Source organism: Urocampus carinirostris, chromosome 6 (assembly GCF_059441175.1).
Source record: "Urocampus carinirostris isolate Australia breed hairy pipefish chromosome 6, RoL_Ucar_1.0, whole genome shotgun sequence".
Taxonomy (NCBI): domain Eukaryota; kingdom Metazoa; phylum Chordata; class Actinopteri; order Syngnathiformes; family Syngnathidae; genus Urocampus; species Urocampus carinirostris.
In genome coordinates this window covers 43749901-44038258 of record NC_142354.1, presented here as the reverse complement: position 1 = coordinate 44038258, position 288358 = coordinate 43749901, and the positions used below count along the sequence as shown (strand labels likewise).

At 40.2% G+C, this 288358-nt stretch overlaps 1 protein-coding gene and 1 pseudogene across 1 annotated transcript; both read left to right on the top strand.

The window, feature by feature from the left end:
- The first annotated feature begins 105415 nt into the window (after positions 1-105415).
- cdh22 (cadherin 22) lies at positions 105416-268890 on the top strand. The gene is made up of 12 exons (XM_088339075.1): positions 105416-106126; positions 125032-125326; positions 155522-155641; positions 163930-164097; positions 175320-175501; positions 177837-178093; positions 194090-194226; positions 208000-208121; positions 231711-231828; positions 243981-244130; positions 245676-245777; positions 266076-268890. Exons 1-12 carry the CDS (start codon positions 105920-105922, stop codon positions 266615-266617), a joined length of 2400 nt encoding a protein of 799 aa, XP_088195201.1. The 5' UTR covers positions 105416-105919; the 3' UTR covers positions 266618-268890.
- Positions 195202-195340, top strand: LOC148364870 (U2 spliceosomal RNA; annotated as a pseudogene).
- Positions 268891-288358: the final 19468 nt, after the last annotated feature.

The window sequence follows — 288358 nt, the reverse complement described above, 5'->3', positions numbered from 1 at the left end:
GCTAGCGTGGCTCAATTGTTATCTTTTTTTTTTCAATTGTTACACACACTTTTTACTACGAAATATTACGCTAACATGAACGTGTAAACATTTAAAAAAAGGATAAAGAAAAGAATTATGCATAGGATTTCTTACCTTTGTGGTGGTCAGCAGAAGGCGCAGGCAAGATCATACACTCGCACACCTCCTTGATATTTTGCTATTATTTCTTTCTTAAATGCAATTGTTGTACGCACTACTTTTCTTTTTTTCACCTGTAGCAACTTTGCTGCTTGCACTGACTTTCTTCGGAGGCAAAATTAGGGGCTAAAACACCCGTACGCCGCTCAGCATGGCACCCTAGCGTACGCACTCACGCATTACCAGCGTTCGAACTCCGATTTTTTGACCGAACAGCGAAGCAAGAATTTCTCTAAATTTTTGGTCGGACACCGATATGTTCGAACTGAGAGGCGTTCGAAAACCAAGGTTCCACTGTAGTTCCTTTTCACTAGCGTGTGCATTTTTCTGTGTGTGAGATTGTTTACCCCCTATTCTGCAGATTACTGCACATCCAAAAAGAGCTTAGTCATCGGTTCGAGTATCCGCGAGTCCTAATAGGTCTCGTCCTGTGTCCCGTCTGCGGATATGAGGGTTAATATCAAACCTGGGGAGATTCAATCATAGAGATTATGTTGTTTGATTCTGTTTACGCCATCTGCTGAGGGCTATAATTGAATGTGCTCTATACTATAATTTGATATATCTGTGTAAATATTTTGTGTGTGTGTGTATTGTGTTGCCCAATCAGCTCAAAACAAAACAGAGTAGTCTTGCAGGGATTAGTCCTACCAACTGAACTCGTTATGGGAATAACCTCTGTATTTTATGAAGGTGAAAGAAAGCTTCTCATCCCTATGAGAGGGTAATAGACAGTGTTCCCTCTAAGCTGCGCGCGTGCGCAATTGCGCCCGGTGCCCGATGATTGCTGGGATAAGCTCCAGCACCTCCGCGACCCTACTGAGGATAAGCGGTGCAGATAATGGATGGATGGATGGAACACACAGGGAAAGGCCCCCAGAATCTGCAACACCACTAAAAGAGCTATTTAAAAAAATAAAAAAAAATAAAAAAAAAATAAATACATACAAAATAAAACTACTTACATTGGTAAAAGTCACAGAGAAACTCAAGTCCTGCGCCACAGCCCCAAAAACATCATTAACTCAAGTAACACGGCGCTAACAGGGCTGGCTAAAAAAACACACACTGGTAAAACTCACCAGGAAACAATAACACAAGTAACAACAACAAATGTCACAGTACCAGAAAGCTAAGAGGGCAAAAGATAGGTCTCCCAGTAAATGTCAGGAGAACTGTCATCTTTCTCTTGTGCACTAATTGTGTTGGATTGGATCACATTTTCCATGATGAGGGGTCAGTCTATACTAATTTAATTGGCCGTACATGAAACTTCTTCTTCTATGGTGTTTATTGGCAGTTGTGACTTGCATCTTCTTCGACACCATCTGTCTTGTTCTTCATCTCTGGTGGCCGTGAGAAAAAATGCATACGTAAGCCACATCTCTGCGTAAGCCATATGGTTGATATTTGTTGGACAACAATTTCTGTTTATAATCTGGAAAATATGGTACTGGTGAATACACTGGATTATTGTGTAACATGAAATATAGCACTTCCTTAGTGATGCAGAAAACACTTGTGTTTTGGCAGTTCAAAGTTTTAGATCTGATCAAAGATCCATTCTATGTGGTTTCCCTCCTTTGACCTCTAGAGTCCGTCTCGATTTTTACTCAAATACAGTGGAACCTCGGTTTTCAAACGACTCACAGTTCGAACAAATCGGAGTCCGAACAAAAAATTCGAGTTCGAACGCCGGTACGACAGCTATGGCTAACTGTAGTGCAGTGGTACCGTCTAGGGGTGGATGTTTCACATCACATTTTTTTACTCCGTTTGATTTTCTCAGATGCAATTGCACCTCCACTACACTAGGGGGCGTTCAAGATTAAACAAATGTGTAGCAAGTGGGCCGAGTTACAGAATTTCGTCGAACTCCACCACCCCGATGAAGCTGCACCCACCAGAGTCTTCAATGACTTTAACGACACTGTCATGAACCACTTCCGAAAAGTGCTAAAAAGAAGGCAGAAACGAGTGTCATTGGATAGATATTTTAAGAGAAAAGAACATCCTGTAGCCGAGTCATCCGTAGCAAAGAGATTTGAAACAGAAGAGCTCCCCGAAGTTTTTATGGAAGGGGACTCTCCTTCCAAACAATCATTTTCCTTCCTCCTCCATCCTTCTCACCGTCCATCTGCGCCTTCTGCTGACCACCACAAAGGTAAAAAAATCCTATTCATAATTATTTTCTTTATCCTTTTTTAAATTGTACACGTTCCTGTTAGCGTAATCTTTCGTACGGATTATTTTAGCCTGGGTTACATTCATGTTATTTGTGTCTTCTAGGTAAACAAAGGTAAACATTCAGGGTGTTGGAACGGATTAAAACGATTTACATTATTTGTAATGGGAAATATGATTTCGGTGTTCGTACAAATCGCTTTTCGAACAGGGTTTTGGAACTGCTTTTGGTCGAGAACCGAGGTTCCACTGTATGTCTTAATGTCAATATTGGCTTTTGTCCCTGAGTGAAAGGCACTGCTGAAATACTACATAGGAATATTGTTTGCTTAGATTTGGTGTACGGTATTTTACGCGCCCTCCTCTGGGTGAAAGTCATTAGAAAAACCTTAGTAAGGCTCGTTTGATGTTGTGCAAATACATGCATTTCTAAGATTAGCCTTAGCATTTCTAAGATTAACAACAAAAATGCTTCCTTTTTCATTTTTCTTGGCGTTTGTGATGGCGTTTGGACATTATTTGAAGAAAGCCTCTTCATACTTACACAAATGTATTGTGACACTAACAATTACAAAGAAAATAAATCCGGGGGCTAGCATGAAGTCACTTTTCAGAACCCCCTCATTCCTCTTACCTGATATGTTTCGCCCAAACACCTTAAGTTAAGTAAAATAAAAAAGATAGACACAATGTAACATAAATAATAATGGTAGATTGAAATCAGTTTGGCTATGTTAACACTAACTTTCACCTCAGTTTTGTTGAAATGATGCACCTCACTTTGAACACTTTGCACCACTTACTAAATACAATTAACAATCGGATAACCTAGTCAAGTCAAGTCATTTTTATTTGTATAGTCCTTAATCACAAAGAGTCTCAAAGGGCTGCACAGGTAATTACACAGACTATTTTTTCAGACTATTATTACACCATCCCCTGATCTGGAACCAACATGAGGGCAAGGAAAAACTCAAAAACCTCAACATGAGGAAAATGAAGAAATCTTGTGAAGGGACCGCACATAAGGTAATCCCCCTTTCAGGATTACCGGCTCCTCCGTGTCACATGCGGAAGTGTCCTTGGGTAAGACACTGAACCCCTAATGCCCCCAATAAGCAGGTTGGCGTCTTGCATGGCTGCACGGCCGCTAATGGTATGTGAGTGTGTGTGTGAATGGGTAAATGTGAAGCACATTATAAAGCGCTTTGGGAAGTCTTCATTGACTTGAAAAGCGCTTTAAAAATGGAGATCATTTCATTTCATATGCTATAGAGTAGACGTGTGTTTTAAGCTTAGATTTAGATTTAGATTTAAACCTACATTGTTTTTTTCTCTACCAAACTGATAACACTGGCAAAATACATCATGTTGTAAGATGTGATTTTCAATCTTATGGCCTGATTCATTCAAACATGCTAAAGGTTTCTAATGCAATCATTTGATGTGATTTATATGATTAATAAACTGATTTTGTTTCAGGCTTTGGTACTTCTCCCAAAACCAAACAAGTTCAATACTGTAGAATCACTAAATCTACCAAATGGCATCCATGCTTGGCACAGGCAGATTGCAGGCACAAGCATGTCGCTGGTAGACGGCCAGAATCAGGAATTACTTATTTTAAATCCTCCAGCACTGATCAAAAGCAACCTTTGCGACATAAAATGCGCACATGGAGGCATACAAGATGAAAAGTCATACAGCCAACACAGAAGCTGACCTTTGTTTTGGTACTCACTGTGCAGATGGCAGTTGGAATATTGTGTGCAGGGTTGGGTAAGGTTACTTTAACTTGATTACTTTCAATTACTTTTGGATTACTCCAATACCAAATATGCTAATAAAAGACAAAATAAACTAAATATGAATACAATTACCGTAAATTCCGGACTATAAGCCACTACTTTTTTCCCAAATGTTCAGCCCTGCGGCTTATTCAGTGAAGCGGCGCTGAAGTATAAAAGGTAAGATTAAGACCAGTAGAATATATGCGCCAAGAAAGACTGCAATCTCTAAATTTATGCATACATTGTCTGTAAAGTTAAGGTACGTTCCGATAATGAGGAAGACGCCCTTGATGGCGATAATTATGAGGAGAAAGTTGAAGACGATCTACCGAGAATTTCACAATTACTGGATGCTTTTTTTGACAGATACGCTTGATACACTGCGAGCGTGATCCTAACTAGCGTGTTGGTACCTTTCAAAGGCACAGTTTGGGATGGAAGTTATACTATTATTATTAAAGTTTTGAAAACTCTCGGTGTACCGTCTTTCTTCATAAATATGTGTAACCATGTATAATATGTATTTGCAACTGTATATTTTTGTAATGTTTTTATTTTAGAGATTTATTCTGTTATGTGTTCTACGGACAAATCAAAAAGAAGGGGCGGAGCAAACGCGGGCTGATGGGAATTGGGATAAAGCCTAATTACTGGTAGATCTCTCTGTTGTTGCAGCGGACAATGGTGGATATATATTTTTCCCACCCTTAACTTTGGAAATATACATTTTGTTTCCTTGGATTACTTTCAACAGGACCCGGACTTTACAAGTCTGCATCATACGTTAATTACGGGTATCATTTTCCATAATCAGGTGCGCTCTATAGTCCGGAGTTTAAGGTACTAAATTTTGTGCAGGCTTGGGGAGTAACAGAATACATGGAACGGCAAAAATGATGTTGGCAAGCTGTTTGGATTTATTTTAATTTTGTTTCTGTCGCATTTGATGTTCGTTTTGCCGGAGATCAAAGAGATCAAAGCCGGGAGAGAAAGCTTACCACGTGTTGTGAGTCATCATTGTATTCATATTTAGTTTATTTTGTCTTTTATTAGCATATTCGGTATTGGAGTCATCCAAAAGTAATTGAAAGTAATCCAGTTAAAGTAACCCTACCCAATCCTGCTCACTGTATAGTTACCATCAGGGTTGGGTAGGGTTATTTTAACCAGATTACTTTCAATTACTTTTGGATTACTCCAATACCAAATATGCTTATAAAAGACAAAAGTAACTAAATATGAATACAATTACTCAATTTTGTGCTGGCTTGGAGAGTCACGGAATACATGGAACGGCAAAAATGATGTTGGCAAGCTGTTTGGATTTATTTTCATTCTGTTTCCGTCGCATTTTATGTTGGTTTTGCCGGAGATCAAAGAGATCAAAGCCAGGAGAGAAAGCTTACCACGTGTTGTGAGTCATCATTTTATTCAGATTTATTCCAAAAGTAATTGAAAGTAATGAAATTAAAGTAACTACCCAACCCTGATTGTGTGGTAGCTTCTTTTTGGATCACTCCCATTTATCCAATGGCCCATTTTAAGGTCGGTGGTTCGCGCCCCGGCCGAGTCATTCCTAAGACTTAAAAAGTGGTCGGCGGCGCCCTCTGTTGGCTGCGGCTGCATCGGCTCGCTACAACGGGTCAGGTGCAATCGACATTTCGTTCTGTGTACATTGTTACACAGAATGACAATACAAGGAAAATATTATTATTATTATTATTAAGAACCATCTCTTGTCATGATTTTATTTGAAAAAAATAAATTCTACCTTCCTGGTCCTATAAATGCGGTCAACATCATCTATCTCTTCGTCCCATACAGTCAAGGTCATTCAATGAATCTTAAAACGGTTGTATGACGATTGAGTAGATCTTTAATGGCTATTTTGTATGCTCCCATTAAAATGTCAGCATTCTTTGGATGACCCTGATGAAAGGAGAAGATTTGGATTAGGTTGTAAAAAAATGACCCTGTTTGGAGGCTTTTGAGAGGCTTTCACAAATCTCAACTACTCACAGTTCAATCTATTTTTTTTAATGCACGGGCTTAAACAAAACTGTGTCAATATTTATTCCGTTCATATGAGAGCATGAGTGTGGAATTAAAGGAATCCCCTAAATACACATTGAATGTAGAGAAGTTGCTGTTTGTATGATTGCAATACAGCCAGTGAAACATTTTTTTTCTATTGATTAAACAATAAGTCGGTAATATAATGGTTTGTAAGCCAAGTGTGGCTCTTTTGATGATTACATCTGGCTTAAAGATAAAACCCAGTTTTCAAGCCATTGCGATGCCACATTTTCACAACCGACAGCAAGAGCGCTTTAGCGCCTTTGTAACCTAAAGGCGAGAAGGGAGATGCATTCCCTTTACTTTGTCCCCATTATTTCCCTGTCTCTTAACCAATGAAATGCATTAGAACGGTGTTTTTTCAAACCCTTTTTGAGTGAAGACACTCTTTTTTGTCAAAATTATTAATTAGTTATTAATGATTAACCATTAATTATTCATCTGTGCACACCTTAAAACGTTTGAAGATATATATCTCATTAGCCGTACCGCTTATTCTCATTAGGGTCGCGGGGGGGCTGGAGCCCATCCCAGCCATCTCCGAGCAGTGGGCAGGGGACACCCTGAACTGGTTGCCAGCCAATCGCAGGGCACAAAGGGACAGAAAACTCATTCGCTCATTCACACCTAGGGACAATTTGGACCGGCCAATTCACCTGAAATGCATGTTTTTGGAACGTGGGAGGGAACCGGAGAACATGCAAACTCCGCACAGGAAGTCTGGAGCTGGATTTGAACCCACGACAGGTTCCCATGACATGAACTGTGCCGCACAAGCGCTAACCACTGCGCCGTGTGGGTTTCGTCCAGGCACTCCGGTTTCCTCCCACATTTCAAAAACATGCATTTCAGGTGAATTGGCCGGTCCAAATTGTCCCTAGGTGTGACTGAGCGAGTGAGTTGTCTGTCCCTGTGTGCCCTGCGATTGGCTGGCAACCAGTTCAGGGTGTCCCCTGCCCACTGCCCGGAGATGGCTGGGATGGGCTCCAGCACCCCCGCGACCCTACTGAGGATAAGCGGTGCAGGTAATGGATGGATGGATATATATATGTATATATATATATATATATATATATATATATATATATATGTATATGTATATATATATATATATATTTATATATATATATATATATATATATATATATATATATATATATATATATATATATATATATATATATATATATATATATACATTGTATTTTGACCTCTTTTCCTGCAGTGCACCATTTATGTACGAATTAAGTAATTTTAGTGGTAAAACCAGATACTGCTATTTTTGTTCTTTTAGATAAATTATTTTAATTTAAATGTATTAAAGTATTTTTTTATTCAATCCTAGTTTTAGCTATAGTCCCATGCACCCTATGGTCCAGTGTGTCTTATTTACAGGGTTGGGTAGGGTTACTTTAACTGGATTACTTTCAATTACTTATGGATTACTCCAATACCAAATATGCTAATAAAATACAAAATAAACTAAATATGAATAAAATGACTAATACAATTACTCAATTTTGTGCAGGCTTGGGGAGTAACGGAATACATGGAACGGCAAAAATGATGTTGGCAAGCTGTTTGGATTTATTTCCATTTTTTTCTGTCGCATTTGATGTTCGTTTTGCTGGAGATCAAAGAGATCAAAGCCAGGAGAGAAAGCTTACCACGTGTTGTGAGTCATCATTTTATTCTTATTTAGTTTCTTTTGTCTTTTATTAGCATATTTGGTATTGGAGTCATCCAAAAGTCATTGAAAGTAATCCAGTTAAAGTAACCCTACCCAACCCTGCTCATATATGAAACATACATTACAAAAGGCTATATTTTGGGGGGTGCCCCCGATAATCTGTTGCGCCTTATAATGCAGAAAATACGGTAATTGATTCAAGGCAAACTGATTCTTTTCTTGTCTGATGTTTGCATATGATGACATACAGCATTGTGCACCGGCGCATCCAAAACATTGCCTTATTAAAACACTGACTCACAGATAAAACTGTGCAGGTACACTTAATGAAGTGATGATAATGATCTAACGTTAGAAAAACGACTTACTATCAACCGGGGGCGGTGCAGTAATGCTGATGTGGCAATTAGTGCTAGCCTAACTAAGTAGCCTTTACTAAGGAACCATTTGTCACACATCTGTTTATGAGCTTCCTAAGAGTTTGTCTCCATTCACTTCATGCTCATGCATTCAGGCGCCTCCACGTGTGCCGTAATCCATTAGTCTTGGCATAGACCTCAGCGCTGGTATCTTGCAGGCGGATTTGGAAGCATCCTGCCTCATTTATCAATTCACAGAAAGTTACTGGATTTTGTTGAGCATAGAGATTCTCATACTTAAGAAAACGTTGTGCTCCATGTACTACCATCATGACCAATGCCATTTTTTTGGATTATTTTTAGATATACATAGGGACAGGAGCATAAAAAATGGCTGATGCCTTTTTTTTTTTGTATAAGCTGTTAGTCTTAAATCCAATACCTCTGGAATACTGTACTGTATATGGAGACTATATTACTTGATGAATAGAATAAAATAGCATAGAATATATCTTTATTATCATTGTTACAACGTGGGTTGAATATATTGTGAGAACGAAATTGGACGTGGCACTCCAGGCCCACATTTTACAGTGAGGATAAAGAAAACAAAGAAATAAAGGAACAAAGAAGATGTTTGTACTGTCCTTGTTGCATAGGCTTTGTTTTCCTCCGGAGGTGGGTGAATGAGGGGGTGAGGGCCAGACAGAGATGGCCGGATCCAACTAGAAGTTTGATCTTACTGTACACACGGTCCAGTGTTTTTTCCGCTGGGTTCTTCAGTCCACGTATTGAATGAATTTGGGAAGTACAGTCCTTAAGCATGCCTGATTAAAGTCGCCGGCGACGACAAAAGCTCCGTCGGGGTGTGCAAGCTGCTGTTTATTGATAGTAGCGGGCAGGAGATTTAGCGCTATGCTAACGTTAACATCGGGTGGAACGTTAGCATCCGGTGGAACGTAAACAGCAACCACAATGAACACAGTTAGCTCTCTCGGTAGATAGAAGGGTCTACACGATACTGCTAGAAACTCTATACTCTATTTATTCATCAAGTATTAAAACTAAATACAACACAGTAAAATGCTGCAAACAATGTTTCTATGCTCTGGTGTGCTCAAAAAATCCTAAACCAAAAAGCTCTCTTTATCCTTTACCGAAAATATCGTGCTGATATATGGGAAAATATCTATTCCGTAACCTTAAATACTCCTTTCAAAATACAGAAGAGCAATCTGAGTATTTTTCAAAATTAGTTTAGAGCACAGACAAATCTTGGTTTCTGGCACCTGCCACATTGGAGATAACCTTTAAGTCCTTTTCATATGTAGTATAGTGGTAAAGTGTTCAAGCCCATTCCAGGTTTAAATTCCGTTGCATACAATGTATGCGATTTGGGTCAGTAATGGAGTACTATACCGCAAAACATTGTGCAGTGACGCACACCTATAGATACTGTATGTGTTTAGAGAACTCATCCACTGGTCAAATTTGGTGTTCTAGATGCTCCAATTTCACCGAAGTTGCATGAGGTCTGTTACATTGTGTTTTCATAAGAATGAAACTGGCATTATTTTCTTTGACACTGAAAACATCTCCTGCGTCAAAAATAACTGTTCCTTTGTGGAGAAATATTTCTTACATCAATAGATGACATTGTATTATTCTGAGCAGAAATATTTGCTTTTTCGATAATTTTCTCCATTTACATAAGTAGCATAACATGTGACTCATACCCAGTTTTCTGGTTTGCCCGCGTCCCTGAGTCCTAGACGCATCATTTTTGCTGGGGACGCATAGTGTCAAATCAACGTGCGTCCCCGGGACGTAACGTTTTTGACACCAAATTGTCATTATTACCAGATTACTTTTTTTTTTAACAAAGATTTACCGCACTCCAAACTTTTCGTCAGGCAGATCCGCCATTGTTGTTTTGGTCTCGCGCCGATCTCGGCCAACGAGTTCTCGTTGCTTCGAGATGACGTCATTGTTGTGGCGGTTGTTGAGTGAAAGAGAAGTATGCCTCCGTAAAAAACAGTTGGAATTAGGTGCAAATCAACAAGAAATCGGTAATGTCTTCAGTGTCGGTAATAAGTCGAAACCTAACACAGAAAGTGGTAACAACGGCAACAATTCCGGCACAAAAAAACGGTGGAGACATTTTTCAGAAGACCGCGAAGGCAAGGAAAACACGTGTGTTGAAGCAAACGATTTGACGAAAGAAAACAAACAAAAAAATACTCCTAGCAACGACTTTTCTGCCAAAATGGACTCAATTATATTCCTGGTGACGCTATGAGGAAGATGATAATGGATTGGACCTTGAGAAGGCATAACCACAAAGAATATATGAACTGAAAAATTTGAAGTGATAACTGCTTTGTATTACCAATTAACTGTGATGATTAAAACTGAAAGAATATATAAATATTTCAGCAATATTATTTTGTATATTGTACAATATTTTTGTGAACTGAAAAATCTGAAGTGATAACTGGTTGGTATTACCAATTAACTTCGATGATTAAAACTGAATGAAAATATAGATTAATATAATTATCTCAGCAATAATATTTTGTATAATGTACAATATTGTTGTGAACTGAAAAATCTTGAAGTGATAACTGATTTGTATTACAAATCAACTGTGATGATTAAAACTGAATGAATATATAGATTTACCGTATTTTCCGCACTATAAGGTGCACCTAAAAGTCTTATTTTTTTTAAAAAGCTGACAATGCGCCTTATAATACAGTGCGCCTTATATATGGCTCAATGGTGTGTCACAAAGTCTTGCAACTAACTTGCAGCCGCTGACTAGATTTCCCCCCGAACGTGAAGTAGTCCGCGGTGTATGATGGGATTTATATACCGGCGTTTCATTGGCTAACCAATGTGTCAATCATCATTTGAATCGATCACTATTGGCTAAAGTTATTCGGAGGTAAAGGGGGCGGATCCTTTTTATCATTTACAGGCTGGCATAGGCTAAAGGGGCAAAACAAACCCTGCAATTGGCCGAAAAAGATGTGTCAATCATCAGTTGAATCGATCACTATTGGCTAAAGTTATTTGGAGGTAAAGGGGGCGGATCCTTTTTATCATTTAGGGGCTTGCATAGGCTAAAGGGACAAAACAAAGCCTGCAATTGGCCGAAAAAGATGAATGTGAATAGCAAGTTTGGTTGGCTACGGCATAGAGAAAGCATGTTTTACTATTCTGTATTTGTCAATATTTTATTCTCCTGGATTTACTACAAGAGGACCATGGTTGCACATTATTATTGAACACGACGACTTCGGTGAGCTACTCCGGCTATATATTTTCCCAGTATCTTGTTTCAGAGTGATATCGATGTTTCTGTGATGGGTCATTTTTTAAATTAAACTCAATTCCAAGTGTTTATTGTCATATGCACAGTAAAGTTGCGAGCAAAAAAGAAAATAGAAACTAAGGAATGGTTGGCATTTCTTGAATCCCAAGACTTTAACCTTCCGAATGATATTTGGAACGATGTATTTGAGTGACATCGTACGGACACCGCATCCGCACGTGTCTACGACACGTATTTGCTTCTTTGCAAGCTTTGGGAATGTTAAGGGGGTAATCAGTTTGACTGAATCATCTGACTGTTTTGTCAACGTTCCCGTTGTCGCGCCTTATAATCCGGTGCGCCTTATGTATGGAAGATATAGGACCAAAAACTATTTTTTGGGGGTGCGCCCTATAACCCGTTGCGCCCTATAGTGCGGAAAATACGGTATATTGTATATCTGTCGCCGATTTACTAAATTTTGGGGAGCCATAGATCTCTGTTGGGACCCATAGATTTTTGAGGATGCGGGTCTCTGGGACCCATCACTTTTCACAGGTAAAATGAACACTGCATACCCCAATGTAATCCATGCACTTCTGGTTCAGAAAATAAGGTATTGTAGATGCATGATAGACACCCAAAAAATCAATACAAACACAATTTCAAAATTGGAAAAAACAGTACTTGTTCAGGACTGTGCACGGCAATTGTAAAATCCACTGTGGCTGAGATTCACAGGGGCACATTTTACACCAGCTTACCAGCAAGAAAGTGAAAGGAGGGATGAGCGCTGCCTAGAGACCGACAAATTCCACACAAGGGAATCCGTCCGTAGCGAGGCTGACCGAGGATGCAATGATTCAAAATTGACTCGTAAAAAAAAAGAATACTATTGGAAAAAAAAAGCTTTCCTTCCCTTTTTTTCCTGGCCTCCTAGTCAGCGCTTTTCTATTGCTTTCTTGGTGCGATTTCAATCACACATGCCGGAAAGTTCAGTCATCGGCCAGAGAAATTGTGATTAGTTTTGCTCCTGGATTTAATCTTTGAAGAACGTATGGCTTTTTTTTGGTCCTTGTCCATCTGAATCAAGTATGTGTATCATCTGGAGCTATAAATCTCTTTGTGGCGTCAAGTCCAGGATGTAGAGGATGATGATGTTTATGTTTCAATGACGTTTGGTTGAAGTTCATGCTTATTTTCAATGCAATGCACTGTATGCCATGATTGGAATTTATGTGATTAATTAGCCATTTTAAAATGTGACTTTTTTCTGTGAAATTAAGAGGAGTGACAAGTTGGCCGTTTTGGATGTAAATCTCTCAGAATTCAGTCTAATGAAAATAACTTGTTTTTATATTCCTAAATACAAAAACAATCGTTCTCACACACACACACACACACACACACACACACACACACACACACACACACACACACACACACACACACACACACACACACACACACAGACACATAAAACAACATTTCAATAATCAGTCTAATTATATCTCTTGTACATTTATCAATCTTTTATACTTTTATTGTGAAGTCGTGCTCATGTGTGTACTGTTTTCACTGACGCATAATAAACCACGCCCACCGTTTGGGCTCCCTCTTTCCTTTTTTCAACCAACGTCAGAGCCTCGTGAGTACCTTGCAGCTGCTATCACGATGTCGTTTTTAACAATATATGTATTTTATCTGTGTAAATACAGCCACCAAAGAGTCTTAATAATGACTATCTTTGACAGGAGGCACTCAGTAATTATTGTCAATTCAAGAGAAAGTTTGTGCCGAGTGCTATTAAATAAAAACCTATGCACATTTATTTGTATTTATTTTAGACACTTATTCTGATATGTTTTGCACGGGTAAATGAAAAAGGAGGGGCGGAACAAACGTGGGGTCACGGGTTTAGTGGGGACCGCTAAAGGTGAGGGACAGACAAAAAAAAGGTGAAGAGGGGGATAAAAAGTTGTTTAAAAAAAGCGAGTTGCGTGAGTAAATGTGTTCATCTGTTATATTTTTCCCACCCTTACCTTTGGAAATATACACTTTTTTCCTTGGATTACTTTCAACGGGACCTGTACTCTGCAGGTCTGCATCAGACCATAAGTACCGGTATCATTTTCCGTTTATTTTGCTTTTGAAAAAAAAAAAGGCTTTTGGGTGCGCCTAATAGTGCGGAAAATACGGTACTTATTATTGGGGAAACTAATTATGTTTATAGCAAACACCATAATACATGTTCCCAGGAACCCAATTGAAATCATATTCAAGAGCAATATCTAGATTTTAAAGAGTGTCAGCTTGAAAGTGTATATCGCAAAGACACTGGCAGATGGGAGAGCGTGATACTGCTCAAGTGTGTCGCAGTGAGATTGAAGTGAGCGGTTCCCTAAACACTTTAGCGCGTGAGACATAGCAGGTGCTTGGCAGAGAGCAGCTCCGTGTCCAACCCAGCAACTGTTATCTTTATCGATCTGATGGTCGAAAAGTAGCAACATGTGCTCTTGTTTTTTCTGCTTCCATAGAGACCACTTTTAGACCCGCAGTGGTCAAACAGGCGGCTCCACATTTCCCAATAGCGGCCTTGCAGCCATGTAATGCGCTAACCTGCTTATTGGGGGTGCTAGGGGTTCAGTGTCTTACCCAAGGACACTTCGACATGTAACACGGACGAGCCGGGATTCGAACTGGTGTGAACTGGGATCCCTTGATCCCAAGACGAGCGCTCTACCTCCTGAGCTACTGCCGCCCCAACAAACAAGCTGTACTGCCTTCCTTGGACAAATGATAACTTGAGGGGGCTGTAGTAAATGTAAAAAGCACAATGTAAAGCGCTTTGGGAAGTCACTGACTTGAAAAGCGCTATATAAATGCAGATCATTTCATTTCATTTCATTTCATAAATTCAAAATCCCAAAGGCGAGAACAACCAGGAAAAGTATGTATGTGTCTGTGTGTGGAGTCAAACTTTGGAATCATTTACAAGATGAGATCAAACAATGTCCAACTATCCATGTGTTCACATTTAAATACAAAAAAGCATTACTGGCGAAATACAGGGATGAAGAAAATGGGATAAAAAAATGAAATGATCTGCATTTATATAGCGCTTTTCAAGTCAATGACTTCCCAAAGCGCTTTACAATGTTCTCCACATTTCCCAATAGCGGCCTTGCAGCCATGTAAGGCGCTAACCTGCATTATTGGGGGTATTAGGGGTTCAGTGTCTTACCCAAGGACACTTCGACATGTAAAACGGACGAGTTGGGATTTGAACTGGGATCCCTTGATCCCAAGACGAGCGCTCTACCTCCTGACCTACTGCCGCCCCGGATATGAGGCAGATTGGAAATACTGCGTTTAAAATTATGGTTAACTTGTTGTTATTGTTGCTATTATCTATGTATTCGGTTTTGGAGTAATCCAAAAGTAATTGACAGTAATCAAGTTAAAGTAACCCTACCCGACCTTGTGCATACTGCCCCGTGTCATGCCGAAATAAAACAAATTCAGTTTCGCCCTGGAGGATTTTTAAAGTGTTAAATCGGGTGATACTACTTTATTTTTTGTCAAACCGTATGCTTTTTTTTACAGCTAAAATGTTAAAGATTGATCGGTTTTTAAAACGGTCAAGAGGACTAATAATCGCCACTCGATTCCTGAGATTAAAAATGGCACAAACAACCTGGTCTCTGAGCTTTAATACACCCAGTTGCTGCATTTCATCGCATATTTCTAAAGCACTCTCGGCACAAATCATTTCGAAATGAGAATTCATGAATCTCATCTCATCTCATCTCATTAGCCGTACCGCTTATCCTCATTAGGGTCGCGGGGGGGCTGGATCCCATCCCAGCCATCTCCGGGCAGTGGGCAGGGGACACCCTGAACTGGTTGCCAGCCAATCGCAGGGCACACAGAGACAGACAACTCATGAATGATACAGCAAAATCAAAGTCAAGGGTACTACGTGACTAGCGAAGGGAAGCAAATATTTGTTGTGTATCATTTAGCACCTCTAAGTAGTAAAAAAAGAAACAAAAAAGAAAAAAGGGTTTTATCAAATAAATACAAAAAAAAAAACTTTATTTTTTTAAAAGTTGGTCAATTTGGCAAAGCCTTGTGTCACACCTCAAATTACTGAAAGGAGATACTTAATTGATGTTGTTTTTAGGCAGTGGTTGGCCGTCAGGGCCTACAAGGCTTATTTTGCTGGCCAAAAGAATATCAGAATTATGTGATGATATCATATTTTGTCCATGAATTTGTATTGAATAATTCCAAATTGTGTGTCAGGTTTCTTTCATTTCTTTCCCCCCAGGTGCGCTTATTCCAGATGTGTGTTTTTATATTCAGGGTTGGGTAGGGTTACTTTAACTTGATTACTTTCAATGACTTTTGGATGACTCCAATACCAAATATGCTAATAAAAGACAAAATAAACTAAATATGAATAAAATTACCGTATTTTCCGCACTAATAGGCGCACCTAAAAGTCTTAATTTTTTTTCAAAAGCTGACCATGCGCCTTATAATACAGTGCGCCTTATATATGGCTCAATATTAAATTCGCAAGGTCTCGCAACTTACGCAACAGCCGCCGACTCAATTTTCCCCCGAACGTGGAGTAGTCAGCGGTTTATGCTGGGATTTATATACCGGCGTTTCATTGGCTAACCAATGTGCCAATCATCATTTGAATCGATCGCTATTGGCTAAAGTTATTCGGAGCCTCGGATTGGCTAGAGGGCCAAAACAAACCCTGCAATTGGCCCGAAAAAGATGTGTCAATCATCCGTTAAATCGATCGCTATTGGCTGAAGTTATTCGGAGCCTTGGATACGCTAGAGGGCCAAAACAAACCCTGCAATTGGCCAAAAAAGATGACTGAATAGCAAGCTTGCTAAATAACGCCATAAAGAAACATGTTTCATTAGTCTGTATTTGTAAATATTTGACTCTCCTGGATTTACTACACTCACGGTTGTAAGAAGACCATGATTGCGTATCATTATTGAACGTGAGAACTTAGGTGAGTTATGCGGCTTTATATTTTCCCGGTATCATGTTTTAGAACGATCTTGATGTTGCTGTGATGAGTTGAGTGAATTAAACTCAATTCCAAGTGTTTATTGTCATATGCACAGTAAAGTTACGAGCGAAAAAGAAAATAGAAACTAAGGAATGGTTGGCATTTCTTGAATTCCAAGATTTTAACCTTCCGAATGATATTTGAAATGACGCATTTAAGTGACATCGTACGGACACCGCATCCGCACGTGTCTACGACACGTATTTGCTTCTTTGCAAGCTTTGGGAATGTTAAGGGGGTAAGAAGTTGGACTGAATCATCTGACTGTTTTGTCCACGTTCCCATTGTAGCGCCTTATAATCCGGTGCGCCTTATCTATGGAAGATATAGGACCAAAAACTTTTTTTTGGGGGTGCGCCCTATAACCCGGTGCGCCCTATAGTGCGGAAAATACGGTACTAAATTGTGTGCAGGCTTTGGGAGTAACAGAATACATGGAACGGCAAAAATGATGTTAGCAAGCTGTTTGGATTTATTTTCATTTTGTTTCTGTCGCATTTTATGTTCGTTTTGCCGTAGATCAAAGAGATCAAAGCCAGAAGAGAAAGCTTACCACGTGTTGTGAGTCATCAATTTATTCATATTGAGTTTCTTTTGTCTTTTATTAGCATATTTGGTATTGGAGTAATCCAAAAGTCATTGAAAGTAATCAAGTTAAAGTAATCCTACCTAACCCTGAGTATGCATTGGGGAAGAAGGACACAACATTCAAGGAGAAACACTTGCTCCCCCTCATTAAAATTCTGTGGTTGTTCTATCATGCCGTGGGGCTGTGTGGCAAGTGCAGGTAGGCAATCATGTTCAAGTCTAAAGTTGAATGGATTACAGTCAGTATTAGAGTATACTTAAGACAAATGTTCAAGAATCGGTGACAAAGTTGAAGTCCCCGTGCTGAATACTTCAACATGACAATGGCCCTCAAAAACAACTGAAATTATCTTAAGAGAGCCACGCATAGACAATCTGTAATGGCCAGCTCAGTACCTTGTCCTGAATACTTTTGGAACTTACTAGTTTGATTTAAAACCGGTTGTCCATGCTCAGAAAACATCAAACCTGACTGATTGGAATATGTTTCGTAAAACACAATGGTTAATAATACCTTTACCAAGTATCAGGGCGGCAGTAGCTCAGGAGGTAGAGGGCTAGAGCGATCGAGGGATCCCAGTTCGAATCCCGGCTCGTCCGTGTTACGTGTCAAAGTGTCCTTGGGTAAGACACTGAACCCCTAATACCCCCAATAAGCAGGTTAGCGTCTTACATGGCTGCAATACAATGCCGCTATTGGGAAATGTGGAGCACATTGTAAAGCGCTTTGGGAAGTCATTGACTTGAAAAGCACTATAGAAATGCAGATCATTTCATTTCATTTCATGACCCTCATTAGAATATATATGGAGTATTCAAGGCCATTATCTCTTGTTATTGTTATTGTACAGTGACTTGTTTACCTGACTGCCCATTTTGCACATCTGGTTAGCTGCTCCTCTTGCGCTCTTTGCACTACCGTATAATACTACACATAGCTATGGTTATTTAGTATATTATCAGTACTTCAATACTCCAACTCAATACAACATTTTATTCAAGGAAACTGTGCGGGTCAGATGTATTGACATTTCGTTCTGTATACACGTGTACACGAATGACAATAAAGTAGATCTGAATCTGAAAAGGTGGATCTAAAGACTAAATAATGATGTAATTTTTCTCTTTGCTCAAATGTATGCACCCATTATCATTGTGCACTGTCTGTAAATCCTATATACCTCATTTCACTTCTCAAATAACACTAGGTCTGTCTGCTACACGATATACTTCACTGAAATCGCTGATCGGAACGAAAAATGATTTATAAACGAAATAATCACGGTTATTAGGCATTTTCAATCGACTGTATTTCTTTGTTTTGGTCAGAACCGTTGAGAAATGGCTTTTTCCTCAGCCCGCTTATTGGCTGGAGATATTAAGAAGGCAGGTTTTCTAAATAAAGGTGTACAACAGATGAGCAGTTATTCCAAATGTTTTACTACAAAATATTCTGGTCATAAATGAACTAACAGAAAATGGCTGTAGCAATTATCTTGTGCAATTGCTGACATTAAACAAAAAGGGCATGAATGGTTCACTAATCTACTGATGATCTTTGGGGAAGTTTTACTCAAGCCGCTCAACTCTTAATCTGAAAATCAAAATTATTTTGTTAAACCAGACGCAAGCTGTATTAAGCGTGATCCCCTCATGAGTGTGTTCGTTTAAACATCTTCTCATGAACTGAAATATATGTTTCCTGTCTTTCTTCGTGTTTTCCTCTCTGAGAAGTGATGTGATGTCATAAAATAAAACACAACTGAAGTTACCGTAAATTCCGGACTATAAGCCACTACTTTTTTCCCTAACTTTCAACCCTGCGGCTTATTCAGTGATGCGGCCAATTTATGTCATTTTTCTAACGGACGCTCGAGTGTTGCTACCATTAACTGCCCTGTCAAAGCTATATTATTATTATTAAAGCTTTGAAAACTCTCTCGGTGTACCGACTTTCTTTGTAAATATGTGTAATCCATGTATAATATGTATTTGCAACTGTATGTATTTATTTGTATTTATTTTAGACACTTATTCTGATATGGTTTGCACGGGTGAACAAAAAATGAGGGGCGGAACAAACGCGGGGTGCCGAGTTTAAGTGGGGACCGCTAAAGGTGAGTGACAGACAAGGAAAGAAAGATGGGGTAAAAAGTTGGTTAAGGAAAAAGGAGTTGCGTGAGTAAATGTGTTCATCTGATATATTTTTCCCACCCTTACCTTTGGACATAGACACTTTTTTCCTTGGATTACTTTCAACGGGACCCGTACTCTGCAGGTCTGCATCAAACTTTAAGTACCGGTTTCATTTTCCATTCTTTTTGCCGGCTGTGATTTTTGGACTGTGGACTTTGATGAAGGACATTTAGTTTCAATCGCGGGACTTGAAGTCGGGTTTGGGTTAATTTTGTGTTTGTGTTTCATGTTTAAATGTGGGCTCATGCGGCTTATATACAGGTGCGGCTTGTATATGTACAGAATCTGCTTTCCTCTTAAAATGTGGTGGGTGCGGCTTATAATCAGGTGCGTTCTATAGTCCGTAATTTACGGTACTATTGTAATAATCTTTCATACTTGCCAACTCGGCTTTAGCTTTTTGGTCCTTGAAAACGCATTGCGCTTTTTTCAAATTCAAGCAAAAATAAAAAAATCTTGACTTGAGACTGGTGTTTCAGTTTCATTTTAGTGCGCCCACATTTAAACATGTAACACAAACACAAAGTTAACCCAAACCTGACTTCAAGTCCCGCAATTGAAACTAAATGTCCTTCATTTAAGTCCACAGTCCAAAAATCACAGCCGGCAAAATAATATCAGATGAACACATTTACTCACGCAACTCCTTTTTTTTTAAACCAACTTTTTATCCCCTCTTCTTTCCTTGTCTGTCCCTCACCTTTAGCGGTCCCCACTTAAACTCGGCACCCCGCGTTTGTTCCGCCCCTCCTTTTTCGTTCACCCGCAAAACATTTCAGAATAAGCCTCTAAAATAAATACAAATAAATACATTACAAAAATATACAGTTGCAAATACATAGTATACATGGGTTACACATATTTACAAAGAAAGACGGCACACCGAGAGAGTTTTCAAAGCTTTAATAATAAAAATATAGCTTTGACAGGGCAGTTAATGGAAGCAACACTCGAGCGCCGCTAGGAGAAACTCCAGTCTGTTTCAGAGGACAATCTGTCATTTCTAATACTAGTTATTCATCACAACAAGATTAATGTCTTGAACCTGAGAATCGTGAGTCACATTTGCTAACCACAAACTCTCCAAGCTGCAACACAAACAACTTAATTCGCCTTTACAACAAAGAACCATTTTGCCATTATTAACACGGTGCATCGGTGAAAATGAACAGCCGAGCTCGTGTTACTCTCGAATAGGCGCCTCCCCTGTGGCTCAATCCTATTCACTCCTTTTCTAAAGCTTTTCCCAAAATCCTCTGAGCATACAGTTCTTTTGACTTCCATTTCTATCTTAGCCTAGCTGAGAGAGAATGAGTGAGAGAAAAAGAAAAAAAAGATATAACAAACTACAGTCAATATAACGTAATGCAGACTGCCAGGCTTTGCCGACTCCTCAGATGCTCTCAAAGCAAGGAAGCGAAGAGACTTTCAATGAACAGGCCATTTATTGATCCGTGGACAAAACAGTTGTTAATTATGTGCGGGTGGATATTTAATTGAGCAAGCTAAACAAGATCCCCTGCTTTGTAACACGTGGTCAGGAATGAACAGTGTTTGATTGAGTCATGTGCTGCGATTGATGAAGGATTTCAAGCCAGCGACTGCTAAACCCGAGCCGTGGCAGCCTTTTTACCGCGCCCTCATCTTTTTTTTTTTTTTTTGATGCCTTTGTTTTTGTTACTGTCACAGCCGCCCCCGTTCGTCCCTGGTTTAATGAAAAAATACCCTTCGTTCCATATTTGTATCTCAGTCTAGGATGTGGACTGGTGGATTGTCGCCTCAGTCAAGAACTCCTGTTTCAACACATCTGTGCCAAATTCATGTTGCACACTAACTCACTTAGGGGCGGCAGTAGCTCAGGAGGTAGAACGCTCGTCTTGGGATCAAGGGATCCCAGTTCGAATCCCGGCTTGTCCGTGTTACATGTCGAAGTGTCCTTGGGTAAGACACTGAACCCCTAATACCCCCAATAAGCAGGTTAGCGTCTTATATGGCTGCAATACAAGGCCACTATTGGGAAATGTGAAGCACACTGTAAAGCGCTTTGGGAAGTCATTGACTTGAAAAGCGCTATAGAAATGCAGATCATTTCATTTCATTTCACTTGCTAAATATGAATAAAATGATGACTCACAACACGTGGTAAGCTTTCTCTCCTGGCTTTGATCTCTTTGATCAAAACGAACATAAAATGCGACAGAAACAAAATGCAAATCAATCCAAACAGCTTGCCAACATCATTTTTGCCGTTCCATGTATTCCGTTACTCCCCAAGCCTGCACAAAATTTAGTCATTTTATTGATATTTAGTTTCTTTTGTCTTTTATTAGCATATTTGGTATTGGAGTAATCCAAAAGTATTTGAAAGTAATTCAGTTAAAGTAACCCTACCCAACCCTGCTCACATGTATATTGACCTTTCATCTTATTGCAATTGAACATTCACTGTAGTAGTTCAGGTATGATGAGCAAGAGAGCTTCCACAGGTCTGAGTAATGACAAAAAGTCTGTGAGCGTGGCTTGGAACATGGTAGAGCAGGGATGTCAAAGTCAATTGCACAAGGGGCCAAAATTCAAAACACACTTAAGGTCGCGGGCCAACCAGGATAAACATTTATTGAACACACTTAAACTAAATGTTTTTGGAACACAAATAGGAATAAAAACAGACAAGAATATTAAATTTAAACCTTAAATCACTTATACAGTATTTATTGTTTTGCTGTAAATACAAATATCTTGTTAAATTATACAACTTAGAACTTAACTTAAACAACTTAACATTAAAATAACATTCAATTTCCTTTGCTCTTATGTCAATGTATATATTAAAAAATTAAATATCCCAAAAGATTTTGCTCTCCTTAACATATCTCCTGTCAAAAGTAGAAATATGAAAATGCTACACAAATTTTGTAAAAACGTCACAACAATCTGCAAACAGGGAGCCTGATGTGTTAACCTTTGGCGCTGACGGAGTAGGGCGAGAGATGGGAGGGAGTGCTTGCACTTTTTTGCATAGCTCCACCCATCCCTCCCACTCACCCAATTAAATAACTAAGTTTTCTTCCGGTGTTTTGGCGTATTTACAATTTGTTCCGTGGATTCATCAAAAAGTATCTGATCACTGAACACAGATTATATAGTGATCTTTTATATAAAGGATTCTTTAGCATTGTACAGCCAAAACTAGTTTTTTTGTGTGACACTTGACAGTAAATCGTAGTGAAAACGTGCCCTATATTCTGAAAAGTACTGCTCTGTAATTCAGCTTAGGTTTGGCTTTGCGTGTAACTGAACAGGATTGATGGTTCAAGTTTTGAACGAGATTTTGCGTGCAATCAACATTTTCTCTGAGCCAAAGGTACTCATAGAAAGAGCCATATCTGGCTCGCGAGCCATAGGTTCCCGACCCCTGGTATATAGTATAGTATACATCATATATGAAGGAATAGGTACAGTGACTAAAACGTCAGAATATGATGTCCAGGGAGGAGACGGCATTGTTCATATTTACGGGCCATTAATAACAATAATGTAAAATGGTCTTGCGGGCCGGCTATGATTACACGGCGGGCCGGACGTGGCTCGCGGGCCGGTAGTTTGACACATGTGTCGTAGAGCATCATTATATCAGTATATTCTATTCTATTCTATTCTATCATAAATCCTTTATGTGGCAACCGATCATTATCAATCCTTTTGAAAACCCGAGATCAACTCTAGTTACATTCTGCTGGTTTTCTGGTAATACTTGTTCGTTTTTCAAATTTTAATGAATCGGCTGATGTAATAGTGGCTCCCTGGTACTTTTCATAAAACATGTTTGGTTTCTGTATGTCAGAACAGGAAAGCAAATTCAGTATTCCATGACAGCCATATGATGGTGGCAAAGTATCATGTAAAATAAAGTGGATCGGGCCCTGATAGTTAAGGTGCAGGGTTGGGTAGCGTTACTTTAACTGGATTACTTTCAATTACTTTTGGATTACTCAAATACCAAATATGCTAATAAAAGACAAAATAAACAAAATATGAATACAATTATGAAATGCAATGATCTGCATTTATATAGCGCTTTTCAAGTCAATGACTTCCCAAAGCGCTTTACAGTGTGCTTCACATTTCCCAATAGCGGCCTTGCAGCCATGTAAGGCGCTAACCTGCTTAGTGGGGGTATTAGGGGTTCAGTGTCTTACCCAAGGATACTTCGGCATGTAACACGGACAAGCCGGGATTCGAACTGGGATCCCTTAATCCTAAAACGATCGCTCTACCTCCTAAGCTACTGCCGCCCCGATTATGACTCACACCACGTGGTAAGCTTCCTCTCCTGGCTTTGATCTCTTTGATCTCCGGCATTGGCAACCAATGCTCAACTGCTGTCCGAAAAGAGATAAATGCTAAGTGGCATATTTGCGAGGCTGCTTCAATGTCAGTGGGTGAGTCTTGAGCAAGAGAATGATGAAATGCTTCGAAAAACTGTCAGACCCAAACTGTCAATGCTGAGGGTCTTCAATCTGTCGGAATGATGGCTGCATTCGAAAACAAGAAGGGGGCAGTGAGGTTTGTGACACCCAGTACATTTTCTTCAAATTTTTCGTGAAATCGCAGACGCTTAGCAAATACAAGTTACAGGGTTGGGCAGGGTTACTTTAACTTGATTACTTTCAATTACTTTCGGATGACTCCAGTACCAAATATGCTAATAAAAAAAGTCAAGTCAAGACATCTTTATTTGTATAGCCCTAAATCACGAAGAGTCTCAAAAGGCTTCACAGATTATTACACTATATTACACAGACTATTTTTCAGCCGACGAGAAGAGTAGGTTATTCATATGCTATGGAGTAGAAGTGAGTTTTAAGCTTAGATTTAAACATTTCCACTGAGGTTGCAGATCGGATCTCAGGGGGAAGAGCATTCCACAGCACCGGTGCCCGGATGGAGAACGCTCTCGAACCAGCAGAACACTTCTTTGCTCTTGGGATCACCAGAAGACCGGCGCTCTCAGAACGTAGGCTTCGGACCGGGACATAGGGGGAAATCAGATCTGAAATATAAGAGGGAGCAAGTCCATGTATGATTTTGTATAATACGAAGAGAACCTTGAAATCACATCTAAGTCTAACTGGGAGCCAATGCAGGTTATCCAAAATCGGTGTTATGTGATCGTACTTTTTTTTCCTAGTTAAAAGCCTCGCTGCGGCATTTTGTACCAGCTGAAGAGACTTGATTCTAGACTTCGGGAGACCAGAGAGTAGTGCATTACAGTCATCGAGACGGGAGGTAACAAATGCAGGAATTATAATTCCAGCATCAGACTGAGACAGCATAGGACGGATTTTAGCAATGTTACGAAGATGGAAGAAAGCGGTTCTAGTAATTTTCTTTACGTGCATTTCAAAGGATAGGTCAGGGTCAAATATGACACGTGGTAAGCTTTCTCTCCTGGCTTTGATCTCTTCAATCTCCGGCAAAACTAACATAAAATGCGACAAAATGAAAATAAATCCTAACAGCTTGCCAACATCATTTATGCCGTTCCATGTTTTCCAAGCCTGCACAAAATGTAGTCATTTTATTCATATTTAGTTTCTTTTGTCTTTTATTAGCATATTTGGTATTGGAGTAATCCAAAAGTCATTGAAAGTAATCCAGTTAAAGTAACCCTACCCAACCCTGCATATGTCCATCTAGTGTAGTTTTCCTATTATAGCTTGTGTACCTTCAAATTAAATAGAACATGTGCTGTATCTAGCTGTGCAGGTGGCTTTGTCTCTTGCTCTAAACCACAGTACTGCTGTGATGGAGTTGCGCTTGACGCTAACCATGTTGGCAATAAGCCGGCTGCTATGGTGTGTGCACGAGATTTATGACCAATCAATGTCCGCTGCACAATTTGTAGTCCACACAGTGGTCGACTTGTTTTCCTGGAGCAGGTGTGCAAGTTAACACAGCACTTCTTTGTCTCGCGTGAAACGTCTCCATTTCTCTGAATCGCTTCTCTCCTAGAACATAATTTGGTATTTTTGGAAGGCATAGTCTATATCACGCACGGTAACTTGATTTTCAGCAGCCGGCTTTGTGTTATAAGAGTGTCAGTGCTGCTTCTCTAAAACCTGCACGAAAGTGGATGCATTGACTGAACTCCATAATTGAATTGTGTAGAGCAGTGTTCTGGTTTTCCCGCATCCCTGCGTCCTAGACGCATCATTTTTGCTGGGGACGCATAGTCTCAAATCAACGTGCGTCCCCAGGACGCAACTTTTTTGACACAACATTGTCATCATCATCATTGATTTTTTTTAAACAAAGATTTACCGCACTCCAAACTTTTCGTCAGGCAGATCCGGCAGATGTTGTTTTGGTCTCGCTGTCACGAAGCCGGACCAGGGAGGCAGGAAGGGTGAACTCAATTGCGTAACGATCAGTTACTTTTATTTAGAAAATAAAAGTCGTCCAACACGCAGGGACAAAAACAAAACAAAAACAGGCTTACAGGCAATCAGAAACTAGGAAATACTCACAAAACAGACTTAAAGGCACCAACTTAAACAAACGGGCATGACAGGTCTTCCTCGAGTCAAACAAAACAGAACAGAGCAAAACAGAACAATACAGAGCAATGCAATGCACCAGCAACCGGCAGTCCCCAAACCAGCCCTTAAGAATCCCAAATGTAATTAGGACAATCTGTGTCAGCCGGTGTCAAGGGGTGGGACCAGCTGGTTGTCATGGCGACCATGCAGGACATGACACTCGCGGTTCGAGTTTTTGTCTGCACGCCGATCTCCAGTCGTGTAGTGAAAAGTCCGTCTCTTTTTAGAGAACCGGCTTTTTCGGCTCAACTCATTCAAGAGAGCCGGCTCTCCAACGGCTCACTTGCTTTGATGCATTATATTATGAATGATGATGTTGTATAAAGACGTTAAGAAAAAAAGGAAGTATAAAAGAAGAAAATGAAAAAAAGACAGGTTTGTGGTTATCCCTTTAATCGGTATATTACCAACAATAATTTGATGCAGAAAATGAATTAATAATTTGATGATTAAAACTGAATGAATATATAGATCTTTATTATATATTTGTCACCGATTTACAATTTCAACCCTGATAACACTAAATTTTGGGGAGCCAAGATCTCTGTTGGGACCCATAGATTTTTGAGCATGCGAGTCCCCGGGACCCATCACTTTTCACAGCTCAAATGAACACTGGTAGAGCGATTATTATTATCAGTATAGATATTACCATTATTATTATCATTATTGTTATAATTATTACCATTAGTATTATCATTTTTTTTGTCAAAAGAATGAAACAACAATTTAGGTAGCTAACTCTCTTTACTTCTCTTTCGTTGTTCCTCTCAGATGATCCTTTTGAAAATACCATACCATTGAAAGTACTGTATTATTAACAGGATGATACCTGCCTTATTTCAAGATATTGGTAGTCAAAACAGTTGGTTGCTGTTTAAAGATCAGGGACTATACATTAGAAACATAAGAAAAAAAAAAAAAAAAACAGGGTTTGTGCAACATTGCAGCAGTGATCGCAATGTCGGCTTTGTCGTTCCAAATATTCCAGTGCTTCTTAGAGAGCTATTACTGTAATAGTAACCCAGCAGGGTGCCATTATACAGCTAACAGCTGCCTTTGTTGGTTTTTCTCCAGTTACCAGCTTTGTTTGTATGCTTCTACATGTGTGTGGGCACATTTGATGTGCATTTAGTGAATGTGCATGGATGTGCTGATTTCAATTCTCCAGGCCTGACATCAAGTATGATGTCCTAATAAGCAATGTTCCCTGTAATTTTCCTTACGGGTCTGAGCGTTCACACAAAGTCGGTGAGCAGCGCTTGAAACAACAGTGAGCCACCATAAATCCAAGTGTGGCAAGATAATTAATGATCAAACATGTCCAAAACTTGACATCACGTTACATTTTGCTGAGTTTCCGGCAATGCAAAATTATTTTTCTCTTTTGAATGAATTGACTCATGTACGGCGGCCTACAAACGTCGTTTGCTCTTGAATTTCTTTCACAAGATATCCATTTCTTTTTATTTCCTGATGTATTTTGTCGCATAATACTAACATTTTTGGGGGCTTATTGAGTCGTTTGTAAGATACAGAACTGTACTTAATCACATTTTTTAGTGGAAGTACAATGTTGGCAACACGATTCACTTGACATAATTGGAAATTATTTGAATGCAATACAAACTTTTTGCTCTTTTTCCCTGTTTTTTTCTCCTTTTTTTTTAATAACTTTTTAAGAAAAATCTCATTGTGTTTATTTTTTCCGTGCTGTTACTTTTTTCTTTTTGTTCTCTATTTACTTTTTTCCTACATTTCTTTTCTTTTTTTTCTGGCTTTTTTCTAAATGTTTCCTTCTTTTTTCCTCTTCCTTATGTTTCTTTTTTTCTCAGTTTTTCCCTACTTTTTCATTTTGGTATTTTTTTTTCTTTTTTGTTCTATTACCCACTTCCTTTAAGTCATTTTGTGCATAATTTTACATAACATTTGGTCATGTTGGGATTAAAGAAGCAAAAACAACCTGAAGAGCCATTTAGGAACCGAACGAGCCTGTTCCTTTTCAGTAAGCCGAGCCGAAGAAGCCGGTTCTCGGCATACTCTACAAACTTTACTCAACTTCATTCGACTTCAACATACCGCATTTAGGACACAACGTCAGGGGAACCCGTGTATTTTTACCATCATGCACTGTAACTTTGACTTATGTCACTTCTTAATAAGTCATTTTGAGCCCTCATTTTTGTGCGCGAGCTAGATTTTCTTGTGCGCTGAAAATGTGCGAGCAGTGCGCAATTGCGCACGCGCGCAGCTTAGAGGGAACACTGCTCATAAGTGTTGTGATGACAACATTTACAGACAACATTGATGGAGAGCCTTCCTAAGATGAATGTCCAACATTTTTATAAGAGGAACTTCATGTTATAATTTGTCATTGTTAGCATGGCTGTGATGATAGTGCTGATAACTATTAATATCCCAAACGATTTGGAGATATTTTACCCAAACAACTTTAAAAGTTGAGTATGGGCTAGCCCAAAAAACTGCTTTTATCACAAGGACAATAGTGATGATGAGATAGGATTTTACATGTGAAGTGTGAAGATGGCATGTGGTTTAACACATTGAGGTAGCACTTCAATAAGGTTCTTAATTCTCAAATCGCTTATCATATTTTCAAATGTGTCTGTTTCAAGTCAAGTCAAGTCAAGTCATTTTTATTTGTATAGCCCTTAATCACAAATAGTCTCAAAGGACTGCACAGGTTATTACACAGAATATTTTTTTCAGACTATTATTACACCATCCCCTGATCTGGAAACAACATGAGGGCAAGGGAAAACTCAAAAACCTCAACATGAGGAAAATTAAAAAACCTTAAGAAGGGACCGTACATGTGCCATCCCCCTTCCAGGATTACAAGACAGCAAAGGATGTTGCAATCACAAATAATACACAGATATTGTCCACAAAAGTATAGGTTATTCATATGCTATAGAGTATAAGTGAGTCTTAAGCTTAGATTAAAACATTTCCACTGAGGTTGCAGATCTCAGGAGGAAGAGCATACCACAGCACCGGTGCCCGGATGGAGAACGCTCTCGAACCTGCGGGTCTCTTCTTGGCTCTTGGGATCACCAGTAGACCGGCGCTCTCAGAACCAAGGCTTCGGACCGGAACATAGGGAGAAATCAGATCTGAAAGATATGAGGGAGCAAGTCCATGTATGATTTTGTATAATACTAAGAGAACCTTGAAATCACATCTTAGGCTAACAGGGAGCCAATGCAGGTTAGCCAAAATCGGCGTGATGTGATCAACCTTTTTTGTCCTAGTTAAGAGGAAAGTAAATGTGAATGTGAAAATTATTCGCAAATATGAAAAATATTAGCGACAGAGGTCAAATATGAACCATTACTCCACTCTGCAGTCTGTCACTGCGCAGTGCTAAATGGACTTCCTGCTTTAGTGGCTCCGCCCCTCTTATCACTTATCAGGTGAGTAGCGTCCAAAACAGAGGCAGGAGAAAAAAAAAAAATGGCACTGTGTTTTGTTTAATAATCGGCTTAATCTGCCTTATACTATGCCGGTACCGATATCCGTCAAATTCCAAAATACCAGTGCCGCTATTCGGTCCTCCCGACAATCGTTCGACCTGTAATTATGAGTTCCCCTTTAACATTGGCACATATTTGATGCAAATAAAAATAAGCAGGGTTGGGTAGGGTTACTTTAACTGGATTACTTTTAATGACTTTTGGATTACTCCAATACCAAATATGCTAACAAAAGACAAAATAAACTAAATATGAATAAAATGATGACTCACGGCACGTGGTAAGCTTTCTCTCCTGGCTTTGATCTCATTGATCTCCGGCAAAACTAACATCAAATGCGACAGAAACAAAATGAAAATAAATCCAAACAGCTTGCCAACATTATTTTTGCCGTTCCATGCATTCCGTTACTCCCCAAGCCTGCACAAAATTGAGTCATTTTATTCATATTTAGTTTCTTTTGTCTTTTATTAGCCTATTTGGTATTTGTGTAATCCAAAAGTAATTGCCGTTCCATGTGTTCCGTTACTCCCCAAGCTGTCACACAATTTACCGTAAGTTCCAGACTATAGAGCGTACTTAATTATAAGCCGCACCCATCATATTTTAAGAGGAAAACCGATTCTGTACATACACAAGCCGCACCTGTATATAAGCCGCATGCGCCCACATTTAAACATGTAACACAAACACAAAATGAACCCAAACCCGACTTCAAGTCCCGCGATTGAAACTAAATGTCCTTCATTAAAGTCCCCAGTCCAAAACTCACAGCCGGCAAAATGAATGGAAAATGATACCGGTACTTAAGATTTGATGCAGACCTTCAGAGTCCAGGTCCCGTTGAAAGCAATCCAAGGAAAAAAGTGTATATTTCCAAAGGTAAGGGTGGGAAAAATATATCAGATGAACACATTTACTCACGCAACTCCTTTTTTTTAACCAACTTTTTACCCCCTCTTCTTTCCTTGTCTGTCCCGGCACTCCGCGTTTGTTCCGCCCCTCATTTTTTGTTCACCCGTGCAAAACATATCAGAATAAGTGTCTAAAATAAATACAAATAAATACATTAGAAAAATATACAGTTGCAAATACATATTATACATGGGTTACACATATTTACAAAAAAAGACGGTACACCGAGGGAGTTTTCAAAGCTTTAATAATGATAATATAGCTTTGACAGGGCAGTTAATGGTAGCAACACTCGAGCGCCCCTGGCGGCCGTCAGAAAAATTACATAAATTGGCCGCATCACTAAATAAGCCGCAGGGTTGAAAGATAGGGAAAAAAGTAGCGGCTTATAGTCCGGAATTTACGGTAGTAATTCTATAGTTTCCCTAACAAGAAGAAAGGGAGGACGAATGCCGGTACCATCTATTTTAGATAAGGGTGTTGCTGGTGGGAAACTTTTTCCAATTTAGAACATCTTATTCTTAAATCGTAATGTACTAAGAAAATAAATGTTCCCATGTTTTGCATTTGACTGACAGCTGAGGGAAGTGTGGTTTCCACCCATGAATGAATATGCAAACAGTATTCTTTCTTGCATGACCATTGAAGCTGTTTTGAATTTGCGTACATTTCCTAAGCAGTATTGTATGACTGACTGGTTGTCATTGCTGTTTGATTAACTTGATCAGGTATTTAGTTTATGAATGCATAAAATAATAAATCCCAACCCAGTGAACACATCTCCACACAAATGTGTTTAGTTTATGCTGAGTGCATTTCAAGTCACGATAAATAGATGATGATTGCTTTGCTGATGTCGTTATTATAATACTAAATGTAATATTTTTGTGAACACAAATGATGAAGAGGTCTGGCGGCAGTAGCTCAGGAGGTAGAGCGCTCGTCTTGGGATCAAGGGATCCCAGTTCGAATCCCGGCTCGTCCGTGTTACATGTCGAAGTGTCCTTGGGTAAGACACTGAACCCCTAATACCCCCAATAAGGCCGCTATTGGGAAGTGTGGAGGCATTGACTTGAAAAGCGCTATATAAAATGCAGATCATTTCATTTCTTATGACATTTGCATGATACCCCTTAAGGGCAGTGTTCATTTTAGCTCTGAAAAGTGGTGGGTACCGGGGACTGGCATGCTCAAAAATCTATGGGTACCAACAGAGATCTATGGGTCCCCAAAATTTTGTGTTATCGAAGTTGAAATTGTAAATCAGCGACAAATATATAATACAAATCTATATATTCATTCCGTTTTAATCATCACACTTAACTGGTAATACAAATCAGTTATCACTTCAAGATTTTTCAGTTCAAAACAATTTTGTACATTGTACAAAATAGTATTGCTGAAATAATTATATGAATCTATATTTTCATTCAGTTTTAATCATCACCGTTTATTCGTAATAAAAAGCAGTTATCACTGATTTTTCAGTTCACAAAAAATATTTTTTATTATACAAAATAATATTGCTGAAATATTAGTCTATAAATTCATGCAGTTTTAATCACTTCAAATTTTCCAGTTCATATATTCTTCGTGGTTTGCCGTCCCGCCACATTTGTAATGCCTTCTCATGGTCCAATTGCAGCAACGGAATTTCCATAGCCACAGTATTTTCCGCACTATAAGGCGCACCGGGTTATAGGGCGCACCCCCAAAAAATAGTTTTTGGTCCTATATTTTCCATACATAAGGCGCACCGGATTATAAGGCGCTACAATGGGAACGTCGACAAAACAGTCAGATAGTTCAGTCCAACTTATTACCCCCTTAACATTCCGAAAGATTGCAAAGAAACAAATACGTGTCTCGGACATGTACGGAAACAGTGTCTGTACGATGTCATCAAACAAACATTTCTTAGTGTCCATTTTATTTTTTGCTGGCAACTGTGTGGACAGCAAAGTAAGAATTTTAATGTTCAGGGAAACAGGGTTCTTTACTGTGCATATGACAATAAACACTTTGAATTGAATTAGGTTAAAAATAGACTCATCACAGAAACATCAAGATTGTTATAAAACAAGATACCGGGAAAATATAAAGCCGCATAGCTCACCTAAGTTCTCTCACAGCCTTCACGTTCATTAATGATACGTAACCATGGTCTTCTTACAACCGTGAGTGTAGGAAATCCAGGAGAGTAAAATATTTACAAATACAGAATAGTAAAACATGTTTTCTGTATGCCGTAGTGTAACCCAACGTGTGATTCACATTCATCTTTTTCGGCCAATTGCAGGCTTTGTTGCCCCTTTAGCCTATGATAAAAAGGATCCGCCCCCTTTACCTCCGAATAACTTTTGCCAATAGTGACTGATTTAAATGATGATTGACACATTGGTTAGGAAATGAAACGCCGGTATATAAATCCCAGCATACACCGCGGACGACTTTGCCTTCGGGGGAAAATCTAGTCGGCGGTTGCTTGCCTTTGTTGCGAGACTTTGCGACTTAATATTGATCCATATATAAGGCGCACTGTATTATAAGGCGCATGGTCAGCTTTTTCCAAAAAAAGAAAGGCTTTTAGGTGCGCCTTATAGTGCGGAAAATACGGTAATTTGTGGTCTTCATTGTCGTTGTGCCGATCCAATGTGCTTTGCTGAAAGTTTGTATTGCGAAATGATTTATGCCAACCAGTTTTTTTTGTCACGCTGGGTTCACGCATCACAGAACATGTAGCCTCCATTATCATCTCTCTAGCGTAACCAGGAATATAACTGAGTCCATTTTGGCAGAAAAGTCCTTGTCTTGCTAGGAGTATTCTTTTGTTTATCTTTCGTCGAATCGTTCGCTTCAAAACACGTGTTTTCCTTGCCATCGCGGTCTTCTGAAGAATTTCTCCGCCGTTTCTACCGACACTGAATAAATTACCAATTTTTTGTCAATTTGCACCTAATACCAACTGTTTTTTTACGGAGGCATACTTCTCTTTTACTCGACAACCACCAAAACAATGACGTCATCTCGAAACAACGCGATTGGCGCGAGACCAAAACAACAATGGCGGATCTGCCTGAGGAAAAGTTTCGAGTGCGGTAAATCTTTGTTAAAAAAAAAAAAAAAAGTAATCGGGTAATAATGACAATTTGGTGTCAAAAAAGTTGCGTCTCAGGGACGCACGTTGATTTGAGACTATGCGTCCCCAGCAAAAATGATTTGTCTAGGACGCAGGGACGCAGGCAAACGAGAACACTCCAAGGGTCTAACTGATTTTGGTCCAATGAGCTTTTGCAACTAATACGGAGGTCTTTTTATATGTTCAACTTATTCTCATTTGATTTTCTCATTCTACTAACAGCAGCCATTAAGCCATTACAAATCCCATTTGAATTAAACACAATAACCATTCCTGAATGATAAAATCTTGCTTTAGTGTTTATTCCAACAAGAAAACAAAAGCCCCCTTGGAACCTGAGAAGTTTTCAATTTCTAGGAGGAACTGACAACTTTCTACCATGATACCGACACTAGGGGTAGGCGGATCAAACAATATATTGATAGTATCGATACTAAGCAAGTGCCGTAATTTCCGGACTATAGAGCGCACCTGATTATAAGCTGCACCCACCACATTTTAAGAGGAAAACCGATTTGGAATTACACAAGCCGCACCTGTATATAAGCCGCATGCGCCCACATTAGAACATGTAACACAAACACAAAATTAACCCAAACCCGACTTTAAGTCCAGCCGTTTAAACTAAATGTCCTTCATTAAAGTCCACAGTCCAAAAATCACAGCCGGCAAAATGAACGGAAAATGATACCGGTACTTAAGGTTTGATGCAGACCTGCAGAGTCCGGGTCCAGTTGAAAGTAATCCAAAGAAAAAAGTGTATATTTCCAAAGGTAAGGGTGGGAAAATTTTTTAATCACTATTGTCCACCCCCTCCACAAACAGGTCCGTCTGTTCCTCACCTTTATCCCACTTCCCGTCACCCTGCGTCTGTTCCGCCCCTTCTTTTTAATTCGCCCGTGCAAAACATATCAGAATAAGTATCTAAAATAAATACAAATAAACACATTAGAAAAATATACAGTTGCAAATACATATTATACATGGTTACACATACTTACAAAGAAAGACAGTACACCGAGAGAGTTTTTAAAGCTTTAATAATAATAATATAAGTTTCATCTCAAACGGTGCCTGTGACAGGGCAGTTAATGGTAACAACACGCTAGCAACACGCTCGTAACACAGTAAACGGGTCTGGTAAAAAAAACATACCGCACTTGTAAAAATCACGGTAAACCGTACTCATCTTCCTCATGTGCCTTTCTTTTTGCATTTTGCATGATGAGGGTATGTTTCCGCTAATTTAATCAATGCACAAGCCAAGAAGTTGCAGTCCTCCTCGGCGCATATATTCCATATATTGTACTCGAGCGCCGCTGGCGGCCGTTAGAAAAATTACATAAATTGGCCGCATCACTGAATAAGCCTCAGGGTTGAACGTTTGGGAAAAAAATTAGCGGCTTATAGTCCGTAATTTACGGTAATCAGATAGGATCAATGTTATTGTCCTGGGTTTGATGCCTCGCTCCTCCACCAATTTCCTCAACGTGCTTCTTCTCTATATAGATAACGCAGCTCTTCTCTTCCTTCCCCAACACCCACCTGTTCATGCTGTCGTGACTGACAGGCAGACTTTTAGCAAGTCACCTTAACCTGCCCCCTGCTGTATTCTGCTCCGCCGAAGAGAGGGCTAAATCAATGTGCCCACCCTCACCAGAAGCTACAAATGAGGCAAACGGAAAGCTTTTATCCAGTCATGTTTTCAATATTTATTCTTGAGACTTTGCACCTACTATTAGGATGTCTGCCATGTGTTTCTTGCAAATGGGATCAGATGAGGCTTAATGCTTTGTTTTGGCAACAGGACATGGCAAACTTGGAGGACATTTAATTGCTCGCGTCCTCCATACTAATGCTCTCGTTAAGTCTTCAGCAAGACTGATTGCCAAATTCACATTTGTGACACAGAAGGTGAGAGGAAAAAAAAAATGTTTGCGATGAGGTGATGACAGCCCCCAATTAACCCTTTTACTTTTGCACATTTACACCGGAACATTTCAAAGACAAAGAAGGGCATGTAGTCTGTGGTAACCTGTGTAAATATTGTGAACATGGTAGTCATTTTTATATATATTCAGTGTTCTGGTCTGTCCGCGACCCTGCGTCCATTTTTGCTGGGGACGCATAGTGTCAAGTCAACGTGCGTCCCCGGGATGCAACTTTTTTGACACAAAATTTTCAATTTTACCCGATTACTTTCATTTTTTAACACAGATTTACCGCACTCCAAACTTTTCGTCAGGCAGATCCGCCATTGTTGTTTTGGTCTCGCGGTTCGAGTTTTCGTCTGCACGCCGATCTCCAGTTGTGTGGTGAAAAGTCCGTCTCTTTTTAGAGAACCGGCTTTTTCGGCTCAACTCATTCAAGAGAGCCGGCTCTCAACTTGCTTTGATGCATTATATTACGAATGATGATGTTGTATAAAGAAGTTAAGAAAAAAGGAAGTATAAAAGGAGAAAATGTGGTTATATCTTTAATCGGTATATTACCAACAATAATTTGATGCAGAAAATGAATTCATAATTTGATGATTAAAACTAAATGAATGTATAGATTTTTATTATATATTTGTCACCGATTTACAACCTAGATAACACTAAATTTTGGGGACCCATAGATTTTTGAGCATCACTTTTCTGTGGTAAAATGAACACTGCATTGGATATCAGTAATTAAAAATATTTAGTTGCCCTACACAAACAATTCCTGTGCATCCAATGACAACAACGCTATTGAAATTGTTAATACCGTATTTTCCGCACTATAAGGCGCACCTAAAAGCCTTTATTATTTTCAAAAGCTGACCATGCGCCTTATAATACAGGGCGCCTTATATATGGATCAATATTAAGTCGCAAAGTCTCGCAACTAAGGCAAGCAGCCGCCGACTAGATTTTTCCCCGATGGCGAAGTCGTCCTTTTTATCATTTACAGGCTCGCATAGGCTAAAGGAGCGAAACAAAGCCTGCAATCGGCCGAAAAAGTTGGGTTGCACTACGGCATGGATAATTTTTTTTTTACTATTCTGTATTTGTAAATATTTTACTCTCCTGGATTTACTACACTCACGGTTGTAAGACCATGGTTACGTATCCTTATTGAACGTGATGGCTGCAAGAGAACTTAGGTGAGCTATGCGTCTTTATATTTTCCCGGTAACTTGTTTTAGAACGATCTTGATGTTTCTTTGATGAGTCTATTTATAAACTAAATTCAATTCAAAGTGTTCATTGTCATATGTACAGTAAATAACCCCGTTTCCCTGCACAATCAAATTCTTACTTTGCTGTCCACCGGTTGCCAGCATAAAATAAAAAGGGAACTAAGAAATGTTTGTTTGGTGACATCGTACGGACACGTATTTGCTTCTTTGCAAGCTTTCGGAACGTTAAGGGGGTAATAAGTTTGACTGAACTATCGGACTGTTTTGTCGACGTTCCCATTGTAGCGCCTTATAATCCGGTGCGCCTTATGTATGGAACACATAGGACCAAAAACTATTTTTTGGGGGTGCGCCCTATAACCCGATGTGCCTTATAGTGCGGAAAATACAGTAATACAATTTCCAGGACCCTTTCAATCTGAGTGTCGGCTACGAAAATATACAGAAGAAAAAGGATGCCTTATTTTCTTTTGGAGTAGTTCCCATGGCAGCTGCCAAGTGAAGTCCCTGACCCCTCATCTGGACTCTCACACAGCCCCGATTAGCCCTTAAAGCTCGGTCTTTATCTCCAAGTCCCCTTCTATCACTTTCCCCGTCTTCCAACGCCGTCTGTTTCCCAGCTATTTCGTATTTCTCCGTCTCTGACGTCCACGCGCCCTCTTCCACTTCATCTCCCCTTATCTTGTCTCAGTTCTTCTTTCTCTCCTTCGGCAACGGCGCGTGATTGACAGCAGAAACTCGACTGCAGCCCGGCTAATGGAGAACAAGAACGTAATACCTCACAAATTCACAGTCGAGCGGAGACTCACAAATACGGTAATGACCTGGGAATAACCATCTTACTGAATAGTTTAGGGAAACAGAAGTGGAAAGGGGGACGAAACAAAGGAAGTCTTAAAGACAGAGAGGAGATGAGACAGGCAGACGCGGCCGACAATTTCCAGGGGCGATGGACCTAATGTGCTGTCTCCAAATTGGTGGAAGCGGCTCGAGTCTCGGCGGCTTTTCAGACGATAAAGAAACAGTGATCAACTAAAAAAGTCATTTCTGCATCCTGATGCATTGTCTTTTTATGAGCTCGCTTGATTGCCTACAATTTCTTTTGTCTTCTAATGGGACACGGCCCGACAGTGTGCATATTAATTATTTCAAAAGCGATGTTTTTTGCTTCAATGTTGATGACGTGGGGGCGCAATTCCATTCATCTCGCAGTCCCGCTCTGTACTGTTTACATTACTCATCTAAAACAATGAAGGCGAGTTCGCCCACAATGAGAGAAGTGTCTGGCGAGCAAAGATAACTGAAGAGCATTCATAATGCTCAATGATTCCTTTAAGTTTGCAAGGGAGGTGTGGGTTGACCATCGGGAGCTCTAATCTTAAATCATTTTGCCTGTCTGGACTTACTGAGGTGATCTCAGTTGGTTATACTCAGGGTTGGGTAGGGTTACTTTAACTTGATTACTTTCAATTACTTTTGGATTACTCCAATACCAAATATGCTAATAAAAGACAGAATAAACTAAATACAGTGGAACCTCGGTTCTCGACCATAATCCGTCTTATTTCTTTGTACGAAAACCGATTTGTACGATCACCGAAGCCGTTTTTTTCCCATTAAAAGTAATGTAAAATTGTTTTAATCCGTTCCAACACCCATGATGTTTATCTTGAATATTAAACGTAAAGCTAACCCAGGCTAATCGTACCTTCGCGTTAGCGTAATCTTCTGTACGAAAGATTACGCTAACATGAACGTGTAAAAATAAAAAAAAAACAGGTCGTTTACACGTCATTTAGCACCCGGGTCTCCACAACAAGTGGTGAGCGGGTAAAGGATAAAGAAAATAATTATGAATATGATTTCTTACCGGTCCGCAGAAGCCATGCTGTATTCCTGAAAGAAGGGATCCTCGCACACCTTCTTCATATTTTGCTATTATTTCTTTCTTAAATGCAATAGTTGTACGCACTACTCCTCTTTTTTCACCTGTAGCAACTTTGCTGCTTGCACCGACCTTCTTCCGAGGCATAATTAGTGGTTAAAACATTCCCTTCACCGCTTTTGAAAAATGAAAACAGAAAAGGAATGCACGTTGCCTTTGTGTTCTTCACGAGGGGTGGGGGCAATCTACACTCGTACGCCGCTCAGCGTCCCCCCACCCTAGCGTACCGGCGTTCGAACTCCGATTTTTGGAACGAAAAGCAAAGCAAGAATTTCTCGAAATTTTTGGTCGAAGAACCGATTTGTTCGAACTGAGAGGCGTTCGAAAACCGAGGTTCCACTGTATGAATCAAATGACTAATTTTTGTGCAAGCTTGGGAAGTAACGGAACACATGGAATGGCAAATATGATGTTGGCAAGCTGTGTGGATTTAATTTCATTTTCTTTCTGTGGCATTTTATGTTAGTTTTGCCGGAGATCAAAGAGATCAAAGCCAGGAGAGAAAGCTTACCACATGTTGTGAGTCATCATTGTATTCATATTTAGTTTATTTTGTCTTTTATTAGCATATTTGGTATTGGAGTAATCCAAAAGCAGTTGAAAGTAATCAAGTTAAAGTAACCCTACCCAACCCTGGTTATACTTCATTACCCCAGATACTTCTTTGGCACTGTCCTTCTGGATTGCAGTTAGCATCAATCAGCGCTAGGTGAATTATCCAATGACGCGGATAAGGGAAGGCTTCTCGGCCCATAATTAAGAACAATCCTAGTACTCCAGAAGGTGACATGGACTTTCATAGTAATTGCTCTGTACTTGACATGAGAGTTTGGCTCAGTTCAAGAGTCATCTCTTATTTCAAATCTCATTAGCCCTTACTCTGAGGGGCAGAGTGATTTGGATGATGAAACTAGGACATTTCTCTACATTTAACTTTATATTAATGTGTATGTAACCGCGGTGTACTTGTCCCACCAAAGATCCACATTCACGTTGGACTGGATGATGAGGTTTTTATTACAGTTCCTGAAAATTATGAGTCACAACATGTGGTAAGCTTCTCTAGTGGCTTTGATCTTTGATCTCGTTGACAGCTCGCTGTTGGACTGTCCAAAACATATCAAAGAGCTTTCTTTTAAAGTTACATAAAATATATTTTAGAATATCAACCATCACAATACATGTTTACATCCATTTTAACAAGATACTTTTAACAGGAGAACGTATAGTTTACAATGAATTCAACATATTTTTCTTTAGTCTGAATTTTAACCAACAACATCCTTTTTATATATATGAGACAATAGAAATAATAACAATAATGAGTATAAAAACAGGTACAATTTACCTGCAAATGAATGAGTCAAACACGTGATTAGCTTCTCTGCTGGCTTTGATCTCTTCCATCTCTATAAGGGGAATTAGCATTTTAGCACAACATGCAACATCCGGCAAAACTAACATAAAAGGCGACAGAAACAAAACGAAAATAAATCCAAACATCTTGCCAACATCAATCACATTACTGTGCATGTTGAGAGATTTGTCAGCTGTGGTTTTAATGTTTAAAATTAACTTTTTGCGGAGCACCAAAATATCGTGTCTTACGTGACAGCTCGCTGTTAGACTGCCAACAAACCCGCCTTCCGGTCACATGTCAAAAGCCAAAACCAAACTTTACCCCATACCAGCAGGTGGCACTGTTGGACTCATCATTCCAGGACACTTACCAAAAACTATACAACATATTTCAGCAGGAATTTCAAGAAAAGAAACGTTATTATTACACCTGTTAAATGTACATATTAGAAACATATTCAGAGCACCATTTAGATTCAGATTCAGATATACTTTATTGTCATTCCTTTAGAAACATCTCATTGTGTTTATTTTTTCTTAGCTGTTACTTTTGTCTTTTTGTTTTCTATTTACTTTCCTTACTTTGTTTCTTTTCGTTTTTTCTGGCTTTTTCTGAATTGTTCCTCCTTTTGTCTCTTCCTTTTGTTTATTTATTCTCAGCTTTTTACTACTTTTTCATTTTGGTATTTTTTTCTTTTTTGTTCTCTTACCCCCCCTTCCTTTAAGTCATTTTCTGCACAATTTTACATAATATTTGGTCGCGTAGGGATTAAAGAAGCGAAAACAACCTGAAGAGCCGTTTGGGACCCAAAAGAGCCGGTTCTCTTTAGTGAGCCGAGCCGAAAAAGCCGGTTCTCGAAAAACTCTACCGACTTTACTCCACTTCGTTCGATTTCGAGATTGAGTTCAAAATACCGCATTTAGAAAACAGCATCAGGGGAACCCTTGTATTTTTACCTTCATGCACTGTAACTTTGACTTAATTCGCTTCTTCATTAGCAATTTCGAGCCCTGATTTTTGTGTGCTGGCTAGATTTTCTTGTGCGCCGATAATGTACGGGCAGTGCGGGATCGCGCACGCGCGCAGCTTAGAGGGAACATTGCTCCTAGGTCATTTGAAACGTCTACATTCCGTCCAACTGTTGTCATTGTTTGATAAGCATTGTATGGACTTTTTTGAGGTATTTCGTGGTGAAAAGGTGTTACAAAGAAGATACAAGTTGATGGCCCCATGCAGTAGTTTAAAGTGGTCCTTGATGGTGGTATTTTATCTCTTACGAATGCCTTTGTCACAATATTGTTTTTGTGTCACAGACCAGAACGGACACAGGACTTAATTGCATGCGTTTCTCAGATTTTATTGAAAGAGAGTGGGAGTAAAGCTTGCTTGATTGCTTAATCCGAAGACTGGCGGAGAGCGGGGGCGACACTTCCGTGTCGGAAGAAGACAGGCAGGAATGGCACGTCGTTTGACCAGGACCAGGTGTAGTCGGGTTGGGAAACGGGTCGAAAAACGGGAATCGGGCAGGAAACAGTTTTTAACAGGGACAGAGTCGGACGGGAACGCTCACTGAGTGAAACACAACAGCTCGCAACGATCTGGCAAAGTTTGAACGAAGTCGGGGGCTTAAGAAGGGTGTGGCCACTAGCTTGTCCGGGCTGTTCGCGCCAAACAAGCTTCCAGAGGTGTTCCAAATAGGGCAAGTATGACATTTTGAGGTCATTCATTTCCTGTAAACTTTTGAAAAATGATCTGCATTTATATAGCGCTTTTCAAGTCAATGACTTCCCAAAGCGCTTTACAATGTGCTCCACATTTCCCAATATCGGCCTTGCAGCCATGTAAGGCGCTAACCTGCTTATTGGGGGTATTAGGGGTTCAGTGTCTTACCCAAGGACACTTCGACATGTAACACGGACGAGCCGGGATTCGAACTGGGATCCCTTGATCCCAAGACGAGCTCTCTACCTCCTGAGCTACTGCCGCCCCGTTCTCACACACAAAAAAAGTAAAATTTGAACGTCTTTAGAAATGTACCAGAAAGAGTAGGATCAATTTGTATATATGTGTATATACAGCTATCACCCAAAAAATCAATACATAAAATAATAATAATTTCATAGAAAAAATATTGCACAACTTTTATGAATACGTAATTTATTATTAATACCTTAGAAGTAATATGGCTTACCCTGTTTTGATTTAAGGGTTTGCGTATGATAGTGAAAAAAAAAGAAAAAAAAAGATTGTTTTTTCCAAAATGAGAGTCTAGACCAGTGGTGTCAAACGGGCGGCCCGCGGGCCGGATCAGGCCCGTTAAGGGCTTGAATCTGGCCCGCGAGACAACCCTGAGGGAAGCGCAAGAGAAAAACGAGCTGCAGGTTGAAATATGTACATTTGATGTTGCCAAAGCCATGCCTCTCACAAACTCTGTACTTGTATTTCTCTCTCTCTCTCTCTCTCTCTCTCTCTCTCTCTCTCTCTCTCTCTCTCTCTCTCTCTCTCTCTCTCTCTCTCTCTCTGTCTCTCTCTTTCCCTCTCTCTCTCTCTCTCTCTCTCACACACACACACTCTCTTCCTCCCTTTTTCTCTCATTCCCTATCTCTGTCTTTCACTCTCTCTCTCTCTTTTTCCCATTCTTTGTTCCTCTTTGTCTCTTTCGCTGTGCCGTTTTTATCTTCTTTTGCTCTTTCTTTCCTTTTTCTCTCCCCTTCTCTTTTCTCTCCTTCTCTCTTTCTGTCTATGTTCTTTGGATTTCTTTCTCTGTCTCTTTCTTGCCCCCTCTCTCACTATTTGTCTTTTTATCTCATTTGTTTCTCACGCTCTCTCTCTCCCTCTCTTCTCTCTTTCTCCCTTTCTCTCTTACTTTTTCACCCTCTCTCTTTTTCTCTCCCCTCATTCTCTCATTTCTTTCTCTCTCTTTTTCTTTCTCTCTACGGTACTAGTCCGGCCCCCGAGAGAATGTTTGTTCTATCGTGTGGCCCCTGAGTTAAAATGAGAGTGACACCCCTGGTCTAGACAGAGATAATTTAGAAGCTCTATACTGGCATAAACACAAGGCATTTCAATTGTTTTTTTTTAAGATTTATATTAGGTATTTTACTATTACAGCAGCAAACTACGGTAAATTGCGTTTGTGATAAAAATCTTAACTGATACACTCTCTCATTTAGTCTCTGGAGCCTCTATCTTTATTGACCTGTCTTGTTTTCTCATGAATTAAAATGCAAAGTATTACAAAATAACTACACTAGTGCTTAGACGATTAAAACAGATTCTTCATCCTGTGTGATATAATAAAGTGGATGTTTTGAAATCCCAAGTATGGAATTAGGTCTGTATTATTATTTTTTTTTAAATTATTGACTGGAAACACTTTTTGTAATTTTATTTTCAAACGGTGCTCAATTTGCCTCATTGCTAACCCATTAAATCGGACTTCCTAATTCGAGTTTCTCCGCTTATTCCTAAAAAAAAAATTAACAATGTTTTTCTTCCTGAAAGATAGATAGATAGATAGATAGATAGATAGATAGATAGATAGATAGATAGATAGATAGATAGATAGATAGATAGATAGATAGATAGATAGATAGATAGATAGATAGATAGATAGATAGATAGATAGATAGATAGATAGATAGATAGATAGATAGATAGATAGATAGATAGATAGATAGATAGATAGATAGATAGACAGAGAGAGAGAGAGGGGGATGGATGGATGGATGGATGGATAGATAGAGAGAGAGAGAGAGAGAGAGAGAGAGAGAGAGAGAGATGTCTAGATAGATGTCTACATGGATAGATAGATGTCTAGATGTCTTGATAGATAGATAGATAGATAGATAGATAGATAGATACTTTATTCATCCCCGGAGGGAAATTGTGTGTCAATTGCCATTCAATCCAGCATGGGCAATAATGTTATTTTATTTTGGCGCACCACTTTCACTCTTGCTAGTATGATCTTGTCCCTTTTGTGTTTGGGTGATATTTTGGAGAGCTCCTGAGCAAGGGCAAGGTTTGAAGTGGACGGTAAAATAAAAGGAGAAAACCTGTGAACGGTTGAGTAGTTTTCCCTACAGTATGTAAGCTCAAGCAGAATACCGTACATTCCTGACTACAGGGCAAATTTCCCTGTAATTTTCCTTACGGGTCCGAGCGTTCACACAGAGTCGGTGAGCAACGCTTGAAACAACAGTGAGCAACCATAATCCCAAGTGTGGCAAATTAATTAATCATCAAACATGTCCAAAACTTGACATCAAGTTACATTTTGCAGAGTTTCAGGGGATTGCAAAATGATTTTTTCTCTTTTGAATGAATTGACTCATGTACTATTGCAAAGGTTGTACGCCCTACAAACGTCGTTTGTTCTTACAATAATTTCCCAAGATATCCATTTCTTTTTATTTCCTGATATATTTTGTCGCATAATATTAACATTTTGGGGGGCTTATTGAGTCGGTTGTAAGATACAGAACTGTACTTAATCACATTTTTAGTGGAAGTAAAATGTTGGCAACAAGATTCACTTGATATAATTGGAAATGCAACACAAACTTTTTCTTATTTTTTTCGTGTTTTTTCTACTTTTTTCAAAAATTCCTTTAAAAAAAATCTCATTGTGCTTATTTTTTCCGGGCTGTTTCTTTTTTTCTTTGTTCTCTATTTGCTTTTTTCCTACATTTTTTTCTTTTCTTTTTTTCAGTTTTTTTTCTGAAAATTTCCTTCTTTTTTTCCCTTCCTTTTGTTTCATTTTTTCTCAGCTTTTCACTACTTCACTACTTCACTATTTTTTTTGTTTTTTGTTTTATTCACTATTTTTTTCTTTTTTTTGTTCTATTCCCCCTTCCTTTAAGTCATTTTGTGCATACTTTTACATAATATTTGGTTGTGTTGGGATTAAAGAAGCAAAAACAACCCGAAGAGCCGTTTAGGACCCGAAAGAGCCGGTTCCTTTTAGTGAGCCGAGCCGAAGAAGCCGGCTCTCGACAAACTGTACTAACTTTACTCGACTTATTTCTACTTCGACTCGACTTCAAAATACCGCATTTAGGACACAACGTCAGGGGAACCCGTGTATTTTTACCTTCATGCACTGTAACTTTGACTTAAATCGCTTCTTAATTAGTAATTTCGAGCCCTCATTTTTGTGCGCTGGCTAGATTTTCTTAGAAGGAACACTGCTACAGAGCCCACCCTATTAAAAGCCACATGTTTAAATTTAAGAATGAAACACATGGCTTTGTACAAGTTGCACTGGATTTAAAACTGGTGGCTTAAACAGCTATGAAAAATAAACAAATTCAAGTCAGTTTCTTACATTTTAAGCCCGGCGCACACCTGCCGCCAACTGTTTGGGGCATTTGCAGCTTAGGCTTTGAGCCGTTTTACAAAAACAAGTGCATATGTGCTCATCTCATCTCATCAGCTGCACCGCTTATCCTCAGTAGGGTCGCGGGGATGCTGGAGCCCATCCCAGCAATCATCGGGCAGTGGGCAGGGAACACCCTGGACTGGTTGCCAGCCAATCGCAGGGCACACGGGGACAGAGAACTCACTCGCTCAGTCACACCTAGGGACAATTTGGACCGGCCAATTCACCTGGAATGCCTTACTGTGCGGAGTTTGTATGTTCTCCCCGTGCTTGCGTGGGTTTCCTCCGGGCACTCCGGTTTCCTCCCACATTCCAAAAACATGCATATAATAATAATAATAATAATAATAATAATTTCCTTGTATTGTCATTCTGTGTAACAATGTACACAGAACGAAATGTCGATTGCACCTGACCCGTTGTAGCGAGCCGATGCAGCCGCAGCCAACAGAGGGCGCCGCCGACCACTTTTTAAGTCTTAGGAATGACTCGGCCGGGGCGCGAACCACCGACCTCCCAGTCTCAAAGCGGGCGCCTTACCATCTATATGTGCTACTCCGCAAAAATATTAGCCCTGCATTTTATAGTCAACAGAGCCAGGGAAACAATAATGTGGACATTTGTGCCAGATTGAAACCAAGACGAGTATTTTTACACTGTTGTCATTGGTGGCTTTTAAGGTGATGGACCAAATTGCATTCGCTTGTCATTGTTCCTCAAGGATTAAAGGAAACTGCAGCCACCTGACAATGATGCTGATGTTACGGAAAGAGAAGTGAAAGCTTTTTAATAGATCACTTCCATTATTGTTCTATTCCGATGTATACATTGAGGACTTGATTTGTGGGTAAAATATTGTAATATCGTGAGTATGCTGTTAACATTGAATAACATATTTCAAGGATTCCGAGTTCCAGTTTACCATTTGAGTGATGGAGTGTTTGGCTAACAGGAATTTTGGGGTTTAATAGCCCCGTCCAATCGGATGCAGGTTATAACGGCACCAGCCAATAAAGGCGAGGCAAAGTTTGGAAGACGTGTGTGCATGACTTTGATAGTTTGGTGGAAACTCTCGGTCAAACACCTGAGCCCGCGACTGGCCACCCAAGCGGCTTGTTACATTGATTCATTAACTAATTCGGACTCTGAGGAAAGTCAGAAGAGTGCAGAGAAATGCTGATCACCAGTAGGTGCTCCGTGGATTGTTATCGCGTCCGTAAATTGACTCAGGCGTCGTTGGAACATTAAGCTAACAGCGAGGCTAACAACTATTGTGCCACCACTGCTGAACATGGCTAGTCACCAAGGCCAGATCCATTACCCATGAAATGGACGACTGCTACATGTGTGACTCTTGTATTTTGATCATCACCGTGACCTTGGAAGTCGCAGTTACTAGTTGCTAGCATGTAGCTAGCCATCTGCTCTTTAAATCGCTTTCTGACAGTGAAAGGAGTAGCCCTCTAATTTCGTTGTTCTTTTGTATCATGACAATAAAATAAAGTACTGTCAAACCTCCCGTGTCACTCCTTGCTTATTCCATGAAATATATTTACAAAACATATTTCTGGTCTAGAGGGTCGTGGATGTTTCCAGACATCGCCGTGGAGTTTTGTATTTAGAATACATGCAATGTAGCAAAAGAACAGCTCTCGGTTTTCCTCAGTGCCACCCTGAATAAAATAGAATATAATAGAATAGAATATACCTTTATTGTCATTGTTACAACATGGGTTGAATATATTGTGACAACGAAATTGGGCGTGGCACTCTGCTCCACATTTTACAGTGAGGATAAAGAAAACAAAGAGATAAAGGAACAAAGAAGATGTTTGTACTGTCCTTGTTGCATAGGCTTTGTTTTCCTCTGGAGGTGGGTGTATGAGGGGGTGAGGGACAGACAGAGATGGCCGGATCCAACTAGATGTTTGATCTTACTGTACACACGGTCCAGTGTTTTTCCCCTGGTTGCTCAGTCCACGTGTTGAATGGATTTGGGAAGCACAGTCCTTAAACATGCCTGATTAAAGTCGCCGGCGACGATAAAAGCTTCGTCGGGGTGTGCAAGCTGCTGTTTATTGATAGCAGAGGGCAGGAGATTTAGCGCTATGCTAACGATAGTATCTGGTTGAACGTTAGCATCCGGTGGAACGCAAACAGCAAGCATAATGACCACAGTTAGCTCTCTCGGTAGATAGAAGGGTCTACGCGATACTGCTAGAAACTCTATATCGAGTGAGCAGTGTGTGTCGATGATCCGGCTGTTATCGTAGCGCATAGTCCCCCACCCCTGTTTTTACCGTAGTCTCCATCTAGTTCGTGCCGGTGAAGCGTGCGTCCTGCTAGTTGGACTGCGGCGTCGGGGAAGCCAAGACTCCGTGATGACAAAAATACTACAATTCCGGACGAAGCTGTTGGTGGCGATCCGCAGCTCAAATTTACTCATTTTGTGGACGATGGATCTGGCGTTGGTTAGGAACAAGCTTGGAAGCGCTGGTCTATGTGGTCGCCTAGCCTAGGCCCGACCGGCAGCCTTTTACCTTTGCTCCGTCGTTGTCGGCAGGCAGATCACCCAGGGGGATCCGCTGGTCTCTGTATATCCCTCAGGATGTTGTGGATGTTATTGTAGTTGCAAAAGGAGTCGAAGGAAAAATATGAGGAATACAAGAAAACTGAAAAACAAAAGACGAACTGGCGCCCGTGAAGCCGCTGCACTCGCGCGCGTCACCATCTTGGAAATAATTAAATGAAATCAAATAAAATAAGTTGCATCAAATTATAGCTGCAGTTTTTTAAATGTCGCAAAAAAAGTAACAGCTTGTTGTCCGGAATTTACGGTATATAACGTCAAGCACATAGATACTGTACAATATAAGGTATGATACATTTTTACTGCCACATTCAAGTTGAATGCATTCATGCTGCGATTCTTATGGCTTTCCGATGGACTTCTGATGGACTTCGTAATCGTCTGCTCACTTAACGGTGGTAATGGTTTAAAAACGCTTGGAACACACCATCCCAACAGTGTGTTGATAGCTTGTGAAGGAACCTCAGTGGGGGGTAAAAGTGTTGCGTGCAAAGGTATGATTTACTTCCCAGTGGGATGGTGATCATCTTTCTATTGGCTAACGTCTGTTTTCTTTCACGCCGAAGCAAGTTGGTGAAAATATTGTCAACATGAATTATTTTAATACACATACATTTAGGGTTGGGCAGCACGGCGGCGCAGTGGTTAGCGCTTGTGCGGCACAGTTCATGTCATGGGAACCTGTCGTGGGTTCAAATCCAGCTCCAGACTTTCTGTGCGGAGTTTGTATGTTCTCCCCGTGCTTGCGTGGGTTTCCTCCGGGCACTCCGGTTTCCTCCCACATTCCAAAGACATGCATTTCAGGTAAATTGGCCTGTCCAAATTGTCCCTAGGTGTGAATGAGCGAGCGAGTTGTCTGTCCCCGTGTGCCCTGCGATTGGCTGGCAACCAGTTCAGGGTGTCCCCCTGCCCACTGCCCGAAGATGGCTGGGATGGGCTCCAGCCCCCCCGCGACCCTAATGAGGATAAGCGGTACGGCTAATGAGATGAGATGAGACATTTAGGGTTTGTACATATGTACGTAATTGCATGGTCTCGGACGTACGGAGCAACCTGCATTAAAGTGCTGTGGAATACTCTGCCCTCCGAGAATGAATCTGCAATCTCAGTGGAAGTGTTTAAAGCTTGGCTCAAGACCAATGTTCCCTGTAATTTTCCTTACGGGTCTGAGCGTTCACACAAAGTCGGTGAGCAGCGCTTGAAACAACACTGAGCAACTATAATCCCAAGTGTGGCAAGATAATTCATTATCAAACATGTCCAAATCTTGACATCACGTTACATTTTGCTGAGTTTCCGGCAATGCAAAATGATTTTTCTCTTTTGAATGAATTGACATGTACTATTGCAAAGGTCGTACGCCCTACAAACGTCGTTTGTTCTTACAATTATTTCACAAGATATCCATTTCTTTTTATTTCCTGATATATTTTGTCGCATAATATTAACATTTTTGGGGGCTTATTGAGTCGATTGCACGATACACAACTGTATTTAATCACAATTTTTAGTGGAAGTACAATGTTGGCAACAAGATTCACTTGATATCATTGGAAATTATTTGAATGCAACACAAACTTTTTCTTCTTTTTTCCGTGTTTTTTTTTTCTATCAATCATCGGGCAGTGGGCAGGGGACACCCTGAACTGGTTGCCAGCCAATCGGAGGGCACACAGGGACAGACAACTCGCTCGCTCATTCACACCTAGGGACAATTTGGACCGGCCAATCCACCTGAAATGCATTTCTTTGGAATGTGGGAGGAAACCGGAGTGCAAAAACCCACGCAAGCACGGGGAGAACATACAAACTCCGCACAGGAAGTCCGGTAGCTGGATTTGAACCCACACAGGAGGTTCCCAAGACCTTGGTGCCCATTTATACATGTTTATTTTTTAAATTATTATTATTATGATGATTATTATACTTCTTCTTCTTCTTCTTACTATTAGTATTACTATTATTATTATTATTATATATATATATATATATATACCACAGCAATATCCCCCTAGTGGGAGGTGGCTAGAGTCATTTCTGACTCTTTTTGGGAGATTGATTCAGAGGAGGGGATTCCCAGCCCCTCGCTCAACCCAACTGAGGTGTTGGGAGTCATTAGGTGACCAAACCCCCCAATTCCAACCCCTAATGCTGAACGCCGAGCAGGGAGGCAACGGGTACCAATGTTTAAGTCTTAGGTATGACTCGGCCGAGGCTTGAACCAGCGACCACCCAGTCTCGGGGCGGGCGCCCTACCCCCAAAGCCACCGAGCTGGTCACTATTACTATTATTACTATGATTATTATTTATTCTTTATTTAGAAATTAAAATGAGGATGCAATTGTATTATGTTTGATTTAGTAGGGTCTAAACTGAAACGGCTAAGTTGAAGAGGTAACAATCTAAAGAGTTCATCGTTGCCATTTCACATCATGAATGAACCTCCTTATTATTTGGGTGAACGGATCAATGAGCGGAGCAAATGATGAAATGAGACACGACTTGCCCCAAAAAATCATCAATGATAACGGTTTGAGTACAAACTGCCAACCAAACATACGGTATCTCTAGTGCAGGGGTGTCAAACTCATTTTAACTCAGGGGCCACACGATAGAACAAATATTCTCTCGGGGGCCGGACTACTCGATTTAGGAGAAAGAAAAGAGAGAGAAAGAAATAAGATAAAGAGAGGTAGAAAAAAAGACAGAGTGTTGGACAAGGAAAGAGAGAAAGGGATAGAGAGAGAGAGAGAAAGAGAGGGAGAACGTGAGAAACAAAAAAGAGAGAGAGAGAAAGAAATAAATCCAGAGAGAAATAGAAAGAGAGAAAGAGAAGGAGAGAAACAAGGAGAGAAAGACAGAAGGGTAGAAAGAGAGAAGGGGGAAAGCAAGAGAGAGAGAGATAAAGAGAGAGAGAGGGAAAAAAGGAAGTGCGAGCTAAAGAAGGTTAAAAGACACACAGAGAGAAAGAGACAAAGAGGAGCAAAAAAGAGAAAAAGCAACAGAGAGAGTGAAAGAGAGAGATAGAGTGAGAGAATAGGGAGGAAGAGAGAGTGATAAAGAGAGAAAGCAAAAAAGCGATAGAGAGAGGGGTGAGAAAGAAAGAAAGAGAGAGGGAAAGAGTGAGAAAAGGAAAAAAGAAAGAGAGAGCAAAAGAACGTAAAAAGACACACAGAGAGAAAGAGACAAAGAGGAAGAAAGAAAGAGAAAAAGCAACAGAGAGAGTGAAAGAGAGAGATAGAGTGAGAGAAGAAGGGAGGAAGAAAGAGACAGAGAGAGAGAGAGAGAGAGATAGAAATACATGTACAGCGTCTTTGTGACAGGCACCTGGCATTGGCAACATCAAATGGACATATTTCAACCTGCAGTTCGTTTTTCTCTTGCGCTCCCCTCAGCATTGTCTTGTGGGCCGGATTCAACTCCTTAGTGGGCCTGATCCGGCCCGCAGGCCGCCTGTTTGACACCCCTGCTCTAGTGGAAGCATCTGTCAGTATCAAGACTATAAAAAAAAAAAAAGTTATGTTGAAGAATCTCCATAGTTCCTTGGCCCAAAATAGCATTATCCTTCTGAAATTTTTAGCTTTTCAAATGATCAAAGATCCGTTTTGAAAACACGTAAGAAATATGTCTTTTTGTGACTCCATTTCTGGAACATTTCACAAGTCTTTTTTCTCCCTTCCCCTTTAACTCTGGTCTTAGCGGTACATTTTTGTTTTATCATCAAGGTAATGTTTCACCTACCATAGTTCACACTCAGTTCATGCGCGCACCAATATTGACATTTTCATTAAAATACCGTATTTTCCGCACTATAAGGCGCACCTAAAAGTCTTAATTTTTTTCAAAAGCTGACCATGCGCCTTATAATACAGTGCGCCTTATATATGGCTCAATATTAAATCGCAAGGTTTCGCAACTTACGCAACAGCCGCCGACTCGATTTTCCCCCGAACGCGGAGTAGTCCGCGGTGTATGCTAGGATTTATTTACCGGCGTTTCATTGGCTAACCAATGTGTCAATCATTATTTGAATCGATCGCTATTGGCTAAAGTTATTCGGAGCCTCGGATAGGCTAGAGGGCCGAAACAAACCCTGCAATTGGCCGAAAAAGATGTGTCAATCATCCGTTAAATCGATCGCTATTGGCTGAAGTTATTCGGAGCCTCGGATAGGCTAGAGGCCCAAAACAAACCCTGCATTTGGCCGACACAGATGACTAAATAGCAAGTTTGCTATAGTACGCCATAAAGAAACATGTTTCATTAGTCTGCATTTGTAAATCTTTTACTCTCCTGGATTTACTACACTCACGGTTGTAAGAAGACCATGGTTGCGTATCATTATTGAACGTGAGAGCTATGCGGCTTTCTATTTTCCCGGTATCTTGTTTTAGAACGATCTTGATGTTGCTGTGATGAGTTGAGTGAATTAAACTCAATTCCAAGTGTTTATTGTCATATGCACAGTAAAGTTGCGAGCGAAAAAGAAAATAGAAACTAAGGAATGGTTGGCATTTCTTGAATCCCAAGACTTTAACCTTTCGAATGATATTTGGAACGATGCATTTGAGTGACATCGTACGGACACCGCATCCGCACGTGTCTACGACACGTATTTGCTTCTTTGCAAGCTTTGGGAATGTTAAGGGGGTAATAACTTTGACTGAACTATCTGACTGCTCTGTCGACGTTCCCATTGTAGCGCCTTATAACCCGGTGCGCCTTTTCTATGGAAGATATAGGACCAAAAACTATTTTTTGGGGGTGCGCCCTATCACCCGGTGCGCCCTATAGTGCGGAAAATACGGTACCCAAAATCTGCACGACCACGCCGCGCAACCTCAGACCTTGGCTACCTGAAGCATCATTAATGGTTCTGAAACGAAAAGACGCTTTTTCCGGACCCTAATTTTCGCAATGTGAGTTTCATTTGATGGACTGCCTGTGAGAGATATACAAGATATAAACTCTCTGTTGGCAGAATTATTCAGATAAAAAACACTTTTTGAGCTTTTAAATCTACATCGTGGATATCCGAGCCGAGCCTGACCGGCCATGCTCGCTGGCCGCCCAGGCTAAACTGAAAACGTCCGGTCAGTAGGCGCGGTTTATTGATTTCACACATAAACAGGAAATTAAGTCACACATAAGCGCAACTTCACATTAAAATCAAATAAAATTGAGAAACGTATTTACAAATAATGGAATTAGACTGATCTTTGAAACGTGACTATGTGTATGTGTGTGATGACTGTTTTTATATTAGGAATATAAAAACAGGTTATTTTCATAGCATGGAAGTCTGAGAAATACACAACCAAAAACAGCCAACTTTACACTGCCAAGTGGGTACAATCAGTTGATTTGCACTTGTTAGGTTAACTCCAACACTTGTAATAAAAACCTGCACTCAAAGAAGACACAGAGACGTGAATATTACTTACTTGCAAGGAGAGATGACCAAAGGCTGCCTATTACAGTCTACTGATCACTCTGAAAAACCTATTTCGTCCTTGCCTTTTTATTGTATTAGGAACGCCCTAATTTACATGTTTCTTCTGCTAAAGGGAGGGGGAGTGACAAAAAAACAGTTTGAGATCTGTTTTCACAACAACATCTTATCGTATCAAAACCTGTTTAAACTTACAACAACATGTTATCGTATCAACAATATTACTACTATTTCACTAGGCGAGAAATGGAACACTAAGCAAGAATAGAACACAGTATGCAACAGTAGAATAACTTATTTACAGTTTAAATCCATCAGCACTGCATGTTCATTTTAGTATGCGCAAAGTTTAAATGACTGCCTTCCTAGATCATTTCACTGCTCTACTTGTCCTCAGTCAGGACGCGGAGTAGAGTCCATCTCATCAAACTACCGGCAGTGGTCAGGGGACACCCTGAACAGGTTGCCAGCTAGTCACAGTGCACGCAGAGACAAACAACGAACTCACTTATTCGCACCTAGGGACAATTTGGACTAGCCAATTAACCTGACAAGCATGTTCTTGGAGTGCGTGAGCAAACCTGACTGCCCGGAAGAAACCTGCACAGGCACGGGGAGAACATGCAAACTCTGCACATGGAAGTAGCCAGATTTGAAGCCATGGCATTAAACTGCCATTGACCACTAACTACTCAGCTGCCGCCCGAGATCAAAGTCAGTAAAACAAAATGAATATGGTTCAACACACATCCCCTACCCCACTCACTCCAGCACTCCATTATCATAAGCCCACAAAGAGTTGAAACAATGGACGCCATCAAACACAAACGAGTAACACTGGACAACAAAATGCCCTTTGATCAACAAACCCCGGACATTGAAAAGAGGAGTCAATAAATGCTGTCCGTCATCCATAAACTAAACAAAGGACTATACAATATATTGTACCAAGGCCGTTGCTAGCCATTTGGGTGCCCTATGCAGAAATGCTTGTTTGTATTTGTTTTTGTTTTTATTTTTATTTTGTTTTTACAATTGTTTTGACCACAGCAGGAAATAGGTAAGAGAACCCAATAGCGTAACGTAATCACAATTTATTTGGGAGAGGAGGAGGGCACGCAGACTCGATGCGGGGGATCGGTAGATAGAAATACAAACAAAAGAATGTTAAAAATCAAACAAATCAGGCCAAAAACAAAACAGGATTAAACACAAGCAGATTTACAGAACTAGATGTTTAACCCAGAGTTTAACAGGAGTCTTGCAGAAGTCTCACAGAAGTATCACAGACGCTCAGACAACGGCTCAAAGGAGCGCGTTTAAGTACTGCCAAGGAGCAATCAGTCAATGCGTCTCAGCCGGTGTCCAAGGGCGGGGCCAATTGGGCGCCGTGGCAACCGCGACATAATCCGGCGCCACCTGGCTGGTACCAACTGGGCGTCATGGCAACGGTAAAGTTTTACTTTGCGATAAATACTTTATTAAACCACAATCAAACTCAATTTTGTTCCCGGTGCTTTTTGTGTTTTGTTTTTTGATACTTGTACTTGTTTTGGTTTAAAGGTGGTCGTTTGAGACGCACATCTAAGAGGCCAGTGCACCGGAGCGGTCACATCCAATAGGCCAGTAAGCCATATGAGCTGAGAAACCAAGGAGAGTGCACTCTTTAAAACAACGTGTGTGATACCCAGAAATAGAAAAAATGATATTTTCGATTGGTTAAAAGCCCACGGACAAAATTGATATGGTGTGTCTCGGCTTAATGTCCGTTTGCAAGTACTCATAATTGAATAGGACGATACATATACTGCTTCCACGGGTTGGTGTACACATTTTCTTTTATTTGTTTTATTATGCGGCTTTTTCGAATTAGTTTTAGGGGGTCAGCTTCCATGCTCATATATACAGTAATGTGCTTCTTTTTAGTGTCAGGTGTCACTCAAATACTCCTTTAAATGGATTACCGTAAATTCCAGACTATAGAGCGCACCTGATTATAAGCCGCACCCACCACATTTTAAGAGGAAAACCGCTTTTGTACTTACACAAGCCGCACCTGTATATAAGCCGCATGCGCCCACATTAAAACATGTAACACAATCACAAAAGTAACCCAAACCCGACATTAAGTCCCGCGATTGTAACTCAATATAAAGCATTTAGACCAAAAACCACAGCCGGCAAAATGGACGGAAAATGATACCGGTACTTAAGGTTTGATGCAGACCTGCAGAGTCCGGGTCCCGTTGAAAGTAATCCAAGAAAAAAAAGTCTATATTTCCAAAGGTAAGGGTGGGAAACAAATATATCCACTATTGTCGGCCGCGTCCACAAACACGCCTCACCTTTACTCCACTTCCCGTCAGCCCGCGTTTGCCCCGCCCCTTTTTTCTCATTTGCTCGTGCAAAACATATCAGAATAAGTTTCTAAAATAAATACATTACAAAAATATACAGTTGCAAATACATATTATACACGGTTACACATATTTACAAAAAAAGACGGTACACTGAGAGAGTTTTCAAAGCTTTAATAATAATAATATAACTTTCCTCCCAAACCGTGACTGTGACAGGTAGCAAAACGCTACTAGCAACACGCTCGCAAAACAGCAAGCGGGGCTGTTAAAAAAAATATACCGTACTTGTAAAAATCACGGTAAACTGTCCTCATCTTCCTCCTTATAACTGACTTCATTAAAGTTATCTTCCTCAGTATCGGAAAGAAACTTTGTCATGTAGACGTCGTCCCACGCTCCCTTATTCTAAAACACGCTAGCAACACGCTCGCAAAGTAAAGTTTACGTGCAATCGCTCTGTTTCCTTCTTTATCGGATTGCTCGGTTGCTTTTAGCTTGAGAACTGCTTCATGTGCCTTTCTATTTGCAAATTGCATGTAGGGTAACTTTACGCTAATTTAATTAGTGCACAAGCCAAGAAGTTGCAGTCTTCCTCGGTGCATATATTCCAGCGGTCTAAATCTTGCCTTTTGTACTTGAGCGCCGCTGGCGGCCGTTAGAAAAATGACATAAATTGGCCGCATCACTGAATAAGCCGCAGGGTTGAACGTTTGGGAAAAAAGTAGCGGCTTATAGTCCGGAATTTACGGTAACTAGCAACTTTAAACAGTTACTCTTTTTGGAAATGTTCCCAACACCGGTCTTCCTCGGAGACAGATCTGAACCATTTTGAATGTGCAAAACTAACGCTCAGTAAATATGTGTTGCTTATTTTGCAGCACCATTCATTTGGTAATCTCAAGCAAAATAATATAATAACAAAAAAAGCTCATACAAACAGGCTATAGAAATATGCAGTTTATTTACTACAGAAGAGCCGCATCCTTTCAGTTCTTACGCCTTCTAATGGATCTCATCCTTTGTTGGGATTGTATTAAGAGTTCTATAGGTGTGCGTGATCAGGAAGAAGAACATTCTCAGCCACTTATCGATTTTGGCAAAAAAAAGGATAAAGTACATTAGGTGAAATGAGGGAAATATAAAGATGCTAACTAAAAAGCAATATGTCTCTGAAAGGGCCACCTTGCGCTTTTACTACCATTTACATCACTATAGCATGAACTCACCTTGCCATAAGATAACCTACACATTATTTCTAGTAAATCTAGGTTGGTAGTTTTGTGGCTCATTTTCATTGGAAACAAAGTCGTACGTAGCTTTTTTTTTTTAGCTTAGCATCGCCTTACATACCGAAGTTCTTTGTAACTGGCGATCATGAATTAACACAGTAGGTATTCGTTCCAAAGCAGGGAAATGTGGAGAATGTGTAAATACAGTGGAACCTCGGTTCTCGACCATGATCAGTTCCAGAACCCTGTTCGAAAACCGATTTGGTCGATCACCGAAAATCGTTTTTCCCATTAAAAGTAATGTAAAATCGTTTTAATCCGTTCCAACACCCTGGATGTTTACAATGAACGTAAACATGAAGCTAACCCAGGCTAATCGTACGTAAAACAAAGTCGTACGTAGCTTTTTTTTTTTAGCTTAGCATCGCCTAACATACCGAAGTTCTTTGTAACTAGCGATCATGAATTAACACAGTAGGTATTTGTTCCAAAGCAGGGAAATGTGGAGAATGGTAAATACAGTGGAACCTCGGTTCTCGACCATAATCAGTTCCAGAACCCTGTTCGAAAATCGTTTTTCCCATTAAAAGTAATGTAAAATTGTTTTAATCCGTTCCAACACCCTGAATGTTTACAATGAACGTAAACATGAAGCTAACCCAGGTTAATCGTACGTTCGCGTTAGCGCAATCTTCCGTACGAAAGATTACGCTAACACGAACGTGTAAAAATTTAAAAAGGATTATGAATAGGATTTCTTACCTTTGTGGTGGACGGTGGGGAGAGAAAAATCCTGAAACGTTTTTCAACCTCTTCCAAAACATGCGGCAGTTGCTTGCTTATAGCGCTAACTTCCTTAGCCGCATCACTCGAATTCACAGCCTCCTTATTCTTTACTATCGTACTGATAGTAGATTTAGCGATGCTGTATTCACTAGCAAGATCGGAAATTCGTACACCTATTTCATATTTAGCTATTATGTTTTTCTTAAATGCAATAGTTGTACGCACTACTTTTCTTTTTGCAACTTTGCTGCTTGCACTGACTTTCTTCGGAGGCATAATAAGGGGCTAAAACACCCGTACGCCGCTCAGCATCGCACCCTTGCGTACCGGCGTTCGAACTCCGATTTTTTGACCGAACAGCGAAGCAATAATTTCTCTAAATTTTTGGTCGAACACCGATTTGTCCGAACTGAGAGGCGTTGGAAAACCGAGGTTCCGCTGTAAGTGATTACAGACCTTTTTGAAGCTGAGAGCGACATTCCAGTAACTGATTAGCAAGAAGGGCTGTTTATTTTATATGCATTTATGAAATAACAACTGTTCATGTTAAAGTTATTCCCAAATTGTAATTGTTAGTAGTAAGGTTAAAATAGACTGTTACCCACGAAACTATCTGCCTTGTATATGAGCACTGAGTGAAGGCACTCAGCCGAGAAAAAAGAAAAAAATAATTACTGTATTTTCCGCACTATAAGGCGCACCTAAAAGCCTTTATTTTTTTCAAAAGCTGACCATGCGCCTTATAATACAGTGCGCCTTATTTATGGATCCATTTTAAAATTGCAAAGTTTTCCAACTAACTTGCAGCCGCCGACTAGATTTTCCCCAGAACGCCAAGTAGTACGCGGTGTATGCTGGGATTTATTTACCGGCGTTTCATTGGCTAACCAATGTGTCAATCATCATTTGAATCGATCACTATTGGCTAAAGTTATTCGGAGGTCAAGGGGCGGATCATTTTTATCATTTACAGGCTGGCATTGGCTTGAACGGCAAAACAACGCCTGCAATTGGCCGAAAAAGATGTGTCAATCATCAGTCGAATCGATCACTATTGGCTAAAGTTATTCGGAGGTCAAGGGGCGGATCCTTTTTATCATTTACAGGCTGGCATTGGCTTAAACGGCGAAACAAAGCCTGCAATTGGCCGAAAAAGATGAATGTGTATAGCACGTGGCTGACGGCATAGAGAAAGCATTTTTTTCTATTTTGTATTTGTAAATATTGTATTCTCCTGGATTTACTACCCTCACGGATATAAGAGGACATTGGCTGCACATTATTATGATCACAACGACTTCGGTGAGCTACTCCGGGGTTTATATTGTCCCTGTATCTTGTTTCAGACTGAACTCGATGTTTCTGTGATAAGCGGTGCAGATAATGGATAGAATGGAGTGTCTATTTTTAAATTAAACTCAATTCCAAGTGTTTATTGTCATATGCACAGTAAAGTTGTGAGCGAAAAAGAATAAATACTAAAGAATGGTTGGCATTCCTTAATCCCAAGACTTTAAGCTTCCGAATGATGGAACGATGCATTTGAGTGACATCGTACGGACAACCGCATCCGCACGTTATCTCGACACGTATTTGCTTCTTTGCAAGCTTTGGGAATGTTAAGGGGGTAATAAGTTGGACTGAACTATCTGACTGTTCTGTCCACGTTCCCATTGTAGCGCCTTATAATCCGGTGCGCCTTATGTATGTCAAAAATAGGACCAAAAACTATTTTTTCGGGGTGCGCCCTATAACCCAGTGCGCCTTAAAGTGCGGAAACTACGGTATATAGCACTTTTCAACTCAAGACTTCCCAAAGCACTTTACAGTGTGCTTCACATTTCCTAATAGCGGCCGTTCAGCCATATAAGGCGCTAACCTGCTTATTGGGGGCATTAGGGCTTCAGTGTCTTACCCAAGGACACTTCGACATGTAACACGGGATTCGAACTGCGATCTCTTGATCCCAAAACGAGCGCTCTACTACCTGAGCCACTGATCATTCATCACGAAAGAAGTTTGAGAACCACTGGCGTAATTCACTCAAAGAAAACTCAAATCTAGCACACTCTTTACAAATCAGTCTCATGTTACAGTTCTTTAGGGGTTGTTCTTCAATCACTTTATACATCACTGGTTCAAACTTTGGACACAACTTTGAGACTTTTTTTATTTTCTTCTTCTATGATCAAACAAACATTAAAAGTAACAAAATCACTCCTTCAAGTGTTAATAGCTGTGTGATTACTTTATTCCACATGTGTCAAACAGGCGGCCCGCGGGCCAGATCAGGCCCACTAAGGGATTTAAATCGGCCTGCGAGACAACACTCAAAGAAGCACAGGAGAAAAACAAGCTGCAGGTTGAAATATGTCAACTTGATGTTGCCAAAGTCAGGTTCCTCTCACAAAGACACTGTACTTGTATTTATTTCTCTCTCTCTCTCTCTCTCTTTTTCTCTCTCTCTCTCTCTCTCTCTCTCTCTCTCTCTCTCTCTCTCTCTCTCTCTCTCTCTCTCTCTCTCTCTCTCTCTCTCTCTTTCTCTCTCTCTCTCTCTCTCTCTCTCTCTTTCTTTTCTGCCCTTTTCTCCCACTCTTTTTGTCTCTCTTTTTCTCTTCCTTTGTTGCTCTTTGTCTCTTTTCTCTCTTTTAACTTATTTTGCTCTATCTACCTTTTTTCCTTTTCTCTTTCTCTCTCCCTACCCTCCGTGCTTTCCTTTCTCTTTTCTCTCCTTCTGTCTTTCTATTTCTCTTTGGATTTCTTTCTTCCGCTCCCTTCCTTTCCCCCTCTCTCACGACTTCTCTTTTTATCTCTTTTGTTTCTCACGCTTTCTCCCTCTCTCTCTTTCTTTGTCCCGCCTTCTCTCTTCTTTTGCTTCCCTCTTTCCCCTATTTCTTTATCTCTCTTTTATTTTCTTTAATCTACTAGCCCGGCCCCCGACAGAATGTTTGTTCTATCGTGTGGCCCCCGAGTTAAAATGAGTTTGACACCCCTGCTCTATACCATGACAGTTTCAGTTCCCTTGCAACATTAATGAGGAAAATCAATTTAGATGGTGGATAATTACTTACGCAGCACGGCGGCGCAGTGGTTAGCGCGTGTGCGGCACAGTTCATGTCATGTCTTGGGAACCTCCTGCGTGGGTTCAAATCCAGCTCCAGCTCCTGTGCGGAGTTTGTATGTTCTCCCCGTGCTTGCGTGGGTTTCCTCCGGGCACTCCGGTCTCCTCCCACGTTCCAAAGACATGCATTTCAGGTGAATTGGCCGGTCCAAATTGTCCCTAGGTGTGAATGAGCGAGCGAGTTGTCTGTCCCCGTGTGCCCTGCGATTGGCCGGCAACCGGTTCAGGGTGTCCCCTGCCCACTGCCCGATGATTGCTGGGATGGGCTCCAGCACCCCCGCGACCCTACTGAGGATAAGCGGTGTAGCTAATGAGATGAGAGATGAGATAATTACTTACTTTCCTATACAGTGGGACCTCGCTAATTTGCGGTTCCACGTTCGCGGGTTCAGAGTTTCGCAGGTCCAAAAAATAATAATAATAAAATAAAATAATTTAAAAATAAATCATATACCGTATTTTCCGCACTATAAGGCGTACCTAAAAGCTTTTATTTTTTTCAAAAGCTGACCATGCGCTTTATAATACAGTGCGCTTTATTTATGGATCCATTTTAAAATTGCAAAGATTTCCAACTAACTTGCATCCGCCGACTAGATTTTCCCCCGAACGCCAAGTAGTCCGCGGTGTATGCTGGAATTTATTTACCGGCGTTTCATTGGCTAAACCATGTGTCAATCATCATTTGAATCGATCACTATTGGCTAAAGTTATTCGGAGGTCAAGGGGAGGATCCTTTTTATCATTTACAGGCTGGCATTGGCTTGAACGGCAACACAAAGCCTGCAATTGGCCGAAAAAGATGAATGTTTATGGCACGTGGCTGACGGCATAGAGAAAGCATTTTTTTCTATTCTGTATTTGAAAATATTTTATTCTCCTGGATTTACTAAACTCACGGATGTAAGAGGACCACGGCTGCACATTATTATGAACACAACGACTTTGGTATATATATATATATATATTTTCAGACTGAACTCGATGTTTCTGTGATAAGCGGTGCAGATAATGGATGGAATGGATTGTCTATTTTTAAATTAAACTCAATTCCAAGTGTTTATTGTCATATATACAGTAAAGTTGCGAGCGAAAAAGAAAATAGAAACTAAGGAATGGTTGGCATTTCTTGAATCCCAAGACTTTAACCTTCCGAATGATGGAACGATGCATTTGAGTGATATCGTACGGACACCGCATCCGCACGTGTTCTCGACACGTATTTGCGTCTTTGCAAGCTTTGGGAATGTTAAGGGGGTAATAAGTTTGACTGAACTATCTGACTGTTTTGTCGACATTCCCATTGTAGCGCCTTATAATCCGGTGCGTCTTATTTATGTCAAAAATAGGACCAAAAACTATTTTTTCGGGGTGCGCCTTACAGTGCGGAAAATACGGTATATATTTTTTAAGCATTTTTGAAGGGGCGTCTCTACTTTGTGGTTCCACGTTCGCATGGTTCAGAGCTTTGCAGGTCTAAATAATAATAATAATAATAATAATAAAATAAAATAATTAAAACAAAAAACAAAACATTTTTGAAGGGCCGTCGCTACTTCTTGGTTCCACGTTCGCATGGTTCAGAGCTTCGCAGGTCTAAAAATAATAATAATAATAATAACAAAATAAAATAATAATAGGGGCAGCACGGCGGCGCAGTGGTTAGCGCTTGTGCGGCACAGTTCATGTCATGGGAACCTGTCGTGGGTTCAAATCCAGCTCCAGACTTCCTGTGCGGAGTTTGTATGTTCTCCCCGTGCTTGCGTGGGTTTCCTCCGGGCACTCCGGTTTCCTCCCACATTTCAAAAACATGCATTTCAGGTGAATTGGCCGGTCCAAATTGTCCCTAGGTGTGAATGAGCGAATGCATTGTCTGTCCCTGTGTGCTCTGCGATTGGCTGGCAACCAGTTCAGGGTGTCCCCTGCCCACTGCCCGGAGATGGCTGGCATGGGCTCCAGTCCCCCCGCGGCCCTAATGAGGATAAGCGGTACGGCTGATGAGATGAGATGAGATGAAAATAATAATACAAAAAATAAATAAATCAGCATTTTTGAAGGGGTGTCGCTACCTTGCGGATTTTCACTTTTTGCGGGTGGTTAACTGCGATAACCGAGGGATTACTGTACACCTATATGAAATATCAAAGCTGTAGCACGTGACATCCTCTTAGTGTCCGAAGGGTGCGCCAAAAAAATCGGTGGTTTCTTCTAAACAACCTTCGTTTTTCAGTGCTGACGAAGCACGTCATTACAATTGACCTTTTTAGTGTCAGCGTAGAGAGCAGGAACATACTTTGCTTCTACCTTGGCAATAAAGAAGCCCTTTACTCTTAAGGGCAGTGACAATTGAGGAAAGAATTACTTTCAAACAATTCCCCCGTGCCCCCCCACCCAATGCTGACATTTGCAAAGGACTCCCATAGCTGCCGTGTGCAGAGTGTTGACATTTGACATGAAGCTTCCTCTAATTCCAGAGTAGCGACATGATAATTACCACACTTACACATCCTGTCCCAAGGCTGGTAGGTTTGACCTTTCGGCAAATAAAATGTTGGCTCCCCTTCACGCCGGAGCGTGGTTGTCATTATCTATTGTGCGCTTGCAACACGGCGGCACTTGTAGCATCCTTCAAGTTGTGGAAATTTTGGTCGGTCAACAAAATATCAAAGACACATACTGTCACGAAAACAGAACAGACCAGTGGACCCCAGAGGATTCGTTTTAGTCTTTTTGTTAAGGAAGCATTCAGGGTTTGCTGGAAACGTGATGGCCGTCAGACGTCAGCAGCGGATCGAGTGGTCAATCGGAGTGCGGAAATCAGGCAGGTCGTGTTTAGCGGGGCTGGAGAAGAGATCAAAAACGTGGGACGGAAACAGGTCGGATCGGAGGCAGACAGAATCGGGTAAGCAGGGTTCTAAACGAACAGGATATCGGGAGAAACGCACAGAGTTACAAGAATGTACGCTCTGACACTTCTATCTGGGCGCAGGGCGCTTAAGAGAGGAGTGCCAGCCAATCAGAAGGCGCCCAAACCCATGACTGCTCCAGGTGATCTGAGTTAGTAATCATGACACATACATTTGTTGTTGGCATCTTTTTGCAGAATTTACAAAGCATGCGTTATCACTTTTACAATCTTGGGACTGAACAGAAACATGGAGTCAATCAATAATCAATAATTTTTTAAATATTGCATAAATTGAAAATGTGTGCTCTACCATAAAGCTTATTAAGAGGGTTGGGTAGGGTTAATTTTACTCAAATACTTTCGATTACTTTTTGATTACTCCAATACCAAGTATGCTAATAAAAGACAAGATAAACTAAATATGAATAAAATGATGACTCACAACACGTGGTAAGCTTTCTCTCCTGGCTTTGATCTCTTTGATCTCCGGCAAAACTAACATCAAATTTGACAGAAACAAAATGAAAATCAATCCAAACAGCTTGCCCACGTCATTTTTGCCGTTCCATATATTCCATTACTCGCCAAGCCTGCACAAAATGTAGTCATTTTATTCATATGTATTTTCTTTTGTCTTTTATTAGCATATTTGGTATTGGAGTAATCCAAAAGTAATTGAAATTTATCCATTTAAAGTAACCCTACCCAATCCTGCTTATTAAGTATCATCAGACAAAACAAGAGATGGAAGTTTATAAGATAAAACGTCTTTTTTGCCAAAGTAAATATATTCAACATGCTCCAAATTGATTTCCAAACAAGGTGCAAATGCCTCATGCTTTACTGTTCTATTAAATTCCCCCAATATTTAGATACTAATCATTTTAGTATGCGGGAGAGGGAACATATCACGCCGGGAGCGCATTTTTCGTCACAACACCGATAAGAAGTGGTAAAGATCCAGACATTTACAAGCTTTTGGATCAGCGCCGGTTTATGGTAATAGTCTGTTTACAATAAAGTGGAACAGCCTGCACAATTTGGTTAGATTTGTACTGTAAATTCCGGACTATAAGCCGCTACTTTTTTCCCTAACTTTCAACCCTGCGGCTTATTCAGTGATGCGGCCAATTTATGTAATTTTTCTAACGGCCGCCAGCGACGCTCGAGTGTTGCTACCATTAACTGCCCTGTCAAAGCTATATTATTATTATTAAAGCTTTGCAAACTCTCTCGGTGTACCGTTTTTCTTTGTAAATATGTGTAACCTATGTATAATATGTATTTGCAACTCTATATTTTTGTAATCTATTTATTTGTATTTATTTTAGACACTTATTCTGATATGTTTTGCACGTGTGAACGAAAAATGAGGGGCGGAACAAACGCGGGGTGCCGAGTTTAAGTGGGGACCGCTAAAGGTGAGGGACAGACAAGGAAAGAAGAGGGGGTAAAAAGTTGGTTAAAGTAAAAGGAGTTGCGTGAGTAAATGTGTTCATCTGATATATTTTCCCCACCCTTACCTTTGGAAATATACACTTTTTTCCTTGGATTACTTTCAACGGGACCCGGACTCTGCAGGTCTGCATCAAACCTTAAGTCCTGGTATCATTTTCTGTTCATTTTGCCGACTGGTTTTTGGGCTGTGGACTTTAATGGAGGAGATTTAGTTTCAATCGCGGGACTTGCAGTCAGGTTTGGGTTAATTTAGTGTCTGTGTTACATGTTTAAATGTGGGCGCATGCGGCTTATATACAGGTGCGGCTTGTGTATGTACAAAATCGGTTTTCCTCTTAAAGTGTGGTGGGTGCGGCTTATAATCAGGTGCTCTATAGTCCAGATTTTACGGTAAATATGTCAGGAGAAAGACAGTATGAGTCGTTAGCTAAGCCTGCTAATACTATCCTCAGTTTCTCTAATTATTGCTCTTCTTGGTTTCCGACAAGGTGAGTTGCCTCATCCAACAGCTGCACAATATTCTTTTGACAAGTTATTGCCAATGTTGTTGAATAGCATTACTTCATTTGCTGCTGTTGTCTACTCTTTACGGGTCTCACTCGCGGTTTGCTACAGTTTACTGCCATCTGTCGTGGTGTCGTCACGTGTTTAGGTCAAAACCCAAGTTGTGTTATGTACGTTTATTTTCCGCTCTGAATTGAATAGACATCGTAAACATGCATATATTTATGTTAGGAATTTCATTTTCTAAACAATGTGTCAATCATGATTTAAATCAGTCACTTTTGGCAAAACATTTTAAAGCTAAGGTAGGTCATGTCCGCTTTCTGAATACAAGCCTTCATGGGCTATCACAGGCTAAGGACCGCCAACAAATACTTTCAACTGGTCGACATTGGGGTCAGTCCAAATGTCCTAGGCTAACGGCTATATTAGGTACCATTTTACGAGTTTGTTGACTTTTAACATGGAACTATGTGTAACGGGTGTAATAATAACTTTTGTTTTATTGAAATTCCTGCTGAAATATGTTTTATAGTTTCTGTATGAGTGTCCTGCAATGATGAGTCCAACAGTGCCACCTGCTGGTATGTGGTTGTTGGAAATTTATACATATATTTATCCTACAGTTGACATTAATATGTTATAAGTGTTCTCATCCCTTCTTGTTTAGTTTTCAGCCGTAAGCTGTTCTTCAAGGCCATGAGTGGTTCTTTGTACAGTCATCTTACATACCAATGAGAAACAACTTGACCTGGTATATGCAATAACTCAAGTTGTTTTTAAGAAGAAAGGAGGACAGAGGCCACCTGTGATCATCGGGCGGAAAGCAAGGAGTGCGAAAGAAGATTTAATTAACTCCGCGTAGCAACAGTCAGAATGAAGTCTCCACCAGTAAGATAGAGCCCTTCCTTTGGAGGCGGAAACTTATGGACAATAGAATAAAAGTAAGATACCGAACCGAGACGGGGCTTCGCGACGGGGCCACAGAGAAGGGAGGGAGGAGACTTAAGACTGCCCAGTCTCCGTCGCTGCGGAGACTGGGCAGAGTAAGATAGGAGATTTGTAACAGCCTGGTCTCCGCCGCTCTCATTATAATGATTAATAAAATAACCAATTCTCAATGACCGATTCTCTATGTCTTCTTTTATTTTAGAGCGTTTTATTAAAAATGTTGGGGACTTAAACCTAACAGTGGTAAGGTTTGGTTTGGCTTTAGAATTTGCGACAAGAAGGTGGGGGTTTTTGGCAGTCTACAACGAGCTGTCAACGGTAAGACACCATCTTTTAGTGCTCCGCAAAAAAAGTTAATTTTAAACAATAAAACCACAGCTGACAAATATCTCAACATGCACAGTAATGTGATTGATGTTGGCAAGCTGTTTGGATTTATTTTGGTTTTGTTTCTGTCGCCTTTTATGTTAGTTTTGCCGGACGTTGCATGTTGTGCTAAAATGCGAATTCCCCTTATAGTGATCAAAGAGATCAAAGCCAGCAGAGAAGCTTAGCACGTGTTGTGAATCATTCATTTGCAGGTAAATTGTACACATTTTTATACTCCTTATTGTTATTATTTCTATTTTCTCATATATATGAAAAGCATTATGTTGGTTAAAATTCTGACTAAAGAAAATATGTTGAATTCATTGTTAACGTTAAGAAAAAAACACTATACGATCTCTTGTTAAAATGGATGTAAAAATGTATTGTGATGGTTGATATTCTAAAATATTTTTTATATAAATTGAAAAGAAAGCTCTTTGATATGTTTTGGGCAGTCTACAACGAGCTGCCAACGATTAAAGAGATCAAAGCCAGCAGAGAAGCTTACCACGTGTTGTGACTCATTCATTTGCAGCAACTGTAATAAAAACCTCATCATCCAGTCCAGCGTGAATGTGGATCTTCGGTGGGACGGGTACACCGCGTTTATATATGGAGCGTGACCAACTCATTAAAACAAGGATCGTCTAACAATGCAGGAATGGTTTGAGACAGATTTGTTTTCTTGTTTACAATGTGGCATAATAGTGTGTTTTGAAGTAACTATTTTACACAGTTGCATTTACTTAACTGTCGTGCATGTGCCGAGATGTACATTTTCGGAAAATTGTGCCATCTGTTTGCTATCGGACCATGGTTATTGGTGACCTATATTGGCTTTATAGTTTTTTTTTAAAAGGGATCACCACAAACCAAATCTTTTTCCATTTTCTACTTTTATACTTCCTTTTTTTTCTTAACTTCTTTATACAACATCTCATCTCATCTCATTAGCTACACCGCTTATCCTCAGTAGGGTCACGGGGGGGGCTGGAGCCCATCCCAGCCATCTCCGGGCAGTGGGCAGGGGACACCCTGAACTGGTTGCCAGCCAATCGCAGGGCACACAGGGACAGACAACTCATTCGCTCATTCACACCTAGGGACAATTTGGACCGGTCAATTCACCTGAAATGCATGTTTTTGGAACGTGGGAGGAAACCGGAGTGCCCGGAGGAAACCCATAATCATTCGTAATATAATGCATCAAAGCAAGTGAGCCGTTTGAGTGCCAGCTCTTTAATGAGTTGAGCCAAAAAGACGGTTCTCTAAAAAGAGACGGACTTTCACTACACAACTCGAACTGGAGATCGGCGTGCAGACGAAAACTCGAACCGCGAGACCAAAACAACAATGGCGGATCTGCCTGACGAAAACTTGGAGTGCGGTAAATCTTTATTAAAAAATAATAATGACAATTTTGTGTCAAAAAAGTTGCGTCCCGGGGACGCACGTTGATTTGAGACTATGCGTCCCCAGCAAAAATGATGCGTCTAGGACGCAGGGACGCGGGCAAACGAGAACACTGGAGTATGCAGGATTTTTTTGAATCCAATAGTTCAAGCTCTCCAATGATATGTGGCATGACATATTTCAGTGACAGGTGACACGGGGAAGACTCGTTTTTGCTCCTCAGTCTGACGGCCCACCTGCCAGTTTAAAATCAATAGTTTTTGAAATTCACAATGACCCATGATACATTTTTAAAACTCGTCCGTAGGCAACTCAGGTGGTCTTAGGGTTCGAGCAACCACATTAAAGACTCCTGCTAAAAAAATTGCCAACATATCAGCCGCCGAATCATTCATGACGCTCGCAAATGGCGGCTCGTGTGAACAGGGCTAAGGACAATCCAGTAACAGGCATCTATTTTGCTTTATTATTATTTTTTTCTTTTTTATATACCGTACTTTCCGGACTATAGAGTGCACCTGATTATAAGACGCACCCACCACATTTTAAGAGGAAAACTGATTTTGTACTTACACAAGCCGCACCTGTATATAAGCCGCATGCGCCCACATTAAAACATGTAACACAATCACAAAATTAGCCCAAATCCGGCTTTGAGTCCCGCGATTGTAACTGAATATAAAGTTCACAGTCCAAAAACCACAGCCGGCAAAATGACAGTTAATGATACCGGTACTTAAGGTTTGATGCAGACCTGCGTAAGTACCCGTTGAAACTAATCCAAGGAAAAAAAGTCTATATTTCCAAAGGTAAGGGTGGGAAAAATATATATCCACTATTGTCCGCCGTGACAACAGGTCTCACTCACCTTTACCCCACTTCCTGTCAGCCCGCGTGTGCTCCGCCCCTCTTTTTAACTCGCAAAACACATCAGAATAAGTGTCTCAAATAAATACATTACACAAATATACAGGTGCAAATACATATTATACATCGGTTACACATATTTACAAAGAAAGACGGTACACCGAGAGACTTTTCAAAGCTTTAATTATAATATTATAACTTTAATCCCAAACCGTGCCTGTGAAGGGAAGGAAAACACTACTAGCAACACGTTCGCAACACAGTAAACGGGTCTGTTAAAAAAAAAAAAAAAAAACATTCCGTACTTGTAGAAACCACGGTAAACCGTCCTCATCTTCCTCCTTATAACTGACGTCATTGAAGTCGTCTTCCCCAGTATCGGAAAGAGACTTTGTCACACCTATGGACAATTTGGACCGGCCAATTCACCTAAAATGCATGTTTTTGGAACGTGGGAGGAAACCGGAGTGCCCGGAGGAAACCCACGCAAGCACGGGGAGAACATACAAACTCCGAACAGGAAGTCTGGAGCTGGATTTGAACCCACGACAGGTTCCCATGACATGAACTGTGCCGCACAAGCGCTAACCACTGCGCCGCCGTGCTGCCATATGATGAGGATATGTCTACGCTAATTTAATTTATGCACAAGCTAAGAAGTTGCAGTCTTCCTCGGCGCATATATTCCACCGGTCGAAATCTTACCTTTTGTACTCAAGCGCCGCTGGCGGTCGTTAGAAAAATTACATACATTGGCCGCATCACTGAATAAGCCGCAGGGTTGAAGGTTTGGGAAAAAAGTAGCGGCCTATAGTCCGGAATTTACGGTAATTAATGTCATTGCAATTACACATTCTAAACGTATTTACCAGAAAATACGGAAAAAAATGAATTAAAATGAAACACATGGAAACATGATCCTATTTCACAACATCTGCTCGTTGTCCCCGCAACCCTACTGAGGATAAGCGGTGCAGATAATGGATGGATGGATAGTCAGTGTCTTTCCTGAAATAACACACCTTTGCATCATCTATAGCTGTTCACAGCAAAAAAAATGTCAACAATTTTAACACTCAGCAATAACTTTTTTTGATGATACCTTATTTTACAAGGGGCAGTTTCATAAATTCAGCAAGTTCTCGATCCAAATGCATCATAAGTGTCTCTTGGGCTTGTAGCCATTTTTAAAGAAATATTAAACATTATAGCATTTGAAACACACATTTCGTCACCATTGCGTTCCCCAGCTCACACCCTCTTCTACTAAAGGCAAACATTTCACATTTCCTCTTCTACCATTTTCTTGGATCAAATACAAAAACATTGTGCATCAGGATGCAAAGTTAGAGGCACTTTTTTAAAGAAGGAGGATAAAAAAAACAGGACTTGATGGCTGGATTTACACAAGCCAGCCACAGCCAGTGTTGGGCGGGTTACAGAAAATGAGTTACCTATATGAGTTAATTCATTTAAAAGTAATTCATGTATCTTACATATTTACCGTAAATTCTGGACTATAGAGCGCACCTGATTATAAGCCGCACCCAAAACATTTCAAGAAGAAAACTGATTTTGTACTTACATAAGCCGCACATGTATATAAGCCGCATGCGCCCACATTAAAAAAAGTAACACAAACACAACATTAACCCAAACCCGACTTTAAGTCCGGCGATTGAAACTAAATGTCCTTCATTAAAGTCCACAGTCCAAAAAGCTGGCAAAATGAACGGAAAATGATACCGGTACTTAAGGTTTGATGCAGACCTGCACAGTCTGGGTCCCGTTGAAAGTAATCCAAGGAAAAAAGTGTATATTTCCAAAGGTAAGGGTGGGAAAAATATATATCCACTATTGTCCGACTCAACAAACAGGTCTTTACCGGTCCCCACTTCCAGTCACCCCCCGTTTGTTCCGCCCCTTCTTTTTCATTCGCCCGTGCAAAACATATCAGAATAGTGTATAAAATAAATACATATAAATACATTGCAAAAATATGCAGTTGCAAATACATATTATACATGAGTTACACATATTTTCAAAGAAAGACGGTACACCGAGAGACTTTTCAAAGCTTTGATTATAATAATATAACTTTCATCCCAAACGGTGCCTGTGACAGGGCAGGTAATTGTCATGGTCGCCTTGGTGACCAGTCTGCCCCGCCCTCTGGGCAACAGCTGAAGCAGTTCAACTAATTGTGTCTGCTATTTAAGGCTGGATTCTGGGCTTTGCGGGTGCGGGCTCATTACACAATCCCAGGTCTGTTATGCCTTGTCCTGTTTTAGGTTTAAACATTTTCCGTCTGTTATGCCTTGTCCTGTTGAGTTCGTGCCGGAGGAACTCTGTATTGTTCTGTTTTGGTCCCGGAGTATTGGGCGACTTTTATTTTGTTAAATAAAACTTATGATCGTCAACGCATATGAGTTCTCCCTTCCTGCCTCCTGCCTCCGTTCTGGTCCGGTCACCCCTTCCAGTTCCACCACGCCACGTGACAGAATGAGCCCGCCACGACAAGAACTCAGCGAACGATCCCAGCGCAATTTGGGGAGACCTGGAGAACGCAGCTTGGCAAGCGCCCACTGAGTCCGACTTCGACTCCCTGCCCGTTCGAACCACGGCCCCGCCCGTCGTGGCCATTGCTGTGCCTCGAATGGGGTCCCGGGAGGAATTGACGCCTGCCTGTTCGACTCTCATGCCTGCCTGCCCGACTCCCGTGCCGATTGCCTGCTATTCAGTCTCCCCTGCGTGCCAGTCCGACTCCGCTACCTGCCAGTCCGACTCCGCTGCCTGCCAGTCCGACTCCGCTGCCTGCCAGTCCGACTCCGCTGCCTGCCAGTCCGACTCCGCTGCCTGCCAGTCCGACTCCGCTGCCTGCCAGTCCGACTCCCCTGCCTGCCAGTCCGACTCCGCTGCCTGCCAGTCCGACTCCGCTGCCTGCCAGTCCGACTCCGCTGCCTGCCAGTCCGACTCCTCTGCTCCTGTTTTGCCGGTTCTGATTTTGACTCTCTCATGTTTTGCCGGTTCTGATTTTGACTCTCTCATGTTTTGCCGGTTCTGATTTTGTCTCTCTCATGTCTTGTCTGTTCTGATTCCGCCTGCCCTGCCTTGCCTGTTCTGATTCCGCCTGTCATGTCTGAATCGCCACTTCTGAATCTGCCAGTCCTGAGTGCGACCCTTCTGAATCGTTTGCCACTGGACCCCCCCCCCTGCCGAGCGCCGATTCCGATCCGCCTGACGCAGATGGCGCCTGCCTCTCCCCGTTCCTGCGTGTTCGGAGGAGGGAGCGGGGTTGCCCCAATCGTGAGCATCGAACCATTCCGGGGCGCGAGGTAGTAATTCTTTCTTTTTGGGACCTCGGGAGCTGTCCCTTAAAGGGGGGGCTCTGTCATGGTCGCCTTGGTGACCAGTCTGCCCCGCCCTCTGGGCAACAGCTGAAGCAGTTCAACTAATTGTGTCTGCTATTTAAGGCTGGATTCTGGGCTTTGCGGGTGCGGGCTCATTACACAATCCCAGGTCTGTTATGCCTTGTCCTGTTTTAGGTTTAAACATTTTCCGTCTGTTATGCCTTGTCCTGTTGAGTTCGTGCCGGAGGAACTCTGTATTGTTCTGTTTTGGTCCCGGAGTATTGGGCGACTTTTATTTTGTTAAATAAAACTTATGATCGTCAACGCATATGAGTTCTCCCTTCCTGCCTCCGTTCTGGTCCGGTCACCCCTTCCAGTTCCACCACGCCACGTGACAGTAATGGTAGCAACACGCTAGCAACACGCTCGCAACACAGTAAACGGATCTGATAAAAAAACATACCGTACTTGTAAAAATCATGGTAAACCGTCCTCATTTCCTCCTTAGAACTGAAGCCATCAAAGTCGTCTTCCTCAGTGTCGGAAAGAAACTTTGTCATATGAATGTCGTCCCACGCTCCCGCAGCCTCACTCGCGCTGTCACTGTTGCCGGAACTCTCTTCCACTCCTGATTCTGTGCCCTCCTCTCCGTCTGCTCGATTGCTTTTAGCTTGAAAGCTGCGTCATGTGCCTTTCTTTTTGCATTTTGCATGATGAGGGTATGTTTATGCTAATTTAATTTATGCACAAGCCAAGAAGTTGCAGTCTTCCTCGGCGCATGTATTCCACCGGTCTAAATCTTACCTTTTGTACTCGAGCGCCGCTGGCGGCCGTTAGAAAAGTTACATAATAATCACTGAATAAGCCGCGGGGATGAAAGTTTGGGAAAAAAGTGGCGGCTTATAGTCTGGAATTTACGGTAGTTACAAACTACCATATACATGTCCCCTGCCCACTGCCCTAAAATAGCTGAGATGGGCTCTAGGACCCCCGCGACCCTACTGAGGATAAGCGGTGCATATAATGCATGGATGGACTTGCATAGAAGTCAACCCCCTTAAAAAACACTGTAAAATAGCCACATTATAATAGTAATACTAAAAGTTCTTCTGTTCCCACTGCACTGCCTACCATTTTCTAACGGTGACACAAAACCAAATATGTGCAGAAGAAATGAAAACACACACACACCCACACATAGATATGCACGTCAGTTCCGTACCAAGAAAGAGACGATGCAAAATCTCCCAATCAGATGGATGAAAGCTTCCATCAAAGCCGGGTCCAGGAGGAGTTCATGCTGCCAGTTCATTGAAGTGAACCCAACACAATAGTCCAATCCCTTATTAACGCGCCTGTTCTGTCATTTGCAATCCTTTTTTTTTTCACAGTGACTCGGCCCAGCAAGCCCCAAGCCCTGTCACCGTGAGGTTGATGTATTTATAAGTACTGTGCTCAGTCTATAACAACATGGCTGCCTGTGTCCATAAAGTAGCAGTTAAGTCAGGTTTAGGGCTCAGAGCATGCCTGGTGCATTATTATAAAACAACCTAACAGGCCATCTAGATTTTTTTTTCCACCATAGACGGTTGCCTTGACTTTTTGTAGTCCTTCATATCATCACTTCATATGATGAGGAGATTGTGACTTTTCCTTAATTAGGACAAGGCATTTTGTTCTATGCTCATTAATTTTCTAAGATCCAGTCCACTCTACAATATAAGCGACAACAATAATCAGTGTTCTCGTTTGCCGGCGTCCCTGCGTCCGAGACGCATCATTTTTGACACCTCGCTGGTTCGCGCCTCGGCCGAGTCATACCTAAGACTTATAACATTGGTAAAATGGCGGCGCCCTCTGTTGGCTGCGGCTGTATCGGCTCGCTACAACGGGTCAGGTGTATTTACATTTCGTTCTTACAAAGAATGACAATACAAAGGAAATTATTATTATTATTATTATTATTATTATTATTATTACCCGATGACTTATTTTTTTAACAAAGATTTACCGCACTCCAAACTTTTCGTCAGGCAGATCCGCCATTGTTGTTTTGGTCTCGCGTCGGTCTCGGCAAACGCAATCTCGTTGCTTCGAGATGTGGTTGTCGAGTGAAAGAGAAGTATGCCTCCGAAAAAAACAGTTGGTATTAGGTGCAAATCAACAAAAAAATTGTAATTTCTTCAGTGTCGGTTATAAGTCGAAACATAATACAGAAAGTGGTAACAAAGGCAATAATTCCGGCACGAAAAAACGGTGGAGAAAATCTTCAGAAGATCGCGAAGGCAAGGAAAGCACGTGCGTTGAAGCGAACGATTCGACAAAAGAAAATAAAAGAATACTCCTAGCAAGAAAAAATACTTTTCTACCAAAATGGACTCAATTATATTCCTGGTTAGGCTATGAGGAGGGTGATAATGGAGGCTACATGTTCTGTGATGCGTGCACCCAGCGTGACAAAAAACTGGATTGCATGAATCATTTCGCAATACGAACTTTCAGAAAAGCACATTGGATCGGCACAACGACATGAAAACCATAAATTATCTATGGATATAACATTGCTGCAATTGGACCTTGAGAAGGTATTACAACTGTGGCGGGACGGCAAACCACAAGAATATATGAACTGAAAAATCTGAAGGGGCGGCAGTAGCTCAGGAGGTAGAGCGATCGTTTTAGGATTAAGGGATCCCAGTTCGAATCCCGGCTTGTCCTTGTTACATGCGGAAGTGTCCTTGGGTAAGACACTGAACCCCCAATACCCCCAATAAGCAGATTAGCGCCTTACATGGCTGCACAGATCTCGGCCGCTATTGGGAAATGTGAAGCACAATTGACTTGAAAAGCGCTATATAAATGCAGATCATTTCATTTCATTTCAAGTGATTAAAACTGCATGAATATACAGACTAATATTTCAACAATATTATTCTGTATAATGTACAATATTTTTGTGAACTGAAAAATCTCAAGTGATAATGACTCACAACACGTGGTAAGCTTTCTCTCCTGGCTTTGATCTCTTTGATCTCCGGCAAAACGAACATAAAATGTGACAGAAACAAAATGAAAATCAATCAACAGCTTGCCAACATCATTTTTGCCGTTCCATGCGTTCCGTTACTCCCCAAGCCTGCACAAAATGTAGTCATTTTATTCATATTTAGGTTTTTTTGTCTTTTATTAGCATATTTGGTATTGGAGTACCGTATTTTCCGCACTACAAGGCGCACCTAAAAGTCTTATTTTTTTTCAAAAGCTGACCATGCGCCTTATAATACAGTGCGCCTTATTTATGGATCAATATTAAGTCGCAAAGTCTTGCAACTAATGCAGCAGCCGCCGACTCGATTTTCCCCCGAACGTGGAGTCGTCCGCGGTGTATGCTGGCATTTATATACCGGCGTTTCATTGGCTAACCAATGTGTCAATCATCATTTGAATCGATCACTATTGGCTAAAGTTATTCGGAGCCTCGGATTGGCTAGATGCCCAAAACAAACCCTTCAATTAGACGAGTTTAGCAATGGCGTAGCAAGTCCGCGGTGTAGCTGGGATTTATATACTGGCGTTTCATTGGCTAACCAATGTGTCAATCATCATTTGAATCGATCACTATTGGCCAAAGTTATTCGGAGCCTCGGATTGGCTAGATGCCCAAAACAAACCCTTCAATTGGACGAGTTTAGCAATGGCGTAGCAAGTCCGTGGTGTAGCTGGGATTTATATACCGGCGTTTCATTGGCTAACCAATGTGTCAATCATCATTTGAATCGATCACTGTTGGCTTAAGTTATTCGGAGCCTCGGATTGGCTAGATGCCCAAAACTAACCCTTCAATCGGACGAGTTTAGCAATGGCGTAGCAAGCTTGCTACAGTACGCCATAAAGAAACATGTTTCATTAGTCTGTATTTGTAAATATTCTACTCTCCTGGATTTACTTCACTCACGGTTGTAAGAAGACCGTGATTGCGTATCATTATCGAACGTGAGAACTTAGGTGAGCTATGCGGCTTTATATTTTCCCGGTATCTTGTTTTAGAACGATCTTGATGTTGCTGTGATGAGTTGAGTGAATTAAACTCAATTCCAAGTGTTTATTGTCATATGCACAGTAAAGTTGTGAGCGAAAATAGAAACATAGAAATGTTTGGCATTTCTTGAATCCCAAGACTTTAACCTTCCGAATGATGGAACGATGCATTTGAGTGACATCGTACGGACAACGCATCGGCACGTGTCTACGACACGTATTTGCAAGCTTTGGGAATGTTAAGGGGGGTAATCAGTTTGACTGAATCATCTGACTGTTTTGTCGACGTTCCCATTGTAGCGCCTTATAATCCGGTGCGCCTTATCTATGGAAGATATAGGACCAAAAAATATTTTTTGGGGGTGCGCCCTATAACACGGTGCGCCCTATAGTGCGGAAAATACGGTAATCCAAAAGTAATTGAAATAAATCATGTTAAAGTAACCCTACCCAACCCTGGTCTTAACAACTTACGTTTTTTCTTCGGACTGCATGCATTTAATTTCAAATATGTTTGTCAGGCAGTCTAACATAATGCTCAAGCTCTCTTTTGTAGTGAATTACAGTCTTTGCCGATAACATGTACAATTCATGTCATCAAAACTATATGGGCTTGAAGGTTACTTAAATTTTGCAGGTGAGTCAGACTCCGTTTGGTTCAAATCTTTAAATGTCCGTGTGTCACTGGTCTACCGCCACGATATGCAAGCCCTGCAGGTATGCAAGTATTCTTTTTATTAGCCGTATCGGCCTAAAAACTACAAATCTTTACACATTTTGGTACTCGTAGTCAGGGTTGGGTAGGGTTACTTTAACTTGATTACTTTCAATTACTTGTGGATTACTCCAATACCAAATACGCTCATAAAAGACAAAATAAACTAAATACGAATAAAATGATGACTCACAACACGTGGTAAGCTTTCTCTCCTGGCTTTGATCTCTTTGATCTCCGGCAAAACGAACATCAAATGCCACAGAAACAAAATGAAAATAAACCCAAACAGCTTGCCAACATCATTTTTGCCAATCCATGTATTCTGTTACTCCCCAAGCCTGCACACAATTAAGTCATTTTATTCCTATTTAGTTTCTTTTGTCTTTTATTAGCATATTTGGTATTGGAGTAATCCAAAAGTAATTGAAAGTAATCAAGTTAAAGTAACCCTACCCAACCCTGTCCGTGTGTCACTGGTCTACCGCCATGATATGCAAGGCCTGCAAGTATTATTTTTATTAGCCGTATCGGCCTAAAAACTCCAAATCTTTACAAATGTTGGTACTCATAGTTGATGTTGTTGTTGATGTCTGTGTTTAAGTTACAATATTGACATCCATGAATCTGGACATATATTATATTTATGTAGAGATGCCTTTTTCTGGAGGAAAAACATCTTTACCTATCAATTTTTGTTGACAACGTCAAATCATCTTCGTAGCCCTAGTCCCAACACTGGCTGTGAGGCTAGACTTGAGTGCCAAAATGGACTGCATTTGAATCCATCTTGGCCACAGTATACGATGCCTCTGCAGAAACATTTGACCCATTTCATCCATCTGAACCCCTCGTACATCCCCCCAGTTTGACAAAGAGCCACAATCCTTTATGTGTGCCTGCCACAACTTCCATATGAGCCCAGCGGCGATTGGACCATCTCATTGTTTGTCTCTGTCTTTCTCTGCTGGACGTTGTATTCTGCTTCCTGTACCCAGTGTAGTATTGGCCAGTCAATGGCATGCGGCCAAGCGTGACTGAGGAGAGCAAGATGTGCATCGACACCGGGAGCGATGCGGGGGAACGGGCGCTGCGTCACATTAGGATCCCGCGTTTGCTGCCGGCCCTTAATGGGAAGTGACATATTGTCTGTGCTATGCTAAAGCTGCCCTTGTGATTACAGTAATTGCAGCGTATCTGGCACTCCAACTCACTAAGATTTTCTGTCTCTACGCCAAAACCAAACAGGAGGTATGACTGCATTCATGCAGAATCTATTTTTGCCTATTAAGTATCAAAACAATGGTTAGCTCAAATATTTAAAGCGCCTGTAAATATGTGTTGATCCCAACCAAGGTTCCCTGTCATTTTCCTTACGGGTCTGAGCGTTCACACAAAGTCGGTGAGCAACACTTGAAACAACAGTGAGCAACAGAAATCCCAAGTGTGGCATCTAAATCATTATCAAACATGTCCAAAACTTGACATCACGTTACATTTTGCTGAGTTTCCGGCAATGCAAAATTATTCTTCTCTTTAGAATGAATTGACTCATGTACTATTGCAAAGGTTATCTGGCCTACAAACGTCATTTGTTTTTACAATTCTTTCACAAGATTTCCATTTCTTTTTTTTTCCTGATATATTTTTTCGCATAATACTAACATTTTTGGGGGCTTATTTAGTCGGTTGCAAGATACAGAACTGGACCTAATCACATTTTTAGTGGAAATACAATAATAGCAACAAGATTCATTTTTCTCAGCTATTTATACATTTTCATTTTGGTATTTTTTTTCTTTTTGTTCTATTCCCCCCTCTTTTAAGTCATTTTGTGCATAGTTTTACATAATATTTGGTCAGGTTGGGATTAAAGAAGCATAAACAACCTGAAGAGCCGTTTGAGACCCGAAAGAGCCGGTTCCTTTTAGTGAGCCGAGCCGAAGAAGCCGGTTCTCGACAAACTCTACTAACTTTACTCAACTTCGTTCGACTTCGACTCAACTTCAAAATACCGCATTTAGGACACAACGTCGGGGGAACCTGTCTGTTTTTACCTTCATGCATGTTACGTTTTTCTTTTTGTTCTCTATTTACTTTTTTTTTTCTTTTGTTTCTTTCTTTTCTTTTTTCTGCCTTATTTCTGAATGTTTCCTTCTTTTTTCTCTTCTTTTTGTTTCTTTTTTCTCAGCTTTTCACTACTTTTTCATGTGGGTATTTTTTTCTTTTTTGTTCTATAACATTTTTTGGGGATAATAAACTCATTTTCCAAGATGACAATGCATCATGCCACAGAGCAAAAACTGTGAAAGCATTCCTTGGAGAAAGACACATCTAGGTTATGTTATGGCCTGCAAATAGCCCAGATCTCAACTTAATTGAGAACTTCTGGTGGAAATTGAAAAAAAAAATGTCTATGGCAAGACTCCGACCTGCAAATATAATCCGGCAACTGCAATCAAAGAGAGTCGGCATCAGATTGATGAGGAATACTGTTTGTTACGCATCAAGTCCATGCCTCAGAGACTGCAAGCTGTCATAAAAGCCAAAGGCGGTGCAACTAAATACCAGTGATTTGTTTGAACTGGCACTTCTTTGTCTGTTTTCATGATTCAATATTATTTTTCCTCAGAATGGAGTGATTCTGTCGTGTCCAGCATGGTCGTCTTGGCGACCGGCCCCCTGGGCACGGCTGCAGTAGATCAGCTAATTTGCGTATCTGCTACTTAAGGGTGGGTTGTGGGTTTTGCGGGTGCTGGCTCATTGCATTTTCTGTCTGCATTTCCCGTTCTGTTTTGCTCTGTCCTGTTTTGTTTGAATCGGAAGAAACCTGTGTTTGCACGTTTTTTTGTTAAAGCCTGTTTGTTCTGTCTTGTCCCTGAGTTTTGGACGACTTTTATTTTGGTAAATAAAAGTTTTGATCGTCAACGCAATTGAGTTCTCCCTTCCTGCCTGCGTTCTGGTCCGGTCTCCCTCGTGACAGATTTCATTTTTTCCCCGTGCTTGGTCTATAAAAATAGCAATTACTGATCACCACAATATTTTTTATTCATTAATTTTGGTGTTTCTGAATGCCAATGAGATGCACTTTTGAAAAACTTTAGAAGTTTGTCATGCTTTTTATCTGAGTTTGTTCTACAGAATGAAATATAGGAGTAGGTACTAATACCGCGTAATACCGCTTATGCAAGGCCCCTTACAATCTGGTTATTATAAAAAAGCCATTTAGATTGGGATAACTCTTGTCTCTAGTCACTAATATGTAGTTTGTATTTTCAGTTTCCATTACAATTTACTACCACTGGGAAACTATCTATCTATCTATCTATCTATCTATCTATCTATCTATCTATCTATCTATCTATCTATCTATCTATCTATCTATCTATCTATCTATCTATCTATCTATCTATCTATCTATCTATCTATCTATCTATCTATCTATCTATCTATCTATCTATCTATCTATCTATCTATCTATCTATCTATCTATCTATCTATCTATCTATCTATCTATCTATCTATCCATCTAATACACATTGCAAAGTGCCCTGTTTAGGTGTAGCATGCACCTCTCCTCTTCAGCGCGAACTGTATGCGACGATGAATCTTCATAGGACAATGTCATACAAACTAATGCCAGGTGCCATTCATGACAAGTGAAGGCAAATGGCAATGGAAAAGCCAACAGAGAGCAGTGTGTGTGTCATTTAAAGCCCCATTGTGAAATCATTGACCACTAGTTGGCCCGTTGTTGTCTGGTACAAGGGCCAGTGCCTCAGAAAACAGTGTGGCAGTTGAATTCTGCCGTGTAAAATAAAAGCAAATTTATTGAACTGTGTTTAAAAAAACTAAAAAAAAAAGTTTGTATGATAGCTTATGTATTTTCCCTAGAATTCAAATCCATCCATCCATTCATTAAATGTACCGCTTATCCTCAGTAGGGTCGCGGGGGCGTTGGAGCCCATCCCGGCTATCTTCGCGCAGTGGGCAAGGGACACCCTGAACTGATTGCCAGCCAATCGCAGGGCAAAACAGACAACTCGCTCGATTATTCACACCTAGGGACAATTTGAACCGGCCATTTAAACTGACATTTAAACTGTTTTTGGAATGTGGGAGGAAACCGGAGTGCCCGGAGGAAACCCACGCAAGCACAGGGAGAACATGCAAACCCCACACAGGAGGTTTGAGCACACGACCTCAGAACTGTGCCGCACACACGCTAATTTTGCACCAAATGTTGACTATTTTTTTCACTATTATGACTAGTTTTGCACCAAATGTATAATTGCACAAACCCTTACGATACCAAACTGTAAGTAAAACCCTACATGCCGAAATTTCTTGTGTAAATATCGTGTAAATTATAACTATAACCTTATCCTCCTTGTTTTATAACCTTATCTTCTCTGTTCCTTTATCTTCTTGGCTTTTTTACCTCACTGTGAATGTGTGGACCTGGAGTGTCATGCCCAATTTCGTTGTCACAATATGTTAACCCATTTTGTAACAATGACAATAAAGGTATATTCTATTCTATTCTATTCTATTCTATTCTATTCTATTCTATTCTATTCTAACCACTGCGCCGCCATGCTACCTGGAAACATTCTAATAATGCTCATTGCACAAGTGTATGATAATTGGACACACCCCATTTGGGGAGCTCTGGTGGTCAAGTGAGACCAACACCCAGAGGGGGGTCCTCAAGCCTCCCAAAAACATTCAATCAAGCATGAGGTTCAAACTTGTGTGTCTTTGTTCGAGGCACCTGGCTTTGGCAAAATCAAGTTGACATATTTCAACCTGCAGCTTGTTTTTCTCTTGCGCTTCTCTGAGTGTTGTCTCACGGGCCGGATTCAATCTCTTGGCGGGCCTGATCTGGCCCGCGGGCCGCCTGTTTGACACCTGTACTGTAGAAGGTGGGATGCATGAATTCATAGCAGCATAGAAAGGTTGCTAGTTGCTTTGAGAATGCAAAGGGATAAACAAAACAGGGAAAACAAAGAGCATTGTGCACTTTACACATATGATCTTAAGCATGTGTGTGGGTTAGTTATGGACAGGGTTGGGTAGGGTTACTTTAACTTGATTACTTTCAATTACTTTTGGATGACTTCAATACCAAAAATGCTAATAAAAGACAAGAGAAACTACGGGCGGCAGTAGCTCAGGTGGTAGAGCGCTCGTCCTGGGATCAAGGGATCCCAGTTCGAATCCCGGCTCGTCCGTGTTACATGTCGAAGTGTCCTTGGGTAAGACACTGAACCCCTAATACCCCCACTAAGCAGGTTAGCGCCTTACATGGCTGCAAGGCCGCTATTGGGAAATGTGGAGCACATTGTAAAGCGCGTTGGGAAGTCAGTGACTTGAAAAGCGCTGTATAAATGCAAAACATTTCATTTCATTTCATAAATATGAATACAATTACACAATTTTGTGCAGGCTTGGGGAGTAACAGAATACATGGAAGGGCAAAAATGATGTTGGCAAGCTGTTTGGATTTCTTTTCATTTTGTTTCTGTCGCATTTTATGTTTGTTTTGCCGGAGATCCAAGAGATCAAAGCCAGGAGAGAAAGCTTACCACGTGTTGTGAATCATCATTTTATTCCTATTTAGTTTCTTTTGTCTTTTATTAGCATATTTGCTATTGGAGTAATCCAAAAGTAATTGAAAGTAATCCAGTTAAAGTAACCCTACCCAACCCTGGTGATGGATGATGTTTAAGGTTGCTGACAGCTGTCCATGGACCGGCAATGGTGTCCGTCAACACTCAGCACAGGTCCTGGCCTCAGCATGGAGAGCCTCCTGAGATCCCCACAGACCACCTACACTGCTTGACACGGCCGCAAAAAGGTGGAAAAAAAGTCAAGTGATCCGGTGGAAGCCTGTCAGGATGTTAACACGTAGGAGCAGTTGTAGTAGGTGTTGCTGTTGACCGTCGAGGGAGGCTAAATGCGGATTTGCGATTTGTGCAACCGGGCTACATACAACTCAATGCTTTCAGAAGGTTTTTCCTTTTAAAAAAGTGTGTAATATGGTCACATTTTTCCAAAAACATGAATTTTGACTTTTTTGCAATGATCAGTGATCTGGTTTTCCGGCGTCCCTGTTTCCTAGACGCATCATTTTTGCTGGGGACGCATAGTGTCAAATCAACGTGCGTCCCTGGGACGCAACTTTTTTGACACTAAATTGTCATTATTACCCGATTACATTTTTTTTTTTAAACAAAGATTTACCGCACTCCAAACTTTTCGTCAGGCAGATCCGTCATTGTTGTTTTGGTCTTGCGGTTCGAGTTTTTGTCTGCACGCCGATCTCCAGTTTGGGTTGTGTAGTGAAAGTCCGTCTCTTTTTAGAGAACCGGCTTTTTCAGCTCAACTCATTCAAGAGAGCCGGCACTTGCTTTGATGAATTATATTACGAATGATGATGTTGTATAAAGAAGTTAAGAAAAAAAGGAAGTATAAAAGGAAAAAAAAGGAAAAAAAGACAGGTTTGTGGTTATCCCTTTAACCGGTATACAGTGGAACCTCGGTTCTCAACCATAATCCGTTCCAGAACCCTGTTCTAGAAACCGATTTGTTCAATCACCGAAATAATTTTTCCCATTAAAAATAATGTAAATCGTATGAATCCGTTCCAACACACTGAATGCTTACCATGAATGTTTAACGTAAACATGAAGCTAACCCAGGCTAATAATACGTTCGCGTTACGCTAACATGAACGTGTAAAAATAAAGTCTACAAGTCATTTAGCACCCGGGTCTCCACAACAACTGGCTAGCGCTTCATCGGAAAGGGGGCTCCGTTCCAACACCCTGATTTTTGGGCTCAGTTCCAACACCCTGAATGTTTACCTTGAATCATAACGCTAACCCAGGCTAATCGTACGTTCGCATTATCGTAATCTTCCGTACGAAAGATTACGCTAACACGAATGTGTAAAAATTAAAAAAAAGATAAAGAAAAGAATTATGAATAGGATTTCTTACCTTTGTGGTGGTTTGTGGTTATCCCTTTAATCGGTATATTACCAACAATAATTTGATTAAGAAAATTAATTTATAATTTGATGATTTAAACTGAATGGGTATCTCATCTCATTATCTCATCTCATTAGCTGCACCGCTTATCCTCAGTGGGGTCGCGGGGGTGCTGGAGCCCATCCCAGCAATCATCGGGCAGTGGGCAGGGGACACCCTGAACTGGTTGCCAGTTCAAAATTATTCAAGTTACTCGCAGGTTCATGCAAAACAACAATACTTAACAACAATGTTCCCTGTAATTTTCCACGGGTCTGAGCGTTCACACAAAGTCGGTGAGCAACGCTTGAAACAACAGTGAGCAACAGCAATCCCAAGTGTGGCAACTAAGTCATTAGTAGTACGATACAATACTGTATTTAATTATATTTTTTGGTGGAAGAACAATTTTGGCAAGATTAACTTGGTATAATTGGAAATTATTTGAATGCAATACAAACTGTTTCTTCTTTTTCCTCTTTTTTCCATTTTTTTTTAATTTCCTCTAAAAAAATCTCCGTGTGTTTATTTTTTCCTAGCTGTTACTTTTTCCTTTTTATTCTCTATTTCCTTTTTTTTTTCCTTTGTTTCTTTCTTTTCTTTTTTTCTAGCTTTTTTCAGAAATGTTCCTCTTTTTTCTCTTCCTTTTGTTTCTTTTTTCTCAGCTTATCACGACTTTTTCAATTTGGTATTTTTTTCTTTTTTGTTCTATTCCCCCTTCCTTTAAGTCATTTTGTGCATAATTTTACATAGCATTTGGTCATATAGGGATGAAAAAAGCAAAGGCAACCTGAAGAGCCTTTTAGGACCCAAAAGAGCCGGTTCCTTTTAGTGAGCCGAGCCGAAGGAGCCGGTTCTCTAAAAACTCTACTGACTTTACTCAACTTCCAAAATACCGCATTTAGAACACAACGTTGGGGGAACCCTTGTAGTTTTACCTTCATGCACTGTAACTTTGACTTAATTCGTTTTTTAATTAGCAATTCCGAGCCCTGATTTGTGTGCGCTTGCTAGATTTTCTTGTGCGCGGAAAAGCTCTGGGTAGTGCGCAATTGCGCATGTGTGCAGCTTAGAGGGAACATTGCTTAACAATAAGTAATTTTTCCTTTTGAAATTATACCTGGGTTTTGTTTTTTGCCAAATGCAATTATTTGTTAATGTCCTGTACAAGATACAATACCTTCAATAAAAAAATCAAATCAAATCCAGTTGCATATCACAATCTAATACATCTAGCGATATCCCTACTCTGTATTTCACTGCATGGCACAAATAAATGCCAACTACGTGCGTGTTGACTCTCCGCCTGTTCCTAATCACGTTACGTACAACCGCTAATCCTATTAATATATTCTGAGGAATACACAGTTCAAGAGCACTTTGGTGGCAGTGTTAGTTCTGTTTCCCATTTATCGCTACGCGTGGATGTGCTGGATCAACGCTTCGTGACAGAGGTTGTTCCCAAATTTCAAAGTCGAGAGTAAATATGTGCAAAGTAAAAGGGAGCTTTACATGGCAGGCGGTTTTGCATCGGTTGTGTGCTGAGACAATCCCCCCTTAACACGAGTATTAGGGAACCAAAAAAACTCTGGTGAATTATTCATTACAGCTCGCGATAAATATATCAACGTCTTTCTGTTTTTGATGTTATACAAAACCTCAATAAACTGGTGAGGAAAGCAAGCTCTGTTGTGGGCACAGAGCTGGACAGCCTGACAACAGTAGCTGAGAGACGGGCACTGGAAAAGCTGCGGTCAATCATGGACAATTCATCGCATCCACTACACAGCGTTATGTCCAGACAAAAGAGCAGCTTCAGCGACAGATTGCTGTCACAGTCTTGTACCACGGACAGACTGAGGAGATCTTTTCTTCCTCATGCCACATCTATCTATCTATCTATCTATCTATCTATCTATCGATGTAGCTATCAATCTATCCATCTATCTATCTATCTATCTATCCATCTATACATCTTTCTATACATCTATCTATCTATACATCTATCTATCTATCCAGACATCTATCTATCTAGACATTTATCTATTTAGACATCTATCTATCTAGACATCTATCCATCTAGACATCTATCTATCTAGACATCTATTAATCCATCCAGACATCTATCTAGACATATATCTATCCATTTATCTATCTATCTATCTATCTATCTATCTATCTATCTAGACATCTATCTAGCCATCTATCTAGACATCTATCCAGACATATCTCTAGACATCCAGACTTTTATCTATCTAGACATTTATCTATCTATCTAGACATCTAGACATCTATCTATCTATCTATCTATCCATCCATCTAGACATATATCTATCTATCTATCTATCTATCTATCTATCTATCTATCTATCTATCTATCTATCTATCTATCTATCTATCTATCTATCTATCTATCTATCGATGTAGCTATCAATCTATCCATCTATCTATCTATCTATCTATCCATCTATACATCTTTCTATACATCGATCTATCTAGACATCTATCCATCTAGACATCTATCTATCTAGACATCTATTAATCCATCCAGACATCTATCGAGACATATATCTATCCATTTATCTATCTATCTATCTATCTATCTATCTATCTATCTATCTATCTATCTATCTATCTATCTATCTATCTATCTATCTATCTATCTATCTATCTAGACATCTATCTAGCCATCTATCTAGACATCTATCCAGACATATCTCTAGACATCCAGACTTTTATCTATCTAGACATTTATCTATCTATCTAGACATCTATCTATCTATCTATCTATCCATCCATCTAGACATATATCTATCTATCTATCTATCTATCTATCTATCTATCTCTATCTAGACATCTATCTAGACATCTATCCAGACATATCTCTAGACACCCAGACTTTTATCTATCTAGACATTTATCCATCTATCTATCTATCTATCTATCTATCTATCTATCTATCTATCAGTAAAAAGTAGCACGTGGGGTCCCAAAAAATGTATTGGGTTGGGTAAGTTGATAGTTTAGTGCAGGTATGTTCACTATGATTTGTGTATTGTTACCCAATTCAAAATATATTGGACCCTAGTCATCCTGGATGAGGGATTACCACCTGTTTCTTGTATACTTCATGTTGAGGCTTTTGAGTTGTTCCTTGCTTGCATGTTGGTTTAAGATCAGGGGGTGGTATAATTGTAACCTTTGTATTTTAAAATTTTGTGATAAAGGAAATGATCTGCATTTATATAGCGCTTTTCAAGTCAATACTTCCCAAAGCGCTTTACAGTGTGCTTCACATTTCCCAATAGCGGCCGTGCAGCCATGTAAGGCGTAAACCTGCTTATTGGGGGCATTCGGGGTTCAGTGTCTTACCCAAGGACACTTCGACATGTAACACGGAGGAGCCGGGATTCAAACTGGGATCTCTTGCGACACGATAGAAAAAAAAAAACATTCTGTCGGGGGCCAGACTAGTAGATTGAAGAGAAAGAAAAAGAGAGATAAAGAAATAAGAGAAAGAGGGAGGGAAAAGGAGAGAGAGGGAGAGAGCGTGAGAAACAAAAGATAAAAAGTCATGAGAGAGGGGGAAAAGAAAGAGAGAGGAAGAAATGAATCCAAAGAGAAAGAGAAAAACAGGAGAGAAAAGAGAGCGCAGATGGTATGAAGAAAGAATGAGAAAAGAGAGAAAAGGAAAAAAGGAAGTTAAAACACAAGAGGTTACAAGACACAGAGAGAGAAAGAGACAAAGAGCAACAACGGAAGAGTAAAAGAGAGACACAGAGTGAAAGAGACAGAGTGGGAGAAAAGGGGTGGAAAAGAAAGAGAGAGAGAGAGAGAGAGAGAGAGAGAGAGAGAGAGAGAGAGAGAGAGAGAGAGAGAGAGAGAGAGAGAGAGAGAGAGAGAGAGAGAGAGAGAGAGAGAGAGAGAGAGAGAGAGAGAGAGAGAGAGAGAGAGAGAGAGAGAGAAATAAATACAAGTACAGTGTCTTTGTTCGAGGCACCTGGCTTTGGCAACATCAAGTTGACATATTTCAACCTGCAGCTTGTTTTTCCTCTTGCGCTTCTCTGAGTGTTGTCTGTCGGGCCAGATTCAATCCCTTAGCGGGCCTGATCTGGCCCGCGGGCCACCTGTTTGACACCTGTGCTCTAATAAATACCCAAAAGGAGCTCCAAAGGAGCACACGGTGTGCAACAGTTCCCCGACACTTAGTTTACTTTGACAAATTCCTTGCAGACCTTTTACTAAAGTTCCGAATTGCTTGGAAACATTTACAAGGTGAATCGAAAATGATAACAACACTTTAATGCAAAAATCCTCAGTGTCCCCGAAGTGAATGCTTTTTCAACCTTGCCACGTTCTTTCTCCGGGATGCGGCCTGTTGGAACACATTGTGAGGTATGAAAAGGGGATGAATACGAAAATAAAGAAACAAAAATGATAAAAAAGGCAAGCAGACAAAGACACACATAGACAGTTGAAGTCTGGAAAGCATGTTTTTTGAGGAGTGGGTTGGAGGCACAGAGTGAAATAAAGGCATGTGGCCAAATCAATGTTTGGAATAGTGAAGACCAATGTTCCCTGTAATTTTCCTCGGGTCTGAGCGTTCACACAAAGTCGGTGAGCAACGCTTGAAACAACAGTGAGCAACGGCAATCCCAAGTGTGGCAGCTAAGTCAATATCAAACATGTCCAAAACTTGACATCACGTTACATTTTGTTTCCGGCAATACAAAATGATTTTTCACTATTGAATGAATTGACTCATGTACGATTGCAAAGGTTGTACGGCCTACAAACGTCGTTTGTTTTTTCAATTCTTTCACAAGATTTCCATTTCTTTTGTTTTTTTCCTGGTATCTTTTGTCGCAAAATACTAACATTTTTGGGGGGCGTACATTAGTCATTCAAAAGTGAAAAATAATTTTGCATTGCCGGAAACTCAGCAAAATGTAACGTGATGTCAAGTTATGGACAAAAAAAAAAAAATACAATGAGATTTTTTTTTAAAGAAATAAAAAAAAAAAAATAGAAAAAAAACAGGGAAAAATAAGAATAAGTTTGTGTTGCATTCAAATAATTTCCAATTATACGTTGCCGACATTGTAATTCAACTCAAAAATGTGATTAAATACAGTTGTGTATCATGCAACCGACTCAATAAGCCCCCAAAAATGTTACTATTATGCGACAAAAGATACCAGGAAAAAAAAGTAATGGAAATCTTGTGAAAGAATTGTTGTAAAAACAAATGACGTTTGTAGGTCGTACAACCTTTGCAATTGCCGGAAACTCAGCAAAATGTAATGTGATGTCAAGTTTTGGACATGTTTGATAATGAATTAGTTGCCACACTAGGGATTGCTGTTGCTCACTGTTGTTTCAAGCGTTGCTCTGCGACTTTATGTAAACGCTCAGACTCGTGGAAAATTACAGGGAACATTGCTTAGAAACTACAATTCTTGGAAAAAAGAAAACAATAACAATTAGAGCATCTTTGTTCAAATAATGCTGAACAAAGGAGACAACTTTATTTTCACACAAACAGAGTTCATTTTAGCTGTGAAAAGTGATGGGTCCCGGGGACTCACATGCTCAAAAATCTATGGGTCCCAACAGAGATCTATGGGGCCCCAAAATTTGGTGTGCTCCATGCCCTTACAGACTGTCGTATTTTCCTTACAAAATACAAAAAAACCTTTTCATATTGTTCATGGATTTCCTTATATCATAAATATTGTTAATGAACATTTTGTTGTGAGACACTGAGTTGCTCGACATGAATGAGCTTTATTATAAAAAACAAATCAAAAATGAAGTCGCTTGGACGTTCACTGTAGAAGGAAAAAATACATGCAAATAGAATTAAGTAAAATAATACATTTTCTTATTCAAATTATGAATTCATTTTCTGCATTAAGTTATTGTTGGAAATATACTGATTAAAAGGGATCACCACAAACCTGTCTTTCTTCATTTTCTCCTTTTATACTTCTTTTTTTTCTTAACTTCTTTATACAACATCATCATTCGTAACAATGCATCAAAGCAAGTGAGCCGTTTGAGAGCCGGCTCTTTAATGAGTTGAGCCGAAAAAGCCGGTTCTCTAAAAAGAGACGGACTTTCACTACACAACTCGAACTGGAGATCGACGTGCAGACGAAAACTCCAACCGCGAGACCAAAACAACAATGGCGGATCCGCCTGACCAAAAGTTTGGAGTGCGGTAAATCTTTGTTAAAAAATGATAATGACAATTTTGTGTCAAAAAAGTTGCGTCCCGGGGACGCACGTTGATTTGACACGATGCGTCCCCAGCAAAAATAATGTGTCCAGGACGCAGGGACGTGGGCAAACCAGAACACTGCAAAAACATGTGTACAAGCGAACAGATAGCATTGCAGACCCCCAAACAAAAACAAAACAGAAAGACACAAATGGATGTAAAGTCCCAAACCCATTTAGGAAAAAGATGAGGACAAGCAAGCAAGGATGACCATTGGCCTCTGTCTCTCAGCCTGCAGTGATAAATCTTCCCTGGCTGGCATGTGTCAGCTGCCAGCTCCCAAAGGGCTTGCATTCGCCATGGCCACTGATGAGACTTCTTGCATAGCCTCCCCAATCAATCCAGCACCCCTAATAGGTCACGAATGACTGCGCTATGCTCGCCAATATGCGTTGGGTAACAGGAGATCGACATGTACCGCAACCAAATTTACATCATCAAGCCAGTACTTGGCCGTCTGCAGTCAGAGAAGAAGGGCTAATTGACACGGTGCTAATAAGCCTGCGTGGTTTAGCGACTAAGTGGCGCGGCAGTGGCCAGATTTGAGGGGAAAAAAACTACTGCATTCCCTCCGTTATCGCGGTTAATGGGGATCGACACCACCCGCGTAAACTGAAAATCCGCGAAGTAGCCCCTTCAAAAATGCTTAAAAAAACGTATACAGGTACAGTGGAACCTCGGTTCTTGACCATAATCCGTTCCAGAACCCTGTTCGAAAAACGATTTGTTCCATCACAGAAATCATTTTTCCTATTAAAAATAATGTAAATTGTTTTAATTCGTTCCAACACCCTGAATGTTTACCTTGAATGTTTAGCATAAACAAAAAGTTAACCCAGGCTAATCGTACGTCCGCGTTATCGTAATCTTCAGTACGAAAGATTACGCTAACATGAACGTGTAAAAATTAAAAAATCCGGTCGTTTACAAGTCATTTAGCACCCGGGTCTCCACGACAAGTGGTGAGCGGTTCATTGGAAAGGGGGTTCCGTTCCAACACCCTCAATGTTGGGCTCCGTTCCAACACCCTGAATGTTTAACGTAAACTCAAAGCTAACCCAGGCTAATCGTACGTTCGCGTTATCGTAATCTTATGAATAGGATTTCTTACCTTTGTGGTGGTCAGCAGAAGGCACAGGTGGACGGTGGAGCTATTATTTCTTTCTTAAATGCAATAGTTGTACGCACTACTTTTCTTTTTTCACCTGTAGCAACTTTGCTGCTTGCAGTGTATTTCTTCGGAGGCATAATAAGGGGCTAAAACACCCTAGCGTACGCATTACCGGCGTTCGAACTCCGATTTTTTGACCGAACAGCGAAGCAAGAATTTCTCAAAGTTTCTGGTCGGACTCCGATTTGTTCGAACTGAGAGGCGTTCGAAAACCGAGGTTCCACTGTATACAGTATCTGTTCTGTCATGCTAACAATGGATGGGACAGGCCGAGTCCGCAGTGGCTTACAATCGATAGTCTCTGCCAAGCGTCTTTACTCGAGCAAAAGACAACATCACAACTGCAAACACTCAGCTGCTTCTACTTGGCTGGGAAGGATTAGCACCTGGCCCGAAACGCTGGATTCTTTACTTATAAGGCGCACACCCAAAGATGGCATTTTTTAACATATAGGTAATACAGTAATCCCTCGGTTATCGCGGTTAATGGGGACGGAGACCACCCGTGAAAACTGAAAATCCGCAAAGTAGCGGCGCCCCTTCAAAAACTTATACAGGTATGCAGTATACCCCCCCGCCATTAAACCGAAGTGATCGCTGGCATGATGGCAGGGAGTTATTGGGTGACTTATCCACACTGGAACTGAATGTACCAAAACATGACCCACAAGTGTAGCCATGTCTTACATCATCAATTTACTCGAAATAGGACTGCGGCAAAACCACTATGAACCATTCAGTATAATTGTATTAACCGCTCTCAACCACATGCAGCCATCGCAGCTTATTTCACTTGTTAACACTACCGGTTCCATATTGAAAATAAAAACAGTGAAAATGTGATATTTGATGAGTGTTTGTGAAGCGTTTTGGGAAACAACAGTTCAAAAAATGGTCTGTGTTCATTTGAATGAAAGTGAAAGAGCTACCTTCTGACAATAACAAAATACTTTAGCTAGCGGCATGGAACGGCTTTTACAACAAATACGCGAAACCACACACAATTAGCCGTGTTTAGGTAGTACAAACAACCGCTCGCTTTTGGTATAATGAAGTCAAACTTGAAATTAAATGTGACAGAAGAGAATATACTTATGTCGCGTCGCCGAGTTCCTCCATGATAAACAGTGTCACATAAGAAAGGGGTGAGGTGGGAGGAGTTGAAGGAGGCGGGGGGGTGAGCGAATGACTAAGCATTGTGTCAGGGCCTCCCCCTCCCCTTCACAATAAGAGTGTCCACACCGTGTCCTCAGTTGGCATAAGCTCGCGTTTGCTCAAGTCAATAAATGCTTTTATTGAGAAGGTAAGGTATCTTTTTTAGACCCGCGAAGCTCTGAACCCGCAAAAGTGGAACCGCGTACTAGCCAGGTTCCACTGTAGCACACCAGCCTACGTCTTTGGCTTTCTCATTAGCGTTTCCTACTTCCAGGCCTAATTATGAGTAAATGTGTACACACTTAATGAAATTCCCTAATTGGGGAGGCAGAACAGAAGAACAGAGAGAGGCTTTGGAGTAGTTTTGTTTTTGAGATAGCTAGCACTCCGCACTTTAACAAATGTTTTGCTTTGCAAATCAACTATCTTATGGGCCGCTGGTGCATGTGAGGATGCGTTTGATACAAATGCCCTTCTAATTAAACACATCGAAACCGCCCGCCGCCCCTGTTAAGTCATCGGCTGTTAAAAAAAAGAGCGGCAGATAGGCAAAATGAATTAATTTCATCCTCGCGACGCCATATGCCTCGGAGGCAGCGACGAATAAACTCGACGGAGTGTATTTTATGTCTTTGAAGTTTTCACTTCGCAGCGGAAACGTTTCTAATTGGAAACTTGAAACGAAGTATTTGGGATCAATTTAAGCGGAGCGCGGCGGTGAAAAGAGTCATGCATATTGGACGCTACTCATTAAGGAATCAATGGAGGGACGCTACCGTGGAATGTGTTTCTGCCTGTTTGGCAGATGATGATGGTCACGAGGATGATGACTGTCAGAAATAGTCATTATCAAGACTCTTTGGTGGCTGTATTTACACAGATAAAATATATATATTGTTAAAAACTAAATCGTGATACCAGGAGCAAAAGTACTCACGTCTTCCATGATGGTTGAAAGAGTAAAAAGAGACCGCCCCCGGAGAGGGCGTGGTTTATTATTCGTCAGTGTAAACAGCACACACATGAGCACGACTTCAAAATAAAAGAATATAAGATTGAGAAACGTACAAGATATATAATTAGACTGATTATTGAAACATTGTTTTATGTGTGTGTGTGAGAACGATTGTTTTTGTATTTAGGAATATAAAAACAAGTTATTTACATAAAAGAAAATTCTGAGAGATTAACATCCAAAACGGCCACCTTGACATGATGACGATAGTTTGTCATCCATGCAGCGTGGCTCTCAGCAATGCTGTAGCTCAGGCAAGAAACATGGGTCACGTTTTCACAATTTTACGACTGCCACAGTTAGGGATAATCAGCATTGGGAATTTTAAGTAAGTAAATGCATGGCCTGCAATGTTCCCTGTAATTTTCCTCACAAAGTCGGTGAGCAACGCTTGAAACAACAGTGAGCAACGGCAATCCCAAGTGTGGCAACTAAGTCATTATCAAACATGTCCAAAACTTGACATCAAGTTACATTTTGCTGAGTTTCCGGCAATGCAAAAAAAAAAAAATCACTTTTGAATGAATTGACTCATGTATTATTGCAAAGGTTTTACGGCCTACAAACGTTGTTTGTTTTTACAACCATTCTTTCACAAGATTTTCATTTTTTTTTGCTATCTTTTGACGCATAATACTAACATTTTTGGGGGCTTATTGAGTCGGTTGCAAGATACAGAACTGTATTTAATCACATTTTTTTAGTGTAACTACAATGTTGGCTACAAGATTGACCTGGTATAATTGGAAATTTTAATGCAACACAAACTTTTTCTTCTTTTTCCCTGTTTTTTTCCTTTTTGTTTATTTCCTTTAAAAAAATCTCATTGTGTTTATTTTTTCCTAGCTTTTTTCTTTTTGGTCTCTATTTACTTTTTTTTTTTTTTTCCTTTGTTTCTTTCTTTTCTTGTTTTCTGGCTTTTTTCTGAATTTGTCCTTCTTTTTTCTCAACTTTTCACTACTTTTTCATTTATTTATTTTTTTTTTGGTTCTATTTCCCCCCTTCCTTTAAGTCATTTTGTGCACAATTTTACATAATATTTAGTCGTGTAGGGATTAAAGAAACAAAGACAACCCGAAGAGCCGTTTGTGACCCGAAAGAGCCGGTTCTCTTTAGTGAGCCGAGCCGAAGAAGCCGGTTCTCGAAAAACTCTACTGACTTTTCAACTTCGTTCGACATCGACTTCAAAATACATTTAGAATGCAGCGTCAGGGGAACTCGTGTATTTTTACCTGCATGCACTGTAACTCTGACTGAATTTGCTTCTTAATTAGCAATTTCGAGCCCTGATTTTTGTGCGCTGGCTAGATTTTCTTGTGCGCAGCTTAGAGGGAACATTGATGGCCTGACTGATTGTCAAGTAAATGTAAATGTAATGATCACTGAATGGTTAATTAATCCCTATATTTACAAAAAACACAGCACACATGTTTTAGGCACTTATAATATTACATTGTTTTATTACATAACTACAAACTAAACTTTAGAAGTATACAAAAAATGAACTATGCATAATACAACTGTTTCAGGACGGAAGCCAAAACAGTCAAATAAAAATCAATTATGTAACAAAAATACAAATACAACAATCTCAATGTAACCGCAGTGTACCCGTTCACCAAAGATCCACATTCACGCTGGACTGGATGATGAGGTTTTTATTACAGTTGCTGCAAATGAATGAGTCACACACAACACGTGGTTAGCTCCTCTGCTGGCTTTCAACACGATAGCAGCGCGCTGTAGACTGCCCTAAACATATCAGATAGCTTTTTTTTCAGTTTACATAAAATACATTTTAGAATATCAACCATCAGAATACATTTTTACATCCATTTTAACAAGATACTTTTAACAAGAGATTGATAGTGTTTTTTTAAAGTTTACAATGAATTCAACATATTTTTCTTTAAACTGAATTTTAACCAACATCATCCTTTTTATAAATAGACATAATAACAATAACGAGTATAAACACGGGTACAATTTACCTGCAAATGAATGAGTCACACACAACTCGTGGTTAGCTCCTCTGCTGGCTTTCAACACTATAAGGGGAATTAGCATTTTAGTACAACATGCAACGTCCGGCAAAACTAACATAAAAGGCGACAGAAACAAAACAAAAATAAATCCAAACAGCTTGACAACATCAATCACATTACTGTGCATGTTGAGATATTTGTCAGCTGTGGTTTTAATGTTTGAAATTAACTTTTTGCGGAGCACCAACAAATCGTGCCTTACCGTTAGCAGTGCGCAGTAGACTGCCAACGGCATCCGCCTTCCGGTCACAAGATCAAAAGCCAAATCAAACCTTACCCCATACCAGCAGGTGGCACTGGTGAAACCATAGAACATATTTCAGCAAGAATTACATCAACATGTCACAATATTTTGAAAAATATATCAGAAAGTGTGAATTGTGTAAATATTACTTATTATTAGTATCACAAATTAAGTAGAGTAAAAAAAGAGTAAAAGTCAAGAGAGTCGAACCAAACCAAATATCTTAGGACATTTTGCGAAAGTGACAACCAATTCACAGGTGAAACATTTACATTTTAGGTCGCAGCCCATTGCTCTCTGTAGGGTGAACTTTTTCCATGCGGTTATGAACATTTGCCACAGTTTCAGACGTTTTTACCTCACACATGGGACCATGCATTGTCCTTTTCTGTTTCTGAGAGAAAAAAGTTCACGTCACGTTATATTTCACGTTGCCATCTCTTATATTCAGCCCCTGATAATGGGTGCCAAGGCAGATTTGGCTCTCTCTTCTCCCTACAGGCAGCAACAGACCAGGTAGGGAGAGGTGCCAAAAGTGTACCTGTCAGTCACACGAATAGGCATAAACAAATAGGTGCTATCTACAAATAGAAGTGGCACTTTGAGGATATTTTTGGACGGGTGAAGTATTCATCCCAGGACAATGATATCTATCTGATCAAAGTACATATAAGCACGATGGCGGCGCACATGGATGCTGCGGCTCGTTGCTCTCCAGCTAATCTTTTAAAAAACACTTCTACTCTATAGCATATGAATAACCTATACTTTTTGAGGACAATATCTCTGTATTATTTGTAATTGCAACATCCATTGCAGCCTGGTCATCCTGAAAGGGGGATACCACATGTGCGGTCCCTACTCAAGGTTTCTTCATTTTCTTCATGTTGAGGTTTTTGAGTTTTTCCTTGCCCTCATGTTGGTTCCAGATCAGGGGATGGTGTAATAATAGTCTAAAATAATAGTCCGTGCAATAACCTGTGCAGCTCTTTGAGACTCTTTGTGATTAAGGGCGTCACAAATAAACATGACTTGACTTGACTTGACTTGACTACATGCTTAATATCAATGCTATTGAGATTTAGATTGATCTTCCCACCCAGCATGGCAATTGAAGGTGATGGACATTCCAATGTCTCACCCCGTGTTCTTTTTCGGGACCAGACATACCTTTCAGACTTTAAAACAATAGAGCTGGAGAGAAACATTGCAGTGGAAGACATATATTACAATGTTTCAAAATAAAGATAAAATCAGAGTGCATTCCGGACCAATTGATGGCGACGCCTTCTCCCACCGAAGGCATGCAAGAATGTTTCGGTGCCTCTCTGATAGTGAAAACGTTGTACATGCAGCCTTAAACTTTAGGAAAAACCAGCCCAACCATGCCCCACTTTGCATCAACAACAAGGCTGTGGAGGTTGTCAGCAGTATCAAGTTCCTAGGGGTGCACATTACAAACAAACTCACCTGGTCCGTGAACACTGCATCACTGGTTAAGAGGGCACAGCAGCGCCTGTACTTCCTGCGGAGGATGAGGAGAGCCCACCTGCCCCCACCCTCCCTCATCACATTCTACAGGGGCACCATAGAGAGTATCCTGACCAGCTGTATCTCTGTGTGGTGTGGAGGCTGCAGCGCTACCGACTGGGGTAGTGTGAGGAGGGTAACGAGGACAGCAGAGAAAATAATTGGGACTACACTTCCCTCCATTCAGGACATTGGCCAGAAGCGCTGCCTATCCCATGCTAAGAACATTACCGGGGACCCCTCTCACCCCCATCATGGACTGTTCACACTGCTAGCCTCGGGGAAGAGGTTCTGCAGTGTGCGGTGCAGGACCACCAGGCTCCGCAATAGTCTAGTCCCACTGGCCATTAGACTGTTAAATGGTCAATCTAACATATAGTTAACTTAAATCTAAGCGGCTGCTAATCTGACTTTTTGCACTACTGGCAGTTTTTTATAGCTTGCCACTCATTGCACATTGCTCTCTGCACTATGGTAATTACAGCGTTATTGTTACAGTGTTAATGTTACTGTGTACCTGACTTGTTAACCTGACTGCCCATTTTGCACATCTGGTTAGCTACTCTTCTTGCACTATCGGCACTATGGTAAAATACTATACGTAGCCAATTACAATACGACTTTATTTATATCTGTACATTCAAGGAAACTGTGGGGGTCAGATGCATCGACATTTCGTTCTGTATACACGTGTACTAGAATGACAATAAAGTAGATCTGAATCTGAATCTGAATCTGAATCTGAATCTTAAAGACACTCAGAATTCAGACCTCACATTACAAAGAAAAACAAAAAACAAAACAGGAACTAGATTAGTACTGCACACGAAAAAAACAGCGAAGACATTATTCGGAAGATCGCGGAGGCAGGGAAAACACGTGTGTAGAAGCGAACGATTTGACTAAATAAAGAATACTCCTAGCAAAAAAAGGACTTTTCTGCCAAAATGGACTAAACTATATTCCTGGTTACGCTATGAGGAGGATGATAATGGATTGGACCTTGAGAAGGCATTACAACTGTGGCGGGACAGCAAACCACGAAGAATATATGAACTGAAAAATATGAAGTGATAACTGCTTTGTATTTCCAATGAACTGATGATTAAAACTGCATGAATATACAGATTAATATTTCAGCAATATTATTTTGTATAATGGACAATATTGTGAACTGAAAAATCTGAAGCAATAGCTGCTTTGTATTACCAATTAACTGCGATGATTAAAACTGAATGAATATATACATTCATATATTTATTTATATATTTGTCGCCAATTTACAATTTCAACCTCGATAACACTAAATTTTGGGGACCCATAGATCTCTGTTGGGACCCATAGATTTTTGAGCATGCGAGTCCCCGGGACCCATCACCTTTCACAGCTAAAATGAACACTGATTATTGAGAACTAAATTTCTCAGGTTACCCTACCGCAGCATGTAAAATAGGTTGAAAGGTCCACCGGTGGGCAGCACGGCGGCACAGTGGGTAGCGGGTGTGCGGCACAGTTCTAAGGTCTTGGGAACCTCCTGTGTGGGTTCAAATCCAGCTACCGGACTTACTGTGCAGAGTTTGTATGTTCTCCCTGTGCTTGCATGGGTTTCCTCTGGGCACTCCGGTTTCCTCCCACTTTCCAAAGACATGCATTTCAGGTGGATTGGCTGGTCTAAATTGTCCCTAGCGAGCGAGTTGTCTGTCCCCGTGTGGCCTGCGATTGGCTGGCAACCAGTTCAGGGTGTCCCCTGCCCACTGCCCGATGATTGCTGGGATGGGCTCCAGCACCCCCGCGACCCTACTGAGGATAAGCGGTGCAGCTGATGAGACGAGGTCCACCAGTTTGCAAGCATTTAAGTCAAACCCCTGCATATTTAGCGTGCCCTGCGTCTTAACACTGAAAAATCCCAGTTCTGCCAGCTACGTTCTCTGGAGCGTACAAATCCTACCCAAAAGCATTAACGTTTCAGACAAACATTTAAACGTGTCTTCTTGTGCAAGTAAGCAAAGAGAAGCGGGCTGTTTGACTTGCCCACCGAAGTTGTGTGCCCGGGGGGATTTGACTCTGTCGCACAGTTGCTTTCCAATAACACGGAAGTTGCCTCCATAACAGCTTGAGAAGGAATTATTTCCGAAGGCCCAGGCAGGACAAAACGAGTGATTAGACGTCCTTTCCAAAGGACACAAACACAATTAGTAAAACCTCTACTGGCTGTATGCTCCTTCTTCTTGAACCTTCAGCCACTTTTTGGAACTTCTGAGGTCATTTTACCGTATTTTCCACACTGTTAGAGGCACTCCTTTTTGAGACCTTTTCTTTGACGTTTAAGTCACATCAAACTATTAAAAAAAGTGCCTTATTTGCAGAATATGTTACATTCAGGGTTGGGTAGGGTTACTTTAACTTGATTACTTTCAATTACTTTTGGATTACGTCAATACCAAATATGCTAATAAAAGACAAAATAAACTAAATATGAATAAAATGACTCAATTTTGTGCAGGCTTGGGGAGTAACGGAATACTTGGAACGGCAAAAATGATGTTGTTAGATTGATTTTCATTTTGTTCCTGTCACATTTGATGTTAGTTTTGCCGGAGATCAAAGAGCTCAAAGCCAGGAGAGAAAGCTTACCACGTGTTGTGAGTCATCATTTGATAAATATTTAGTTTGTTTTTGTCTTTTATTAGCATATTTGGTATTGGAGTAATCAAAAAGTAATTGAAAGTAATCAAGTTAAAGTAACCCTACCCAACCCTGATGACACAAAAAGCAAAATGCTGATCGCCAATGGCTGTGTGAGCGTGGCTAAACCTGACTTCTGAGTTGCCCAACCTTGACATAGAAAACACTGAGTTTTCGGTTCCAGGAGAACATATTTGAGTGTAAACTGATGTCAGTTTATTATTTTCCAAAATTAATTGAAAGTAATCCAGTTAAAGTAACCCTACCCAACCCTGCTTAAATTGTCTTGAATGTAACTTGCCTGAGCTTTAGGAAACATAATTCAATTTTATGTGAATGAGAACAACCTTCCATGTCCCAAGTGCCCTGCTGGTTAGGATTCAGTCCTCTTATGATTTTTATCCTATTCGATCCCTATCTTGATACCTTTAAAACTTTAATCATTTTCTTTTGAAAATGATAATTTGATGAAAAGGCAGCACGGCGGTGCAGTGGTTAGCGCGTGTGCGGCACAGTTCATGTCTTGGGAATCTCTTGTGTGGGTTCAAATCCAACTCCAGACTTCCTGTGCGGAGTTTGTATGTTCTCCCCGTGCTTGCGTGGGTTTCCTCCGGGCACTCCGGTTTCCTCCCACATTCCAAAGACATGCATTTCAGGTGAATTGGTTGGTCCAGATTGTCCCTAGGTGTGACTGAGCGAGTGAGTTGTCTGTCCCCGTGTGCCCTGCGATTGGCTGGCAACCAGTTCAGGGTGTCCCCTGCCCACTGCCCAACGATTGCTGGGATGGGCTCCAGCACCCCCGCGACCCTACTGAGGATAAGCGGTGTAGCTAATGAGATGAGATGAGATGAGATTTGATGAAAAACATTTGATGAAAAATGATGAAAAACATGATTAAACCGATTTGCAACCTCAGTGGAAATGTTTAAATCTAAGCTTAAAACACACTTCTACTCTATAGCATATAAATAACCTATATATTTTTTGACAATATCTCTGTATTATTTCTAATTGCAACATCCTTTGCTGTCTGGTCCTCCTGGAAGGCAGATACCACATGTGCGATCCCTTCTCAAGGTTTCTTCATTTTCCTCATGTTGAGGTTTTTGAGTTTTTCCTTGCCCTCATGTTGGTTTCAGATCAGGGGATGGTGTCATACTAGTCTGAAATAATAGTCTGTGCAATAGCCTGTGCAGCCCTTTGAGACTCTTTGTGATTAAGGGCGTCACAAATAAAAAATGACTTGACTTGACTTTTGTCTTACCGTTTTTGTTCTTGTGGTGTGCAGAACCGGAAAGGACATGAACTCGCCTTCCCCTCCTTTGCTCGCTCTCCTGTGTTTGTCTTTGGTATTAGGTGCGTGTTGCCCCATTGGATTGAATTAATTGATTAATAGTTTGATTTAATTAGTGCTTCCTCATGCAATTAATCAGCAGTCTGAGGTCGGCGGCACGCTCTGCCTGACAAAAGGGCAGACACGGAAAGAGCTCACCAGTGACCTCTGACTCAAAACTCATTTTAGGCAGGGTTGGGTAGGGTTACTTTAACTGGATTACTTTCAATTACTTTTGGATGACTCCAATACCAAATATGCTAATAAAGACAAAATAAACTAAATATGAATAAAATGACTAAATTTTTTGCAGGCTTGGTGAGTAACTGAATACATGGAAGGGCAAAAATGATGTTGGCGAGCTGTTTGGATTGATTTTCATTTTGTTTCTGTCGCATTTCATGTTCGTTTTGCCGGAGATCAAAGCCAGGAGAGAAAGCTTACCACGTGTTGTGAGTCATAATTTTATTCATATTTAGTTTATTTTGTCTTTTATCAGCATATTTGGTATTGGAGTAATCCAAAAGTAATTGAAAGTAATCCAGTTAAAGTAACCCTACCCAACCCTGATTTTCGGGCTCCTGTAAATGAATCCAATTCAACATACTTTGTATTGCGGTCCTGTGAATGAAGCTATTTCAAAGTTTAAACACTACAAAAAAATCTGTGTGTTGTTGTCTGGGGATGATTTTTCAGTGACTCGCAGTGTGAGCCTTTAAATCCTTTATAAATATGTGTTTTATACATGTTTTCTGTATGCATATGCAAATGACTATTTAAAAAGCATCATGGTTCATCACACAGTTTGTAATTGTTTACACCTTAATAAGGGTCAGGCAAACTTTTTTTTTTACTCGTAGGCCACATTAGGTTATACAATTTTGCATAGGGGCTGGGCCAGGGGAAGAATATATGTGTCAGGTTCTGGATGGTTGCCGTGGCGCCCAGCTGGCACCGCCCCTTGACACCGGCTGACTCGCATTTTCTGATTACTCCTCTGGGTTTTCACTTGATGAAAACTTGTTTATGCTCGGTTATACTCGTTGTGCTTGTTGGACTTTGTTGCACTTCGGTGGAACATTCTGAGGGATTCCTGCAAGTTCTGTTTAATTCTGACTAGTTTGTAGTTTTGCCTGTGTTTGATCCGTTTTGTTTTTTGGTCTTTCTTTCTCAATTAAAATGTGAGGACGTCTACGCAAATGAGTTCCTACTTCCTGCTTCCCGATCTTTTTCGTGACAATATTTGATTTTAAGTATCTGCCAAAACAGTTTTTTTTTTCAATCCGGTACACATCATTAAATTTGTTTTGAAACGGCTTGTATTAAAACAAAATACTGCAACATTTCCCTTTGTTAAGCACTACATTTTATTAAAATTTGTTAAAAATTCAAAAAATGTGTTTTTTTTTGTGGTGAAACACTTGGTGTGGTATTGTTTTTTGTTGTTGTTTTTTCCTATTAAAAAATTAAACAATTTACGAAATACAAAAATATGTAGCCATGATATATCCATCATTTTAATGTTGCCCTATCGGGTAGTGAATTTTATATGATTCGTGAAGAATTCATATTTTCGGGCGAGTTCACTAGGGGATTTCAGGGTCAGGATAAAAATCCGACACAGTGACTTAGTTCATCAACAATTAAGCACAATTTATTTATGAGCTTGTTAAATCCCACTCATGGGATCCGGCTTCCGTGTAATCCCAAAAATTATGACTCGTTTAGAAGTTGTTTTAAACTACCAGTAAATGCCCTGTCATTATTGTTCTGTCACTTCTCCAATGGTGTCAGTGGAAAATCGTCCATGGTTCTTTTTTTTCTTCTTCTCATAATTAACCAAGGGCCTGAATGCCAACTTGAAACTGAAAACCTCTCTTGGTATTATTGTCCCATGCGCAGAATTCCCAATGTAGTTATGGCCACCGATCGCTTAGCTGAGAACAGATGGCGTTCAATGTGAATTTAGTGTGCCATCTTTTGGATAAATTTGGGCATTTGAACAAAAGAGAAACAGTTATTGGTGGTGATTTGTTAACATTGTAATTTGCTATTTCGGTCAGCGGGCCTGAGTCATTAGCATATGTTATGTCATGCCTGATGCAAACTAACCTCTTTTGAAGCTATCTAGGGTTCTGTTTAAAACAATGCTGGAGTTTGTGTGCTGGGCAAATCAATATAAACCATTTGGGGCACTTCTAATGTTTTGTATTACACCAGGGTTCTCCAACGTGATGCCCAAGGCACCAGGTAGCACCCTGAGACCATCTGAGTAGCCAGTCTATTGGTTCTGGGCCTACTTTAACCTCATATAGTTACAACCTGGCAATGACATGGTTTTAGAAAATGTAGATGAAACTGGTAGCTTTTCACGCTAATCGATAACAAAAAAGCCAGCTTCAAAAAGTTTTGCAACTCGTGTATTAGACAATACTGACTGGCATGTGCAGCCCTTTGAGACTTTTTTGTGATTTACAGCTATCATTAAATGCTATCTATCTATCTATCTATCTATCTATCTATCTATCTATCTATCTATCTATCTATCTATCTATCTATCTATCTATCTATCTATCTATCTATCTATCTATCTATCTATCTATCTATCTATCTATCTATCTATCTATCTATCTATCTATCTATCTATCTATCTATCTATCTATCTATCTATCTATCTATCTATCTATCTATCTATCTACCTTGGTCATATCCCTCAAGAGGGGTGACCGACAGCAAGACAAACACATACAATAACAAAGAAAATAAAAGGGAAACAAAAAATAGCAAAAAACACTCACAAAAATGTTTGGACCATGGCCAACCAAATTGCCCTCGACACCTAAGTTGGTCATGCTTTCGTTCCTTCAGATAAAACGGGACACAATAGGCCATGTCACTCGGGTCAGGGTGACACAACACACTCTTTTTTTTCAACAGCAGGGCCCGACAGCTTTCACTGGTTTACCCCTGCCGCATCATACAGGTGCCCAGCCCATCCTTAAGAACGCATCCAAACATCCCACTATCCTTTTACAACACCTCTCCACTCATTTCTATTACCAACAAGAACTTGAGCTTCCACTAGATTTAGACCTCTTTCCTGCAGTGCATTTATAACACCATCCATCCACATCAATCGCGGCCTTCCTCTTGGTCTCCTTCCATATACATGCTAATTGACTAAATTAACCACTTAACCACTTACTCTTGCTTAAACATATTGTCTGGCCTTTTAATCGCATCATTTCAATTTTGTTCTCTGCGTTACTAGACAAGCACACTGATAAGCTCTGTTCTCTGTCTTACAGGTTTGTCCTTCTTGTGATCACCGATGGGACACTGAGAGACAACTAAAGATATTCATTGTTGATGGATTACATACGACAAGCCTGACAAACTTCTCAGTTGCACAAGGAAATTTGACTATGTGGGAAGCCAGCCATGAAACAACATGGAAGACAAGAGATGGACATTCGAAAATCATCGAACAAGATTGACTCAGTAGGGTGTCAACGGTGGACAATTTAGTCAATGTTTTTTGTTTTTTTTCTAAAAAAAGATCGATTTGAGAAGTTAATTTATTGGCATGTGTAACTCAATTAGGGTGACCATTTGGAGATGGAATGGGAGTGAGTTGCAATGTGAACCTTTGGCAGTATTCCAAAATGCCTTATAAGTCTATAGCAATCAAATAACTGAATATTTTTAATCCCATGGATTAAAAGTCGCTTCATTGCAACTTGGACGTGATTCCTCCTTCTATTTTTTGATATTCCTTGTGGACCACCGCTGGACTCTCTTTTAGTTTTGCTATAATTCAAAATGGCCTCTCTATGGAGAGTTGCTTTGTGGACGTTGTTAAACACATGGACTTTTTATATGTGTTGCTGCGAAACAACAAGGACGAGCAGTTCCAGCAAAGCGGAGCAAGCGGCCTCATCCGTGGAACGAGTGAAGCGAGGATGGGTGTGGAACCAGTTCTTTGTTGTGGAGGAGTACACCGGCACAGAGCCCCTCTATGTTGGAAAGGTAAGGATGGGATTTTGTTCCACACAGTTGCAACATATGCTACAAGGAGTCATTTTTTTGTGAATAAATCCCCTTATTTATATTAGTGCAGTGTTCATTTGACCTGTGAAAATTGATGGGTCCCAACAGAGATCTATGGCTCCCCAAAATTTAGTTTTATCCAGGTTGAAATTGTAAATCGGCGACAAATATATAATATAAATCTATATATTCATTCGGTTTTAATCATCACAGTTTATTGGTAATACAAAGCAAGTTATCACTTCAGATTTTCCAATTCATATATTTTTTTGTTTTGTTCGTTTTCCTCAAAAATCGAGCCTGTCTTGCAATGTCAGAGTTTTTTTTGCTTAAGTGTTCATTTAAATAAACATTAGTCCCTTTTAGTTTTTTTCCTTGCTTAAGGATTTCATGTTTCCGTTTTCTGCTGATAAATCTCATGATGGTCGCCTTAGGTCGGTTCTCACCTCTTGTTAATTGGTGGCATGCTTCTATGTCCTCAGCATTGATGGATATGCCTTTTTTGCTCATAAAAGCAATGACCTGTTGCTCAGCAGATATATATTCTATATTCTTATATATATATTCATTTATTCTTCGTGGTTTGCTGTCCCGCCACTGTTGTAAAGCCTTCTCAAGGTCCAATCCATTATCATCCTCCTCATAGCGTAACCAGGAATATAATTGAGTCCATTTTGGCAGAAAAATCCTTGCTAGGAGTATTGTTTTCTTTGTTTTATTTTGTCGAATCGTTGGCTTCAACACACGTGTTCGCGGTCTTCTGAAGAATTTCTCCGCCGTTTTATAATGTATGCAATCCAGTTTTTTTGTCACGCTGGGTGCACGCATCATAGAACATGTAGCCTCCATTATCATCCTCCTCATAGCGTAACCAGGAATATAATTGAGTCATTTTTGGTAGAAAAGTCATTTTCTTGCTAGGAGTCTTTTGTTTATCATCTTTCGTCGAATCGTTCGCTTCAACACATGTGTTTTCCTTGCCTTTGCGGTCTTCTGAAGAATGTCTCCGCCGTTTTTTCGTGCCGGAATTATTGCCGTTGTTACCACCTTCTGTATTGTGTTTCGACTTATTACCGACACTGAAGAAATGACCAATTTTTTGTTGATTTGCACCTAATACCAACTGTTTTTTCGGAGGCATACTTCTCTTTCACTCGACAACAAGCACCACAACAATGACGTCATCTCGAAGCAACGAGATCCCCTTGGCCGAGATCGGTGTGCAGACGAAAACCCGAACCGTGAGACCAAAACAACAAGGGCACAGCTGCCTGACGAAAAGTTTGGAGTGCGGTAAATCTTTGTTTAAAAAAAATAATAATCGGGTAGTAATGACAGTTTTGTGTCCAAAAAGTTGCGTCCCAGGGACGCACGTTGGTTTGAGACTATGCGTCCCCAGCAAAAATGATGCGTCCCTGCGTCAGGGACGCAGGAAAACGAAAACACTGTTAGTGTTTAGGTTCCCTGGAATATTACTTCATAAACACAGGTAAGCAAATCCATTGGGGGGCTGTAAAGGAAGTATAAGGGGTACCTGAAATATCCAAATCAATCTGAAAATGTACGCTGTTACATTATTTAGAAAGGAATATTACATATTGGAAACATTTCAGGAAAGCATAAATTAAAATTAGGTTCTTAATTAGACAAGGAAACTCATTTGTGTGCAGAATTATACACGAAAAATGCCCGTAATCTAAGTAGAGATGAGTAGTTCAGAAAAAAATAATAAATTAATACTTTTTCCGGTGCAGTGGTGACTCGACAAATTGGGGGTCCACTCACAGGGTCATTTTAATAGCGCAGGGCAGGAACTAAAACTAGTCACCAATTTCTGAAACTATTAGTTGAATGATCTGTATACCGTAAATTCCGGACTACAGAGCGCACCTGATTATAAGCCGCACCCACCACATTTTAAGAGGAAAACCGATTTTGTACTTACACAGGCCGCACTTATATATAAGCCGCATGCGCCCACATTAAAAAAATGTAACACAAACACAAAATTAACCCAAACCCGACTTTAAGTTCCGCGATTGAAACTGAATGTCCTTCATTTAAGTACACAGTCCAAAAATCACAGCCGGCAAAATGAACGGAAAATCATACCGGTACTTAAGGTTTGACAGTTAATGGTAGCAACACGCTAGCAACACGCTCGCAACACAGTAAACGAATCTGGTAAAAAAAAAACATACCGTACTTGTAAAAATCACGGTAAACCGTACTCATCTTCCTCAGTGTCGGAAAGAAACTTTGTCATATAAACGTCGTCCCACGCTCCCGCAGCCTCACTCGCGCTGTCACTGTCGCTTGAACTCTCATCCACTCCTGATTCTGTGCCCTCCTCCGTCACGCAGCAGACCAGCTTTTCGGAACCCGTTGGTGATGGTGGATTTTTTGATGTGCCTTTCTTTTTGCATTTTGCATGATGAGGGTATGTTAACGCTAATTTAATTTGTGCACAAGCCAAGAAGTTGCAGTCTTCTTCGGCGCATATATTCCAGCGGTCTAAACCTTACCTTTTGGACTCGAGCGCTGCTGGTGGCCGTTAGAAAAATTACATAAATTGGCTGCATCACTGAATAAGCCGCAGGGTTGAACGTTTGGGGAAAAAGTAGCGGCTTATAGTCCAGAATTTACGATATGTATACAGTTTTTTGTTATTTAGCATGCAGTTTATTTAATTATGTGGCATGTATTATTTAAACCCTAGAAAAAATAGGTAAAAAAAAAATATAGATGTGATTAAACATCCTGCAGATTTGTTAAAAAAACTAAAACCAATTAGGCACAGTGCTTGGCCAGTAGAGACGTTAATACATGAATAAACCATATTTTAGGGACAGGCAAATAAATAATAGATTAGCATAAAGTAAACATTTGTCATCCCTATAAACCGAGAACAGGCTCATTAGAAGCCGTCGAACAGTAAATAAAGCAACTGTGTGCATTTTGTGAAGTAGATTTAGTGGTCAACTGCAAAGCCTGTAAAAAAATTAAAAAAAAAAAGAAACAAACAAAAAAAAAAACTTAACGGTTACTCAAATGTTGACGTTTGACTTGTTTAATGTTTTATCAACTGACGTTTACTCTTCTGACTGCATTTATTTAATTCTAAACATAATTGTCATTCACAATCTGCAGTGTTCTGGTTTGCCCGCGTCCCTGCGTCCTAGACGCATCATTTTTGCTGGGGACGCATTGTGTCAAATCAATGTGCGTCCCCGGGACACAACTTTTTTGACACCAAATTGTCATTATTACCGATTCCTATTTTTTTTTTTTTTTTTAACAAAGATTTACTGCACTTCAAACTTTTCGTCAGGCAGATCCGCCATTGTTGTTTTGGTCTCGCGTCGATCTCGGAAAATCAAGTCAAGTCAAGTCAAGTCAACAAATCAACAAAAATTTGGTAATTTCTTCAGTGTTGGTAATAAGTCGAAACATAATACAGAAAGTGGTAACAACGGCAATAATTCCGGCACAAAAAATTGGCGGAAAAATTATTCAGAAGACCGCAAAGGCAAGGAAAATACGTGTGTTGAAGACAACGATTTGACGAAAGATAATAAACAAAAGACTCCTTGCAAGAAAATGACTTTGAAAATTGGACCTTGAGATGCTTCAGGTTTCCCTAAAACAAAAAGCAGGACAGCAATATTATTTTGTATAATGTACAATATTTTTGTGAACTGAAAAATCTGAAGTGATAACTGCTTTGTATTACCAATTAAGTGTGAAGATTAAAACTGAATGAATATATGGATTTATATAATGTATTTGTCGCCGATTTACAATTTCAACCTCTATAACACTATATATATATATATATATATATATATATATATATATATATATATATATATATATATATATATATATATATATATATATATATATATATATATATATATATATATATATATATATATATATATATATATATATATATATATATATATATATATATATATATATATATATATATATATTTATCCTTTCATAAATCCAGGTTTCAATTTTCCTTCTCACAACTATGGTAATCTGTCTTTATTGTGGCATTAGTGGCATTAGTGGTTAGCATAGCTGCCTTCCAAGCAGTTGACCTGGGTTTGATTCCCAGCTAATGCAAGATTATAGACAAATTTTGGGGCGGCATTGGCTCAGGAGGTAGAGTGCTCGTCTCGGGATCAAGAGATTGTAGTTCGAATCCCGGCTGCTCCGTGTTACATTTCGAAGTGTCCTTGGGCAAGACACTGAACCCCTAATGCCCCCAATAAGCAGGTTAGCACGGCCGCTAATGTGAAGCACACAGTAAAAGCGCTTTGGGAAGTCTTGACTTGAAAAGCGCTATATGAATGCATTTCATTTCCCTCATATCACAACACTCCATCATCAATATTTAAATACTCTGCACACGCAAGATTAAAAATCGCATGGGTAAGTTGAAAATATTTGTTCTTGATCTGCAAAATGCAAGATTTACACCAGCTTTATTATTTACCGTTACAATAATATATCTGTTGTGAATGGTGCTGGAGGAATTGGGAAATTGGCTTTGAAAGTCCTTAAAATGTGCTTGCAGTTTGCCACCCAAAAGGTGTACAAACACTGTAATATTTTTTTCTTATTTTTTGCATTGCCTATGCTGAAAATGCATTGACTCAGCTGGAAGTTGGCAATCAACACTTTCAGTATCACAGGGATTAAGCCAAAGCCGAGTGCCTCTCAACTAGAAAATTGCAACATGTTTTTAATGTATTTTTTTTCTTTTTTTTTTCCTCCATTAATATGTCTTCAGCCAAGTCAGCAGACTTGCCAGGCTCATTCTGTCTTACAACCTGGCTACTCTGCTAATGAAATCTGATTTACCAATAAAAAGGCTGCTCACGTCACATTAAACTGGCAGCTTGGATCAGTACATTTGGATAATGAATTCTTGCGGGGCTGAATGATCCCGGCGCTATTATATTCCTTTTTTTTCAAAATGTGCAATTTAAGTGCGAGCGGAGAACGTGGGCATTCGACTGATTGAAATATGCTTTGTGCTAGAAAGTTAAATCAAATTATTGATATATATATTGTTGACATGTCAAATGCTATACACAGAAAAGCAACAATTAAACAGATGTAAGATTTACAATGTTTTTTTTGAGCAGATTGAAGAAAAAAACATCTGTTTTGTTGCACCCAATTTTAGAGGATTATTTTTCTGAAAAAAATAATCTTGCAATCCCTATTAACTCTGGATGTCTGTGCCACTTCCATCAAATTGACTCGAGTATGAAGTACTGATACCACTACTGCTTCAGGTTTCCCGTAAACAAAAACACACCCATCAAAAATAAAGCAGTTTAAAAAACTTAAGACGAAATGAAAAAAAAAAAAATGAGTTGTATTCTGTGCAGGATCTTTGTAAGTCAATACTGCGTGCAGGGTTGGGTAGGTTACTTTAACTTGATTACTTTCAATGACTTTTGGATGACGCCAATACCAAATATGCTAATAAAAGACGAAAAAAAACTAAATATGCATAAAATCATGACTCACAACACGTGGTAAGCTTTCTCTCCTGGCTTTGATCTCTTTGATCTCGACAGAAACAAAATGAAAATAAATCCAGACAGCTTGCCAACATCATTTTTGCCGTTCCATGTGTTCCGTTACTCCCCAAGCCTGCACAAAATGGAGTCATTTTATTCATATAATGTATTATTGCAAAAGTTTTACGGCTTACAAACGTCATTTGGTTTTGACAACAATTCTTTCACTAGATTTTCATTTTTTTTTCCTTCTATCTTTTGACGCATGATACTAACATTTTCGGGGGCTTCTTTAGTTGGTTGCAAGATACAAAACTTTATTTCATCACATGTTTTTAGAGGAAGTGCAATGTTGGCAACAAGATTGACTTGGTATAATTGGAAATTATTTGAATTCAACACAAACTTTTTCTTCTTTTTCCCTGTTTTTTTTCTTTTTTTTTATTACTTTAAAAAAATCTCATTGTGTTTATTTTTTCCTAGCTGTTACTTTTTCTTTTTGTTCTCTATTTACTTACTTTACTTTCCTTTATTTCTTTATTTTCTTTTTTCTGGCTTTTTTCACAATTTTTCCTTCTTTTTGTTTCTTTTTTCTCAGCTTTTCACTACTTTTTCATTTTGGTATGTCTTTCTTTTTTCTTCTATTTCCCCCTCCCTTTAAGTCAGTTTGTGCATAATTTTACATAATATTTGGTCATATATGGATGAAAGAAGCAAAAACAACCTGAAGAACCGTTCTCGACCCGAAAGAGCCGGTTCTCTTTAGCGAGCCGAGCCGAAAAAGCCGGTTCTCGAAAAACTCTACTGACTTTACTTTTCAACTTCGTTCCACATTGACTTCAAAATACCGCATTTAGAAAACAGTGTCAGGGGAACCCGTGTATCTTTACCTTCATGCACTGTAACTTTGACTTAATTGGCTTCTTAATTCGCAATTTCGAGCCCTGATTTTTGTGGGCTGGTTAGATTTTCTTGTGCGCTTGCACACACGCGCAACTTAGAGGTAACATTGGTTACAATCCTGACCATCTCTGTTACGGACAGCAAATTCTCCTTGATAAACCTCCGTGTCGATGAATGGATATCGATCAAGTGATATATAAAAAACATCAATGCAGGTGACATGAAATATCCCCACACATGCAATGCATATACATTGAAAAATGAATTTTCCAATTTAAAAAAAATCAAATCAGCTTCTTTCTGGAATGGCACTTTCCTAAAGTTGAGTATAAAGCTTGTTGCATCACCTCGCTCGCTGGCAATGATTGGGTTTTGGCATCACTGAGCAAGCTGACTGCGCGGCTCATTGCCATCACCCGAAGGGGGTAAAGTGACAAGAAATATAAGGCTTCGCACTCCCTCAAGTCAACCTGCAGTGCCCCACGGTAACGCCTGGGGCACCTCTCGCTCATATCCTATGTATGAAGAAGAAGATCTTACCCAAGACAAATCAAAGAAAATCAGAAAAAAAACACACTCACAGTATTCTCTTTTGCCCGCGTCCCTGGGTCCTAGACGCATCATTTTTGCTGGGGACGCATAGTCTCAAATCAACGTGCGTCCCCGCGACGCAACCTATTTGACACAAAATTGTCATTATTACCCGATTACATTTTTTTTCAAACAAATATTTACCGTACTCCAAACCTTTCGTCAGGCAGATCCGCCATTGTTGTTTTGGTCTCGCGGTTCGAGTCTTCGTCTGCACGCCGATCTCGAGTTGTGTGGTGAAAAGTCCGTCTCTTTTTCGGCTCAACTCATTCAAGAGAGCCGGCTCTCAAATGGCTCACTTGCTTTGATTCAGATTCAGATTCAGATATACTTTATTGTCATTCTTGTACACGTGTATACAGAACGAAATGTCTTCGGTGTCGGTAATAAGTCGAAACATAATGCAGAAAGTGGTAACAACGGCAATAATCCCGGCACGAAAAAACAGCAGATACATTTTTCAGGAGACCGGGAAGGCAAGGAAAACACGTGTTTTGAAGCGAATGATTCGACGAAAGATAATAAACAAAAGAATACTCCGCGCAAGAAAAGGACTTTTCTGCCAAAATGTACTCTGTTATATTCCTGGTTACACTATGAGGAGGATGATAATGGAGGCTACATGTTCTGTGATGCGTGCACCCAGCGTGTCAAAAAACTGAATTGCATAAATCATTTCGCAATACGAACTTTCAGAAAAGCACATTGGATCGGCACAACGACATGAAAACCACAAATTAGCTATGGGAATTCCGTTGCTGCGTTTGGACCTTGAGAAGGCATTACAAGTGTGGCGGGACGGCAAACCACGAAGAATATATGAACTGAAAAATCTAAAGTGATTAAAACTGTATGAATATACAGACTCATATTTTAGCAATATTATTTTGTATAATATACAATATTTTTGTGAACTGAAAAATCTGAAGTGATAACTGCTTTGCATTACCAATTAACTGTGATGATTAAAACTGAATGAATATATACATTTATATATTTATTAATATATTTGTCGCCTGATTTACAATTTCAACCGCGATAAGACTAAATGTCGGGGACCCATAGATCTCTGTTAGGAGCCATAGATTTTTGAGCATGCGGGTCCCCGGGACCTTTCACTTTTTGGAGGTAAAATAAACACTGTAAATGTGAAAAATAACAAAATAGTTTTGGACATGCTTGCATTATTTCTCAATTCCTCTCAAAAGCATTGCTATGGAAACAGTGTTGTGTATTGGCACCGAGCCATCCCTTTTTGGGTATCGTAGTCATCTCTTATCGTAGGAAACATTTTTGTTCAAAGCACTATTGATCCATTTATGGTTAGACATTCGGACATTTTAAGCTGTCGCCTGTCACATAAAATGATAGGGCAAGCCAAAGTGGCCTGCAGGCCTTGAGTTTGACTCATACAGATTATGGCTTTAAAAAACACAACTTTTAAAAAAAATATAACTCACCTGAAACTGGACTAACAGAACCAACTTGAACCTGAAATCGAACTTGTAAACCTGTCTTTAAATGGTCTCGGATTGGATCAGGGCCTGTACTGGTACAATTTGTTGGAGTAATACTCAAATCTAGAACTTCAATCCTTACATTGACTTATTCTGGACTGTACTTTATATACTTTCCAAGACTTGAACCTGATTTTCTTTCCAACACTTGTTTGGGTTCACTCTAGACCACAGGTGTCAAAGAGGCGGCCCGCGGGCCAGATCAGGCCCGCTAAGGGATTGAATCCGGCCCGCGAGGCAACACTCAGAGAAGCGCACGAGAATAACAAGCTGCAGGTTGAAATATGTCAACTTGATGTTGCCAAAGCCAGGTTCCTCGAACAAAGACACTGTACTTGTATTTTTCTCTCTCTCTCTCTCTCTCTCTCTCTCTCTCTCTCTCTCTCTCTCTCTCTCTCTCTCTCTCTCTCTCTCTCTCTCTCTCTCTCTCTCTCTCTCTCTTTTCCACCCGTTTTCTCCAACTCTCTGTCTGTCTCTTTCACTCTCCGTGTCTCTCTTTTTCTCTTCCTTTGTTGCTTTTTGTCTCTTTCTCTCTCTGTGTCTTTTAACATCTTTTGCTCTAACTTCCTTTTTTCCTTTTCTCTCTTCTCTTTCCCACTTCCTAGCTGAGAAAAAAGAAACAAAAGGAAGAGAAAAAAGAAGGACAAATTCAGAAAAAAAGAAAAGAAAGAAACAATGAAAAAAGGAAACAGAGAACAAAAAGAAAAAAGTAACGGCTAGGAAAAAATAAACACAATGAGATTTTTTTTAAAGAAATTAAAAAAAAAATAGAAAAAAAAACAGAGAAAAAGGAGAAAAAGTTTGTGTTGCATTCAAATAATTACCAATTATACCAAGTCAATCTTGTTGCCGACGTTGTACTTACACTAAAAAATGTGATCAAATACAGTTCTGTATCGTGCAACCGACTCAATAAGCCCCCCAAAATGTTAGTATTATGCGAGAAAAGATAACAGGAAATAAAAAGAAATGAAAATCTTGTGAAAGAATTGTTGTAAAAACAAATTACGTCTGTAGGCTGTACAACCTTTGCAATAATACATTAGTCAATTCATTCAAACGTGAAAACATATTTTGCATTGCCGGAAACTCAGCAAAATGTAACGTGATGTCAAGTTTTGGACATTTTTGATAATGACTTAGTTGCCACACTTGGGATTGCTGTTGCTCACTGTTGTTTCAAGCGTTGCTCACCGACTTTGTGTGAACACTCAGACCCGTAAGGAAAATTACAGGGAACATTGGTGGAGACCTGTGGGTTCAGCCTTTTCTTTTGTTTTATTAAACCATCTCGAGGGGTTGACCTTCAGATTAGACAGGAACATTTAGCAAAAACCGTGTGTTTGTGCATGCATTGGTGTTAAATATGCTGGGTTGGATTACTTTCAATTACTTTTGGATGACTCCAATACCAAATATGCTAATAAAAGACAAAAAAAAACTAAATATGAAAAAAATGACTACATTTTGTGCAGGCTTGGGGAGTAACGGAATACATGGAACGGCAAAAATGATGTTGGCGAGCTGTTTGGATTTATTTTCATTTTGTTTCTCTCGCATTTTATGTTCGTTTTGCCGGAGATCCAAGAGATCAAAGCCAGGAGAGAAAGCTTACCACGTGCTTTGAGTCATCATTTTATTCATATTTAGTGTTTTTTGTCTTTTATTAGCATATTCGGTATTGGAGTCATCCAAAAGTCATTGAAAGTAATCCAGTTAAAGTAACCCTACCCAACCCTGGTCATAATTCTATTCATATTTAGTTCCTTTTGTCTTTTATTAGCATATTTGGTATTGGAGTAATCCAAAAGTCATTGAAAGTAATCCAGTTAAAGTAACCCTTCCCAACCCTGTAAATATGTGTGTTTAATTGTGTATAAGCCGCCAATTTGAATAGCTCCGCCGTTGATAGAGTGACAGACAGAGCGGTGTACCTCGCCGCAGGGGGGAGAATTGCATCATGCCAGCAGAATGATGAACTCATTTTCTGTGTGACTGTGTGTGTTATGCAGGCGTCAACCAAGCATGCTTTGTGTGAGAAATGTGTGAGCACTTGTGTAATTTGAAGAAATTTACATTGTTGCCAGAATTTGTGCAATGAAATTAAGGCAGAATGAAAACGTTCCAGGCACATTCACCGTGTCATCGAGTTAATTCAGATTCAGATCTACTTTATTGTCATTCTAGTACACGGGTATACAGAACGAAATGTCGACACATCTGACCCGCACAGTTTCCTTGAGTGTACAGATATAAATAAAATGTTGTATTGAGTTGGAGTATTGAGTACTAATAATATACTAAATAATTATGGCTATGTATAGTATTTTACAGTAGCGCAAATAGTGCAAGAGGAGCAGCTAACCAGATGTGCAAAATGGGCAGTCAGGTAAACAAGTCAGGTAAACAGTAACAATAACACTGTAACAATAACGCTGTAAGTACAATAGTGCAGAGAAACAGATGTGCAAGGAGTGGCTAGCTATAAAGAACTGCCAGTAGTGCAAAAAGTCAAACAAAACCAACAGATGTACAGATTAGCAGCAGTTAGATTTACTATGTGTTTGATTGACCGTTTAACAAATGTTAAGAAATGTAGATATCGAGTGTTGCACATAAATAATTGTGCCCAATGACAATGTAAAGAATGATTTCATAAATTGATAAAACATATACAGTGAGACCTAGGTTATCGCGGTTAATGGGGACCAAAACCACCCGCGAAAAGTGAAAATCCGCGAAGTAGCCCTTCAAAAATGCTTAAAACAAATATATATATATATATATATATATATATATATATATATATGATATATATATATATATATATATATATATATATATATATATATATATATATATATATATATATATATATATATATATATATACAGGGAGTGCAGAATTATTAGGCAAGTTGTATTTTTGAGGATGAATTTTATTATTGAACAACAAGCATGTTCTTAATGAACCCAAAAGTCTCATTAATATCAAAGCTGAATATTTTGGAAGTAGTTTTAGCTATTTTAGGAGGATATCTGTGTGTGCAGGTGACTATTACTGTGCATAATTATTAGGCAACTTAACAAAAAACAAATGTATACCCATTTCAATTATTTATTTTCATCAGGGAAACCAATATAACAGCTCATCATTCACAAATATACATTTCTGACATTCAAAAACAAAACAAAAACAAATCAGTGACCAATATAGCCACCTTTCTTTGCAAGGACACTCAAAAGCCTGCCATCCATGGATTCTGTCAGTGCTTTGATCTGTTCACGATCAACATTGCGTGCAGCAGCAACCACAGCCTCCCAGACACTGTTCAGAGAGGTGTACTGTTTTCCCTCCTTGTAAATCTCACATTTGATGAGGGACCACAGGTTCTCTATGGGGTTCAGATCAGGTGAACAAGGAGGCCATGTCATTAGTTTTTCTTCTTTTAGACCCTTTCTTGCCAGCCACACTGTGGAGTACTTGGATGCGTGTGATGGAGCGTTGTCCTGCATGAAAATCATGTTTTTCTTGAAGGATGCGGACTTCTTCCTGTACCACTGCTTGAAGAAGGTGTCTTCCAGAAACTGGCAGTAGGACTGGGAGTTGAGCTTGAGTCCATCCTCAACCCGAAAAGGCCCCACAAGCTCATCTTTGATGATACCAGCCCATACCAGTACCCCACCTCCACCTTGCTGGCGTCTGAGGCGGACTGGAGCTCTCTGCCCTTTACCGATCCATTCACGGGCCCATCCATCTGGCCCATCAAGACTCACTCTCATTTCATCAGTCCATAAAACCTTAGAAAAATCCGTCTTAAGATTTTTCTTGGCCCAGTCTTGACGTTTCAGCTTGTGTGTCTTGTTCAGTGGTGGTCGTTTTTCAGCCTTTCTTACCTTGGCCATGTCTCTGAGTATTGCACACCTTGTGCTTTTGGGCACTCCAGTGATGTTGCAGCTCTGAAATATGGCAAAACTGGTGGCAAGTGGCATCTTGGCAGCTGTACGCTTGACTTTTCTCAGTTCACGGGCAGTTATTTTGCGCCTTGGTTTTTCTACACGCTTCTTGCGACCCTGTTGACTATTTTGAATGTAACGCTTGATTGTTCGATGATCACGCTTCAGAAGCTTGGCAATTTTAAGAGTGCTGCATCCCTCTGCAAGATATCTCACTATTTTTGACTTTTCAGAGCCTGTCAAGTCCCTCTTCTGACCCATTTTGCCAAAGGAAAGGAAGTTGCCTAATAATTATGCACACCTGATATAGGGTGTTGATGTCATTAGACCACACCCCTTCTCATTACAGAGATGCACATCACCTGATATGCTTAATTGGTAGTAGGCTTTCGAGCCTATACAGCTTGGAGTAAGACAACATGCATAAAGAGGATGATGTGGTCAAAATACTCATTTGCCTAATAATTCTGCACTCCCTGTATATATATATATATATATATATATATATATATATATATATATATATATATATATATATATATATATATATATATATATATATATATATATATATATATATATATATATATATATATATTTATTTATTTTTTTTTATGATTTCATTTTATTATTATTATTTTTTAGACCCGGTTAATGGGGACCAAAACCACCCGCAAAAAGTGAAAATCTGCGGAGTAGCGATGCCCCTTCAAAAAAAAAAAAAAAAACTTTGCAGTACACCCCCCCTGTATACAGTACAATACAGTACACCATATGGAATACGGTTTGAGAGAGAGATTCTTGTTAAACAATCAAACAGTAACTTAACTTACCTCTTACAATAAGTTCTTTTAACCTCGGATTAGGTTTGCATCCAGGCTGATTTTCTTCGCCCTACAATCGTGGATCCAAATAACCAGTGCATTTTCCATTCGCACCATGGTCTTATTCTAGGTGTTTACAACCTTTTTGGCATCTTTCGTGAAAGATAATGCAGCAGTTTTGCGGATGTTCTTCTCTTCCGTCTTTATGTACCGTGGATTCATTCAGGCCATACTGTCGCGCTACGCTAGCGTAGCTATTTCCTGCTTTCAACTTGTCCAATAAATTCACTTTTTCGTTAATCGTTAACATCTTTCGCTTTTTCTTCGGTTCACTAGATGCACCTAGGGATAAAGAGCGTTTGGGAGGCATCAAAAAGGGGTTCAAAAAACTTTTAGACTTAAAAATTCACCGCGAGAAAAAGGCTAACTAACTGCAAACTATGGCAAGAAGCGTACAGTACTGTACTGTATACGAGGTAAGCGTGGTCTACTGTAGTGAATGGGCCAATGGGGAGTCGAGTATTCAGCTTGCGTTTATGGCCGTGACGCTTAGCGTATACGTGCATTTCTTTGTGTTTTAAAATGTTGTAAAATGATGCAATTACTTATTCTAATTGAATATTTTGTAAAATAATATAATTTCTAATTTTAATGTAATATTTTTCATTATTATTATTTTTTTTTATTTATTTTATATGTATATATATATATATATATATATATATATATATATATATATATATATATATATAATAAAATGATGACTCACAACACGCGGTAAACATAAAATGTGACGGAAACAAAATGAAAATAAATCCAAACAGCTTGCCAACATCATTTTTGCCGTTCCATGTATTCCGTTTCTCCCCAAGCCTGCATACAATGTAGTCATTTTATTCATATTTTGTTTATTTTGTCTTTTATTAGCATAATTGGTATTGGAGTAATCCAAAAGTAGTTAAAGGAATCCAGTTAAAGTAACCCTACCCAACCCTGCATATTGTCAATCAGGGTTGGGTAGGGTTACTTTAACTTGATTACTTTCAATTACTTTTTGGATTACTCCAATACCAAATATGCTATTAAAAGACAAAAGAAATTATATATGAATAAAATGATGACTCACAACACGTGGTAAGCTTTCTATCCTGGCTTTGATCTCTTTGATCTCCGGCAAAACTAACATCAAATGCGGCAGAAACGAAATAAAAATAAATCCAAACAGCTTGCCAACATCATTTTTGCCGTTCCATGTATTCCGTTACTGCCCAAGCCTGCCACAATTTAGTTTATTTTGTCTTTTATTAGCATATTTGGTATTGGAGTAATCGAAAGGTAATTGAAAGTAATCCAGTTAAAGTAACCCTACCCAACCCTGGTTATGTTGAATTTAAGAACTGCAGAGCCCCTAATGTTGATGCCCAGGGAATGTCTGAGCATCCAATCACATTAGAGGGAAGAGTCAGTCTGATTTATCGCTAATCTTTTAAGTTCCCATTTGGTCTACTTTTACAATGACTTTGAACATCTCATTTAGAAGAGCTGTCCTTTGTCGAAAAGGTGTATATTACCACCAGAAGTTCAGAGTCTTTTGTCACATCCTAAATGATGATAGGTGTATCGAGCCTGGGGATGAAATTAAACCGTGATTGCTATTAGGTGCCAGAATGACAAGAAAAAATGGTCGACTTGCTCGAACTACCAGGCACGGAATTGAAACCTGGATCGTGTTTGATATTAAACTGTGGCAATTACATTCAAGGGTTTTTGATAATGCGGAGTTTGAGAAGTTCATTTACTGCTTTGGTCGTGCTAAAAAAGAGTACTCCTCAAGAGTTGGCTGCCAGAAACTCATTTTAATTACCGTAAATTCCGGACTATAGAGCGCACCTGATTATAAGCCGCACCCACCACACTTTAAGAGGAAAACCCATTTTGTACATACACAAGCCGCACCTGTATATAAGCCGCATGCGCCCACATTTAAACATGTAAAACAAACACAAAATAACCCAAACCCGACTTCAAGTCCAGCAATTGAAACTAAATGTCCTTCATTAAAGTTCACAGTCCAAAAAAATCACAACCGGCAAAATGAACGGAAAATGATACCGGTACTTAAGGTTTGATGCAGACCTGCAGAGGCCGGGTCCCGTTGAAAGTAATCCAGGGAAAAAAGTGTATATTTCCAAAAGTAAAGATGGAAAAAATATATCAGAAGAACACATTTACTCATGCAACTCCTTTTTCTTTAACCAACTTTTTACCCCCTCTTCTTTCCTTGTCTGTCCCTCACCTTTAGCGGTCCCCACTTAAACTCGGCACCCCGCGTTTGTTCCGCCCCTCATTTTCCGTTCACCCGTTGCAAAACATATCAGAATAAGTGTCTAAAATAAATACAAACAAATATATTACGAAAATATACAGTTGCAAATACATATTATACAGGGGTTACACATATTTACAAAAAAAGACGGTACACCGAGAGAGTTTTCAAAGCTTTGATAATAATAATATAGCCTTGACAGGGCAGTTATTGGTAGCAACACTCGAGCGCCGCTGGCGACCGTTAGAAAAATGACATAAATTGGCCGCATCACTGAATAGGCCACAGGGTTGATATTTAGGGAAAAAATAGTGGCTTATAGTCCGAAATTTACGGTATTTGCTTAAAAAAGTTTGAACACACAACACAGTGCTATCCGTAGAATTGTGTGGAACTCCGGTGGGTAAAACCTAGACGTATGATAAATGTGTGCCCTTGTGTAACCGCGGTGTACCTGTCCCACATTCACGCTGGACTGGATGATGAGGTTTTTATTATAGTTGCTGCAAATGAATGAGTCACAAAACATGGTTAGCCTTCTCTGCTGGCTTTGATCACTTTGATCTCATAGGCAGCTCGTTCTAGACTGCCCTAAACATATCAAAGAGCTTTCTTTTCAGTTGACATAAAATACATTTTAGAATATCAACCATCACAATACATTTTACATCCATTTTAACAAGATACTTTTGACAGGAGATCGTTTAGTGGTTTTTTTTTTGTTTTTTTTTTTTAAGGTTTACAATGAATTCAACATAGTTTACTTTAGTCTGAATTTTAACCAACATCATCTTTTATATATATATGAGAAAATAGAAATAATAACAACAATGAGTAAATGAATGAGTCACAACACAACACTTGGTAAGCTTCTCTGCTGGCTTTGATCTCTATAAGGGGAATTAGTATTTTAGCACAACATGCAATTTCCGGCAAAACTAACATAAAAGGCGACAGAAACAAAACGAAAATAAATCCAAACAGCTTGACAACATCAATCACATTACTGGGATGCTGCTGGAAATGTTGAATGATGAATGGAGTATCTATCTATCTATCTATCTATCTATCTATCTATCTATCTATCTATCTATCTATCTATCTATCTATCTATCTATCTATCTATCTATCTATCTATCTATCTATCTATCTATCTACTCTGCATGTTGAGAGATGTGTCAGCAGTGGTTTTAATGTTTAAAATTAACTTCTTGCGGAGCACCAAAAGATCGTGTCTTACCGTTGGCAGCTCGCTGTAGACTGCCAAAAACCCCCACCTTCCTGTCGCAAAATCTAAAGCCAAACCAAACCTTACCACATACCAGCAGGTGGCACTGATGGACTCATCATTGCAGGACACTTATACAAAAACTATACAACATATTTCAGCAGGGATTTCAATAAAACAATAGTTATTATTACACCCGTTACACTTGCAAACAATCAAATCGTAAATACACTAGTTATGAAAGGCAAAGCAAACAAAGCATGCTCACAAAACATGGTAAATGAGACAGGAGATTATTGCAAACAAAAGTTTACAGGAGGCCTTTTGCATGCACATCAATCTCTACTAATTGATGCCTTTTTTTTAAAGAGTGTGATTCCCTTGTTAAATGATAACGAGCTTTACAATCGCAATGCAGCACCTATTTACTCACAGCAAGACAGTTTATAAAGAACAAAAAAAAAAAGTTATTTTTTTTATTTTTCATGTTATTTTTTCACATACAAACATTGTTATACAGGGTACACAATTTGAAAAGATAAAAACACACGTGGATATATGGGAAAACATGTTATTTGTACTGTGCAAATTATTTATAATGGGAATTCAGGCTTTACTGGCTCGTTCTGCCAGGCTCACTACATTTGGGCTCCCAGCCGGCTCATTACTTTTTCTTTTTATTTTTTGCCTTATATATTACCAATAATTATGTAACATTATGCATACAATGAATAAATAAAAATGTATTTTACTACTCTATTATCTCATCTCATCTCATCAGCCGTACCCGCTTATCCTCATTAGGGTCACGGGAGGGCTGGAGCCCATCCCAGCTATCTCCGGGCAGTGGGCAGGGGACACCCTGAACTGGTTGCCAGCCAATCGCAGGGCACACAGGGACAGACAACTCATTCGCTCATTCACACCTAGGGACAATTTGGACCGGCCAATTCACCTGAAATGCATGTTTTTGGAACGTGGGAGGAAACGGGAGTGCCTGGAATAAACCCACGCAAGCACGGGGAGAACATACAAACTCCGCACAGGAAGTCTGGAGCTGGATTCCCATGACATGAACTGTGCCGCACAAGCACTAACCACTGCGCCGCCGTGCTGCCCCTACTCTGCCTTTATTTTTTCACTCTATAGTGATTTTTTTCAACTCATTTAAACAGTTCTTGTACTAAGCAACTCAAGAGACCGTGAAGGCAAGGAAAACACGTGTGTTGAAGCGAACGATTCAATGAAAGATAATAAACAAAAGACCCCAAGCAAGAAAACTTTTCTGCCAAAATTGACTCAATTATATTCCTGGTTACGCTATGAGGAGGATGGTAATGGAGGCATATATATATATATATATATATATATATATATATATATATATATATATATATATATATATATATATATATATATATATATAGAGAGAGAGAGAGAGAGAGAGAGAGAGAGAGAGAGAGAGAGAGAGAGAGAGAGAGAGAGAGAGAGAGATATCTGAGGTCATGGGTTCAAATCCAGCTACCAGCCTTCCTGTGCAGAGTTTGCATTTACTCCCCCGTGCGTGCGTGGGTTTCCTCTCACATTCCAAAAACATGCATGTCAGGTTAATTGGATGGTCCAAATTGTCCCTGGGTGTGAATGATTTGTCTGTCCCTGTGTGCCCTGCGACTGGCTGGCAACCAGTTCAGGGTGTCCCCTGCCCACTGACAGCTGGCATGGCCTCCAGCTGGGATGGGCTCCAGTACCCCTGCGACCCTACTGAGGATAAGCGGTGCAGATAATGGATGGATGGATGCATACAATGAATAAATAAAAATGTATTTTACTACTTTATTATACTAGCCTTTATTTTTTCACTCTACTGTGATTTTTTTTCAACTAATTCAAACATTTTTATATACTAGGCAACTTCAGTCAATTATCAAAAAACTGTAGAGCACTTAACCAATCCATCACCGACCAGATGCATTCCTTTATGCATTTACAGATTCACACAGACTCAGACGAAGGTGAAGGTAACATCAAGTACACCATCTCTGGAGAAGGGGCAGGCACCATCTTCATCATTGACGAACTGACGGGTGACATCCACGCCACTGAGAGGCTGGACCGGGAGCAAAAGGCCTTCTACACGCTTCGAGCGCAGGCCCGTGATCTACTGGGCAACGATCCTCTAGAACCAGAGTCGGAATTTGTCATCAAGGTCCAAGACATCAACGACAGCGAGCCCAAGTTCTTGGAAGGGCCGTATATTGGAAGCGTGGCTGAACTCTCCCCTATCGGTAAGACTCCCTAAATTCAGTACAGTGGAACCTCGGTTCTCGACCATAATCCGTTCCAGAACCCTGTTCGAAAACCGATTTGTTTGATCACTGAAATCATTTTTCCCATTACTAATATTGTAAATTGTTTTAATCCGTTCCAACACCCTGAATAATTAACATAAACTAAAGCTAACCCAGGCTAATCGTACGTTTGCGTTATCGTAATCTTCCGTACGAAAGATTACGCTAACATGAACGTGTAAAAATAAAAAAATCAGGTCGTTTACAAGTCATTTAGCACCAGGGTCTCAACAACAAGTGGTGAGCGGTTCATTGGAAAGGGGGCTCCGTTCCAACACCCTGAATTGTGGGCTCCGTTCCAACACCCTGAATGTTTAACTTGAATGTTTAACGTAAACAAAGCTAACCCAGGCTAACACGAACGTGTAAAAATAAAAAAAAAAAGGATAAAGAAAAATAATTATGAATAGGATTTCTTACCTCTGTGGTGGTCAGCAGAATGCGCAGGTGGACGGTGGTGCTATTATTTATTTCTTGAATGCAATAGTTGTACGCACTACTTTTCTTTTTTCACCTGTAGCAACTTTGCTGCTTGCACAGTATTTCTTCGGAGGTATAATAAGGGGTTAAAAAACTTCCTACACCTATATTAAAAGCGAAAGCAAAACGAAGCACGTCCTCACGCAATAACTACACCCGTACGCCGCACCCTAGCGTACGCACTCACGCATTACCGGCGTTGGAACTCCGATTTTTTTGACCGAACAGCGAAGCAAGAATTTCTCTACATTTTTGGTCGGACTCCGATTTGTTCCAACTGAGAGGCATTCGAAAACCGAGGTTCCAATGTCTACCGGAACCTTTTAAGTATAGAACTGTAAGAACTGTAGTTCAACAAAAAATATTTTAGTGCATTCATTGAAAACGTGAAAAATATTAGGTTAACATGCCACAGACTGGTTCTGCTGTTTATTTAGTTGTTTGTGATTATAGAATTATTACTCCAACACCAAATATGCTAATAAAAGACAAAATAAACTAAATATGATAAAATGACTACATTTTGTGCAGGCTTGGGGAGTAACGGAATACATGGAACGGCAAAAAATGATGTTGGCAAGCTGTTTGGATTTATTTTCATTTTGTTACTGTCGCATTTGATGTTTGTTTTGCCGGAGATCAAAGAGATCAAAGCCAGGAGAGAAAGCTTATCACGTGCTTTGAGTCATCATTTTATTCATATTTAGTGTTTTTTGTCTTTTATTAGCATATTTGGTATTGGAGTCATCCAAAAGTCATTGAAAGTAATCCAGTTAAAGTAACCCTAACTGGATTAGTAACATCATCATTTTTTTGGGGGTTTCAAGTTATTTCTGTTTTTTTTTTGTTTTTTTTTTGGGGGGGGGGAGTTCAGTATTATACAAATAAGAATGTGCCATTTGAGGGGAAACTTAAATGCATTTCATTTTGAGTATAAAAACATCAACAAGTGAGTTTTTTTTCGGCTACGTTTTAAATGAAACGTTCAAGGTTGTGTTCGGATAATCACAATGAAATGAAATGAAATGATCTGCATTTTTTTAGAGCTTTTCAAGTCAATGACTTCCCAAAGCGCTTTACAATGTGCTTCACATTTCCCAATAGCGGCCTTGCAGCCATGTACGGCGCTAACCTGCTTATTGGGGGTATTAGGGGTTCAGTGTCTTACCCAAGGACACTTCCACATGTAACACGGAGGAGCCGGGATTCGAACTGCGATCTCTTGATCCCAAGACGAGCGCTCTACCACCTGAGCCACTGCCGCCCCAAAACAATAAGAGTTTGTCCTTTAAAGACACTCAAACACCGATATTCAACATGGCCAAGAACAGCAATATGATAAATCTGCCCCCCAAGCGAATGGAATTCTGAGCAAATGTTCAGCAGATGTTTCTGACAATAAACTCATTCATCAGGGTGGAGGTAACTTAACAGATGACAATGGTGCTGTGATAAGCCACCTCGAGCAATCAAACAAAGAAAAAGAATAGTGTTTATGATCTCATCAGGTTGAGCCATCTGGCTGTGATCTGGCACGGTCCTGAGGGGCAAATGATTACAGGTCCAAGTAGGTGGGACATCTCAAGGGTCCAATCTCAAACATTCTTGCTTATGAACCATTGACTCATTCGACAATTAGATTTGTCAGACTCTAGGGGAAAAACAAGATTGTTCTGATCCAAATTGGGTCAATCATGGATCAAAACAGTACTTGGATCTGGTTTTTTTTTTTTTTTTTCAATGATTTGCGCTTGAGTGAAGTTAGCCACTTCAGTGTGGCCTACTTCAGCTCCAATTAACTAGTCACTCTTGTGTGGGCCTTCAGGTAAATTCAGCTCACTCATTGGGATTCACACACGCTCTCATATCCTGCCAAAATGCATCTATGCTCATGCAAAAAGGAGATGTGTCAGTAATCTTGTGAATTCTGCAAATTAATGATTTGCCTCCATTAAACAAACAGTAACCTGGGTAGGGACACTAGATATATTGGCTAACCGCTCTACTGAAACAGCCCTGATTAAGATATCCAATGATCTTCTACTATTTATTATTATTCAGCCAGTATCAACCATCAACATGATATCTACCGGAAATCATTTTGTCACGCGGAGCTATCGACGTGACTCGTCGCCTTCGATCGGCGCCGGGTTTTTAGAACCAACTCCTGCGTTGGGAGTCATTAGGTGACCAAACCCCCCAATTCCAACCCTTAATGCTGAGCGCCAAGCAGGGAGGCAATGAGTACCAATGTTGTAAGTCTTAGGTATGACTCGGCCGAGGCTTGAACCAGCGACCTCCCGGCCTCGGAGCGGGCGCCCTACCATCTAGGCTACCGAGCTGGTCAACTATGGACTCCGGTGACTATTGCTACTGCTGGACCTTAGTACTGCTTTTGACCAGGGTAGGGTAGGGTTACTTTAACTGGATTACTTTCAGTTACTTTTGGATTACTCTAATACCAAATATGCTACTAAAAGACAAAAACAACTAAATATGAATAGAATAGAATAGAATAGAATAGAATAGAATAGAATAGAATATACCTTTATTGTCATTGTTAAAAAATGTGTTAACATACTGTGACATCGAAATTGGGCATGATACTCCAGTTTCACACATTCACAGTCAGGTAAAAAACCCAAGAAGATAAAGGAACAGAGAATATATTAATATGAATAAAATGACTAAATTTTGTGCAGGCTTGGGGAGTAACGGAACACACAGAACGGCAAAAATGATGTTGGCAAGCTGTTTGGATTTATTTTCATTTTGTTTCTGTCGCATTTTATGTTCGTTTTGCCGGAGATCAAAGAGATCAAAGCCAGGATAGAAAGCTTACCACGTGTTGTGAGTCATCATTGTATTCATATTTAGTTTATTTTGTCTTTTATTAGCATATTTAGTATTAGAGTAATCCAAAAGTAATTGAAAGTAATCCAGTTAAAGTAACCCTACCCAACCCTGGCCACATCAAATGAGGTGTTGGGCCACATTGGGTCCGCGGGACACGAGTTTGAAACGTGTGTTAGGTTTAAAGCATTTCTACTTCCCTGTGTTTTTTTTTCACATTTTCTGTTGCACAGAAACGGAGCCCAATTTATTTGTACAATCCTCGAGCTGAGTTTGTCCAAATATAGTCTTTAGACGAGGAACCGAGAAAGCCGTGATGGCATAAAGTGCTTTTTGTTGCCTCAAACATACTTTGTTTTTTTTGTCCCTGCAAGTGTCGCTCTCAGAAGAGACATTTCCATCTTTGTACCAACACTATCGTTCCCACAGTACTTTGTAGCAGGTGGCTTACAATTGGAATTCCGTCCCAATGTTTATGTTTTGAAAAGTGGCATTAATATTTGAAGAGGAGCCAGCTCTTTCTCCCTCTGCTCTTCCCCATCAATAGTAAACGCTCAAATATTTATGCTGCTTGAGCAAGGTCTCTAAAGGGTTTAAAACGACGGCACTTTAAGTATTGCCAAAATGCGATATTGCCGCGTTTCCTCAAGGCAGCCTAGTTACGGGCTCCCGTACGTCTGAAAAAGTGCAACGTTTGAGCTCTTCACCTCAACATCTCGTCCATAGACATACAGGGACATGATACGTGCATGGCAAACCTATGTGTTTTATGGGAAAGCATGTATATACCGTAATATCCGGACTATAGAGCGCACCTGATTATAAGCCGTACGCATTACATTTCGGAGGCATTGTTAGTTCTGTCCTTACACAAGCCGCACCTGTATATAAGCCGCATGCGCCAACATTAAAACAGTCAAAAGGTTATCCCAAATCTGACTAGGTGCCGCGATTGTAACTATAAATATAGTATACAATCCAAACACCATCATCGGCAACATGAATGGAAAATGATACCTGCAATAAGAGTTTAATGCAGACCTTAAAAGTCCGGGTGTCATGAACCAGAACGGACACTCGGATCCAATTGCGTCAGTTTCAGAGTTTTTATTGACAAGGATCGTTGGAACAGGCTTGGGACCTCGGCTCTTGCTGGTCGAAAGCCTCTTCGGGCGGAACGGCAGCTCCGTGATGAAAAGCGTAAGGTCCAACGTAGCGGGTAAGTCGGTGGCCGGGGCGGGAGAGTAGATCGTAAAACTTGTAACAGAAATAGGTCAGGCAACGAGAGGCAGGCATGAATCAGGCAAGAGAAATCGTGGGTACCTTGTAGTCCGGAGTAACACTCAGAGATACGAGGAGTGCACTCGAACGTCCATCTCTGGACGCTGACAGCTTAAGTGGGGAACACCATCCAATCAGGAAGCGCACTCCAGCGCGCCAGATGATTAACCCAGGTGGCTCCACTTAGGTAATCACGACACCGGGTCCCGTTGAAAGTAATCCAATGAAAAAAATGTTAAGGGTGGGAAAAATATATACCGGTATCCACTATTGTCCGCTGCAACAACAAACATATATAACATATAACTCAGCTTTACCCCTCTTCCCGTCAGCCCGTGTTTGCTCCGCCCCTTCTTTTTTATTCGCTCATAGAAAACATATCAGAATAAGTATCTAAAATAAATACATTACAAAAATAACAGTTGCAAATACATATTATACATGGTTACACATATTTACAAAGAAAGACGGTACACCGAGAGAGTTTTCAAAGCTTTAATAATAATAATATACATTTCATCCCAACCCGTGCCTGTGAAAGGTACCACCACGCTACTAATAACACGCTCGCAACGCTTCATGTGTATCTGTTAAAAAAAAGCCATACCGCAATGCGAAATTTACGGTTAACCGATCTTATCTTTCTCCTTATAACTGCCGCCATCAAGGGCGACTTCCTCATTGTCGGAAAGAACCTTTGTCAGACTGAAAATTCGTACGCAAACTAAGAGGATGCCGTCTACCTCGGTGCACTTATTCCACCGGTCTAAATCTTACCTTTTGTACTCGAATGCCGCCGGTGGCAGTTAGATAAATTACAGAAATTGGCCGCTTCACTGAATAAGCCGCAGGGCTGAACATTTGGGAAAAAAAGTAGCGGCTTATAGTCTGGAATTTACGGTAAATATATGTAACCGCTGTCTACCCGTCCCACCAAAATTCCACATTCACGCTGGACTGGATGATGAAGTTTTTATTACAGTTGCTGCAAATGAATGAGTCACACACAACACGTGGTTAGCTCCTCTGCTGGCTTTCAACACGTTAGCAGCGCGCTGTAGACTGCCCTAAACATATCAAAGAGCTTTCTTTTCAGTTTACATAAAATACATTTTAGAATATCAACCATCACAATACATTTTTACATCCATTTTAACAAGATACTTTTAACAAGAGATCGTATAGTGGCTTTTTACGTTTACAATGAATTCAACATATTTTTCTTTAAACTGAATGTTAACCAACATCCTCCTTTTTATATATATAAGAAAATAGAAATAATAACAATAACGAGTATAAAAACGAGTGCAATTTACCTGCAAATGAATGAGTCACAACACAACACGTGGTAAGCTTCTCTGTTGGCTTTGATCTCTAAAAGGGGAATTAGCATTTTAGCACAACATGCAACGGTCCGACAAAACTAACAAAAATGGCGACAGAACAAAACGAAAAAAAAAATCCAAAGAGCTTGACAACCTCAATCACATTACTGTGCATGTTGAGAGATGTGTCAGCTGTGGTTTTAATGTTTACAATTAACTTTTTGCAGAACACCAAAAGATCGTGGCTTACCGTTAGCAGCGCGCTGTAGACTGCCAACGGCATCCGCCTTCAGGTCAAAAGATCAAAAGCCAAACCAAACCTTACCCCATACCAGCAGGTGGCACTGTTGGACTCATCATTTCAGGACACTTACACAAAAACTATACAACAAATTTCAGCAGGAATTTCAACAAAATAAAAGTTATTGTTACACCCGTTATGTATATATATATATATATATATATATATATATATATATATATATATATATATATATATATATATATATATATATATATATATATATATATATATATATATATATATATATATATATATATATTTGGCTTTGCACACTTTATTGGATATTTTCAACTTTTTAACAAATAAATACAATTTAACAAAAAATAAATAAAAATAAATGATATATGTGTAGCAGCACGGCGGCGCAGTGGTTAGCGCTTGTGCGGCACAGTTCATGTAATGGGAACCTGTCGTGGGTTCAAATCCAGCTCCAGACTTCCTGTGCGTAGTATGTTCTCCCCGTGCTTGCGTGGGTTTCCTCCGGGCACTCCGGTTTCCTCCCACGTTCCAAAAACATGCATTTTAGGTGAATTGGCCGGTCCAAATTGTCCCTTGGTGTGAATGAGCAAATGAGTTGTCTGTCCCTGTGTGCCATGCGATTGGCTGGCAACCAGTTCAGGGTGTCCCCTGCCCACTGCCCGGAGATGGCTGCGACCATAATGAGGATAAGCGGTACGGCTAATGAGATGAGATGAGAGATATATGTGTATATATATATATATATATATATATATATATATATATATATATATATATATATATATATATATATATATATATATACGTATAGCCACTTGATATGAATGAGAAATATGTTATTCAAAGCATGTGATCCAGAGGTGTATTTTCACAGTATCAACAAACTCATAATCATAACCATGCTTTATGTACTTTCTGCAATATGTTATGCCAGTATCATGGTTGCTCATACCAAATCTTCATTTTACTGTCATTAAAGTTATTACTGACAAAGTAAAGATCAATTGATCTAGTGATTGATATTTTCAAGCTCTAGTCCCTACAATCAACATGTTAGCCAGGGGTGTACTATATAGATATGTTTAATATTTAGTCTCCATTTAAAATAAGGAGAGAAGACATTAATGAATGTTGAACTCACAAGAACAGGAAAGATACCCCAAATGTCAGATAAGAAATTACAACCTGTTCCAAAAGCCTGTCCTGAGCCCTTTGTTTTCATTAAATCTCCTAGTGTCACCACCCAGAATGGAATCTCGGACTCAATTGCGTTCGTTTTAAAGGAATCTTTATTGGATTGAGCTGACAGTAGCTGGCTTTGGAAGCCGATGGTTGTCAGTCGCTAGCAGGTAGGCAGAATCAATACGTCTTAACGGGCAGGTCGATGGCCAGGGCAGGACAGTAGAATGTAAACGCGGGGCAGAAACAGGTCGGAACCGAAGGCAGGAATCAAGACAGGAGAGTAGTCTTTGGTAATCTGGCGAAACACACAGTACGGTCTGACGTCCTTCTCTGGACGCTGACCGCTTAAGAAGAGAACGTCAGCCAATCAGAGAGGGCGCTCCAGCGCGCCAAACGATTGCCACGGGTGTCTTCACTTCGGCAATCATGACACCTCGATTAAAAAGGCAGATCCGCCCTGAAGGGTGTGGAAAATAAAGTACAGCAACATGATCGGCCAATAGTGACATTGTTTTAAAAAGGTCAATAGTAGAAATAAAACATATATTTGTATCTACACAATCAAGGAAGCAAGGTTTTGGGTGCTCTGAGGAGAGAGATGAGTAACAAGAGTATGAGTATGGATGTTAAGAGGGGATTGTATGAGAGAGTGATTGTGCCGACTTTGTTGTATGGTGGAGAGACTTGGAGCCTGAACGCAGATTTAAGAAGAAAATTGAATGTTTTTGAGATGAAGTGTTTGAGGACTATGTTAGGAGTGATAGACTGAGAAATGAAATTGTGACGGACAGAACTGGAGTAGTCGTGGAACTGAGCAACCGTGTTGATGAGAGAGTACTCGGTTGGTTTGGACACATGGAGAGGATGGATAAGGAGCGAATGTTGAAGAGGATCTACAGAGCAGAAGTCAATGGAAGGAGACCAAGAGGTAGGCCGCCATTGACGTGGATGGATGGTGTTATGAGTGCACTGCAGGAAAGAGGTCTAAATATAATGGAAGCTAGAGATCTTGTTGGTGATAGAAAGGAGTGGAGAGGTCTTGTGAAAGGATAGTGGGATTGTGGACGCGTTCTTAAGGATGGGCTGGGCACCCGTATGATGCGGCAGGGGTAAACCAGTGAAAGCTGTCGGGCCCTGCTGTTGAACAAAAGAGTGTGTTTTGTCACCCTGATCCGAGTGACATGGCCGCTTTCTGGTGTCCCGTTTCATCTGGAGGGACGAAAGCATGACCAACTTGGGTGCCGAGGTGCCTAACTTGTTTGGGTGTTTAGGCAATTGGGTTGGCCATGGTCCAAAACATTGTGTGTGTTTTTGTTATTTATTTCCCTTTCATTTTCTTTGTTATTGTATGTGTTTGTCTTGCTATCGGTCACCCCTCTTGAGGGATATGACCAAGGTAGATAGATAGAATATCTACACAATATAAAGTACCGTTTTATGAACAAGAACCCTGGTCAAGTTGAAGGACAGTTTCATTCCCTACCGGATCTAAATATGTTTCTTTAGTGTCATCAAACTATAGGCTGAATCCAAAGCTCCTTTCTTCATTTAGTCAATGTGGCAGCTACAGCAGTTTCACACCTTTGGATGTCATGTGAAAATGCAAGGGCTAATCATGCCTCTGTTGCTCTGCCATAGTAAGATAACCCATGGCAAAATGCTGCAGTCGTCATTAGCACCGATCCGTTGTCATGCTAACAATGGATGGGACAGGCCGAGGCAGCAGTGACTTACAATCGATAGTCTCTGCCAAGCGTCCTTACTCAAGCAAAAGACAACATTACAACTGCAAACACTCAGCTGCTTCTACTTGGCTGGGAAGGATTAGCACCTGGCCCCAAACGCTGGATTCTTTACTTATAAGGCGCACACCCAAAGATGGCATTTTTTAACATATCGGTACAGTGGAACCTCGGTTCTCGACCATAATCCGTTCCATTTCTTTGTACGAAAACCGATTTGTACGCTCACCAAAGTCATTTTTTCCCATTAAAAGTAATGTAAAATTGTTTTAATCCGTTCCAACACCCTAAATCTTTACCACGAAAGTAAACATGAAGCTAACCCAGGCTAATCGTACGTTTGCGTTAGCGTAATCTTCCGTACGAAAGATTACGCTAACATGAGCGTGTAAAAATAAAAAAATCAGGTCGTTTACACGTCATTTAACACCCGGGTCTCCACAACGAGTGGTGAGCGGTTAAAGGATAAAGAAAATAATTATGAGTAGGATTTCTTACCTTGGCGGTTGTCTGCAGAAGCCATGCTGTATTCCTGAAAGAAGGGAAACTCGCACACCTTCTTCATATTTTGCTATTATATTTTTCTTAAATGCAATAGTTGTACGCACTACTCCTCTTTTTTCACCTGTAGCAACTTTGCTGCTTGCACCGACCTTCTTCCGAGGCATAATTAGGAGTTAAAACACTCCCTTCACTGCTTTTGAAAAACGAAAGCAGAGAAGGAGTGCGCGTTGCCGTGACAACAGTTCTTCACGAGGGGTGGGGGCAATCTACACTCGTACGACGCTCAGCATCGCCCCTAGCGTACCGGCGTTCGAACTCCGGTTCTTTGAACGAAAAGCGAAGCAAGAATTTCTTGAAATTTTTGGTCGAGAACCGATTTGTTCGAACTGAGAGGCGTTCGAAAACCGAGGTTCCACTGTAATACAGTAATCCCTCGGTTACCGCGGTTAATGGGGACCGAGACCACCCGCGAAAACTGAAAATCGGCGAAGTAGTGGCGCCCCTTCAAAAATGCTTAAAAAAAACGTATACAGGTATACATTATACCCCCCCGCCATTAAACCGAAGTGATCGCTGGCATGATGGCAAGGAGTTATTGGGTGACTCATCCAGAACTCTTCACACTGGAACTGAATGTACCAAAACATGACCCACAAGTGTAGCCATGTCTTACATCATCCAATTACACGGAATAGGACTGCGGCGAAACCACTACGAACCATTCAGTATGACTGTATTAACCGCTCTCAACCACATGCAGCCATCGCAGCTTATTTCGCTTGTTAACACTACCGGTTCCATATTGAAAATAAAAACTGTGAAAATGTGATATTTGATGAGTGTTTGTGAAGCGTTTTGGGAAACAACAGTTCAAAAAAATGGTCTGTGTTCATTTGAATGAAAGTGAAAGAGCTACCTTCTGACAATAAAAAAATACTTTAGCTAGCGGCATCGAACGGCTTTTACAACAAATACACGAAAACACACACAATTAGCCGTGTTTAGGTAGTACAAAAAAACACTTGTTTTTGGTATAATGAAGTCAAACTTGAGATGAAATGTGACAGAAGAGAATATACTTACGTCGCGTCGCCGAGTTCCTCCATGATAAACAGCTTATCTCCGCCTGAAAATTAATACATTTTGTGCAGGCTTGGGGAGTAACGGAATACATGGAATGGCAAAAATGATGTTGGCAAGCTGTTTGGATTTATTTTCATTTTGTTTCTGTCGCATTTGATGTTCGTTTTGCCAGAGATCAAAGCCAGGAGAGAAAGCTTACCACATGTTGTGAGTCATAATTTTATTCATATTTAGTTTCTTTTGTCTTTTATTAGCATATTTGGTATTGGAATAATCCAAAAGTAATTGAAAGTAATCAAGTCAAAGTAACCCTACCCAACCCTGCACAGGATGTACTGCACAATAGAGCGCCACACAATTTAAAGAAAATCAGAGACTTTTAGCGCCTTTTGGTCGTGGAAATATGGTAATATGTATGCGTGCGTAAAATAGCTTGTAAATATTTTGGTTGAAAGGGTTTCTGTTCTCTCCGTTCTCTCGCATTGATTGGTGAGAAACTGGAGACACTATTGAACTTATCATAATGGAGTTTGCAAATCTTTATGATTAGATAATGCAATAAACTCTAAATCCTTATCACACCTTACCTGTACCACTGGTAATACAAGTATGATATCACCAGGGTTGGGTAGGGTTACTTTAACTTGATTACTTTTAATTACTGATGACTCTAATACCAAATATGATAATAAAAGAGAAATTAAACAAAATATTAATACAATGACTCAATTTTGTGCAGGCTTAGGGAGTAACGGAATGCACGGAACGGCAAAAATGATGTTTGGATTTATTTTCATTTTGTTTCTGTCGCATTTTATGTTCGTTTTGCCGGAGATCAAAGAGATCAAAGCCAGGAGAGAAAGCTTACCAGGTGTTGTGAGTTATCATTTTATCCATATTTAGTTTCTTATGTCTTTTATTAGCATATTTGGTATTGGAGTAATCCAAAAGTAATTGAAGGTAATCAAGTTAAAGTAACCCTACCCAACCCTGGATATAACCAGTGGTAAATGGAAAACTAATGCTCAGGTGCCGATGCTTTCACCGCCAGTATCTCGATTCACTTTGCATACACTTTTTTTGGCGCTAACCTGCTTATTGGGGGTATTAGGGGTTCAGTGTCTTACCCAAGGACACTTTGACATGTAACACGGACGAGCCGGGATTCGAACAGGGATCCCTTGATCCCAAGACGAGCGCTCTACCTCCTGAGCTACTGCCGCCCCCAGTTGTCTACACAAATAAGGTTGTCGCACAAATACAATCCGACCACAAAACATTGTTGAATAATTTCCTATATTTACTGTATGTATTACCACTCGTATCCAACGTATTCTGCAGTATATAAGGTGCACCGGGTGTTAAGGCACACTTCCAAATTTCTGGCCAAATCGCGGTTTTTATAGTCCAGAAATTACGGTAGTTTTGAAGCAATTGGTTTCTAAGTAATTTAATTTGACTAATTGGGTTTTATGTTGTATTCAACATAATCATAACATTTCCCACAAAGTGCAGTTGTACTCTACTACTTAATGCTTTACTAATTGCAAATTTGCTTTATTGCCTATTTTAATTTGGGTCCATAACTTATACATCGTGTACAATTCTACAATACTGCACAAATGTGAATTTCCCTTCGGGGATGAATAAAGTATCCATATATCTATCTATCTATCTATCTATCTATCTATTTAGACATCTAGACATCCATCTATCTATCTATCTATCTATTTAGACATCTAGACATCCATCTATCTATCTATCTATCTATCTATCTATCTATCTATCTGGCTATCTGTCTATCTGTCTATCTATCTATATCCTGTTTAGTTTATTTACATTCAGTGTGCACTTGCATTATGTTCACAAAGTAATACACGATTGTCACTATTGGGCAATCAAATTGGCACATTTATTATTCAGATATAAAACATCATTGACATTATCAGCAGACTAGCCCAAACGACTAACAAGCGCAAACTACCACACATATTTTGACATGTAGGGAATTTTCTGAGAATGGTTGGCAATAAACAAATAGCAATAATTTAGTTCCATATATCTGTAATGACTTAAAAAGACCACATGATGTCTGAATTGAATTTGAACAGATTGTATTAACTGACCACAATTAATAAAGAATTGCATGTTTTATCCCTTTTATCCAAAAGGTTTACAACATCTTATATGTTTACACATTTACACAATATTTCAATAGAAATTAAAGATAAACATTTTGTAAAAATACATAAATAAATAGCACATTCACGTGAGGCTTATTTAGCTATTTGAGATTTGGTGAACGTGGCAACATGTTTCGAATGATCAATTATTGAACTATACACACATGTATAAGGTATATAAGGCGCACCCCCCAAAAATAGTTTTTGGCCCTATATTGTCCAAACATAAGGCGCACCGGATTATAAGGCGCTACAATGGGAACGTCGACAAAACAGTCAGATAGTTCAGTCCAACTTATTACCCCCTTAACATTCCCAAAGCTTGCAAAGAAGCAAATACGTGTCTCAGACATGCACGGAAACAGTGTCTGTACGATGTCACCAATCACTCAAATGCATCGTTCCAAATATCATTCGGAAGGTTAAAGTCTTGGGGTTCGAAAAACGCTAAACATTTCTTAGTTTCTATTTTATTTTTCGCTGGTAACTGTGTGGACAGCAAAGTAAGAATTTTATTGTGCAGGGAAACGGGGTTCTTTACTGTGCATATGACAATAAACACTATGAATTGAATTTAGTTTCAAAATAGACTCATCACAGAAACATCAAGATACCGGGAAAATATAAAGCCACATAGCTCACCTAAGTTCTCTTGCAGCCATCACGTTCAATAATGATACGTAACCATGGTCTTCTTACAACCGTGAGTGTAGTAAATCCAACCGTGTAAAATATTTACAAATACAGAATAGTAAAAAATGTTTTCTCTATGCCGTAGTGCAACCCAACGTGTGATTCACATTCATCTTTTTCGGCCAATTGCAGGCTTTGTTTCGCCCCTTTAGCCTACGCGAGCCTGTAAATGATAAAAAGGATCCGCCCCCTTTACCTCCGAATAACTTTAGCCAATAGTGACTGATTCAAATGATGATTGACACATTGGTTAGGAAATGAAACGCCGGTATATAAATCCCAGCATACATTGCGGACATCTTCGCCTTCGGGGGGAAATCGATTCGGCGGCTGCTTGCCTTAGTTGCAAGACTTTGCGACTTAATATTGATCCATATATAAGGCGCACTGTATTATAAGACACATGGTCAGCTTGTGAAAAAAATAAAGGCTTTTAGGTGCGCCTTATAGTGCGGAAAATACGGTAAGTCTTACTTTAGTTTTATTTCCATGCCCCTGTTAGTTCAGTGCACCAAACCTGGAAAAATATGACAAGACTATTTTTTGGGGTACTTCATATGATCCAGTGCGCCTCAAAGTGCAGAAATCACGTTCATATTTTTGTTCCACCTCCTAATGATACCTTGACAAAGCATTTTCTCTCACACCAGACTTGAGATTTATCTCATCTGTGCAAAATAATGTCAACCCAACAAATCAAACATATCCCGATTCGATCTATTATAAGTCATGAGTTTAAAGGCTACCCAAAATTGGATTTACCACCTTTGTCAGGAGGGATGAAACATCTCTCTAAATCACAGGTGTCGAACAGGCGGCCCGCGGGCCGGATCAGGCCCGCCAAGGGATTGAATCTGGCCCGCGAGAGAACACTCAGAGAAGCGCAAGATAAAAACAAGCTGCAGGTTGAAATAGGTCAACTTGATGTTGCCAAAGCCAGGTGCCTCGAACAAAGACACTGTACTTGTATCTCTCTCTCTCTCTCTCTCTCTCTCTCTCTCTCGCTCTCTCGCTCTCTCTCACCCCTTTTCTCCCACTCTGTCTCTTTCACTTTCTGTGTCTCTCTTTTTCTCTTCCTTTGTTGCTCTGTCTCTTTCTCTCTCTGTGTCTTTTAACCTCTTTTGCTCTAACTTCCTTTTTTCCTTTTCTCTATCTCTCTTCCTACCCTTCGCGCTTTATTTTCTCTTTTCTCTCCTTCTGTCTTTCTATTTCTCTTTGGATTTCTTTCTTCCTCTCACTTTCCTCCTCCCTCTCTCACGACTTCTCTTTTTATCTCTTTTGTTTCTCACGCTCTCTCCCTCTCTCCTTTTCCCTCTCTTTCTCTTATTTATTTATCCCTCTTTTTCTGTCTCGTTAATCTACTAGTCCGGCCCCCGACAGAATATTTGTTCTATCGTGTGGCCCCCGAGTTAAAATGAGTTTGACACCCCTGCTCTAAATCCTCGTCAGATCTCAAAAAGATCCAATGTATGCGGCCCATTGGCTTTATGACATGTCGGTTCCCCCCGCCACTCCTTTATTCCTTATCCCGTCTTGCTTGCTGTCTCTCTTGGCATTAGCGTGGACGGGGGAGGGATGAATCATGGCGGAAGTGGTGATAAAATAACTTTTCATGTGAAAACACCTCAGCTTTTACGACTTCACTAAATGATCCATAATACCGGGCGAGCAGTCGAGCCGGGCTCGACGGAGGCCGCGAGAGACTCGTCACTGCGGCCGTTAGACCCCCTCGTTGGCGGGCCGAGAGGCTTAAGGTGGCCACAAATCTCTTTTACGAGACCACCTCCTAAATAGGCGTCAGTCCCGCGTGTCTCACACTTTCGCAGCGGGCCCCTTGTCGTAATTGAACCATCGCTCTCAAAACAGAGCTGGAATGGTGTGTCCAAGTGACTGCTGATGGTCTGTGTTGCTTTCGCCTTTAGATGGAAAACTAAGAGCTTTCTAGGAAGTGACAAACCAAACTTGTTTTTTTTTCCCCGTTATTGTTGTAAGATAGATGACCAGGGTTGGGTAGGGTTGCCTTAACTGGATTACTTTCAATTAATTTTGGATGACTCCAATACCAAATCTGCTAATAAAAGACAAAATAAACTAAATATGAATAGAATGATGACACACAACACGTGGTAAGCTTTCTCTCCTGGCTTTGATCTCTTTAATCTCCGGCAAAACTAACATGAAATGCAGGGTTGGGGAGGTTACTTTAACTGGATTACTTTCAATGACTTTTGGATGACTCCAATACCAAATATGCTAATAAAAGGAAAAATAAACTGAATATGAATACAATGGGGGCAGCACGGCGGCGCAGTGGTTAGCGCGTGTGCGGCACAGTTCTGAGGTCGTGGGAACCTCCTGAGTGGGTTCAAATCCAGCTCCCGGCCTTACTGTGCGGAGTTTGTATGTTCTCCCCGTGCTTGCGTGGGTTTCCTCCGGGCACTCCGGTTTCCTCCCACATTCCAAAAACATGCATTTCAGGTGAATTGGCCGGTCCAAATTGTCCCTAGGTGTGACTCAGCGAGTGAGTTGTCTGTCCCCGTGTGCCCTCCGATTCGCTGGCAACCAGTCCAGGGTGTCCCCTACCCACTGCCCGATGATTGCTGGGATGGGCTCCAGCATCCCCGCGACCCTACTGAGGATAAGCGGTGCAGCTGATGAGATGAGATGAATAAAATGATGACACACAACACGTGGTAAGCTTTCTCTCCTGGCTTTGATCTCTTTGATCTCCGGCAAAACTAACATAAAATGCGACAGAAACAAAATGAAAATAAATCCAAACAGCTTGCTACCATCATTTTTGCCGTTCCATGTACTCCGTTACTCCCCAAGCCTGCACAAAATTGAGTCATTTTATTCATTTTTAGTTTATTTTGTCTTTTATTAGCATATTTGGTATTGGAGTAATCCAAAAGTAATTGAAAGTAATCAAGTTAAAGTAACCTTACCCAACCCTGTAGATGATGGCCTCTTCCATGTGTCGATGCAAGACTGAATGTGTCACGAAGCGGGTCGGGAAGCAGGAAGTTGGAACTCATTTGCGTAGACGATCTGTCACTTTAATTAAGAAAGACAAGTAGTAATCTGGGAATGCAGGTCACCCGGTGTCAAGGGGCGGGGCCAGCTGGGCGCCATGACAACCGTGCAGGATATAACAGAATGGTCTTAACTGGTTCAAACTGGATAATGTGTGCAACAGTGCTTTTTGATTTTAAGACGCTCAACGATTTCATACATTTGACTATAACGGATATTATAGAATTAACTACAAAATAAGTACATGCACTCAGTTTGATGCAGTAGAGAGATTCACTGACCGTTTTTCTTCAAGGTACATAAGAAGGTTAGGCTGTCTGGAATGCATCAGACTTCTTTTGATAAAATAATTCCTGTGATTGCTGACGGGAGAACGCCAGACGCACAAGGACAAACATCCGCGACGCCCTTCGGCGAAGTTTGAGGCTCATGGAAGGAAGGAGTCAGCACGCCATATGTGGGGTGGCCGATGCCCCGACGTGTCAAAAAGACGGAAGACGGAAAAAAAAGACGGGGGATCCGATCGGAGACGAGAGATGGGAGGCTAGACGAAGACTACTAATTCGACAATAATTCGGCTAAATTCGATGGAATTCACTTAATTAATACTTTAAGAAAAAAAATCTACCCCCTTGTGAAAATGCCTGTCTCTTGTCATTATTTTTCCCTAAAATTAAAAAAAAAGAGCATGCATTGTTAGGAGAATAATGTTTGCGTTTGGTAAATGGAGTCAGATAACTAATTCGAACAATTTGGTAAACGCTAAATTTGTATTATAGTTTTTTCCTTAACAACGCCAAGCAATGACTTCAAGTATTCCATCATATATCTGAGAGATCCAATTCAACAGTTCTCTGTAGTCTCTAATGTTCCCTCCAATGGTGATGCACACTGTTTCATTTGTCTCATGGGCTTTTATAGGCGATCCCTGAAATTTGCCTCTGGCATCGCATCTTCATAGCACGTATTTTATTTTATTTTTTCTATTCCAGATGTTTCAATATGGGATGAGATTTAACTACACAAAACTTAGGCATTGTTGAAAACCTGTGGATATTTGGTAAACAGAGGTTTAGGTCTAGTTTCAGAATAATTATTGTCATTGTCAAAAAGAACAACAGAACTTGGCGCATCCGTTTATTCATTAATTGAAAGAAAATTAAAAATCGAAAGAATAATAACCACTCAAAATCCATAAAGAACCCAACATTAACATTAAAATTGTAAACATGGCACCATAAAAAAACGAGTCAATGTTAAAATACCTTTGTGACTGATTACCCTTGACAATAAACAAACTAAATTCAAGATCATTTGAGCAGCATGACGGTAGACATTTTATTTTATTTTTTTATTTTGAATTGCACTCAAAATCAGTGGGATTAACTATTTTATCCTTCCTTATTGGATTTTTGTTAGTTTTTGCAATTACAAAAATGTAATCGTTTAAGATAAAGTGAATAATTGATACTTGACTTTGGTTTGTTTAGTGTTTTAACAAAAATAACTTTAATGAGTTATGCTAAAGTAAAAACAATATATATGTTGAAGCACTCCACTTTGTTAATACCGTAAATTCCGGACTATAGAGCGCACCTGATTATAAGCCGCACCCACCACATTTTAAGAGGAAAACCGAATATGTACATACACAAGCCGCACCTGTATACGAGCCGCATGCGCCCACATTTAAACATGTAACACAAACACAAAGTTAACCCAAACCTGACTTCAAGTCCCGCGATTGAAACTAAATGTCTTTCATTAATCCACGGTCCAAAAATCACAGCCGGCGAAATGAAAGGAAAATGATATCGGTACTTAAGGTTTGATGCAGAACTGCAGAGTACGGGTCCCGTTGAAAGTAATCCAAGGAAAAAAGTGTATATTTTCTAAGGTAAGGGTGGGAAAAATATATCAGATGAAAATATTTACTCACGCAACTTCTTTTTCGTTAACCAACTTTTTACCCACTCTTCTTCTCTTCCTTGTCCGTCCCTCACCTTTAGCGGTACCCACTTAAACTCGGCACCCCGGGTTTGTTCCGCCCCTCATTTTTCGTTCACCCGCAAAACATATCAGAATAAGTGTCTAAAATAAATACAAATAAATACATTACAAAAATGTATAGCTACAAATACATATTATACATGGGTTACACATATTTACAAAGAAAGATGGTACACTGAGAGAGTTTTCAAAGCTTTAATAATAATAATATAGCTTTGACAGGGCAGTTAATGGTAGCAACACTCGAGCGCCGCTGGCGGCCGTTAGAAAAATGACATAAATTGGCCGCATCACTGAATAAGCCGCACGGTTGAAAGTTAGGGAAAAAAGTAGCGGCTTATAGTCCGGAATTTACGGTAAATACACAATGATTACTGAGAAAAACCCTGTAGAAAAACAAACCTGAGAAACACTGATAAGTTCAAAACGGAATGTACGCAGTCCGATCAAGAAAAACATCCAGCCATGCATCCATTAGCTGCGCCGCTCATCCTCAGTAGGGTCACGGGGGGCTGGAGCCCATCCCAGCCATCTTTGGGCAGTGGGCAGGGGACACCCTAAACCTATTGCCAGACAATCGCAGGGCACACTGAGACAGACAACTCACTCGCTCATTTACACCAAGGGACAATTTGGATCGGCCATGCATGTTTTTGGAATGTGGTAGTAAACCTGGATTTGAACCCATGACCTAAGAGCTGCGCTGCACACACCCTAACCACTGCTCCACCGTGCTGCTCGGGAAAAACATAGGGTAGAAAAAAACAATTAAGATTCTTACTCAAGAAGAGTGTATTAGGCTATTTGATTCACCTCCCATCAGCTAAAAAATCTTCATGAGCATGTTACCGGCAGCCACTCAAAGTATGTAAAGTATCCGAGTTCAATAAAAGCCTGCTGCCTGGCGTCTGTGTTTTAATTCAAGCACAATAAAGAATCATTTGCATTTATATAGTTCTTCCAAGCCATCTGACATTGCAAGCAGAAGGGTAGCCTCAACTAACCTGGGGAAAATGAAGATAAGAGATGAATGCACTTGATGGAAATGCTTTTATTGAACTCACCGCAGTTTGGCCAAGCAGGTGGGCAGAATGAACAAAACCCCTTGTCGGTTCTCAATAATAACAACGGAAAAGTGCCTCTTTCCTGTCTAATCTTTTCAGTCAGATACGATGCATGTCTTACTCAATTGCTCAAAGTGGGATTGCCTATAGATCAATGTTCCCTCTAAGCTGCGTGTGTGCGCAATTGCGCTCTACCAGAGCTTTTCCGCGCACAAGAAAATCTAGCCAGCTCACAAAAATCAGGGCTCCAAATTGCTAATTAAGAAGCATATTAAGTCAAAGTTACAGTGCATGAAGGTAAAAATACACGGGTTACCCTGGTGCTGTGTTCTAAATGTGCTATTTTGAAGTCAAGGTCGAAGTAGAACGAAGTTGAGTAAAGTCAGTAGGGTTTTTCGAGAACCGGCTTCTTCGGCTCGGCTCACTAAAAGGAACCGGCTCTTTCGGGTCCTAAACGGCTCTTCAGGTTATTTTTGCTTTTTTCATCACTACACGACCAAATATTATGTAAAATTATGCACAAAATGACTTAAAGGAAGGGGGAATAGAACAAAAAAGAAAAAATGACCAAAGTGAAAAAGTAGTGAAAAGCTGAGAAAAAAAGACACAAAAGGAAGATAAAATAGAAGGGAAAATTCAGAAAAAAGACAGAAAAAAAAAGAAAATAAAGAAACAAAGGAAAATAAGGAAATAGAGAATAAAAAGAAAAAAATAACAGCTCGGAAAAAATAAACACAATGAGATTTTTTTAAAGGACTTAAAAAAATAGAAAAAAACAGGGAAAAATAAGAAAAAGTTTGTGTTGCATTCAAATAATTTCCAATTATACCAAGTCAATCTTGTTGCCAACATTGTACTTCCACTAAAAAAATGTGATTAAATACAGTTCTGCATCGTGCCACCGACTCAATAAGCCCCCAAAAATGTTAGTATTACGCGACAAAAGATACCAAGAAAAAAAAGAAATGGAAATCTTGTGAAATAATTGTTGTAAAAACAAATGACGTTTGTAGGCCGTACAACCTTTGCATTAATACATGAGTCAATTCATTCAAAAGTGTAAAAAAAATGTGCATTGCCGGAAACTCAGCAAAATAACCTGATGTCAAGTTTTGGACATGTTTGATAATGACTTAGTTGCCACACTTGGGATTGCCATTGCTCACTGTTGTTTCAAGCGTTGCTCACCGACTTTGTGTGAACCCTCAGACCCGTAAGGAAAATTACAGGAAAAAATTGCTCTACTTTTAAGGTCTGCTATTGCGGTTCATTTGCAAAGATCTTAATGTAATGAATATATTTCAGGCGACAACAAAAACAACAATTTGCCTTCTGGATTATTTGGAGCCAAGATTGATCTATATCCAGCTCCAGACTTTCTGTGCGGAGTTTGTATGTTCTTCCCGTGCTTGCGTGGGTTTCCTCCGGGCACTCCGGTTTCCTCCCACATTCCAAAAACATGCATTTCAGGTGAATTGGCCGGTCCAAATTGTCCCTAGGTGTGAATGAGCGAATGAGTTGTCTGTCCCCGTGTGCCCTGCGACTGGCTGGCAACCAGTTCAGGGTGTCCCCTGCCCACTGCCCGAAGATGGCTGGGATGGGCTCCAGCCCCCCCGCGACCCTAATGAGGATAAGCGGTACGGCTAATGAGATGAGAGATGAGATGAGATAATATATGCACGATGAAATGAAATGATCTGCATTTATATAGCGCTTTTCAAGTCAAGACTTCCCAAAGTGCTGTACAGTGTGCTTCACATTTCCCAATAGCGGCCGTGCAGCCATGTAACCTGCTTATTGGGGGCATTTGGGGTGCAGTGTCTTACTCAAGGACACTTCAACATGTAACACGGAGGAGCTGGGAATCGAACCTGCGATCTCTTGATCCCAAGACGAGCTCTCTACCTCCTGAGCCACTGCCGCCCCAATGAAATGATCTGCGTTTTATTTAGCGCTTTTCAAGTCAATGACTTCCCAAAGCGCTTTACAATGTGCTCCACATTTCCCAATAGCGGCCTTTCAGCCGTGTAAGGCGCTAACCTGCTTATCGGGGGTATTAGGGGTTCAGTGTCTTACCCAAGGACACTTTGACATGTAACACGGACGAGCCGGGATTCGAACTGGGATCCTTTGATCCCAAGACGAGCGCTCCCTTGATCCCCCCAAGACGAGCGCTCTACCTCCTGAGCTACTGGTCAAGTAGTGTATTTGTGCATAGATTAATAGATACGTCGGAATATATCACTAGTCACGGTTGAATTACATTGGATGCCACGGGAATCAAACCTGGATTGCAGCAGGGAGCACGCTGTATCAAGTCATGTTTATTTGTATAGCCCTTTATCACAAAGAGTCTCAAAGGTGACCACAGATTATTGCAAACTACAGATTTATTACACCATCCCCTGATCTAAAACCTTCATGAGGGCAAGGAAAAACTCAAAAACCTCAGCATGAGGAAAATGAAGACACCTTGAGAAGGGACCGCATGTGAGGTAATCCACCTTTCAGGATGAGGAAAGAATGAGCACGGAATTTATGCAAAAATATTTTTGGGTGAGGACAATGTGGAAATGTTTTCTAAAGTTTTTGGACACAGGTAAAGTTAAGGGGAATCAGGAACATGTCATGTTTTTCGAACTGCATCCAAACCTCTAGCAAATAATTTCCTGAATCAATCACCTTAAATATTCTTAAGGATGAGAGTCATCCTGGTAATGATCATTTTCATCTGTTACGGAGCGGTAGACGCTTGAAGTCATTCAAGGGTACTAAAAGGTTTACGAACAGTTTTTACCCGAGTGCTGTCCGAATTTTCAATAATTGTAAATTGTAATTTCTGTTTTTCGTTTTATATTCTGAATGTTGTTAAATTTTTAAATTCTCAGTGAGCCGAGACAACAAGACAATTTTCGATGATTTTTATGTGAAGATTATTGGTTGAATAAACTAAACTGAAACGTGGTACATGGGTGCTTCAAACTCATGGTTCATGAACCAATCATCTAAAATGACTCGGCACACGCTTCACGGACTCGACCATAGAAGCACCTCACTACCGTGTTCTAAGATCAAAGCGGCGCTGCCACGAGCGGCTGCCTTTTCCAGCAGCTGCCCTGTTGTTTTATTGTCGGCTCCTATCTTCGGTGTTTTTTCTTCCCGTTTTGACAACTACACTATGGATTACTTCTATCCTATGGACATGGGTTTTAACGCACAAGAAATGCGTGTATTCAAGGAATTTCAACTCCTTGCCCTGAAGATTTCTCGTGCCGGCGTGATGAAGGGGCCTATCGTGGAGGAAAAGCCGGAGCTAGCGAAGCGGCTAGCGGCGTTATAAGTCTTCGGTACCATGCGTAATCATGGTAAATGCGAACTCACGACCAAATAAGATCATCGAGTGCTGGTGGAAAACATTGAAGCGCACAGGGAGCGCAGTTGCTGTGTTTTGCGGAAACGTGGCTCACGTTTAGCATTCCGGACGCTAACGTGTAGCCACCCGGAGCTACCCGGAGCAATCCGGCTTCAACGCCGCTAAACAGAGACACGAAAGCCGGGGAGAATCGGAGAGGAGGCGGACTTGCTAACACGAGGTGGTGTATCCCTGGATTTTCACAAAGAAAAGTTTTCCATCTGCCGCAGGGATGTCGAATTTTTGGACTGGCGTGACGTCATCCACTTCGCTACAAGCACCCCTAGGGCATCATGTTCATCTGTTAATTAACAACAGGGTAGACTGCTGGAAGTGTGAATTTCCCTACGGGGATGAATAAAGTGTCTATCTATCTATCTATCTATCTATCTATCTATTACGTTCATAGTTTTGTTCAGTTACAGCTAGTTTGCCTAAATTGCATTCATGTTATTGTCACTCGTGTAGAAATGTTTCTTGTGTCATCTCTTTTTCATGTTTTGTTCCTTTACCTCGTCAATTATGTAGTTGATCTATCCACGAGTATTTTCCCTGAGTCCTCATTTTCTTCAGGTCTTGCTCAATTAGAACCTGTATGTGCTGTATTCTCTGTACTCACCATATCCTGGGTCTTATTACTTTCATGTTTTTTCCATTTAGATGTCGTTAATGTTTTAACATTAGGTAGAAGAATGCATAATTGTGCCTGAGTTTAAGTAGTTTTGATGTTTTCGAATTATGAGAATCCCCAAAAAACTGTTCTTTTACTCTACCCAAAATGATTCATTTCAAGCAGGGGTGTCAAACTCATTTCAACTCGGGGGCCACACGATAAAATAAACATTCTGTCGGGGGCCGGAGTACCCGATTAAAGAGAAAGAAAAAGAGAGAGAAAGAAATAAGAGAAAGAGGAAGGAAAAAGGAGAGAAGGCGGGACAAAGAAAGACAAGGAGAGAGAGGAAGAGAGTGTGAGAAACAAAAGAGATAAAAAGTCGTGGGAGAGGGGGGAAAAGAAAGGGAGAGGAAGAAAGAAATGGAAAGACAGAAGGAGAGAAAAGAGAAAAGAAAGCGCGAAGGGTATGAAGAGAGAAAGAGAAAAAGAAAAAAGAAAGTTAGAGCAAAAGAGGTTGAAAGACACAGAGAAAAAGAGAGAGTGAAAGAGACAGAGTGGGAGAGAGAGAGAGAAAAAGAAAGAAATACGAGTACAGTGTCTTTGTTCGAGGCACCTGGCTTTGGCAACATCAAGTTGACATATTTCAACCTGCAGCTTGTTTTTCTCTTGCGCTTCTCCGAGTGTTGTCTCGCGGGCCGGATTCAATCCCTAAGCGGGCCTGATCTGGCCCGCGGGCCGCCTGTTTGACACCTGTGATTTTAAGTCTAAAATCTTGTATCTATTTATGTGATTCGCTTCTCTAGCCACACCACAAGCTAACAGAGTTACAGTTTAGTTTTTACTTTGCATTTTTCATACTATATTTTTATGAATTCATAAAATGATCTGAACTACAATGACATTATAATGCCATCCTGCGGGGATATGTGCCCATTACACATTTTCTCATTATTGCCATAGAAACACTCAAATAAACTATTGTTATCATAGCTTTTTTGTGTTAGTCATACTGACTTGCCAGCGCGATCCAGAGCCATGGCGGCAGTGTCGGGCGTATCCAATCCACTATTACACTATTGATACGGACGACACATGAAAGTGGTATTTTTAGTCAGGGTACCAAAGTGTTGTTATTTGGCCATGCCTACTAGTTTGTGGTACAAAAAAAAAGGTTTTATTACCAGCTCGCTAAGTCTTTTCAAAGCAACCAAGCTTCTGAACTGGATAAAGAGTAAGACATTGTGGGAAGTAAGTCGGGCATTCTGAACTAAATAAAGAAAAAGGCACAGTGGGAAGTAATTGGGTTGACCTGAAAGTCATAAGAAAGAGCACATATTAGAACTGTTTGTCACTTAGAACGCCTGATTTGATGAATGAATTGAAAAGATAAACTAACTGTTATACTGATAATGAATCACTTTCTGTTTTTTCTCTGTTTTTGGACGCAATTTGAAAACGGAAAACAACAGTTGCACAAAATCACATCCCAGAGTTCAGCAGCAACTGTAAAAGAGTAACAAACGACGCCTACCTCAAACGTTCCACCCGCCACATTTCTCCTCCAAGCTTGAGACATTGTCAGGAAGTGAACAGTACTCTGACACTCTCTGCTAATTAGCGCCATTAGCATACAGCCATTTGGCAGTTGAGCTATGGCGTGACAGGGCTTCGAAAAAGGCCACTTCTCTAACCTTTATTGGACCCCTCCATCTGTCAGTAATTACCCGGAGTCGCGGGGACTTTGTCCTTGAGGCGGATTATTTTCACGTGAATATGTGGATGTATTCTCAAGATGGGAATTTGTGCATAAAGAAGAGCCATTGTTTGTATGTTTCACTTAAATATGTTAAAATTGAGGGCAGCGCGGCGGCGCAGTGGTTAGCGCGTGTGCGGCACAGTTCTAAGGTCTTGGGAACCTCCTGTGTGGGTTCAAATCCAGCTACCAGCCTTCCTTTGATGAGTTTGCATGTTCTCCCCGTGCTTTTGTGGATTTCCTCCGGGAACCTCCGGTTTCCTCCCACATTCCAAAGACATGCATTTCAGGTGTATTGGCCGGTCCAAATTGTCCCTAGGTGTGAATGAGCGACCGAGTCTGTCCCTGTGTGCCCTGTGATTGGCTGGCAACCAGTTCAGGGTGTCCCCTGCCCACTGCCCGATGATTGCTGGGATGGGCTCCAGCACCCCCGCGACCCTACTGAGGATAAGCGGTGCAGCTAATGAGATGAGATGTTAAAATTGTTTTTGACCAGTGGTCTACAACCTTTTCTGTACCACGGACCAGGCTGATATTAGTCTGACAATACCCTTGCGGCCCGGCTTAATAATAATGTTAGAGATATTAAGAACAACAACATTAATAACAATAATATTAATAATAATTCAAATGATAATATTAGTTACAGCAACAGTGAAAAAGAGCCACTGTGTAATTAATAGACTACGAGGGAATTAGATGACATCGGAATAGGCATTCGGTTTTATCTCATTATCAGACCATTGTTTAGTCACGGTACCGTCCCAAAAGATAAAACTATCGCAAAAAAATATGGAAAAGAAAAAGAAAACGTTTGGGTTAATATGATGATGAATCGGTCGTTCAACAACACTAAATTAAAATCATTAATTTTTAAAAAAGGAGAAAAAAAACAGGGAAAAAGAGGAAAAAGTTTGTGTTGCATTCAAATAATTTCCAATTATGTCAACTTAATCTTGTTGCCAACATTGTACTTCCACTCAAAAATGTAATACAGTTCTGTATCATGGAACCGACTAAATAAGCCCCCAAAAATGTTAATATGATGTGACAAAATATATCAGGAAAAAAAAGAAAAGGAAATATTGTGAAAGAATTGTAAAAACAAATGACGTTTGTAGGCCATCGTACATGAGTCAATTCAAATAATTTTGCATTGCCGGAAACTCAGCAAAATGTAACTTGATGTCAAGTTTTGGACATGTTTGATAATGACTTAGTTGCCACACTTGGGATTGCTGTTGCTCACTGTTGTTTCAAGCGTTGCTCATCGACTTTTGTGAACGCTCAGACCCCTAAGGAAAATGACAGGGAACATTGTTTGAGACCATAATTCTATTGTGTGTACGACCACTCTATTAGTGGCAGAGGTAAGATCGGGCACAAACCCGACTAGAACCCGACCCGTGATTCCAAAGAGATGTTCTTTTTCTGTTTTGGGGTAAAAGACGTGGCTTCTTCCTTCCACCTTTCTCACACCAGATGTCATTTCCACTTCTTGCCAATAGCTTACAAACTTGCTTTCGGCTTTTTGGAAAATATGTCAGGTTTGCATTTTCTTATCTGCAGAATTTGTTTTTATTTTTTGTGCCATTTTGTTCCGTTTCACTTTCGTTCGCTGAACGTTACTGAGATGTGCACTTAGGCGCCAAACCGTTCATCTAGGTGTTTCACTTGCAGTGCACACTTGATTTAAGGGACCCAGCCCAAGTAAACCCCAAGATGAGTAGTTTAGCCTAAACCCACAGTTTTCCGCTGAAGTACGCACGGCCGGATCAAAGCTTCGTGTTTACTTCGGTGGCCAATAAGGCTTCGGTTTTATTTCGGGCTCGTTTATCGAATCAAGATACTCCATCGGGTTCGGGCGGGTTCAGGTTATATACCTGCGACACAGGTCGGGTTGGGCTGGAATTTTTTGGCCCGATTTTGCCTCCATTTTTCGTTAAACTTGTAATAAGGGGCTGATACAATACCACTCACTGTGTAGATCAAGAATCAGCTTCCAAACAAACTTAGCCATTCAGTTCACGATGCAGTGAACCTGAGCGTCATTTTATGTGTGTTTATGAAAATTAGGTAGACCCAGCCCGCCCACTGACTTGTTTCATTGCAGTAAAGTTTAGATTGCTTTGGCTCGTTAGCAAGTCCAAAAAAAATTGTAACCATGCTATCAATAGATGCAAAAAGGATCTCGAAAGAAATACTAAGAGACATTGAAATAGATATAAGTAGATGGGTGACACGATCGTTTGTATGTTTTGTACCTTTTCCGCCAGAGAGAGAGGGAAGGAGTTCCATCTTTGTAGGTCCAACTTAGAATAGAATAGAATAGAATATGACCAGGGTAGATAGATAGACTGTGTCATGTCCTGCACAGTTGTCATAGCGCCCAGCTGTCCCCGCCCCTTGATACCGGCTGACCTGCATTTTCCTGATTACTCCCATGGGTACTTAAATTCGCCTTTTGGAACTGCCCTTTCCCAGATCATTGTTTACCCTTGTTGAAAACTTGTTGATACCTGTTTGATACCTGTTTATTCTTGTTGTGCTTGTTGGACGTTGTTGCACTTCGGTGTAACATTCTAAGAGATTCCTGCAAGTTCTGTTTAATCCCGTTAAATGCCTAGTCTGTAGTTTAGCCTGCATTTGAGCCTGCTTTGTTTTGTTTTTGGTCCGTTTGTGTGTCGGACAACTTTTCTTTCTCAATTAAAGTGACAGATCGTCTACGCAAATGAGTTCCAACTTCCTGCTTCCCGACCCGTTTCAAGACAGTCCCGTTCCGTTTCCTGACAGACTGATAGTTATTTCTGTAAATGTAAGGAGTGGTATGTTACTCACTGGGGGATTTGAGAAAACCCTGCTCTGCCTTTCCATTGCACAACCCAGCTTAATCAATGTTCTGCAGGAAAAGTCATCTCGATTGTCTGTGTTGATTTGTGTTATGTTGCGGTACTTCAGAGATGAGACAAACTGAACCCACAAAAGAAAAAAGACAAAAACAAACGGACACATAATTGTCCTGCTGCAAAACTGTTTGGATGTTTTCATTCCTCGTCTAAGTGCCAGCACTTATCTTTAATTGTTTTAGTGTGGCCTTCTGGTGCATCTTGATTTAATGTTAATAATAATATTGACTTTATGTTCTCTTTCATCCTGAGGAATTCCGTCTTTGCTAACGAGAGCACCAAGACAATTGGTAGCTTCACCGCACCAAAAGCTTATTTTAATCATGAGCGAAAGTTCTTGCATATTGATGAGTCACACTTATCTGGCTGGTCCTTAACAGAATCTCATTGCTACCAATGTTCCCTGTAATTTTCCTTACGGGTATGAGCGTTCACACAAAGTCGGTGAGCAACGCTTGAAACAACAGTGAGCAACCATAATACCAAGAGTGGCAAGATAATTAATGATCAAACATGTCCAAAACTTGACATCACGTTACATTTTGCTGAGTTTCCGGCAATGCCAAATTATTTTTCTCTTTTGAATGAATTGACTCAAGTACTATTCCAAAGGTTGTACGGCCTACAAACGTCATTTGTTCTTACAATTCTTTCACAAGGTATCCATTTCTTTTTATTTCCTGATATATTTTGTCGCATAATATTAACATTTTGGGGGGCTTATTGAGTCGTTTGTAAGATACAGAACTGTACTCAATCACATTTTTTAGTGGAAGTACAATGTTGGCAACAAGATTCACTTGACATAATTGGAAATTATTTGAATGCAACACAAATTTTTTCTTCTTTTTTTCCGTGTTTTTTTTTCTACTTTTTTTAAAAAATTCCTTTAAAAGAATCTCATCGTGTTTATTTTTTCCGAGCTGTTACTTTTTTCTTTTTTTTCTCTATTTACTTTTTTCTTACATTTCTTTTCTTTTCTTTTTTGTGGCTTTTTTTCTAAATCCGTCCTTCTTTTTTTCCTTTTGCTTCTTTTTTCTCAGCTTTTCACTACTTTTTCATTTTGGTATTATTTTCTTTTTTGTTCTATTCCCCCTTCCTTTAATTAATTTTGTGCATAATTTTACATAATATTTGGTCACGTTGGAATTAAAGAAGCAAAAACAACCTGAAGAGCCGTCTAGGACCTGAAAGAGCCGGTTCCTTTTAGTGAACATTTCTTACTTTTCTTTTTTTCTGGCTTTTTTTTTTAAATGTTTCCTTCTTTTTTCTCTTCCTTTTGTTTATTTTTTTTTTCTTAGCTTTTCACTACTTTTTCATTTTGTTATTTTTTTCTTTTTTGTTCTATTCCCCCCTCCCTTTAAGTCATTGTGTGCATAATTTTACATCATATTTGGTCATATAGGGATTAAAGAATCAAAAACAACCCGAAGAGCCGTTGAGGACCCGAAAGAGCCGGTTCCTTCTAGCGAGCCGAGCCGAAGAAGCCGGTTCTCGACAAACTCTACTAACTTTACTCAACTTCGTTCTCCTTTGACTCGACAACATACCGCATTTAGGACACAACGTCAGGGGAACCCGTGTATTTTGACCTTCATGCACTGTAACTTTGACTTAGTCACTTCTTAATGAGTCATTTTGAGCCCTGATTTTTGTGCGCTGGCTAGATTTTCTTGTGCGCTGAGAATGTGCGAGCAGTGAAACTAAAGTGCTTGATTTGTTATTGCAGGGACGTCTGTTCTCAAGATCACGGCTTCGGACGCCGATGACCCATCTTATGGCAGCAGTGCTAGGGTGGTCTACAGTGTCCTAGATGGAGAGAAGTTCTTCACCGTTGGCCGACACACAGGTAACTAATGACCCCATAGCTTGTTTTCTTTCTTTAACTGAAAATATTTCATGACCAGTTGCTGCAATTCCCTGACCCTATCACTTTTTGTGGCTAAAAACATAAAAGCAATTGACCAAAACAAGACAGGCTTTAAAGTTTCACCCAAGTGACTTTGATTCATTTGAGCAAACACGTTAAATATCATTGATTTCTTGCCCCGCAGCCTTTGACAAGCAGATCACAGGAGATTGGCAGCTGAAGCCTTACAGTCACACTGTGAAGTCACAGTTGCTATGTTAAGGGGTGATCTAAGACACTTTCTATGCCCACGGGTATTATATTTTGAGAAAAGAAAATCCCAAATGGATCGGGAATAAAAGTATATATATTAGTGCCAGAGTTGAAGAGCATTTTAGCAGATGGTGTGTTTGTGTTTAGACTTTATCAAATGCATATGGCATATAAGCTAAACCGCTTCCTGTTTGATATCGTCACTGTAACTGTAGCACCATTGATATGACAGGGTTTGCATGGGTGCTTGAAATCCTTGAAAATGCTTGAATTATTTGAGTTACCGTATTTTCCGCACTATAGGGTGCACCGGGTTATAGGGCGCACCCCCAAAAAATAGTTTTTGGTCCTATATCTTCCATAGATAAGGCGCACCGGATTATAAGGCGCTACAATGGTAACATCGAACATTCAGTCAAACTTATTACCCCCTTAACATTCCCAAAGCTTGCAAAGAAGCAAATACGTGTCGTAGACACGTGCCGATGCGGTGTTCGTACGATGTCACTCAAAAGCATCGTTTCAAATATCATTCGGAAGGTTAAAGTCTTGGGATTCAAGAAATGCCAACTATTCCTTAGTTTCTATTTTCTTTTTCGCTCGCAACTTTACTGTGCATATGACAATAAACACTTGGAATTGAGTTTAATTCACTCAACTCATCACAGCAACATGAAGATCATTCTAAAACAAGATACCGGGAAAATATAAAGCCGCATAGCTCACCTAAGTTCTCACGTTCAATAATGATACGCAACCATGGTCTTCTTACAACCGTGAGTGAAGTAAATCCAGGAGAGTAAAATATTTACAAATACAGACTAATGAAACATGTTTCTTTATGGCGTACTTTAGCAAGCTTGCTATTCACAGTCATCTTTTTCGGCCAATTGCAGGGTTTGTTTCGGCCCTCTAGCCTATTCGAGGCTCCGAATAACTTCAGCCAATAGTGATCGATTCAAATGATGATTGACACATTGGTTAGCCAATAAAACGCCAGTATATAAATCCCAGCATACACCGCGGACTACTCCACGTTCGGGGGGAAATCGAGTCGGCGGCTGTTGCGTAAGTTGCGAGACCTTGCGACTTAATATTGAGCCATATATAAGGCGCACTGTATTATAAGGCGCATGGTCAGCTTTTGAAAAAAAAATAAGACTTTTAGGTGCGCCTTATAGTGCGGAAAATACGGTACTTTGTTGATCTGAACCACCAATGATTTATAATGGAAACTCTAATTTTCAAGGAATCATTTACAAAGGCCTTAGACATGATCATTAGTTTATTTGGCAACATCGAAGCATGAGGTCTAAAACAGTAGTCCGCAACGATTTCATATTATGCCGTATTATTTTTTGTGCATAACAAAGTTTTTTTTTTGACCCCAAAAAATGATTGGTGTGTATTTGAAGATTGAAAAATGCACTAATTTGGAGTGAAGTGCTTGTAATTCATTGAAATAGTTGCCGTGTTTCTCAACACTCTACTCATGAATGCCACCAACACAGCGCTCTGGTGGCTTCGCTTTGCCATTACCTTTGGCATTAGTCTGTATCACATTGTCCGATAGAGCGTCATCGCCCCCTACGGGTCACGCCCAGGAGGACAGGCGCAGCTTACACTTAAACTGTGCACTAATAGTTGTGTATTAGTGCAATGAGTATATATCAATTATTGATCTTCATGATTTAAGTAGTGTTTTCCAGTGGAAAATTGTAATGGAAAGAACATCCTGCAAATGAAAATGCGAGCTACATATGTATTTTTCAGATATACATTTATATATCATATGTTCTGGTTAAGGCAGCACGGTGTCGCAGTGGTTAGCGCGTGCGCGGCACAGTTCTAAGGTCTTGTGAACCTCCTGTGTGGGTTCAAATCCAGCTACCGTACTTACTGTGCAGAGTTTGTATGTTCTCCCCGTGCTTGCGTGGGTTTCCTCCGGGCAATCCCGTTTTCTCCCACATTCCAAAGACATGCATTTCAGGTGAATTGGCCGGTCCAAATTGTCCCTAGGTGTGAACGAACGAGCGAGTTGTCTGTCCCTCTGTGCCCTGCGATTGGCTGGGAACCAGCTCAGGGTGTCCCCTGCCCACTGCCCGATGGGCTCCAGCATCCCCGTGACCCTAGTGAGGATAAGCGGTGCAGCTAATGAGATGAGATGAGATGTTCTGGTTAATGCACACGGAAGATTAAAAATGACAATCACATATATATTTGTGGATCTGCAAATGACATTAAATTGAAAAATTCACTTTGAAAATATTTTCAAAGTATTTAAATTTGACCATGAAATTGTGAAGAAATCGTGTGCATATGGCATATCCAGTTAAAGCCCTTTCTGTTTACAATCGTCCTTGTAACTGTAGCGCCATCAGTTAAACCACCAAAGTAGGATCTAGACCACAGGGGGACATAGAATTGAGGCTTTATTTTTTTTCTACAGATGGTGAAGACTTCAAAAAATGCAATCCAGGGCATTCAGAGCATGTGACAATATGTTATTTAAACAAAAGTATATAAACTGTGCATCTCTCTAATAAAACTAAGAACTAATTAAAAAAAAAGACCCGCAGAAACAAGCGTGATGTCACTCTCCAGTACACCCCCCACTTCCCGTTCCACCAACTCAATGTGTTGCGCCTTTAACAGCTTTGCGAAAGATGAGATTAAACCAGACGCAGTGGAAAATAAATCATAAGGGCTCTTTGAACTACCATAAATTCCGGACTATAAGCCGCTACTTTTTTCCCAAATGTTCAGCTCGAGTACAAAAGGTAAAATTTAGACCGGTGGAATTGTGCACCGAGGTAAACTGCATCCTCTTGGATTATGATCGAATTGTCCGTATGACATAGGACAGAGGTTCGTTTCAAATGTGAGGAAGACGCCCTTGGAGACGTCAATAATGACGAGTAAGACGAGGACGGTTTACCGTGAGGAGGGAATTTTGTTAGGTTTATTGTTCTATATTCTTTATCAATTATCCATTATCCGTTATCGGTCAAATCATAATACGCTACAAAGCCAAGGGGCCGAGACACTTGCTCCCAGCCAAGAGGCCGAGTCAAGGTCCTAGCCACAGAGCCATGCAGCAATCAGTGCGAATGCACCGTTCCCGGACGTACTGCAATACCGGGCCGATGCGTGGCTGAGAGCAAGTGTCTCGGCCCCTTGAACAACAAGTCTTTACAGGTTGTCCCCTTTAAAATTGTTCAGTTAAAAAGGACTTCTGTTCTCAATGTGGATGCATGCGGCTAATATACCGGTGCGGCTTGTGTATGTAATAAATCCGTTTTCCACCCGAAATGTCGGGGGTGCGGCTTATAATCAGATGCGCCTCATAGTCCGGAATTTACGGTAAATGGAGTTATGTCAACCCAAACTTAATGGGGAAAACATTGAAAAATCAACGTTTTAAGGTCACATCAAACGACCCAGCACCCATTGAAAAAATGACATCACTTAAACTGCTAACCAGGGTTGGGTAGGGTTACTTTAACTGGATTATTTTCAATTACTTTTGGATGACTCCAATACCAAATATGCTAATAAAGACAAAAGAAACTAAATATGAATAAAATGATGACTCACAACACGTGGTAAGCTTTCTCTCCTGGCTTTGATCTCTTTGATCTCCGGCAAAACTAACATAAAATGCGACGGAAACAAAATGAAAATCAATCCAAACAGCTTTTTGCCGTTCCGTTACTCCCCAAGCCTGCACAAAATTTAGTCATTTTATTCATATTTAGTTCATTTTTTCTTTTATTAGCATATTTGTTATTGGAGTAATCCAAAAGTACCCAACCCTGCTGCTAACAAATTATATCTTTAACAATTTTACTCCCTTGAGGTACACTCCCGAAGAATTGCTACCTCACTTCCCTCTGGGAAAAGCACAGAACTTTTAACTATTACCTTTTATATGGTAACCCGTTTGATGTAGCCAACCTGAGTACCTGGATGATAAATGGCTCTGTCATGGTGGAGCCGTTCCCTGACCGGCTTGTTCAATCCCGCACCTACCCCAAGACCTCAGTTCTCTTTGCTCGACTCACTCTGCATTTCATACGCGGGATGGTGAGCCTAATAGGCACCAACGAAGAAGGGCAAAACAAGGAGCGTGCGAGGCACTTTCATTTAAACTGACAACACAACTGCAATTCGGCTCTGTATACTTTTTCTAGGTCAACTCGGTTGAAGAGTCCGATAGGCAAAACCGAAGAATGCTAAGTTTAAAAGTGATTTAAAATCAGCTGTGTGTTGGTGTGTTTGTTTTGTTTTTCTTCATTGAACTTTTTTTTGCAGAAATGCTTTAGGGTTGCTTGGAAAAATGAATTGTCCAAAAAAGGTATTACTTATTTACGGACACCTCTACAAATCCAATGTTGTGGTCTAGTGCACACAGCAGGACACATACTCTATCTATTTATCTATCTATCTAGACATATATATCTATCTATCTATCTATCTATCTATCTATCTATCTATCTATCTATCTATCTATCTATCTATCTATCTATCTATCTATCTATCGATCGATCTATCTATCTATCTATCTATCTATCTATCTATCTATCTATCTATCTATCTATCTATCTATCTATCTATCTATCTATCTATCTATCTATCTATCTATCTATATGTCTATCTATCTAGACATACATATATCTATCTATCTATCTAGACATACATATATCTATCTATCTATCTAGACATCTATATGTCTATCTATCTAGACATCTATCTATCTATCTAGACATCTATCTATCTATCTAGACATCTATATATCTATCTAGACATCTATATATCTATATAACTATCGATCTAGACATCTATCTATTGATCTAGACATCTATATATCTATCTAGACATCTATCTATCTGTCTAGACATCTATCTATCTATCTATCTATCTATCTATCTATCTATCTATCTATCTAGACATCTATCTAGACATCTATCTAGACATCTATCTATCTATCTATCTATCTATCTATCTATCTATCTATCTATCTATCTATCTATCTATCTATCTATCTATCTATCTATCTATCTATCTATCTATCTATCTATCTATCTATCTATCTATCTATCTATCTATCTATCTATCTATCTATCTATCTATCTATCTATCTATCTATCTATCTATCTATATGTCTATCTATCTAGACATACATATATCTATCTATCTATCTAGACATACATATATCTATCTATCTATCTAGACATCTATATGTCTATCTATCTAGACATCTATCTATCTATCTAGACATCTATCTATCTATCTAGACATCTATATATCTATATAACTATCGATCTAGACATCTATCTATAGATCTAGACATCTATATATCTATCTAGACATCTATCTATCTGTCTAGACATCTATCTAGACATCTATCTATCTATCTATCTATCTATCTATCTATCTATCTATCTATCTATCTATCTATCTATCTATCTATCTATCTATCTATCTATTTATCTATCTATCTATCTATCTATCTATCTATCTATCTATATGTCTATCTATCTAGTATTACATATATCTATCTATCTATCTAGACATACATATATCTATCTATCTATCTAGACATCTATATGTCTATCTATCTAGACATCTATCTATCTATCTAGACATCTATCTATCTATCTAGACATCTATATATCTATATATCTATCAATCTAGACATCTATCTATTGATCTAGACATCTATATATCTATCTAGACATCTATCTATCTATCTATCTATCTATCTATCTATCTATCTATCTATCTATCTATCTATCTATCTAGACGGGCACTGGACAGCTTTTCCAGTGCCCGTCTCTCAGCTACTGTTGTCAGGCTGTCCAGCTCTGTGCTTACAACAGAGCTCGCTTTTCCCACCAGTTTATTGAGACGAGAGGCATCCTTCTTCTTGACGCTGCCTCCCCAACACGCTGCCTCATAGAAGAGGGCGCTTGGCACAACAGTCTCATAGAATATTTTCAGGAGCTTTTTGCAGATGTTGAAGGGCGCCAACCTTCTGAGGAAGTAAAGTCGGCTTTGACCTTTCCTACATAGAGCTTCTGTGTTGGCAGTCCAGTCCTGTTTATTGTCTAGCTGCACACCCAGGTATTTGTAGGTCTGGACAAATTCTACTTATTCTTCTTTGATGGTTACAGGAACTGGGTGAGTTCTAGTTCTCCTGAAGTCCACCACCATTTCCCTGTTCTTGGTGGTGTTCAAGTGCAGGTGGTTTGCACTAATAAAGTATGCACTAATAAATAAGTAAACCTTTTCAAAACAGTTATCAGACTCACATTCCCTCTGTCTACTGAGAAGGAAGGGAAAAAAAACCCTCACAAAATATTAGAATGTGTTCTGTATCTGTTATATCAAATTAATATTATGCATACTGAGGGCTTATTTCACAGTCGGTGTGCGCGGTCACAACCGGTAAAATTGGGAGAATATTTCAACGGCTCAGAAGGCTGCGGAATGTGGATCACACATGCTAAACTGACTGCTTCCATGAATAAAATCCTCATCTCCATGAAGTCGCTCCAGCATTATGTTGATGAGGGCTTCAACTTCGATTCTATCTGGATTTCCAGGCGTCCCCTCTGGCATTTGAGGAGTGGGGAAGGCGAGCGGCGCAAGGGGATCATGTCATCCCCTTAACTGCATTGCTACATGTACTGCTTTCCTAGTGCTCCTAAGACAAAGTCAAGGGCTAACTGTGACTTGAATCATTGAGTTGTGTTCCCGACCGGGCGCAGCGCCCCCCGGGGAGCGAGACGGCACACTGAAGCAGAGAAATGCATCAATAGATTCTGTTGTGGATGATCCCCAGGCGAGCACAGGAATTAGATTACCACTGCAACGTAAAGCAGCTGGACACTCAGTCTGCTTTCCTCCAAGAAGGGCAATGAGTTTGTAAGGCCGTTCCGACTTTTTGTCTTTTCAAAGATTGACAAAAAATGCTCCATAACTTGAACAAACGAAAAATACATTTGGCAGACGTGTCAAAAAGACAGAAGACGGAAAAGACAGACGGGAGCATAGAGTAGAGATTGGATGCTCGACTAAAACTAATTAGACTAATTTGACAATAATTCGGCTTAATAAATTCTTTAAGAAAATGAATCTGCCCCCGTGTGAAAATGCCTGTCTCTTGTCAATATGTTCCCCTAAAATTAAGAAAAGAACATGCATTGTTAGGAGAATAAAGTTTGCGTTTGATTAATGGAGTGAGATAACCAATTCGAACAATTTGTTAAACGCTACATTTGAATTTATAGTTTTTCCCCTAACACACCCATTTTGAGGTTTTATAACTTTAACTTCTTTGAAAATATGTGAATGACTCTGGTGTTGCCTCATTCTTCTGGTCAGGGTTGGGTAGGGTTACTTTAACTGGATTACTTTCAATTAATTTTGGATTACTCCAATACCAAATATGCTAATAAAACACAAAAGAAACTAAATATGAATAAAATGATGACTCACAACACGTGGTAAGCTTTCTCTCCTGGCTTTGATCTCTCTGTTCTCCGGCAAAACTAACATAAATTGCGCCAGAAACAAAATGAAAATAAATCCGAACAGCTTGCCAACATCATTTTTGCCGTTCCATGTATTCCGTTACTCCCTAAGCCTGCACAAAATGTAGTCATTTTATTCATATTTAGTTTCTTTTGTCTTTTATTAGCATATTTGGTATTGGAGTAATCCAAAAGTAAATGAAAGTAATCAAGTTAAAGTAACCTTACCCAACCCTGCTTCTGGTACTTTGTTTGTCTTCAAGCAGCTGTGCTTTAATGTAAATGAATGACTAAAGTACTAACGTTGAGCTGGAATGGGGTATATTATACTGTGTTATACACTGCTTCCTGACATGAATGAGTAGGTTATTATCATAAAAGCTAAATGTGATAAGTAACAAAACGTATAATTATTCAATGTATTTTCTGTTTCACCCCCCATCCAAACCCCCTGCCTCCCATCCGGTATATCATTAGGGATCATAATGACAGCGGTGGCAGATCTGGACCGGGAGACGCAGGATCGTTACGAGCTGGTCGTCAAGGCGACTGACATGGCAGGGCAAATGGGCGGTCTCTCCGGCTCCACCACGGTAACCATCGTGATCACAGACGTAAATGACAACCCGCCGCGCTTCCCGCAGAGTGAGTTTCTGATACGTTCCCTATCAAAAAAAGAGGGGGGATTATGCCAATATTTTGGTAAAAATCGGATGTCTAGTTCAGTGTTCTGGTTTGCCCGCGTCCCTGCGTCCTAGACGCATTATTTTTGCTGGGGACGCATTGTGTCAAATCAACTTTTTTTGACACCAAATTGTCATTATTACCCGATTACTTTTTTTTATAACAAACATTTATCGCACTCCAAACTTTTCGGCAGGCAGATCCGCCATTGTTGTTTTGGTCTCGCGCCGATCTCGGCAAACAAGATCTCGTTTCTTCGAGATGACGTCATTGTTGTGGCGGTTGTCGAGTGAAAGAGAAGTATGCCTCCGTAGAAACAGTGGGTGTTAGGTGCAAAACAACAGAAAGTAGTAACAACAGAAATAATTCCGGCACGAAAAAATGGCGGATAAATTCTTAAGAAGACCACGAACGATTTGACAAAAGATAAACAAAAGAATACTGCTAGCAAAAAAAGGACTTTTCTCCTAAAATAGACTCAATTATATTCCTGGTGACGCTATGAGGAGGATGATAATGGAGGCTACATGTTCTGTGATGCGTGCACCCAGCGTGACAAAAAACTGGATCGCATAAATTATTTCGCAATACGAACTTTCAGAAAAGCACATTGGATCGGCACAACGACAATGAAAACCACAAATTAGCTATGGAAATTCCTTTGCTGAAATTGGACCTTGAGAAGGCATTACAACAGTGGCAGGACAGCAAACCACGAAGAATTTGCTTTTAATATAGGTGTACCAAGTGTTTTAGCCCTTTTTTTTATACGTTCATGTTAGCGTAATCTTTCGTACTGAAGATTACGATTACGCGGACGTACGATTAGCGGGGTTAGCTTCATGTTTACGTTAAACATTCAAGGTAAACATTCAGGGTGTTGGAACGGAGCCCAACATTCAGGGTGTTGGAACGGAGCCCCCTTTCCAATGAACCGCTCACCACATGTTGTGGAGACCCGGGTGCTAAATGACTTGTAAACGACCTATTTTTTTATTTTTACACGTTCATGTTAGCGTAATCTTTCGTACGGAAGATTACGATAACGCGAACGTACGATTAGCCTGGGTTAGCTTTATGTTTACGTTAAACATTCAAGGTAAACATTCACGGTGTTGGAACGGATCAAAACGATTTACATTATTTTTAATGGGAAAAATGATTTCGGTGATCGAACAAATCGGTTTTCGAACAGGGTTCTGGAACCCTTTTTTGGGTCGAGAACTGAGGTTCCACTGAAAATGTATGTCTCATATTTCTACCAAATATGCTAATAAAAGACAAAAGAAAGTAAATATGAATACAATGATGACTCACAACACGTGGTAAGCTTTCTATCCTGGCTTTGATCCCTTTGATCTCCGGCAAAACGAACATAAATTGCGACAGAAACAAAATGAAAATAAATCCAAACAGCTTGCCAACATCATTTTTGCCGTTCCATGTATTCTGTTACTCCCCAAGCCTGCAAAAAAATTAGTAATTGTATTCATATTTAGTTCATTTTGTCTTTTATTAGCATATTTGGTATTGGAGTCATCCAAAAGTAATTGAAAGTAATCCAGTTAAAGTAACCCTACCCAACCCTTTTTATTGTATGTAGCATAATAAAGTGTCTGTATGCCATATCGCAGGTTCAGAAATACATATTTCTCACAATGTAATACCAATAATGTTTTTTTAATAATATCTTTATTTTGCGGGCCGGATGAAAAAGCCTGACAAGCCGCATGAGGCCCGCGAGCTATAGTTTGCCCACGCCTGGACTAGGGCCTAATTTTCTTCTCTGTTTGACTTTTTGACAATGATTTATTCATAATGGCAAACATGAATGATTGTAATTAAAGATGAAAGACCGAGCGTTGGATCTTGTCCCGTAAATACGAGTGCACTTTGGTAAATTGCCCGTTATTCCACATTGTTGTGCAGAGGTTTGTTGGTGCGGAAGCGTATCTATGTGTGTATGCGTGTTGCTTTACGTATCAATATATGTTCTACTTTGGCAGTCGGCCCTCTTATTCAAATGTTATTGCTGAATCTCAAAGGAAGTACAGAGGAACCTCGGTTCTCGACCGTAATCCATTCCAGGACCCTGTTCGAAAAGCGATTTGTTCGATCACCGAAATCATTTTTCCCATTAAAAAAAATTGTCAATCGTTTTAATCCGTTCCAACACCCTGAATGTTTCCTTGAATGTTTAACGTAAACATCAAGCTAACCCAGGCTAATCGTACGTTCGCGTTATCGTTATCTTTCGTACGAAGGATTACGCTAACATGAACGTGTAAAAATAAAAAAATCAGGTCGTTTACAAGTCGTTTAGCACCCGGGTCTCCACAACAAGTGGTGAGCGGTTCATTGGAAAGGGGGCTCCGTTCCAACACCCTGACTGTTGGGCTCCGTTCCAACACCCTGAATGTTTACCTTGAATGTTAACGTAAACATGAAGCTAACCCAGGCTAATCGTACGTTCGCGTAATCGTAATCTTCAGTACGAAAGATTACGCTAACACGAAAGTGTAAAAATAAAAAAAATCAGGTCGTTTACAAGTCATTTAGCACCCGGGTCTCCACAACAAGTGGTGAGCGGTTCATTGGAAAGGGGGCTCCGTTCCAACACCCTGACTGTTGGGCTCCGTTCCAACACCCTGAATGTTTACCTTGAATGTTAACGTAAACATGAAGCTAACCCAGGCTAATCGTACGTTCGCGTAATCGTAATCTTCAGTACGAAAGATTACGCTAACACGAAAGTGTAAAAATAAAAAAATCAGGTCGTTTACAAGTCGTTTAGCACCCGGGTCTCCACAACAAGTGGTGAGCGGTTCATTGGAAAGGGGGCTCCGTTCCAACACCCTGACTGTTGGGCTCCGTTCCAACACCCTGAATGTTTACCTTGAATGTTAACGTAAACATGAAGCTAACCCAGGCTAATCGTACGTTCGCGTAATCGTAATCTTCAGTACGAAAGATTACGCTAACACGAAAGTGTAAAAATAAAAAAAATCAGGTCGTTTACAAGTCATTTAGCACCCGGGTCTCCACAACAAGTGGTGAGCGGTTCATTGGAAAGGGGGCTCCGTTCCAACACCCTGACTGTTGGGCTCCGTTCCAACACCCTGAATGTTTACCTTGAATGTTAACGTAAACATGAAGCTAACCCAGGCTAATCGTACGTTCGCGTAATCGTAATCTTCAGTACGAAAGATTACGCTAACACGAAAGTGTAAAAATAAAAAAATCAGGTCGTTTACAAGTCGTTTAGCACCCGGGTCTCCACAACAAGTGGTGAGCGGTTCATTGGAAAGGGGGCTCCGTTCCAACACCCTGACTGTTGGGCTCCGTTCCAACACCCTGAATGTTTACCTTGAATGTTAACGTAAACATGAAGCTAACCCAGGCTAATCGTACATTCGCGTAATCATAATCTTCAGTACGAAAGATTACGCTAACACGAAAGTGTAAAAATAAAAAAATCAGGTCATTTACAAGTCATTTAGCACCCAGGTCTCCACAACAAGTGGTGAGCGGTTCATTGGACAGGGGATGCGTCCCAACACCCTGAATGTTGGGCTCCGTTCCAACACCCTGAATGTTTACCTTGAATGTTAACGTAAACATGAAGCTAACCCAGGCTAATCGTACATTCGCGTAATCATAATCTTCAGTACGAAAGATTACGCTAACACGAAAGTGTAAAAATAAAAAAATCAGGTCATTTACAAGTCATTTAGCACCCAGGTCTCCACAACAAGTGGTGAGCGGTTCATTGGAAAGGGGATGCGTCCCAACACCCTGAATGTTGGGCTCCGTTCCAACACCCTGAATGTTTACCTTCAATGTTTAACGTAAACATGAAGCTAACCCAGGCTAATCGTACGTTCGCGTTATCGTAATCTTTCATGAACGTGTAAAAATAAAAAAAATCAGGTTGTTTACAAGTCATTTAGCACCCGGGTCTCCACAACACCCTGAATGTTGGGCTCCGTTCCAACACCCTGAATGTTTTACCTTGAATGTTTAACGTAAACATGAAGCTAACCCAGGCTAATCGTACGTTCGCGTTATCGTAATCTTCCGTACGAAAGATTACGCTAACATGAACGTGTAAAAATAAAAAAATGGATAAAGAAAATAATTATGCATAGGATTTTTTACCTTTGTGGTGGTCAGCAGAAGGCGCAGGCAAGATCAGACACTCGCACACCACCTTCATATTTTGCTATTATTTCTTTCTGAAATGCAATAGTTGCACGCACTACTTTTCTTTTTTCACCTGTAGCAACTTTGCTGCTTGCACTGACTTTCTTCGGAGGCATAATTAGGGGCTAAAACACCCGTACGCTGCTCACCATCGCACCCTAGCGTACGCACTCACGCATTACCGGCGTTCGAACTTTTTTTGACCGAACAGCGAAGCAAGAATTTCTCGAAATTTTTGGTCGGACTCCGATTTGATCTAACTGAGAGGCGTTCGAAAACCGAGGTTCCACTGTAGAACCTAAAGAAAAAGTTTGAAAAAGAAGATAACATTTCAAGACACAGGAGAGTTTCTGATTGTCTGGAGTAATTAGCTCTGTAACCTTTCACATTTTGAGGAATCCGCAATTTCATAATGAGCTGGTTAATAATAGATTAATTTCCCACCGATAATGTCAGAATTGTAATTTAAGTGTGCAATTAGTTTGATGTTACTAACTCCGATAATTGTCTGCCCATTTTTTGAAATTAAAGCAAATTAATAATACTAATGTTTGGGATCTTTAATAACTATTTGTCATGTCCTGTACGGTTGTCATGGTGCCCGGCTGGCCCGGCCCTTTGACACCGGCTGACCTGCCTTTTGCTGATTATTCCTATGGGCACTTAAACTCACCTTTTGGAACTGCCCTTTGCCAGATCGTTGTTTACCCTTATTGAAAACCTGTTCATGCCTGTTTGATACCTGCTTATTTTTGTTTTGCTCGTTGGACTTTGTTGCACTTCGGTGTAACATTCTGAGAGATTCCTGCAAGTTCTGTTTAATCCCGTTAAATGCCTAGTCTGTAGTTTTGCCTGGATTTGAGCCTGCTTTGTTTTTTTTTTGGTCCGTTTGTGTGTTGGAAAACTTTTCTTTCTCATTTAAAGTGACGGATCGTCTACGCCAGGGGTGTCAAACAGGCGGCCCGTGGGCTGGATCAGGCCCGCTAAGGGATTGAATCCGGCCCACGATAGAACGCTCAGAGAAGCGCAAGAGAAAAATGAGCTGCAGTTTGAAATGTATTCACTTGATGTTGCCAAAATCAGGTGCCACTCACGAATGCTGTACTTGTATTTCTTTCTCTTTCTCTCTCTCTGTCTCTCTCCCTCTCTCGAGTCCCTTTTTTTCACACTCTTTCTCTATTGTCTTTCTTTGCTCCTCTTTGTCTCTTTCTCTCTGTATCATTTTAACTTATTTTGCTCTCTCTTCCTTTTTTCATTTTCCCTCTATTTTCTCTATTTCTCTCTCTCTGTGTCTTTCCCCTTCTCTCTTTCTTCCTTCCTCGCCTCTCTTTCTATTTCTCTTTGTGTTTCGTTCTTTTTCCCTTTCTTTCTCCCTCTATCACTATTTCTCTTGTTATCTCTTTTGTTTGCCATGCTCTCTCCCTCTCTCTCATTTCTCTCTCTCTCTCTTTCTCCCTTTTTCTCTTTCTTTGTCGCACCCTCTCTACTTTTCTCTCTCTCTCTTGTTCTTATTTCTTTCTCTCTTTTTTTCTTTGTAATCTACTAGTCCGGCCCCCGAGAGAATGTTTGTTCTATCGTGTGGCCCCCGAGTTAAAATGAGTTTGACACCACTGGTCTACGCAAATGAGTTCCAACTTCCTGATTCCCGGCCTGTTTCATGACACTATTGGCTTGATAATGACCAGATAAGACATCACAGTTATCAGTTCAATAGAAAAAAAAACAGAAAAACATGATGTGACAGTGACCGAGAAATGAACAAAACTCTACAAACACAGAAAACTTTAACGGAGAAACTCAAAACATGAGAGTAATGTCCTAATGTGTTGTTTTTTTTTTTTTTTTTTGCGATTGCCAACAATGTGAATTGACCAGATATTGAAATCCCTGAGACTTTAATTGATTAGTTTTGTCAATGAGGCGCCCACTCTGGCTGATTTATTTCAATTTGGCCTCATCTGAGATGTCCCTACTGCTCCAAACAAATTATTTCTAATCATTTTGCTTTTCTCTATCGCATTTCCAACACAGGATCTGGGGTATCTCAGAAAAAGAGAAAAAAAAAGAAAGTGAAAAAGAAAGTAAAGAATGTAAAGAAAGGGAGAGAGAGAGAAACAAAGAGAGAAATAAGGAAATGAAGAGAGGGTGCGATAAATAAAGATAGGGAGTAAGAGAAAAAAGAACGCAAGAAAGGAAAAAGATTGAAAGAGAGAGAAAGTTAAAGAAAAGGAGAAATAAAGAAAGCTAGAGAGAGAAATAAAGAAAGGTGTATAGGAGGAAGGAGAGAAGAATGCGGAAAGAGAAAGGAAGGAAGAAAGAAAGGAGAGTGAAACAGAGAGAGAGAGACATTAAAAAGCGGAATGTAAAGAAAGAGAGAGGGAGAGAGAGAAAGAGAAATAAAGAGAAATAAGGAAAGGAAGAGAGGGTGCGATAAATAAAGAAAGGGAGTGAGAGAAAAAAGAATGCAAGAAAGGAAAAAGATTGAAAGAGAGAGAAAGTTAAAGAAAAGGAGAAATAAAGAAAGCTAGAGAGAGAAATAAAGAAAGGTGTATAGGAGGAAGGAGAGAAGAATGCGGAAAGAGAAAGGAAGGAAGAAAGAAAGGAGAATGAAACAGAGAGAGAGAGACATTAAAAAGCGGAATGTAAAGAAAGAGAGAGGGAGAGAGAGAGAAAGAGAAATAAAGAGAAATAAGGCAAGGAAGAGAGGGTGCGATAAATAAAGAAAGGGAGTGAGAGAAAAAACAACGCAAGAAAGGAAAAATATTGAAAGACAAAGAAAAGGAGAAATAAAGAAAGCTAGAGAGAGAAATAAAGAAAGGTGTATAGGAGGAAGGAGAGAAGAATGCGGAAAGAGAGAGAAAGGAAGTAAGAAAGAGAGAAGGAGAGTGAAAAAGAGAGAGGGACATAAAAAAGCGGAATGTAAAGAAAGAGAGAGAGAGAGAGAGAGAGAGGGAGAGAGAGAAATAAAGACAAATAAGGAAAGGAAGAGAGGGTGTGATAAATAAAGAAAGGGAGTGACAGAAAAAATAACACAAGAAAGGAAAAAGATTGAAAGAGAGAGAAAGACAAAGAAAGGAGAAATAAAGAAAGCCAGAGAGAGAAATACAGAAAGGTGTATAGGAGGAAAGAAAGAAGAATGCGAAACGAGAGAGAAAGGAAGGAAAACAGAAAGAAAGAAAGAGAAAGAAAGAGAAAGAAAGAAAAGGAAGGAAGAAGGAAAAATGAAGGAAGGAATAAAGAAAATGTCACGGACCAGAAACAGAGACAGGACCCAATAGCGTTTGTTTACTCAGTTATTTATAAATAAAGAGGGAGAGTAGGGCTTGCTTCCACGATCAGATGGTTGACGGACACGGGTAGCAGGTGGCTGGAAACGCGGAAGTAGCACTTCCGTGTCGAGCGATCATAATCGTAGACTGCAGGGATACTGGCCATTAGCCGGGACGGGAGAGCAAGGGCGGTATCAAGTTCAGAAAAGAGGTCGGCAACAGGTATCAGGCAGGAAACGGGGAAAAACAGGTCAGGATGGCAGATCAGGGCAGAAACGGGTCTGGAAACAGGTCAACAACAGGTATCAGGCAAAAGAAAGCAGGGCAGGAAAATGTCGGACGGAATGAGCTTGCCTAGCTGACGGCTTCCTCTTGAAAGCTGGGGGTTTAAAAGGAGTCTCTGAACCAATCAGCTCTCAGGGCAGTTGGTGCCCGGAATCAGCAATCATGACAGAAAACATTTTCCGTGTAACTATTTTACGGCTCTGATTTTAATTCATCGTGATGAAAAAGGAAAGAGGCAAGGTGAGAAAAAGAAATCAATGTTAATTTTCCTTTTCCCAAACAATTCTGCGACACTATGAACTTCTTTCAATACGAAGATGTGTTGGATTTAATTTTGATCTCAAGAAGACATATTTTGAAAGACATATTCAAGTCATATTTATTTGTATCGTTTCTCATCACAAAAAGCCTCAAAGTTGAGTTTCCGGCAATGCAAAATTATTTTTCTCTTTTGAATGAATTGACTCATGTACGATTGCAAAGGTTGTATGGCCTACAAACGTCGTTTGATCTTACTATTCTTTCACAAGATTTCCATTTATGTTTTTTCCTGGCACCTTTTGTCGCATAATACTAACATTTTTGGGGGCTTATTGAGTCGGTTGCACGATACAGAACTGTATTTGATCACATGTTTTGGTAGAAGTACAATGTTGGCAACAAGATTCACTTGATATAATTGGAAATTATTTGAATGCAACGCAAACTTTTTCTTCTTTTTTTTCCGTGTTTTTTTTCTACTTTTTTTTTAATTCCTTTAAAAAATGTCATTGTGTTTATTTTTTTCGAGCTGTTATTTTTTTTCTTTTTGTTCTCTATTTACTTTTTTTCCCACATTTCTTTCTTTTCTTTTTTTCTGGCTTTTTTCTAAATGTTTCCTTCTTTTTTTTCTCTTCCTTCTGTTTCTTTTTTTCTCAGCGTTTCACTACTTTTTCATTTTGGTATTTTTTTCCTTTTGTTCTATTCCCCCCTTCCTTTAAGTCATTTTGTGCATAATTTTAAATAATATTTGGTCATGTTGGGATTAAAGAAGCAAAAACAACCCGAAGAGCCGTTTAGGACCCGAAAGAGCCGGTTCCTTTTAGTGAGCCAGGCCGAAGAAGCCGGTTCTTGACAAACTCTACTAACTTTAGTCAACTTCGTTCTACTTCGACTCGACTTCAAAATACCGCATTTAGGACACAATGTCGGGGGAACCCGTGTATTTGTACCTTCATGCACTGTAACTGTGACTTAATCCGCTTCTTAATTAGCAATTTTGAATGATACAAGGACATTAACAGACAATGCACAGTTGTCATCGACTTGAAATATTGGTAATAACAGAATGTTAAAGGTCCGGTTGACGGATTATTGAACGATGCTGCAGGTTCTATGATAGATTACATTAGGTCCAAGTGAGAGTACAATGGCTTATAACGAATGACCGTGCAAAATCCAGGCTCTTCCTTCTCCCCTCAAGGACGGGAAAACAAAAATATGAGGTCAACATCATTCATAATCGATTTGATATAAGCATGTCTTGAGTCTTAATTTAAAGACTTCCACTGTTGCAGTCCATAACTCTAAGAAAAGAGGTTTCAAATAACTGGACCCTGAATGGTGAATGCTTTCCAACTGACGGATTTCTTCTTGGCTCTCTTAATTACTTAGATGAGCATATTTTTATCTCTTCCAAAAGGTTGCTCTGAGCAGGAACTTAGGGTGAAATTTGCTCAGAAAATAGGAGAGGGCAATGCAAACTTCAGAACCGAACCGGAAAAATTGCATCTTAACCTTACAAGGAATCATTAAAAAATTGTAGTCATATGATCAAACTTGCTTGTCCTAATAAAAAGCTTCACTGCGGTATTTTGCACCAGCTGCCAACTTGATGGTAAATATCGGGAGACCAGAGAGTAGAGGTAAGATCTTTAGTCCAAACTCGACCTGGGTCCGATTATTCATTACGTTCGGGTTCGGACCGGGGTTCCCTCTGTTTTTTTTTTTTTAACTTATCCACCTGTCATTGTTTTAAGATTATTTTTTTATTTTTTTTTGTGGACAATCCGTGCAGCCTCTGTCTGCAAACTCAGCGAGAAGAAGCCCTCCTCCACCAGAGAGTATCACAAATAATACATAAAAATGATTTACTTCAGACTCGGTTCCTCAAATCAAAGTTGGTTGGTCGGGCTCAGGCTGGTTTGCGCTTTAATACCCACAAACAGTGTTACCTCTAAGCTGCGCGCGTGCGCAATTCTCTGCGCACAAGAAAATCTAGCCGGCGCACAAAAACGAGGGCTCACAATTACTAATTAAAAAGCGACTTGAGTTAAAGTTACAGTGCATGAAGGTAAAAACACACGGGTTCCCCTGACGTTGTGTCCTAAATGCGGTATTTTGAAGTCGAGTCAGAGTAGAACGAAGTTGAATAAAGTTAGTAGAGTAGGTCGAGAACCGGCTTCTTCAACTCGGCTCACTAAAAGGAACCGGCTCTTTCGGGTCCTAAACGGCTCTTCAGGTTGTTTTTGCTTCTTTCATCCCAACATTACCAAATATTATGTAAAACTATGCACAAAATGACTTAAAAGAAGGGGGGAATAGGACAACAAAGAAAAAAATACCAAAATGAAAAAGTAGTGAAAAGCTGTGAAAAAAATAAACAAAAGGAAAAGAAAAGAAAAAAAAAGAAAAAAATTAGAAAAAAGCCAGAAAAAAAGAAAAGAAATATAAGAAAAAAGTAAACAGAGAACAAAAAGAAAAAAGTAACAGCTCGGAAAAAATAAACACAATGAGATTTTTTTTTTAAATCATTTTTAAAAAAGTAGAAAAAAAACACAGAAAAAAGAAGAAAAAGTTTGTGTTGCATTCAAATAATTTCCAATTATATCAAGTGAATCTTGTTGCCAACATTGTACTTCCACTAAAACAATGTGATTAAGTACAGTTCTGTATCTTACAACCGACTCAATAAGTCCCCAAAAATGTTAGTATTATGCGAAAAAAGATACCAGGAAAAAAAAAATGCAAATCTTGTGAAAGAATTGTAAAAACAAATGACGTTTGTAGGCCGTACAACTTTTGCAATAATACATGAGTCAATTCATGCAAAAGAGGAAAATAATTTTGCATTGCCGGAAACTCAGCAAAATGTAACTTGATGTCAAGTTTTAGACATGTTTGATAATTAATTATCTTGCCACACTTGGGATTGCTGTTGCTCACTGTTGTTTCAAGTGTTGCTCACCGACTTTGTGTGAACGCTCAGACCCCTGGAAAATTACAGGGAACATTGCCCACAAAGCCTGGGTCTCATCAGGCTGGATTTTTTTAGAATCTGATCTTACCTCTACCAGAGAGTAATACTTTATCATAATCGAGACGAGAAGTAAAAAAAAAAACGTGTCATTAATTTTTGCTATTGTCGTGTCTATCTTTTGTTCCTAGAGATGTACCAGTTCATGGTATCGGAAGGTGCCGCCGTCGGCACGCCGGTGGGCCGTGTCATTGCCACGGACGCAGACATGGGTGAGAACACGGACATGAGCTACCTGATCCAGGAAGGAGGCGAGCTCTTTAAAGTGAACACGGACGCCATGACACAAGAAGCCATTGTCTCTATAAAGAAGGTACGTGAGAGTTAAAAACTCACAATGGTTAGTAATTCCCAGGGTTGGGTAGGGTTACTTTAACTTGATTCCTTTCAATTACTTTTCGATTACTCCAATACCAAATATGCTAATAAAAGACAAAAAAACTACGCATTACCAGTGTTCGAACTCCAATTTTTCGACTGAACAGCGAAGCAAGAATTTCTCTAAATTTTTGGTAAGACTCCGATTTGTTCGAGCTGAGAGGCGTTCGAAAACCTAGGTTCCACTGTTCAAGGTTTCGGTACGCTGGAAAAACAGGAGACTGAGACCCAGGTTCTTGGGATATGACAAGGAAGGCAATACAGTCACACAGGGTCAAGGGGACAGTGTATTTAAATAATGAGAAGGGAGGGTTGCTTTAGGAGGGAAATCATGACAGGTGACCTAAGCTGTGAGAAGGTATTTAGAACCAGGAAGTGAGTGACCAAATAAGGTGAGGTGTTGGGTATGTTACTGAAAAATAGTACAAAAGTACAAGTTTCTTCATTTAAAAGTAACTCAGTTCACTCCCCTCGGGACTATATACAGTATTATTGCGCCACCATAGTTATAATTTGTGTATATGATATAAACAAGCCTACGCTTCAGGGGATTTTGCTGGGAGCACGAGGGTTATATGAGGCAACGTGAGTTACGCAGGGTCGTTCTGCACAGGGTTGGGTAGGGTTACTTTAACTGGATTACTTTCAATTACTTTTGGATTACTCCAATACCAAATATGCTAATAAAAGACAAAAGAAACTAATTATAAATCAAATGATGACTCACAACACGTAGTAAGCTTTCTTTCCTGACTTTGTTCTCTTTGATCTCCGGCAAAACTATCATAAAATTTGACAGAAACAAAATGAAAATAAATCCAAACAGCTAGCCAACATCATTTTTGCCATTCCATGTATTCTGTTACTCCCCAAACCTGCACAAAATTTAGTAATTTTATTCATATTTCGTTTCTTTTGTCTTTTATTAGCAGGGTTGGGTAGGGTTACTTTAACTGTATCACTTTCATTTGCTTTTGAAATACTCCAATACCAAATACAGCATAGCATATTTGTATGCATATTTGGTATTGGAGTAATCCAAAAGTCATTGAAAGTAATCAAGTTAAAGTAACCCTACCCAACCCTGTTTATTAGCACATTTGGTATTGGAGTAAACCAAAAGTAATTGAAAGTAATCCAGTTAAAGTAACCCTACCCAACCCTGGTTCTGCATTCACAGGAACCTGAAATGTATGCGTTGCGCTTCGTAAAAAGTGAAATAGCTCTTTAACACACCATCGAATAACGATAATAGATTTACAAAATATAATTGGTAACGAATTCCGGCACAGTACACTCTACCAAAGAAAGTAATTGCGTACCAGAAAAGGCATCGCTTTGTAACCCATCAGTCCCAAGTTCCTCACTCTTGTTAACAGTTCCTATAAATCTAAATTTGTAACCATTTGTAACAATGACAATAAAGGTATATTCTATTCTATTCTATTCTATTCTAAATGAAATAAAATGAAATGAAATTATCTACAATTTCAAGTCAATGACTTCCCAAAGCGCTTTACAATGTGCTCCACATTTCTCAATAGCGGCCTTGCAGCCATGTAAGGCACTAACCTGCTTATTGGGGGTATTAGGGGTTCAGTGTCTTACCCAAGGACACTTCGACATGTAACACGGACGAGCCGGGATTCGAACTGGGATCCCTTGATCCCAAGACGAGCGCTCTACGACCTGAGACACTGCTGGCCCAAAATAAAAATGAAATGATCTGCATTTATATAGCGCTTTTCAAGTCACTGACTTCCCAAAGCGCTTTACAATGTGCTCCAGATTTCCCAATAGCGGCCACATAAGACGCTAACCTGCTTTTTGAGGGTATTAGGGGTTCAGTGTCTTACCCAAGGACACTTCGACATGTAACACGGACGAGCCGGGATTCGAACTGTGATCCCTTGATCCCAAGACGAGCGCTCTACATCCTGAGCTACTGCCGTCCTTAAATCTATGTTATCGATTTTCTTGGAGCACGACACTTTAGTGCTTTTTGGCAAATTCCTCCACAAAATGTTATACGATGTTGTTATAGCTTTAAGAGGTTCAATATTCTTGGTGGGAAGTGGGCATAACCATTTGACTTCTTTGTTTCTGTTTTTCTTTCATAAAAGTGACAGCAGGGTGAATGAGGTTGCCATTGTTTTTGCTCAATAGCTTTCTAATGAGGGCGTCTGACAGCCGGAACTAAGATAAAAAACACTTGTACTTTCCTTTATTTGTCTTCCTCTCACCCCACAACACCACTACCGTCCTCTCAGTCTTTGGACTTCGAGAGCAAACGCACCCACAACGTTGTTGTGGAGGCCGTAAATAAGCACGTGGACCCTCGCTTCGTGGACTTGGGCTCTTTCCGGGACCAGACCATAGTCCGGGTGAGCGTGACGGATGTGGACGAGCCACCCCTCTTTCAGCCTGATGAAGGCGTCATTATGGAGGTGAAGGAGGACACCAGAGTAGGAGCTCTGGTGGGTGTCGTCACGGCCCGAGACCCGGATGTGAAGAACAAACCTGTCAGGTAGGAAAAGCTACAAAACAAATACATGGATGCAATGTTCCCTACCCAGAGCTTTTCCGCGCTCAAGAAAATCTAGCAAGCTCACAAAAATCAGGGCTCGAAATTGCTAATTAAGAAGCCAATTAAGTCAAAGTTACAGTGCATGAAGGTAAAAATACAAGGGTTCCCCTGACGTTGTGTTCTAAATGCGATATTTAGAAGTCAAGGTCGAAGTAGAACGAAGTTGAGTAAAGTCAGTTTTTCGAGAACCGGCTTCTTCGGCTCGGCTCACTAAAAGGTTACTAAAGGGCTCTTCAGGTTGTTTTTGCTTCTTTAATCCCTACACGACCAAATATTATGTAAAATTGTGCACAAAATGAATTAAAAGGAAGGGGGGATAGAACAAAAAAGAAAAAAATACCAAAATGAAAAAGTAGTGAAAAGCTGAGAAAAAAAGAAACAAAAAGAAGAGAAAAAGAAGGAAAAATTCAGAAAAAAGACAGAAAAAAAGAAAAGAAAGAAACAAAGGCAAAAAGTAAATAGAGAACAAAAAAAAGTAACAGCTAGGAAAAATAAACACAATTAGATTTTTTAAAGGAATTAAAAATAAATAGAAAATTCAAATAATTTCCAATTATACCAAGTCAATCTTGTTGCCAACATTGTACTTCCACTAAAACATGTGATTAAATACAGTTGTGTATCGTGCAACCAACTAAACAAGGCCCCCAAAATGTTAGTATTATGCGACAAAAGATTCTAAGAAAAAAAGAAATGGAAATCTTGTGAAAGAATTGTAAAAACAAATGCCGTTTGTAGGCCCTGCAACCTTTGCAATCGTACATGAGTCAATTCATTCAAAAGTGAAAAATAATTTTGCATTGCCGGAAACTCAGCAAAATGTAACGTGATGTCAAGTTTTGGACATGTTTGAAAATGAATTATCTTGCCACACTTGGGATTATGGTGGCTCACTGTTGTTTCAAGCGTTGCTCACCGACTTTGTGTGAACGCTCAGACCCGTAAGGAAAATTATAGGGAACATTGCATGGATGGATTGACGGATGGATGTGTTAGAGGATGTGCCTTCAACTGTGGCAACTCCAGCACTACAATGTTGTTGATAACATGGGACAAAGGCCAGGTGGAATGCAGATGTCTCATCTCATCTCATTAGCCGTACCGCTTATCCTCATTAGGGTCGCGGGGGGGCTGGAGCCCATCCCAGCCATCTTCGGGCAGTGGGCAGGGGACACCCTGATCTGGTTGCCAGCCAATCGCAGGGCACACGGGGACAGACAACTCATTCGCTCATTCACACCTAGGGACAATTTGGACCGGCCAATTCACCTGAAATGCATGTTTTTGGAATGTGGGAGGAAACCGGAGTGCCCGGAGGAAACCCACGCAAGCACGGGGAGAACATACAAACTCCGCACAGAAAGTCTGGAGCTGGATCTGAACCCACGACAGGTTCCCATGACATGAACTGTGCCGCACAAGCGCTAACCACTGCCCCGCCGTGCTGCCGGAATGCAGATGTTTTCCTTTTAATTGTTCAATTGCAACAAGCATGGACTTACAGTGATCGTATAGCGCAGGAGTCGAGAACATATGGCTCGCGAGCCAGATCTGGCTCTTTTCATGACTCATCTAGCTTAAAGATAAAGTAAAGTCCATATAAATATGATCTATTACTGAACAAGTAGAGTGTGTGCAAAGCCGAATCAACGCAGATGGTGGTCTGATCAAAATTTTAACTACAGTTTTCTTTCAAGGTGTTAAATTAACATACCCCGTTTTGGCTGTACATTGGTAACCAGGGTTGGGTAGGGTTACTTTTTTTTGATTACTTTCAATTACTTTTAGATTACTCCAATACCAAATATGCTAATAAAAGACATAATAAACTAAATATGAATAAAATGATGACTCACAACACGTGGTAAGCTTTCTCTCCTGGCTTTGATCTCTTTGATCTCCGGCAAAACTAGAATAGAATAGAATAGAATAGAATATACCTTTATTGTCATTGTTACAACATGGTTTGAATATATTGTGACAACGAAATTGGACGTGGCACTCCAGGTCCACATTTTACAGTGAGGATATAAGGAAAACAAAGAGATAAAGGAACAAATAATATGTTTGTACTGTCCTTGTTGCCTAGGCTTTGTTTTCCTCCGGAGGGGGGATATGAGGAGTAAGGGACAGACAGAGATGGCCAGATCCAACTAGATGTTTTATATTACTGTACACACGGTCCAGTGTTTTTTCCCCTGGTTGCTCATTCCACGTATTGAATGAATTTGGGAAGTACAGTCCTTAAGCATGCCTGATTAAAGTCGCCGGCGACGATAAAAGCTCCGTCGGGGTATGCAAGCTGCTGTTTATTGTTAGCAGCTTTGCTAACGTTAGCATCCGGTGGAACGTTAGCACCCGGTGGAATGTAAACAGCAATCACAATGACCACAGTTAGCTCTCTCGGTAGATAGAAGGGTCTATGCGATACTGCTAGAAACTCTATATCGAGTGAGCAGTGTGTGTCAATGATTCGACTGTTATTGCAGCGCATAGTCCCCCACCCCTGTTTTTACCGGAGTCTCTGTCTCGGTCGTGCCGGTGTAGCGTGCGTCCTGCTTGTCGGACTGCGGCGTCGTGGAAGCCAAGACTCAGTGATAACAAAAATACTGCAATTTCAGACGAAGCTGTTGGTGGCGATCCGCAGCTCAAATTCACTCATTTTGTGGACGATGGATCTGGCATTGGTCAGGATCATGATCGGAAGTGCTAGTCTGTGTGGTAGCCTTCTTAGCCTATGCCCGACCGGCAGCCTTTTACTTTTGCTCCGTTGTTGTCGGCAGGCAGATCACCCAGGGAGATCCGGTGGGCTCTGTACATCCCTCGGGATGTTGTGGATGTTATTGTAGTTGTGAAAAAAGTCGAAGGAAAAATATGAGGGATAAAAGAACACTGTAAAACAAAAGACCAACTGGAGCCCCTGAAGCCGCTGCACTCGCGCGCGCCACCATCTTGGAAACATCAGTAATATATATGTTTTAAAGATTTTTTCATTATACTTTTGTACATTTTTACCATTTTCATTTATTTATTTTTCCACGGAAAGGTGAAACCGTCCAATTTTAGTATACTTGTATAATGACAATAAAGGCAATGTATTCATTCATACACTCCGTTATGGATTGATGGATGGATGGACAAATGAATGAAGTAATGTTAAAGGAAATATATTTAAGGCAGAGCATAACTTGGTGACCATCGCAGCCTAATTCCAAGAGCCACTGGACAGGATTAATCGAGATGTCAAGTTTTACGTCTAAACTAAATGAACTGAATGACCTAAGGCCTGAACCTATTATCCAGCTGCAGTTGAAGGGCCAAAGTTACTACCACCAATCGATCCTTTTTTTGTGCCTGCATTTCGTATTCCAATTGTTTGTTTGACACAGTGCTCACAACTCATAGGCTTTAATGGGTATGAACGTAAACTAGTACGGATAAGCTTTTACAGTTTGCCAATTTAAGTTACCGTATTTTCCGCACTATAAGGTGCACCTAAAAGCCTTTCTTTTTTTTCAAAAGCTGACCATGCGCCTTATAATACAGTGCGCCTTATATATGGATCAATATTAAGACGCAAAGTCTCGCAACAAAGGCAAGCAACCGCCGACTAGATTTTCCCCCGAAGGCAAAGTCGTCCGCGGTGTATGCTGGGATTTATATACTGGCGTTTCATTTCCTAACCAATGTGTCAATCATCATTTGAATCAGTCACTATTGGCTAAAGTTATTCGGAGGTAAAGGGGGCGGATCCTTTTTATCATTTACAGGCTCGCATAGGCTAAAGTGGCGAAACAAAGCCTGCAATTGGCCGAAAAAGATGAATCTGAATCACATGTTTGGTTGCACTACGGCATAGAGGAACTATATTTACTATTCTGTATTTGTAAAATTGTTACTCCCCTGGATTTACTACACTCACGGTTGTAAGACCATGGTTACGTATCATTAATGAACGTGAAGGCTGCAAGAGAACTTAGGTGAGCTATGCGGCTTTATATTTTCCCGGTATCTTGTTTTAGAACGATCCTGATGTTTCTATGATGAGTTTATTTTTAAACTAAATTCAATTCAAAGTGTTTATTGTCATATGCACAGTAAAGAACCCCGTTTCCCTGCACAATACAATTCTTACTTTGCTGTCCACACAGTTGCCAGCAAAAAATAAAATGGAAACTAAGAAATGTTTGGCATTTCTTGAATCCCAAGACTTTAACCTTCCGTACATGTCTGAGACACGTATTTGCTTCTTTGCAAGCTTTGGGAATGTTAAGGGGAAAATAAGTTTGACTGAACAATCTGACTGTTTTCTCGACGTTCCCATTGTAGCGCCTTATATTCCGGAGCGCCTTATGTATGGAAAATATAGGACCAAAAACTATTTTTTGGGGGTGCGCCCTATAACCCGGTGCGCCTTATAGTGCGGAAAATACGGTAATAATAAGTCTTGAAGTGTTCCAGTGGGACTTGAGTACTGACGGCAAAGAATGGGGGCACTGGCGTTTTGTTTTTCCTCAAAATGTTGTGTCCAATAATTGTTTGATAGTAGGAACTTCATTCATTTCCACTGAGGCACAGTAGGACACTTGTGTTGCCATGTGTTGTGGGCATTGCATTTAGGACCAATGATTACAGGCACGTTCCAAATATTGCCATGTCGTTAAAAATAATGGCCTTGTTTTTTCCCCCCTCGTTTTATTTTTCAATAAAAACAAACTGAATCATGTACTGGTTACTAAATTTTGTGCAGGCTTGGGGCGTAACAAAATACATGGAATGGCAAAAATGATGTTGGCAAGCTGTTTGGATTTCTTTTCATTTTGTTTCTGTCGCATTTTATGTTCGTTTTACCGGAGATCAAAGAGATCAAAGCCAGGAGAGAAAGCTTACCACGTGTTGTAAGTCATCATTTTATTCATATTTAGTTTCTTTTGTCTTTTATTAGCATATTTGGTATTGGATTAATCCAAAAGTAATTGAAAGTAATCCAGTTAAAGTAACCCTACCCAACCCTGTATATAAATATAACTAGGATTACTCAAGTAGAAATAAAAAGTAGTGATTCAAATAGTTACTGGAGTAAAATTAAATGTGCATGCTGTTCAGATCCTCCACGAAAGGTGAAAAAAATAATAATAAAAAAAAATTGGGAGAGAGTGAGTGAGTGAGTGAGAGAGATAGAGAGAGAAGCCCAGCCAGCCCAAATGATAGATTAAAATGTTCTGCCCGGTTTGGGCCAGGTCCCAAGATCTTACCTAAACTGGCAACCACTTTAGATTTTACCCCAGCTATTGTCTGTCACGAGGTGCAACAGTTTCCAGCAGGTTTTTCGACACTTGTGAGGAGAAGCAGTTTAGATGATGGATGGATGGAATCCTCCCCATGAAGAGACACATTTCTAATGTATTTCTGATATATGCTGGTATACATTATCATAATCCAAACTAATGTGTCTGTTAAAAAACACAAGTGAGTGTAATTTATCTGTTTACCGTAAATTCCGGACTATAGAGCGCACCTGATTATAAGCCGCACTCACTACATTTTAAGAGGAAAACCGATTTTGTACCTACCTACCTATATAAGCCGCATGCGCCCACATTAAAACATGTATCATAATCACAAAATTAGCCCAAATCCGGCTTTGAGTCCCACGATTGTAACTAAGTGTAAAGTACACAGTGCAAATACCACAGCCGGCAAAATGAACAGAAAATGATACCAGTACTTAAGGTTTGATGCAGACCTTCAGAGTCCAGGTACTCGTTGAAACTAATCCAAGGAAAAAAAGTCTATATTTCCAAAGGTAAGGGTGGGAAAAATACATATCCACTATTGTCCGCCGCGACAACAGGTCTCACTCACCTTTACCCCACTTCCCGTCAGCCCGCGTTTGCTCCGCCCCTCTTTTTTGATTCGCAAAACATATCAGAATAAGTGTCTCAAATAAATACATTACAAAAATATACAGGTGCAAATATATATTATACATCGGTTACACATATTTACAAAGAAAGACGGTACACCGAGAGAGTTTTCAAAGCTTTAATTATAATATTATAACTTTCATCCCAAACCGTGCCTGTGAAGGGTAGCAAAACGCTACTAGCTACACGCTCGCAACTCAGTTAACGGGTCTGTTATAAAAAACATACCGTACTTGTAAAAACCACTGTAAACCGTCCTCATCTTCCTCCTTGTAAATGACGTCATCAAAGTCGTCTTCCTCAGCATGGGAAAGAGACTTTGTCATATAGACGTCGTCCCACGCTCCCTTTTTCAAAAACACGCTGGCGACACTCTCGCAAAGTGAAGTTTACGTGCAGTAGCTCTGTTTCCTTCTTTAACGGACTGCTCGTTTGCTTTTAGCTTAAAAGCTACGTCATGTGCCTTTCTTTTTGCAATTTGCATGGTGAGGGTATGTCTACGCTAATTTAATTTGTGCACAAGCCAAGAAGTTGCAGTCTTCCTCGGCGCATATATTCCACCGGTCTAAATCTTACCTTTTGTACTTGAGCGCCACTGGCGGCCGTTAGAAAAATGACATAAATTGGCCGCATCACCGAATAAGCCGCAGGGTTGACGGTTTGGGAAAAAAGTAGCGGCTTATATTCCGGAATTTACGGTAATTGGTGAAGTCTATGCAAAAGTAGAGCGAAAATAATCAGGACAAGAAGCCGGGCCTAAAAAAGTCATCCCCACCTGTGGGTATAAAAATCTGACCCAAATTGCAGGACATAGCCCAAGCAGACCCAAAATATCACATTTTAGCTGTAAGGACTCGTAAGAAGAAGTTATTTAAGATAAAAAATGAACCTGTCTTTTTAAATGAAATCTAGGTTAAACAAGAGTGTATATGCATGACCAACTTTTATATCTCTGTGTCGGCAAAAATTACATGAACTGATAATTTTTATCTTAAGAGTTGACGCGAACGACTGAAAGGCCGTCCATCATTTTGAAAGTTTAGGAATTGGGCCATAAACCACAGCAGCAGTATGTCCTTAAAAATCTAGCGTGGCACTCTGAAAGTGAGAGGCGGAAAAAAAAATATGGAGAGTTTATTTATATTATTTTTTTCAATGTGTCTTTTTTTAGTATCCACACATCGTTTTAGTATGCACAATCAGCGGACGGACGGACGGACGTACAGATTGACAAACATACAGACAGACACATAGAAGGACAGACAGCCAGATTGACAGACTGACAGGCACATAGTCAGACGGACAGGCACACTGGCATATAGACAGAAAGACACATAGACATACAGACAGACACATAGAAGGACAGACAGCCAGACTGACAGACAGACAGGCAGGCAGGCAGGCACATAGACATACGGACAGGCAGGCAGGCATATAGACAGAAAGACACATAGACATACAGACAGACACATAGAAGGACAGACAGCCAGACTGACAGACAAACAGACAGGCAGGCTCATAGACAGACGGACAGGCAGACAGGCATATGGACAGTAAGACACATACACAAAAACACACACATTTATACATACACATTATATATCTCATCTCATCTCATTAGCTGCACCGCTTATCCTCAGTAGGGTCGCGGGGGTGCTGGAGCCCATCCCAGCAATCATCAGGCAGTGGGCAGAGGAGACCCTGAACAGGTTGCCAGCGATCGCACACCGAGACAGACAACGTACTCGCTCATTCACACCTAGGAACAATTTGGACCGGCGAATTAACCTGACATGCATGTTTTTGGAATGTGGGAGGAAACCGGAGTGTCCGGAGGAAACCCACGCAAGCACGGGGAGAACATACAAATTCCGCACGGGAAGGCTGGAGCTGGATTTGAACCCACGCAGGAGGTTCCCATGACATGAACTGTGCCATGCGCTAACCACTGCGACGCCGTGCTACCCCACATTTTATATGTATGTATATATATATATATATATATCTTTTTTAATAAGCCTATTTATTGCAAAAGACAGCAAGAAAGAACCCAACCTGAACATAATGATTGATATTTTAGGCCCAGTTTAAGCCCAAGATCTTACCTTTGATCAGCACCAAATGCAACTCAGAACAGCTCCCCTGAGAACGATGACAGGCGAACATTTTTTCCCGTCTTTCTGTATGCTTAAACACTCTATATACCATTTATATCGGAAACAAATTCATACCATGAAATATAGTCCTCAAATCTTAATAATTCACCCGCGGGGCAGTAGCCAATGGCAGGCGATTTAATCTTAGACTGCACAATGGATGGCGGATCATCGTCTGTCTCTTTTTATTTTTTTTTCCCTGCACGATGTCCGTGAGAGATAAGAGACGGTATCGCAGAGTAATCTCCTGTACCAAGGTCTTGGGTTTACACATCCGCGGAAGAGCAATTGCAGGCTCAGATTGCGAGTGGTGAGATCAGATAAGGGGTAAGACAGTGTCTCTGACGGAGTGTAACAGTGACACTCACGGGGCTTGTGCAAATTACCTCCATTAAAAATGCATGAGCTGCCTCACTTCCAGGTGTAATAAAGTACAGCACATTGGCAGCATTCACGGGCCGCCTGGAGCAACCAGGCTGTGTGTGTTTTTGTGTTACATGTACACGTGTACACTGTTCCCTCTAATAATCGCGCACTGCCCGCACTTTCTCAGCGCACAAGAAGATCTATCCAGCGCAATGTTCCTTCTAAAGTGCGTGTGTGCGCAATCGTGCAATACCCAGAGCTTTTCCGCGCACAAGAAAATCTAGCCGGCTCACAAAAATCAGGGCTCAAAATTGCTAATTAAGAAGGCAATTAAGTCAAAGTTACAGTGCACAAAGGTAAAAATAAAAGTGTTCCCCTGACGTTGTGTTCTAAATGCGGTATTTTGAAGTCAAGGTCGAAGTGGAACGAAGTTGAGTAAAGTCAGTAGAGTTTTTCGAGATTCGGCTTCTTCTGTCATGTCCAGCATGGTCGCCGTGGTGACCGGCTGGCCCCGCCCCCTTGGCACTGGCTGTAGCAGATTTTCTAATTTGCGTGTGTGCTTCTTAAGGGCGGGTTTTGGGGATTGCAGGTTGCGGGTTCATTGCATTACTTTGCATTATTCTGTTCTGTTTGACTTGAGGAAACCTGTACTTCCCCGTTCTGAGTAAAAACCTGTTTTGTGAGTGTTCCTAGTCTGAGTTCCTGTTTGCCTAAGCCTGTTTTTGTTTTTGTCCCCGAGTGTTGGACGACTTTTATTTCCTTAATCAAAGTAACTGATCGTTAACGCGAATGAGTTCACCCTTCCTGCCTCTTGCCTCCGATCTGGTCCGGCCGCCTGACATCTTCGGCTCGGCTCACTAAAAGGAACCGACTCTTTCGGGTCCTAAACGGCTCTTCAGGTTGTTTTTGCTTCTTTCATCCCTATATGACCAAATATTATGTAGAATTATGCAAAAATGACTTAAAAGAAGGGGGAATAGAACAAAAAAGAAAAAAATACCAAAATGAAAAAGTAGTGAAAAGCTGGGAAAAAAGAAACAAAAGGAAGAGAAAAAAGAAGGAACAATTCAGAAAAAAAGCCAGAAAAAAAGAAAAGAAAGAAACAAAGGAAAAAAAGTAAATAGAGAACAAAAAGAAAAAAGTAACGGCTAGGAAAAAATAAACACAATGAGATTTTTTTAAAGGAATAAAAAAAGTAGAAAAAAACAGGGGAAAAGGAGAAAAGGTTTGTGTTGCATTCAAATAATTTCCAATTATTTCAAGTCGATCTTGTTGCCAACATTGTACTTCCACTCAAAAATGTGATTAAATACAGTTGTGTATCGTGCAACCGACTAAATAAGCCCCCAAAAATGTTAGTATTATGCGACAAAAGATACCAGGGAAAAAAAGAAATAGAAATCTTGTGAAAGAATTGTTGTAAAAACAAATGACTTGTGTCGGCCGTACAATCTTTGCAATAGTACATGAGTCAATTCATTCAAAAGTGAAAACATTTTTTGCATTTTCGGAAACTCAGCAAAATGTAACATGATGTCAAGTTTTGGACATGTTTGATAATGATTCAGTTGCCACACTTGGGATTGCTGTTGCTCACCGTTGTTTCAAGCGTTGCCCATCGACTTTGTGTGAACGCTCAGACCCGTAAGGAAAATGAAAGGGAAGATTGCACGTGTATGTTTATGGGTGTGCATTTGAAAATGAATGGGTGATTAAGTGGATGAAGGAAGGAGAAATTCTGGCCAAAAGCCACCAACTGAGCCAAGTTGGCCTCAGGCTCTTTCGTATCACACACACTCCTTAAGACATGCATATTAATGCAGCCTGAGCTTTGAGTTAAGAGGGAAAAGAAACACACTGTGGCAGAATTGATAGCAATGCTTCCTCGGTGCTTTGCCACAAGCTTTAAAGGGCTGCAGCTGAAAAGCATGGTGCATATTATAGAATCTAGCAGGTAAATCAAACAGCTGAAAGACAGCTGCACCTGTCAAACAATGATCCCGGAGGGATACCAAGTATTGAAAAAGAGATTGCTGTCAAATTTTAGGAACATAAATCCCTGTTTATGGAAACAGGAAGAGGTATGGGGACATATGCGGCTCTTGACGGTCAACTTTTGTTGTGTTGCAACTTGATGGATGAAGAGAAAGAGGGTTTTTTTATGCAAAAGGGAACATAGATAGATAGATAGATAGATAGATAGATAGATAGATAGATAGATAGATAGATAGATAGATAGATAGATAGATAGATAGATACTTTATTCATCCCCGCAGGGAAATTCACATTTCCAGCATCATCCCTGTGCTGAGAACAGTACAATAATAAATCAAAAATAATACAATATACAAATACCCAATGTGACGTGCTAATACCCACTGTTGCGTGTTATATAGAGTATCTAGATAGTGCTACACAGAATACACATTGCAATAAAATACAGTAATATGCAATGTAGGGGGTGTCATAATCACCTGGATCGGGAACACCTGTGTTCAGGATTTAGCGCCAACAGCCAGGACAGCTAATTGGTGCACCCTGTACATTTAAATCCCCAGCTTCCGGTAAGACTTTGTCTGATTGTACTCACGCTACCTGTTGCCTTCAGCTCAGTAAGCCCGTACCTCTGACTTTTTGCCTGCTCCCTGTTTTCTTCCAATTGATCTCTGTTGCCGACCCGTTTCTGTAATCTGCCCTGCCCGTCTGACTCCTGAACTCTTTTCCGAATACTACGACGCCCTTCTTCTCCAGCCCCGGCCATCAACACTACGATTACGCCTGTCCGCGACCATTCCCGCCAAGCCTTCTTCCCCCTGTCAAGTTCCGTCAATCCGCCTACGAACTGATCGAAGAATCCCACCTTGTCCTTTCCTTCCTTTCAATAAAACCAAGAAACAAGCGCAAGTGATCTCAGTCTTCCTTTCGTCCTGTCTGACAAGGGGTGTGGTTTAATGTGGGCCCTTATTCCGCCGGGTGGAGTTAAAGAGCCTCATGGCATGAGGAAGTAAAGATCTCTTCAGTCTGTCCGTGGTACAAGACTGTGACAGGAGTCTGTCGCTGAAGCTGCTCTTCTGTCTGGATATAATGCTGTGTAGTGGATGTGATGAATTGTCCATGATTGACCGCAGCTTCTCCAGTGCCCGTCTCTCAGCTACTGTTGTCAGGCTGTCCAGCTCTGTACCCACAACAGAGCTCGCTTTCCTCACCAGTTTATTGAGACGAGAGGCATCCTTCTTCTTGACGCTGCCTCCCCAACGGCCAACACGCTGCCGCATAGAAGAGGGCGCTTGCTACAACAGTCTCATAAAACATGAGATTTATGCAAGGAGTAAATTGCTGTGGTTATTAGGCTGAAACCCAAAATGGTCTGTTTGGTTCTGGGCAAATACGAGATAGTTGGAACGGAAAAAGTTTTATGGGTTATTAAAAAAGATTATTGTGTAGTTTTAAAAACTGGTGGCTGACATCTTAATCATTGAAACTCATTTCTGTAGATAGACACTGTGTAGATACAACTTGCTTGTAAAACTGTAAGGACCATAACCCCTCAACGTCCCGCCGGCAATACAAATACAGTGGCTTGCGAAACTATTTAGCCCCCTTGAACTTTGGGACCTTTTGCCACATTTCAGACTTCAAACATGAAGATATAAAACTGTCATTTCTTGTGAAGCATCAACAATAAGTGGGACACAATCATAAAGTGGAACACACTTTCTTGGATAACTTTTTTAACAAAGAAAAAAAAAAGTGGGTGTGCAAAATGATTCAGCCCCTTTACTTCCAGTGCAGAAAACTCTGTACAGAAATTCATTGGGTCTCTGAATGATTCAATGTTGATCTAAATGACTAACGATGATAAATGGAATCCACCTGTGTGTAATCAAGTCTCTGTATAAATGCACCTGCACTGCAATAGTCTCAGAGGTCTGTTTGAAGCGCAGAGAGCATCATGAAGAACGAGGAACACACCTGGCAGGTCCGATATACTCTTTTGGAGAAGTTTAAAGTTAGATTTGGATACAAAAATATTTCCCCAGCTTTAAACGTCCCAAGGAGCACTGTGCTAGAAATAATATTGAAATGGAAGGAGTATAAGACCACTGCAAATCTACCAAGATCGGGCCGTCCCCCAAAACCTTCAGCTCATACAAGGAGAAAACGGATCAAAGATGCAGCCAAGAGGCCCATGATGACTCTGGAATAACTGCAAAGGTCTACAGCTGGTGTGGGAGAATCTGTCCATAGGACAACAATCAGTCGTATACTGCACAAATCTGGCCTTTATGGAAGAGTGGCAAGAAGGAAGCCATTTCTTAAAGATATCCATAAAAAGTGTTGTTTAAAGTTTGCCACAAGCCACCTGGGAGACACACCAAACATGTGGAAGAACGTGCTCTGGTCAGATGAGACCAAAATCAAACTTTTTGGCAACAATGCAAGACGTTAAGTTTGGCGTAGAAGCAGCACAGCTCATCACCCTCAACACACCATCCCAACAGTCAAACATGGGGTTGGCAGCATCGTGGTTTGAGCCTGCTTTTCTTCAGCAGTGACAGGGAAGATGGTTTAAACTGATGGGAAGATGGATGGAGCCAAATACAGGACCCTTCTGGAAGAAAACCTGATTTGAGTCCGCAAAAGACCTGAGACTGGGACGGAGATTTCTCTTCCAACAAAAACATAAAGCAAAAGCTACAATGGAATGGTTCACCAAGAAACATATCAAGGTGTTAGAATGCCCAAGTCAAAGTCCAGACCTCAATCCATGAGAATATGTGGAAAGAACAGAAAACTGCTGTTTCAGACCCCTCCATGATTTCGAAGTGGGAGAAATAGCAAAATAGCAAGGTGTTAAAATACTTATTTTCTTCACTGTGTGTGATTATCACACTGTTGTCTCACTAGTAAACCCTAATAGCTTTAGTTTATTTTAAAAAAAATACTTTATTGTTAGCGGGCAGCATGGCGGAGCAGTGGTTAGCCTGCGTGCGACACAGTTCTGAGGTCATGAGATTGAACCTTCCTGTGTGGTGATTGCTTGTTCTCCCCGTGCTTTTGTGGGTTTCCCTTGAGCACACAAGTTTCCTCCCACATTCCAAAAAACATACTTGTCAGGTTAATTGGCCGGTCCAAATTGTCCCTAGGTGTGAATGAGTGAGTGAGTTGTCTGTCTCTGTGTGTCCTGCGATTTGCTGGCAACCAGTCCAAGGTGTCCCCTGCCCACTGCCGGAAGACAGCTGGGATTGGTCCTAGCGCCCCCACGACCTATACTGAGAATAAGCGGTGCAAATGCTGTAATGCAGGGGTGTCAAACTCAATTATACAGAGGGCCAGAAATCAAACCACACCTTTGGTCGCGGGCCGAACAGGATAAATATTTATTAAATACACTAAAACTTGCCTTTAAAAAAAAAACATGAATAAATATGAATTTAAAACAGTCAGGAATATTATTCGCGAATAAACAAACTTAGACATTAAAAGAATCAAAAATTGTTGCTCTCCATAAAAATATCTCGTGTCAAAACCTTAAAAATGAAAATATGAAAAAACTGAATATAAAAATAACATTTGTGCTATTCACTTTGGGAATTTGCTTTAGTGAAAAATATCTTCATATTCTTCTTTAACTTTTCAACTTTCTGTATCTTTTCTCTGGATTCAAGGTTTTTCATCTTACTCTGAAGTTTTGTCTAAATAAAATTCCTTAATTACGGCCACAAAATCTCCACAAATAAGACACACGGGTTTACCGGCAATGTCAGTTAACATCCTTTTCTCAGCCATTGTGGTTTTAGGTATCCGAGTATAGTTTGAAAGTTATCAGGGTTTCATAGACCCGGGCCATTATAGTAGATGTTTATAAAAGGATTTCACGGGCCGGATATAATTGTATGCCGGGCCGGATGTGGCCCGCGGGCCGTGAGATTGACACAGGTGCTGCAGTGTTCACTCTGCTAGCCTCTGGTTCCGCAGTAGTCTAGTCCCCCTGGCCATTAGACTGTTAAATGGCCAATCTAACATATAGTTAACCTAAATCTAAACGGCTGCTAATCTGACTTTTTGCACTACTGTCAGTTCTTTATAGCTTGCCACTCCTTGCACATTTGCTCTCTGCACTATTGTACTTACAGCGTTATTGTTACAGTGTTAATGTTACTGTTTACCTGACTTGTTAACCTGACTGCCCATTTTGCACATCTGGTTAGCTACTCCTCTTGCACTATCGGCACTATGGTAAAATACTATACGTAGCCATAATACAATACAACATTTATTTATATCTGTACATTCAAGGAAACTGTGCGGGTCAGATGTATCGACATTTCGTTCTGTATACACGTGTACTAGAATGACAATAAAGTAGATCTGAATCTGAATCTGAATCTGAAAAGTGATGGGTCCCGGGGACTCGCATGCTCAAAATTCTATGAGTCCCGACAGAGATCTATGGGTCCCCAAAATTTAGTGTTATCGAGGTTGAAATTGTAAATCGGTGACAAATATATGATATAAATCTATATAGTCATTCAGTTTTAATTATCAAACTATTCATTCATTTTCTGCATCAAATTATTGTTCGTAATATACCGATTAAAGGGATAACCACAAACTTTTTTTCATTTAACTTCTTTATACAACATAATTCGTAATATCAATCGTCAAAGCAAGTGAGCCGTTTGAGAGCCGGCTCTCTTTAAGGAGTTGAGCCAAAAAAGCCGGTTCTCTAAAAAAAGACGGACTTCCTTTCACTACTCAACTCGAACGCGTTTGACTTGATCGATTTGCCGTTTCGTGATAGTCGGTGTATACCAGATGGTACCCGTAATTGACAATTTTTCATTTTTCCGTACAGATTTTCTTGAAGTCGTACACGTCTTAAAATGCATGATAAACGTACTTTGTACGGCAAAAACGTACAGGTTGACAGGTATGAATTTGTCCGCCGTTTTTTTGTGCCTGAATTATTGCCATTGTTTCTGCATTATGTTTCGACTTATTACTGACACTGAAGAAATTACCATTTTTGTGTTGATTTTCACCTAATGCTAACTTTTTTTCCGGAGGCATACTTAACCTTCGCTCGACGACAAGCACCACAACAATGACGTAATCTCGATGCAACGAGATCTCGTTGGCCGAGATCGGCGTGCAGACGAAAACTCGAACCGCGAGACCAAAACAACAATGGCGGATCTGCCTGACGAAAAGTTTGGAGTGCGGTAAATTATTGTTAAGAAAAGTAATCGGCTAATAATGACAATTTCGGGGCAAAAAGTTACGTCCCGGGGACGCACGTTGATTTGAGACTATGCGTCCCCAGCATAAATGATGCGTCTAAAACGCAGGGACGCGGGTAAACCAGAACACGGATGGATAGATGGACTTTATTCTTAGCGTGTCTGTGTAGTAATCTGTGTCTGCCTACTCAAGTCCATTTGAAACCGACTCTACTCTCTAATGCAGCTTGTTTTGTGTCCCAGGTTCTCTATCGATCACAGCTCAGACCAGGACATGATCTTCCGCATTGATTCCAACTCGGGCGCTATCACGCTGGACAAGCTCTTGGACCGTGAGACGGCCGGCTGGCACAATATAACTGTTAAAGCCGTGGAAACAGGTACGCTTCATTTGCTCTCTCGTACAATATCTGCATCCTTGACATATATATTTGGATCGATTATTATCAAGTAGAGTGAGATTGCAATTATGTCTGGCAACCTTTTGGAAGTGTTTAAAATGTCATCTTTCCATATGAGCGTAATTATTTCTGCTGGATACAGATTTTAACATTTATATTGCTTTTATGATTGCCACTTTTACATCGCATTTCTTAATGAATTGGCTGAAGAAAGGGTCGTCATTTTCTAGGAAGCTATGCGGGATTGGGGTGTTCTCAGCATACCGTAGTTTCCGCACTATAGGCCCACCGGGTTATAGGGCGCACACTTGGAATTGAGTTTAATTTAAAAAATAGACACTCCATTCCATCCATTATCTGCACCGCTTATCACAGAAACATCGAGTTCAGTCTGAAACAAGATACAGGGAAAATATATAGCCGGAGTAGCTCACCGAAGTCGTTGTGTTCAATAATAATTTGCAACCATGGTCCGCTTATATCCGTGAGTGTAGTAAATCCAGGAGAGTAAAATATTTGCAAATACAGTACAGAATAGTGAAATACTGTTTTCTCTATGCCGTCAACCCAACTTGCTATTCACATTCATCTTTTTCGGCCAATTGCAGGCTTTGTTTTGCCCCTTTAGCCTATGCCAGCCTGTAAATGATATATAGGATCCGCCCCCTTTACCTCCGAATAACTTTAGCCAATAGTGATCGATTCAAATGATGATTAACACATTGGTTAGCCAATGAAACGCCGGTAAATAAATCCCAGCATACACCGCGGACTACTTTGCGTTCTGGGGAAAATCTAGTCGGCGGCTGCTTGCTTAAGTTGCAAGACTTTGCGACTTAATATTGATCCATAAATAAGGCGCCGTAGCAAGGCTTTGATGCTAGGTCCCTAGCTTGGCCTTAGCAAGGCTTTGATGCTAGGTCCTTAGCCTGGCTAGGCTTTGATGCTAGGTCCTTAGCTTGGCCTTGGCTTTTGGCCGTACCTCTTGCCATGATCTTTGATTTTTGCATTTCGGAGATGAAATAAGAGCTTGCTCTGTCCACTCCACGCATCGGCCCGGTATTGCAGTACCTCCGGGAACGGTGCATTCGCAATGATCGCAGCAAGGCTTTAGGGCTAGGACCTTAGCTTGGCCTTTTGGCTGAGAGTAAGTGTCCCGGCTCCTAGGCTTTGTAGCGTATTATGAACTGACCAATAACGGATAATGGATAATGAATAACGAAGATAGAACAATAACCCTTAAAAACCCCGCACTGTATTATAAGGCGCATGGTCAGCTTTTGAAAAAAATAAAGGCTTTTAGGTGCGCCTTATAGTGCAGAAAATACAGTAATAACATAGTAGTGGGTAGATTCTTACCTCTTTTAAAACCATTTTTAACAGTGTTTTTAGGTTCAATAATCCTTGAATTTACACTTGGGTTACGTTACAAATAATTCAAACAGTAACATTTTTGTAATAATCTTACAATGGAATCTATGTCAATTCAGGTAATATCCCATTGGTTTCGAGGTTGGTTCAGACCACATGTGTCAAACTCCCGGCACGCGGGCCACATCCACATGTTTCTCTTTTTTTAGGAGATCTGGATATTAGAAAAAACATATTAAGTTTTCAAAATAACACAAGAAGCGACAATGTTAGCACACTTTCTGCAGAAAAATCCATTAAAAGTTTTTTCCATTATATTTGACTGTGAGGCCATTGATGCCAGGGGGTCAACCTGTCTGAGGACATTGTGAAAACAGTGATGACCTTTAATTACACTGCACGTCCTCCTGCGACCTTTGAACTATTGTATCGCTACAATTGGACAAGTGTCAAGAGCTTTGCGACTGCACTCGCCCATTTTAAACCACGGATTAAACCGGACTAGGAAAGTGCAAGATCCACACTAAATGTCAGCGAGCACACAACTGCAAAGACGTGTGGAAAAAAAGAAAACAGATTCACATTAATCGAATTAAAAGCTAGCCTCGCCTAAAACTCATTCAACACATTCCTGCACACATCCAGCTAAATTGGACAGACATAATGTTCTGATAGCAAATATGATATCTTGATGTTTTTTTTTTCTCCATATTTAGGTTGATTTACCCTGGGGATAGATAGATAGCAGGGTTGGGTAGGGTTACTTTAACTTGATTACTTTCAATGACTTTTGGATGACTCCAATACCAAATATGCTCATAAAAGACAAAAGAAACTAAATATGAATAAAATGACTAAATTTTGTGCAGGCTTGGGGAGTAACAGAACACATGGAACGGCAAAAATGATGTTGGCAAGCTGTTTGGATTTATTTTCATTTTGTTTCTGTCGCATTTTATGTTAGTTTTGCCGGCGATCAAAGAGATCAAAGCCAGGAGAGAAAGCTTACCACGTGTTGTGAGTCATCATTGTATTCATATTTAGTTTATTTTGTCTTTTATTAGAATAGAATAATAGAATAAAATATATCTTTATTGTCATTGTTACAACATGGGATATATTGTGACAACGAAATTGGACGTGGCACTCCACCTCCACATTTTACAGTGAGGATAAGGAAAACAAAGAGATAAAGGAACAAAGAAGATGGTTTAACTGCCTTTGTTGTATAGGCTTTGTTTCCTCTGGAGGGGGGGTGAATGAGGGGGTGAGGGACAGACAGAGATGGGCGGATCCAACTAGATGTTTGATCTTACTGTACACACGGTCCAGTGTTTTTTCCCTAATTGCTCAGTCCAAGTGTTGAATGGATTTGGGAAGTACAGTCCTTAAAAAGCATATTTGGTATTGGAGTAATCCAAAAGTAATTGAAAGTAATCAACTTAAAGTAACCCTACCCAACCCTGAGTAAAACCATGTTAAACTACAGATTCCTGTATATGGAATACATGTTAAAAAAAATTCTTGTTAGATTTCCAAATTGCGTTTTTACAATCTTAAATATTTTGATTTGATTTCGATCACAAAAGCTCAATGTATTCTCTCTGTGACAGTAGCATTCTCCGGGAAACTCCCAATTTCTAAAACGGTCCAAGTCACCGAACAACAAGGAGAGAAATCAGCGAGAGTGCTTCTGCGACAAAGGTTACCTCCACGTTGTAATGAGTCCTGACTTGTCCCTGTGACAAATTCAATCAAGAGGTCGTGTCAGGGTGATGAAATAGACAATTCTCTGCTGCAATGCTTCTCCAAAGGCCAGCAAAGGCTCAATCAGGTTCTACTTTTCCACTCAGATAACATGTTAGTACCTAATAGAGATGTCAGGAAGGGGGCAAAGGGGTGGGAAAGTACTCTCAACTCACACTCCAAAAGCAAGACCTGCCCAGTCAGGTTGAGAAGTATATCAGTCAATTGTGTGACGCTTTATGTTCTTACTGTGCAAGTCGCTTATTGATGTTATACATTTGGGAAAATTCTGTTCATTTTAGCTCTGAAAAGTGATGGGTCCTGGGGACTCACATGCTTAAAAATGGATGGGTCCCAACAGAGATCTATAGGTCCCCAAAATTGTGTGTGCCCCATGCCCTTACAAACTGTCGTATTTTCCCTTACATAAAAATATTTTTCTTTTCAAACATGTTTATTCATGTAGTTTATATTGTACATGTGAGGTCCCTTTTCAAGGTTTCTTTATTTGCCTCATGTTGAGGTTTTTGAGTTTTTCCTTGTCCTCATGTTGGTTCCAGATTTTCTATTTTTTTGATTCCTTTCATTGTGTTCATTTTTTCCTAGCTGTTACTTTTTTATTTTTGTACTCTATTTCCTTTTTTCCCTTTGTTTCTTTCTTTTCTTTTTTTCTGTTTTTTTTCTGATTTTTTTTTGTCAGACAGGACGAAAGGAAGACTGAGATCACTTGCACTCGTTTCTTAGTTTTAATGAAAGGAAGGAAATGACAAGGTGGATTCTTCGATCCGTTGGTTGGCGGATTGACGGAACTTGACAGGCGGGTGAAGGCTTGGCGGGAATGGTCGCGGACAGGCGTAGTCGTAGTGTTGTTGGCCGGGGCTGGAGAAGAAGGGCGTCGTAATATCCGGAAAAGAGTTCAGGAGTCAGACGGGCAGGGCAGGTCGTAGGCAATTACAGAAACGGGTCGGCAACGGAGATCAATCGGAAGAAAACAGGGAGCAGGCAAAGAGTCAGAGGTACGGGCTTACTGAGCTGAAGGCAACAGGTAGCGTGAGTACAATCAGACAAAGAGTTACCGGAAGCTGGGGATTTAAATGTACAGGGTGCACCAATCAGCTGTCCTGGCTGTTGGCGCCAAATCCTGAACACAGGTGTTCCCGATCCGGGTGATTGTGACATTTTTGTTTCTTTTTTTCTCAGCTTGTCATTACTTTTTCATTTTGGTATTTTATTTCTTTTTTTTTTCTATTCTCCCTTCCTTTAAGTCATTTTGTGCATAATTTTACATAATATTTGGTCATGTTGGGATTAAAGAAGCAAAAACCACCCGAAGAGCTGTTTAGGACCCAAAAGAGCCGGTTCCTTTTAGTGAGCCTAGCTGAAGAAGCCGGTTCTCAAAAAACTCTACTGACTTTACTCAACTTCGTTCTACTTTGACCTTGACTTTAAAATACCGCATTTAGAACACAACGTCAGGGGAACCCTTGTATTTTTACCTTCAAACACTGTAACTTTTACCTATTTCGCTTCTTAATTAGCAATTTCGAGCTCTGATTTTTGTGAGCTGGCTAGATTTTCTTGTGTGCGGAAAAGCTCTGGGTAGTCCACGACTGCGCACGCGCGCAGCTTAGAGGGAACATTGTTCGCAGGTCTCCCAAATTCCAAACATAACAAAAACAAAACACGTAAAAAAAAACAAACCCCGAATTAACTTATCATAACTGCAGGCATGCATTACTTGTTAAAAAAAAGTTGTGTTTGTTTCAATCCAATATGGTGTCGGATTTTTTTTTAGTGACGGTCCAATGAAAAAAGAAACAGCTGGCGAGGGCCGCAAAAACGCCAACAATCCACGAAACAACAACACGCTTTTTCTTCTTCTTGTCAATCAGCAGACACATTTAGAACAGCACCACTTGCCTCACATGAATGAATCTCTTTCACTCGTTTTTTTTCCCTCCTTTAAAAAAGCCAGCTTGAGAAGCATGAATGTGGGAAATTCTTCCATTGTTTCATCCGTTTTCAATTCTGAAAATTGAAATGTTTAATGTGTAACATGGGATGATTGCTGCTTTTCATTGGGGCTCAGCGGGGACAGCGACATAATGAGGAGACGAAATTAGCAGAACAGTAATAATATCTTTTGCCAGCCGATTTATTCTCACCGTTTTGATCTCCTTCTCACTCTGCTACAATGTGGATTCATTAAAAAAAAGGTATTGATGTGAGGATTATACTATTAGTGACAGCCAGCATTCTCGCAAGCTGCTGGGACAGGAACTGACCTAATACTGTACTGTATGTGCTGAGATTACACCAGAGAGCTGCACAATGTCTCTATTCAGGTCTTTTATAGTTTTCCCATAGCCACTGGTCCGCATAAAAAAAGATGTACTCGTATTTCTACATGCACTCAAAACAATATATATATTATTGCGCCATATGAATATACAGTATGTTATTAACTGCATTGTAGAAGGATGCACATGGTATTTTTTCATATCATTATTCTTAAAAACAAATGAAAAACAGGTTATATTTCATTATCACAATACTTTTTGTCAAAGTACACCAAAGTGGCTGCAGTCGGTGGAATGGAGTGCGAGGTATTGCATGGAGTGACTCAAGGAAGCAAGGTTTTGGGTGCTCTGAGGAGAGTAATGAGTAATATCGCTCTATGTGTTCTGGAAGGTAAAGACAGGATCCGGCTCCTCAAAAATCAACAGCCGGTTTCTTTCCAGACGCTTTTTCCTTTGTGATTGGTCAATGTTTTTTTTTCAGGTATTTGTTGTTTTTGACTTTAAATGTGGGTATAAAAAAGGTTCAACTTATTCTATTTATCTACCTTGGTCATATCCCTCAAGAGGGGTGACCGACAGCAAGAACACATTCATTAACAAAGAAAACAGAAGGGATTTTTTTTTTTTTTTTAGCAAAAAACACACACAAACATTTTTGGACCATGGCCAACCCAAATGCCCAAACACCCAAACAAGTTAGGCAACAGCAGGGCCCGACAGCTTTCACTGGTTTACCCCTGCCGCATCATACGGGTGCCCAGCCCATCCTTAAGAACGCGTCCACAATCCCACTATCCTTTCACAACACCTCTCCACTCATTCCTATCACCAACAAGAGCTCGAGCTTCCATTAAATTTAGACCTCTTTCCATCAGTGCACTCATAATACCACCCATCCACGTCAATGGCAGCCTTTCTCTTGGTCTCCTTCCATTGACTTCTGCTCTGTAGATCCTGTTCAACATTGGCTCCTCATCCATCCTCTCCATGTGTCCAAACCAACTGAGTACTCTCTTATCCACACGCTTGCTCAGTTCCACGACTACTCCAGTTCTGTCTCTCACAACTTCATTTCTCAATCTATCCAATGTCACTCCTAACATACTCCTCAAACACTTCATCTCAAAAGCATTCAATTTCCTTCTTAAATCTGCGTTCAGGCTCCAAGTCTCTCCACCATACAACACAGTTGGCACCATCACACTCTCATACAATCCCCTCTTAACATCCATACTCATACTCTTGTTGCTCATCACTCTCCTCAGGGCACCCAACACCTTGCTTCCTTGATTCACTAATCAAAGGATTACTAAAAAAGGTTCAATTTGATTTCTATCCAAATGAAAATACTTTAATTTTTATTTCCTGCGTTCTTCAGAAATAATGTGTTATACATGACAAATGGAAATGGTATTTCATTGTTTATCTGTCGTTGCACTGAAAAGTCAATATTTTTACTTACCCTTTTGTTGTGTGGTTTTTTCAGAGATTATGAGTTGCTCGGCATTAAAATTCCTCACAAAAAAAAAAAAGTTTAAATGAGTTGAAGGTTCACTGTAGAGTGAAAAAGTATTTGCTATTGTAATTTAAAAAGAATAATATATTTTAGACTTCTGTGCCTTACAGCCTCTTATCTGCAATTCCTTACGCCTGCTAGAAGGCCGTGGTCTCACCAACTGAGATTGGCTAAACGAACTGCGTTTACACAGAAGTTATGCTACAAGGACCTTCAGAATTGCTGTTAAAGGCCTGCGGGCGGATTTCTGAGCCTGGCAAGAATTAATGGCTGAAATGTGAAGGTTTAAAGGCTTGAATATGAAAGCAGGCTGGGAGAGAAAGCCTTGCAGTCTCAATATCATTCATCATTTACACTGCACATTTTGCATCAGAGATTTTGATGGAAAATATGAATGTGTGTTACCAAGTTTCAATAATGCCTTTTGCTAAAAGTAAGTGTACCAAATTGTAATCGTTTATGCAACTAAAATACTTCCATTAATGGAATGCTTTACTTTTGTACTTATGTCTGGCTTGTTTTAAACTACTACTATTAGTATTATTACTAATAATTATTATAAGAAGAGAGAGAAAAAAGAAACCATACCTGTAGCATAGTGTGGGTGTCAACGTGGGGCTGCTGCTAGGACACGTTTACTTCCGGGTTGTTTAATTTTTGTACACAATTTATTTTGTATTCCAAACGGTCAGGTTTATTTATTTTACTTATTTATTTTGGGGTGTGAGTATTTGTGATATCGTACATTTTATGTTCATTTAATGAAGTGCTTTAATTTTATTTACTTGAGTCGTATTGAAGTACCGTAAATTCCGGACTGTAGAGCGCACCTGATTATAAGCCGCACCCACCGCATTTTAAGAGGATAACCGCTTTTGTACTTACACAAGCCGCACCTGTATATAAGCCGCATGCGCCCGCATTAAAACATGTAACACAATCACAAAATTAACCCAAACCTGACTTTGATTGTAACTGAATATAAAGTGCACAGTCCAAAAACCACAGCCCGCAAAAAGAACGGAAAATGATACCGGTACTTAAGGTTTGATGCAGACCTGCAGAGTCTGGGTCCCGTTGAAAATAATCCAAGGAAAAAAATGGGATATTTCCAATGGTAAGGGTGGGAAAAATATATATCTACTATTGTCCGCTGCGTCCACAAACACTTCTCACCCTTACTCCACTTCCCGTCAGCCCCCATTGTTTTCGGACCTTCTTTTTGATTCGCCCATGGAAAACATATCAGAATAAGTCTTTAAAATAAATACATTACAAAAATATACAGTTGCAAATACATATTATACATGCTTACACACATTTACAAAGAAAGACGGTACACCGAGAGAGTTTTCAAAGCTTTAATAATGATAATATAACTTTTATCCCAAACCGTGCCTGTGAAGGGTAGCAAAACGCTACTAGCAACACGCTCGCAACACAGTAAACGGCTCTGTTAAAAAAACATATCGTACTTGTAGAAATCACGGTACACCGTCCTCATTGTACTCCTTATTACCTCGTCTTCAAAGTCGTCTTCCCCAGTAGGGGAAAGACACTTTGTCATATAGACGTCGTCCCATGCTCCCTTAATTAAAAACACGCTAGCAGCACGCTCGCAAAGTAAAGTCTACGTGCAGTAGTTCTGTTTCCTTCTTTATCGGACTGCTCGATTGCTTTTAGCTTGAAAGCTGCGTCATGTGCCTCTCGTTTTGCAATTTGCATGATGAGGGTATGTTTTCGCAGTCTTCCTCGGCGCATATATTCCACCGGTCTAAATTCTACCTTTTGTACTCGAGCGCCGCTGGCGGGCGTAAGAAAAATGACATAAATTGGCCGCATCACTGAATAAGCCGCAGGGTTGAAAGTTTGGGAAAAAAGTAGCGGCTTATAGTCCGGAATTTACGGTATATAAAAAAACATCTACTTCCTGGTTGTGTTGCCTTCAGGAAGAATCAAGTAGCGTAGACAGAAGTTGTTTATAGATAAAAGGAATACCCCCCACCACCCTACCCCACACACCCAACCCCCCCTGTATTAATATATGGAATTTGTAGTTGAGTGGTGGCGACTGATTCATTGGTTAAAAATGTCCCCTGACCAGACCAAGAGCCAAAGCAAACACTATTAAGCTTAATGTTTTCTCATTTCCTTCCCATTTCCAACCTGAAATTGTCTCACACAAATACCGTATTTTCCGCACTATAAGGCGCACCGGGTTATAGGGCGCACCCCGAAAAAATAGTTTTTGGTCCTATTTTTGACGTACATAAGACGCCGGATTATAAGGCGCTACAATGGGAACATGGACAAAACAGTCAGATAGTTCAGTCCAACTTATTACCCCCTTAACATTCCCAAAGCTTGCAAGGACGCAAATACGTGTCGATAACACGTGCGGATGCGGTGTCCGTACGATGTCACTCAAATGCATCGTTCCATCATTCGGAAGGTTAAAGTCTTGGGATTCAAGAAATGCCAACCATTCCTTAGTTTCTACTTTCTTTTTCGCTCGCAACTTTACTCTATATATGACAATAAACACTTGGAATTGAGTTTAATTTAAAAATAGACACTTCATTCCATCCATTATCTGCACCGCTTATCACAGAAACATCAAGTTCAGTCTGAAACAAGATACAGGGATAATATAAAACCCGGAGTAGCTCACCGAAGTCGTTGTGTTCATAATAATGTGCAGCCGTGGTCCTCTTATATCCGTGAGTGTAGTAAATCCAGGAGAATAAAATATTTACAAATACAAAATAGTAAAAAAATGCTTTTTGTATGCCGTCGGCCACGTGCTATACGCATTCATCTTTTTCGGCCAATTGCAGGCTTTGTTTTGCCGTTTAAGCCAATGCCAGCCTGTGAATGATAAAAAGGATCCGCCCCTTGACTTCCGAATAACTTTAGCCCATAGTGATTGATTCAACTAATGATTGACACGTCTTTTTGGGCCAATTGCAGGCTTTGTTTTGCCCCTTAGCCTATGCGAGCCTGTAAATGATAAAAAGGATCCTCCCCTTGACCTCCGAATAACTTTAGCCAATAATGACTGATTCAAATAATGATTGACACATTGGTTAGCCAATGAAACGCCGGTAAATAAATCCCAGCATACATTGGGACGACTTCGCGTTCGGGGGAAAATCTAGTCGGCGGCTGCTGCATTAGTTGCAAGACTTTGCGACTAAATATTGATTCATATATAAGGCGCACTGTATTATAAGGCGCATGGTCAGCTTTTGAAAAAAATAAAGGCTTTTAGGTGCGCCTTATAGTGCGGAAAATACGGTACATACTGAAGTATTCAGGACTCCTGAACATTAGGCCACTTGAGGACGTTAGCGAAAGGAAGACAGAAGAAGATGTCAAAGTAATTTCAAGTAACTTTTTGATTGTGCTAATTATAATATAATCGTACTTCCCACACTGAAGTTTAAGCCCATGAACATTGCCGCCACAGTGCACTCGTTCTTGCCCCTTTGTAATCTTAAATGTACTAATGAATAAAGAAAACCCCTTTGTCACTACGTGTTCCTCATAAGCCGGTGAATAATTTTTGTTCGTTATATCTTATTGGGAGAAAAACATGACTCTGGATTAAATGAATGCTAATCAGAGTCAAACAGTCAAAAAAGAAAGTGTTACAAAATATCTCTGAATGTTGTGCTCGCCCTTTACAAGAATGTATTAAAGCCACGTTTTATAAATCTGGTTTTAGAGGGTGGTATATTCACGAGAGGAACATTACCATATTTACGAGTGAAAAACATTGCAAATTCGTAAGCTTTTTAAGTAGCATATTTACAAGAAATAAACTTACGTATTTGTGATACAGCGGAACCTCGGTTCTCGACCATAATCCGTTCCAGAAGCCTGTTGGAAAACCGATTTGTTTGATCACCGAAATCATTTTTCCCATTAAAAATAATGTAAATTGTTTTAATCCGTTCCAACACCCTGAATGTTTACCTTGAATGTTTAACGTAAACATAAAGCTAACCCAGGCTAATTGTACGTTCGCGTTATCGTAATCTTCCGTACGAAAGATTACGCTAACATGAACGTGTAAAATAGAAAAAAGGCTAAAACACTTCGTACACCTTTATTAAAAGCGAAAGCAAAATGAAGCACGTTATATTATTATTATTATTATTATTATTATTATTATTATTATTATTATTATTATTAAAGCTTTGAAAACTCTCTCGGTTTACCGTCTTTCTTTGTAAATATGTGTAACCATGTATAATATGTATTTGCAACTGTATATCTTTGTAATGTATTTATTTCAGACACTTATTCTGATATGTTTTGCACGGGCAAATAAAAATGAAGGGACGAAAAAAACGCGGGCTGACGGGAATTGGGGACCGGTAAAGGTGAGTGTTTGCGGACGCGGCGGACAATAGTGGGTATATATTCTTCCCACCCTTACCTTTGGAAGTGTACACTTTTTTCCTTGGATTACTTTCAACGGGACTCGGACTCTGCAGGTCTGCATCAAACCTTAGCTACCGGTATCATTTTTCATTCATTTCGCCGGCTGTGAATTTTGGACTGTGTACTTTTATGAAGGACATTCTGTTTCAATCGCGGGACTTAAAGTCGGGTTTGGGTTAATTTTGTGTTCGTGTTCATTTCTTTGAATGTGGGCGCATGCGGCTTATATACAGGTGCGGCTTGTGTAAGAACAAAATCGGTTTTCCCTTTTACAATGTGGTGGGTGCGGCTTATAATCAGGTGCGCTCTATAGTCCGGAATTTACGGTACTTGAATGTGTGATGGTTGAACACCAGTTGAGCAATTTCTAGGTCTTCATATTCCAAATGAAAACGAAGAGGATTTTGACAAGGCTTTCTGTAACATGCTGTGAAATGCATTTCATATTCACTATTGCTTGTGGTTGTGTCAATCTCCTTTGCCATACTGAGTGGTAATAAGATGTGGAAGTGATTCATCATCTGCAACACAAATGTTATACTTTTCTATGGGCGATTTGCAAATTTAGGACTCGTGATTTGGCACAAACAACCGAGAGGGTCAAGTCAAGTCAAGTCAAGTCATTTTTATGTGTATAGCCCAAGGGTGTCAAACAGGCGGCCCGCGGGCCAGATCAGGCCCGCTAAGGGATTGAATCCGGCCCGCGAGACAACACTCAGAGAAGTGCAAGAGAAAAACAAGCTGCAGGTTGAAATATGTCAACTTGATGTTGCCAAAGTCAGGTTCCTCTCACAAAGACACTGTACTTGTATTTATTTCTCTCTCTCTCTCTCTCTCTCTCTTCCTTTTTCTTTCACTTCCTATCTCTCTCTCTCTCCCTTCCTTTTTCTTTCACTTCCTATCTCTCTCTCTCTCTCTCTCTCTCTCTCTTCATTTTTCTTTCACTTCCTATCTCTCTCTCTCTCTCTCTCTCCCTTCATTTTTCTTTCACTTCCTATCTCTCTCTCTCTCTCTCTCTCTCCCTTCATTTTTCTTTCACTTCCTATCTCTCTCTCTTTTCCACCCCTTTTCTCCCACTCTCTGTCTTTGGCTCTTTCCCTCTCTGTGTCTCTCTTTTTCTCTTCCTTTGTTGCTCTTTGTTTCTTTCTCTCGCTGTGTCTTTTTAACTTCATTTGCTCTAACTTCCTTTTTTCCTTTTTTCTCTTTTCTCTTTCTATCTTCCTACCCTTCGCGCTTTTCTTTTATCTTTTCTCTCCTTCTGTCTTTCTATTTCTCTTTGGATTTATTTCTTCCTCTCCCTTTCTTTATCCCCTCTCTCATGACTTTTTATCTCTTCACGCTCTCTCCCTCTCTCTCTTTTTCTTTCTCTGCCCTCTCTCATTTTCCCTCCCCCTTTCTCTTATTTCTTTATTTCTCTTTTTCTTTCTCTTTAATCTACTAGTCCGGCCCCTGACAGAATGTGTGTTCTATCGCGTGGCCCCCGAGTTAAAATGAGTTTGACACCCCTGGTATAGCCCTTAATCACAAATAGTCTCAAAGGGCTTCACAGATTATTACACATAAGCAGTTTAGGTTATTCATATGCTATAGAGTAGAAGTGAGTTTTAAGCTTAGATTTCAACATTTCCACTGAGGTTGCAGATCGGATCTCAGGGGGAAATGACTACATTTTGTGCAGGCTTGGGGAGTAACGGAATACATGGAACGGCAAAAAGCTGTTTGGATTTATTTTCATTTTGTTTCTGTGGCATTTTATGTTAGTTTTGCCGGAGATAAAGAGATCAAAGCCAGGAGAGAAAGCTTACCATGTGTTGTGAGTCATCATTTTATTCATATTTAGTTTATTTTGTTTTTTATTAGCATATTTGGTATTAGAGTAATCCAGAAGTAATTGAAAGTAATCCAGTTAAAGTAACCCTACCTAACCCTGGGTGTAAAGTCAGCAATCTGGTACTTCTGCACTCTTTTGGCAATGTCAGCGTTTTGACAGCGTATATGGCAAAGTTTTGCAGCTCCCATCAACTTTTGACTCGTGAAATCAAATAATGCTCCTCTTGCACTCTTTGCACTACTGTATAATACTATACATAGCTATAATTATTTAGTATATTATTAGTACTTCATCATTCCAACTCAATACAACATTTTATTTATATCTGTACATTCAAGGAAACTGCGGGTCAGATGTATCAGCGCGATTTATCGACATTTCGTTCTGTATACACGTGTACAAGAATGACAATAAAGTATATCTGAATCTTTGAATCTGAATCATTGATTCAAGTATAAGGGCAACACAAATGTCACTGATGCATCACTCCAAAACCAGTTGTTGAGTTTAATGCAGTGCTCCTTCTGTTTCCTTTGTAGATAACCACACCATGGCATCGCACTCGGTTGTGAGCGTTCGGATACTCGACGTGAACGACAATCCTCCTGAGTTGGCCACACCGTACGAAGCATCCGTATGTGAAGACGCCAAGGCGGGCCAGGTTAGTTGTTCGAGATTTTTGGTTTTGTTTTATTAGACTTTTCATCTTTGTTTCACTCTAAGCTAACACATCAACCTTCCTTTTAGTCATCATCCTTCCGATCTCCTCTTTCTTCCACTCGGTCGCTTTACTTCCACATCCTCTCACATTTAGTAACCCTATAACTAGGGTTTGCGAGACCTTTCGGTCTCCCGTCCCCCTTTCTTTGCCTTGCTGTCTCCTAGGGAGTAGAGATAGAGGGGAGAGGATCCCCAGTCCCCTCGCTTCCTCCACTTTAGTCGCCTCTTACGACACACAGCGGACCAGGGTGGGAGAATTCTCTTAACTCTCACGAGGAGAGGGCCCCTCACCACCGGAAAGAGGTCCAAATATAATGGAAGCTAGAGCTCTTGTTGATAATAGGAAGGAGTGGAGAGGTGTTGTGAAAGGATAGGATGTGGACGCGTTCTTAAGGACGGGCTGGGCACCCGTATGATGCGGCAGGGGTAAACCAGTGAAAGCTGTCGGCCCTGCTGTTGAACAGGAGAGTGTGTTGTGTCACCCTGACCCGAGTGACATGGCCGCTTTCTGGTGTCACATTTCATCTGGAGGGACGAAAGCATGACCAACTTGGGTGCCGAGGTGCCTAACTTGTTTGGGTGTTAGGGCAATTGGGTTGGCCATGGTCCAAACATTTTTGTGGGTGTTTTTTTGCTATTTTCTTTTTCCTTTTATTTTCTTTGTTATTGTATGTGTTTGTCTTGCTGTCGGTCAACCCTCTTGAGGGATATGACCAAGGTAGATAGATAGATTGATTAGACCTTGCTCATGTGAATTATATTTCGGACTTGGGCTTTATAACAATTACCTACGCATGATTCTCAAATTAAATTAAGAGCCTGAATCTTCCATGACTAAGTGTGAGCAAATTCACTGCCACTACTTGGATTCTTGGATCCTGTTGCAACAATGTTTTTGTCACGAACCAGAAACAGAGACAGGACCCAGTAGCGTTGGTTTACTCAGTTTTATTGATAAAGAGAGAGAGCAGGGCTTGTTTCCACGATCAGATGGTTGACGGACACGGGTATCAGGTGGCTGGCACGTGGAAGTGGCACTCATCTATCGAGCGAGGGTAATCGTAGATTGGGATACTGGTCATTAGCCGGGACAGGAGAGCAAGGGCGGTATCGAGTTCAGAAACAAGGTCCGCAACGGGTATCAGGCAGGAAGTCGAGTAAAACAGGTCGGATGTCGGGATGGCAGAACATGGCAGAAACGGGTCCAGAAACAGGTCGTCAACAAGTATCAGGTAGGAGAAAACAGGGCAGGAAAAATGTATGAGCTTGCCTAGCTGGGAGCATCGGTTCGCAACGATCCGACGCTGGTAACAGGGAGCCGGGGGGTTTAAAGAGTGGCAGGGAGCCAATCAGCGGCCAGTGCTGTTGGCACCAACGGGGCAGCCGCAGGTGCTCTGTATCAGTAATCATGACAGTTTTGGAATCTGATAATTTTTCTAATACCTTGTATGTCAATGCATACCTATCATTACTATGCATTTCTTATACGCTGTATTCTGTGGTATATAAGTCACACGAGGTTAAAGGGCATTTTTTTTCAAGTTTCTGATCAAATTGTGGTTTTTGTGTGCGCCTTGTAGACCAGGATATATGGTATATCAGCCCCCGCGGTACTTGAGGTCTTCTATTAGCTGATCGGAGTATTTTTATTGTATTTTGTGTTTGATGGCTGTGGAGGTGGCCTCTTGAAAGTTGAACTAAGGCTAAGCAGGACGTGTACTGTAAAAGATGGTTCAAAAAGTTGTTTTGGGGCATTAAACAGCATGAACAGTTACCAGCACAGGTGAGGCCGTTTTCATTTCAATGAGTTCTCGCTTTTTTTCGCTGATCAACATTAACAATTCAAAGGGTTATTCGGGTGTTTTATGCTCTTCACACTGTGGGAATGCCCTGGGCTGAATTGGACCCAATTACACATCGAAAACAAAGGGGCAATTAAAAACGAGGTTTGAAAAAACTGTTTGGACGCCATGATGGATGTCGTATTTGCATTTGTAAATGAGGCTTATGTTTTGCCTCCTCTTGATCCACAGGGCTCAAAACGTACAGCTCTCGTCACTTGCCACAATTTTTTTGCACCACACCCCCCACCCAGTCCCTTAAATCCCACCTCCACTGGAAGCCTCCATTAACCTTCAGCTCCTAATCACATGAGTCTATTAGACAGCCCTGTGCCAAAGGCGCCGATGTGCTCCACATTTCCCAATAGCGGCCTTGCAGCCATGTAAGGCGCTAACCTGCTTATTGGGGGTATTAGGGGTTCAGTGTCTTAACCAAGGACACTTCGACATGTGACACGGACGAGCCGGGATTCGAACTGGGATCCCTTGATCCCAAGACGAGCGCTCTACCTCCTGAGCTACTGCCGCCCTCCAGGACCATTTCAGGAAATTAATGGCAAACATATAACCAAAACCACTTGCATTTGTTGGGAATGTAATACAACTTAAACCATTCCGTCTTTGTATTTGTTGTGAATGTAATCGAACGGAAATGCACACCGTATATACCGTAAATTCTGGACTATAAGCCGATAGTTTTTTTTTCCCAAACCTTCAACCCTGCGGCTTTTTCAGTGATGCGGCCAATTTATGTCATTTTTCTAACAGCCGCAAGCAGCGCTCAAGATTTAGACCGGTGGAATGTATGCGCCGAGGAAGACTGCAACTTCTTAGCTTGTGCACAAATTCAATTAGCGTAGACATATCCTCATCATGCAAATTGCAAAAAGAAAGGCACATGAGGTAGCATTCAAGCTAAAAGCAAAGGAGCAGTCCGTTAAAGAAGGAAACAGAGCTACTGCACGTAAACTTCTCTTTGCGAGCGTGTTGCTAGCATGTTTTTGAATGAGGGAACGTGGGACGAGGTCTATATGACAAAGTCTCTCTCCCATACTGAGGAAGACGACTTTGATGACATCAGTTATAAGGAGGAAGATGAGGACGGTTTACCGTGGTTTTTACAAGTACGGTATGTTTTTTTTAACAGACCTGTTTACTGTCTGCATGTTGCTAGTAGCGTTTTGCCACCCTTCACAGGCACGGTTTGGGATGAAAGTTATAATATTATAATTAAAGCTTTGAAAACTCTCTCGGTGTACCGTCTTTTTTTGTAAATATGTGTAACCGATGTATAATATGTATTTTCACCTGTATATTTTTGTAATGTATTTATTTGAGACACTTATTCTGATATGTTTTGCGAATAAAAAAAGAGGGGCGGAGCAAACGTGGGCTGACGGGAAGTGGGCTAAAGGTGGGTGAGACCTGCTATCTCGGCGGACAATAGTGGATATATATTTTTCCCACCCTTACCTTTGGAAATATACACTTTTTTCCTTGGATTACTTTCAACGGGACCCAGACTCTGCAGGTCTGCATCAAACCTTAAGTACCGGTATCATTTTCTGTTCATTTTGCCGGCTGTGGTTTTTGGACTGTGTACTTTATATTCAATTACAATCGCGGGACTCAAAGCCGGGTTTGGGCTAATATTGTGAGTGTGTTACATGTTTTAATGTGGGCGCATGCGGCTTATATACAGGTGCAGCTTGTGTAAGTACACAATCGGTTTTCCTCTTAAAATGTGGTGGGTGCGGCTTATAATCAGGTGCGCTCTATAGTCCGGAATTTACGGTAAATCACTTTTGAGAACTGTTATAAAGCTTATTATGCTGGAATAAGCTTTATGGTAGAGTGCATAACAGTTTTAATGCGAGTGATTTGAATAGAAAAAGGCAAAATAAACATGTTACCTGCTCAAAAGTGATTTATATACAGTGTGCATTGCCGTTCGATTACATTCACAACAAATACAAAGACAGAATGGTTTAAATTGTATTACATTCCCAATAAATGCAAGACGAAGTGGTTTTGGTTACCATAAATTCCGGACTATAGAGCGCACTTGATTATAATCCGCACCCACCACATTTTAAGAGGAAAACCGATGTTGTACATACACAAGCCGCACCTGTATATAAGCCGCACGCGCCCACATTTAAACATGTAACACAAACACAAATTTAACCCAAACCCGACTTCAAGTCCCGAGATTGAAACTAAATGTCCTTCATTAAAGTCCACAGTTCAAAAATTACAGCCGGCAAAATGAACGGAAAATGATACCGGTACTTAAAGTATCAGTTGAAAGTAAGCCAAGGAAAAACGTGTATATTTCCAAAGGTAAGGGTGAGAAAAATATATCAGATGAACACATTTACTCACGCAACTCCTTTTTCTTTAACCAACTTTTTACCCCCTCTTCTTTCCTTGTCCATCCCTCACCTTTTGCGGTCCCCACTAAACCCGTCACCCCGCGTTTGTTCCGCCCCTCCTTTTTCATTCACCCGTGCAAAACATATCAGAATAAGTATGTAAAATAAATACATTACAAAAATATACAGTTGCAAATACATATTATACATGGGTTACACATATTTACAAAGAAAGACGGTACACCGAGAGAGTTTTCAAACATTTAATAATAATAATATAGCTTTGACAGGGCAGTGAATGGTAGCAACACTCGTGCGCCGCTGGCGGCCGTTAGAAAAATGACATAAATTGGCCGCATCACTGAATACGCCACAGGGTTGAAAGTTAGGGAAAAAAGTAGCGGCTTATAGTCCGGAATTTACGCTATATGTTTGCCATGAGAATCCAGAAAAGTGATATAAAAGTGAGATAAAACGAGTTAAAAGTGGTTATAGTAGCCAGGGAATGCAAATCTCGGCAGGGATGCATATCTCGGAATAACACAAGCCCGCAAGCCTCGTGTTAGCGATTCATGTGAATAGAGGGAAATGCCTACCTAGCAACCGTGTGCACCTACGGGGGAGATGGAAAGGTGCAATGCCTAGAAAAGGTTATTCGCATCAATTTTTACCTGTCGTTCCAGCTTTTTATGGTGTTGCTGCTGCTGGGATTGAATGGAAATGTTTTTGCCGTTGGCCAAAGGCTTTCCAGCCCTCATTTTTAGTCCCAAGGGGATTCACAAGAGGGGCCTGAGGAAAAATTATCCTTTTTTTTTTGCCGTCTATTATTTTCATAGGTAACGGGTCCAAGTGAAAAGTGCTGTATGATTTAGGGCTGGGAGAATAATGGCTTACGCTGGCAGCGTTCCGATAAGGGCAGAGAAGAGAACGTCTATGCAATGTTTTTCACATTTTAGATTCATATACGATAGATAGAAGTCATGATACAAGGTAAAATCCTGCATGGGTGAAAAATGGTATTAATCTTTTTGATAAAGTTAAAACTTATATAAACTCTATGTTGGCAAAATTAAACAAATAAAAACAAGCATTAAGGTAAATAAAATTTATTAGTATTGTTGATGGCCCAACCACCACTAGCTCCCGGCCACACTGCGCGCCCCCGTGTGTCTAGTTAACTTTAGTCGCACAGGAAACAGATAAATACACCGGAAATGCAACTTCAAAATAAAAGAGCACAAAACTGATAAACGTACAAGAGATGCAATTAGACTGATTATTGAACCGTTACTTCATGTTTGTGTGTGTGTGAAAGATTGTTTTTATATTTAGGAATATAAAAACAAGTTATATTCACACAGTGAATTCTAAGAAATGTTACAACCAAAACGACCAACCTATGATTTTTACATCTTGTTAGGGAAAAAACTATGAAAAATGTAGCGTTTACCAAATTATTCGAATTAGTTATCTGACTCCATTAACCAAACATAACCCTAATTCTCCCAACAATGCATGCTCTTTTCTTAATGGAAAAAATATTGGCAAGAGACCATCATTTCAACACGGGGGCAGATTTATTTTTTTAAAGTATTTGACTAAGTGAATTCCATCGAATTTAGCTGAATTAGTCTAACTAGTCCTCGTCGAGCCTCCCTCTCACGATCTTCTGAAGTTATGTCTTCTGAAGTTCTTTTTACAAGCCGGCGAATTGGCCACCCCCATGGGACGTGCTGACTTCTCCCATCGGGCGGGCCGGATGTCAGCTTCACCACCTCCGCGCTGAAGGGCGCCGCCACGTCTAAAAAACTCACAACAATAAAGTTTATCAGAACAACTTCTCCAAACAATGTCCCCTTTTTCCGCGTCACAGATGCTCCTCCGGCGTCAGCCCTTGTCCCCGTTCCCGCTGTTTTCTGTTAACATCCCTCTCTGTCTAGGCCGCATCGACCTTCAGCCTTCTCTCTGAAAAATCTTCATTGCATTCAACAAATGTAACTTGTATAAAATCCCTTATAGTCAAATAAATAAAATATAAAATCCTGTTCAGAAAATAACAGCACAAAACAGAATGGACACCCTTTGAAAGGATTTTTCTTCATAATGTTCCAAGACATTGTTAATTTGAACCCCAAGGGATGAGAGGCAGTTGAAAGGAGACGGAGATAAAGAGACAAATGAAAGTCTTCTCTCGGAAGCCAAGACAAGGAAATTATGACAGAGTAGGACCGCTTTTTGTGTCTAAAAATGTTGGCAGAGGACAGCATGGAGCCAAATAAATTAAGCCGTAACTTACAGACATTACACCCCATTCGCAGTGGTATTCAGGTTTTTTTAGCAGGCCTAAATGAAATGAAATGAAATGATCTGCATTTATATAGCGCTTTTCAAGTTAATGACTTCTCAAAGCGCTTTACAGTGTGTTTCACATTTCCCAATAGCGGCCGTGCAGCCATGTAAGGCGCTAACCTGCTTATTGGGGGCATTAGGGGTTCAGTGTCTTACCCAGGGACACTTCGACATGTAACATGGAGGAGCCGGGATACGAACCTGCGATCTCATGATCCCCAGACGAGCGCTCTACCTCCTGAGCTACTGCCGCCCTTAAACGATATGTAAATTTGGCATGGAACGAGTGTCACGGTTGCCATGGCGCCCAGTTGGTCCCAGCCGGGTGGCGCCAGGTTCTGTTGCGGTTGCCACGGCTCCCAATTGGCCCCGCCCATGGACACCGGCTGAGACGCATTGACTGATTGCTCATTGGCAGTACTTAAACACGCTCCTTTGAGCCGTTAGGTGTCTGAGCGTCTGTGATACTTTTGTGAAACTTCTGCAAGACTCCTGTTAAACTCTGTGAAATACTAGAATTTTCCTGCATTTGATCCTGTTTTGTTTTTGGCCTAATTTGTTTGATTTTTACTACTCTTTTGTTTGGATTTCAATCCACTTCTGCGACCATCGATCCCCTGATAAATTGTGAGTACGTTACGCGAGTGGGTTCTAAATTATGTTTACTGCCCTGGTCCGTGACACAAAGATGACGTGCAATAACCATTTTTGAGCAATTATTCTTTTGTCACCACCAACAGTCTGTAATCACTTAAAAAAAGGGTGAGGCGAGAGGATTTCTTCTTTCTAGGGGAGCATTACAGAAAATAATGGAGAAGCACTGCACCAGATTAACATACTTCAAATCAGTCATTATCTAACTTCGACATGTAATAAACCTTTTTGTTTACGTACATTAGCTGTACACACATAATGCAACCTAAAGTGCAGCAATGGTAGAACAAATGGCGAGCAGCCAAAATGGGGCGAACTGGAAAAAAAAAGCACGAGTCGACTGTTTACGGGGTAACCTGAACCCTATAAAACTGGATTATTTCGGATGCCCGCATGCTAATGGGGAGCTCTCTAGACAATATTATATTAATTGCAGGACACTCTGCGAAAAGCACAAAGGAAGAGTCAAAATCAGTGTTCCCTCTAAACTGCGTGTGTGCGCAATTGCGCACTACCCAGAGCTTTTCCGCGCACAAAAAAACCTAGCAAGCGCACAAAAATGAGCGCTCAAAATTGCGAATTAAGAAGCGAATTAAGTCAAAGTTACAGTTCATGAAGGTAAAAAAACACGGGCTCCCCTGACATGGTGTCCTAAATGCGGTATGTTGAAGTCGAGTCGAATAAGAACGAAGTTGAGTAAAGTTACTAGAGTTTGTTAAGAATGGGCTTCTTCGGCTCGGCTCACTAAAAGGAACCGGCTCTTTCGGGTCTTAAACGGCTCTTCAGCTTGTTTTTGCTTCTTTAATTCCTACACGACCAAATATTATGTAAAGGTGTGCACAAAATGACTTAAAGGAAGAGGGGAAAATAGAACAAAAAAGAAAAAAACACCCAAATGAAAAAGTAGTGAAAAGCTGAGAAAAAAAGAAACAAAAGGAAGAGATAAAGAAGGAAAATTCAGAAAAAAAAGCCAGGAAAAAAAAGAAATAAACAAAGGGAAAAAGTAAATAGAGAACAAAAAGAAAAAAGTAACAGCTAGGAAAAAAATAAACACAATGAAATTGTTTTAAAGGAATTAAAAAAACATTGAAAAAAAACAGGGTAGAAAAAGAAAAAGTTTGTATTGCATTCAAATAATTTCCAATCATATCAAGTCAATCCTGTTACCAACATTGTACTTCCACTCAAAAATGTGATTCAATATAGTTGTGTGTTGTGCAACCGACTCAATAAGCCCCCCAAAATGTTAGTATTAAGCGACAAAAGATACCAGGAAACGCGCGCAACTTAGAAGGAACATTGCTCATATCTCTTCCATCTGGTGACTGTGAAAAGCAAAAAAAAAAAAAATGTCTGGAAACATTCATACTGCTTTTGTTGAGCGCCGATCAATGCTGGCAGAATCATTGGAGCCCACACAACAACTGCTACTATATTTCATATCAACAGAAACTAAATCAACTGTCAGATTGCCTGTGTGGAGTTTCCATACTTTGTCACAGGAGGCTGTTCCTGGCATCCATGTTGGTTCTACAAATGGACCGAGACTCTCTCCCGTAGTGCAACAGTTCACAAGTCTTCATTTACTGTTTCATTAATTTTCTGTTGTGACGATTGATTTTGTTTTTTTCATTGTTTGTGACACACTTTGGAGGTTTGAGCAAGTCGACTGTGTAAATCGGGCATGTTGATAGACTGTACTCCCAAATCCATTCAATTGTGGACTCCCAAATCCATTCAATTGTGGACTGAGCAATTCGGAAAAACGCTGGACTATGTGTAATGTAAGATCAAACATTCGGTTGTGTCCGGCAACTCTGTTTGACCCTCAAACCATCCACCCCCGAGGACAACAAAGTCAGTTAGTTCTTTGCTCCTTTGTGTCTTTGTTTCCTTATCCTCACTGTAAATGTGGAACTGGAGTCGTCCAATTTCGTTGTCACAGCATATCCCATGTTGTAACAATGACAATAAAGGCATATTGTATTCTATTCTATTCTATTATTGTGTGTGTTACAACCCAAATTACCAAACGTTGATTAGTGGAGCCTTCTCTTTAAAAGTCATTACAGAATACAGTCATTTTGGAACAACACGGTTTGCCTTTTACGGATTTTCAGCTTGCAATGTGCAGTGTTCATTTTATCTTGTCACAAAATAACCACAAAGCCGAGCCGGCGGCTTTGTTATGCACAGGATCGTTTTTTATGTGAATGTCGTTCATCCTACAGTGGTATATCCTCATACGAGCACTTTTATAAACTATCATTTTGGTATACGAGTTTTTTTGGGGGGGGGAAATCTGCTCGCTTTGCGAAGAAAAATGTAGTTCAAAAGCTGTCCCAGAAAACGCTCTAGACCAAAAACATTGTAAAACTGTGCTGTATCTTTTTTGGTGTACATTCATTTAAATTAACTGTAAATTTAATTTTAAGTGTACAGTAAGTGCTTAAGTATCACTAACAGTCTTTTGATCTCATATATGTCAACATGTATCAATTGCTCTTCTTAGATAGATAGATAGATAGATAGATAGATAGATAGATAGATAGATAGATAGATAGATAGATAGATACTTTATTCATCCCCGAAGGGAAATTCACATTTCCAGCAGCATCCCTGAGCTGAGAACAGTACAATAATAAAGCCAAAAGAATACAATATACAAATACCCAGTGTGACGTGCAAATGCCCACTGTAGCGTGTTATATAGAGTAACTAAATAGTGCTACACAATATACACATTGCAATAAAATACATTAATATGCAATGTAGGGGGTGTGGTTTAGTGTGGGCCTTTACTCTGCCGGGTGGAGTTAAAGAGCCTCATGGCATGAGGAAGAAAAGATCTCTTCAGTCTGTCCGTAGTACAAGACAGTGACAGCAGTCTGTCGCTGAAATTACTCTTCTGTCTGGAGATAATGCTGTGTAGTGGATGCGATGGATTGTCCATGATTGACCTCAGCTTTTTCAGTGCTCGTCTCTCAGCTACTGTTGTTAGGCTGTCCAGCTCTTTGCCCACAACAGAGCTTGCTAGCCAGTTTATTGAGACGAGAGGCATCCTTCTTCTTGACGCCTTATTAATTTTTATTATTAATTCTTATTAATTGCATATAATGTCTGGGATCAAGAAAAAATATTGTGACAGTAATAGCATTCTACATTGAGATTGCCGTCTGCTACCTGTTCTTTTCCCGTATTGTTGTACGGGGTACATATTGAAAAATAATAAATGTACACATTATGGGATAAAGGTATAAAATAATGGGAAAATATGTGACTCCTCCTTGCATCCGCATCCCTTTCAGTGTTCATTTACCCGTGAAAAGTGATGGGTCCCGGGGACTCGCATGCTGAAAAATCTATGGGTCCCAACAGAGATCTATGGCTCCCCAAAATTGAGTCTTATCGGGGTTGAAATTGTAAATCGGCGACAAATATATGATATAAATCTATATATTCATTCAGTTTCAATCATCACAGTTTATTTTACTTTACGTTAAACATTCAAGGTAAACATTCAGGGTATTGGAACGGAGCCCAAAATTCAGGGTGTTGGAACGGAGCCCCCTTTCCAATGAACCGCTCACCACTTGTTGTGGAGACCCGGGTGCTAATCGACTTGTAAACTACCTGATTTTTTTATTTTTACACGTTCATGTTAGCGTAATCTTTCGTACGGAAGATTACGCTAACGTACGATTAGCCTGGGATAGCTTTATGCTTACGTTAAACATTCACGGTAAACATTCAGGGTGTTGGAACGAATTAAAACGATTTACATTATTTTTAATGGGAAAAATGATTTCGGTGATCGAACAAATCGGTTTTCGAACAGGGTTCTGGAACGGATTATGGTCGAGAACCGAGGTTCCACTGTAGTGTTGGCAAAAAGATTGACTTGATACATGTGCAAATTATTTGACTGTAACACAAGATGATTGAGCAAATTACAACCCCCCAAAAAAACAATATTGTTCATGTAAATGTGAACAGTCAGACTCATGTGTTGTTTGACAAAACAAAAGAAGCAAAACATGTCAAGTTGTTTTATAACCACGGTCGAGTAGAAAAAGACATGTTTAACGCACTGCACAAAGGCAAATATTACTGAAAGTTGCCTACAAGGTGCATCCACTATTTAAACTGCGGGGAAGTTCTTCCCCATTACCCCCGCTTCCGCTTCTACAGAACTCCCATCCCACCCTCTAGAGCAGGGGTCGGGAACCTTTTTGACTCAAAGAGCCATAAAAGCAAAATATATTAATTTTATTTTGGTAAAGAGCTACACCATATATTATGAGACAAATTTACTAAATTGCTAAACCCGCGCCCCAGACAAAAGCTTAGTCTTCGGCCCATTTATTTTTGATGATTAGACAAAAATTATGAAAAGAGAATAATGCCGGAGCCCGTGTCCCAAAATCAACAAACATACCACTTTAAACTTGTCTCTTTCTTGCAATGACTCAAGATCGGTGAAACTAATTTTTACCGTTTATTTCATACATATCGGTTTCAAAACCAGATGTAAGCAGTTATTTTGTAAAAACCTCACAACATTCTGCAAACAGGGAGCCTAATGTGCTTACCTTTGGCGCAGATGCAGTAGGGCGAGAGATGGGAGGGAGTGCTTGCACTTTTTGCATAGCTCCACCCATCCCTCCCACTCACCCAATCAAAGAACTTTAAGTTCTCTTTCCGGTGTTTTGGCGTATTTACAATTTGTTCCGTGGATTCATCAAAACGTATCTGAACACTGAACACAGATTATATAGTGAGCTTTTATATATAAAGGATTATTAAGCGTTGTACAGCCAAAACGAGTTTTTTTTGTTTTTCTTTGGTGTGACACCTTGACTGTAAATTGTAGTGAAAAACGTGCCCTATATATTCTGCAAAGTACTGCTTTGTAATCCAGCTTTGGTTTTGCTTTGCGTGTATCTGAACAGCATTAATGGCATCAAGTTTTGAACGAGATGGAGAAAATTCGCATACAATCAAATTTGTATCCGAGCCACAGGTATTCATAGAAAGAGCCAGGGTTGGGTAGGGTTACTTTAACTGGATTACTTTCAATGACTTTTGGATGACTCCAATAACAAATATGCTAATAAAAGACAAAAGAAACTAAATATGAATAAAATGACTACATTTTGTGCAGGCTTGGGGAGTAACGGAATACGTGGAACGGCAAAAATGATGTCGGCAAGCTGTTTGGATTGATTTTCATTTTGTTTCTGTCGCAATTTATGTTCGTTTTGCCGGAGATCAAAGAGATCAAAGCCAGGAGAGAAAGCTTACCACGTGTTGTGAGTCATAATTTTGTTCATATTTAGTTTCTTTTGTCTTTTATTAGCATATTTGGTATTGGAGTATTCCAAAAGTTATTGAAAGTAATCAAGTTAAAGTAACCCTACCCAACCCAGGAAAGAGCCATATATGGCTCACGAGCCATAGGTTCCCAACCCCTGCTCTAGACTCCGGCCTCCCTCCTCTCTCCAGCTCAGATGAGTTATAATGAAAGTGAGGTTTGTAAAAAAAAGATATGTAAAGGAATGAATCTTAGAGTAACAAAAACAAAACAACAACCAAAAAAAAAAACTACCGGCTACATTGGTTGATCACTTAGTTAAGTGTCAAAGTTTCAAGTGCCAAACATGAGACACAGTGACACTTATAGACTGTTATTGGCAAGTTAGGTTTTCTTATTTATTTAATGAATCTCAAGGATACAACTTTTCTCTCAATTCAATTTTTTTTTCGACATTCCGTTCGGCTGAACAGTAACATTTGTCAAGCAGAAGGCAAGTCCCTTTACAAGAGAAAAAGTCATATGTTCTTACTCTCTTTGCTTCTCGACTGGGAGGTCGGTGGTTCGCGCCCCGGCCGAGTCATTCCTAAGACTTAAAAAGTGGTCGGCGGCGCCCTCTGTTGGCTGCGGCTGCATCGGCTCGCTACAACGGGTCAGGTGCGATCGACATTTCGTTCTGTGTACATTGTTACACAGAATGACAATACAAGGAAATTATTATTATTATTATTATTATTGTGTGCTTTTGAGACCAGTCCACTTTTACTGTCATGCCCAAAAGTAGTACAGTACAGTAATCCCTCGGTTATCTCGGTTAATGGGGACCAAAACCACCCGCGAAAAGTGAAAATCCGCGAAGTAGCGAACCCCTTTCCAAAATGCTTTTTTAAAAAAATATATTTTATTTAATTATTATTATTTTTTAGACCTGCAAAGCTCTGAACCCGCGAACGTGGAACCACGAAGTAGCGACGCCCATTCAAAAATTCTAAAAAAAAATAATAATAATTATATATATATTTTTTTAATTATTTATTTGTATTTGATTATTTTATTTTGTTATTATTATTTTTTTTTCGACCCACGAAGCTGAACGTCGAACTGCATTGCTTTTATGGACTTTTTTTTTATCGACGGCTTCATCTGCTCAAGTCTGTCTCGAATCATTTGGACAAATTCATAGAAAAGTTAATCAATGGACATTTAAAAGACAACCATAACAATTGATTATTTTCATCTATAGTTAACATGTATGACATCATGCCATTTTCACGTTAAAGGGGAGGGCAAACTATGGCCCGTGGGCCACTTGCGGCCTGTCACACCTTTTCATCCGGACCGCCAAATGAAAATGGTAAACATACCATGACAATATATCCATCTATCCATTATCTGCACCGCTTATCCTCAGTAGGGTCGCGGGAGTGCTGGAGCCCATGCCAGCCAGGCATGTGGGCAGGGGACACCCTGAACTGGTTGCCAGCCTATCGCAGGGCACACAGGGACAGACAATTCACTCGCTCATTCACACCTAGGGACAATTTGGACCAGCCAATTCACCTGACATGCATGTTTATGGAATGTGGAAGGAAACCGGAGTGCCTGGAGGAAACCCACGCAAGCACAGGGAGAACATGCAAACTCCGCACAGGAAGGTTCGAATAATGACAATATATTTAATACTAAATAAAATACTACTCATAAATCATGTGTTTGGTGCCAACTTGGTCCCCATTGTCCCTCTGTGTGTCTGCAACAAAAATACTACTACAAAATGACTGCAAAATTAGTACTAAACTAACTGTGGTACTTAAAAACAGGGACCTAAAATGTTATTTTGCTTTGATCCGAAATTAAAATAAATGTATTTAACTACTACAAAAATACTACTACAGTAATTTTAGAATACACAATTCTGACACATAAATATTAAAACAGAGACACTACTAAACTACAGTAAAGCTGGAAAAATACTTAAGAAATACTACAAAATACTACAATGTAAATTCTACAAAATACTATTGAAATACCACAGACATACTACAAAAATACTACTATGGAATTACTTAAAAAATACCTCTAAAGAAATACTATAAAATACCACTATGGTAATAATATCATGCAAACATAATACTTGAAAACAACGACAGAAATACTACTAAAAACAATACAATGGAAATGCGTGAAATAATTACACCAAAAATACAACTACAGCAATACTACATAAATACTACCGATATAATACAAAAATTATACCATGGACATATTTTAAAAATACAACAGACATAATTAAGAAAATATATAAAAGTACTACGATGGAAATACTATTAAACACTAATGCAGGAATAGTACAAAAATATATGTACATCACTCCTACAAAAATACTCCAGATATATTACAAAACTACTAAATATATATATATATATATATATATATATATATATATATATATATATATATATATATATATATATATAGAATAGAATATACCTTTATTGTCATTGTTACAAAATGGGTTAGCATATTGTGACAACGAAATTGGGCATGACACTCCAGTTTTACACATTCAGGGGGGTGACATTAGACCCAGACGTCCCCCAATCACATAGTTAAATGCCATATATCAAATTAAAGAGGAAAAAAATCACCATCAACTTATTGGACGTTGTGCTGACATGGCAATTCCTGCTACATAATGTCAGTCGCTTTAACCGCAGCTACCTAGGCTCTCTGGTTGTCAGAAACACTTTTAAATCAATACTGGTCTTATTAGCTAAGCTCCTCTTAGTAAAACCAATATTAATCCAAAGTGGAAAGTGCATCGTAACGATTTTGCAAAAGTGGTATATATTTGCCGACCATTGAATTTATGCAGTGCCTGGATCCAATTTAAAAAAGGAAATGCTTTTAAATAGAAAAGCATTTAAGAAAAATGTACTGTCATGTATTTCCAACAGTAAGTGTAAGGTATATTACATCTAGTTATTTGTAATTTTCTCAGTTACTCACTGATGGAATATACTTGCTTTCATACTGTTTCTTTATTACTTGTTCTCTATTTTTCTACTCTTTTGTATGATTCTGTTTGAAAACACGCATACTTTCAGTCTTTATTTTGAAGGGTACAGGAAACTCATCATGGTATGTTTTTACAACTGCTTGACTTCTTCTAATAAAAAGAATCGCGTCACCGGGCCACGGTGAGAAAGAGGAGTCATTCAGAGGAGTGGGTTCGTTTTTCTCCCTGCGGTAACTGGAGGCCTCCTGTTGATATCATATCTGCATCTTCCTTGACTCTCATATCAGCCAGAGATTAATATCCCAAATTAATCTGACAGCAAGACTATGCATTTATCGATCTCAAGCATGGCCAATACATGATAGGTAAATCTACATATAGATACATGTGGTCGGGGGGGAAGAAGTCATTATTTGCCGTCATTAAAATAAATAAATCCAAAATTAAGAATGAATATCAGCTCTCAATTGTATACGAATAGACAGGTTTGTAACTTGTCATATTATGAGGAAAATGCAAAAAAAAATTCCGTTGTGAACCGCACCATTGATAAGTTTAGTGTTTTTGATATTAGACCTCTGCACACAAGATTACAAAGTATGTGAATTTATTTATTGTTGATTGTTTTGACTATTATGCACTCTTGGCCAATCGCACTGCGGTTCTCTAAATGCCACACACCTTAAGGAAGATCTGCTAATTGCAGGGTTGGGAAGGGTTACTTTAACTGGATTACTTTCAATTACTTTTGGATGACTCCAATACCAAATATGCTAATAAAAGACCAAATAAACTAAATATGAATACAATGACTCAATTTTGTGCAGGTTTGGGGAGTAACGGAATACATGGAATGGCAAAAATGATGTTGCAAAGCTGTTTGGATTTATTTTCATTTTGTTTCTGTCGCATTTTATGTTCGTTTTGCCGGAGATTAAAGAGATCAAAGCCAGGAGAGAAAGCTTACCACGTGTTGTGAGTCATCATTTGATTCATATTTAGTTTCTTTTGTCTTTTATTAGCATATTTGGTATTGGAGTCATCCAAAAGTCATTGAAAGTAATCCAGTTCAAGTAACCCTACCCAACCCTGGCTAATTGTTACCTTAAGAGATTTAGGGCTTTTAGAACAGGTTGGAATTCCTTATCTGAGGTCTGGGCTTTCTTCCCTGTATCTTGCAAATGTAATATCCATTGATGTCTTATTTCTTTATTTTCAGTCTTTACTGAACGATAAACGTATCAAACCTTATCACATATCAACAAAGATATAATTTCAAGATTTTGATTTCTATTAAATCTGCCGTATGGCCGTTAATAAGAACATGACATCAATAAAGCTGGGGCGGCAGTGGTTCAGGAGGTAGAGCACTCGTCTTGGGATCAAGAGATCGCCGTTCGAATCCCGGCTCCTCCGTGTTACATGTCGAAGTGTCCTTGGGTAAGACACTGAGCCCTAATGCCCCCTATAAGCAGGTTAGCGCCTTACATGGCTGCACGTCCGCTATTGGGAAATGTGAAGCACATTGTAAAGCGCTTTGGGAAGTCTTCATTAACTTGAAAAGCGTTATATTAATGCAGATCATTTCATTATTATTTTGGGGTGGCAGTGGCTGAGGAAGTAGAGCGCTCGCCTTGGAATCAAGGATCCCAGTTCGAATCCCGGCTCCTCCATGTGACATTTTGAAGTCTCCTTGGGTAAGACACTGAACCCCTAATGCCCCCAATAAGCAGGTTAGCGCCTTACATGGCTGCACGGCCGCTATTGGGAAATGTGAAGCACATTGTAAAGCGCTTTGGGAAGTCTTGACTTGAAAAGCGCTATAGAAATGCAGATCATTCCATTTCAAAGCATCAAGTCAAACACAGTTTACTTTATCTAAATATTGAAAATATATTTTATGTTTCCTCAGAGTCAGAAATAGAGAAAAGACACAATACAGGTTGATTGGGGAGGCAAATTGTGTTAGATGAAGTATCATAAGTGCGGAATGTTTGGCCTTTCCAATAGTTATTTATTTGAACTCTGCCAGATTATATTGGCAAAAGCCTTCGGAGATGAAGGTCCCCTTGTGTCATTTGATGTAATGCAATGCATTTATTGGCGGCCCCCAATGGCTCTGTACCCTTTAAATGAAAACGACTCCCGATCTCACGCAACCTTGAGTTATCAGACAGGTCCAGAGCAGACTGTCTGCATTTTTGGGAAAGGCTTCCCTTCTAGCTTTACAGCCCAAAGAGGAGATTTAAGGAGGTCAAGAAAGGGGAGCGCCGGATATAATTCTAATTACCGTAAATTCCGGACTATAGAGTGCACCTGATTATAAGCCGCAACCACCACGTTTCGGGAGAAAAAACGATTTTGTACATACACAAGCCGCACCTGTATATTAGCCGCATGCGCCCACATTGAAAAAATGCAACACAAACACAAAATTAAATTACAGCCGGCAAAATGAACGGAAAATTATCCCGGTACTTAACGTTTGATCCAGACCTGCAGAGTCCGGGTGCCCGTTGAAAGTAATCCAAGAAAAAACGTGTATATTTCCAAAGGTAAGGGTGGGAAAAATATATATCCACCATTGTCAGCCGCGTCCACAAACACGTCTCACCTTTACTCCACTTCCTGTCAGCCCGCGTTTGCCCCGCTCCTTCTTTCTCATTTGCTTGTGCAAAACATATCGGAATAAGTTTCTAAAATAAATACATTACAAAAATATACAGTTGCAAATACATATTATACATGGTTACACATATTTACAAAGAAAGACGGTACACCGAGAGAGTTTTCAAAGCTTTAATGATAATGTTATAATCATCCCAAACCGTGCCTGTGAAGGGTAGCAAAACGCTACTACCAACACGCTCGCGACACATTAAACATACCGTACATGTAGAAACCACGATAAACCTTCCTCATCTTCCTCCTTATAACTGATGTCATCAAAGTTGTCTTCCTTCAGTATGGGTAAGACACTTTGTCATGTAGATGTCGTCCCACGCTCCCTTATTCAAAAATACACTAGCAACACGCTCGCAAAGTAAAGTTTTTGTGCAGTAGCTTTGTTTCCTTCTTTATCGGACTGCTCGATTGCGTTTAGCTTGGAAGCTGCGTCATGTGCCTTTCTTTTTGCATTTTGCATGATAAATGAAATGAATATTTATATAGCGCTTTTCAAGTCAATGACTTCCCAGAGCGCTTTACAATGTGCTCCACATTTTCCAAAATAGCGGCCTTGTATTGCAGCCAAGTAAGACGCTAACCTGCTTATTGGGGGAATTAGGGGTTCAGTGTCTTACCCAAGGACACTTCGACATGTAACACGGATGAGCCGGGATTCAAACTGGGATCCCTTGATCCCAAGACGAGCACTCTATCTCCTCAGCTACTGCCGCCCCAATGATGAGGATATGTCCACGCTAATTTAATTTGTGCACAAGCCAAGAAGTTGCAGTCTTCCTCGGCGCATATATTCCACCGGTCTAAATCTTACCTTTTGTACTCGAGCGCCGCTGGCAGCCGTTAGAAAAATTGCATGAATTGGGCGCATCACTGAATAAGCCGCAGGGTTAAAAGTTTGGGGAAAAAGTAGCGGCTTATAGTCCGGAATTTACGGTAGGTGATTGTTCTTGAGGGAGCTACTCTGACTGCTCAATAGACTCCCACATACGATAGAGTCGTCAAAATGACTTTGTCATCAAGATATTCTCCTCATTTCTTGTTGAGGTTCTTCACAAAGATGTACAGTACATGGAGGCTCATTAAGATGTGGTCTTAACAGTTTTGACTTCACCGGCAGACGAAACCTAAAAAGTAGCCCCCCTGCTAAGGATGTGGAACACAGATCAAGCCTCATGTTATCTTTTGAACATTCATCTCTTAGTTAGAGACAAAATTCATGCTTAAGCCGCTCAACCCAGCCCCAATTTTGTGTGAACCTAAAAGGGCTTTGGAAAATGATGAGAAGATGAGATGAGCTCTGTTTTGGCAGAGATAGTTTAGCTTGTCTGGATCACAGAGACGCGTTGGAGTTTGTTGTTGAATGTGAGTGAGAGATCACACAAAAACAACATTGGCTTGCATTGAGGGACTTTTGCGTTTCTTTAAACGTCTTTATACAAGAAGGGTCATTGGCTTTGTAGTGGTTTGCAAAGTTGGTTTTAATGTAGCTGGCAATGGATCAGTTACCATTTAATAATAATAATAATAATAATAATTTCCTTGTATTGTCATTCTGTGTAACAATGTACACAGAACGAAATGTCGATTGCACCTGACCCGTTGTAGCGAGCCGATGCAGCCGCAGCCAACAGAGGGCGCCGCCCACCACTTTTTAAGTCTTAGGAATGACTCGGCCGGGGCGCGAACCACCGACCTCCCAGTCTCAAAGCGGGCGCCTTAATTATTAATTGTACTTGCCCTGGGGTCAACTGTATGGCAGTATTTGTATCTCTTTATTTTCAAACCCAGTCCGAAACTGCAGAGAGGCTTACTGCATGTACAGTATAAATGATGAAAAGTACAGTAATCCGTTGCTGTATCGCGGTTTACTTATTGCAATTTTGCTACTTGACGGATTTTCATCATGCGTTGTGTTTTGAATTCTGATTGCCTAGATAGTCACCCCGCCCCTTTTCTGCTTGTGTGCCGATGACATTTTGGTGTGAGTTGTACACATACTTAAATAGAATTAACGAACCTGTTTTAAGTATTCGCACATTTTTCAGAGCTTAACATTTCTGTAAAAGCCATTATCTTAACAAAACGCTATGGATCGACAAAAGCCGAGCCAAAAAAGCAGAGGAAGATGCTTTTTATTGCCCAAAAACATGAACTTCTCGACCTGCTCCATAGTGACTCCCTGGTACTTTTTAAGAAATCAATGATGATGGAAAAACATATAGTTTTGGTAAAAGGGCAAACAGGACATATTATTTACATTTGTCAATGAATTTACTCAGGGTTGGGTAGGGTTACTGACTGGTAAGACTTAAAAAGTGGTCGGCGGCGCCCTCTGTTGGCTGCGGCTGCATCGGCTCGCTACAACGGGTCAGGTGCAATCGACATTTCGTTCTGTGTACATTGTTACACAGAATGACAATACAAAGGAAATTATTATTATTATTATTATTATTATTATGGTTATTGACCTACACCGATACTTCTTAATTAAACGGAGTAATCTTCCACCATTTTGTTTTTCATTTTGACCCATGGCAGCCATTGCAACAAGTAGTTTGAAACCTACTGTGATGTGCATTTGCAACGGATGGAATGCGGTGAGCGGGAAAGCAGGATGAGATGCCACCCAAGCCTCCCCGGGGGATGTTTTGATGTTCAGCTCATTGCAAATTGTATCTCACCTATTTGTGTCCATGCAGGCTTCTCTAAATTGGATCACAGTTCAGTGTCATATTTCCATGCGGATGTCTCTTTTTGCATCAGATTTCTGGTCGACACCCCAAACGCATTTTCATTCCCCTTTGTCTTTTTATTTCGGGTTTTGATTCTTGCTAAAGTGAATATACAGTGGCTTGCGAAACTATTTGGCCCCTTTGTACTTTGATAGATAGATAGATAGATAGATAGATAGATAGATAGATAGATAGATAGATAGATAGATAGATAGATAGATAGATAGATAGATAGATAGATAGATAGATAGATAGATAGATAGATAGATAGATAGATAGATAGATAGATAGATAGATAGATAGATAGATAGATAGATAGAGAGAAAGAGGTCAAGAGAAAGAGAGAGATTGAGAGATAAAGAAATGGATAGATAGATAAAGAGAGATAGATAGAGATAAATAAAGAGATAGATAGATAGATAGATAGATAGATAGATAGATAGATAGATAGATAGATAGATAGATAGATAGATAGATAGATAGATAGATAGATAGATAGATAGATAGATAAAGAGAGAGATAGAGAGAGAGAAAGAGAGAGATTGAGAGATAAAGAGATGGATAGATAGATAGATAGATAGATAGATAGATAGATAGATAGATAGATAGATAGATAGATAGATAGATAGATAGATAGATAGATAGATAGAGGTAAAAAAAAGAGAGAGAGATCATGAGAAAGAGATAGATTGAAAGATAAAGAGATGGATAGATAGATAAAGATAAATAGAGATAAAGAGATAGATAGATGATGGATAGACAGACAGCTAGACAGATAGATGGATAGATAATGAGAGAGAGATCAAGAGAAAGAGAGAGATTGAGAGATTAAGAGATAGATAGATAGATAAAGAGAGATAGATAGAGATAAATAAAGAGATCAAGAGATAAATAGATGGATAGATAGATAGATAGATAGATAGATAGATAGATAGATAGATAGATAGATAGATAGATAGATAGATAGATAGATAGATACATAATGAGAGAGAGAGATCAAGAGAAAGAGAGAGATTGAGAGATAAAGAGATGGATAGATAGATAAAGAGAGATAGATAGAGATAAATAAAGAGATAAAGAGATAGATAGATAGATCAAGAGAAAGAGAGAGATCGAGAGATAAAGAGAGAGATAAAGAGATGGATAGATAGATAGATAGATAAAGAAAGAGAGATCAAGAGAAAGAGAGAGATTGAGAGATAAAGAGATGGATAGATAGATAAAGAGAGATAGATAGAGATAAATAAAGAGATAGATAGATAGATAGATAGATAGATAGATAGATAGATAGATAGATAGATAGATAGATAGATAGATAGATAGATAGATAGATAGATAGATACTTTATTCATCCCCATAGGGAAATTCACACTTCCAGCAGTATCTTTGTGTTGAAAATAAAACAATAATAAAGCAAAAAGAATATAATACATAAATACCCAATATAACGTGTTGATATAGAGCATTTAGATAATGCTACATAAAATACACACTGTAATAAGAATATGGTAATATGCAATGTGGGGGTGTGGTTTAATGTGGGCTTTTACTCCCCGGGTGGAGTTAAAGAGCCTCATGGCACGAGGAAGAAATGATCTCCTCAGTTTGTCCGTGGAACAAGACTGTGACAGCAGTCTGTCGCTGAAGCTGCTCTTCCTTTGTGACCTTTTGCCACATTTAAGACTTCAAACAAAATTTCTTGTGAAGAATCAACAATAAAAAAAAATGAAATATCAAATAAAGTGTGTTCCACTTCATGATTGTGTCCCACTGATTGTTGATGCTTCACAATAGATTACAGTTTTATATCTTGATTTTTGAGTCTGAAAGGTGGCAGAGTGTCACAAAGTTCAAGGGGGCCAAATAGTTTCGCAAGCCACTGGAGCAGCCTGAATGCTTTTATTTGTGTTGCTTTGAATTCCAGAAAGACTTTCAGTACACCTTTTGAAGAGTTTGGCATATATTATTATTATTATTTTTTTTTTTTTTTAAATACGTATCTATATTTTGAAACACTCAGCTGCTCTTTGACTGAAATACTTTGGACGTCAACATCAATTCAAGTTCTCTCATCTCAACTCATTAGCCGTACCGCTTATCCTCAGTAGGGTCGCGGGGGGGCTGGAGCCCATCCCAGCCATCTCCAGGCAGTGGGCAGGGGACACCCTGAACTGGTTGCCAGCCAATCGCAGGGCACACGGGGACAGACAACTCACTCGCTCTTTCACACCTAGGGACAATTTGGACCGGCCAATTCACCTGAAATGTATGTTTTTGGAACGTGGGAGGAAACCGGAGTGCCCGGAGGAAACCCACGCAAGCACGGGGAAAACATACAAACTCCGCACAGGAAGTCTGGAGCTGGATTTGAACCCACGCAGGAGGTTCCCATGACATGAACTGTGCCGCACAAGCGCTAACCACTGCGCCGCCGTGCTGCCCAATTCAAGTTCTTTAGCATTTTATTTAAAAAGCCGCAGATTACGCGTTGTGTATTCTACCGTTGTGCGACTCTAAATTTTCTGGCACACTACTTTAGCTTCTACTTGTCCTGTCTTTAGATAATTCACACTATCAGTGTGGTGGACAAAGACGAGCCGCAGACTGGGCATCACTTCTACTTCACCCTGGCTCCGGAGGCATCGGGCAATCGACACTTTGACCTGTGGGATATCAAAGGTGAGTGTGCAAATGATTATCTTTGAAAGGAATAATATAATAATAATATTAATTTGACCTGTGAAAAGTGATGGGTCCCGGGGACTCGCATGCTCAAAAATCTATGGGTCCCAACAGAGATCTATGGCTCCCCAAAATTTAGTCTTATCCAGGTTGAAATGGTAAATCGGCGACACATATATGATATAAATCTATATATTCATTCAGTTTTAATCATCACAGTTTATTGGTAATACAAATCAGTTATCACTTCAAGATTTTTCAGTTCACAACAATATTGTACATTACCGTAAATTCCGGACTATAAGCCGCTACTTTTTTCCCAAATGTTCAGCCCTGCGGCTTATTCAGTGAAGCGGCCAATTTATGGAATTTTTCTAATGGTCACCAGCGGCGCTCGAGTACAAAAGGTGAGATTTAGACCGGTGGAATATATGCGCCGAGGAAGACTGCAACCTCTAAGTTATTTCATACATTGTCTGTAAAGTTAAAATACGTTCCGATAATGAGGAAGGCGCCCTTGATGGCGATAGTTATGAGAAAGAAGTTGAGGACGATCTTCCGTGAATTTCACAATTACGGGATGCTTTTTTTTTAACAGACACGTTTGATACATTGCGAGCGTGTTGGTACCTTTCAAAGGCACGGTTTGGGATGAAAGTTATATTATTATTATTAAAGCTTTGAAAACTCTCTCGGTGTACCGTCTTTCTTTGTAAATATGTGGAACCATGTATAATATGTATTTGCAACTGTATATTTTTGTAATGTATTTATTTTAGAGATTTATTCTGGTATGTGTTCTACGGACGAATCAAAGAGAAGGGCCGGAGCAAACGCGGGCTGATGGGAAGTGGGGTAAAGCTGAGTTACCGGTAGATCTGTCTGTTGTCGCAGCAGACAATAGTGGATATATATTTTTCCCACCCTTAACTTTGGAAATACACATTTTGTTTCCTTGGATTAATTTCAACGGGACCCGGACATTACAAGTCTGTATCATACGTTAATTACGGGTATCATTTTTCATATATGATGCCAACTATGGTTCTAGAATTGTGTATAATCTATGTAGTAACAATCATGGAACTTACAGCCTAGTCCGGGTTAAACTTGTCATTTTGTCACAGGTATTAATGCGGGTGCATGCGGCTTATACATGGGTGCGCTTGTGTAAGTACAAAAGTGGCAAATCACTTAAAAAAAAGTGGTGGGGGGGCTTATAATCAGGTGCGCTCTATAGTCCGGAATTCATGGTATACAAAATAATATTGCTGAAATAATTACATTAATCTATATTTTCATTCAGTTTTAATCATCACAGTTAATTGGTAATACAAAGCAGTTATCACTTCAGATTTTTCAGTTCATATATTCTTCGTGGTTTGCATTATCATCCTCCTCATAGCGTAACCAGTAATAATATTAAGTCAATTTTGGCAGAAAAGTCTTTATCTTGCTTAGGAGTTTTAGTTCTTTTATTTTCTTTCGTCGAGTCGTTTGCTTCAACACACGTGTTTCCTAGCCTCTCGTGTTTTCCTAGCGATCTTCGAAAGAATTTCTCCGCCGCTTTTTCGTGCCGGAATTATTGCCGTTGTTATCACTTTCGGCATTATGTTTCGACTTATTACTGACACTGAAGAAATTACAAATTTTGTGTTGATTTTCACCTTCCCTCGACGACAACCACCACAACAATGACGTCATCTCGAAGCAACGAGATCTCGTTTGCCGAGATAGGCGTGCGGACGAAAACTCGAACCGCGAGACCAAAACAACAATGGCGGATCTGCCTGACGAAAAGTTTGGAGTGCGGTAAATCTTTGTTGAAAATAAAAATAATCGGGTAATAATGACAATTTTGTGTCGAAAAAGTTGCATCATGGGTACACACTTTGATTTGACACTATGCGTTCCCAGCAAAAATGATGCGTCTAGGACGCAGGGACGCCGGCAAACGAGAACAATAAAATGAAATGATTTGCATTTTATATAGCGCTTTTCAAGTCAAGACTTCCCAAAGCGCTTTACATTGTGCTTCACATTTCCCAATAGCGGCTGTGCAGCCATGTGAGGCGCTAACCTCCTTATTGGGGGCATTAGGGGTTCAGTGTCTTACCCAAGGACACTTCGACATGTAACACGGAGGAGCCGGGATTTGAACTGCGATCAGGCTCTGTGGTTTCTATTATTTTTTGAACTTTGTAACGCTTTCATTCAGTTTGCCCTACACTATACACTGGTATCTAGTCGTCAATATTAAAGTGTCCCTTTCAAGCATATCCTTATTTTTGTCTAAATCCATTCCATAAATTCATGTCATGAACCCCACTTTCACCAGCGCTACAGTTTTGCTCTCTAAGCCCAACTGTTTGTCTACAAGCTTTAAAACATCAATTTTCCATATGTCTCTTTCAAGTTACTGTAAATTTTGGACTATAAGCCGCTACTTTTTTCCCTAACTTTCAACCCTGCGGCTTATTCAGTGATGCGGCCAATTTATGTCATTTTTCTAACGGCCGCCAGTGGCGCTCGAGTGTTGCTACCATAAACTGCCCTGTCACATTCACCGTTTGAGATGAAAGCTATATTATTGCTATTAAAGCTTTGAAAACTCTATCGGTGTTATTTGTAAATGTGTGTAACCAATGTATAATATGTATTTGCAACTGTATATTTTTGTAATGTATTTATTTGTATTTATTTTAGACACTTATTCTGATATGTTTTGGACGGGTGAACGGAAAATGAGGGGCGGAACAAACGCGGGGTGCCGAGTTTAAGTGGGGACCGCTAAAGGTGAGGGACAGACAAGGAAAGAAGAGGGGGTAAGTTGGTTTAAGAAAAAGGAGTTGCGTGAGTAAATGTGTTCATCTGATATATTTTTCCCACCCTTACCTTTGGAAATATACACTTCTTTCCTTGGATTACTTTCAACGGGACCCGGACTCTGCAGGTCTGCATCAAACCTTAAGTACCGTTATCATTTTCCGTTCATTCAGTTTCAATTGCGGGACTTGAAGTCGGGTTTGGGTTAATTTTGTGTTTGTGTTACATGTTTAAATGTGGGCGCATGCGGCTTATAATCAGGTGCGCTCTATAGTCCGGAATTTACGGTAGTTGCTCCTGCTAGAGCCTTAATGACCCAGTTCCCTAAGTTATTGCGTGTAAAAGCACACGGACCACAGCCGGAATGACAGCAACCATTTCCCAAACAAGCATGACTGACGGTTCGACTAAATAAACACCCGAAGCATAATATCCAGTGATTGACTTTTCGACAACTTCAGACGACGTGCTGTTTATCGCGACGGTGCACATCCTTTCACCCGGCTCGCATTTCCCTCCCATCGGAAAAAAAACACAGATTCCCGGTTTAAGGCACGGACTTAAGCCATGGTGACACGTGGCGAAAATCAAGATTGATGTGACACCGGGGAAATGTCACGGGAGCAGCCTGAGCTATGGGGAAATGTCAGCGCGTCGGCTGAGGTAGCGAATCAGCCTGCGCTCGAACTTCCACGCACGCGCAAACGCATCCTTCTAGCTTCCTCCAGCTGTGCACACATACGTGCACACATCCAACAGTCAACGTAATTTCCGATGCGCTCGCGTGACTTGCTATGTGGCTGATTAAAGACATTTACCTGAAGGTCACGTATCAGCAACCTAGTACATATATTTGTTTACATTCTATGTACAGTAGTGCCTCTTCTCACAATCTTGAATTGTTCCAGGATCCAGAACCCTAAATAGCTATAAAACCAGGGTTGGGTAGGGTTACTTCAACTTGATTACTTTCAATGACCTTTGGATTACTCCAATACCAAATATGCTTTTTAAGGACTGTACTTCCCAAATCCATTCAACACGTGGACTGAGCAATTAGGGAAAAAACACTGGACCGTGTGTACAGTGAGATCAAACATCTAGTTGGATCCGCCCATCTCTGTCTGTCCCTCACCCCCTCATACACCCCCCCTCCAGAGGAAACAAAGCCTATACAACAAAGACAGTTAAATTATCTTCCTTGTTCCTTTATCTCTTTGTTTTCCTTATCCTCACTGTAAAATGTGGACCTGGAGTGCCACGTCCAATTTCGTTGTCACAATATATCCCATGTTGTAACAATGACAATAAAGGTATACTCTATTCTATTCTTCTATTCTAATAAAGGACAAAAGAAACTAAATATGAATAAAATGATGACTCACAACACGTGGTAGGCTTTCTCTCCTGGCTTTGATCTCTTTGATCTCCGGCAAAACTAACATAAAATGCGACAGAAACAAAATGAAAATAAATCCAAACAGCTTGCCAACATCATGTTCGCCGTTCCATATGTTCCGTTACTCCCCAAGCCTGCACAAAATTTTGTAATTTTATTCATATTTAGTTAATTTGTCTTTTATTAGCATATTTGGTATTGGAGTAATCCAAAAGTTATTGAAAGTAATCAAGTTAAGGTAACCCTACCCAACCCTGCTCTTATGGTAACCTATTGGACTGCTCTTGTCTTGGATTAACCTTCGTATGTAGAGCAAGAGGTGGCATGGTGGATGAGTGGTTAGCGCATGAGTTTTGAGGTCATGGGATCAAATCCATCCTACCTGTGCAGAGTTGTCATGTTGCCCCCGTGTTTGCGGGGGTTTTCTTCCGGGCACCCCAGTTTCCTCCCACATTCCAAAACCATGCATATCAGGTTAATTCAGATCAAAGACTATGTTTCAGACCAATTGGCAGTGACCTGTGGGGTCCCCCAGGGGTCCATCCTGGGACCCCTCTTGTTCAATCTTTACATGCTGCCCCTGGGCCAGTTAATACGCAGTAATAACGTGTCCTACCATAACTATGCAGATGACACTCAGATTTACATCTCGCTAACAGCAGGAGAACATGGGCCCGTGAACTCACTCTGTCACTGCCTCCAACAGATCACTGTGTGGATGCAAAACAACTCTCTCCAACTCAACTCAGACAAGACTGAAGTCATTGTCTTTGGCCCACAAAAACCCAGAGAAAGTGTCATCAGTCATCTGGAATCACTTAGTTTAAAAGCTAAAAATCAGGTTAGAAATCTCGGGGTAATAATGGACTCAGACCTAAACTTTAACAGCCACATTAAATCCATAACATCATCAGCCTTTTACCATCTCAAAAACATTGCCAGAATCAAAGGTTTACTGTCTAAACCAGACTTAGAGAAACTTATCCATGCATTTATCTCTAGCAGGTTAGACTACTGTAATGGCCTTCTGACTGGACTTTATAAACGAGCTTTAAGACAGCTGCAGAACATCCAGAACGCTGCTGCTTGGGTCCTGACTTGAACCAGGAAGTACGACCATATTAGTCCTGTGCTCAGGTCTCTGCACTGGCTTCAGAGAAAAGACTTTAAAACAGCTCTGCTGTTGTACAAGTCCCTTTATGGTCTAGTACCAAAGTACATCTGTGACAAGTTGGTCCCATATGAACCATCTCGGACCCTGAGAACCTCAGGGACAGGCCTTCTGCTGGTGCCCGGAGCCAGGACTAAACAAAGTGAAGCTGCGTTTCAGTTCCATGCAGCTAAACTCTGGAATAGTCTTCCTGATAGATAGTTAGATAGATAGATACTTTATTCATCCCCGAAGGGAAATTCACATTTCCAGCAGCATCCCTGAGCTGAGAACAGTACAATAATAAAGCCAAAAGAATGCAATATACAAATACCCAGTGTGACGTGCAAATGCCCACTGTAGCGTGTTATATAGAGTAACTAAATAGTGCTACACAGAATACATATTGCAGTAAGATTCGGTAATATCCAATGTAGGTGGTGTGATTTAATGTGGGCCTTTACTCTGCCGGGTGGAGTTAAAGAGCCTCATGGCATGAGGAAGAAAAGATCTCTTCAGTCTGTCCGTAGTACAAGACAGTGACAGCAGTCTGTCGCTGAAACTGCTCTTCTGTCTGGAGATAATGCTGTGTAGTGGATGCGATGGATTGTCCATGATTGACCTCAGCTTTTTCAGTGCTCGTCTCTCAGCTACTGTTGTTAGGCCGTCCAGCTCTTTGCCCACAACAGAGCTCGCTTTCCTAGCCAGTTTATTGAGACGAGAGGCATCCTTCTTCTTGACGCTGCCTCCCCAACACGCTGCCGCATAGAAGAGGGCGCTTGCCACTACTGTCTCATAGAATATTTTCAGGAGCTTTTTGCAGATGTTGAAGGAGGCCAGCCTTCTGAGGAAGTAAAGTCGGCTTTGCCCTTTCCTACATAGAGCTTCTGTGTTGGCAGTCCAGTCCAGTTTGTTGTCCAGCTGCACACCCAGGTATTTGTAGGTCTGGACAAATTCTACACATTCTCCCTTGATGGTTACAGGAACCGGGTGAGTTCTGGTTCTCCTGAAGTCCACCACCATCTCTCTGGTCTTGGTGGTGTTTAGGTGCAGGTGGTTTGCGTCGCTCCATCGGACAAAGTCCTGAATCAATTTCCTGTACTCCTCCTCCTGCCCGTCTCTGATACATCCCACGATCGCAGTGTCGTCGGCAAACTTTTGCACATGGCAGGCCTCAGAGTTGTACTAAAAGTCCGATGTATATAGAGTGAATAGGAACGGAGAGAGAACGGTCCCCTGCGGAGATCCTGTGCTGCTAACCACAGTGTCCACAGTGATGACCTCAGACAGGCGTCTACTCTGACTGTGTTTAAGTCCAGGCTGAAAACAGCTCTGTTCAACGGTGCATAATACTGAAAGGGTTCTCTCTGCGCTCTTCAATTTTACTTTATTTTAATTCATTGATTTAATTAGGTTTTATCTGTGGTTTTAATGCATTTTAAAAAACACATTTTAAATTTTCAATGTATTTTATTGTGTGTGTTTTCAACCTGTCCCTGCCATTTCTGTAAAGCAGTTTGAATTGCCTTGTGTATGAATTGTGCTATACAAATAAACTTGCTTTTCCTTGCCTTGCCTTAATTGGCCGGTTCAAATTGTCCCTAGTGAGTGAGTTGTCTGTCTCTGGACAGCTGGGATAGGCTCCAGCACCCCCACGACCCTTCTGGGGATAATCGGTGCATATAATGTACGGCTGGATGGATTTAGAGCAAGATTTTTGTTACAAATAAAACTTGTATATCGAAAGTCTCATGTTTAAAGATGCTTATATAAAGAGGTACCGCTGTTTGTTTACCTTCTATGTATATGCTAAGCCGCAGTAGGTAATCAAAAACATCCACAGGAAAGTGAGTTTTGTATACCAAAGTGTGGGGATCGGAGTCAACCCACACAGAGACTTTGTAATACGCCCACCCGTTCTCGTTATTGGCCTCTCTCGTGTCTCCTCTGGTGGACGCATTTGTCAACCTGTCACTTTCAATCTGTCGCATCGTCTCGTCCCCATGCCGTCTGTGGGCACACGCCATGATGAAGAGGAGAGAAGAGAGAAGTGGGAAAAGATCAAAACGCACACATGCATTCACACGTACACAATACCTATCACCAGTGTTCCCTCAGCGCACAAGAAAATTTAGCCAGCACACAAAAATCAGGCCTCAAAATTACTAATTAAGAAGCGACTTAAGTCAAAGTTACAGTGCATGAAGGTAAAAATACATGGGTTCCCCTGACGTTGTGCCCTAAATGCGGTATTTTGAAGTCGAGTCGAAGTAGAACGAAGTTGAGTAGTTAATAGAGTTTTTCGAGAACCGGCTTCTTCGGCTCGGCTCACTAAAGGGAACCAGCTCTTTCGAGTCCTGAACGGCTCTTCAGGTTGTTTTTGCTTCTTTAATCCCAACATGACCAAATATTATGTACAATTATGCACAAAATGACTTAAAAGAAGGGGGGATAGAACAAAAAGGAAAAAAATACCAAAATGAAAAAGTAGTGAAAAGCTGAGAAAAAAAGAAACAAAAAGAGAAAAAAGATAGAAAAAATTAGAAAAGAAAAGAAAAAGAAAAGAAAGAAAAGTAGGAAAAAAGTAAATAGAGAACAAAAAGAAAAAAGTAACAGCTCGGAAAAAATCAACACAATGAGATTTTTTTTAAAGGAATTTTTAAAAAAGTAGAAAAAAAACACAGGAAAAAGAAGAAAAAGTTTGTGTTGCATTCAAATCATTTCCAATGATATCAAGTGAATCTTGTTGCCAACATTGTACTTCCACTAAAAAATGTGATTAAGTACAGTTCTGTATCTTGCAACCGACTCAATAAGCCCCCAAAAACTTCAGTATTATGCGACAAAATATAACAGGAAATAAAAAGAAATGGATATCTAGTGAAAGAATTGTAAGAACAAACGACTTTTGTAGGCTGTACAAGCTTTGCAATAGTACATGAGTCAATTCATTCAAAAGAGAAAAATAATTTTGCATTGCCGGAAACTCAGCAAAATGTAAATTGATGTCAAGTTTTGGACATGTTTGATGATGGATTGGTTGCCACACTTGGGATTGCTGTTGCTCACTGTTGTTTCAAGCGTTGCTCACCGACTTTGTGTGAACGCTCAGACCCGTAAGGAAAATTACAGGGAACATTGCCTATCATCAACACGGTTGTCGCCATTGTGCTGATAAACACTTCCAATGTTGTGAGCGCTCGTCATAAAAAAGCAAACATCAGCACCACAAACTCAGCTGATGCGGCGCTTACGGCGACAAAAGTTGCTTTCAGCACTTTGCTCGATTAGGTTAAATCATTTTAAATTGTGTTTCTGTCTAAATGTGGCCTGTAATCAGGGTCGGGTAGGGTTACTTTAACCCGATTACTTTCAATTACTTTTGGATTACTCCAATAACAATATGCTAAAAGTTTGTGTTTCTTTCTAATGGTTTTGAAAAAAAAGAATGTTTTTCTTACAAAACATTAAATAAGGGGCAGCACGGCGGCGCAGTGGTTAGCGCTTGTGCGGCACAGTTCATGTCATGGGAACCTGTCGTGGGTTCAAATCCAGCTCCAGACTTCCTGTGCGGAGTTTGTATGTTCTCCCCGTGCTTGCGTGGGTTTCCTCCGGGCACTCCGGTTTCCTCCCACATTCCAAAAACATGCATTTCAGGTGAATTGGCCGGTCCAAATTGTCCCTAGGTGTGAATGAGCGAATGAGTTGTCTGTCCCTGTGTGCCCTGCGATTGGCTGGCAACCAGTTCAGGGTGTCCCCTGCCCACTGCCCGGAGATGGCTGGGATGGGCTCCAGCCCCCCCGCGACCCTAATGAGGATAAGCGGTACGGCTAATGAGATGAGATGAGACATTAAATAAGTTGAATTTCAAGAACATTCTATCCCTGCTTAGATATTTTGACACCCCTGCTTAAATCTGATAACCCAAGATCAAAGGACAGGCTACTGGACCTCATGTTCACGTGCACTAGCACTAAAAGAGAGTTTATAGTATGTATATATATATATATATATATATATATATATAAAAAAAAAATCAAAAAATGTATAATACCAAAAAATATTACATTAAAATTAGAAATTACATTATTTTACAAAATTTGAAAACAAAATATTCAATTAGAATTAGTAATCGCATCATTTTACAAAATGTTAAAACACAAAGAAATGCACGTATACGCTAAGCGTCACAGCCATAAACGCTAGCTCATTGGCCAGCACTCGCTGAATACTCGACTCCCCATTGGCCCATTCACTACAGAGTGCCACGCATATCTCGTACGTATACTGTACAGCACAATACAGTACGCTTCTCGCCATTACTGTAGCCTTTAAAATCTTTTAAAGTTTTGTGAAGTCCTCGTGATGGCTCCTTAACGCTCTTCATCCCTTGGTGCATCTTGTGAACCGAAGAAAAAGCGAAAGATGCTAACAATTACCAAAAAAGTGAGTTTATTGGACAAATTGAAAGCAGGAAATAGCTACGCTAGCGTAGCCCGACAATATCCATGACGCCGCCTCCTGTAGCTTCTCCTGCATCGTCTGCGCCGTCATCCGAGGAGCGGTAAAGCTCTTCCTGCCCCTGTGCAGTAATTCATCGTTATTACCTCATCGTACAGGTCTTTTTATCAACTACGCTTAGAAGAACTTATTGTAAGAGGTAAGTTAAACTTTGTTTTATTGTTTGATTGTTTAACAAGAATCTCTCTCTCTAACCGTATTCCATATGGTGTACTGCATTGTACTGTATACAGGGTTAGGGGGTGTACTACAAAGGTTTTTTGTTTTTTTGAAGGGGCGTCGCTACTTCGCAGATTTTCACTTTTTGCGGTTGGTTTGGTCCCCATTAACCGGGTCTAAAAATAATGATATATATATATATTTTTCTTTTCTTTTAAGGTGCGCCGCTACTTTGCGGATTTTCACTTATCGCAGGTGGTTTTGGTCCCCATTAACTGCGATAACCGAGGTCCCAGTGTATTCCTTTTGACGTCCCTCAGCAGCATGGAATGCGTCATGGATAATGGAAATATGTGTTCTGGAAGATGGATTGCTTGATATGTCCTATGCAAGTTTGCCCAGCGAGCTGCTCCGGGTCTATTTGTCAACGCCTGCGCAAAAATTATCCTTCATACATCTAAGTCTAGAGGACGGACTTAATACACAAAGCTCTGATGTTTAATTTCTGTTTATTCAACTCATTTTTTGACATGCGTTCATGTTTGTTTAAGGGGTTTGGGGGTTTATGTGATAAATGATGCATGCGCTACTATGGCAAACTATTCCATCAAATTCCATAAGTCAGCATCGCTGTCACTGGGTTCCTGCCAGCCTGCTGGGGAGAGTCTTACAAGTCTGCTCCAGTTTTAAAGGGACACAGTGTGATATCAGGGTTGGGTAGGGTTACTTTAACTTGATTACTTTCAATTACTTTTGGAGTACTCCAATACCAAATATGCTAATAAAAGACAAAATAAACTAAATATGTATTTTCTTACGCGTACTTGATGTTGACGCTGATATATATATATATATATATATATATATATATATATATATATATATATATATATATATATATATATATATATATATATATATATTAATATATCTGTAGTACCCCTTGAAAAAGACACTGTTTAGCATGAGAAACTCTCAGCAGAGATTATAATCGTGTAATATTGATTTTTGTTGACGTCGAGAAATAATTGCCGCCCTATTATTTAACAGTGCCAAATAATACACCAGTGTTCTGGTTTGCCCGCGTCCCTGCGTCCTAGACGCATCATTTTTGCTGTGCACGCATAGTCTCAAATTAACGTGCATCCCTAGGACGCAACTTTTGGACACAAAATTGTCATTATTACCCGATTACATTTTTTTTTAAACAAAGATTTACCGCACTCCAAACTTTTCGTCAGGCAGATCCGGCAGATGTTGTTTTAGTCTCGCAGTTTCGTCTGCACGCCGATCTCGAGTTGTGTGGTGAAAAGTCCGTCTGTCATGTCCTGCACGGTTGTCATGGCGCCCAGCTGGCCCCGCCCCTTGACACCGGCTGAGACGCATTGGACTGATTGCTTTTGGAGTACTTAAACGCTCCTTTTGGGACTGCCAGGGGCCAGATCATTGTTTAACCCTCGTTGAAACCCTGTTCATGCCTGTTTGATCTGAGTAATGCCTAGTTTGTAATTATGCCTGCCTTTGAACCTGTTTTGTTTTGTTTTTGGTCCGTTTGTGTGTTGGACAACTTTTGTTTCCTAATTAAAGTGACAGATCGGCTACGCCTATGAGTTCCGACTTCCTGCTTCTCGGTCCATTTCATGACAACGTCTCTTTTTAGAGAACCGGCTTTTTCGGCTCAACTCATTCAAGAGAGCCGGCTCTCCAACGGCTCACTTGCTTTGATGCATTATATTACGAATGATGATGTTGTATAAAGAAGTTAAGAAAAAAAGGGAGTATAAAAGGAGAAAATGAAAAAAAGACAGGTTTGTGGTTATCCCTTTAATCGGTATATTACCAGCAATAATTTGTTGCAGAAAATGAATGAATAATTTGATGATTAAAACTGAATGAATGTATAGATTTATATTATATATTTGTCACCGATTTACAATTTTAACCTGGATAACACTAAATTTTGGGGAGCCATAGATCTCTGTTGGGACCCATAGATTTTTGAGAATGCAAGTCCCCGGGACCCATTACTTTTCACAGGTAAAACGAACACTGATACACTGTGTCTTTTGATTTCACCCATCCAACCCAACACAGACACCACCGCCAGTATCCGGACGCAACGGTCAGGCTTCAACCGCCACGAGCAGAATGTCTATTTCCTGCCCATCCTGGTGGGTGATAGCGGCGCCCCCTCCCTCAGTTCTACGGGCACCCTGACTATTTACATCTGCGGCTGCGATACAGGTAAGCGCCATTAGCCTCAATCATCATCATTGCCAACAGTATCCGCCGCCCTAAAAGGTCATCTGTTGCCACGCTTTTTGCACAATTTTTACACATAACCCGCCAAAACAAGGCCTGGCAACAAAACAGGGAAAAACTGGTATACACAGTATTGTAAACTTCCCTATTAAACTCAGAAAGTCTTTAATCAGTGTCCAATTAACGACCGTATTTTCCGCACTATAAGGCGCACCTAAAAGCCTTTTTTTCAAAAGCTGACCATGCGCCTTATAATACAGTGCGTCTTATATATGGATCAATATTAAGTCACAAAGTCTCGCAACTAAGGCAAGCAGCCGCCGACTAGATTTTCTCCCAAAGGCGAAGTCGTCCGCCGTGTATGCTGGGATTTATGTACCGGCGTTTCATTTCCTGACCAATGTGTCAATCATCGTTTGAATCAGTCACTATTGGCTAAAGTTATTTGGAGGTAAAGGGGGCGGATCCTTTTTATCATTTACAGGCTCGTAAAGGGGCGAAACAAAGCCTGCAATTGGCCGAAAAAGATTAATATGAATCACACGTTGGGTTGCACTACGGCATAGAGAAAACAATTTTTACTATTCTGTATTTGTGAATATTTTACTCTCCTGAATTTACTACTCTCACGGTTGTAAGAAGACCACGGTTATGTATCATTATTGAACGTGATGGCTGCAAGAGAACTTAGGTGAGCTATGCGGCTTTATATTTTCCCTGTATCTTGTTTTAGAACGATCTTGATGTTTCTGTGATGAGTCTATTTTTAAACTAAATTCAATTCATAGTGTTTATTGTCATATGCACAGTAAAGAACCCCGTTTCCCTGCACAATAAAATTTGTACTTTGCTGTCCACACAGTGGCCAGAAAAAAAGTAAAATGGAAACTAAGAAATGTTTGGCATTTCTTGAATCCCAAGACTTTAACCTTCCGAATGATATTTGGAACGATGCATTTGAGTGATTGGTGACATCTTACAGACACTGTTTCCGTACATGTCTGAGACACGTATTTGTTTCTTTGCAAGCTTTCGAAATGTTAAGGGGGTAATGAGTTCGACCGAACCATCTGACTGTTTTGTCGAAGTTCCCATTGTAGCGCCTTATAATCCGGTGCGCCTTATGTATGGAAAATATGGGACCAAAAACTATTTTTTGGGGGTGAGCCCTATAACCCGGTGCGCCTTATAGTGCGCAAAATACAGTACATATCATATTTTCCTTTGTGTAACGTCATACCCAGCTCGGTAGCCTGGATGATAGGGCGCCCGCTTAGAGACTGGGAGGTCGCTGGTTCGAGCCTCGGCCGAGTCATACCTAAGACTTACAACATTGGTACTCATTGCCTCCCTGCTTGGCGCACGGCAATAAGGGTTGGATTTGTGGGTTTGGTCACCTAATGACTCCCAACACAGCAGTTGGGTCTAAAATGGCGGCGCCCTGTTTGGCTGCGGCTGCATCGACTCGCTACAATTTAACTGTACGGGTCAGGCATTCTTCTATTCATTTAATTTTTCCTTTTGCAGAGGGAGCCATCACTTCCTGCAACGCCACAGCCTACGTAATGAGTGCAGCTCTTAGCCCCGGGGCACTCATAGCACTGCTGGTGTGCATGCTCATCCTCATAGGTAAGCTGATGGATGGACAGATAAATACTCATATTTATACCGGTGAATGTGAGCCTTGGGAAAGAGGTCAAACATGTACATTGATTTTCATCACACTAAAAAAAATCCCAGTTCTGACTGGTAGTGTTAGTCATTTACAAAACCTAGTATCTTTAACACTCTTTTTTAAACTGAGCAAAACTCAACTTAACTATATTTTAACAGCTTTTAAAGTAGAAAAGCGCTCCTGTTGTCACAGACCAGAACGGACACAGGACTTAATTGCATGCGTTTCTCAGATTTGATTGAAAGAGAGTGAGAATAAGGCTTGCTTGATTGCTTGATCCGAGGACTGGCGGAGAGCGGGAACGAGCAAGGCGGGGGTGACACTTCCGGCAATGCAAAAAAAAAAAAATCACTTTTGAATGAATTGACTAATGTATTATTGCAAAGGTTGTACGGCCGACAAACGTCATTTGTTTTTACAACAATTCTTTCACAAGATTTCCATTTATTTTTTTCCTGGTATCTTTTGACGCACAATACTAACATTTTTGGGGGCTTATTGAGTCGGTTGCACGATACACAACTGTATTTAATCACATTTTTAGTGAAGTACAATGTTGGCTACAAGATTTACTTGGTATAATTGGAAATTATTTGAATGCAACACAAACTTTTTCTTCTTTTTCCCTGTTTCTTTTTTTTTTAATTCCTTTAAAAAAATCTCATTGTGTTTATTTTTTCCTAGCTGTTACTTTTTTTCTTTTTGTTCTCTATTTATTTTTTTTCCTATGTTTCTTTCTTTTCTTTTTTCTGGCTTTTTACAGAATTTTTCCTTCTTTTTTCTCTTCCTTTTGTTTCTTTTTTTCTCAGCTTTTCACTACTTTTTCATTTTGGTATTTTTTTGTTCTATTCCCCCTTACTTTAAGTCTTTTTTGCATAATTTTACATAATATTTGGTCATATAGGAATAAAAGAAGCAAAAACAACCTAAAGAGCGGTTTTAGACCCGGAAGAGCCGGTTTCTTTTAGTGAGCCGAGCCGAAGAAGCCGGTTCTCGAAAAACTCTACTGAATTTACTCAACTTCGTTCTACTTCGACTCGACTTCAAAATACCGCATTTAGAACACAACGTCAGAGAAACCTGTGTATATTTACCTTCATGCACTGTAACTTTGACTTAATTCGCCTCTTAATTAGCAATTACGAGCCCTGATTTTTGTGCGCTGGCTAGATTTTCTTGTTCGCGGAAAAGCTCTGGCTAGTGCGCGATTGGGCACACACGCAGCTTAGAGGGAACATTGCTTGCAAGCCAATCGGGTTTGTGGCCTTCTTTTAAGATTGAGTGTAAAGAGCAACGCGCTTGACATTTACAAGACTTTACATTTGCTCCTACAAGAAAAACATGTTTTGCACAATGAGACTGTTGAGGTTTGCTGTTGTTCTTCATGAACATTTCTTGAAAACACCAGAGGCCCGTGTACGACACCACCTGAATGATGGATGATGCGACATCCTGCCACTTGCTATGCGTGACTCACATGTCTCTCCGTGTCTTATAAAGAGCTCATCCTAATGAGACTTGTTGGGAATCTGCCTCCATTAAACAGAACATATTCTCGAGAACAGCGCATTACTTATTCATCTTTTAAGGCATCCGCATAGTCGGATGCAGCCTCTGCCAGCTTTTCAAGCCGGTTGCGTTCGAATCGGGGTTTTCGAGCCAAAGACACCAAATGCGGCAAAAAAGCTCATGAGAGAAACAAAATATGGATTTTTGTATGTAAAACAAATGTGCAAAAGCCAGGGTTGGGTAGGGTTACTTTAACTGGATTACTTTCAATTACTTTTGGATCACTCCAATACCAAATATGCAGTGATCAATATTCAAGGGGACACATCCACTTTGTCCATGCCAAAGCCATGGTAGGCAAACTCCCTGAAGTAGAAAACGTTATTTTTTACAATTATTCAATAATTAAATACTCCAAGGGCGACACGCCGGAGGAGTGGTAAGCGCATCAGCCCCATGGTGTTGAGGTGCAGGGTTTGAGTCCACCTACCGCACTCCCCGTCTAGATTTTCTATGTTCTTTCTGTGCCATCATGGGTTTCCTCCAGGTTTTCCCCCACATTCCATCCGTTTCTGAATTGTCCCTAGGTGTGTATAAGCGTGTGAATTTTTGTCTCTCTCTCTGTGCCCTGTGACTGGCTTGCAACCAGTTCAGGGTGTCCCCTGCTCACTCCCTGAAGATGCCTTGTATGCGCCTTCTGACCCCACTGCCGATAAATGGGGAACAAATGAATGGAAGGATAAATACTCCATTGTATTTTCACATTAATTTTAAGCTATTCCAAAGAACAAACTATTTTTACAAGCCCAAACATTTGTTTCATAGATCAAACACAATACAAACATTATTTAATTAATTTAAAAAATATTTTTTCCACTGTACTTTCAGATAATAATAAACATAAAGACTGTTTAGCCAATCAGAATGAAAAACTCAATCCACTATGCAAATCCTTGAAGACACAAAAATATGAAAAGTAAAGTCTGTATAGCAATAGATGACTGTACGCAGTGTTCTGGTTTGCCCGCGTCCCTGCGTCCTAGACGCATCATTTTTTGCTGGGGACGCATAGTCTCAAATCAACGTACGTCCAGGGACGCAACCTTTTTGCCACAAAATTGTCATTATTACCAGATTACTTTTTTTTTAAACAAAGATTTACCGCTCTCCAAACTTTTCGTCAGGCAGATCCACCATTGTTGTTTTGGTTTCGCGGTTCGAGTTTTTGTCCGCACGCCGATCTCGGCCAACAAGATCTCGTTGCTTCGAGATGACGTCATTGTTGTGGTGCTTGTCGTCGAAATCAACACAACATTGGTAATTTCTTCGGTCTCAGTAATAAGCCGAAACATAATGCTGAAAGTGATAACAACGGCAACAATTCCCGCACGAACAAACGGCGGAGAAATTCTTCGGAAGACCGCGGAGGCTAGGAAAACACGTGTGTTGAAGCGAACGATTCGACGAGAGAAAATGAACGAAAGAATACTCCGAGCAAGAAAAGGACTTTTCTGCCAAAATGGACTAAATTATGTTCCTGGTGACGCTATGAGGAGGATGATAATGGATTGGACCTTGAGAAGGCATTACAACTGTGGCGGGACAGCAAACCACGAAAAATATATGAACTGAAAAATCTGAAGTGATAACTGCTTTGTATTACCAATTAACTGTGATGAATATAACTGAATGAAAATATAGATTAATATAAAATTTTCAGCAATATTTTTTTGTACAATGTACAATATTGTTGTGAACTAAAAAATCTTGAAGTGATAACTGATTTGTATTACCAATAAACTGTAATGATTAAAACTGAATGAATATATAGATTTATATGATATATTTGTCGCCGATTTACAATTTCAACCTGGATAACACTAAATTTTGGGGAGCCATAGATCTCTGTTGGGACCCATAGAATTTTGAGCATGCCAGTCCCCGGGACCCATCACTTTTCACAGATAAAATGAACACTGCTGTACGGTTAAAAGCTTGTTTTTCTTATTTGTAAAGGTTCATTAGATTGCGTTTTTTTTCCATGATTAATGGATCATATGAACAGTGCAGGAGGTTATATAAATCGCTGAAAAATTCAAAGCGGGGCGGCAGTAGCTCAGGAGGTAGAGCGCTCGTCTTGGGATCAACAGATCTCAGTTCGAATCCCGGTTCGTCCGTGTTACATGTGGAAGTGTCCTTGGGTAAGACACTGAACCCCTAATGCCGCCAATAAGCAGGTTAGCGCCTTGAATGGCTGCAAGGCCGCTATTGGGAAATGTGGAGCACATTGTAAAGCGCTTTGGGAAGTCATTGACTTGAAAAGCGCTATAGAAATGCTGATCATTTCATTTCATTTCAAACACTTGTGTCATAACAATTGTTTGACTCTTGAGTAATCTGTGAGTTCTCCAAAAACTCCTACAAAATAAAACGGTACGATATTCACATCATCACTCAAGGACATAAGTGCTGGTATTTGTTATTTCTGTGTGCTATCTGGCATGTGTCTGCATCTTGAAAAAAAACAATTTTGTATCTATTCAGTGAGCTGCCTGTGCCGGAGCCACATTAATGCCGGTCAGGCTGACTGATTGGTAGAAAATGGAGTGGAGTCTTTCGTAAAGTACTCCAGAGTGGCTCAAGTCGCAGGTGCACCAACACCGGGCTGCAGCAACAGTACCGTATTTTCCGCACTATAAGGCGCACCTAAAAGCCTTTATTTTTTTTCAAAAGCTGACCATGCGCCTTATAATACAGTGCGCCTTATATATGGATCAATATTAAGTCGCAAAGTCTTGCAACTAATCCAAGCAGCCGCCGACTCGGTTTTCCCCCGAACGTGGAGTAGTCCGCGGTGTATGCTGGGATTTATTTACCGGCGTTTCATTGGCTAACCAATGTGTCAATCATCATTTGAATCGATCACTATTGGCTAAAGTTATTCGGAGGTAAAGGGGGCGGATCTTTTTTATCATTTACAGGCTCACATAGGCTAAGGGGCAAAACAAAGCCTGCAATTGGCCGAAAAAGATGAATGTGAATAGCAAGTGTGGTTGTCTACGGCATAGAGGAAACATGTTAAACCATTCTGTATTTGTAAATATTTTATTCTCCTGGATTTACTGCACTCACGGATATAAGAGGACCTTGGTTGCACATTATTATTGATATATATATATATCTCTCATCTCATTAGCCGTACCGCTTATCCTCAGTAGGGTCGCGGGGGGGCTGGAGCCCATCCCAGCAATCATCGGGCAGTGGGCAGGGGACACCCTGAACTGGTTGCCAGCCAATCGCAGGGCACACAGGGACAGACAACTCATTCGCTCATTCACACCTAGGGACAATTTGGACCGGCCAATTCACCTGAAATGCATGTTATTGGAATGTGGGAGGAAACCGGAGTGCCCGGAGGAAACCCACGCAAGCACGGGGAGAACATACAAACTCCGCACAGAAAGTCTGGAGCTGGATTTGAACCCACGACAGGTTCCCATGACATGAACTGTGCCGCACAAGCGCTAACCACTGCGCCGCCGTGCTGCCCATATATATATATATATACATATATATTATATATTTTCCCAGTATCTTGTTTCAGACTGAACTCGATGTTTCTGTGATAAGCGGTGCAGATAATGGATGGAATGGAGTATCTTTTTTTAAATTAAACTCAATTCCAAGTGTTTATTGTCATATGCACAGTAAAGTTGCGAGCGGAAAAGAAAATAGAAACTAAGGAATGGTTGGCATTTCTTGAATCCCAAGACTTTAACCTTCCGAATGATGGAACGATGCATTTGAGTGACATCGTACGGACACCGCATCCGCACGTGTTATCGACACGTATTTGCGTCTTTGCAAGCTTTGGGAATGATAAGGGGGTAATCAGTTGGACTGAACTATCTGACTGTTTTGTCCACGTTCCCATTGTAGCGCCCTATAAACCGGTGCGCCTTATAGTGCGGAAAATACGGTAGTTAAGCTTTAGCTGTGTGTGGTGAGGTGTCATATATATTCAGTATTGAACCTAATAGGCCTTATTTAAGAATCAAGCGGTTTACAGAAATATTGATATTACCTGAGAGATGAAGAGAGAGAGGAGGAGAGTTACTCAAAGAGAAGCTGGATCAGGAGGCAGTGACCATACTGTATATCGTACCTGGATGTCGCTAATCAAACGCAAAACCTATAGTAGGCCTTTATTTATGTACCGTAAATTCCGGACTATAGAGCGCACCCGATTATAAGCCGCACCCACCACATTTTAAGAGGAAAACCGATTTTGTACTTACACAAGCCGCACCTGTATATAAGCCGCATCCGCCCACGTGAAAAAATGTAACACAAACACAAAATTAAACCAAACCCGACTTTAAGTCCCGCGATTGAAACTGAATGTCCTTCATTAAGGTCCAAAAATCACAGCCGGTAAAATGAACGGAAAATGATACCGGTACTTAAGGTTTGATGCAGACCTGCATAGTCCGGGTCCCGTTGAAAGTAATCCAAGGAAAAAAGTGTATATTTCCAGAGGTAAGGGTGGGAAAAATATATATCCTCTAAACATATATCTACTGACGGACAGACCTTTTCGTTTCATAAATTTAAGACACCACGACGGTCCTCCTTTCAAATCCGGAATTTTCTTTTCGGTGGCGATTGTTTTTGCTTTCAGTCTGATCTGCACAGTCGAAACACCTCGGGCATCTGCTCTCTGTGTGTTCACCCGGTCTTCTAGAAGGTCTTCCAGTTCGGGCCACCTCGTTTTATTACCTCGGAAAGCTTTTTTCGCCTTTTTACATTTCTCCAGTTCTTCCCGCTGCTGTTTGCAGCGTCTCAGTATCGATTCGTTTATGCCAAGTTTACGTGCAGTTGTTCTGTTTCCTTCTTTATCGGACTGCTCGATCGCTTTTAGCTTGAAAGCTGCGTCATGTGCCTTTCTTTTTGCATTTTGCATGATGAGGGTATTCTTACGCTAATTTAATGTATGCACAAGCCAAGAAGTTGCAGTCTTCCTCGGCGCATATATTCCGCCAGTCTAAATCTTACCTTTTGTACTCGAGCGCCACTGGCGGCCGTTAGAAAAATGACATAAATTGGCCGCATCACTGAATAAGCCGCAGGGTTGAAAGTTTGGGAAAAAAGTAGCGGCTTATAATCCGGGATTCACGGTAATCATTTTGTTATTGGGGTGTGAGGAAAGAGTTACTGAAATGCCAATCCAGTGTTCATTTTACCTGTGAAAAGTGATGGGTCCCGGGGACTCGCATCTCAAAAATCTATGGGTCCCAACAGATATCTATGGGTCCCCAAAATTCAGTGTTATCAAGGTTGAAATTGTAAATCAGCGACAAATATATAAATAAATATATAAATCTATATATTCATTCAGTTTTAATCATCACACTTAATTGGTAATACAAAGCAGTTATCGCTTCAGATTTTTCAGTTCACAAAAATGTTGTTCATTATACAAAATAATATTGCTGAAATATTAGTCTATATATTCATGCAGTTTTAATCACTTCAGATTTTTCAGTTCATATATTCTTCCTAGTTTGCTGGCCCACCACAGTTGTGATGCCTTCTCAAGGTCCAATTGCAGCAACGGAATTTCCACAGCTAATTTGTGGTTTTCATTGTCGTTGTGCCGATCCAATGTGCTGTTCTGAAAGTTCGTTTTGCAAAATGAATTATGGAATCCAGTTTTTTTGTCACGCTGGGTGCACGCATCACAGAACATGTAGCCTCCATTATCATCCTCCTCATAGCGTCACCAGGAATATCTCATCTCTCATCTCATTAGCTACACCGCTCATCCTTAGTAGGGTCGCGGGGGTGCTGGAGCCCATCACAGCAATCATCGGGCAGTGGGCAGGGGACACCCTGAACTGGTTGCCAGCCAATCGCAGGGCACACAGGGACAGACAACTCACTCGCTCATTCACACCTAGGGACAATTTGGACCGGCCAATTCACCTGAAATGCATGTTTTTGGAACGTGGGACGAAACCGGAGTGCCCGGAGGAAACCCACGCAAGCACGGGGAGAACATACAAACTCCGCACAGGAGGTCTGGAGCTGGATTTGAACCCACGACAGGTTCCCATGACATGAACTGTGCCGCACAAGCGCTAACCACTGCGCCGCCGTGCTGCCCCACCAGGAATATAATTGAGTCCATTTAGGCAGAAAAGTCCTTTTCTTGCCAGGAGTATTCTTTTGTTTATTATCTTTCGTCGATTCGTTCGCTTCAAAACACGTGTTTTCCTTGCCTTCGCGGTCTTCTGAAGGATTTCTCAACTGTTTTTTCGTGCCGGAATTATTGCCGTTGTTACCACTTTCTGTATTGTGTTTCGACTTATTACCGACACTGAAGAAATGACCAATTTTTTGTTAATTTGCACCAAATACCAACTGTTTTTTCGGAGGCATGGTTCTCTTTCACTCGACAACCACCAAAATAATGACGTCATCTCGAAGCAACGAGATCTCCCACATTCCCAAAAAAAACATGCTTGTCTGGGAGTGAATGTGCCCTGCGATTGGCTGGCAACCAGTTCAGGGTGTCCCCTGCCCACTGCCCGAAGATAGCTGGGATGGGCTCCAGCACCCCCGCGACCCTACTGATGATAAGCGGTGCAGGTAATGGATGGATGGACAATCGACCCAATTTTCCAACTGCTGTTATCTGTTGAGAGTTATCATTTGTAGATCTATAATTGTTAAATTGAAAATATAGGGTATATACCCATATAGCCGGAGACATAATTACGTAATTTCAAGGTAAATTCAACCTTATGGGAGCTTTTATAAAAACGCGGCGCACTTAGGTGGATTTTTGGTCCCCATTACACGCGAAAACCGTGGGATCTCTGCTGCATTAGCTCACATATATTTTACCTTGAATTCAATGTTATTGTGTTTATCATCATGACATTCAGTGCAGGACTCTTTGTTCAATCAAAGCTGAGTAATGCTATTGGAACTTTCATTTTTTTTTAAAGAAAAATCACCTTTTAAATATCTAAAGGGGTAGTGTTTATCATTTAGTTCCACCTAGGGGTAAAAGTAACTCCATTAAATAAAAAAAAAAAAAATATTGATTTAATCAATCACGGAAGCGTGCTTTTAAAAAAAAAACATATAGGTCAATAAATTTGCATTTTATTCACACAGCATCAGCTGCATCTCAAGGGAGCTGACAAAACTATTCGCATATTGACTTTATGTGTACCTACCAAATCTAAAAAAGGCTGGATGAAAATGAAAAGTAAAATGGCGCATTTTGGTCTCTTTGAGTTTTTAATGTTCCTTGTGCTTTTTAGCACTTGTTTTCGGTGACACTACACGATACAGTGACATCCATCAAATGAGAAACACTGTTCCTTCAAAACGACTGTGAGCATGGATAAGAAAACAAACCCAAAAATAAAGGCCCCAAATTGTATGTAAAACATAGCCCAGAGCAATGTTCCCTGTAATTTTTTCAGGGGTCTGAGCGTTCACACAAAGTCGGTGAGCAACGCTTGAAACAACAGTGAGCAACAGCAATCCCAAGTGTGGAAAGTCATTATCAACCATGTCCAAAACGTGAAATCACGTTACATTTTGCTGAGTTTCCGGCACTGCAAAATTAATTTTCTCTTTTGAATGAATTGACTCAAGTACGATTGCAAAAGTTGCAGGGCCTACAAATGTCATTTGTTTTTACAATTCTTTTACAAGATATCCTTTTTTTTTTTCCTGGTATCTTTTGTCGCATAATGCTAAAATTTTTGGGGGCTTATTTAGTTGGTTGCACGATAAACAACTGTATTTATTCACATTTTTTAGTCTAAGTACAATATTGGCAACAAGATTGACTTGATATCATTGGAAATTATTTGAATGCAACACAAATGTTTTCTTCTTTTTCCCTGTTTTTTTCTATTTTTTTAATCCCTTTTGAAAAAATCTCATTGTGTTCATTTTTTTCCTAGCTTTTACTTTTTTTCTTTTTGTTCTCCATTTACTTTTTTTCCTTTGTTTCTCTCTTTTCCTTTTTCTGGCTTTTTTCTGAATTTTTCCTTCTTTTTTCTCTTCCTTTTGTTTCTTTGTTTCACAGCGTTTCACTACTTTTTCATTTTGGTATTTTTTTTCTTTTTTGTTCTATTCCCCCTTCCTTTAGGTCATTTTGTGCATAATTTTACATGATATTTGGTCGTATAGGGATGAAAGAAGCAAAAACAACCTGAAGAGCTGTTCGGGACCCGAAAGAGCCGGTTCCTTTTAGTGAGCCGAGCCGAAGAAGCCGGTTCTCGAAAAACTTTAAAAACTCACACACGCAGCTTAGAGGGAACATTGCACCGGATAGATTTGTTTGTGCGCTGAGAATGTGCAGGCAGTGTGCGATTGCGCAGCTTGCATCGGCTCGCTACAGTTTAACTGTACGGGTCAGGTGTATCGACATTTTGTTCTGTGTGCATTGTTACAAAGAATGACAATACAAGTAAATTATTATTATTATTATTATTATTATTAGAGGGAAAACTGCCCCAGAGTCATGTTGTTGATCTTCGGTCCAGAGTTTCATGTCCAAATCCAATGTGTGCTGATGAGAAATATGGGCAGAGTTGGAATGTTCCCTATATCTTTCACAGTTCATCAGCGCCTGGACTAATAGGTTTGCTTACAACCAATGAATGTCAGCAAATGCCCTGATGGTCTGAAACGGATTCAACAAGTTGAATATGTCGACTTTTTAAACAATTTGAATCCGCCAAAAAAGTCAGGATACTTCCTGCTGAAAATAAATAAGTAATGAACTGCATAAAGATTGAAATACACAAATCAAACAAAGCATTTATTTATTCAACAATATAGGCTAGCAGTGTGACTTTTCTTCTTTTTGAAGGACAAGGCTAGAATAATATAATTTGCCACTGAAATTTGCTCTTCCAGGAAATTAAGTTACCGTATTTTCCGCACTATAAGGCGCACCGGGTTATATGGCGCGCCCCCAAAAAATAGTTTTTGGTCCTATATTTTCCATACATAAGGCGCACCGGATTATAAGGCGCTACAATGGGAACATGGACAAAACAGTCAGATAGTTCAGTCAAACTTATTACCCCTTTAACATTCCGAAAGCTTGCAAAGACGCAAATACGTGTCGAGAACACGTGCGGATGCGGTGTCCGTACGATGTCACTCAAATCCATCGTTCCATCATTCGAAAGGTTAAAGTCTTGGGATTCAAGAAATGCCAATCATTTCTTAGTTCCCATTTTATTTTTTGCTGGCAACTGTGTGGACAGCAAAGTAAAGATTTTATTGTGCAGAGAAACGGGGTTCTTTACTGTGCATATGACAATAAACACTTTGAATTGAATTGAGTTTAAAAATAGACTCATCACAGAAACATCAAGATCGTTCTAAAACAAGATACCGGGAAAATATAAAGCCGCATAGCTCACCTGAGTTCTCTTGCAGCCATCACGTTCAATAATGATACGTAACCATGGTCTTCTTACAACCGTGAGTGTAGTAAATCCAGGAGAGTAAAATATTTACAAATACAGAATAGTAAAAAATGTTTTCTCTATGCCGTAGTGCAACCCAACGTGTGATTCACATTCATCTTTTTCGGCCAATTGAAGGCTTTGTTTCGCCCCCTTTAGCCTATGCGAGCATGTTAATGATAAAAAGGATCCGCCCCCTTTACCTCCGAATAACTTTAGCCAATAGTTTCTGATTTTAAATGATGATTGACACATTGGTTAGGAAAAGAAACGCCGGTATATAAATCCCAGCATACACCGCGGACGACTTCGCCTTCGGGGGGGAAACTAGTCGGCGGCTGCTTGCCTTAGTTGCAAGACTTTGCGACTTAATATAGATCCATATATAAGGCGTACTGTATTATAAGGCGCATGGTGAGCTTTTGAAAAAAATAAAGGCTTTTAGGTGCGCCTTATAGTGCGGAAAATACGGTACCTTGTAAAAGAGTGGCGGGCAGTCCAGAATGCATTGGCTTCTTGCCCAAAATAAGCTATGGTTGGCTAATGGTACCAGCCAACTAAAAAGGGCAAATGAATGGAATGTGGATGAATAAAGTAAGTGTGTATGCTCTATCACAGTATGCGGATAGTCTCCACACGCAACAGCATCTTTTGCAAATAGGCCTCTTCATTCTCCTGAGATTGACCCGCTTATCTGTTACATCAAATGTCGGCAGAAAATGAAAACAAATTTCTCTTTAATTACCTTACAAACAAAGCAGCCCTCCATCCGTTGATTTAAAGACCCGGTGTGATGAATCCAAGCCGGTGCTGCGGCACCTCAGCATCTGCATGCCTCCGGTCCAATTAACTCCCCATCTGCTGGCGATGAACTTCCAGCTAGGGCGGCGTAGCGCAGCCCGGAGGCAAATTAACCAGCTTGTCGGGAGTGCTTATTGAAACAGCTGTACACATGCAGGATAGAATTGAGGGGAGAAGTATGCAAGGTCCACGTGCTTCCCAGGAGTGGAAAATCTGCATTCCCTTTTTGCCTTCTTCTACTTTTAGGTAGACCTTCGTTGTTTTTTTTCTACGTGTCTCTTGGTTGGGGCAATTTTGTGCAGCGCTCTCCCCATTCGGCTGCCAGGGGCTTTCCTGTTTAGTTTGCTCCCGTTTGGCGCTCGTTGGCCACTCACAGTGTGTTGTTTGGCAGGTTTTGCTGTGTACTTTGGTTCATTCCCAGTCGGCTTCGCGTTTATCACAGTTGCTTTTTGTTGTTTAACCCGGTGACCAGGGTTGGGTAGGGTTACTTTAACTTGATTACTTTCAAATACTTTTGGATGACTCCAATACCAAATATGCTAATAAAAGACAAAAGAAACTAAATAGGAAGATGCCGGAGATCAAAGAGATCAAAGCCAGGAGGGAAAGCTTAGTGTTGTGAGTCATCATTGTATTTATATTTACTTTGTTTTGTCTTTTATTAGCATATTTGGTATTGGAATCATCCAAAAGTAATTTAAAGTAATCAAGTTAAAGTAACCCTACCCAACCCTTTATGAGTCATAGCTTCAGTGGTGGTTATTTTAGCAGTGACAAAGGTTTTTAGGGTCTGTGTACCTGGAAACAGCGCGTTTTAATGTCTCCGCCTTGAATTCTTGTTCCTATTTCGTCTTGTAATGACGTTTAACACTTGATGAGGTTCAACGCTCTCGGGGCATAATGCACAAAACAGCACGGTTATTTTTTGCACAAAGCCCCAGTCATCTGTCCACGCTGGCTGGAGAGAGCGCGATCTTTTCGCTCGAGTAGCCGTTATTTTTCGTTCATTTATCGCGCAGGAGTGTTTCATTGGCTGGGTCTCTCTTTCTCTCTCTCTGCGAGGCGCCGGGCAATCTCACACTGAAAAACCCACATAAAGCCTAACGTAAATCCTTTAAATAACAGGTAAATGCGCTTTTAAAAATGTATATTATATATACATATATATGTACATATATATATATATATATATATATATATATATATATATATATATATATATATATATATATATATATATATATATATATATATGTATATATATATATATATATATATATATATATATCATTCATCATATATCATTTTGCCGTGCGCTAGCGTGCCACTGGTTAACCCCTCGCGTGCCACTGGCGTGTCATAGGTTGCTGACCCCTGGTCTAGTAAAATAATTACTCCAAAACACATGATCATTCAGACAGATAAAAAAAATGAAAATAGAAAATCCACCTAAATCCATTCCTGCAATATTTGACGAGCTTCATTGTATCGGTCAGTTTGGCTTTTTTTTCTCTGCTTTAAAAATAAATAGTCATCTGATTATTTTCAATACTTCCATTAGCCCCTGACTTTGTGATTGACACTGCTCTTGGCCAATTGCTATCTTTTTTTTTCACGGTCCTTCTGATAAAATGTGAGGGCCTGTATAGAAAACAACCAATTCAGCATAACAAAATGTTTGCCAATAGTGACCAATTGGATTTTGGGTCAAAAAGGTTCCCAACCCCTGTCGTACATAGTACCCCAAAAAGCTTGATAAGCACTATCTACCTACCTTGGTCATATCCCTCGAGAGGTGTGACCGACAGCAAGACAAACACATACAATAACAAAGAAAATAAAAGGGGGTTAAAAAAAAAATAGCATGAAACACACACAAACATGTTTGGACCATGGCCAACTCAATTGCCCAAACACCCAAACCAGTTAGGCACCTCGGCACCTAAGGTGGTCATGCTTTTGTCCCTCCAGATGAAATGGGACACCAGAAAGCGGCCATGTCACTCGGGTCAGGGTGACGCAACACACTCTTTTAGGGCAGCAGTGGCTCAGGAGGTAGAGCGCTCGTCTTGGGATCAAGAGATCGCAGTTCGAATCCCGGCTCCTACCGTTTTACATGTCGAAGTGTCCTTGGGTAAAACACTGAACTCCTAATGCCACCAATAAGCAGGTTAGCGCCTTACGTGGCTGCACGGCTGCTTTTGAGAAATGTGAAGCACACTGTAAAGCGCTTTGGGAAGTCTTGACTTGAAAAGCCCTATATAAATGCAGATCATTTCATTTCAACAGCAGGGGCCGACAGCTTTCACTGGTTTACCCCTGCCGCATCATACGAATGCCCAGCCCATCCTTAAGAACGCGTCAACAATCCCAACACTCCATTGGCTACACAAGCTAACTTCCAAGTTAACTGCCCAGATGCTAGCTACAAGTTCAAGTGTCTGTGTGGCTCTTCACGGAGGATTTGTAACAAGGTTAAATTTGTCATGAATGCTCTCTTTGCAGAAGTAGCATCTGTACATATGATGAGGTTGTGAGCACTTTGCCCACAGACTCTTGTCTCATTAGCCCGCTTTAGTATGCGTGGTGGTACGCGCTGCAATTTGACACGCAACCGTTTCCCATCCAAACCCTGTGACAATTCATTTAGTTCATTCACAGTGGAGGACAATAAAAACAATGGTTAGGGGCACTGCTTTCCTAGAGAAGAGTGATTGGAGGCTATCATCAAGAACTGGTGTGCAGACATTCCATTTTGAATTAGGTCCCTCTCGTCTCACAAGGATTTTTTTAAGTGAGCAGGGAAGTGACTTTTGCAGCACTTAGACTACAAATAGTGGCCATCGTCAGGAATTATTGGGTGATTCTGTTCCAAAAGGTAGCATTTTGGGAGTAATGGTGGAAATTCCTGTGTGGATGATCCCTCAATGCCCACTTAAATGTTGACGGAGGCTTTTGGCGATTTTAAAATGACAATTTCTCACTAAAAATAAATAAGTCAACATGTTGTTTTTCTTCACTCACCTGTCCAGGAAACCAAAGCGCATTTTTGTGCACCAACAAAATGACTTAAAGGAAGGAGGGAATAGAACAAAAAATAAGAAAAAAATACCAAAATGAATAAGTAATGAAACGTTGAGAAAAAAAGAAACAAAAGGAAGAGAAAAAAAGAAGGACACATTTAGAAAAAAGCCAGAAAAAAAGAAAAGAAAGAAATGTAGGAAAAAAGTAAATAGAGAACAAAAAGAAAAAAGTAACAGCTTGGAAAAAAATAAACACAATGAGATTTTTTTTTAAAGGAATTTTAAAAAAGGAGAAAAAAACACGGAAAAAAGAAGAAAAAGTTTGTGTTGCATTCAAATAATTTCCAATGATATCAAGTGAATCTTGTTGCCAACATTGTACTTCAAAAAAAAATGTGATTAAGTACAGTTGTGTATTTACAACCAAATAAATAAGCCCCAAAAATGTTAATATTTTGCGACAAAATATATCAGGAAATAAAAAGAAATGGATATCTTGTGAAAGAATTGTAAGAACAAACGATGTTTGTTGGCCGTACAACCTTTGCAATCGTACATGAGTCAATTCATTTAAAAGAGAAAATAATTTTGCATTGCCGGAAACTCAGCAAAATGTAACGTGATGTCAAGTTTTAGACATGTTTGATAATGACTTAGTTGCCGCCTTTGGGATTGCTGTTGCTCACTGTTGTTTCAAGCGTTGCTCACCGACTTTGTGTGAACGCTCAGACCCTTAAGGAAAATTACAGGGAACAATGATCCAGAGCACAATGCCAGTGGACGCTTTGCTTAGGAGAGACATTGCTATTAAGCTGTCCTACTTAAATACCTTATTGAATAAGGAAAAGATAAAATCATATTGATGCCTATTGTATGTGTTTTAAAAATCTGACATACGTTCTTGCCAGTGCATATTGGACATGGCTGTTAAAATTTTGCTTACAGTAGTTGCATGGAATCAGATCTGTGGCAAAAAGAGACAAGCAGAGCTTCTTCAAGCGTGAACAAAACTCAAAAGAAGCGAACAAAACGTTTGAATTATAAAAAAAAAAGGTTTTACTTTGAAACTGCATGAAAAAAGTTCAAGGGAAATGTTGACATCGATTTGCTGTTACGCTCCCCTGATTTTCATCTACGCACCCTCTTTTTTTATAGCGCTTTTTCAGTTTATTGTCTGCACTTTGTCTTTTTTGCATCGAAGCTGAAAGTTGAGCATTTTTCTGACTTGTCACAAATCTCACAAGCTGGCTGGTTTCCTAAAATGAAATCTGTTCTCCAGAGGATGTAGACTGGATGTAGTGGAGGCATCTTCTATGGACAACTATCTATCTTGAAGATGCTACAAGAGTTTTGTGTTGATTTTGATTCAATATGCTTAGCCTTTATCAATTAATAAATCATAGTATTCTACAATTGTTGTAAAAAGCCCTTGATAAAATAATCTAATTTCGTTTAAAAACAATTAAAAATCATCCTTTGTCTCAGTCATAAAATTAGATTTTTAAAAAATCTCTGTTCCTTGGAAGTTGGACTTGATTTTCTCATTTTAAAATAGTTTATTTATATTAACTTGAATTGATACATATCCACAGTAGATTGATAAAATCAATTTTACTTATACCGTATTTTCCGCACTATAAGGCGCACCGGGTTATAGGGCGCACCCCCAAAAAATAGTTTTTGGTCCTATATTTTCCATACAAAAGGCGCACCGGATTATAAGGCGCTACACCGCGAACATGGACTAAACAGTCCGATAGTTGAGTCCAACTTTTTCCCCCTTAACATTCCCAAAGCTTGCAAAGAAGCAAATACGTGTCTAAGATATGTACGGAAACAGTGTCTGTACAACGTCACCAATCACTCAAAAGCATCGTTCCAAATATCATTTGGAAGGTTAAAGTCTTGGGATTCAAGTAATGACAAACATTTCTTAGTTTCCATTTTATTTTTTGCTGGCAACTGTGTGGAAAGCAAAGTAAGAATTTTATTGTGCAGGGAAACGGGGTTCTTTACTGTCCCAATGACAATAAACACTTTGAATTGAATTTAGTTTAAAAATAGACTCATCACAGAAACATCAAGATCGTTCTAAAACAAGATACCGGGAAAATATAAAGCTGCATAGCTCACCTAAGTTCTCTTGCAGCCATCACTTTCAATAATGATACGTAACCATGGTCTTCTTACAACCGTGAGTGTAGTAAATCCAGGAGAGTAAAATATTTACAAATACAGGATCGTAAAAAATGTTTTCTCTATGCCGTAGTGCAACCCAACGTGTGATTCACATTCATCTTTTTCGGCCAATTGAAGGCTTTGTTTCGCCCCTTTAGCCTATGCGAGCCTGTAAATGATAAAAATGATCCACCCCTTTACCTCGGAATAACTTTAGCCAATAGTGACTGATTCAAATGATGATTGACCCATTGGTTAGGAAATGAAACGCCGGTATATAAATCCCAGCATACACCGCGGACGACTTCGCCTTCGGAGGAAAATCTAGTCGGTGGCTGCTTGCCTTAGTTGCGAGACTTTGCGACTTAATATCTATCCATATATAAGGCGTACTGTATTATAAGGCGCATGGTCAGCTTTTGAAAAAAATAAAGGCTTTTAGGTGCGCCTTTTAATGCGGAAAATACGTTACATATATAAAGATTGTAGGTTCAATTACATCCTCCAGTCTCAATATTGCACATGCATATAGAGAGTAAAATGTATGGATGGAAAGTTCTCCGCCTCCGAAGCTACCATGAACTTTTCCATCTAACAACTGCGCTAGCCATTGATTCCTGAAGATGCAAAAAGGCGACCCACTATAACCTACTACCTTATTATTTTTTTTAATTCTATATCAAAAACACACAGACTACTCAAACGCCAAGCAACTGTTCGTACTGAATAGCATGCACTACAAAACAAATCAGTAAATATAAACTAATGGCAGCTGAATAAAAACACATAATCTTTTTTTTTCCTGTAATTTCACGTATTTCAAAGTGCTGATACATCATCTCCCTTTTACTTTCTTCAGTGAATGAGTATTGATATAAAGCTCAAACCTTCCCCCCTTTAAGTCATATTTTTGGGCCAAGCTGCAAAATCTATTTTCATGAATTTAAATGAAAAACTTGACTATATGTCGAAACGAGTCTCCTGCTGGTTGTCTGCTGTGCACAGAAGTCCACTCAAAGTTAACCGTACATCGGTGGCGCTGATTGGATAATATTTATGGTGCAAGGGTTGTTTTATTACAAAGCCTAAGAAAATAAATTCAAGTTTAATTTTTGCTGCATGTTACTTCAATGTCCAGGTTATTTTTATCAGCTAAATCCATTTCTTGTCAAGAATCCCAAATATGTCAATGATAATCATTTTTTTAAATAGAATAGAATAGAATAAAATATACGGCGCAGTGGTTAGCGCATGTGCGGCACAGTTCATGTCTTGCGTGGGTTCAAATCCAGCTCCAGACTTCCTGTGCGGAGTTTGTATGTTCTCCCCGTGCTTGCGTGGGTTTCCTCCAGGCACTCCGGTTTCCTCCCACATTCCAAAGACATGCATTTCAGGTGAATTAGCCGGTCTAAATTGTCCCTAGGTGTGAATGAGCGAGTGAGTTGTCTGTCCCTGTGTGCCCTGCGATTGGCTGGCAACCAGTTCAGAGTGTCCCCTGCCCACTGCCCGATGATTGCTGGGATGGGCTCCAGCACCCCCGCGACCCTACTGAGGATAAGCGGTGTAGCTAATGAGATTAGATGAGATGAGATACCTTTATTGTCATTGCTACAAAATTGGTTAACATATTGTGACAACGAAATTGGGCATGACACTCCAGTTTCACATTCACAGTGAGGATAAAGAAACCAAGAAGATAAAGGAACAGAGAAGATAAGGTGTCAGGGATAGACATTATTAAAACTATTTAGTGGCTATATTTGCACAGAAAAAATTCATGTATATAGTTTAATTCGACATGATGGTGGGAGCAAAAAACTCACGCCCTACTTGGCTGAGGTCCCGAACAGAGAGAGAGGGGAGTGTTTATTCACGTCAGAGGAAACAGTTGACAAGAACACGATTTCAAAATAAAAGAATACAAGATTGTTAAAAGTACCGGAGATATAATTACACTCATTGTTGAAATGTTACTTTATGTGTGTGTTTGTATGAGAAACATTGTTTTTATATTTAATAATATAAAAACAAGCTAATTACCTTAAGACAGAAAATCAAGAGATTTACATAGAAAACCTGACATTTGGTTATAAAACAAGAAGGATAAGGTTATAGTTATAATTTACACGAAATTTACCCGAGAAATGTCGGCATATAGGATGTTACATACAGTTTGGTATCGTAGGGTTTGTGCAATACACACTTAGTTATCTGCATCACTGTGACACTGCACTGTAATGAGCTTAACAGAAGCGTTCATGTAACTAAAATTTCAAATACTGTGAGCTGATGGCTCCATGAAACGATGAGGTAGGACAGTCCTCGGTTCGGAGAGCTTGATAGAAGTCACGAGTCACGGCACCAATGTCATCGAACATATTCTGACTCAATTGAATAGCACTGAAGGCTATTGGAGATTAGTTTCCACTCCTGACAATGGTCTGTCTGATGACCACAGTCAATTCCTGTCAATGCTTTCTAAAACAGAGAGATGGAGAGGTGATTGCATTCCAGATAAAGTAGGGACAGTGAAAATCAAGAGTTGCGTGACGCTGAATCCACGGACCGAGTACCTTATTTGGGGCAAGTTACCTGAGTCGGCCGGGATGTCGGCGGGCAACCCAATCTAAGGCTGGGCCCAGACAAGTCCTTGTCGGACGAGTTGTAACTCCACTCTGGGGAGATGGATGGGTGCCTGTTAAAATCTTTAATCCCACGGACAGAGTTGTGGTGCTGAGAAGAAACAGAAACATTGCAGATGTGTCTCCTTGTATCGCAGCGGAAGACCTGCCCAGTGCAACGTGCAGAGTGTACAAAGCAAAGAGGTCCAACCCAGGTCAGAAGAGGACATGATGCGTACATTGGAAGCTCTGGGACTGTATTTGTGTGTTTGTTTGTTTTTTGTCAAATATGAGTTTTGGTTTGCACAACAAAACATTTTAAATTGCACACGTCGAGAGGGATAGAAAACGCAAAACATTACAAGCAGAATTGAAATTGGGTAAAATAGTGTTAAACCAAAAGCAAAATCAAGCCATCTGTGAATGATTCAACGGTTCTGTCAATTTTAGTCATGCCTTTTAGTGAGTTGAATTGCCTTTTTTCATTCATTTAGAATCGATATGCCCTCTTTCAGGTTGGATGGAGATAGACTGATGATTAAAACTGTCATACCCAGGGCAAGTCTTTAGGGACTGTCTTTTTACTGACTATTTCTCCCCCTTTTTGTCAGTCCTAGTCTTGCTCATCCTGACCCTCAAACGCCACCGGAAAGGCCAGCGGATGGCTGAAGACGAGGAGGACATGCGGGACAACGTCATCAAGTACAACGACGAAGGCGGTGGCGAGCAGGACACTCAGGCATACGACATGAGCGCACTCCGGAATCTCTACGACTTCCCTGAGGCCAAAAACAACGCTCCCGCTGACTCACTCCCCGACATCCGTACGCTACCACGCTGGTTGCAGGCTAACCGCATGCCGGGCGGCACGGAGGCACCGGCCTCGTGTTCGGCCGCCGACTTTTCCCTTTTCAAAGGTTACATCCGCAAAAAGGTGGAGCAGGCTGACGCTGATCTGTCGGTGCCCCCCTATGACTCGTTCCAGACGTACGCTTTTGAGGGCAGCAGCTCACCCGCCCTGTCTCTCAGCTCCATCCACACACTGTCCACCACATCCGAGCAGGATTTCTCCTACCTCAGTGACTGGGGGCCACGTTTCAGGCAACTGGCCGGCTACTATGCACCAGCAAAAGCTGAGGAGGACGGGTCCTAGCAGAACGTACGATCCTGCTGACAGACTTTGTATACATCCCACTCTTATTTTGTCTTGTGTTTTCCTAAAACACATAGCACAGACCTCCTTATCTCACTTGGGTTCTCTGACTATGTTTTGGCTTTTCTAAGGTCCCCTATTTAGGAATTAAATAGAGAGCTGTGAGAAAACTGAAATGTTAATTACGAAGATTTGTAGGTGAGCAAACTAAAGTTTAAAAAAACTGCGGGAAATGACTGTCTCTATAGTAATTTAGTATTCAACAACAGTTGCTTTTTTGTGGACAAAGGTATTGGGACAACAAAGATGAGATAGAAATGTTGGTTTGATTTTAATGGCAGATCTCTTCGTCTCGCCACAGGTAAACTAAAAGGGTGGGGTACACCTCGAACTGGACACAAAGCACACACAGACAAAATAATAACAATCAAATTGAACAGCTCCAAAAAGAATCTCCCCCTGCATGGATATCCGAACAAACTGAACTTTACATGAGCAAGTATTTGTTGGATTCAATTGAAGGACAAACCCTCTTTGTTAGACAGAAACATGAAACAAAATAAACTTTTGCCTTGTAAAAACAGAGTAGTTGGAGTGAAAAGTTAGCTGGAGAAGAAGTTTACAGGAACCGAATAGTAAGGGTAAGTTCAAAAAAACAATGGGAGCAACAACTATTATAGTGGAAAGTTTAACAGCAGACTGACAGCATTCCTGGAAAACAAAATGAAACAGGGACACATGTTAGTAACAAAAACTCTATTGAGAAAACCAAAGGATCTCAATGCATCAAGGCAGATTCTCCATAGCCAATGTCAGCATACCTTAGAATGGTTTTGAATAGTCAAGTCAAGTCATTTTTATTTGTATAGCCCTTAATCACAAAGAGTCTCAAAGGGCCTCACAGGATTTTTCAGACTATTATTACAACATCCCCTGATCTGGAACCAACATGAGGGCAAGGAAAAACTCAAAAAACCTCAACATGAGGAAAATGAAGAAACCTTGAGAAGGGACCACACATGAGGTATCCCCCTTCCAGGATTACCAGACCGCAGAGGATGTTGCAATCGCAAATAATACAGAGATATTGTCCACGGAAAGTTTAGGTTATTCATATGCTATAGAGTAGAAGTGAGTTTTAAGCTTAGATTGAAACATTTCCACTGAGGTTGCAGATCAGAGCATTCCACAGCACCGGTGCCCAGATGGAGAACGCTCTCGAACCAGCAAAACACTTCTTGGCTCATGGGATCACCAGAAGACCGGCGCTCTCAGAACGAAGGCTGGAAAATCAGGGGAAATCAGATCTGAAAGATAGTATAATAGTGAAAAGCTATCTGTTCTTTAGACTGCACCAGGAAGATCAATCCACACGAAAATAGCTCTTAGCTAATTCCACCTCTCACAACAGGATTTTGGAATCTCCAATCAATAAAAGCTCTTGTAATACATCTTTCCCTTTGGGAGGTTCAATTTTATAGCTATGTAGTCTGATGAGAAAGAGTCTAATCGCATTGAGGCAAGTATAGGTGAACTGTCGGCATTAGTTTAATTGTATAGCCCCCTTCATTGTGGTTTACGTTTTACTACTTATTCACCAATTAAAGAAGCAGCATCATGAGAAACCGAGGGGTTCCATGCATACGTCAAGGTTACAATACAGTGGTTTCAATGGCATGGGATTGATTGTTTATCTTTTTGGTCGAAAGATAACCTGTGGTTCATGACACACGCTTATAGAATAATAATCTCATCTAATGTACTACTTAAAAGTTTAGGACCAGCCTCATGTCAAACATACTCATGGCAATAAATCAAACTACAATCATCCAGGGTTGGGGTTTATCAGTATCACCAAACACTGGTTCTAAACACTGGTTTTATGGAGGAATTGACACCCTTGTAAAGAGGAAAGGTAATTGTATCCACTCAGTGACTGTGATGGTACCTATTTGGTAGTTTAACTGAAATGAAATGATCTGCGTTTTCAAGTCAATGACTTCCCAAAGCGCTTTACAGTGTGCTCCACATTTCCCAATAGCGGCCTTGCAGCCATGTAAGGCGCTAACCTGCTTATTGGGGGTATGAGGGGTTCAGTGTCTTACCCAAGGACAATTCGACATGTAACACGGACGAGCCGGGATTCGAACAGGGATCCCTTGATCCCAAGACGAGCGCTCTACCTCCTGAGCTACTGCCGCCCCTAAACTGCTATTTTTCCATACAATAAACAGGGCCTACTAATGGAACCAATGCTAAACTCTAGCCTATAAGCATGACCAACTTCAGAGCCTTTTAAAGTCACAACGTCAACACAGTACTACCTGAGAATATGATTTTTGAGGAAAAATGACGGCCTAGCTGGATGACTGCAAGTCAGAGTAGCACCAAAAAAACTTTACCAGGTTCTTTACACTACTGCTGGGGTTGATTGTAAATTAATCCAGAGAAGTTATCTACGTGTACTTAAAGCCAATGACTGAAATGACCGTTTTGCCTGAGCTCATTTTCTTGTTTTCCTGGTGTTTTTTTAGTTTGTTCGCACTCCTGTGATGCACTGTTGAACCAAGTTTTTATGTTCGAATCCCTGTTGGCTTCAATAGTATAAAAAAAAAAAAAAGAATTACGCCTGGGGTCCCAATATTTTTGGCCACATAGTGCCCACCCTCAAACCAGTGACATCATCCATTTCCTCAACTGTTGTTTTTTCTTTGTTTGCCATACTGGAAATCCAGGGTTGGGTAGGGTCACTTTAACTTGATTATTTTCAATGACTTTTGGATTACTCCAATACCAAATATGCTAATAAAAGACAAAATAAACTAAAAATGAATAAAATGACTAAATTTTGTGCAGGCTTGGGGAGTAACGGAACACATGGAAGGGCAAAAATGATGTTAGGAAGCTTTATCTATTTATTTTCATTTTGTTTCTGTGGCATTTTATGTTAGTTTTGCCGGAGATCAAAGAGATCAAAGCCAGGAGAGAAAGTTTACCACGTGTTGTGAGTCATCATTTTATTCATCTCATCTCATCAGCTGCACCGCTTATCCTCAATAGGGTCGCGGGGGTGCTGGAGCCCATCCCAGCAATCATTGGGCAGTGGGCAGGGGACACCCTGAACTGGTTGCCAGCCAATCACAGGGCACACTGGGACAGACAACTCACTCGCTCATTCACACCTAGGGACAATTTGGACCGGCCAATCCACCTGAAATGTATGTCTTTGGAATGTGGGAGGAAACCGGAGTGCCCGGAGGAAACCCACGCAAGCACGGGGAGAACATACAAACTCCGCACAGTAAGGCCGGGAGCTGGATTTGAACCCACGCAGGAGGTTCCCACAACCTCAGAACTGTGCCGCACACGCGCTAACCACTGCGCCGCCGTGCTGCCCCCATTTTATTCATATTTAGTCTATTTTGTCTTTTATCAGCATATTTGGTATTGGAGTAATCAAAAAGTAATTGAAAGTAATCCAGTTAAAGTTACCCTACCCAACCCTGTGGAAATCACAGATGATCAGGGCAGTCCTTTTGAGAAAAAAAACGTTATTTTAATAAGGCGTTTGTATTTATGTATTTATTTAATGTTGTATTTATTTATTGACATGGATTTTCGCCGGAATGGGACAAACAGAAGGAAAAAAAGGAACAAAGAAGAATGACCAGCTTTCATGTGAGTTTGTCCCTGGATTCTATATTATTTTTTCTACAAACAGTTTTGCTAAACAGACAATGTGGAATGAACTTTTATCCAACAAAACTTAAATATGGAAAATAATCATTCTAAGCCTTCTTGCAGTCGTGATTTATGGGAGCGTCGGAGCAGTTAATTGTATATGAAGTTTTTCTTGTTCCTGTAAAAAAAAAAGAAGTATTTTTCATGTTTGTGTTTCATCGCAAATTTAATTTTAAATTTTTTTGCAAGTGTGTGTTTGTATGTATAAAAAACGGTTCATTTTCTATCTCACATTCGCTTTTTTAACACAAGGCCAGGAGTGTTAAAGGTTTAATGAATGAACTGATCACATTCTCATTATGCCAACAACTGTTAACTCATGTTGATGTCAACATGTGGAAAAGTGTGTGTGGTGGGGGGGGGGTGAATCTAATCCAAATAAATATTTAAATTCTGGAGGGTAAAAACCCTGTTTATAATCAATTATTTGAATTAACTTGGAGTCATGTCATACATAAAATCGAGTTGCATAATGTTACGATCAATGTTCCCTGTCATTTTCCTTACGGGTCTGAGCGTTCACACAAAGTCGGTGAGCAACGCTTGAAACGACGGTGAGCAACAGCAATCCCAAGTGTGGCAACTAATCCATTATCAAACATGTCCAAAACTTGACATCGAGTTACATTTTGATGAGTTTCCGGCAATGCAAAATTATTTTTCTCTTTTGAATGAATTGACTCATGTGTTATTGCAAAGGTTGTATGGCCTACAAACGTCGTTTGATCTTACAATTCTTTCACAAGATATCCATTTCTTTTTTTTCCTGATATCTTTTGTCGCATAATATTAACATTTTGGGGGCTTATTGAGTCGGTTGTAAGATACAGAACTGTACTTAATCACATTTTTTAGTGGAAGTACAATGTTGGCAACAAGATTCACTTGATATGATTGGAAATTTTTTTAATGCTACACAAATTTTTTCTTCTTTTTTCTGTGTTTTTTTCTACTTTTTTTTTAAATTCCTTTAAAAAAAAGTCTCATTGTGTTTATTTTTTCCTAGCCCTTACTTTTTTCTTTTTGTTCTCTATTTACTTTTTTTCCTATATTTCTTTCTTTTCTTTTTTTCTGGCCTTTTTTCTAAATTGTTCCTTCCTTTTTTCTCTTCCTTTTGTTTCTTTTTTTCTCAGCTTTTCACTACTTTTTCATTTTGGTATTTTTTTCTTTTTTGTTCTATTCCCTCCTTCCTTTAAGTCATTGTTCATAATTTTACATAATATTTGGTCATGTTGGGATTAAAGAAGCAAAAACAACCTAAAGAGCCGTTTAGGACCCGAAAGAGCCGGATCCTTTTAGTGAGCCGAGCTGAAGAAGCCGGTTCTCGACAAACTCTACTAACTTTACTCAACTTCGTTCTAATTCGACTCGACTTCAAAATACCGCATTTAGGACACAACGTCAGGGGAACCCCTGTATTTTTACCTTCATGCACTGTAACTTTGACTTAAGTCGCTTCTTAATTAGTTATTTTGAGCCCTGATTTTTGTGCGCTGGCTAGATTTTTTTATGCGCTGAGAATGTGCGATTGCACACGCGCGCAGCTTAGAGGGAACACTGATTTTCTTCGTGGCAAATATGTATTTTAAAAATACGATTTGCATTTTAATCAAGACACACACACACTCTGATACTCAGGGGAAATTGTGTGCTACAGATCTACAGAAGAAAATTGGATAAAACAAGACATTGGGGCTAAATGATACAATTTAGGGAAAGTGGGTAAGATAGGCACACGTGGGGTGAGGAGAATGAAAGACGGGAAAACAACACAGCTTGTTTCAACTTACTTAGGCCAAAACTCATCGGACTGTTAGAAAACCGGCCCTTATTCTAATCAGATCAGTATTCCCTTTTATCAAATCAACTCATATCTGAATAAATACTTAAAAAGCGTTCCCTGTCGTTTGCTAGTAGAATGGTAGAAAAGAGCTGGATTTGTAGAAGGTTTGTTGAAAGTTAATAGAGGGAAACAAATAAAACTCAAAACAGGAGACAGTAAAGAAAAGAAAAGCGTGGATTCCTGTAGGTTGGTTTAAAGCCAGAATTTCAGTATTTGTCGGCGATACAAAGCTCGAAGTGACAAAGGGTAGGTCTTATTTTCCATTACCTGTAAGTTAACTTCTGGCAGCAAGCGTTTTTTTTGCTTAACTTCAGTCCAAGGGAACTATGTAAACAGTACGCAGACTTCAAAAATGAAACATCAAAAAAGTATGAAGAAGTGGGAAGACAGAGCCGACTCCAAAGGTAGGTGATAGCGTTTTGACCCCCTTTGTGCACAAAAAAGGTCCAGAAAGCAACCACCATCCCACCTTTTGCCTGGGGGTGAGGAAGCATTCTATTGTATTTGAGGCAACTTTGAGGACAGTGATCTGACTTAAATACTCACTTAGCCACCAGTGAGATAAGTAATTTTGCAAAAAAATGGCAGTTTTGACATTGGCCTATAATTACCTAGGCTTTCTTGGTCAAGATTAGACAGTTGATTGATGCAATCTTTAGGCACAATTCTAAAGGCAAATGTTTTGACATTATTTATTATTTTAGCAGAAAATGGATAAATTCTAATATACCATTGTTGGAACTTCAACTTCAAACCATTCGAGCCTACTTACTCAGTCCCCTGGCATCCAGCGGGGAGGGAGCTCTTTCCAGAGTGCAAATATCCTCTACATCAGTGGACCACAACATTTTCTGTACCACAAACCGGTTTGATGTCTAACATTCATGTGGCCCTGCCAATAATACCATTAATAATGGTACGAGTGACAGTATTGTGGAAACAGCTCGATCAATTTGCCCCACAATATACTAATAATACTTGAAAAACTAGGTTCAATGGAGTCGTGACGTCAGAGGGAAGGTTCATTTATTGCAGCAGGAATCTTGAAGTCTCTCCTTGTCTTCAGAGACGGGTGGCTTTTTATATCCTAATACAACATCAGTATTAGTTCTCGTCCATCCCCCGTGCACGTGTACATCCACGCCACCACCATATAACTACCACGAATTGTTTTGAGGACGGCTTCCAAGAGATGTCTTGGGTCGGTTTGACCTGGCCTACTCCCTGCCAAGAAATCTTGGCAGGACGAACGCCAGTTTCGTCCAAGGCGATCATTAATAATAATATTCGTCAACATTTGCACTCGGGGTAAACAAGTTGGAATTTCCTTTTTTCTATCCTAATGCGTTCCTTATGCAAGCCGACTCCAGACGATCCACAACAACAGTGATAATAAGGTTGATTCGCCTAAATTCAACGGGTATTAACTATCAGGGGTGGCCAACCCGGTCCTCAAGAGCCGCATGTCCTGCATGTTTTTGAAGTTTCTCTGTTCAAATACAGGTGATCCCAATCACCTGGGTCATTATCAAGCTCCCGCACAGCTTGCAAACAATCTTAAAATTTGCATCACCTGAGAAACCTCCAAAACATGCAGGACATGCGGCTCTTGAGGACCGGGTTGGCCACCCCTTACTAGATCATCATTGATCTAGATGACATGAAAAAGGACATTAAATTGTAATATATCATCACACTGTTTTTACTCACAGTACCAAATTGTACAACCTCGACTTGGCTGAACTCTTTCCCAAAATGCTACATTGCAATGTTAGACAACAGGGCACTGTTGGTAAAAATACTGTGATGATGAAACACAATCTAATGCCTTTTTCCATGTCATCCCCAACCCTCCCGTTGTAGTGGACACTATTTCGATCCGGGTTCGATTCCTGTTGTACCCAATGCTGGGCTGATGAGGTCAGCGGCAATTGTCGACTGATCAATCATTGCTCGATTACAGTATAAATGTTAAACCTTGTCAAAGTTAAAATTAAAGGCAGTTATTTTCTTTCAGTGAGGCCCAGTACCAGTCCGACCACTCTACACCAGGTAAAATCAATGCAAATTTTTCGACCTGCGAGTATTTAAAAAATGTATATGACCAGCTCGGTGGCCTTGGGGGTATGGCGCCCGCCCCGAGACTGGGAGGTTGTGGTTCAAGCCTCGGCCGAGTCATACCTAAGACTTAAACATTGGTACCCATTGCCTTCCTGCTTGGCGTTCAGCATTAGGGGTTGGAATTGGGGGGTTTGCTCACCTAATGACTCCCAACACATCAGTTGGGTTGAGCGAGGGGGCTGGGAATCCCCTCCTCTGAATCAATCTCCCAAAAAGAGTCAGAAATGACCTCCCACTAGGGGGATATGGCTGTGGTATATATATATATATATATATATATATATATATATATATATATATATATATATATATATATATATATATATATATATATATATCATCTCATTAGCTGCACCGCTTATGCTCAGTAGGGTCGTGGGGGTGCCGGAGCCCATCCCAGCGGGCAGTGGGCAGGGGACACCCTGAACTGGTTGCCAGCCAATCGCAGGGCACACAGGGACAGACAACTCGCTCGCTCATTCACACTAAGGGACAATTTGGACCGGCCAATCCACCTGAAATGCATGTCTTTGGAATGTGGGGGGAAATAGGAGTGCCCGGAGGAAACCCACGCAAGCACAGGGAGAACATACAAACTCCGCACAGGAAGTCTGGTAGCTGGATTTGAACCTACACAGGAGGTTCCCAAGAATATATATATATATATATATATATATATATATATATATATATATATATATATATATGGTAAGGCGCCCGCTTTGAAACTGGGAGGTCGGTGGTTCGCGCCCCGGCCGAGTCATTCCTAAGACTTAAAAAGTGGTCGGCGGCGCCCTCTGTTGGCTGCGGCTGCATCGGCTCGCTACAACGGGTCAGGTGCAATCGACATTTCGTTCTGTGTACATTGTTACACAGAATGACAATACAAGGAAATTATTATTATTATTATTATTATATATATATATATATATATATATATGTGTATTTACATGATGGTTGCTCTACTTCTGTTTATTATTTAAAGCCATGAAGTCAGTTTTACCACTAGAAGCCGCTAAATAACGCATTTTGTCCCCTTTGAGTTAAGCACTGTTTTGTTATGCCATACCCTCTACTTTTCTTCTTTTCTAAAATATTCACGACCTAATTTGCATATGCGGATCCAAATGCATATAAATGCTCTTGTTTGCATTATCTCACAATTGTTTGCTGATGATGTCTCCAGAGTTGCCAGGCATTGTGCCGCTACAGTTTTTGCTCGGTCCAGGGGGGGAGGGATTCACTGACGAATCCTGGCCGGATATCAACAAAGAATTTGACATGTAAACCCGAACAAAGACCCTTCTGTTATCTGGTCCCACTCCCACCCCCCATAAGGCCGCCTTCTGTCGGAGTGAGGCGAGGGGCCTGATGTGGCTTTCATGTTCGGTATCCCAAGTAGGGGCAATGCAATCACATCGAAAATTAATTCAAATCATGATTTTTGGAGCAAGGACTTGGCAGATTTGGACCAATTGGTTGGTAAAATTAGAGGCTGGAGATCAACTGCTTTTTGATCATAACAATTGGCATAACAAGCAGGCTGACAGAAGATTGGATTTGGCTTCTTGGAGTGGTAGGTGGTCAGGAACTGCAGCACCCAATTTGGCTGCCAGATGGCTTAGAGACCCCACAAAAGCAGATGTTTATTGAAATGAAATGATCTGCATTTATGTGGCGCTTTTCAAGTCAATGACTTCCCAAAGCGCTTTACAATGTGCTTCACATTTCCCAATAGCGGCCTTGTATTGCAGCCATGTAAGACGCTAACCTGCTTATTGGGGGTATTAGGGGTTCAGTGTCTTACCCAAGGACACTTCGACATGTAACACGGACAAGCGGGGATTCGAACTGGGATCCCATGATCCCAAGACGAGTGCTCTACCTCCTGAGCTATTGCCCCTATTGCTTTTGTTGGTATTTTTAGGGGTGCCTTGATGAAACCTAGTTAAAGACACTCTCGGAGGCCTAAAGTGAAACTCTCTAAATGTTCACAAAAAATGATTCTGCTGTTTCAGAGCATTTACTTCACATACAAACACATACAGAAAGACCCTGGGGGTTCATACATTAATTTCGAACTAAAAATAAAGATTTTAAATTTTTAGATTGATTAGATACAGCAGCACAGCAGCTGAGTGGTTAGCGCGTCCGCAGCACAGTTCTATGGTCATGGGTTCAAATCCAGCTACCAAATCCGTGCCTGTGTGGGTTTCCTCCAAATATGCAAATAAAAGACAAAATAAACTAAATAAGAATAAAATGACTCAATTTTGTGCGGGCTTGGGGAGTAACGGAATACACGGAACGGCAAAAATGATGTTGGCAAGTTGTTTGGATTTATTTTCATTTTGTTTCTGTCGCATTTTATGTTCGTTTTTCCCGGAGATCCAAGAGATCAAAGCCAGGAGAGAAGGCTTACCACGTGTTGTGAGTCATCTTTTATTCATAATTACCGTAAATTCGGGACTATAGAGCGCACCTGATTATAAGCCGCACCCACCACATTTTAAAAGAATAACCGCTTTTGTACTTACACAAGCCGCACTTGTGTATAAGCCGCATGCGCCCACATTAAAACATGTAGTTACAAAAGTAACCCAAAACCGACTATAAGTTTTGCGACTGTAACTGAATATATAGTACACAGTCCAAAAACCACAGCTGGTAAAATGACAGAAAATGATACCGGTAGTTAACGTTTGATGCAGACCTACAGAGTCCAGGTGCCCGTTGAAAGTAATCCAAGGAAAAAAGTGTATATTTCCAAAGGTTAGGGTGGGAAAAATATATATCCACTATTGTCGGCCGCGTCCACAAACACGTCTCACTTTTACTCCACTTCCCGTCAACCCACGTTTGCCCCGCCCCTTCTTTCTCATTTGCTCGCGCAAAACATATGAGAATAAGTTTCTAAAATAAATACATTACCAAAATATACTGTTGCAAATACATATTATACATGGTTACACATATTAACAAAGAAAGACGGTACACTGAGAGAGTTTTCAAAGCTTTAATAAAAATAATAATCTAACTTTCACCCCAAACCGTGACTGTGACAGGTAGCAACACGCTACTAGCATCACGCTCGCAAAACAGTCAACGGGTCTGATAGAAAAATATACCGTACTTGTAAAAATCCCGGAAAACCATCTTCCTCATCCTCTTTGTAACTGACGCGATCAAAGTCACCTTCCTCAGTATCGGAAAGAAACGTTTTCATATAGACGTCGTCCCACGCTCCCTTATTCCTAAACACGCTAGCGGCCGTTAGAAAAATGACATAAATTGGCCGCATCACTGAATAACCCGCAGGGTTGAACGTTTGGGGAAAAAGTAACGGCTTATAGTCCGGAATTTACGGTCGTTTATTTTGTCTTTTATTAGCATATTTGGTATTGGCGTAATCCAAAACTACCGTATTTTCCGCACTATAAGGCGCACCGGGTTATAGGGCGCACCCCCAAAAAATAGTTTTTGGTCCTATATCTTCCATAGATAAGGCACACCGGATTATAAGGCGCTACAATGGGAACATCGAACATTCAGTCAGACTGATTACCCCCTTAACATTCCCAAAGCTTGCAAAGAAGCAAATACGTGTCGTAGACACGTGCGGATGCGGTGTCCGTACGATGTCACTCAAATGCATCGTTTCAAATATCAATCGGAAGGTTAAAGTCTTGGGATTCAAGAAATGCCAACCATTCCTTAGTTTCTATTTTCTTTTTCGCTCGCAACTTTACTGTGCATATGACAATAAACACTTGGAATTGAGTTTGATTCACTCAACTCATCACAGCAACATCAAGATCGTTCTAAAACAAGATACTGGGAAAAGATAAAGCCGCATAGCTCACCTAAGTTCTCACGTTCAATAATGATACGCAACCATGGTCTTTTTACAACCGTGAGTGAAGTAAATCCAGGAGAGTAAAATATTCAGACTAATGAAACATGTTTCTTTATGGCGTACTTTAGCAAGCTTGCTATTCAGAGTCATCTTTTTCGGCCATTTGCAGGGTTTGTTTTGGCCCTCTAGCCTATCCGAGGCTCCGAATAACTTCAGCCAATAGCGGTCGATTTAACGGATGATTGACACATCTTTTTCGGCCAATTGCAGGGTTTGTTTTGGGCCTCCAGCCTATCCGAGGCTCCAAATAACTTCAGCCAATAGCGATCGATTCAAATGATGATTGACACATTGGCTAGCCAATGAAACGCCGTTATATAAATCCCAGCATACACTGCGGACTACCCCACGTTCGGGGGAAAATCGAGTCGGCGGCTGTTGCGTAAGTTGTGAGACCTTGCGACTTAATATTGAGCCATATATAAGGCGCACTGTATTATAAGGCGCATGGTCAGCTTTTAAAAAAAATTAGGCTTTTAGGTGCGCCTTATAGTGCGGAAAATACGGTAATTAAAAGTCATCAAGTTAAAGTAACCCTACCCAACCCTGGGCATGGGTGTGGAACTTACACATTTGCCATAAGTCAAATCAAAATAAACTGTAAATTAAAGCAAGCATGAATTCAGTTCCACTGCTGTGATGACTTACACGACTGTGTTCCGAGTTCTTTGCTGCGTCACGGCCAAACAACAGCAATTACCATTAACCTTTAGCTCAGCACAACAAGAACAGTCGAGTAAATGTCACCATTGATACACGCCCACCACCACAATGGCCGTAGGGTGCGTCTTTCAAAAGACAATGTAGTCAGAAGACCTCCAGTCGGGTGACCCGGACAACGTCGAGTTCAGAACCGGGAACGAGATAGCGTACACCGCGGGGGTTAAACAAGCAAGGGAGTTTTTGCTCCCCTCGCTTGGACGCTTTTAGTCACATTTTGTCTGCAAACGAGCTTATCATTCATCTCACATCATTGTCAAAACCAGACAGTTCTTGCCACTCGCCCGCTAGCGCCAATGCGGCTCTAATTAGGGGGAGCGTCACTCATCTTTGCCTCCATGAGAATGACTTTTCCTCTTATTCAGTTTAGGCCATTTAAAGACACGTACATGAATGAATGATTGGAAACTTTGTTTCGAACATTAAAATAAAAACAGGACACAAACAATGAGTCAACAAAATAATGTCACATAATATGTGAAAAGGGGTAGTCAGAAGCAGATGCTTATTTTCCCTACTCCTTCATCTTCCCCACTAAATACATCCCACAAATCATCCTTTCCTCCTGTGTCTAACAAAATCTCACGGATATACCGTATTTTCCGCACTGTAAGGCGCACCGGGTTACAGGGCGCACCCAGAAAAAATAGTTTTTGGTCCTATATTTGACATACATAAGACGCACCGGATTATAAGGCGTTACAATGGGAACGTGGACGAAACAGTCGGATAGTTCAGTCCAACTTATTACCCTCTTAACATTCCCAAAGCTTGCAAAGACGCAAATACGTGTCTGTACGATGTCACTCAAATGCATCGTTCCATCATTCGGAAGGTTAAAGTCTTGGGTTTCAAGAAATGCCAACCATTCCTTATTTTCTATTTTCTTTTTCGCTCGCAACTTTACTGTGCGTATGACAATAAACACTTGGAATTGAGTTTAATTTAAAAATAGACACTCCATTCCATCCATTATCTGCACCGCTTATCACAGAAACATCAAGTTCAATCTGAAACAAGATACAGGAAAATATATAGCCAGAGTAGCTCACCGAAGTCGTTGTGTTCAATAATAATGTGCAGCCATGGTCCTCTTATATCTGTGAGTTTAGTAAATCGAGGAGAATAAAATATATACAAATACAGAATAGTAAAAAATGCTTTCTGTATGCCATCAACCACGTGCTATACACATTCATCTTTTTTGGCCAATTGCAGGCTTTGTTTTGCAGCTTAAGCCTATGCCAGCCTGTAAATGATAAAAATGATCCGCCCCTTGACCTCCGAATAACTTTAGCCAATAGTGATCATTTCAAATGATGATTGACACATTGGTTAGCCAATGAAATGCCGGTAAATAAATCCCAGCATACACCGCGGACTACTTGGCGTTCGGGGGGAAATCTAGTCGGCGGCTGCAAGTTAGTTGGAAGACTTTGCGACTTAATATTGATCCACAAATAAGGCGCACTGTATTATAAGGCGCATGGTCAGCTTTTGAAAAAAATAAAGGCTTTTAGGTGCGCCTAATAGTGCGGAAAATACGGTACTTATTACATAGGTCAGATATCAATAATTATAATAGCTCCAATAATCAAATATTCTATACACTAATCTTCGTAATACCCATCCCTCAACGTCATAATGCCACTAGTTACCAAACATCACTGTGGCACCAATGATAATAACAACAATAAAAATAATATTTATAATAACAGTTATGATATAATAATAGCAACAATAACAACAAAGTTAACCATAGTTTTAAATGCAGTATTTCCAGTCTCACTCATATCCCAATTTCTTCATCCTTGTATTTCGCCACAGTCATTACAGCTCAGCAATATTTCAGCAATTTTACATCCATACATCTTGACATAGGTTATTTATTGCAAGCATAAATAATCATAACGCACATCATAAATTCAACCCTTGTTCATTCATCCTGGGTTTGCAGTAATGGACTCTAGCGGAAGTTAAACATATCTCAAAATGTTATTAGGATCTATTTGTATTCAAAGCATCAAATGGATATGATGTTTCGCTTTCTGTTCTTAGAAAAGGTCACGTACGGCATAAACTCGATATTAAGCTTCCGAATGAATCTTTTTGCTATGATGTTTGTTTTAACAAACACAAGCTTGAAGAGTTTTTAAGAACTTTCATTTTCAGAAAATGTTGACCATTAGGAAAACACCAGTAATCAAGGAAATTATTTAACATTGAAAAGTCTCTAAGGTGCGGGCAGCACGGCGGCGCAGTGGTTAGCGCATGTGCGGCAGTTCATGTCTTGGGAACCTCCTGCGTGGGTTCAAATCCAGCTCCAGACTTCCTGTGCGGAGTTTGTATGTTCTCCCCGTGCTTGCGTGGGTTTCCTCCGGGCAGTCCGGTTTCCTCCCACATTCCAAAGACATGCATTTCAGGTGAATTGGCCGGTCCAAATTGTCCCTAGGTGTGAATGAACGAGCGAGTTGTCTGTCCCCGTGTGCCCTGCGATTGGCTGGCAACCAGTTCAGGGTGTCCCCTGCCCACTGCCCGTGATTGCTGGGATGGGCTCCAGCACCCCCGCGACCCTACTGAGGATAAGCGGTGTAGCTGATGATGATGATGGTGAGTCTCTAAGGTTGAAAACTTTTATTAGAAATTGACTATCGTCGTAGGTGTTATGATGGGAAAAAAAAGCAACAATAAAAAACTGTCTTTAAGCTTTTAGTTAGAATCACGACAACGTCCAGCCGTAAGCAATGTTGCCTGTAAATTTCCACGTGTCTGATCGTTCACACAAAATTGGTGAGCAACGCTTGAAACAACAGTGAGCAACAGCAATCCCAAGTGTGGCAACTAAGTCATTATCAAACATGTCCAAAACTTGATATCAAGTTACATTTTGCTGAGTTTCCGGCAATGCAAAAACTTTTTTCATTTTTAAATGAATTGACTAATGTATCATTGCAAAGGTTACAAACGTCATTTGCTTTTACAATTCTTTCACAAGATTTCCATTTCATTTTTTTTCCTGGTATCCTTTTGCGCATAATACTAACATTTTTTGGGGCTTATTGAGTCTGTTGCACGATACACAACTGTATTTAATCACATTTTTGAGTGGAAGTACAATGTTGGCAACAAGATTGCCTTGGTATAATTGGAAATTATTTAAATGCAACTCAAACTTTTTCTTCTTTTTCCCTGTTTTTTTTTTCATTTTTTAATCCCTTTTATAAAAATCTCATTGTGTTTATAATTTCCTAGCTGTTACTTGTTTCTTTTTGTTCTCTATTTACTTTTTTTCCTTTGTTTCTTTCTTTCCTTTTTTTCTGGCTTTTTTTCTGAAATGTTCCTTCTTTTTTCTCTTCCTATTGTTTTTTTTTCTCAGCTTTACACTACTTTTTCATTTTGGTATTTTTTTTCTTTTTTGTTCTATTGGCCCTTCCTTTAAGTCATTTTGTGCATAATTTTACATAATATTTGGTCGTATAGGGATGAAAGAAGCAAAAACAACCCGAAAGAGCCAGTTCCTTTTAGTGAGCCGAGCCGAAGAAGCCGGTTCTCAAAAAACTTTAAAAACTCACACACGCAGCTTAGAGGGAACATTGCGCTGGCTAGATTTTCTTGTCCGCTGAGAATTTGCAGGCAGTGCACGATTGCGCACACAGCTTAGAGGGAACACTGGCCCTAAGTGACATTCACCCGTATTGTTTTTATTTTCCTTTTTTTCCCTCCCCTGGAAAACAGAAGCGCTTCCTTTTGTGACTGGGGCATTCTCAAGTAGAGAACATAGCGCAAATTTCCCTTCTCTGGCTTTCTATCAAGTTAACCAACTTCAAACTTCGCTATTTGAATTCTGGTGGTCTCAGATGTCCATGACCCCGCCCAAAGAGGCATGACCTGGTCAAGTATCCCTGGTCCATATATAAAGGGGAGCTGATCGATGGATCGCCATCTTTTTCTCCTCATTGCTTCAACTTTTTTTTTTCTCATCGCATGCACCTTTTTTTCTCATAATGTGAAGTATGAAATGGATTGATTTTTTTCTTTGCTATCATTAATCAAATAATAAATAAAATAAATATTCATTTGTTGGAAAATATGACTGTGCCTCACCAGACACACACCTCAAAGCACGTGACTGAATTTTTGTGTAATGCAGCTATAGATGTATTAGCGATTGTTTCGGTGACATGCATCACTTTAACTCAAGTCAAGTCAAATTTATTTATACAGCCCTTAATCACAAAAATGTCTCAAAGGACTGCACGGGATTACAATGACATAATTACCTGATCTTAAACCTACAGGAGGGCAAGGACAAACTCAAAAACCTCAGTGTGAGGAAAAAAGAGACCTTGAGAAGGGACCTCAAAAGTGCTATCCCCCTTCCAGGATGACCAGGGTGAATTACATTTAGCATTACAGTACACAAACATAGTAAACGCTAGGTAACATGTTGAGAATTTATCCGGAAAGTGCATGTCAGCAGCGACGCCCCCAGCCTGTAAACTCGTCCAGAAAGTCTATGACGGCCACGACGCAGTTTCCCATCTCTGCCAGCTGGTCCACGCAGACGTTCACATGCTTCAGGTCAAACGCTGGTCTGCTGACTCATCTCCAATCGTCCTTCTCCTTCGTATCACCACCAGGCAGGCAGTCGGAAAAAGACAGGACAATACAGAATATGAGGTGGGCATCAATCATAAACTTTGGAATAGAAGTGTGTCTTAAGCCTTGATTTAAAAACTTCCATTGAGGTTGCAGATCTTATCTCCGGAGGCAGGGCATTCCATAGCACCGGGGCCCGGATGGAGAACGCTCTCGAGCCTGCAGACTTCTTGGCTCTCGGAGTCACAAGTATACCGGTATTTTCCGAGCGCTGACTCCGTGCAGGAACATAGGGGGAATCAAATAAGAAAGATAATAGGGTGCAAGTCCATGCAAACATTTATATGTTAATAAGAGAACCTTAAAGTCACATCTTAAGTGGACTGGGAGCCAGTGCAAGTTGGCCAATACAGGAGTAATATGCTCAAACTTTTTGGTCTTAGTTAAAAGTCTAGCTGCCGCATTCTGAACCAGCTGCAAACTTTTGATGCTAGACATCGGGAGACCAGAAAGCAATACATTACAGTAGACAGGCCGAGAAGTAATAAACGCATGGATTAAAACCTCTGCATCTGATTGGGACAGCATCGAACGAATCTTCACAATATTATGAAGGTGGTAGAAAGCTATTCTAGTAATATTCTCAAAGTGTGTTTGAAAGGACAAGTTAGGATCAAATATAACACCAAGATTTTTGACCGAGTCACTATGGGGGATATTACATTTGTCTAGGTTCAGGGTAGTGTTTAATACTACCTTGTTATACAGCAGTCACATATCTTAAATATGCCAACCAGGCTGTAACTTTATTATTCTCATAACCTTGACAGCTGACAAGACATTGAACAATGTTGGAAGGCAATCATGACATATTTGCTTTTTAGGCATCTTTTTCACTGTGATTCACAATAGTGAAGCCTGAGGGCAGAAGAGCTTTTTTACATCCATATCAAAAGTCAGCTCTTTGTTGACAAACTTCAAGGACAAAATCTGCATTGAATATTATAATATGACATGCTGACAGCCTAAGAATTCAGTATTTGTATAATATGGTTAGAAAACTAGAAAAAAAAATGTGAGACCGTGGCTTTCTAAGACACATTTTAAATCAAACTAGGACCTGTCACCGTGACGTAATGGTTATTACCAGTAGAAATTGCTATTTTTTCCCCCATATTGATCTACGCAGTCAATTTAGAATTCATTTCACACACATCAATACATTCCAGTGTATGCATATCGCGTACTTTTTACATAAGAGCAATTTGTTAGTGTGCTATGAAAAGATAAATAAGTTGGAAACTGCAGAGAATATGTTTATTTGATCAAAAGTCTACTTTAAGTCAAGTCATTTTTATTTGTATAGCCCTTAATCACAAAGAGTCTCAAAGGGCTGCATAGGTTATCACACAGACTATTTTTCAGACTAATTTTTACACCATCCCCTGATCTGGAACCAACATGAGGGCAAGGAAAAACTCAAAAACCTCAACATGAGGAAAATGAAGAAACCTTGAGAAGGGACTGCTCATGTGGCATCCCCCTTTCAGGATTACCAGACAGTAAAGGATGTTGCAATCACAAATAATACAGAGATATTGTCCAAGAAAAGTATAGGTTATTCATATGCTATAGAGTAGAAGTGTGTTTTAAGCTTAGATTTAAACATTTCCACTGAGGTTGCAGATCGGATCTCCGGGGGAAGAGCATTCCACAGCACCAAGGCACCCAATGGAAAACACTGTCGGATTTCTTCTTGGCTCTTGGGATCCTTAGTAGACCAGCATTTTCAGAGCGAAGGCTCCGGACCGGAGCATAGGGGGAAATAAAATCTTAAAGATATGAGGGAGCAAGTCCATGTATGATTTTGTATAATACTAAGAGAACCTTGAAATCACATCTTAGGCTAACAGGTAGCCAATGCAGGTTAGCCAAAATCGGCGTGATGTGATCGAACTTTTTTGACCTAGTTAAAAGCCTCGCTGCAGCATTTTGTACCAGCTGAAGACTCTTAAATTCTGGACTTCGGGAGACCGGAGAGTAGTGCATTAGAGTAATCAAGACGGGAGGTAACAAACGCGTGAATTATAATCTCCGCATCCGACGGAGACAGTATAGGATGAATTTTAGCAATGTTGCGAAGATGGAAGAAAGCGGTTCTAGTAATTTTCTTCACATGTGTTTGAAAGGACAGATCGGCGTCAAATATGTTGTGCTAGACGGCTAATTCCCCTTATAGAGATCAAAGCCAGCAGAGAAGCTTACCACGTGTTGTGACTCATTCATTTGCAGGTAAATTGTACCCGTTTTTACACTCATTATTGTTATTAATTCTATTTTCTCATATATATATATATATATATATATAAAAAGGATGATGTTGGTTGAAATTCAGGCTAAAGAAAATATGTTGAACTCATTGTAAACGTTAAAAAAACACTACACGATCTCTTGTTAAAAGTATCTTGTCTTTCTCTCTTTTTTTCTCTTTCTTTCTTTCTTTTTTCACATTAATCCTTGTTATTTCTCTGCATGCTCGTTTAGAATCCGGGTTGTGAGAAGGGTAAAAAATGCAATAGAGCTGGGCAATTCCGCTCAATTTTTATACAGCAGAAAATGGACAATATGAAGTAAATGCTCTATGACTCACAAGTTCAAAGACTAAGACTGCTGACAATTACTTTTATACTAGAATGATGGGTCGGAAACAATGTTCCCACTGAGCTGCATGCGTGCGCAATCGCGCACTGCCCGCACATTCTCAGCGCATAAGAAAATCTAGCCAGCTCACATAAATCAGGGCTCAAAATTGCTTATTAGGAAGCGAATTAAGTCAAAGTTACAGTGCATGAAGGTAAAAATACTCGGGTTCCCCTGTTCCCACTGTTTTCTGAATGCAATATTTTGAAGGCAATGTCGAAATAGAACGAAGTTGAGTAAAGTCGGTGGAGTTTTTCGAGAACCGGCTTCTTCGGCTCGGCTCACTAAAGAGAACCGTCTCCTCCGGGTCCCAAACAGCTGTTCAGGTTGTCATTGCTTCTTTAATCGCTACACGACCAAATATTATGTAAATCTGTGCACAAAATGACTTAAAGGAAGGGGGGAAATAAAACAAAAAAGAAAAAAATACCAAAAAGAAAAAGTAGTGAAAAGCTGAGAAAAAAGAAACAAAAGGAAGAGAAAAAAGAAGGAAACATTCAGAAAAAAGCCAGGAAAAAAGAAAACAAAGAAACAAAGGAAAAAAGTAAATAGAAAACACAAAGAAAAAGTAACAGCTATGAAAAAATAAACACAATGAGATTTTTTAAAAGGAATTAAAAAATAGAAAAAAACAGGGAAAAAGATGAAAGAGTTTGTGTTAAATTCAAATAATTTCCAATTATACCAATTCAATCTTGTTGCCAACATTGTACTAAAAAATGTGATTAAATACAGTTCTGTATCGTGCAACCGACCCAATAAGCCCCCAAAAATGTGAGTATTATGTGACAAAAGAGACCAGGAAAAAAAAATGGAAATCTTGTGAAAGAATTGTTGTAAAAACAAATGACATTCGTAGGGCGTACAACCTTTGCAATTATACATTAATCGATTCATTCAAAAGTGAAAAAAATTTTTGCATTGCTGGAAACTCAAAATGTAACTTGATGTCAAGTTTTGGACATGTTTGATAATTAATTATCTTGCCACACTTGGGATTATGGTGGTTCTCTGTTGTTTCAAGCGTTGCTCACCGACTTTGTGTAAACGCTCAGACCCCTGGAAAATTACAGGGAACATTAGTCAAAACTAAATCTAAACATAAAGTTGATATATATTTATATATACAGTATGTATATATAAATATATATACAGTATATATATATATATATATATATATATATATATATATATATATATATATATATATATATATATATATATATATTTATAGCAGTTTGCTATCGGTAACATAAAGGATATACTAAACAGATGTAGTATTGATGCCTCTATTTGTGGTTTGTATTGAATTTTGAATTGATTTATTCATATTTGATTAATAAAAAAACCTATTTACTTTCCCCCCACTTAAAATATATATCTTGTCTTGTCTTGGGATCAAGGGATCCCAGTTCGAATCCCGGCTCGTCCGTGTTACATGTCGAAGTGTCCTTGGGTAAGACACTGAACCCCTAATACCCCCAATAAGCAGGTTAGCGCCTTACATGGCTGCAAGGCCGCTATTGGGAAATGTGGAGCACATTGTAAAGTGCTTTGGGAAGTCATTGACTTGAAAAGCGCTATAGAAATGCAGATCATTTCATTTCATTTCAAAAAAAATATGTCTCCCCAAAAATCCACCCCAGCAGAAAGTCCGTAGAATAGATCAAATAAAATAAAACAAACCTTAAAATGAGCATATTTTTTACCTCATTAGTACCTATGACCACTAACATGTTACCAAACGTTTCCAGACCTAATCGAATAAATAGAATTCTTTATCATAATGACTATTCCTCAACAGACAATTCCCTTTTTTTTTTCAAGCCGTTGACTCGAAAAAAAAAAAGTGAATTGAATCACCGTATTTTCCGCACTATAGGGCGCACCGGGTTATAGGGCGCACCCCCAAAAAATTGTTTTTGGTCCTATATCTTCCATAGATAAGGCGCACCGGATTATAAGGCGCTACAATGGGAACGTCGACAAAACAGTCCGATAGTTGAGTCCGACTGATGACCCCCTTAACATTCCCAAAGCTTGCGAAGAAGCAAATACGTGTCGTAGACACGTGCGGATGCGGTGTCCGTACCATGTCACT

Coding starts and splice junctions, on each gene's coding strand:
- cdh22 (XM_088339075.1), top strand. CDS start 105,920: ATGGCCTCTCTATGGAGAGTTGCTTTGTGGACGTTGTTAAACACATGG. Junction 175,502..177,836: donor CCATTGTCTCTATAAAGAAG/GTACGTGAGAGT, acceptor CCGTCCTCTCAG/TCTTTGGACTTCGAGAGCAA. Junction 194,227..207,999: donor TGTTAAAGCCGTGGAAACAG/GTACGCTTCATT, acceptor TTTCCTTTGTAG/ATAACCACACCATGGCATCG.